Raw genomic sequence first — 242,815 nt, 5'->3', positions numbered from 1 at the left:
GAACTTGATAATGTGGCTTGATGTACAGTATTTTTGTCAATCACAAACAAGGTTGGTTTGTGGGGTGTTTGGTTCACACTCAGGATGGGATGGAGAAAGGAAACTCACAATGTGCTCTCTGTATACATGTTGTATTGGATGTACAATGCAGCTTGGTGCTGGGAAGGCAGCATGGTTACAAGCGTGATGTAGAGAGAGCTGGTTGGTGAGGATGCTCAGAGAAGGACAGCTGGTGGGTCGCCATGCTCGCCGGCGGGAGCGAGGGCCGCCAGGCAGGCGGAGGAGGAGGAGGTGTTGCTGGCTGGTTGGTGTAGGTAGAAAAGAGAGCGGTCACCACGAGGTCAGGTCTTAAATAGCTGGGGTAGGCGTGGCTTAGTAGTTGACCGCAGGGTAGTGTATTGGGCCCGCTGTTGTTTGTTTGTTTCATAAATGATATGCCTGACATTGTACACTCCTCCATACAAATGTTTGCCGATGACGCCAAGTTATTTCGGGAAATTAAGAACCAAGCGGACTGTGAAGAGCTGCAGAAGGACCTCTGTGGGCTCCAGGAATGGTCGAAGGAATGGCTGCTGAGATTCAATGTCACGAAGTGTAAGAGGATGCACCTGGGGCGTACCAACGGTAAGGAGGCGTACCATATGTCCCAACGGGATGAAGAAAATGTACTAGTTGAGACTGTGTGTGAGAAGGACCTAGGTGTGTATGTTGACAATGAGCTGAAGTTCTCGGGCCATTGTGAGAAGAAGGTAAATCAGGCAAATAAATTATTGGGTCTTATAAGAAGGTCGTTCAGATATCTAGACGGTCCGTCCCTCGTGACGATCTTCAGGAGTGAAGTGCTTCCCCATCTGGAGTACTGTCACCCCATCTGGTCCCCGAGATATGCTAGGGACTGTCAGTTGGTTGAAAATGTTCAAAGGAGGGCCACCAAACTGGTGCCTGCACTTCGGCATCTCAGCTACCCTGAGAGATTGGAGCGCCTGAACTTGCCTAGCTTATACTACAGACGGGCAAGGGGGGACCTAGTTGAGGTTTATAAGCATCTCAGGGGGCACTACTCAGTTGAGTGTCCTTACTTGGAGCTGGCGGACGCTCGCCCCACAAGGGGTCACAGCTCAAGATTGAAGAAGCCGCAAGTCCGGAAAACCGTGAGGGCAAACTTTTTCGGAGTGAGGGTTGTAAACTCTTGGAACAATCTACCAGAGAGTGTTGTGACGGCACCGAGTGTGAGCTCTTTCAAGAGAAGACTTGACCAACACTGGGCGGGTTCAGGTACATTCAGGAGCCGGTGCATGCCCAGTATTTGCCAACAGTGCGTGACAGAGACGTGACCGATCGCCCGGGCGGCTAGCGAGCCGACCTTTTGGTGAAGAATATAAAGGAAAAGAGACGTGACCGATCGCCCAAGCGGCTAACAAGCCGATCAGTGGCGAAGAGGATAAAAGTAAAAAAAAAAAAAAGTAAAAGTCATGTAAGGCGGCGCTGGTTGACCTAGACAACGAGGCACACACTGGGGAATTCGTGGGGTCGGCTACCCAGCGACAAACACCGTTTGTAGGGGAGAAATCCACTACAGTACTTCACTGAGAACCTTTTTTTCCATTCAGATTAGCACTCTTTGTTGCCTGTCTTACTTGTGATGCCATGTGCCTGGATCTAAGAGGCTAGTTGTGCATGTGAGACAAATTGTCAAATACATATTCTGTTACCGTTTCAAGGAACGTGTTTTTTTCCATTAAACACACACACACACACACAGTAAGCTAATGGTGAACTCACCTGAAAGTATCAAGGTCGCTCGCTGACGCTATCTATTATATATCGCCTTTGTCCTTAAAGAGTGAGAAACTGCATGTGTCTTTCTGTGTGTGTTATCTGAAGCTGCGTGTGACACTACAGGTGCTCTTCCACCGTCACTACCAACATCATCACCACTATCACTACCACCATCAATGCCTACCACAACCAACATCGTCACTACCTATCACTACCACCACTTTTACTTACTTTTATCCTCTTCACCTCTGATCGGCTCGTTATCCGCTTGGGCGATCGGTCACTGTTGGCAAGTACTGGCTTCTGAATTAGATGCTTCATATTACGCACAACAGCCCATAGAACATGCAGCTATAACTTATTTATTGAGTCCCCCCTACTTAGACGTCCGTTTTCTTTGCTGTGTTCCAGATCTCTCCTATCTAATGTTACCTGTGTATATTTAAATTTATGAATGAATGTGTATGTATTACGATAAGATAGATATACCTGCTTACAGCTGAAACATTCAAGATCCATTGTGAGTTATGTTGAAAGCTTCAATTGTATTTACTTTTTGTAAAATTGTCAACTCCTTGAGTTAAGAGTTTGCAATAGAAGCGAGAATCCTATTCACTCACTGTGAGATGTACAAGAGTTCCATTGTTTTAATTCACAATCATCAGAAAATCTGATGAGTGTATTGAAATTAGTGTCAGTTTTGTATTTAAGAATGTCATTAATCACTTGAGAGAAACCTGTCAACTGCTCAAAGCCTGAAATTTTAACTGCTGAGAGTGACTAGGCCTCTGTTGTAAGCCTCTCCAGCACAAAGTGCGAATACCAGTCTAAGCACTTTTTGCTCTTTGATGATTGCATTGCAAGCTGGAACACTGATTAGAAATATATATATATATATATATATATATATATATATATATATATATATATATATATATATATATATATATATATATATATATATATATATATATATATATATATATATATATATATATATATATATATATATATATATATATATATATATATATATCCACTAATATCATCCTGATTCAGCATGTACTATACTGTAGTGTACTGTATATAGACAATATAGGTGCTCAAACAATATACCTAGACAGTGCAGGTATACAAACAATGTATTCACTTGACGTGCAGGTATACAATGTACCTAGATAGCGCAGGTATACAAACAATATACTCACCAAGCTCCACGTACGAGGGTCATCCCTCTAATCATCCTCATCACCTGCCTCACTATCTTCCTCCCCGAGAAAGTCTCAGTTAGGTAACCCTTATGTACAGGTAGCTTGTTATGGCCGACTTATATCACCTAATCTGTGTAGACTCCAAATCTCACCCTGGGACCCTGGAGGACCGCCACCCACATTCTGGGATCCTTGAGGACCACCAACCTCATCTAGAGATCCCCGAGCGAGGAACTCCACATCACACTCCCGACTCTTGACTGTAGTCACCTTCTTGTCCTGGGCGTGACCTCTATGCTAATATTAGAATGTAAATACACGACTTGAGATAACGAGAAGGCCCCTGAAAACATCCATGTGTGTGTGTGTGTGTGTGTGTGTGTGTGTGTGTGTGTGTGTGTGTGTTTATAGATGCGTGGGAAAATGGCTGAGTGGGTGGATAAGGGAATGGGTGGGCGGGTAGTTGATTGGGTGGATGGGTGGGTGAGTTTGGTATATGAATACCACCGCCGTTTATCAGAGGTTCCACAGTTAGTACCTGACCACCACAGTACGACGTGTTTCTACCCTGTGTGACGCCACCAACAAGCACCTCCTCCTGCCACCATGACCCTTCACCTGCTGTTGCTGCTCTCCCTCACGACTACCTTAGTATACTCAGGTCAGACCTTCTCCACACCTGTCTCCACTATACTACAACATATAAGCCACAACCACATCACCACAACCACACCATAACACATAAAAAAATCGACACAACCACGACCTATACACCACACCACAACACACCACAACCTATACTGTGATTATTATTTTTTTTCTTCACACTATCATTTGATTATGGTCATGATTTTTAATCATCCCAAACAAAGTATTATGATTATATGATGATCACATAATCATCATAGGAAATTATGATTATTTGATTATGATTAATAATCAGCCTCATGTCTGGTGTCTATATTTCCAGGTCGTGTATATGAGGATAATGATGAGTGTTTCCAAGGCTATTTCCAGTGTGCTAACGGCGTGTGTGTACCCAACTATGTGGTGTGCGACGGCGTGTTGAACTGTGTTACCGGCAGCGATGAGGTCAACTGTACCTTAAGTAGTATGTAGAGTTGTGTACATCTGATGTATAGTATTACCACAATCACCATAACACAACCTGTATACAACACACCACAACCTGAACACCACAGTACCTAGTTTACACCGCACCACAACCTGTACATCACATCCCAGCACAACACACCACACCAACAAGAAACTTCTTTTCCTTTAACATACGCGATTTTGTTTTTTTACTCACACAATAAAGGTACACTAATTTTTCTACTTAATTATACAAGAAGCTGATTTTATTTTCATAAACAATAACAAGAAACTTATTTTTATTTAAACAATAACCATGAACCTAACTGTTTATTTTAATATTGGCGATAAACCGATTTCTTTCATCTAAACCAGACATGGGCAACCTTTCCTCAGTCAAGGGCAACCTTTCCTCAGTCATGGGCCGCATTACGATTTAGGTATATTTCTGCGGGCCAACCCACCGAAATGTATATCCTGCCTAACTCAAAAGTAATGTTAATATTGTATTAGCACGGATAGTAAAACAGATTGTCGTCGCGTCCACCTTACCATATTTTCAGTTAAATTCAGTCTTTTTTTTTCCAATCATGAAACAAATCCATCATAATATTTTTTTTAAGTAGTATGTTAATGTTCCTTGGCATTTAACAGATGAGTGAAGCAGTCTGTGAATACGTTGATTTTTCTTGCAGTTTATATTGTTGACTATTTTCATGGTTACTTACTCTTAGGTGATGAAACAGTAATGAATTGTGAATCAAGTTTATTATTTTAATAAATATTCCTTTACTCACCATAAGCTGGCTGCATCTACCATGAACCGCGGGCCACAGTAAATAAAATTTGTTATTCACTGCGGGCCGCACAAAGATATGGTTCGGGGCCGCAGGTTGCCCAGGCCTGATCTAAACAATAGCAACTAACTTTTTATCTTAATAGTTGCAATAGACCAAGTCGTTTCTCATCCTTCAGAGGGGGACTGTTTTGACGGGTACTTCCAGTGTGCTGATGGTGTGTGTGTCCCCAACTCAGTGGTGTGTGACGGTGTGTTCAATTGTGTCACAGGCAACGACGAGGCCAACTGTTCATGTAAGTATCTATTGTGTACGTTGTTCATTTGTATATTGTTCATTATGCACGATCAACCATTATGAATGCTTAGATTTTAGTGTGTAATCAGTAAAAAATGTAGTGCTCTTTTTTGATAAACCTGTATAATGTCTAGATTTTAATAAGTAACTATTAAACATCTGAGTGTACGTTTTTGATGACGCTGTATAGTTAACATTCTACCTCCATCGTCACAACATACTGTATAGACCTGTACAAAAGTACTAATGTTTTAGGTTATATTTATCGCGTAGATGTACCTGTACTGTATTTTTGTATGTTAAAGTACTGGTGTGTGGTTCGATCCAGGGGCACTCCCAGTCCCCCTCCAGCTGCAAATGAATACCTAATTTTACAAGTTTGGGAAATGAAAGTGGTCGAGTGTAGAGTCGGCCACACTGCTGCCTTGTGCACTGAAGGCTTACTGTTGTACCCACTATATAGGCAGTAATACCTATGGGACCCACCTTCACTTTTACAGCTGGATAGTCTGGGCACACTCCTCCGTATAGCGTCATTATTTCAAACCGAGACAAAGAAAGATAAGATTTTTGTGAAATTCCGGGATGAGTTACTCAGCCTATTGACCAGTGATCACTTACCTGCAAACTGTGATGGTTGCAGAGTTCAGTTTACAGGTAAACTTCCTAGCACCAGTGATCGTGATCGATGATTCTGTGATATCTTAAACAACACACATTTATGAGTGATAATGATGGAGCCTACCACGTCTCAAATATTCCATGACCAAAATTGTCAGATGGGTGAAAATTTTTAGTCGTAATCAAGGATGAGAGTGTGTTGGAAGAGCCGTTTGTTAGACGCGTCCAGCAGCACAACATTTTTGCTTGTCCCATCGGCCTTTGTACAGTTCTTAGTTCTTTGTATTAGATATCTCGTATAAACAGTGACCCCTCGTTAAACGAACACCTCGGTTAACGTAATTTCGATTAACGAACTGCCTTCCATAAGGATCTTCAATTCGGTTAACGAAAAAAAATTCTGTTAATGAAGTTCTTACGAACCGACCTCAACATGTTTTCGCTTGCACTGACCGGGCAACCAGCTTTAGTATCAGTCCGCCAATACAGTTATCGGTTCTAGGGCTTAAATTCCTAACTATTTTAGTAAATATCAAGAAGTTTATACTATTCAATAATTTTAAAAGTTTAATATTCAATTTTTTAGTCATTTTAACAATTATTGAACATAATTGAAGGTAAAGTGACTAGTTTAATGCGCGGCATCCAGCCTCTTAACACAGCAAACAGGAGTTAGTCTCTCTCTGTTTTCACTGGAGGTAACATCTTGCTTGAGACTCTCTTCAACTAAACGCTTTTTTCTGTGTTTCCAAGCAAATTATTGGTCATTTTGAAATATATTTTACATATTGACAATATATAATGCAGTGCAGTGTTGATTTAAAGAAAATAATCTTGAATTACACCAGAGAGCTAAAATTTTATGGGTGAAATGGCGCCATGGGGTGACTTCTCTTCCACCCCAATGCCTTCTCTTCTTCCTTCTCCTCCACCCCCATTCTAAATCCCATCATCATCATCATCATCATCCAGGAGCCTTCTACATACACACCTCAAAGTAAGTGAACTTTTCTACCATTTTTGTTGAATTTAGGAAATTTTCGGTGAGCTGGAACCAATTACCCAAAAACCCATTGAAACAATGGTTTCGGTTAACGAACTTTTCAGTTAACGAACGACCTTCTAGAACGGATTGAGTTCGTTAACGGAGGGGTCACTTAGTGAAGACTTTTCCTAATACAGTATATCGTAGGATTAGTAACGTAATGTGACAAGACTTAACTTGTACTTGTTGAGGAGTACAAGTAAACGAGGAAGTTATTCTGTATACTGTACCCTGGTGGATGAGTACACGGGGGAGAGTAATATACCTTGGTGGGAGAGTACAGGAGGGATAAGTGGACTTATCTGTCCTTCATAATAATCCACTTTACAGTCCAGGTGGGGAAGTGTCCCTTGGGCTACTTCCAGTGTGCTGACAGTACTTGTATACCTGACAACTTAGTGTGTGACGGTGTGATGGACTGTGTCACCGGCAACGACGAGGACAACTGTGGCTGTGAGTGTACTACTGTACTAGTATGGCAGATATGTGAACCAATTGTGAGTTTTGACGTATACGAGCATGAAACTTGACATAATTGTCCAAACAATGTTTCCAGAAGTGGAGTTACCGAAGATGTCCTATGTTGCCCTTGGCGGCCTTTTTCAAATAACCTCCAAAAACCATTTTCGGCAGAGGAGTTTATTGTATTTAGATGAACTTAAAGGTGTTCATATATCAGAATATCACCACAAAATAGTTAAACCTTGTATTTAAGATGCAAATGGTGAGCATTATAACTCCACCAGCTGGCAGAATAAATGCACACCATGTAATTGAGAGCACCTTGCACTTCTTGTTGAAAAAGACCGACGCCTAATACACGGAGTCCATGGAGCCAGGAGGCCCACGGACGTTTCAGTAGGAACTCCTTGTCTTACCATATGTCAGGTCACTGCGGGCTGCAAACTTTTCACTGTACATGGACTGCATGACTAAGCTAGCAATGTGGACCAAAGCAACTGTGCAAGATGGGTGCCAGTACACATACGAGACATGGTTAATCTGACCAAGGCCCAGTCAGAGATCAATGACGAATTCAACAATGGCAGGTTCACATTTCACAAGACAGTATGGGCATTCTCATCCCTAGCGATTGATAAGACGCACGAACAGAACAATAATACTGTGTAGAGTGGCGGAGAAGCAGTTGGTCTGACCCAAAATCCTGAGGCTCTGAGACGCTGGATGGTGGCAGGGCCAGAAGTGATGAGGATGACTGCAAAATTCGAAGCATCCATCGAGGGAATGCACTGGAGAATGACCTCAGAGACACGACACCACGAGCAGACAAAGTTATGCCAACTTTCAGGCTTCTACGTCAAAATCCACAATTAGTTCACATATCTGTACATATCTGCCTCACTATACATGATGTGTATCTCAAAAGTGTACACCATCAACTGTGGTTAGAAGTGTACATAATACACATTGTCCGTTATGCGGTGTACCGTACAATAATGTTGTTCATCATTCAGTGTACATAATCCTTATCACCAACACCCAGGTCGAGAGTACATCCGATTGTATATTATACATATTGTTCATCTCCCCAGGACACTGTACGTGAGTGTACGTTGTGTATCTTGGTCATCTTCATGTACAGTCGGGGTCAAAAGTCTTGAACACTTAGCAATATCTGGCATCTACCTCTGAGTTATACATATATGATTGGGATATACTAATAACACTACTTGTCATCACATATTATGTCTGAACAACAAAATGGGGTAAAACTCCTCCTTAATACTTAAGATCTTCGGGTACTTACATGCCAAATACTGTCAAGTGTTCAAGATTTTTGACCCCGACTGTACATGTAAGTGGGTCTTGACTACACCCAGCAACAAAGGGTACTCGACAAGGTTGGGAGTGGTGGGTCATGGTCACCAACCCTCAGGATGACACCACATTTAAAAAACAAACATTAAATATGGATCACATTAAGATTAGCCACCCAGCTTTTATCCCCAGATGATTAAAATATCAACGATCCTTCGTGGGGGGTTAGATTAGGTTAGAGTAGCATTAGGTTATGTTCTGCTATAGGTTAGGTTAGCAGGGTATTTAAGGTGAAACAAACTGAGGTGCCTAATCTTCACGTGATCCTAAAGCTTCTTCACCATGTATACGTAAACACACAATAACTGCTGTTCGTCAATGTAAATATTAAGCTATTAATATTTGGCGAATTACCGAGCATAAGGTTGTAACACGTCGATAACAACATTTAATGTATTTTATTCACCAGAGCCCAGACGTGTGATTACCGTCCACCTACAACATGGCTGACGTCACGACTATGAGATGCAACCAACCTATTGCACCAATGTTGTTATAATGTATTACTACGTTTCAACAACTAATGTTTTGAAATGCGTGTTGTAATATCTGATCAACAATTAAAAATCAAGATAAATACCCCTCTCCTTCTACTACATTAATCCCTAAGTAATATATGTTAATAAGAATTTTTATCTCTTACGAATAATAAAACTAATAATCGTATTATTTTTGTATGTATCTGACGACTCTGTGGGAATACACTTAAGTTTATAGATGCTATTTATAAGCCGATATTTATAGCCAATAAGTAGAAAAGGAAGAAAAATGATAAAAAATAAAGAAATAGACCAAGGAAAAATAAAAGAACAGACATGGAAAACAAATTTGATTTATTTATACCCGATTGTTTAGTGTAGTGTGTGTTGTACCCGCACTAATGTTTGTTACGCTTACTGTACTGTACTTGGGTGAAACAACACCAACAAAATTATAAAATGGCGTCAATACATATTATGCTGAGACTTTACCTGTTGATATAATCACTTAGAGAGACAAAAGTAACGTACAGAGTCTATGAGAACTATGACACAGTCTTAGTGCCAAGTTGACGCTATTTTAATAACTAGTTTTAAATGCAACAAATGTGAAGAAAAAAACGCACGTACTGCATAGCACCTCAATAAAGTATCTGTCCACACGGTGTGAAATAACGAGACACTATGGATGATAGATATTGGGACATGCTTGTTCCTGCCCTGTATAGTTTAATACAAGTGATCGTGGGCCCTTCGTGCCAGGTTCGCCGTCCGGCTGACAGCGTACAGCGACATCGTTTTCCAGCATAAATACAATGGCTAATGAATGCCTTCCTAAAGAAACCATCGACATGGGACCAGGTTTTTTCCACTCAACGAATTTTTTGCGATTTTTCCACCAAGTTTGATGAAAAACGACTGTGCTGTTTCGGCTGCCCAGAACAGATACATGGCTATTACTATAGTATAGTAGATAAGTAATGCAATGTGTATTTATTTCTTCGTAATTAATATGATGTTCGGTTACCAAATGTAGTAGGATCAGTATGCCACAGAACCACGCATACCAACCCTCCCTGGACACAGAGCTATGCATACCTACCCTCCAGGGACACAAAGCCACGCATACCAACCCTCCCTGGACACAGAGCTATGCATACCAACCCTCCCGGGACACAAAGCCACGCATACCAACCCTCCCGGGACACAAAGCCATGCATACCAACCCTCCCGGGACACAAAGCCATGCATACCAACCCTCCCGGGACACAGAGCCACACTCACTCATGCCAACCCTCCCGGGACACAGAGCCAAGCATACCAACCCTGGCATATACTTTTTGAGATACTGTGCCTTTGAGAAGAGGTGACAGAGGTGTAATAATGACAACGTATGAGGGTTAAGTGTATTCTTCAGCTTCTTTAACATAAAATTTTCATCATTCATAAATAGTAATACAACAGGGAAAAATAACTGGTCCCCCGCTGTCATATATTGATACAGAGACAACAGGTATGGACGATTCGCTAACGGTTCTGATTGGCTTATATGTCAGACATGGCATCACGAAAATTGTGACCAAGTCCCAGGTTGCTGATCTGACTTTCTGCCTCATTTACACACAATTGCAGGGTCTCAATTGTTTCTCTTACTATTGACAACACAACATACAGTACATATATTGTTCCTCACTTTTGATTTTTTTTCATTTTGTATTTCTTTATTATTATTATTATTATTATTATTATTATTAGTATTATTATTATTGTTATTATTACATTCTCGCCCCCCAGGCCCCTATGTGGGTCAGTGACCTGTGCCTGGGTGGGCTAATCCCCATAAAGAAAAAAAAAGACCACGTGATAGACACAACAGGTGTTTTGGCCGCTATAAACAAAGCTCCAGTGTGGCTAAGTAGATAATACAGATTCTCTTATCAGCCTGAAGACACCTATTGTGGGAAACAAACATATACTGTACTGCCATGTGTCTACCTCGTTGACTGAAGTACAAATACCTTATCATTCTACAGGATATATGATAATGAACCCCTTCAGTTAAATAATATACCTAATAAACAAAACAATATTTTTTAAGCTTCTACATAAATCTCATTACTGTATATCTTACGTTAACTGAAGTGTAGTGTATCAGCCAATGATAGCCAGGATTCATTAACCAATACCATTTGTGTTGGGAACCAGTTTAGTAGACATATAACATAAATCTATTATGTAATACAGTATACGACAGTTGTTATATCACACGAAGGAGTTAATGTTGCCGCACCACAACATGTTGTTAATAAACCTGTTGTAGTGAAGGCTGTGTCCTCCGAGTAGTAAATGTTGCCATATCTTAACAGTATTTTCTATAAGAAGTGATGGTGATATGGTTGAAATATCAATAAGATTAAACTGAGTTTAGTCTTTATCTCAGAATTATTAATGTGGCAAACATATCATTATACTCTGTCTTAAAGAAAATTTACATTTTGGTTATAAGAGAAAACGTGGGTAAATTATTTCTTGTTATGTCATTGTGTATAACGAAACAGTGACTTCTTAACTGCTTTTATTTTGTTACAGTAGACAGGAAATAATTGATTATTGCATGAACCTGTCCATCTGGGTGGGACAGGACAAGACAGGATATAAATTTTGTAAGAACCTCTCTGAGCGAACAGTGGTAGGGGGAACTCCTCTATGACACATTACACCTGTTTAAGGATGTTTACCTTCAGTTCTCTCAAAGGTTCATAGTTTAATTTGCCTCTAAATGGTGGTGATGTGAGAAGGTCCAGCTGGGTCACTGAGGCAGGTATCGACGTGGCCTGTGTCAGTAGCAGGTTGAGGGTGACTTGCAACTTTACAGTTTGAGAAGATACAACAGATTGAGAAGGTCGACTTACAACCTAACCAGATAGAGACGGTCGACTTACAACTTAACCAGATAGAGACGGTCGACTCACAACTTAACAGACTGAGAAGGTCGACTTACAACCTAACCAGATAGAGAAGGTCGACTTACAACCTAACCAGATAGAGACGGTCGACTTACAACTTAAATCTTATAAAAAGTCGACTTTCAATTTTAACAGAAGGAATAGGTCGACTTACAGCTGAATAGGTTGAGGAGAAGGTCTAAGCAAGAGGCGGTCGAAGGAGTCTGGATCGATACACACACTGTGAGAGTGAAGGTTGGCGCAGGTGAGGTGGCTGACACAGGGGCAGTTGTCGAGGTAAATCTGTAACATAAGGAGGAGGGTGTTTTGGTCAGTTGTATATAAGGTAACATTAATAATAACAAACAATTATAGGATTAACTTGAATAATTAGACACCCCAGATGATTTCAAACAACAATTAAGCACCTTAGCTTATTTCACCCAAAGATTAAACACCCCAGCAAGTTTCATTTGAAGATTAGACACCCGAACGTTAACCTAACCTAACTTAATCACCCTAACCACTCCTAGTACAAGTGACTCATCTTGACTCAACACAGGTACACAGTGACTCATCATAACTCAACACAGGTACACAGTGACTCATCATAACTCAACACAGGTACACAGTGACTCATCATGATTCAATTCAGGCTGACCTACCTCTCTCTCGACGTCCACCATGAGGGCAGAGGCCACACAGGTCTGGCCGAGGGTGTTGTAGGGGAGGCAGTAGTTGTTGGTGGCCAACATGGGCCGCACACAACACTCCTGCGGGCCACAGTCTGACCACGATGAGCATGTCCCCTTGGTCCTAGCTGAAAGGGCGACGCGCACGTGTTATACAGGTGACATAAAACAGGACAATCACTCCCCCCCCCCTCCCTCCGCCCACCCGACGGTAACTGGAAAGAACACTACAATTTGCTGCTCAACCGAAACACCGATGTGGATATCCTGACTACCTAGCAGGTCCCTCAGCATCTAGAGCTGACCCACCTCAACTATCCTCCATCCCTGGATGAAGTAGCTACTGCCATCAAACAGATGAAAAATAGCAAAGCCTCAGGGCCTGATAGAATCCCAGCCGAGGTGTATAAAGCAGGAGGACCTCTGCTTACCAGCCGTCTCCACTCTCTCCTGGAGAATATCTGAAAAAAGGAGGAACTTCCCCAAGCTCTTAAAGACGCCTCCATCGTTAATATTTATAAAGAACAAGGGAGACCGGTAAGACTGTGAGAACTTCCGCGGGATCTCTCTGCTCTCCATAACTGGCAAGATTATCACCCGAGTCCTCCTCAACAGACTTCTTCCTGAGGCGGAAAACTTCCTTCCAGAATCTCAATGTGGCTTTAGACCCTCACGTGGCACCACTGACATGATCTTTGCTGCCCGCCAGATACAGGAAAAGTGCAGAGAAAAGCGTCGTGACCTGTACATGGCCTTCATTGACCTAACCAAGGCCTTCGACTCGGTCAGTAGGGAAGCCCTCTGGAGGACCCTCAGCCGTTTTGGCTGCCCACCAAAATTCATTGCCATTGTGAGGCAACTCCATGATGGCATGAACGGCAGTGTCCTACACGTTGGCACCCAGTCTGAGTTCTTCCACATCCAAACAGGGGTAAAACAAGGATGTGTATTGGCACCAACTCTCTTTTCCACTTTCTTGGCTCCCTTCCTTACTCGTGCCAGTGCCAATTTAGCCGGTGGGGTGGACATCGAGTACCGGATGAAGGGTCTTTTCAACATAAGACGACTCCAGGGAGGAACAAAGGTGTCGGCAGCTTCCATTACTGAACTTCAGTATGCAGACGACCTCACCCTAGTCGTTCACACTAAACGCGACCTACAGAAGATCCTGACCACCTACGCAGATGCGTATGCACACCTAGGCCTTGAGGTGAATGTACGTAAGACTCAGATTCTCTTTCAGCCTGCCCCTGGTTCAACCACACCTCCACCGTCTACCCAGCTTAACGGTACTACCCTCTATAGTGTTACCCACTTTCGGTATCTCGGCTCCCACCTGTCCACCACCAGGACATCGTTGAAGGGATTCAACATCGGTTCAGATGTGCATCTCAAGCCTTTGGCAGACTCCATACCCATGTCTTCAGCTGTAGGGAGCCGAAATTATCTACAAAGTTGCACGCATATCGAACAGTGGTCCTCCCCACCCTGCTATATGGTAGTGAGACATGGGTCACATACAGGAGGCACCTCAAGGCACTTGAAAACTTTCACCAACGTAATCTACATTCCATCCTCCGATTTCGCTGGGAAGACAAGAGAACAAATGCCAGTATGCTCGCTGACACCAACTGTAGGAGCATCGAGGCTACCATTATCCATGAAGCAGCTATGCTGGACTGACCATGTTACCCGCATGAACGACAGTAGACTGCCAAAGCAGCTGCTTTACTGTCACCTAACGAATAGTAAACGTAACGCCGGCGGGCAACTGAAAAGGTCTAAGGATAGTCTTAAGACAAACCTGAAAAAGTGCCAAATCGACCCCCTCACCTGGGAGACGATTACTCCATACCGTAACGCTTGGAGGAGCACCACACGAGAAGGTGTCAATACATTCGAGTTAGCCCGACTGCATAACGAGGCAGACAAGCACCAACGCCGGAAAGACGCTACCGCCGCCCCTCCCGCACTAGATGTAGCCCTCCACACGTGCAACATCTGTGAATGACCATGCTGGTTCCGTATCGGCCTCTTTAGTCACCTCAGAGCTCACCCATGAAGGTGACATCCTTAATAACTCCTATCATTGTATCATAGCTGGATGATCGTCATACTCGATTCCGAGTGACAGCAAAGTAATAGTAGTGTGTGTGTGTGTGTGTGTGTGGCCACTTACCGTTGATCCACCAGCTGGGTATCATTCTGTTGGCCACATGGGAGGGAATGGCCATACTGGCGCCCACCATCATGGCCATCATCACCACCATCACCCGTTGCTGCTGTAGTGTCGCCATTGATCTGTTGAATGATAAAGTTTATATTATGTGTTAATGAGTTACCAAAATACGCCATCCAGTACAACCAACATTATCACAATATAAATAATCAGTTCAAGAATTAGTAATACAATATTTCCTGCCAATAACTATAAGGGAAAGTAACATTACGAATCACCACCACCTGAGTAACACACTGTAAGCAAAAACGAAAAGTAAAATGACTCACCAGAATATTAATACCTGTGACGAAATCTTGATCACGACTGAGATGTCCAAGTTTTCCAGCGCTATTTGTACCTCCCGATGATGACGTCTGCCTACGTCACGACACACTTGACAAATCAGACTGATATTGTCACCTTTACCGCTCTCTGATTGGCTGACTTCAGACTGTGGTTTAATGTCGATACTTCACCATCTTGACATACTCTCACAGAGACTTCACTGCACTTGGGAATCTTAGTCTCCTTTCATCCTTCCGGGAAACTCCTCAGAAAGTTGTGCCATAACAAAGGAGACTTGACAGAGATCGCTAACACGTGTGTCAAGAGCATCGATTTGGCAGAGGTGCATTGCATCGTTTTTATTCGTTTAAAAATGTAAAAAATGAAAAACATTGTTCTATGAGACGAAGAGCTTAACAGTGCATTATTAACTCCTTTGTCTCACATTATTAATTTGATTTTATAATCTAAACGCGATTTTAGAATTTTTAAACATCAAAATATAAACTGCGACACATGCACATCGTTCGATTAATTATTCATCTTTTTGTTTTAACCCAAGATAGGTAATGTGGGGTCCTAAAATTCTCACGCCGAACTTATATGAACATAAGTGTAAAATTGTAAAAATAAATAAATCCACGTATATTTTCATATAATCAGCTATTTTTATTTTTCCATTTTCAGTCAGAAGCCGAGCTGAGACCTTTGAATGTTTGTGTAGGCCTTTGAATGTTTGTGTAGGTCTTTGAATTTAATTAAATGTAACTTCATGATTTGTGGTGTTTGCTTCCACTGGGGTCTGTAGGACAACCCCATTACCTGAGGTTTAGACACATTTTACCATTGCATGTGGATCATCCTCACGGTAAAGTGATCCTTTAGAATTACTAGTGGACACACAGGTGAGCCTGCCCGAGTGTTGTCTTAGTGTCCCAGACAACTGGAGAACCCCTTGGTAAAACAACGTTGACAACCCATCACATTCCACTCAAGTCGGATACTCACCTGATCTACATACCAGCATATGAGCTACCCCAAAGGGCTGTAGTCAAACAAATGGCACCAGACATGGTGGAACAAGAGGTAATCCAACATTCCTCGGCACCATGGAACTCGCCTCTATTCCTAATTCCCAAGAAAGATGGAGGATGGAGACCAGTCATAGATTTTCGATGAGTCAACCAAGCAACTGTACCAGACGGGTTCACAATGCCTATCCTAACTGACTTACTACAGTCCCTAGGAAAAGACAATGCCATCTTCAGTGACCTAGATTTGCTTAGTGGTTACTGGCAAATTCCCTTACATAAGGAATCTCGTGGGGGAACTGCGTTCAGTACACCAATGGGACATTTCGAATTCTTACGAATGACATTTGGCTTAAAGAATGCGCCGCTAAAATTCCAAAGAATGATAAACGTCTCTCTCTCTCTCTAGCTTATCCTAATGTGGCGGTAACATGTACTGTGCTGTACTGTACATATATATGATTTTTTTTATTAATTGGACTTGCTATGGTGGTGACCGAGTGATGTAACGGCAATATATAACAGTACCGAAGGTTGATATAACAATAACAACCACAAGTTACATTTCTTATTCATTTATTATAATGTAATTATTATATTACATATTTAAGCACATGCCCTAAGCATGGCCAAGCTGTCACTGTTCATATGAGCAGCTAGCAGATGCTCCACAAAGCCTAACGCTCACCATCTGTGCTAAGCTCTGACTGGAAGACTCCCTGTACAAAGCCTTCCTTATACAAACTGTGTACATAATTGTTTGTGTCCAATAACTGAAAAACACAGAGTTATGTTTCAAATAATCCTGCCTCTTAAATTCTCTTACCAGAACAGTAAAACTAAGGGACACCACACAACATTATTCCTATAAAGAAATAAAGGTAAGAACTCAGCAACCTTGCTTAAGCAACCAGCCTCTACCTGTGGAGATGTAGGCAGCAGCGGCAGCGGACAGGAAGCCAGCAGCTGAGCTGAGTACACCAGGACCACAACAACCTCAGCCTAACAAGAAACTAATGACTGGAACAGGTGAGTGTCGAAGGTTCTGAACACCAGCAGCCAGCTGATAAGTGCCCGAGGGTTTTAACGCCAGATGGTGAGTTTCTGGGGTTCTGAACGCCAGATGGTGAAGATTGGAAATTCTGAACATCAGCTGGTCTTCATCTTAAGTTCTGAACGCCAACTGATGAATGTCCGAGGTTCTGAAGGCCAGATGGTAAAGTTTTGGGTCTTGAACACCATTTGTAAGAGTTTTGAGGTCTTGCAGGTCATCCGGCAAGGTTATGGAATTCTAGAGGACATCTTGTAAGCTTCTGGAGTCCCAAAAGCCACCTGGTAAGGTTCTAAAATCCTGAAGCCATCTGGTAAGGTTCTGACGTCCCAATAGCTATCTGGTAAGGTTTTGGAGTCCAGGAAGCCGTCTGGCGAAGCTTGATGGTTTTGACCACCATCTGGCTCGTAGACCAACTGTTATATGACACTAAGTCGTCAGACAGCTGGTATATCCGAGACGGGAACATTCCGGGTGTTTGCCATCTGTCCCCAGTTCATTTCATTCCAGTGTACCTGTGTCTTCCAGTCGCTTTAGGAGGAACCAAAAATATTCGTAATATTTGTTGTATGTCTATCAATAAAATTAGTATTGGTAAGTTGATGATTATTACTAGTGCTTGTAAGTTAACGTTATCATAGTATTTGTAAGTTAAAATTAATATTAAATTTTCTAAAGGTTTATAAAAGTAATACCGTACAGTATATTGTATTTCTAAAGTAAAACTATTGGTCTTTTTGGTCAAATTTATCTTTTTTCTATTTTCAAATTCATAATAAAGTTATTTGTACTTTTTGGTTGAAGATGAAAGTAATGAACGACAGTATTGCTATTTTCTTTGTCATATACTGTACACCAATAGTTTGTGTTCTCTTACTCAAAATTATTATTTAGTAAAGCCTCCTATTAACAGCCATCGGATAGACTTGAATCTACTAGCATTGTCCACTAATTGGGGACCATCAGAGGTATAGTCTGCTAGTAGGAGGTGTTACTGTATTAGTGATGTAACTTTTGTATCTACTAAATGAAAGTTAACATTTGTAACTATCGGAATGAAGACTGTTTTCTGACGTCGATAATATCAGTGTTTTGTTCTCCATTAAAAGTATCAATAAAATATGTGTTTCCTTCAACCATCATTTATTCACAATGAAGAAACAGCCACCTGACCCCCTGCTTGAAGGTAGCGAAGTCGACCTCAAGATGGCGGTGCTCGTACTCCAGCTGGCGACAGTATTTTCTGGGATTTCTAACCGATGTCCTCCTCAAAGTGGGCTTTAATGTGGTCCTCGAAATGATTAGATGTGATTCTTAAGATGATAGAAGTGGTCCTTGTATGGTCATAGGTGGGTCTCAAAACAAAATGTACGTCCAGAGGTGGTGGTCAATAGTCCTTTGGCGGGTTGAGAAGTCCTCGACGTGCCTAGAGATGGTGAGACTAAAATTGTTTAAAGTTGTAGGATGAGGTTAAGTTGTTCTGGTCCTTGAGTGTTTGAGGAGTAAAGGAGGTAGAGGTCAACCTTGTCGTTGTTGCCAGAGGTGAAGGTCAACAGCTGTTTGGAGGGTGAGGTTAGCGGTTCTTCCTTGAGCTGGTCCTGGACACTTGCGGGTTGTTCGTCATCTTAGCTTCTCGAGGTTGGAGGTGGAGCTTGTTAATGATTCTCGCTTGGGAGTGGCAGATTCATGGCGGCCAGACGGCGGTAGTCAACCTCGAGGGTGCGCAGGTCGACACACTGAGACTTGTGCTTGTTACTGAGGGAGGCGCAGGTGAGGTCATACTGACAGGGGCAGTCGCTGAAGTATACCTATGGAGGGAGACAGGTTGAGGTTCATCACCTGAGGTAGTGTGTATCATCGTGGCATCTGAGACCTTCATAATAAATTATCATCAACGAAGAACACGTCTCTATGGCAACTCACCTGCTTGGCGAAGTTCAGCATGAGAGGGGAGGCATCACACGCTTGACCTCGGCTCCTGAGGGGCATACAGTAGGCCTTGGAGGACAACATAGGCCTAGTACAACACTCACTAGGTTCACAGTCCGACACTGACCAGCACACGTTCTTCACTGTGGAGCAGCAACAAGTAACATCAGGGTTAGCTTCACTCAATAAGGCGGAGATGGGATACCAAGACGGGTTAAAATAAGAAAAAAAAATCTTTATGATTCTGATCTTAAAAGAATGTGACATACAATAATGTCTTAGAGGCATGATAGTGTTGTAAAAACGAACCATTAAGACGTTTTGACAAAACTAAAAATTCATTTTTCTTGTGGACAGAGAATCTGTCGTTATTCAAACACACTAACAAAGACAAGTAAACAACTCTATCAGGGAAAACGTCAACAGTTGAAGGACAAACTTAAATATTATTGTGGGGTGACAATCACTGTGGCGCCGCACCACGAGTGACTCCTGTTATTATTTATCTACGTCACCAGTGACTGACAGTGCCAGTTATGCCAGTGACAAGATGAACGTTGACAGTGACAGATGTTGATGACAGTACACTCGTGAATAATGAATTTGCTTTTGTAGGAAGATAATAACCTTTAATTTACTTATTGTTAAGTTTAGATTGTGATTAAACACATGAAATAAATGTAGGCGTCTAATGGCCTTCACGAGCTGTACTCTGCCATATTGATTTACTGCTGATCATTATTTTATACCTGAACTCTCTATATACATTGTTTGTATACCTGAACTGTGTCTGTCATCTGTGTGTAGATCTAGACTGTTTGTATTATTTGTATACATGCACTGTCTATTCATATGTTAGTTGTTCTGTCTGTCTGTCTGTCTGTCTGTCTGTCCTTACTAATGAATCAACATGAATACAGGTGAAGAGAGACACTCACCTGTTGACCACCAGCTGGGGATCATCCTATTGGCCACACGTTTTGGTACAGCGTGGAGTGGTGACACTGCTACCACCACCATGAGCACCACTAGCACCAGCAACCTACCACGCTGATCACCAAGACAAGGTTAATACTGTGTTAGAACCCGGCTATTATCACCACACTGGTGATAACAAAGAGTTAGATCAAAAGAGGAAGAGACATAACGAAAGAAATAATGAGAGAGAGAGAGAGAGAGAGAGAGAGAGAGAGAGAGAGAGAGAGAGAGAGAACATACCTCTAACATCCAGATATCTTAGAAGTAATACTTACATGACAGTTCATGACTAGGAATGTGTTAATTAAGGTGAAGGTGGGGACCGGATGCTCTGGTAGTTGAAGTGGTTGTGGTGAACGAAGAGGATTCCTGCCCTATATATACCTCCATATAGCAGTGACGTCATGCACGATAATGACATATGATTGGTCGATCACCAAGAGTCTCAGACTTTCAAAACGAAAAAAAGGGAAAATCTCTCGTTCAATGAGAAGACAGAAGCTTCCAGAGGAGGCTCACGGCAGCTCAGTAAACAGTGATCAAGGCGGGAAGTCTGAGGAAAATGAAGAAGATGAGAAGACGCCAAGAAACGGGAGACAAAAGTTACCTATAATACTCTTAGGGGGATTGTCTGGTGGATCACTTGACCCAGAGGGGAGGGAGGGGTGAGGGTGCTGGCCGGGTGTCTTTGTTCTCAGACAGGAAGTGTTAAGAGTGCCAGGCACTGATGATCGCTCATGCTGGCGTTGACCTTGTGGTACACTACCATGTCGTAGCTCTCTGTAAGTGTGTCAGTGCCGGGGTGAAGGTGATCGCCAGGCGATGGTGATCGCTCGTGCTTGCGGCGGTCTTGTTATATACACATTGATGTACACAGTCTGGTGTACACACACACACACGGTTGCCCCTCTACTTTCTCTTTCTCTCTTTTCTTCTTCACATCTCTCTTCCTTCACCCTCCCTTTATTGTCATCTCCCTCTTTTCTTACTCTTTCTCTTATTTCTTCTCTCCCGCTCTCCCTCACTCTCCTTTTTCCTCCCTTATCCCCCCCCCCTGTCAGCCAGAGGGAGGGGGAAACACAGTGCGTCACGCCGCTGTCATATGACACTGACGTAAAAAGAAACGTCTGGCAGCCATGTAGCCGCGGTCATAGTGGTTGTCTGCAGGAGAGAGAGAGAGAGAGAGAGAGAGAGAGAGAGAGAGAGACTACAGTATAATCTCTGTAATCCTGTATACTTCTATGTAATGCTAGACACACCAACAAAAGCTACACACAGAAAATTTGCAAGAATGAAAAAGTAAAAATCATTATCATCACAAATAATAAAAATCATCATTAACGTCATTATGATTATATTAGCCTAACAATCACCGTCAGTCACCAAGCATCTGTATGACGGCACTGGTGAGGCAACTTATCCTCACCATCAATATCCTGGTGACACTTGACGGTGTATAAACATTGTGTTGTATGTATCATGTAACTTAGTGATTGTAGAGAGATAAGATTAACTGTTTAACCATGTGTCTCAGTGATGATTGGTTAGAAAGATATGACTGACTGTTTAATCATGTCTCTGAGTTTTGATTGGTCAGGAGTATTTTAAGAGAGATATGACTGACTGTTTAATCATGTCTCTGAGTTTTGATTGGTCAGGAGTATTATAAGAGAGATATGACTGGCTGTTTAATCATGTCTCTGAGTTTTGATTGGTCAGGAGTATTATAAGAGAGATATGACTGGCTGTTTAATCATGTCTCTGAGTTTTGATTGGTCAGGAGTATTATAAGAGAGATATGATTGGCTCTATACAAGTCTGTTATATCTGTGTCCATATCTGGGTAACGTAAATAATATCTACAAGTTCCCAAAAGGTGATACCAACATAGTATTTACCTCTGCCAGTGTCCTTATCATATTTCACCCTCAAAATAGCTCCGACCACACAAGCACAAACCTAACATAACAGAGATGAGAGAAAGTTGATTTGTGAGGCGTCTTGGTTTATCCAGTCGTGAGAAAAGTGACTGTTTATCGTCTACACTTTGGTCCGATCTTCGTCAAACTGTGTGTACGGGATATGGTGCTTGGGAGGTGGTCTGAGAGATGACAGCAAGAGCAGGTTGTAGTGTACGGGATATGGTGCTGTCTGATGACAGTTGTAGTGTACTGTGGCTGAGATGACAGGAGATGAGATGACAGCAAGAGCAGGTTGTAGTGTACGGATATGGTGCTGTGGGGGGGTCTGAGAGATGACAGCAAGAGCAGGTTGTATCGAGGAAGGAATAAAGAATTTACTTCCCACACTCACCCCAAAAAGTTTAGAGAGGGTCCGATGAATTTATAAATGAACACCTCGACTCCTGTTGTCTGGGTATAGGGTTGACAAAACTCCTTCGTTCAACGTGTCATAATTATTATCTCACAAAATCGTATTATAATACATTTGGGAGCGAGTATTTCAGCCATGCTTCTAGTATTGACCAATATGTAATGGGAAAGATAGACAGAGAAGACAGTGGTACTATGAGAGGAGAGTCGACCTGGCTCCATGCCACCATTATTCTACCATGACTCAGTTTAGCCGTAGTTGTGGCGGGCGATGATTGTAACTACCATGCAACCATCCGGCGGGTGATGACTGTAACTATCATGCAACCATCTGGCGGGTGATGACTGTAACTACCATGCAACCATCTGGCGGGTGATGACTGTAACTATCATGCAACCATCTGGCGGGTGATGACTGTAACTATCATGCAACCATCTGGCGGGTGATGACTGTAACTATCATGCAACCATCTGGCGGGTGATGACTGTAACTACCAGGCAACCATCTGGCGGGTGATGACTGTAACTATCATGCAACCATCTGGCGGGTGATGACTGTAACTATCATGCAACCATCTGGCGGGTGATGACTGTAACTATCATGCAACCATCTGGCGGGTGATGTAACTGGCAACCATATGACTAACTATCATGCAACCATCTGGCGGGTGATGACTGTAACTATCAGGCAACCATCTGGCGGGTGATGACTGAACTATCATGCAACCATCTGGCGGGTGATGACTGTAACTACCAGGCAACCATCTGGCGGGGCGATGACTGTAACTATCATGCAACCATCTGGCGGGTGAACAACCATGCAGCCATCTGGAATAAGAGAGAGGAGAGAGAGAGAGAGAGAAGAGAGAGAGAGAGGTCACTGTTGCAGCATGAGCGGTTCTCTGCTCAGGTTGTCGTATATGGCAGCTCTCCGTATGATCTTAAAAATACCCTTGAGAGGACCTGGGCTGGGTGATGGGTGGGTGGGAGGATGGGTGAGTTTAGAGGTGGGTCTTACATCCTCAGTGCCAGTGCCAACCCACCACCGGCCCACTAAACAGGCTGGCACCCTCTACCCACCACCACAACTACCACAACCTCTACCACCACAACCTTTCCCCACCTGAGTCACTTTCCTGCCCCCTACACAACTACCCCCCCTCCTTCTTGTGCTGTGTCGCTAAGTTCGTCTCGAAATTGGTGTGAGTTTTAACCCGGCCGGAAAATTGGTCCTATTACGGCAGCCATTTAGTGGAAAGTGTAGTTGTGTGAGGGTCTGAGGTCCTGAGGATGGACGGCCGGTGTGTGTGTGTGTGTATGTGATTCAGGACCGCTAGCAGCAACCTCGGGGCCCCTGGGAGCCATTAAGGGTTTCTGCCTGGAGACTTAAACTGGTCCTGGGCTGAGGAGTTCAAGAGGCACATTTTAAGCTGATGCAAGGGCTCACTTGGTGTATCCAAGGGCCCGTAGTAGCTTCTAGGGCCCACTCGCAGCCTCAGGGGGCTCACTGAGAAGCTTCAGGAGAACTTAAAGAACTCCCCTGTGTCCGCTAGAAGCTGTGAGTACAAGCTTAGAGCCTGGGGAAGCTTCAAGATCCTTCCACGTCTTCAAAGATCTTTTAAGAGGTCTTTGTGGTCCTCCCAGTGAGTCTTAAGGGTCACTAGAAGCCTTTAAGAGGATCCTTGAGGTCTCAGTGGCCTCCCTAAGGACCATTGAGAGCTACAAAAGACCCTCTAAGGCGCTCCAAAGACCTTCACCTCTCCTCCATCGTCACCGGGACAGCTGGACCGTCTGCTGAGACCGTCTGGTTCAATCTTCTCCACGTCGACTTCACCACCGGCGAGGCTACAAGTGAGTGCCACTCATGAGTCAATACGAGTCACAGGTTAGAAGTCACAGGTCAGTAGAGTCATAGGTCATGATGTCACAGGTCAGTAGAATCACACATCATGAGAGTAAAAGGTCAGTTGAGTCACAGGTCAGTAGAGTCACAGGTCAGTAGAGTCATAGGTCATGAGTCACAGGTCAGTAGAGTCACAAGTCGGTAGAGTCACAGGTCAGTAGAGTCACAGGTCAGTAGAGTCATAGGTCATGATGCCACAGGTCAGTAGAGCCACTGGTCAATAAAGTCACAGGTCAGTAGAATCACAGATCATAAGAGTCACAGGTCAGTAGAGTCACAGGTTAGTAATCACAGTTCAATAGAGCCACAGGTCAGTAGTCACAGGTCAGTAGAGCCACAGGTCAGTAAAGTCACAGGTCAGTAGAATCACAGATCATGAGAGTCACAGGTCAGTAGAGTCACAGGTTAGTAATCACAGTTCAATGGAGCCACAGGTCAGTAGAGTCACAGGTCAGTAGAGCCACAAGTTAGTAATCACAGTTCAATAGAGCCACAGGTCAGTAGAGTCACAGGATAGTAATCACAGCTCAGTAGAGTCACAGGTCAGTAGAGCCACAAGTCAGTAAAGTCACAGGTCAGTAGAGTCATAGGTCAGTAGAGTCATAGGTCAGTAAAGTCACAGGTCAGTAGAGTCACAGGTTAGTAATCACAGTTCAATAGAGCCACAGGTCAGTAGAGTCACAGGTCAGTAGAGCCACAGGTTAGTAATCACAGTTCAATAGAGCCACAGGTCAGTAGAGTCAAAGGTCAGTAGAGCCACAGGTCAGTAGAGTCACAGGTTAGTAATCACAGTTCAATAGAGCCACAGGTCAGTAGAGTCACAGGTCAGTAGAGCCACAGATCAGTAGAGTCACAGGTTAGTAATCACAGTTCAATAGAGCCACAGGTCAATAGAGTCACAGGTCAGTACGTGAATATGTGCCGTGTAAACATGAGGTCCAGATATTATAGTTAAAGGTGTGTGTGTGTGTGTGTGTGTGTGTGTGTGTATGTGTGTGTGTGTGTGTGTCTGTGTGTAAAAATACTGGGGTCTACAGTAGCTCACAGGAGGATGATGGCTCCATGTATTTATACTGTGACCTTATTGTGGTGCCACACACAAACACACACACACACACACAAACACACACACACACACACACACACACACACACACACACACACACACACACGTTTTTTCAGTAATTTTCGCACTTTAACTATAATATCTGGACCCCATGTTTACACGGCACATATTCACGTACTGTAAACAAACACTTCAGCGTCGATAACTTCCCCGACTATAAACATGACCCCAGGCGTACGATAATCTTTACGCTCTACAAAGATGAAATAAAAGAAATATGTGACTTATTACCCTGACTGAAAGAATTATAATCGCTTGCTCTTGCCTTCACTGGAACTCTAAATACCAAAACATCGTCTTAACTCTAATAAAAACTAGTTGCTTGTGATATTATGGCTCTCCCGCCGACACTATAGACTGTTGCCAAAGTGCAATCTCCAGTGAAGCTTTCAAACAATCGCGTCTTCTTAGAGGGTATCAAGAGAAGCCGTAATTATTGGTCTGTGACTGTCAAACGGGCGGACAAACACACACACACACACACACACACACACACACACACACAAGCTAACAAGTTCATAGATAAATAGTCAAGGAACCCTGTAAGCCACGTGCTATATTTTCTGAAGCCACAATGTTATCCATATACTCTTTCCCCTTCTCACGTTAAAGCCAAACTACAAAGTAAAAAGAGTTCCTAATGAATTATAAACTGTTGTGTGTGTGTGTGTGTGTGTCCAGTTACCTGTATATCTCATAATATAATGGGGAGGTCGGGTGTGTAACAACATAAGCCAGTGATCATCAAGGGAAGCGTCACGTAGACTTGATAATAACAACATAGCCCTAAACAGTATTAATGTTGACTACACCTGAATGATGATCCTCTTACATTGACCTAAACAGTAGTATCCCTCGCAATAGGTGTTAGATCATTGAAGTAGTGTGTGTGTGTTGGTGTGGAGGTTCGGCACAGCGACTCGCCATGGAACGACCTGCTCACCCTCTGGCCTGACTGTACCTTATGGGGGAATACGAAGATAATGTTAAAGAAATAACACTTTTAGGAAAATGATAGTCGGTGGTAGTCGTACATTGGTTGATATATACTGTACTGAGTAATTATATATGTATAGTGTCAAGGTGAATAAGTAAATCATCTTTTACCACAAATATATTTTAACTTGGATTTCTCGAGTATTAACTGAGACTTGCCAATTGCGGCTGATTGAACCATTAAATTACATTACTCGGCAAATTTGATAGTAATTTTGATGCATCGATTTAACAAGCCAGTAAAAGTATGCTAACTAATTATTTTTAAGGCAGTGCATCACAAATTATTTGTGAAGGGCAATAGTTGAGTGTTGTGTGAGGGAGGCATTGGTGTCTGGCAGCGTATAAAGAATAGACACGCCATGGACACATCTATTGATTGGAAGTTTATTGTTCAACGTGGAAAGATTTTTAGGTCTATATAACATACTATGGCAGAAAAACAAAGTTAGAGCATTGGTGATAGACAGGTTATGAGGGCTGGCAGTGTGAGTGGCAGTTATTGTACACTGGATGACTGACAACATAAACACTGTAGTAAAGTCTATATGATAAGTGACTCTAAGACACTGATAGACTTAACTGCCCGTAAAAAGTTTATTATTCCATCTATAAATGTTTTGAAAGCAGTAATGGGGCACTCCTTGATAAATAGGGTAAGAGTCAGTAGTGCGTGTGGGAGTTATCGGAGAGTGGATGACGCAGGTGGGTGTTTGAGCCTGAGTACCGCTGCCACGCGTATCATATTTATCTCCTAAGATATTAATATTTGACCACATTGTTCCTTTATTTGACCTCGTTGAATATTTTCCTGAAGTTAACAAGTAATGAAAGAACAACAACATACCATAAGGAATAACAAACAAATTTAATAATAAATCAACTTACCATTGACGATAAATTTGCCCTGTAAAAATAAAAATAGATTAAATGAAATTGGTATGTATGTATGTATGTATGTATGTATGTTTGTGGTCGTCATAGCTGTTTGATCAGTTAATTTTTCCTCCCCTGGTGTTTGGTGATTGACTGATCCCTCCATATTGGGGTGGACCTTCTGTGTCTGTCTGTCTTTCTCTGTTTCTGTCACTCTGTCTGTCTCATATTTTCTCTCTCTATTTCTCCCTTATTTTCTTTCTTTTCTTTAATTTCTCTCTCTCTCTCTCTCGCTTCTTCTCTCTATTTCTTCCACAACTTTCTCTCCTTTGCATCTCTCTCTCTCTCTTCCTCTCGTCCTCTCTCACCTCGCCAGCCAACCAGACGTAATCACCCCCCCTAATCCAGCCAATGAAAACACAGATCCAGCCAGGCCAAACACCAATCAGGAGCCAGAACGTACAAAACACCACCATTTTCTTGTTTACAAACTCAGTGGTTAATAAGTGTTCGTGAAGTGGGTTTCGATTCTTAATAAGGGATTCTGATTGTAATAAATGGGTTCTGATCGTCATTAAGGGGTTTTGATTGTAACGAAAGGATTCTGATGTTATTAAAGGGGTTATGATTGTAATGAAAGGGTTCTGATCGTCATTAAGGAGTTCTGATTGTTATTTACGAGGTTCTGATCGTTATTAATGGGGTTATGATTGTAATGAAAGGGTTCTGATGTTATTAAAGAGGCTTCTGATCGTTATTGTTATTTGTAAAGTTCTGATTTATTAAAGAGGCTCTGATTGTTATTAAAGTTTTTTATTATGAGTGGTCGACAGCTAAGGTTAGATAAGTAAAATTAGATTTGGTTGATTAATTTTCTTGTTAATTTGAGTCACAGGTAATTTAAATTAGGTTCGATTAGGTTTGGTTATGATGTTAAATTAAAGAGAGAGAGAGAGAGAGAGAGAGAGAGAGAGAAAGAGAGAGAGGGGGGGGTCACAGACAGATTATTCTCCGTAGTAAGACATGACAATAAGTGAGAGGAACATAAATATATAGCTTGTATGAGAGAGACATATGAGGTTCATTAGTGAGTGTGTTGTGGCGTTGGATCCCCCTTGGCTGATGTCCAGAGGAGGATCAAACACCACTCAGCGCCTCCTCATCCCTGACTCGTTACCTCAATACACCGGAACCTACTTGTCTGGAGGAGGGTTCAATGGTAATACCTGGCTGTAACTCTGTAATGGTTATGTATATCTCTTGTAACACATATGAAACTCTCTGTAATGCTAATTTTACTCTGTGTAACGTATATATAAATCTCTCGTAACGTGTACGTAGTGCTTAAGTGCCTGTAACGCTCTGTAATTACTATGTAACATTCTTGTACTGGTATGTAGCGGTCATTTAACTTCTGTAACCCTCCTGTAACGCTTAGATAACAATTAGGAGATTGGACATGTATAGAAGAGACATAGATTGAACGTTAACATTCAGGTATACATATACAGAAACGTATATATTACATGTATTAAAAGTTACCCCGTGTTGAGAAAAGTCTGTAACATCTTTCTAGTGTTTATGTGGCGTTACAGGATGTGGATCAGACTATACTTTGTTGTGACTACAGCCAAGAATAGTTCCTGAGGTCCATTTTCTCTCTTAGGTGAGGTGAGGAAGGTAACTAAAACTGATTCACTTTAGCTACGATACACAGATGGATTTTCAAAAGCTTATTCATAAATGTTATCCTCCTCAAAATGTCTTACGTCAACTTCACGCACTTAATACATCATCACCCACAAGCCGACGGGGACAAAGATGGCAGCCCCAAATGGCGTCATAATTGGTCCAAGACGCTACTAAGAATAGACACTTATGGTCATCACAAGATAGGAAGGTGGGAGAAAAAATGAGAAGTACATCATGTGTGTGTGTGTGTGTGTGTGTGTGTGTGTGTGTGTGTGTGTGTGTGTGTGTGTGTGTGTGTGTGTGTGTGTGTGTGTGTGTGTGTGTGTGTGTGTGTGTGTGTGTGTGTGTGCATCTGGTTTCCTGTTATAAGACAAGGATGTAGATAAGGGTGGGGGGAGAGCTGGGGGGGAGGTGAGGGTGTCAGTACAGGGAGGTTTGGGGGGGTGGTGGTAATAGGGAGGGCTGGGGAAGGAAGGTGTCTGTCAGGTACATTGTTTTGCCTGGGGTGTGTCTGGGTGCAGGCGTGTTTCTGGTCTCGTGGGCGTGTGTCTGGGTGGCACAGGCGTGTTCTGGTCCGTGGGTGTGGTCTGGGTGGCAAGTGCTTGGTCTCGTGGGCGTGTGTCTGGGTGGCACAGGCGTGTTTCTGGTCTCGTGGGCGTGTGTCTGGGTGGCACAGGCGTGTTTCTGGTCTCGTGGGCGTGTGTCTGGGTGTGGGCTTGTGTTGTAAAAGCTGATAAATGTGGAGTGTGTGTGGAGAGAGAGAGAGGGGGGGGTTACCAACACCGGTGTGAGGGCGTATGGGTGGGGGAAGGAGGGGTAAATGAGGGGGGGTGGGGGATGATCTTGACAACCTTGACGTCACGAGGCAAATAGTTACGCCAGAGGTGATGATTATCCTCCCCTCCTCCTCCCTCTCCTCCGTGCCGTGATAGTGTTGAGAGAGAGAGAGAGAACAATTTACTGATACTATGTAAGCCATTATGGAATTCTCTCTCTCTCTCTCTCTCTCTCTCCGACTCTGTGTTCAGAATGAGCCATTTACTTCACTGCCCCACTTATCAACTCACACACACACACATACCACTTAGACGTATTTGTACAATTTTACACACATGCACACCACTTACAGTACTTACAGACACACACACACGCAAAGCTTAATGGATTCAAAAGATAAATACAGTGCGAGTGTTAGCGTAGTCACCATACCTCCAGACTTAAACAAAAGACGAGGAAGTTTATATTAGCAGAGAGAGAGAGACAGAGAGCCAGTGACGTCAGCAACCCTACTTGTCCGCTTTTCTTAATATTTACCTAATTAACTGGACTTACCTGCTAGCACCTAGGGAGCGTTGACCCCCCCTTTCCTTACTCCTGTCCCTCCTTCCCCCACCATCACTCCCCCTTCCCCTTATCACCCTCTCTCTCCCCCCTCCCTTCCTTCCCCCACCATCACTCCCCCTTCCCCTTATCACTCCTCTTCTCTCCCTCCTTACTCCCCTCCTTCCCCTACCATCACTCCCCCTTCCCCTTATCACTCCTCTTCTCTCCCTCCTTACTCCCCTCCTTCCCCTACCATCACTCCCCCTTCCCCTTATCACTCCTCTTCTCTCCCTCCATCACCTGGCCGCCTAAGAATCATTTGGCCACTTAAGATTCACTGGGCCACCTAAGACTCACCTGGCCTCCTGAGACTCACTCGTCCTCCTGAGACTCACTCGGCCACCTAAGACTCACCTGGCTAACTAAGACTCACCTGGCCTCCTGAGACTCACTCATCCTCCTGTGACTCACTCGGCCACCTAAGACTCACCTGGCCAACTAAGACTCACCTGGCGACGGAGAACAATAAGGGAGGGACTGACGTGGTTTAGTCAGACCTGATGACTTCCTCACCTAACCGACAGTCTGATGGATGCTTTCCCACTATCGTCCTCTAGTTGTTTGTATTATTAGAGATCAATCAGACTAATGTATGTTCCTCCAACCTGCAGCTTATTACTTACCTCAAGGTTAAAAAAACTGTCATTGTTCTTGCGTACCATAACACACCTTCCCTCCAGCATGGTGCACCGCTTCACCAGAATGAGCAACAGTGTAATTTAGGGAATGAAGAAGCAGTTTTCCCTCTTGAGTAGCCAGTCGTCCGTCATGTTTGTTGTTATGGGTTAAGGCTGGAGAAGGACAGACGTGAGGTGACGTGAAGTGACGTGAGGTGACGTGTGTGTGTGTGTGTGTGTGATAGTCTATGTTGGGGGGCGGAGCAATGTCTGGAGGAATGCACAGGAGTGATAGCCCCTTTATCCCATGTCTATTATATGTTTCCCCGCCTATAAGAAGGAAAATGATGCCAGTACGATATATTTTCATCCATTAAAATACCACATCGTTGCCGACTCATTTAGTATTTAGAAATGACTTGAAGGGGGTGGGGGGGGGCACTCGTTTACATCACACTTAGCCCCGTCAACGTCAGCTACTAAATTTTCGTCGCCACTTTTTGTAGGGGCAAGTGGCAGTGGGACCCACATCAACTGCCCGCAGGTGAAGTGGTGTATTTCGAGCAATGATAAGTACGTACATATACTTACTTACTTACGCACACACTTACACACAGACATGCACAGACACAATTACACATAGATACAAATTCACACACACACACACACAGTAAGATGTCAAGTTAAGAAACCCAGTTAAAAAGGAGGTGCCCAGGTGGTGGTGATATAACTGAGTCCCCGTGTGTGTCAGTCAGCGAGGATTTGGGTCCAACGTAACACAAGGTCTGACGTGTTGTACTTACCGCCACATAACTTGTAGATGAGAGAGATGGTTTCTGACTGACTCACCTGAGCTATGACACTAACACAACGTCGCAATTGGTCATGGGTTAAAGGTAGAGCGAGAGAGAGAGAGAGAGAGGTGGAGGATCAATAACTGTGTGGTGGTGCTACTGTAACACGCTAACTGTCGCTATCAGGAGGTTACCTGTGTGTGTGTGTGTGTGTGTGTGTGTGTGTAGTAGCTGGCTGGGCAGGTATTAGTGATGGGAACGTTAACGCATTTCCTAGCAACTTATGAAACATACACACACACACACACACACACACACACACACACACTGCCACCCAACAACGTCAGCTAGAGATGGTACAGAAAAGGGCCTGCAGAATCATGCTCGGCGCAGAATACTCCGGCTACACCAACGCTCTCTCCACCCTGGAAATGCCATCCCTCAGTGACCTCCACCACCAAGCACTGGAAAGGTTTGGCCGTGGACTACTGCACCACCCTCGCCACCTCCTGCCACCGGCAGCCCCCCACCCAACTCGCGCAGTCCGCCTCTACAACAAAATTCAGCCCATAAGAGCCCGCACCAATAGATATAAGAACAGCACCATCCCATCTATTGTTAAAATAATAAACAACTCCTGATTTATGTACTGTACAGCCCTGTAAATGTATTCAATGCATATTATATCATTATGTCTAAATCAAATGTAAGTCTGTATATTTTCAGCCACCGGCTGCAACTCTATTAATAAACCGTTTATTATTATTATCATTACACACACACACATCAAGCAGTTCTCGTCCCACCATTCAGGAATGTTTTAGACTTCACCTGTCATTACAAGTCACTGGATCTGATATATGATGGGGGTCTGAAACGTGTGTGTGGGGGGGGGGGAGGGGCGTATGAAGGGTTCGAAATATGTTGGGGCTGGAAACACATGAGGGGAGGGGTCTAAACTTACACATACTCCAGTGTCCGAAGCTTATGGTGATGAGAAACACAGAGTATAGTGAAAGATATGGTGGTCCGTAACATGTGTGTGTGTGTGTGGTCGGGGCCTAAGGTGTAACACAACTGGCCAACCTCCTGATATCTTGGCACATGTGTGAGACATTTGTGGCCAGTGATGTCACATGTGTGAATAAGTTTGATGCTACTCAGCTGGAGGTATGGTGTGGTAGATATGGCAGGTATGGTGTGGCTGATATGGCAGGTATGGTGTGGCTGGTATGGCAGGTATGATGTGGCAGGTATGATGTGGCAGGTATGGCAGGTATGGTGTGGCTGGTATGGTCACACCATAATGAGGATTACTTATTAAACACGGTGCACCTGTGCCCTAACTGTGTCAGGCGCTGACACCCCCTCTACCTCACCTCACCTCACCTCACCGTCCAGTAGACAACAGACATAATAATCTGTATTGAAAAATAACACAAAATACAGAGGGAACTTTTGCTCACTGGTGTGTTATTTTCATGGTATTATTATTGTGTTTGACAACTTCCTGGGTGTGTTTTATTGTTCACTACACTATTACTATGATGCTGTTAAATTACTATACATCCGTTATTCATTGGGTCATAAATACAACCCCGTCGTAAACGGTGACCATGTGTAGAGGCCATCCTCCTATCACCCCTGGAGTAAGAGACAGTGTCAGCAGCAGGAGGGAAGGACATGGAGGAATACTGCAGGACCGATGCCTGTGTGGGGGGGGTTATCACAGTGACCGATGATCTCGTTAATTCAGTACATTAAATAAGGATATATGGTTGAGACCTTCACCACAGCGGGGAATACTGCCCTAATGTGCGGTGACACATTCTACTGTGTTTTGTCCTACGTATTTATATCCTGACTTAATATATCCATCGTTGTAACTGTTCAGGTAACTGCTTAACTCTCAAGCCTCCCCGACCCTCCTCAACCCGACCACACAGTCCTCCCTCGCTCCTCAATGCTTCGGGTTCAGACGTCGGGGTTCACACCACACAGAGAGGGCACATTGACTAAGCTGATTGTACCAGTTGGAAGTGGAAGAGGCTGTACAGTATAGCAGATATGGTGTGATAGGTGTGATGTTGTAGGTACGGATTGATGGTGAGGTATGGTGTGCCTGGTTTAGTAGAGTATGGTAGGTACAGTATATTATGTATGGTATAGTCTGTATGTTTAATGATAAAAAAATAGTAGTAATAGTAGTAGTAGTAGAACTATTATGGTATTTGTTAACAAGGACAATATTTTCCTGCTGTGCTTAAAGAAAACGGGGTGCGGGTAGGTGCCTCAGGTGGATAGTGTTGGTGACACATATACACAAGTATTTATGTGGCCCCGGGCTGTGTGTAAACATGATTATTGACACATACACCTTCCTCTTCCTCCTCTTGCATCTTCTTATTATTATTCTTCTTTTAGTTATTATTGTTGTTCGTCTGTTCCTCCTGTTCATTCTCTTCCTTTGCTTCTTCTTCTTCTTCCTTTTCTTCTTTCTACACTTTTTCCTCCTCCTCCTCCTCCTCCCTCTCTTCCTTCTTCTTCTCTTCTTCCTGTCGTTTTTCCTCCTCTTCTTCTGCTTCTACTTCTTCTTGTGTGTGTGTGTGTGTGTGTACATCAAAGAGGTACACATGTATACATTGCACCACGTTGGCACGCATTATTGACCCACGTGTGTCCTCGTTACCCAGAAGGTTCACTACGGTCTTCTAAAACCTTCTTCGGGAGAGAGAGAGAGAGAGAGAGAGAGAGAGAGAGAGAGAGAGAGAGAGAGAGAGAGAGAGACATTCAACATGGCGTCAGTAATATACCAAGACTCAACTATTACCTGCTACACATCAAAGGTCGGGTACCTGTATAAATATTGATTGCTTCACTGTCACACCTGTTGTAAAGTTAGGTGTTCCTCAACATGTGACGACTTATAGAGGCAGAACACTGGCGATCGTCCGTCTGGCGTCGCTATACTATGAGGATGTCATTGTGGGGTCGGCTATAACGCCTAATAGTGATGATTGCTCTTGCTGGCGATATGTTCTTAAGGTATATTCGTCTGGCGTAGCTGCTATGAGGATGTAACTTTAGGGTGGAGAGGACCCCCAGACGTTAGTGTTTGCCCGAGTTGGCACCGTTTTGGGGTATTGTCTTAAAGTGTTACTGTGCAGGTGCAGGCTATGTGTGGTGGTGGTGGTGTGGTGGTGGTGGTGGTGTGGTGGTGTGTGGTGTGGTGGCGGGTGGTGGTGGTGGTGTGTGGTGGTGTGGTGGCGTGTGGTGGTGGTGGGTGGTGGTGGTGGTGGTGTGGTGTGGTGGTGGTGGGTGGTGTGGTGGTGGTGGTGTGGTGGCGTGTGGTGGTGGTGTGGGTGGTGTGGTGGTGGTGGTGTGGTGGTGTGGTGGTGGTGTGGTGGTGTGGTGTGGTGGGTGGTGTGGTGTGTGGTGGTGTGGTGGTGGTGTGTGGTGGTGGTGGTGGTGGTGGTGGTGGTGGTGGTGGGCGTGGTGGTGTGGTGTGGGGTGTGTGGTGTGGTAGTGGGTAGTAGTAGTGGCAGTGGTGGTAGTAGTGGGCAGGGATGGTGGTAATGGTGGTAGTGGTAGTAGTAGTGGCAGTGGTGGTAGTAGTGAGCGGGGATGGTGGTAATGGTGGTAGTGGTAGTAGTGCGTGTTGTGTGTGGTTGCGTGTGGCACTGTTTATGGTGTTGTGTCGTAGGTGCCAAGATGATGATGGTATGCAAGGGAGGGTGAGGGGGGAAGAGGTGAGGGAGGGTGAGGTGAGGGAGAAAGGTAAAAGAGGGAGGTTAGGGAGGGGGAACGCGTGTATCTCAGTGGGTGACATTCCCGCCCTTCACTCCTTCCTCCCTTCTCCCCCTCTCTCTCTCTATCTATCTTTCTCAGCAAGACATCGCAAATCTGTCACACACACATACACACACACACACACACTCAATTAAGTTCTTACACCTGTACCATAACTTGTACTTGAGCGTGTGTGTGTGTGTGTGTGTGTGTGTGTGTGTGGACAAACATTAATAATGGTCTTCTAAAACACTTTTCTACTCGTACTCGTCTAAGTTCAGATAACGTGACTTGCTTTGTAGGTTCAAAGTCACGCTATAAACGTACTCAAGATATGTACTCAAAATATTAATTAGACTCGAGACATTAATTGTACTCAAGATATAAATTCATTGTACTGAAAGTCATAAAAGTCACTGTAATCAAGATAATAAAAGACATTGTACTCAATATAATAAAAGTCTTCGTACTCAGGAGTTAAGTTCTAGTACTCAAGTGTTTAGTCCTCGCACTTAACTGTACTCAAGGGATTTATGCTGCACTAAGGATATTGGCGTTGTACTCAGGGTGTTCGCGTTGTACTCAGGGTGTTCGCGTTGTACTAAGGGTGTTAGCGTTGTACTCAGGGTGTTCGCGTTGTACTCAGGGTGTTCGCGTTGTACTCAGGGTGTTCGCGTTGTACTCAAGCAGGTTAGCCTCGTACTCAAGACGATAAGAGAGGTATAAAACGCTATCACCTACAACCACAGGTGTGTCTTAAGTGGTTTAAAATCCCCCAATAATATCCCAAGAGGTTTAATATATCAGGTGATGAAGTAAAGGTAATAAATAAGGAAGTAATTAATTAAAGGCTAAAGGCAAGTAATTCACCTCTCGCTAAAGTGACTTATTAGCCATGCAATGTGTTCCGTCTGATTACCCCTAGAGCTGTTTATGTGACAGCAGGTGAGAGAGAGAGAGAGAGAGAGAGAGACTTTGAATAGAAGGTAGATATATAAAGACAGACAGACAGACACAGACAGACAGACAGATAGACAGACGAGTAGATACATACATAAGTCTCTACGTTGAGTTTATAAGACAGTGTAGATAAACAAGTAATGGTAAACAGGATATGGACCCAACTAAGAATAACTCAAGAGAGACGATAAATAGAGGGAGGTGAGAAGTGAGGCGAAACACACAGAGAGAGAGAGAGAGATGAAGGAGAAAAAGTGAGAAACAAGCGAGAGGTGAGGGAGAAACAAGTGAGGAACAAGTGAGAGGTGAGGGAGAGTGAGAGATATATTTACATGGACACATTTCCGCCTCAGCACACCTTGGGTATTTACACACACACACACACACACACACACACACACACACACACACACACACACACACACACTATACACACACACACACACACACACAAACACACACACACACACACACACACACTCTCCTTGGGGTCACCAGTTCACCATCCAAGGCACCCCCAATCGACCCAACTGCGATAGGTTGCCTGATTTACAGCTGGGGAAGGGGCGGGCGGTGGAGGCAGTTTAATGGTGGTATAGCGCGTGAAGTATTTAGTGCATTGTGGTGACCTGGTGACCTGCTGAGGAGACCTGGTGACCTGTTGAGGAGACCTGGTGACCTGGTGAGGAGACCTGGTGAGGAGACCTGTGGTGACCTGCTGAGAGACCTGGTGAGGAGACCTGGTGACCTGCTGAGTAGACCTGGTGACCTGGTGAGGAGACCTGGTGACCTGTTGAGGAGACCTGGTGACCTGGTGAGGAGACTTGGTGACCTGGTGAGGAGACCTGATGACCTGGTGAGGAGACCTGGTGATCTAGACTCATAAATAATAACAAGCATACGTCACAGTGCAAGGCCAGAAGATGGTCAGTGATCTGTGCCAAGCTCTCTGGCGGGGCACTTACTGTACCTGTGTAGTGGTGGTCCTGTTGAGAGAGAGAGAGAGAGAGAGAGAGAGAGAGAGAGAGAGAGAGAGAGAGAGAGAGGATGTGTGTGCTGAATGGTCGGGAGGAAATACATTTATTCTTATGATTCAATAAGTTTACAAGGTGCCTTCCTGTTATACTATACCTGTGTCTAACTTCATCCTCTCACCCTCAACAGACTCGGTGGTCAAGATGGCAACGTGGACCACTAGGCCAGCTGTTCGGGGTACAGAGACCATCTGGGGCCCTGGCTCACCTCTAGAATCACCTAGCTCGTCCCTAGCATCACCTAGCTCTCCCCTAGGGGCAGCAGCACCTAGCAGCACGCCCAGCACACCTCCAATGTCTCCCTCCTGGGTCGCCAATCCCTCCCATCCTCCCGCCCACATGACCGGTGGTGACTCTGATGATGACTTTGACGATGACCTGGACGATAGTGGCTACGATGACTGGCTGGGTAGGCTGCACACACACACACACACACACACACACACACACACACAACCCTCAGGTGAGCATCATTCTCAATGTCGCTGGCTGGCTGTTCACCCACCCCAAGATTTAACTAAATCTGCTCCAAATCTGACCACTACCTCCCTCTTGACTTGACCAAACCTGCTGAGGGTCAACCACCAATCAGAGCACGTCATGCCCTCTTACACGTGGGTTTTGCTCTTATGCAACGTGAGGTCAAGAGATGGATGCCACAGCTCAGAGCCGTGATGTACGCCACCAAGCATTACGTACTTACACAGTAAAAGTCACAGTAATTAATGAACAGAAAAATACGTACTTTAAGTGTTTACATTTGTGAAGGCTAATTAAGACATTATACTTGAACTATTATACATACAGATGTTATCTTTCTATAATATTTAGAACAACATAATATATAATCTTATATACCATTTTGTTCTGGATTTAATGAACACTTTCAGTAATAACAATATTAAAAGATTACTAAATTAATAATCAAGATTGGTGCTTCGAGTTCCTAAATAATAAATTAATCTGATTTATATTTATTTTTGATTTGTTTGTTTTATTCTTTTGTTTTGTTATTGATAAGTGATAACAGCGGTGAAGTTTGCAACAAAAAGAACATTAATGCACTAACACTGCTCACACACTTACAAAAACACTTACAGATTAACACAAAAGCTGCTTTCGTGTTATCAAGTGTGACGTCATGCTGCTCCAATAGCACTTATTGACGTTCCAGCGGCCAATAACTATGGACGCTGTGATGTCATGATGCTCCATTCACAATTATGGAAGCGTATCTCTCAGGATTCCCAGCTGAGCAAACACGAACGCAGCTATCCATTGCTGTCCCAAGCCAGGCAAGACCGTTCCTTAAATTTATTATTATTATTATTATTATTTTCTCTATTGGAGGCGTGCTAAGGCTGGATGTGTTTACCCGCTTCTCGAAAGTGAATGATGCACCCGGATTTATATACAAAATTATGTTTCTATATTTTCAAGTAGAGGCCTAAATGTTTATTTTCTTTCCTTGTCTATAAATTGGCAGCGCGCTTCATGCTACGGTGATGATGTAAAGGAATGAACAGTGTTATTACTTGTACAATATTTGTGAGATTAGTAAGAAATAGAAGAAAACAAAAACACTTCAGTCGACGGCATTTTTGTCTAGGGTTAGTCCAGTGCATGAGAAGCCAAGATGTCTGAAGTATTTTGGGAACATCTCTATTTTTTCCCATCTAGATATACTACTAATTTTACCACTAGAGTTATATAGCTTTGTATAGTCACAACCTACTGATGTGGACTATTTGTTAATATCTCTATATAATAATTAAAGAGAGAGAGAAGGAGGGAAAGACAGTGATTACAGGTAACTAACTTCTCACCTAACCTCCGGCCCTTGCTCAGCAGCATGAGTTATCTGGTTGCTGGTTGGTAGGTCACACATCATTGATCATTAACTCCCACTTGTAAGGACAGGGGGGGAACTTAGTCAATAGGCCATAGAGTTTATAGTTAATTATTGAGAGAGAGAGAGAGTTTTGCAGTAGGTTTCAGGAAGTGTTGTAGTTTGGTTATAGTGTTGTAGAGTGTTGTAGAAGTAATAGTGATGTGTTGTTAGTGTTGTGATCCTGAGGACGCGGTGAACGTATAGTGGTGATGAAGGTAATGATGATGATGGTAGTGGTGATAATGAGGATCATGGCGATGATGATGATACTGTAGATATAATGGTGATGAGCACGCACACACACACACACGACCAGTCCATCTCATTAGTAAAATTAACATACCTGGCGCGGAGGCTGCCACGCCTGTCAACACCTGGCATCAAACAGGTGAGGAGGCTTAAGAAATGGGGTAAAAACAGGCGCAACCCTGGGAGGTAATATGTAATAAAAATACATCTGGCAACCTATGTGTGTGGGGGGGCAGGCCGTGGTTATTGGGTATATATTGTGTATAAACCACACCAGGCTGAGCAGCTTAAGGGGAACATTTTCTTGTCCTGGGAAAATTATTTTGGAATTTACTTTTGCCCACCAGACAAATTTGGGAGGAAATTTGTGTGCTCGATTTTTTTATGAGAAATGTTAAATAAAAATATTAAAACATTCAAGTTTGTTGCGTTTATCAACTGACAGATCACTAGATATGCCTTTTACCCTCACCCTTCTCCATCCACTGTTGCTTCAAGAACCTGCTACATTTTCCTTGCTTCTTATTATGTTGATATTTTCACTTCAATTTGCATCACAACTCTACTAACAGCGATCAGTGGAAACCTTTATGCAGATATTCAGGTCAGGAATAAGGGGGGTCAGCTGTGATGTCACTGAGGGTGTAGTATGTACCTGGGCTTTCTTAGGTCAGGTCATTGTAGGAACAGAAAAGTCAGGCATCATCTCAGTTGTGCTGTCACCATATGGAGTCAGGTCAAGCACCCCCCCCCCTCCCGTCACCATGCTGGTTGACGGATCTCACTAGTTAAACACGTGTGGTCAGGTGAGGGGCATCACATTGGGCATCAACAGGTGTGGTCAGGTGAGGGGCATCACATTCCTCGCACCTTAAGAAACTCACTAAGTACTGCTAGTAAAAAAATTGTGTTGATGTGTGAGGGTGAGCGGGAAGGGGCGGTGTAGAAGGGAGGGGAGGTGAGGGTGGAGAGAGGTATAGGGAGGGAGTGAGGGAGGGAGGGGACCAGGAGGGAGGGTGAGGGTGGAGAGAGGTTTAGGGAGGGGGTGAGGGAGGGAGGGGACCGGGAGGGAGGGTGAGGGTAGAGAGAGGTATAGGGAGGGAGGGTGGTTGGGAGAAAGAAGCCTATTTATATAACAAAATCTTTATTATTACTACTACCACTACTCTTCAAGACAGCTGGCACCGTTCACTGCTCTAGACAGCTGGCACCGTTCACTGCTCTAACCTTACCACTACTCTTATTATCAAGATCATCAAGACAGCTGGCACCGTTCACTGCTCTAACCTTACCACTACTCTTATTATCAAGACAGCTGGCACCGTTCACTGCTCTACAGTATCATCAAGACAGCTTTCACTGCTCTAACCTTACCACTACTCTTATTATCAAGACAGCTGGCACCGTTCACTGCTCTATCCTCACATTCTACAGTAATCTTCTCCCTTTGTTTATTTATTACTTTGGTACATGTCTTTATCTTATAGTTCTTGTGTCCATAAATATTAATATTTATTGGTGGTCCTCCTTGCCAGACATTTTCTTGCCCCGAGTGACTTTGAGGCTCTGGTTTAACTTGAGGTGACTGAAGACTTTGCTTGTTGTGATCAAGTATGTGGAGATATTTCACCCTGTTGTCTTAGCACTTTGCTGTCACTTAGTACAATGATTTTATTAAAGATTCATTTTGTATACTGTGTGTGTGTGCGTGTCTAAATATGACTTTTATAGTGTGCCAATTGAGCTAAAAATCAGTGTCACACTAACTTAAATATGTACAACAAAATTAAGTTGCGTTCACACACACACACACACACACACACACACACACACACACACACACACACACACACGCGCGCACACATACACACACACACACACCTGACCCAGATTAATATCTATCTAATTTTTATCATTAAATCATTAAAACACGACAACAACAATAAAAACAACAACAACAAAGTGAGTGATGGAGAGGTCACTATTGTTGCCAGCACCTGTGACCTTGTTTATGCTTAAGGGAGGTTATATTGGGTCAGTTTCTTCATCAGATGATGTGTGACAACCTATTTGACCTTGTGTGACCAAGTTTTATATAGGTTATCTTCTAGGCGTCATACCAGGTGATCATTAGCTGACCTTTAGTGACTTAATGATTGAGTGGGGTAACTATCCTGGAGTCTTCACAAGGTCAACAACTGGAGTTTGAACTTGTTCCTGATCTCCAATGACATGAGTGGATCATTTCCTGTATTACAAATAAGATCTTCACAGAGAGTGTCAGCTATTGGGTAAGGTCACTTGACCCTTAGTGACCCAGTTTGTGTGTGGGTCACCTCCTGGGAGTCACACAAGCTCACAAGTGAAGCCATTTGTCAGGTTGACTCAGTGTTTACACCTGAGTTACCCAATAAGAACATAAGAAAATAAGGAGTCTGCAATAGGCCGGTTGGCCTGTGCATGGCAGCTCTTGTTGATTATGTGCTGAGACTTTACCTTGTGGTGGTGTGGTTGACTTTGTGGTGGTGTGGTTAACCTTGTGGTGGTGTGGTTGACTTTGTGGTGGTATGAGTAACCTCATAATGATGTGGTTGACCTTGTGGTGGTGTGGTTGACCTTGAGCGGGACTTGAGCAAGTCTCGGTGGCTCACTTGGCACAAGATCTCGTAAACAGCTGTAACACTCACTAAAATAAGGTGCTTACAGTTGTTGTTGTTGTTGTGTGTGTGTGGTGATAAATGAATGGTTCGGTTAATTTTGAATGTGTTAAAGAGATAACTACATCAACAGAGAGAGAGAGAGAGAGAGAGAGAGAGAGAGAGGAATATTTGTATATTTCTGGCTCACCTGACCTGTCGGAAGGATTGTGTATGTGAGTGAGGGATGTTTATTTTTGATGACGTAACGGGAAGGTAACGATATATAGTTCGTGTGGTATTATATTCTTGGCGTTTCATCACACTTATTATTATTACCAGCATAGTGATGAAAGCTTACAGGTGTTAGTGATTCGTTCAGGCGCTGGTGCTGAGTTTACAGGTGTTAAGGCATATCTCGTGTACGTGAGACCACATTAAGCCTTGGATTATGCAGTTCGGTTTTGTTCACCGTACTACAGAATGGATATAGAATCCGTAGAAAGCACTCAAAGGAGGATGATAAGACTAATCCCGGGCATTAGGAACCTTGAGTACAGAGACAGGTTAAAGCATCTTAATTTGCACTCCCTCGAGAGTCGTAGAGTGAGGGGCGATATGATTGAGGTGTATAAATGGAAGTCAGGGTTAAACAAAGGTGTTATAACAAAGGTACTCAAGGAAAGTTAAGTTATCAGTACAGGTGTCAGTCAGTACAGGTGTCAGTCAGTACAGGTCTACAGGAACAGGTGTTCACAGATTCGCAGTTGGCTGGCACTGGCGAGATGACAGTGGTGGAGCGGCTACGGTACCTGCTGGACACGGGGCAGTTTGCTGACGTCAACATCAGGGTCGGTCAGGGCCAGAACGTGACTGTCTTCAAGGTAGGTGTGTGTGTGTGTGTGTGTGTGTGTGTGTGTAACCTCCTGTTCTATTTGTTGTTTTTATTATTTTTGTTTCATCACATTGAATATAAATTATTACTTGAGAACACATCATGCATGTTGTTAGCGTAAACAAATATATAAAGACTACATTCTCAAGGTCAGGTCAAGATTGATAACCATTGACCTTAAAGACTTATTTTCAGTGTCACAAGGTCAGGTCAGGTCAGAAAAGTTACTGTTAGAAAAGACCAAATATATCTACAACAGTTACTACAGTCTAATAACAACAACTGTCACACCTCAACAGTTACTATAGTCTGATAACAACAACTGTCACACTACAACAGTTACTACAGTCTAATAACAACAACTGTCACACTACAACAGTTACTACAGTCTAATAACAACAACTGTCACACTACAACAGTTACTACAGTCTGATAACAACAACTGTCACACTACAACAGTTACTACAGTCTAATAACACCAATTAACTTGCCCCTCCGCCTGCGTCTCCGTCAGGCACACCGGCTCCTGCTGGCCACGGCGAGTCAGCCACTTTATCGTCTCGTGTACCAGGTGTGTCCGAACCCTGGCCCTAATGAGGTCACCACCATCAGGGTCACCGATATGAACCCTAAGGACTTCGAGCATATCCTTAAGTGAGTCATGGTTAACTTATTTTGCTTCACTTAGTTGCTTCATTCGTTTATTTTACTCGGGTGTTTCACTTAGTTGCTTTATTCGGTTGTTTCTTTCATTTAGTTTACTCATTTACTTTATTAAGTTGCTTCATTTAGTTACTTGGGACTGTGGTTAATAACAGGCGTCCCCGGTACAGTTAGTGGTTAATAACAGGAGCTTCACGTTACAGGTAGCAGTGATAACAGGTGTTCTACGTTACAGGTACATCTACACAGATCACATCGACTGTAAGAAAATCAGTGTGGCGTTCGAACTCCTGAGAGCCAGCAGGAAGTGGGGTCTGGCCGGCCTGGGCATCAAGTCCCTCACATACCTCGAAGAATTTGTCGATAACTTCGAACCCAAGACGGATGACGTCAACACTAACCTCTTTGAGCTCTTGGTGCTGTCTGAGGAGACCCTGAACGAGATGAGTGAGAAATGTTGGCAGATCTTAGTCAAACACGCCACCGAGGTCATCCCATGTGAAGGTTACCTCAACCTGAGCCAGGTCATGGCCAAGAAGGTCATCTGCCACAAAGATATCAAGTTCGAGAACCAGCTTAAGCTCTTCGAGGCTATCAGGGATTGGGGTCTCCGTTACATCCAAAATCACAATCTCAAGCTGACCCATCTGGGCAATGTGGTGGAGGAACTCATTAAGGTCATCGACTTTGACCGGATCTCTGACGCTGACTTTATCAACACCGTGTTGACGTCCGAGTGTCTGGGCAAGGCGGAGGTGATCGCCTTCTTCATGACACATGGGCTGGAGATCCCCAGGAACCTGGACTTCAACAACAATAAACAGGTCTCTGGTACTATGATGGTCTTATACCCTAGGATGGCTCTAACTGGTTCTGTGCCAGTAGGATGGTTCTGTCACTAGTATGTTTCTAGCTAGTTCTGTACCACTAGGATGGTTCTAGTTGGTTCTGTGATAGTCTTACTTGGTGCTGATAGTGTAGTCCGGGACGTAAACAGTGGTACCCAGGGTCAGGCACCACCATGGATAGTTGCGTGCCTCTTAAGTTAACAATCAATCGTCTGGTATTGGTTTACACTTGGTTTATTAATACATTGGTTCTGAGCGTCATACAACATAACCCAGACTTTTCCAGTGGTGCCTGCAGCTACGGTACCACTGTGAGACTTGGCTTGTGTTAGTGACGATAAGTAATAATAAGTGTTCATGTTAGTAAAATTTCACTTGCGAAAATTATCAGAGGTCTACAATGAATAGTTGTTAGTGATTAAAATTACAGAATATATGTAAGATAAATTAAATTCTAAAGTTCGGTGGGATTACCCTTCGATGTTTATTTATCAGCCAATCAACTATCTTGTTACAAAGGGCTCTAGTTCCCATTGGCGGATTACCCTTCGATGTTTATTTATCAGCCAATCAACTATCTTGTTACAAAGGGCTCTAGTTCCCATTGGCGGATTACCCTTCGATGTTTATTTATCAGCCAATCAACTATCTTGTTACAAAGGGCTCTAGTTCCCATTGGCAGAGTTAGCGTGAACAGACTATAGTCAGAGCATCACAGAATTCCTCTAGAATTATTTAATCAAATTCCCAATCGATGTGTCGTCACCTTATCCTTGCAATACCACAGTGCAACAAGCAGCTCAGTGCAATTAGCTCAATGATGTTTTAGCTTTCTATTTTTTGTCTAGATGTAATGTTGCAATGCATGAGTGATAGGAATTGGCCACACTGTTATAATACTGTACTTAAAGCCCCCCCCTCCCCCCCATTAATGCATTTATAAACAAGTTGCAATAATAGTTTGTAGAACATCTTTAATTCTTCTTGAGATGACAGAATATATCTTTGTGGTTAGTTATATGTTTAGTTATTTAATATTAGTTATAGTTTTACCAAGTTTTTATGTGAGCTAATTTTTTTATGACTATTTTTTTTTATATTTTCCTTATTTGTTTCTCTAATAAATTTTTTGGGTGTATTGAATCCACATCTTTAAGACAACTCTGGATCTTATGCTAAACCTGTGTTCTCTCTCTCTCTCTCTCTCTCTCTTTCTTTCGTTCTATCTTTCTTTCTCTCTCTCCTCAATCCTCTCCCCTGTGTCTTGCCTCCAACCATTCGTCTTTCCGTGTTTACTTTGTGTATGTGTGTGTGTGTTTCTTCTCGTTCACCCCTCTCTCTCTTCTTGTTCCATTTCCCTCATCATCTTCTCCTTCTCACTTCCATCACTATTTTCCTCGTTTATCTCTTTCCTCTTTACGTTTATTCGTCTTGTTTCTATTGTTCCCTTCTACCGCCTCGTGTGCCTACCTACCTTGTTCTCTACCATCCCCGTGTCTTCCAACCTGTGTTATTGATGTCTTTGTTTTCAACGTGTTTATTTCTTGTTGTTTGTCTTCTTCTTCTTCCCCCTGGGTGTCTACGTCTTCCCCTCCCGTTATTTCGTCCACGTTCCCCCCCCCTCCCCCTGTGGTCACCCCCCTTCCCCCCTGTAGCTTCCCTTTTGGCTGTGGTTCTGTGCCACCTCAGACATGGAGGGGAAGCCGTCGACACGAGGACCTCCCTCACCTTCTTCCTGCAGCAGCACCAGCAAGAAGTCCTCCAACAAGCTCTCCAGCCTGGCTACTGTCAATGAGACCTTATCCAAAGTACGTACAGGAAAGCGAGTGCTTCTCTGAGGGCAGCCCTTAAACTACCAGGGAGCCCTTACCTTGCCAGAGCGGCGTCCCTATTTCTCCTAGCAGGGCAACTCTATCATTGCTAAGACTTGTATCTCTCCCCTCACGGCAGCCCTATCTCATGAGGGCTGCCTTTCTCCTGCCAGGGAGACTGTCCCTCTTAGGGCTGTTTTACCTCGCCAAGGCTTCAGGGAGGCGCTAGGAAGCCCTTAGTTTAGTGTTACCAGGCAGGTTCTGCTATTAAAATAACGCCACAGCGAGTACATGACTGGCGAACGGGCGTCTGGCTTTACGAACTGTGGTAATCTGGTTATTTGCTCCTGTACCTATACTTGAAACTGTAGTTATACCTGTACTGTACTGGTACAGTTGCAGAAATGTGTTCCTATGCCCCTGTGGTAACAAGTGTCTCCAAGTGGCAACGTCGCAGTAGTAGTATCACTGTTTATGAATGACTGGAGAATGGTCTAGTAATGGCGGACATGATTGGTGGATAGGTTTGATATAGGTCATATAGGCTGGCCGTAGAGACGCGGGTCACCACAGGAACACACCTCTGCAACTGTACCTGTGTTGTAATAATGATTAGGAATGAATAATGAATCAAAATTTCTTGGACAAGACAGATCGCCTGGCGCTATCAAACGCTCGTACTGGCGTTGTAATAACAATAAGAACCAAGAGTGTCACTTGTGAATGTTTAGGTTTATGTAAGTAGACGTTAAGTATGTAAAGTAACTTAATGAGTCGTTAAGTATGGTGTAGATACCTGTAGTGAGATGTAATGACCAAATTCTTCAGAAAACACGAAGTAGTTCATTGTGTGTGTGTGTGTGTGTGTGTGGGTGTGTGTGTGAGCGTGCTGAGTAATGACTTGAATCTACTTTACTTATGATGACTAATAGATTGTCTAGGTGGAGAGAGATAGAGAGCAAAATCTAACCTAACTTACCACTTTTAGACACTCTTAGTATAAACAGTGGCTGACGTTCTCTCTCTAACCCGCCCCCCCACCCCCGCCCACAGATCTGTTCGCTGACTCAGAACGGCTCAGTGCTGGAGTTCAACAAGGTGTGCCGCTTCAGGAAAGGCTACAGGTGTCCACAAAAAGAGGTGAGTCATGCTACAGGTGTTATTTATGAGTCGATGTGTACAAGTATGAGTCAGAGTGTACAGTTGTGAGTCAGAGTGTACAGTTGTGAGTGAGAGTGTACAGTTGTGAGTGAGAGTGTACAGTTGTGAGTGAGAGTGTACAGTTGTGAGTCAGAGTGTACAGTTGTGAGTGAGAGTGTACAGTCCCCTAACTTCACTGGGTGTATCCCTCCCGACCTCCAAGGTAGTGTAAAGTCAACGTTACCCCCCGAACACGTCAGCATGGATTAAGTTATTGTTCTTTCATTAGTATATGCTTTTTGTCCACTTATTACTGTGTTTTCATTACCTCAGACACACACACTCTTCACCACCAGAGTCATTATCGTAAAGTTATCCTCCAAGTCACAAGATGAGTCTAATTACATGAACATTAGATTCATTCATGTTCACTTTAGAAATCCAAATTCACACACACACACACACACACACACACACACATACACCAGCTAACCTGTTGTAACTCACACTTACCTGGATAAAGAAAAGGATAATTCAGTTAGGATTATCTGCCGTCTATCACACACACAAACACCTATATGAATATTCACACTTAACTTACAGTAACAACAACCAATGATCTTAAGCAGTAGTTTATGCCATTACTACGAGAACTTGTTCACTATGTCAAGAACACAACAGTAGTATTATTAGTAGTTACCTTGTGCTGGTGGTCGCTCGAACCCTGGCACCATACTGGGTCACCCACTGGCACCGTCTTGATACTTTTGACACCTCATGGCACTTGACGACACCTTGCTGTAATCCTTGGCACACTTTACACCTTGCGATGATTAAAGACACTTTGCAGCACTTTACGACATTTTGCAAGTATTAATGGCACTTTATTGACACTTTTAGACATCAATAGCACTTCAAGACACTTTCAGAGACTTCACAGCACCGTATAACACTTTTCAACACAGTATGACACTATTATATGTTACTTGGACACTGTATAACTGTTAGAGATTTTATGACACTATATGATATTTTATGACACCATGAAACTATATGCATTTTTACAGCACTTTAGAAAACTGACACTTTAGGAGACTTTGACACCTTAAAAAACTTCAAGACACCTCTAACACTGCATGGCACTTTTTCATTGTGCACCATTACTATCTACCATCTACCCTACAGATCTACCAGGAACAAGAGCTGAGGTTCCGGGTAGACAAGAACATCAAGTTACTAGGCGTCGGGTTCGGGTTTCTCTTCAGCTGTACAGACATGGGCATCAGCGTACACTGTCAGGGACCTTGGGAGACCCGCCAGTGGACCGACATCGCCCAGGTACAGTACAGTACGTCTGCACCATCAACACAAATTATTATTAACGTCAACATTAACATCAGAGTAAAGTGAAAAAAGGGTATTATTATCATCAATATTTTTTGCTATTCCTTAATTTCCTTAAATAATTATATAAAAAATATATAACTTTATTTTTAAGGCTCTGCCAGCCATTTGAATTATAGAGTAATTATATATCTACATAACATAATTATTGTTTTATTTGGTTATAGATTGTAAATGTTTGTGTTTTTATTAAATTAAATATTTCCTTTATTATATTTTCTAGATTTATTAATATTATTTGTATAGATGAATTACTAGAAATATCGTAATAAGTAGAAGAAATTGGTATATTATTTTCTTAAGTACTGTAATATTAATCGAACATTTTTTTTTCCATATTTTGGTTATAAACGTACGGTTTGTTGATGGCCATGGTCCGTGTACGTGATGTTGATCCGTGGCTTCTGTACGTGGCGGCTGTCCGTGACTGTTGTACGTGACTGTGTGTACGTGGTGGCTGTGTGTATGGTGGCTCTTACAGTCTTACTGCCGAGTGTCAGGAGAGAAACAAGAGACGGCTGACGTGCGGCTGATGTTCTTCCACCCAGTCAGGATAGAAGCTAACCAGAGCTACAAGGTAAGGCTACTGACGTCCCTATGTTGTTTACTACTGAAGATGCTGACGTCACTGTTTACTCTTGCACATTTTGACATCACTTTTTTCACTGTTGTAGATGCTGACGTCATTGTTGGTTACTCTTGTAAAATTGGACATCACTTTGTTTAATCTTGTAGATGCTGACGTCACTATATTGTTTACTCTAGTTGATGTTGACGTCACCTTGCATACTCTTGTAGATTTTGACGTCACTTTGTTTACTCCTCTAGATTCTGACGACACTGTGTTTAATATTGTAGATGCTGACGTCACTGTGTTAACTCTTGTAGATTTTTGTGTTTTATTGTTTATCTTTTATTCACTTATTAAAACATAAAACTTTATTTATTTGCTAAACTTTTTATTATAAGTTTATGGTTGAAAGTAAAAAATTCTTGCCCCAGGTGTTGACGATATAAGAGCGGTCGACCTCCAGGTGTTGTTGTTATACTTGACTGAGGTGTTGTTGCAGGTTATGGTGAAGACGGTGAGGATGAGTCAGGGGAGCTCTGAGGTGGAGTTGTGGGGCGGCACTGGTGGACTCTACTGTGTGGAGACGGAGGACGCCGCGTTCCACTTCATCAAGGCGGCGGTGGACCCCAACACTAGCGTGGAGGAGAGTGACGGCGACACTAAACCCGGCATCATCACTGAGCTGCTCTACCAGATGGACACCGGGGAGAACACCACACCTACCACCGGGGCTCCCAGACGGCGACGACCACCTTCTGAAGTAGAGGAGGTCGAGGAGAGTTCTTCCCCACGTCGACGCCGCCCAGAGCCTCCAGAAGAGCAGAAGCCAGTACAGAGCTCCCCCATGAGGAGGCGTACGGGAGCGGAGGCCTCTCTAAAGGTGCCGGAGATCCCCTATGTGAGGAAAAGGTCTCCTCCAGCTGATGATCAGAAGACCCCAGAAGCTCCACCACTATGCAGGAGACGCGAGAGCACCGAGACGTCCTCCAGGAAGACCTCAGCGGAAGAGTACAAGCCGGAGAGTTTCTCCACTAACAGGTGGAGAACGAGGACCAGGGAGACCGAGACCGAATACAAGAAGTCGCCGGTGGAGGAGTACAAACCTTCAAGCTTCTCCACTAACAGGTGGATCTCCAGACCGAAGGAGGACAAGACAGGCACCGAGAAGACAACCTCCGACACCTCGTCTTACACCAGCCAGAAGAAAACGACGGAAGAATATAAACCTGAAAGCTTCACCTCCAACAGATGGAGGACGAGAAGCAAAGAGGAAGGCACCGATACTAAAAAGACTCTCGACGTCAGCCGTAAGGCGTCTACTGAGGAAACCAAGCCGGAGACTGATAGATGGAGAAGTAAACCACAGGAGGAGAAGAAAGACACGCCGTTTGGTGTGCGGAGATACTCCAAATCTGATGAATCGACAGTCACACACCCGTTCATGCGACGACGCGAGTCCAAGGACACGAACGCAGAAATACCCTTCTACCTCCGTCCACGACCGTCGCAGTCGGAGGAGACGAAAACGACGACAGGCAGCGCTTACAGCAGGAGCAGATGGGGGTCGTCCGCAACCAACTCCATCGCTGCCAAGGAAGATAAGCCCTCGACAGACACAACATCACGTAGCAGGTTCCTCCGTTCCAGCGACAGTATTAGTTCTCCCTCACTCCGTTCCACCGGGTCCTCCACCCTGTTCTCCCGTTACGGGTCTGCTCGAGACACCCCCCTGTCCCGGACGCGTGATACGTCCCTCTCCCGTTACGGAGGCTCCAGCGGTAGCAGTTACCTCAGCAGCAGGTATGAACCTGCTACCTCAGCAGGCGGAACAGATACAAATAGCTCTGATAGTAGTGTTAGTAAGTACACGACTACTCCATCCACCGGAGCTCAGTCTACTAGCTCTAGTAGTTACAGTAGAAGGTACAGCTCCTCGTCAGCTCCCCCAGGCGGGTACAGCAGTAGGTATGACTCCTCTGCTTCGTCTGGAAGTGGTTTAAGCGGAGTTACAAGCAGGTACACCATACCAGCAGCCGCCAAGGAGCCAGTTAGGTACACCTCATCAGTACCCATCAGGGAGCCAGTCAGGTACGGTACATCTACCTTGGGTTCTAGCAGTAAGTTAGCTGCGCTTAGCGCTAAGTACGGTTCTTCCGCTGGTTCTACCAGTACCTCAAGTGGCATCAGTAGGTACGGTACTTCCACCTCGGGTTCTGGCAGTAACTTAGCTGCTCTTAGCGCTAAATACAGTCCTTCTGCTGGTTCTTCTAATACATCAAGTGGAGTAAGCAGTAGATACGGTACTTCTGGTTCTAGCGATACCTCGAATGGCTCTAGCGCCAGGTATGGTTCACTGTCTTCCTCTACAAGTGGTCCTAATAGGTATGGTTCAACTACATCTACCAGTGGTTCAGGTAGCGTGTTGGGTAGTACTAAGTATGATTCATCCTCCGCTACTGGTAGATATGGTTCACCAGCTCCCACATCAAGCAGGTATGGTTCACCTGCTCCTACTAGTGGCTCATCCAGTAGTTATAGCAGCAAGTACGGTCTCTCAGCCCCTGCGGGCGGTTCTAGTACACTAGGTGGTAGCAGTAGATATGGTTCCCCAGGCCCTACAACAAGCAAGTACAGTTCTCCTGCTCCCACAACTAGCAGGTACAGTTCTCCTGCTCCCACAACTAGCAGGTACAGTTCTCCTACTCCTACTAGCAGTACTGGCCTAATTACCAGATACGGTTCTTCTGGCCCGGGTAGTGATTCTGGCGCCAAGTATGGTTCAGGAAGCACTTTAAGCTCTCTGAGAACCTCGACGAGTGGGAAAGACTGTGATCTATGTCCAACCAGTAGAACCAACAGATATGGTTCTTCTACAACTTCTACTCGTGCTTCGTCGCCAGTCACAGCAGGGAAGTACTCCTCCGCCGAGAATAGCAGGAGCAAGTGGGATAGTGACGGAGGGAGAGGTAAGGGTGACGGTGAAAGTGACGGAGGCGACAGTGGGTCATCTTAGCTACTCACATTGATCTGTCGCGTTCGTTAACTTAGAAACGTGATAATGATGATATTATTATATACCACTTGTACAAACGTTAAGACATTGGCTAATCTTTCTTTTCATGTTATTTTTTTCCTCTGGCATTTAATTCCCATAATAATGGCGACTTTTCCCTTCATGTATAGTAATTTTCTTCCCTAGCAGTGATGACTTTCTACCCTAGCAGTGATGATGACTTTTCCCTAACAATTGTAATTTTCTTCCCCTACAATGGTGACTTTCTTCCCGAGTAATGACGACCTTCTTCCCTTGCTGTGTAAATGAACTTTGTCTTTTCTTGTACACGTATGGGTCCCGCCTCGGTTAAACTCACACACCTGTTCTTTATTTTTTAACTATTTCACAAAACAAAAGACTTACAAATTATAGATATTTCAGATAATTTAAAGACGGTACAGTTATGCGAAGTCAATGGACTTTAGGGTAATTTTCCCGCCATTATATATGTTTATGGATAGGTTTATGCTTATTTAGAGGCAGAGAAAATATAACTAGGGTAAACAAATATAGGCAATCATTAATAATTCACTAAGGTTGGAATTTGGTTCTTGTTGTCTAGTAAAAGGGAAAGTTAAAAGCGATGATTTTCTTCACTGCCCACTGTTTACGTGCAGTTATTCATAGTTTTATTCATTATTTATGTTAGTTTAGGCCAGGATGTATACCGGTAGTGATCGGAACATCAACAGTTAACTTGTGGTCTCTGTAATACTGTAGAAACTTAATTTATCTAGTTATTGTTTGTGTTTACATAAATAACTTCTGCTACAGCTCAGTAGATGGCAAAGTTTGTGAGTTTAACGCTGAGTTTAAATGTAAGTGACTACTTATTACTAAGATATTTTCCAAGGGTTAAGTTTTAATTATTTCACAATATATCACATATCAACAGTAACTTTATGAATATTTATACTTAACACTGTCAGTGTGGGATGAATCACAAGTGTTTTAAGAGTTTTAAGTCAAGTCCAGTAATCTATTGTCTTAACGACCGTGTATATATACAAACTTTTCCGGTAAATTTGATTAGTAAAGGGAAACATAAATCATGACAATTTAGTGGAAATGTCAGAAGACGATATTATTCGTACAATACCATGAACAGTTTTATTGTCAATGGTTAGATACAGCATGTCACATCCATTAGTGTGGCGACGTAAAGTACAGCTGATGCATTTGGTCTTATTTTATTAACATTGGGTAACTGGCTGACACAAGTGACCTATTCGTTTATTTGAAAGCCATGACTAGGTTACATCACATTGGCTGTTGCCACTTGTAAAAAAAAAGGTTCACAATTAAAGTAATTTGTTCTCCACAATATCAAGAGCAATGTTCTCACTAATACACTAAACCTCTAGACCTGTTTTATTCTCATTAATCAAGTTACTCTCACAAATGTGGTTAAAGTTTTTTTATCATCATATATACACCAATAATTTACTGTATCATCTAAATTTGTTATGTAGTAAGTCATTAATGTCTGTGAATTATTTGTTTGTGAGGAAGGACTGTCAGGTCAACCTTGTTCTTACGTCTTGTATAAATATATACAACATGGCAAAGAGCTTTCATTCTCCAGTTAACACACGACCGACTGTTGCATGGTTGACTTTCTATCATTTACACTTAACATGAGGCTGTAATAAAAGTGTGTAGGGGTGACTGAGGTTAATACTTGTTGGGTAAGACTTATAGACATAAGATATAACTGATTTACTTCCCAATTATATTGCTAAGACACAACTATAGATATTATGTGTGTAGTTCACCTGAAATAATCACATCTGCTCTGTGTTATATAGATAATATTAGTAAGAAATATAAGTACATATGGCAAGTCATCAGTAGACGAGATAGATTATAATAATGGTAGACAACAAACAACACCGTTTCAATACTTTTATTTATTTTAGGAAACTTGACAGTATTTGGGAATCATTAACATGGATAAATAATAAAAAATATATACCATGATCAGTGTCAACATGAACGTATTATTATTTTGGGGGTTATACATGGGACTTCAATTCATTACGTTGTGTTTACTGTTTTTTTTTATGGATTTAGTATCTTGGCCAGTTACTGAACTTCTGCTGCTTCTGATTTTGTTAACCTTTTATTCATTTACTTCCCGCTTCTTTTTGTTCCCGTTTTTGTCTCAATACTCTATACGTCTGCTTCTTGTAACCTTCTTTTATATACATTTGTTTTTTAATTGTATTAATATTATTTTTATATAATTGATTTAATTTCTTCATATCTTATTCATGCATGAGTCTGAGGTTTAAGTCTGATATTTGCATAACTAGTCTGACTATTTATAACCAGTCCAACCTCATCCATATTATTTATCTAACTTTTTATTTGATTTTATTAACAAATATAAAAATGCTTTTCTTATATCAATAATAATTTCAGTTTCCAGTACTTTATTTTAGCTTAATTTATGGCTTTTTTAAACTAACGATAACTTTTTGTTCTGTTGCAGATATAGGTAAACACAAGAGGATGCCAGGTGTGTGTTAACTATGTAGACACTTCCCTCACGTGAGAGATAACTATGTAGACACTTCCCTCACGTGAGAGATAACTATGTAGACACTTCCCTCACGTGAGAGATAACTATGTAGACACTTCCCTCACCTGACAATGTAGGAATTTCCTCACTTGAGATAATTCTAAACATTAATACGTCAACAACTCATCAACACTATACTAGTCTTGTGTTGCTATGACCGCTTGTCCGAATTACATCTTTATTGTTCTTCAAGTTTTTACAACATTACTTAAACAGCTGGTAATTATATAAGACTAACCAATGAGCGAAATTGATTGAAAAAAAATATAAACACCGAATTTTCACTAATATATTATAGTAGACACTGTTGTAGCTTGTGGGAATATGTTAAAAATTTTATATTTTAAAAATAAACGTTACCAGAACCCCCGGTATATTAAACTGAAAGAACTTACTCTGATATGGTGAAATTTGAGGCATTTCTGGACGTGAGATGATGTGGCCGCATCATCGCTAAAGAGCCCGGGCGACGGGTTCCACAATAAATGATCATCATATCAGAACTCACTGATTAAAATAATGGAAGAAAATAAACAGTCTCTATGTAAAATAACAATGTCGTGAGCTTTAAACAATTGAAGAGCCTCTTTGTCTTTACCCCTAAATTCACAAACTGCCCCGGGCGCGGGTAAAGACCCTCAGCCTAGCACGGCCTCATTACCGCTCCTAGGCGGCTAATTATATATGAGACGAACAATTTCCACAATATATGATTATCATACAGAACTCACTGATAGAAATATTGTAAGAAAATAAACAATAATAAAATAACTTGCTCATGGGTTCGTCCTATTTATTAACCAAACAGCCAAACTATTCACCAGTATATATGTTGAACTACTTATTATAAATGGTCAGGTCAGAGGTCAAAAAATAAATAAAGAAAGCGAAAGAGTAAGTGAGATATGGATGGTAATTACAGTATAATTTAGAGAACAGAACTACAGTGTTTGTTGAGTCATACGCCAGCGTGTAATCTTCATCGTCGACCAGCAAAACACTTTCCCGTCTCACCACCCAGGGCAGACTCTCCTATTAATTATTCTACTATAACACCAGCTGTCTTCTAGAGGATCAAGAGCTGTTTAACTCAAGAAGATCATAAACGTCAGGAAGGATATACTATATACGCTATCATCTCATACCACTTTACACTGAGCTGGATTCATAAGGGTTCGTACGGAGTTGTATGAAGAATGTGCTAATTCACTTCATCTAAAACACACATTCACAAATTACATACACAACTATCAAAAGTATACGGTCTTTCTATACCTTAACTAGACACATTCACTTATACCAGGTAGGAGACAAAATTAACAAAACAAATTCCAAAAGATTCTGTTTGTTTATCATATCTGGCAACAGTTGTTAAGTGATCTTTTCTAGTTAATGTCGAGTTAGCGGAAAATTTTTATACAACTATACACGTTAGTATTTTTCGTGTATACATAAAGTTTAATTTTGGATAAATACACTTTAGATAAATAATTGCATCTATAGAATCACATAAATTGTTATATTTGTTTTATGTTGAGAATGTGTACTTTAGATTCAGTTCAAAACTCCTTGTGTGGTGGTGTGAGCGTCAAGCTACTGTGTGAAGTGAAGAAACTATACAGGACTAAGTTCTGACTCACATATTCACCAAGGAGCAAAGTTTGCCTAATACAACACAAACATTTTAAGGCTTTTTTTATTTCTCTTTATTATAACTGCCAAGGTTATTAACCTCGTGTGGTATACAGTTTCTACAACCGACAAGTAATATTGTATTCAAGATAATGAAAATTTTTGTTTTATATTTATGAGTTCAACTGCCAGGGTTATTAAGAGTCTCCACTTAGCACCGCCTCAGTCTTCTGTACACAAATACCAAATCATTTTGAGAAGTTTTTAGGATCATTAATAGGCCTATAGTTATTTTAGATCTCTATTACATTCAGTCAACTATTCCCTTTAAAAACTGTTATTAACTGACAAATGTATTTTAAGTTATAATTTTGTGTGAATGAGATTTTTAACTTAAGTTTCACCACAAAATGCTGATTATAAACTGAGGAAAATAAATAATATCTAACATACAGGCCAGAGGAGTACACTCACCGAAAAGGTTTTGTTTTGTGAAGTATGAAATGTTTCTTGTTTGTACGTTTAAGGTATACAATATATTGTTGACTTGTATCAAATATTTTATTGCTGAGTTAGAACCAGCGACCCTGGGCGACTTTTATAAATCACTAGCAACTCTACGGACTTGGCGCACCCACATTCAACCACTTAATTTACCTTGTATAAAAAAATCATTTACATAATAACTAGACCACATAGTTCTATCCAAACTAATATGTTTTACTTATAAATATACATGATAAATAATGTACAATATTATAAAATGTGCCAATACTTTTTTTAGACGTTGTTGACAGTTTGTTAATAATGTGTATAGTTACCCATGACGCAGAATACTACATCAAGTGTGTATTATTGTATAAAAACTATACATATGTTTTGTTAATTATACATACATACATATAACCCAATGGCTTCTTATTAACACGACTTACCCTCTCAAAATGTACACTTAGATGTACCTGTATTCAATATATTAATAATTTACATAGGGATTGTCAAGCAGAGAAACATGGCATTTGGAAAAACTGTACATTAAAAAAAATAGGAGACACAGAACTTGACATAAAAGATAAAAAAAGGAAGAATGTAGACGGGTTAAAAAAGTTTACTCCAAAGAAGAAATGTAAGAAAATGGATGATGACTAAACTGCAGGGAAATGTAGAAAAAGATAATAAAATCAATGAGAAAACGACGACATAGATGGTAATAATTATCTCCTGTTTAAGTCAAATGAAATAAAAGAATAAAAAACAGATTGTGTAGAACAGCATAATGATAATGAGTAATTGGAGGAACCAAAGATTAGACAAAAGAACTTGAAGCAGCTGTGATGAAAACAAAAGACGATAAGTTCTGTGGGTTGATCAAGTTCAAGTACTGATATGAATCTTAACTGGATGGATGGCTCAGTGGTGAAGCTGCCGGAAACATCTCAGCGGCCATATTGGATCTCATTTGTTTCCCATACACTTCAGATGCTAGAGATATCCCACCCTTCATTGTACTCCAGACGATTGATTGCGGACCTGCTGCTAAATGCCTGACTCAACAAACCAAGATCAACGTGAAATAAAAGAGAAAGGATTAACTTTCCATAGGTAAGCAAATCTGATATACTTAGGATCGGGAAGAATGAGGCATATCTAATTCAATCATTTCAGTACCATTCTATTACTGTGATTATTTGGTATTAAGTATTTCTAGGAAAGATATGGGTTGGGCTATTGTTTGCGTTAAAAGGTAACTATGAATATTAGTGAATACCCCCCAGACCTAAACTCTACAGATAATTAGCACTAGAGCGTGGATGATACAATATATATTTCGATCATCCGATGAAAACCCTTGGATATACTACACTAAACTATAAAAATTTACATATATCCTGTATATAACTTTTGACCTTAGTGATACATACAAAAAAACATGTACAATAAGAATTAGTGATATAAAAAAATGCAAATCTATAGAGGTGCGTGGCGTGGCTGGAGGTCATGATGAGAGGACTCCGCGCAGCAAGGAATTAAGACTACAGAAGTGCGTGTTGGCTAAAGTAAATAGTTCCCTGGCTCTTCTCTTCCTGACTGATCCAGACACTCCCTCAGAACACCACCGGACACGACTGTGGCGGTGTGTGAGTCTGCTGGTCCACTGAAGACTCTGTCCTCCTGAAGGCAACTTAAATTTATAATATTCAGTCGAGGAGCTCAGGAACACTGCATCGAGAAAATCCAAGAAAATTGACGCTAAGGCCGCCATGGCGAGGCTCAACACCGTAAGTCTGAGAAACATGGCATTTGGAAAAACTGTCTGAGTATTTTTTGAAATTATATAACTCGATTTAGTGTTTTTCATTTTATATCACTATTATTCTACTGTCACTTCGTTATATCACCTGTGTTACTGTTTTCCCATTTTATATCACTTGTTTGTACTTTTATTTCATGTTATTTCACTTATACCTGTGTTATATTTTTACTCAACATAATCAACTGTTTCTGCTCACTATTTCACCATTAACTCACTGACATATCTCGCAATTTCACTCGTACGTTTACAGGGGCTTGTCATATAAACATTCCACAAATCATTACAATGTGATATTTGTGTTAATTTTGTTTTAATTTGATTCCATAGTGTGTATACTATTGCGAGTTTCCTTCTGCCTAATGTAAAGACACACAGGGATCCCACGCTGCACGAAACTGAACGTACATGTACTGTACGTAGTCACTCGTAATCTTTCGTTCGTTGTGTCACGTTTTCCATTATATTTGTCTTACTTTGTTAACAGTTTTCGTTATTCACACTTTAATATTAAACCTGAGGATGACTTATGACTACAACTGTATATTTAATTCTTACAAGTGATCGCGGTCACCTTCGTGCCCGGTGAAAGTTTGAATGCTCGTTCTTGGCTAGCGTACAGCGAATGAGGGTGCGCCAAGTCCGTAGACTTGCATGGTTAATTAGGGTGCGCCAAGTCCGAAACTTGCATCGTTTTCCAGTGTAAATAAAATTTTTAATTAATGCCTTTCTAAAGAAAACATTGACATGGGACCAGGTTTGTTCCACTCTACGAATTTTTTACCATTTTTCCATCAAGTTTGAAGAAAAACGATTGTGCTGTTTCGGCTGCCCAGAACAGATACACACACTGACAGACACACGGCTAGTCCTATAATATATTAGATTATGAGATGTAGGTTAGGTGAAATCAAGTTTAGGTTAGGTTATGACCCCATGGTAGAATAGGTGAGATAACTTAAGGGCTTAGATTAGGCAGGATAAGGTTAGGTTAGAGGTTGTGTTAGGTCGTGAATGTTAGGTTGGGATAAATAGGGTTTTATTAGGTTAGATGAGGTTGAATAAGAGTAGCATTAGGTCAAGTCTTATAAAGGCTGTGTTAGGCCTTGTTAGGTAAGGTCAGATAAAAGGTATGTTAGGTCTTATTAGGTCAAGTTTTATAAAGGCTGTGTTAGGCCTTGTTAGGTAGGTTAAATAAAGGAGTGAAATAAAAGTAAATAAGGTTTGTGTCAGGTAATGTTAACTTAGCGCTGTGATAAGTGCATTGTTGGTTACCTGCTGTAATTATTTCTAGATATTCCTGATAGTGGTGAAACATGTATAGAAGTCTGTGAAAAATATTTATTCGTTATTTAATATGTGTGTGTGTAGAGAGAGAGAGAGAGAGAGAGAGAGAGAGAGAGAGAGAGAGAGAGCCGTCTTACCAGCTCCTGTGTTGTCTCTTCCTCAGGGCGCCCGAGGGTTGCTTGTGCTGCTGCTGTTCACCTGCCACGATGCTGTTGGTAAGTTGTTCTTTGGTTGATGAGTTTACTATAGTTTGCTCTCGTGGTGATGAGGAAGCAGGCTCGTTACATTACAGTTTATATGACTGGTTTAAGTGTTTGGTAGTTTGCCATCCATCATAATATATGTTACAGCGCACCCTGTATGATTCTGTCGTCACCTGGGAATTACTGTACCTGTACTTTATACCTGTATTTATTGGCCCTACTTGTATTTATACAGTATTTATGAAGAATGGTTGATAATCGTCTACGCCCTACTGTACTAAAGGTATAGCTAAGGCACAACAATGCGGCCCCTCGTCTCTCTTGTTTATTTCACAAAAAAATCATTGTAGCCACTAACACTGTCCACAACTTCTTAACTAACGTCTGTACAAGTTTTGGCTACATTGAATCAGGCCAATATATATATATATATATATATATATATATATATATATATATATATATATATATATATATATATATATATATATATATATATATATATAAAATTGTAGTAAAGTTTAAAGAAGTATCAATACGGAACACTTTGGTTAATTACAAAAGTTTGTGTTGAGAAGAAGGAAACACTAGTGCATGATAACCCTCGTCACTTCATATATATTTTGTACCTACGAAGGTTTTTTTTTATTATTACTAATATGACTATGTGGTGTACGTTACATCTAGTCTCCGCAATTTACACTGTTATATCCTTACATACACATAGTATCTCTCCTCACACAGTACTTTTAGTTTTAGATGTACACAATTTGAGTAATCCAGCCTAGGACTTTTTGATGACGTCACGGGGTTTTATAGATATAAAACATTATCAGATAAAGTAGCGCGCCCCGTGGCCGGGCAGTGTTCTAACATGGACAGAGCTTCAGGTTAAGTGCGACCTTACTGTACGGTAGCGGTGAGGTAACCGAGCGTGGACTGCTTATAGTAATGTTAATAACTTGTTTAAAGAGTGAGGGAGGCTCCAATATTGTGTGGGGAGGTTCTAATATTGTGTGGGGAGGTTCCAATATTGTGTGGGGAGGTTCCAATATTGTATGTGGGGGAAGGTTCCAATATTGTATGTGGGGGAAGGTTCCAATATTGTATGTGGGGGAAGGTTCCAATATTGTATGTGGGAGTGACAATATCGTGTTAGTAAAAATACATTGCTACACATTCTTCTTACTAGACGTCATTATTTTGCAGTAAAATAAATGAACCCCGTTTGTTGATTTTTAATATCAGATTCATGAACAGAGTCAGGCAATTTGTTATAATTACACACACACGCGCCAGTACTGTGTGCGAGTAGCAGTATTTTTCAATTGTATATTTATATCTCTGTATATTCTCGCTTCTTGGACGTCAATTACAGCAGAAAGTGTTTACATTCAATATCACGTCCCTGGAGTGAGTCAGGGCAGGTGCTCTTAATTATAATGTTCGTTAAAAGGTACTCTGTTCACCACACCTGTCCAGCTCACCTGTTTGTTGACCTTAACTAAATGTCAAAGGTGGTGTCGTGTAGTGAAGGTGTTAATGACCTTCTTTGTTGAAGCGTAGTGATACATTAAAAACATCATCACATATGAAGTAATTAATATAGATTGAGTTTATTGACTAAAAATTAAAATGTAATTATGATGCAATACAGTAAACAGAACACACGTTAAGTACACCTGTGGCATGGAGTCATTCAATTCGTTTTGGTAATTAAATTCTACACCGGTAGCGTGGCAGAATTTCTTATGTTTGATTCCAATAGGTTTTCAAGCAGGAAATTAATAAATATCTCTTTTAAGTAGCAAAAATATCTTTATCTAATGAGTAGAATGTGAAGATAATACCAAGGCTGATGGGGAAGGCGATGAGCTCAATATTAACATCACTAAGAGCGCACACAACCTCCTGGTCATTACTGTCAAACTGAGACCCATCTCCCCAATAACTCTGTCAAGGCTTCGAAAATATATCGTGACACGGTAATAGTCCTCGGCACTTTGAACTTGGGGAACATCCACTGACCCTCCTATGAGTGCTTGCAGGCACCGTGAAGGCTTGGTTCTTTGTGGTCTCGCATCACTTGGTGGTTGTGTGTACAGGTGATTATGATTGGTGGATCTGTTTCCGGCTGTATCACTGTCAGGATAAATATTAAACAAACTAAAGGTAGATTTATTATAATAATAAACTATTCATTGTTTTTTAGATCATGAGAAGTTTCCAAATGTTCGTATATTTGCTTAAATCATGAAGAAAATTTGACCTGGGAATCTTGTGGCAGCCCTCGTTGTAGTCGAGTTGCTTATTCAGTAATATAATTTCTTCACGGTCCCCACTAATCCTGCATTTAGTTTACATCAAATTATCATTATTAATTTGTCATGACATTTCCTGACATTCTTAGAATTTTAGTTGAAATTAGACCATTTTTTAATATATAAATTTTAAGAATATTGTATTGTCAATCATTATTATGTGATTTGGGTTATAGAAGCTTTTATTACTTCCAAATAGAATTTAAAAACATTGTGTTCACTTTTTGGGCATAAAATTGTTTTAAACTTTACATATAGACATTTTGAAAAATAATGCTACATTAAAAAATAATTTATTTATTTTTTCAAAATATATCAAATACAAAGACGATTAAAAATCCAATAAATAAAAGGAGTCTATTATTTCTACCATTATCAATTGTTATGTCTATTAATTATATATCTACATCCGGTCATCTCAACAGTGGAGGGTCAATCACTGGGCTGCTACGAAGACGACTTGCTGACCCCGGCCATGACCCACACGACCATCAACTTTGACCTGACCTCACCCAGCGCTAAGAAGTGTCAGGACGCTTGTCTCTTTGATGGCTTTATCTACGCTGGGGTGGCCGAAGGTTATCTGTGTCTCTGTGGAGGTGAGTTCTGTCTGTCTGTCTGTCTGTCTGTGTCTGTCTGCCTGCCTGTCTGTGGCTGTGTATATATATGCATGTGTGTACCTGTGTAATTTGAGTTTGAGACTATAGTAGTAGTAGTAGAAGTAATAATAACGTGTGTGTGTACCTCTCTGCCTTACCTCCTCGTACAGACAACAAGGGGTCGTCTGTGAGCTCGTCGTGTAGTAAGGCGTGTGTGGACGGCCAGGGGTGTGGTGGAGAGGACCCCATACACCACAGTGTTTACCAGGCAGGGGGTGACGTTACCTTCTCCCTCACCGCTACTGTACAGGTGAGAGAGAGATAGTTTCTGTCTGTGTCTTTGGCTGTCTCTGTGCCTTCTGATGTTGTTCATCCACGTTATCTTATACACAGTAACAATAAATAAAACACTTGAGTTCACCCACAAAAATAATATAATTCACAATAAAACGAATAAAACACACACACACACACACACACACACACACGTACGTACAATAAATCACAGCATCCCGTTTTCTTCAGGACAAGGCCATCGACGTGTCCCTGGTTGGCCTGACCCCTGTGGCCACGTACCAGGTGCACCTAGTTGGCCTCAGTCCCGCCTTCAACGTGGCACCTGGAACCCTTACCACCTCCCTAGTGCTGGAGAACTACCTCATACCTGGCTCATTCCTTCTGTCAGGTGTGTGCTATAACTGTCGGGTGTGTGTTTACCTTATAACTGTCAGGTGTGTGTCTTCCTTATAGCTGTCGGGTGTGTGTGTCTACCTCCCGACAGACACACCTACACATCTCATTAACATTTGATAATGATCGGTGTGTGTGTGTGTGTTCCAGTGACCTCATGGGTGACCGGAGCCCCGCACGTACACACAGAGGTGACCAGCCTGAATGTTACCTACACCGGTGACCTGCTGCTGGAGGTGCTGTGTCCCCTGGTGAGTAGTGGTGGTGAGTGGTGATGAATGATAGTAGTTATGAGTAGTGATGAATAATGATAATGCCAATAGGCTCAACAGTAGGAGCAAATGGGCGTAACTATTACAGCAGCACTTCTTCTTTGTTCAATAATAACTCCGACATCACAACAAGATCTCAGCCGTATAATAATTTAAATAATACTTGATTTCAATAATAGGAACACAATATGTGTACTGTAGGTGGCTGAACCAGACGTCGAGTACTACTGCAACGTGTCTGTGACGGCACCGACGGGAAGGATCATGTCAGCGTCCTTCACTGATTGGTTTACTTTCACGCCCACAGGTAAAAAAAATTGTCTTTACACTCTTATTCTGTCTTTACTCTGGTTTCTTCTTATTTTTTTAGTTTTATCTTGTTTTGTTTCATTTCCTTAATACTGTACACCTTTAATATGTACTTATGTTCTAAATTATCTTCATATCTCCTTATTACACTTTAATTCTTCAATTTATCTTAAGACTTATCTTTGTAGCGTCTAAGGTCATTATCCGGGACGAGGATCACTTATTATTATTATTATTATTATTATTATTTTTCAAGATTCATAAACAAATCAATTATAAAAGGGAACCTAGACCTAACTAAGCTATACCCATCCTTAACGTAACCTGACCTGTGATGATGGTGACAGCCGTGGCAGAGTTCACCAAGGTCGGTGACGTCCCACCACAGGACTACGGGGCTATAGACTTAGTATCAGTGACCGACGTCCAGGAGATAGTCAAGATCAACTCCCCCATCACTGTGATCGGCTACGTCAGGGCTCTCGAAGTATACATCACGCAGATAGATTCCTTCGTCTTTAAGGTTTGTGGACACGATTCTCTGTTATTTTTCTTACGTATTGTTAATTTTTCTCAACCAGACAATGGCTGACACCTTCCTCTCCCACAATGATGTCTTCACCTCATAAATGTAACATACTATAAGTGGTCAATATTTCATTAGTAATGTTAAAATATAAAACTGTACCATTGTTAAAACACTATCATTGTGTCCTCTTCCTCAGATATACAGACCAGAGTGCACAACAGGGGAGTTCTGTCTTGAGCTTAACGGGTGTACGGACAGCTGCCCTTACACACGAGAGGACAGTGTGTACTCTTGCCCCTCCTCGGAGCTCTTGTGTACACTCAATGGAATGTGTGCCGAAAACGACATCGTGGGAGAATGTGTAGGACCTCAAGGTAGTGTGCTGGGTCATCTGATGTTTGTGTTGTGGAGGTGTAGGAAGGTCCTCATGGTATAGTGTAGTGGAGGTGTAGGCAGGTCCTCGTGGTATAGTGTAGTGGAGGTGTAGGTCCTCATGGTATAGTGTAGTGGGGTCATTTGTGTAGCCCATGAAGCCAATTTGCATCATCACCGTCGTCCTAATCTTACTAGAAGCTGCCGAGCGCCAAACATAGGAACATAAGAAAATAAGGAGTCTGCAATAGGCCGGTTGGCCTGTGCATGGCAGCTCCTGTCGAGAGTTACTACCACTCTCTATCATCCATGAATCTATCCAGCCTCCTTTTGAAACTTTCCAGAGTTCCCGCATTTACTACAAAGTTGCTAAGCTTGTTCCACTCGTCCACCACCCTATTTGTGAACCAGTTCCTTCCTATCTCCCTCCTAAACCTAAACTTATCCAACTTGAATCCGTTGCTCCGAGTCCTATCCTGCTCGGATATTATAAGAAGTTTGGAACCAATAACGATATGTGATAGTATTGTTTTGTTTAATGTAGTAAAGCATCTCTAATTTTATGTAGAATATCACATTATCGTAATTAAATTGATGATGGGTATGTGGTTTTGAAGATAAAAGATACATAATAATCCTAGAAAAGTTCAAAACTCACTTGTACAGTATTTAACTACAAGAGAAACGAAACAACATATTTGTCCTGTGTACCAGAAGCTTCAGTAGTTTCCCTTAACAATATTTTTATAGCAAGTGGAATAATCAACAGAAATCATATATACAGATGAATAATAACCTTTTGACGAACTTTCCCAATACTCACCTGATTTACCCACGGGGAAGATGGGGGGAATATAGTGGTACAAATAACTATTCTGGCCCCACTGGTAGGGTGGGTGGGGCGCCTCATACCTCTTCTGTATATGAGACGCTGAGACTTAGGTCATCTGAAATCTATAGCCCTCAACTTATTTCACCTCGTGATTAAACACTAATGCTACTTGGGGATTAGGCTGGGTTAAGTTACCAGTAAGACAGATTAGGTTAGGTTAGCACTAGGTTAGGTTAAATTATCATTATGTTAGGTTAGGTGAAGTTATTGTTATGTTGGGTTAGGTTATCATTAGGTTAGGTTATGCTAGTCTAAGTTCGCTTTGGTTAGCACTAGGCTAGGTTAGGTTAGCATGGGGGGGGGAGCTAATGTTTCTCTCAAACACTCGGGGAGATATACAGTAGTTATATCCTGTAACAAGTAGTTCTCCTTACAGCCGCCCATACCTGGCCTGCAGTACCGTACTACGAGGAGGTCGGGGCGGTGGTGGTCTCTGTGGGTTATCAGTTTATCGAGCTGGCCGACATCGAGGTGCTGCCAGGTGATGTGTTCGCTGTGGAGGGACCCGTTGGCAGGAGGTAAGGATGGTGGTGGTGGTAGTGATAATGATTATGATGGTGATGATGAGAACTGGTAATAATGATGGCGATGGTTATTATTATTATGACAGGTTGTATGAGGGACCAGGGGGAGACCAGGTAGACGGGGTCCTCACCAGCCACCACTACTACATCTCTGTGGTGGTGAGAGAGAAGGTGTACTTCAACCTCTTCCACACCTGTACAGAGATACTTGTCGACACCGAGCTGCAGGTGGCTGACCAGGTGAGTGTACCAAGCCCGCACAGATACACCACACCTGTATACAAACACACCATACCTGTACACAAACACACCACACCTGTACACAGACACACCACACCTCTACCAACTCTGCATCATACTATCACACCTGTGTTCTACGTGTACCATACTTGTACTGCACCTGTATGGTTCATAGGCCATCAGTGCACCACACCGCCACTAACAGCTGTACCTCCCGCCAGTACCCAGTCTCAAGCGTCCAAGCCTCTGACCAGACAGCGTGTGAGAGGAACATAACAGACGTGGCTGTGAGCGCCCCAGCCAGTAACAGACACCTTTAACAGCAACCTTAACCTTCGCTCTCCCTTCTATGTCAGGTATGTTGCATAGATCTGTGGCTTAATTAACTCACAGGTATGGGTAGCTACTTATGTATTAGGATATTTAATTTTAAGGTAATAAAATGGCGGCGAAGGTGTGGCTATTGGGGGAGGCTGGAGGCCACGTTTAAATAAAGTAGTAGAGTAGTAAGTGATCATTATAGGTGACACTCTACATTGCAGGTCAGACTACAGCTTCACCTATACCGTCACCTTCACTGTGGCTGGACCCATCACCGTCAACTTCACCTATTCACCTGATTTTGGCCAGTTTGACACCTTGGTGGATACAGGTGAGTGTGGTAGGTGGGAGAGAGGAGAGTTGTAGTTATTTTGGTTCTGGTAGGTGGTAGTATGGTTGTTGTAGGTGAAGGTGCTGTTGATGGTGGATAGATAGATATAACTTGCATCTTACATCAATGTGCTTCAACATGAGGCACCTCCTCCTCCCCTTCATGCCTAACTACTGGTGAAGAAACCATGACGGCCATGGAGCGTGGTTTAACAGACGCAGTGTACTTGCACCAATCAGGTGAGAGAATGGCAACTGGGACGGACGACAGCCAATCAAGACGTTGCTGCCGTGAAATTACCCAGAATTCCTTCTCCTACCATGGACGTAAATACTCCCGGACAAGGAAATATTAGTCATACGGGAGTAATTCAGTTTTTATTAGTTGGACGCTTGTCCTAGAGATGGAGCTGGTGTGTCGGCTGTGTTACATTTTCACACATAAACATTTGTATATGGTAAACGTCTATCTGCGCGTGCGTCTTACACTTCACGTTCCACCATCTCCAGGAGACTACCCGGCGGTGTCAGGTCCACACTCCCTGACGAAGGAGGTGCTGGTGGCAAGGGATGGTGTGTACACGGTGAAGGCGGAGGCGAGTAACCAACACAACGAGGTGACTGACCCTGTGTTCGCCTCCTGTACCTTATTGCTCCATCACCCTGTCCTTGATTCGTGGTCCATCCCTCCTATTCTCGCCTTCCTCGTCCCCTCTACCGGTAAGGCTATAACACCTACCTTAATGAGCTTACTTAACCAGGTGTTGAGAGAGAGGATTTAACCATACAGGTGTTCTTGCCTCACACAGTACCTCGGGTAATCTTCCAATACGCTACACCTGTGGACTTCCCGACCAACGCGATGGCTGAGGTGATCTGGGGGGACGGGGTAGTGGAGTCGCTGCCCTTCATCCACCCGAACGGCGACTTCCAGCCCGTCTTCAACCACACCTACGTCAACGCCGGCACATACCAGTTCTCAGCCTTCGTTTTTAACCACGTGTCTGACCACAACTTTACTAGTGAGGTCAGTCGTGGTGGTGAGTTGTGGATCCAAGGGTCTCTCTCTCTCTCTCTCTCTCTCTCTCTCTCTCCAAACTAAAGAGTCTTACCACGAATACGGTCACATGAAGATTAGGCGTCCCTGTTTATTTCACCTGATTAAACACCCTAATATGCATAACCTAGCATGACCTAAACTAACCAAACCTAACCTAATTCCATCAAATCTAACCTAAACCTCAGCTTGTATAACATTACCCAACATAACTTGCTCTAACCTAACCTAACCTAACCCGACACAATCTAACGTAATGTAATCAAAGGTAACAATGTGTAATCTAACTTAACCTACCTTTAACCCTTTGAGGATGACGTCTTAATCCTCCACCACTCAAAGGGTTAACCGGTAAGGTGGCTAATCATCAGGTGATCCCAATGACAACTACTCGTATCTAAAGGTGTACAAATTTTATACGATTTAATTAGGTTAGTTAAAATCCACATAAATACCTTGTAAAATTATTTAAATCACACACCTGCACCAAGAGACTACCTCACTACCTTATACTGTGTGTGTGTGTGTCTGTGTGTGTGTGTGTGTGTGTGTGTGTGTGTGTGTGTGTGTGTGTGTGTGTCATGGTCTCTCACTTCTCCCCGGCCTTACAGATAGAGATAATCCAAGAAATAAAAGATTTTGAGATCGAGTTAAAGTTCTACATGAGACAAGATTCGGACGAGACCAGAGACGGATATGGGGAACTTAGGAACATGTTTCCCCTCGACAAGAACGTCACTTTCTTCCCTGTCATGTCTAGCGGTCAGTGTCACTTTCTTCCCTGTTATGTCTGGTGTTCAGTGCCACTTTCTTCCCTGTTATGTCTGGTGTTCAGCGTCACTTTCTTCCCTGTTATGTCTGGTGTTCAGTGCCACTTTCTTCCCTGTTATGTCTGGTGGTCAGTGCCACTTTCTTCCCTGTCATGTCAGCGGTCGGCCATTTTCTTCCTGTTATGTCTAGCGGTCAGTGCCACTTTCTTCCCTGTTATGTCTGGTGGTCAGTGCCACTTTCTTCCCTGTTATGTCTGGTGGTCAGTGCCACTTTCTTCCCTGTTATGTCTGGTGGTCAGTGTCATCCATGGTAAGTCCCTGTACTCTAATTTTCCTCAAGACCAATTTCCTTTACTCTTGTGTTAAATTAATCTCTGGTTCTCATAGTTAATAGTATCTGGTGTTAAGTGAACGTATCTAGTTAAGGTAGAGTGTAACTTTCATGTTTGCTTGTCTTAATTAACGAGTTAGATTCAGTAAGTGACTTTCAACTTGTTTGCTCTTCAGGTACGGTGGATAAGTACATATTGATGAATGCCACCACTGGCGAAGAAATTCTCACCTACCTTGTGGAAGATAAGTTGAATCCGACAACCAAGTCTTTCAACTTCTTCCATGGCGAGGTAGGTCTGGTTAGGTTAGGTTAGGTTAGGTTAGGTTAGGTTAGGTTAGGTCTGGTGTGGTTAGGTTAACTTTGTTTGAGCTAGGTTAGGTTTATTTAGGTCAGTTTTGGTTAAGTTAGGTTAGGTTAGATTAGATTCACTTAGTTTTAGTTAGGTTAGATTAATTTAGGTTTAGTTAGGTTAGGCTAGATTAGGTTAGGTTAGGTTAGGTTAGGTTAGGCTAGATTAGGTTAGGTTAGGTTAGATTTATTTAGTTTTAGTTAGGTTAATTTTGGTTAAGTTAGGTTAGGCTAAGTAAAGGTTAGTAGTTGCCCTGACGTGTTTGTGTGTGGCCGCAGGAAGCCGTGCTGGAGATGACGATGTTGGCCATTAACCAGTTTGAGGCCGTGCCCTTTAACTTTACCATAGAGATCGTTGGTATGATCCGGGGTCCTATAATCGACGACTTTTCCATCGTTACTGACAAGGTGGGTGTTGTGTGTGTGTGTGTGTGTGTGTGTGTGTGTGTGTGTGTGTGTGTGTGTGTGTGTGTGTCTGTCTGTCTCTCTAACACGACAACTGGTTCACAGGACGAGCTGAAGCACTTCCAGGTATCCTTCGAGTCCCTGGGTGGAGGGACGTGTATAGCGGTCCACTGGAATGATGACAGTGACCTGGCGACCTACGGCGCCCCTGAGGACTGCACCACACACTTTTCCTGGGGCAACCACGTCCACAGCAAGATCGACATAGTGATGAACATAACACACACTTACGGGTGAGAGAGAGGGGGAGAGATAGATAGAAATATAGATTGAAGAGAGAGATAAAGAGATAGAGAGAGAGAGCAAGGGATAGAGAGAGAGGATTAGTACTGTACAGTTAAAGTTACATTAGGTTAAATTGTTAAGGGCTGAGTGGATGCAGGACTCGACTCCTGTCTTGAGGATCACTGGTTTGAACCTTAGGCACCTGTAAGCCACCCAACTGTGAATGGTTGCTTGAATTTAAGGAAGGTGAAGGTTGATCATACCCCAGACAATATCATACCTCAAGTTAAGTTTATGTTGGTATATTGATGTGTCGTAAACTGGCAGCCTCCCCCCACAGGTCGTACGGCACCTACACCGTCATCATGATCGCCAAAAACAAGATAAACTCGGTGCAGGATTTCCTCAAGTTCGTGGTGACCAGTGTGCCTTGTGCCCCACCCAGGCTCACCCTCGTTGACCAAGTCCTCTTCTTCGCCAACGCTCACAAGGTGAAGCGGGCAGAAGACAACACCCTTCAGGCCAGGGCATCCATCAACTGTGAACTCACCTACCGTACCCGGTGAGTCACTTGACCCACCGTACCCACTAAGTCACCTGGCCTACCTGTGACCAGACTTACCATACCCACTAATTCACCTGGCTTCCTCACCTTATTATCCCAATTAAACAAACACAAAAAACATGTGTGTATGACCCCATCTCTCTGTGTCTGTCTGTCTGTCTGTGTTCCCTCATCATCTCTCTGTGCTTCAGGATGTGGTGGAGGGTGATGGAGGTAGACAGCTTGATGGGAGAGACGTTGAGGGAACTGACGGTGAGAGAGGTGGTGCCTTCCTGGAACATATCTCAGTTCACCATCCCAGCCAGGTTTCTTCCTTATGGCTACTACAAGCTGGTCTTCCTTATCACCATGTGGGGTAATGATGTCTCTTATCTTTCTATCTCTCTTTGTCTCTCTGGTTATCTCTCAAGTGTGTCTCTGGTTATGTCTCCTGTTATCTCTGTCTCTCTTGTCATCTCTCAGCAATTCTCCATCATGATGTTGTCTTTTCTCTCATTAAGCTTCAGTGTCTCTGCATTTATCTTAATCCCACATCACAAGTTTCTGTTTCAAGTATCTGTGCGTAATTCCAGACCCCGAGGTGTTAGGGCCGGATCTGCCTTCGAGAAAAAGCATACACACACATCCGGGTGGTGGGATCTCCCCTGACGGCCATATTGCTGAAGGACGGCGTCAACCGCGTCAGTAGAGGTCCTGCCCAGATGGTGTCCTTCCAACCTCTTGTACACTCTGTCGATCCTGATGTAACTGATCAAGTGAGTCGATCTCTCTTTCTTTCTCTTGCTTTCTTTTTTCACTTTCTTTCTTCATAGGTGAGACACAGGTGGAAGAGGTGGGTCTTTTTTCTCTCTCTTTCTACTCTTTTCCCAGGTGAACCTCTGAACCCTTGGATTATCTAAAACGAGCAACACTGATATGTACTGTAGAAAGAGAGAGAGAGAGAGAGAGAGAGAGAGAGAGAGAGAGAGAGAGAGAGAGAGAGTATTAGAATGGAGGGAACTACAATGGCCCACACTAAGAAGTCCCATTTACACCCAACCCAGGCGCTAATTTGCCGTAACCTTACCCTTAGCGAGGTCAGGTAAAATACGAAAGAAAGAAACAGAAGATAAACTCCTTCTTTTTCTCTCTCTCTCAGTGTCTCCATACATCAATCTCTGCCTCTCACCTGTGTGTCCTTACTGCAGGTGTTCCAGGTGGGGCACTGGAGGTGTCGGCAGCTAGGAGAGGAATGGCCACTACCTCAAGAAGACATACCTCATCCTGTCAGCCCTCTAGGACCTCTCACCACCGGCTGCTTCGGCTACGGCCCAGGTGAGCTACTTTGCCAAGATCGGTGGCTGAGGTGAGGAGATTATCTCATGTTTTTATCTTATTATTATTACTTTTTTTTGTGGGGGGGGGGTGAATGAGCTCCAGAGACCACCATTATCTTACGCTTATCTTACATGCCATCAGTTAATATTATTCTGTACACATGATTTAACCTTTGACCTACCCTGACAGCTTAACCTTTGACCTACCCTGACAGCTTCTTCCTCTTCCCTCACAGGTCGAATAATTCTCAACAGCTCGGAGTTTTGTTATTCGCGGACTTCATAGCCGTGAATACCATATATGAGATAGAGGCTTTGATCACTACACAAAATCCCGCCGATGACCGCACCGCCCTGGGACGTGCTCAGGTTCACACCGTTGACAAGGAAGTCCCCATCGTCTCAGTCAAGTATGTGTTAGAGAGAGTGGGCGTCTGTCTGTCTGTCTGTCTCTCTCAATTTAGTCTATCTATCTTTTTCTATACACATGTTGAATCCGTTTATTGTATATCTACTTAGTTATGTATGTAAATATCTACCTCTCAGGTGTGTTGGAAACAATATGTGTCGACCATTCAGAGACGGTATGTACGTGAATCCATCGTACCGTGGGGCGTTCGCTAGCCAGTGTGTGGAGAACTGCCACGCCCCGGTCACCTACAGATGGCAGCTGACGGACGAAGCAGGACACCCGTATCCCTACACTGTCGACTACCTACCTGTGGGTGAGTGGTGTGTGTGTGTGTGTGTGTGTGTGTGTGTGTGTGTGTGTGTGTGTGTGTTTGGAGTGGCTTCTTGGTGGTCATGTAGGTGTATGAGTGAGTGGAAAGGAAGGTTTTGTATGTGTGTGTGTGTGTGTGTGTGTGTGTGTGTGTGTGTGTGTGTGTGTGTGTATGTGTGTGTGTGTGTGTGTGTGTGTGTGTGTGTGTGTGTGTGTGTGTGTGTGTGTGTGTCTTAATGTTTAAGCTATACTTCACTCAACAATACCACCAGCAAGATATATTCTCCATTCACACCAACAATAACATTCTGTTCATCATTCACCTAAACAACAAAATATTCTTCACTCACACCACTATAACAACGGTGTTCTTGGTTCACATCATTATAACAAGCCGTGTTCTTTCCAGGTCACAAGTACAAAGAGGTAACGGTGTCCACATTATTTTACGAGGAACAGCTAAGGGATAACACGATGCACTTCACAGCTCAGGTGACAAACGGGCAGGGCAAGACAGGTGAGTGCCGCTTTTACTTCACCCAAAAATGGGACATGTGAATATTACACAGCCCAGCTTATTTCACCTGATTTAAAACAATATCATGCTAACCCAACCCATCCAAACTTAACCTAATGCTAACATAACCTAACCACCTACCTCCCTCACATCTCTCTTCCTGTAGGAGCGTCGACGTTCTTCATGAAAAAGAACCGACCACCAGAGGGAGGCTCGTGCTCGCTCGCCTCGCCATCTAAACGTCGAGCCGTTGGATATCTTCACCCTCACCTGTCGGGGCTGGGTCGATCCCGAAGGTGTTGGCATCGCTTATTACTTCATTACCTGTGAGTCAATCAACCTACAAGAGTCAGTCAGTCGGTCAACTCTTAGAGTCAGTCAATTAACCCCTACAGTCAGTCAGTCAAACTCCAGATTGTCAGTCAGTCAACCCCATTATTGTCAGCAGGAAACCCACAAACTATTTCATAATTTTTGCATCACTTTACACTAAGAAGTTATACACATATGAGGAGCTCCGGACCATGATCTGCAAAGTGACAAAATAGAAAATGGAGGAAAATGCTCAGGTAGAGATGTGTGACATACAATAGTCTTTTCAGAGGACTCTCACCCACGTGTACAGCTTCCAAATTAGCTCTCTGACTTTCCCAGGGGACAGAGGAGAGGTTGGAGAATACAATGCAATACATAACACGTTTCAGCGATACATGGCTCTTAGCAGGTTATGATCCTGAGCTCCTCATATGTGTATGAAGAGAGACAGACAGACAGACCCAATGGTTGGGTAATAAAAAAGTAGGTCTGTCTCTCTCTGTCGAGGGTTTAATCATGTAAGGTTATTTCAGAGATCACAGATCTTTATGAATGCTCGCCAGTTCTTTTATTTTATCTTAAGAGGAAGCCCACTTCATTAAGCCAAAGGAAATGCTGGCGACAAAGTAAAATAAAATTAAAATTTATTTATAAAAGGTAAACTTATAGTAACATTAGAAAATAACATTAATTTAAACAGTTACATTAACTTCACTAGATGTTTAAAGTATAAAATATAGTTTACTTTAGATAGATAATGTAGTGGATTGTGAAAAAAGTATTGTAATAACATATGTTGTTTCGAGATGTCACTATTGTATAGAATGCATTAATAATAGAACCAAAACAAGAGTAATTGGCAACTCAGAGTTTTACTCACGTCCATACAGGAGGTGGCGTGATACACCCTGTATTCTCCCTCTGTGTATAATGGATAACACACCTCTACACAGCTGTCCCTCCCCATACAGTGTACCCCCCAGGAGAGCCGTCTATCCTCCTGGTCACACACCTGCCAAACTTGGGGGATCAAGTGAATCCTCTTGTGCTCCCCCCTGGCACCTACGAGCTCAAGGTGACCATCACGGATAAGTGGGACAGCTTTACCATAGTTACCGTCGTATCTAATTTGACGGTACGTTTTCTCTTATTAATGTTGGTACGTTTCTTCTCAGTGTTGCTGGCCCATTTTCTGTTGTATCAGCGTTATGAGTTTACTGTTTTCTTTAGTGTTGATAATATAATCTTATTTTATTCGAATGGTGGCGATGATATATATTTTAAAGTAATTAATAATAATACTACGAAGAAAATCTGCTTACATTATTATTATTGTCATTACAGGTATTTTTATTATTCTCCAACAGGTTGTACAGCCGACCCTGGAGGAGTTGGAGGAGGCGGACGTTGACGACACTATAAACCAACTGACGGGTGCCTGCAGCTCGGAGATGTTGACGATGGTGGTGACGGCTCGGAATATTCTTACCTTCCAAGTCAGTATTTATCTGTCTTAGGTCTCTGTGTAAGCATTGTTTTTGTCTGTGTTACATTGTTATTTATACAGTATATGTGTGCCACAGCGTGAACTGAGACCCCCCCTAAATAACTCCGATTTCTGTGTCGACAAATAATGATTAAATGTGTGTTCGTCAGGTGTGTGAAGTTACTCTTAGATAATTTCAGAATTCTTTGTAAACTTATGATGATTTATTCTTATGACACAGCCCGGGTATATTAAGGTGAAGGGCGTAAGCAAGGTTGAGCAAGATAAGGCACTAAAGAAACTGTCAGATCAGGTCAACACAGCAGTACAGTCAATCAGCAGCAACACAGACTTCACTCGCTTCCCCGCCATTGACGTAGCCGCCAACAGTATCGCCAAGCTGCTGGAGGACTGTACCTCTGACCTGGACCTTTCCCGCAGTGTGGATATGGACGCTAAAGATTCCGTCCTGAGTTCTGTGCAGGTGTGTGTGTGTGTGTGTGTGTGTGTGTGTGTGTGTGTGTCACCATTGTAGTAAACTTATTAATACATATACCTACTACATGTATGATATCAATGTACAGTTGCAGACAGAATTCCCTGGACACTTGGCAGTATCTGACATACAATTACTGGAGAAGCATTCCATTCCTTCCATTTGTCCTTCCAATCTAACCATCTATCCATCTATCCATCCATCTATTCATACATCCATTCATCTAACTATTAATATGTCTTTCTGCCTGTCCGCCCATCCACTTACCTATCTATCTACCTTACCAGAGGATGGTGGCAGAGGTAGAGGATGAACCTATAATAGCACCAGGTCAGTTACAGAGGTTCGGTGACAACGTGGCCAGCATCGTCAGTAACCTTATGTTGGTGAGTGTTTGTGTCCTTCACTGTATCTGCTGTAGTGGTGTGTCCTTCACTGTACCTGCTGTGGTGGTGTGTCCTTCACTGTACCTGCTATTGAACAACTCATGTTTATGCTAATGTTTACAGCTGACAGTAACACCAGCTGACTGAGTGACTCATGTTTACAGCTGACAGTAACACCAGCTGACTGAGTGACTCGTGTTTACAGCTGACAGTAACACCAGCTGACTGAGTGACTCATGTTTACAGCTGACAGTAACACCAGTTGACTGAGTGACTCATGTTTACAGCTGACAGTAACACCAGCTGACTGAGTGACTCATGTTTACAGCTGACAGTAACACCAGCTGACTGAGTGACTCATGTTTACAGCTGACAGTAACACCAGCTGACTGAGTGACTCGTGTTTACAGCTGACAATAACACCAGCTGACTGAATCATGTTTACAGGTGACAGTAACAGTTGGCTCATTTATAGTTCACATTCCTCGACTCCTGTTCCTAGACTCACGTTCCTAGACTCACGTTCCTAGACTCACGTTCCTAGACTCCTGTTCCTAGACTCCTGTTCCTAGACTCACGTTCCTAGACTCACGTTCCTAGACTCACGTTCCTAGACTCACGTTCCTAGACTCACGTTCCTAGACTCACGTTCCTAGACTCACGTTCCTAGACTCACGTTCTAGACTCACGTTCCTAGACTCACGTTCCTAGACTCAAAAGAAGTAAATACACAAGAGAGTTAGCTTATGTTAGCAGTGGCCCGTGAGAGAAGTAACTGAAGGGGTTGTGGGAGGGAGGCCTTCTGTCTGTCTCTGTCTCACTCACAAACACTTACAGAATATCGGTGAGATTATCGCAGACGAGGACTGCAGCAGCGCCCCTCCCGGTGACCTGGCCAACTCAGATACTATACCCTTTGACACAGACATCGGCACAGACAGTGAGTTTGTAGTTAATTTGTTCTCCTCCCGTTTTTTGTTTAATTCTATAAAAATGTAGATTTAATTGTCCATATTAAGGTTTATTTGTCTGTTTCTATATAAGCATATTTAATTCACAATCATTAACCAACATCTTTTTGCCACTAATCACCACTAACCACCACTATCTCCCTGGGGCATAGTCCACATGGAAGTGCCGTCAAGCATGCTCAAGATAGTGTCCTGCAACATACGGGACGTGACAAAGGCGAGGGCGGCGGAACAGGTGTGTGTGTTGGTGCTGTTGTTATTATTATTATTATTATTATTATTATTATTATTATTATTATTATTATTATTATTATTATTATTATTATTATTATTATTATTATTATTATTATTATTATTATTATTATTATTATTATTATTATTATTATTATTATTATTATTATTATTATTATTATTATTATTATTGTTATTATTATTATTATTATTATTATTATTATTATTATTATTATTATTATTATTATTATTATTATTATTATTATTATTGTTATTATTATTATTATAGAAAGGGGTAGATAAAAAAATATGAAATTGGTGGATAGAAAAAAATAGGTAAGTGTAGAGAAAGATGAAGGAACAGATTAGAAAATAGTTGAAGAGATAGATGAACAACAACTTAGATAGATAGATGGATAGATAGATATAATGACGGACAATTAACTAGCTAGATAGATGGGTAACTAGGAAGATGAATAACTAGCTAGATAAATGGACATCTAGTTAAGATAAATGGATAGATTGATAGATGGGTGGATAGATAAGAATAGAACTAAAGATTTTTTTCTTAAACACGACAGCTGCCCGTGATGGAGGGAGTGTTTGACAGTGTACTTAAGACCATGCTGAAGAATAGCGTGACTGGGGAGGTTAATGAGCTGGACGGTCGTAATGGTCTCTTGGCTAAAGCTGCCCGGTGAGTCTCTCTTCCTCTCTCTCTATGTATCTCTCCTTCTGTCTCTATGTGTATCTTTCTTTCTGTCTCTACGTGTATGCCTCTTCCTGTCTTTTTAAGAATGTTTTCTGTCGTCTGTAAGTGTACAGTATTGCCTCTAATATTAATTATCAGTTTTGCATCACCTTCGCCATGCAGTCTAGGTCAGTCCTCAACACGGCCGACTTATCCTAACCTAACCTAACCTACCGATGCTAGTATGTTCAAAGTTCATCCATTGACCTTCTTAACCCCAGCCTGAGGGGGTTGTCTCTAACCTAACATAACCTAACCTAACCTTCAACAGAACACAGGTGAACGTAACTCACTCTCCCCCTTCAACAGAACGCAGCTGAACGGGACGAGTATGGAGATCGAGTTAGGAGGGAACGGGGCAGCCATCGTCCTCCCTGAAGATTTCTGCCCCATCGACTACTGTAACGGCACTTTCACCTACACCGCCACCCTCTGGCCTTACATCACTCACGTAACTATTCCTGCAGTAGTTCCACATTTATTTACATATGCTTTATTGTATTTCTTCACATTCACTTTTATTCCTCCGTCAACCATAAATATCTCCACATTTACTCCTCCATTAACTACCTATTACTCCACATTTACTCCTCCATTAACTACCTATTACTCCACATTTACTCCTCCATTAACTACCTATTACTCCACATTTACTCCTCCATTAACCACCTATTACTCCACATTTACTCCTCCATTAACTACCTATTACTCCACATTTACTCCTCCATTAACTACCTATTACTCCACATTTACTCCTCCATTAACCACCTATTACTCCACATTTACTCCTCCATTAACTACCTATTACTCCACATTTACTCCTCCATTAACTACCTATTACTCCACATTTACTCCTCCATTAACCACCTATTACTCCACATTTACTCCTCCATAACCACCTATTACTCCACATTTACTCCTCCATTAACCACCTATTACTCCACATTTACTCCTCCATAACCACCTATGACTCCACATTATCCTTCTATGATGACTTAGACTTCCATTTTTATTCATATATTCCTATTATTGTGTCCCCTGTCCACTTACGGCAATGAGCTCTCAAGCCACAAATCTGGGGTCCTTACACGCCATAATTGCGAGCTAGATTACCATTAGGGATGCTTAAGAATAACTGATGAGGTACCTTAAGCTTTCAAATGCATCTCTGGCCCTGATAATAAGCCAGCCACATGCACGACTAAGATCCAGGCACATGGCATCACAGGCAAGATTTTTGAAGTGGATTAACAACTGGCTCGAAGACAGGCAACAAAAGGTGGTCATAAATGGAGTACATTCTTAATAGGAAAAGGTTCTCAGTAGAGTACCACAAGGCTCTATCCTTGGACCCACCTTGTTTGTGATCTATATAAGCGACATAGACGAAAACATATCGAGTCACATTGTCAAGTTTGCGGACGACACGAAGATATTTGGGAAGGTATCAGACCAAGACGATGTGGTGGTAACAGTACAGAAACACCTGCCTCAGCTTTATAATGATCTCGAGACTGGCAAATGATCTTTAATATCATTTTATACATACGATACAATAACCCTAAACACAACTACAGTATTCTGTTAATAAAACTTTCTTGGAAACTGTCGATAAGTAGAAAGATCTAGGTGTTGTGATAGATCATTTACTGAAGGGAGTGCGGCAGTGAGGACAGCAGATCGACATTTGGGAATTATTAAAATACAAAGAGAGGAAAATGATCCTTCAACTGTACAAATCTCAAATACGTCCCAGTCTAGATTACTGTATACAGGCATGGAGACCCTACCTACAGAAAGAGCTAACATCCCTTGACAAGGTGCAACACAGTGTGAAACTAAGATGATTCCAGAACTATGTCATCCTAATTATCCAAGTGGACTGAGGGCCTTAGGACTAACAACCCTTCAGACAAGGCACAATAAGGCAGATATCATTGAAACATTCAAAATGCTGACAGGGATGGAAAATGTGAACCTGGGATATTTGTTTGTGACGTCAGGCTCCTCCAACACGAGAGGTCATAACTACAAACTCGCCAAGTTATCATGCAGAACGAACTTTGGGAAATTCTTCTTCAGACAGAGGTTGATAGACCTATGGCACTGTCTACCAGTGGAATCACAAACAGTATTAGCCATCAAAATATTCTTTGATAAAATTATCAAGAACAATGGCGGTATCCTAAACAGGCCAATGGCCTCCTTCCATAGGCATGTCCACCTCTAGTGGGTGGCCACTAGATAAATGCCTCTACAGTTATTCCTCAATGACCTCCATTGCAGCAACATTTTTTCTCTTCATGATCACCAATGTCCAATACCTCCACATTATCCTTCCATGACAACTTGAACCTTCTCTTTTAATCATGTCCCACGTCGTCCACTTTTATTCCTTCATGTCCACCTATTCCTCCACATTTAACCCTCTATAACCACCTGTTGTATATCTCCCTTTAACATACCCTGACCATCTGTACCACTTCTTAACTGTAACCTTCACTCAACAGTCGTACCCGAACAGCGTGCATAACCTGGCCCGAGGCACGAAGGTCCTAGACATGGACATTATGAACGAAGCTCTGGAGATAGTTGATATTAAGGATCTACCCAGCCCCATCAGGATCACCATCCCCAGGACTATAGACAGGATGGGCGTCCAGAAACTACCAGGTGATAATAATTTATTCAGTCTATTTGGAACCTTTCCGACTGGTACACTCAGCGTTGTCAATCCACCCTCTCCATGAGGTGTGAACCATGAGAACATCGAGTCGTGAATCAGACGCCTTCACGAGTGAGGGGGAAAGGTGGCCGTGGTGTGAGCAGGTGGTGGGGGATGGGAGAGGTTTAAGGAGTTACTTGTGCAATTACAAGGATATAAATGAATAGGATAAATCACAAATTATGCTTAGAATTACTGCACATTAGGGGGGTGGCCCCAGCTTGTGCTACAGGTCTACACTTTTTATATAAACTCTCACATAATCTGGGGTGACAGAGGGGACCGAGCTGGAGTCTCACTATGGTGGTGTTCTTTAATGAGTAGTACTTTCTATGACCCATGTTGGGGAGGGGAGAGAGGGCCAACTACAGCACCAGTCAGCAAATAACTCATAGGATTCATAAACACATGTGTCCACAACATATGTGTAAGAATGACACTTAAATAACGGGTTATTTTGGAATCCTGATACTTCTCTACAGGAAAGTTCTACCAGATAATTTGACCCATAGAAGACCCATAGGTGTGTGAGAATACTTGTGGGTGACTGTACTAATTGTTGGGTATTTTTGTACTTTAGTATTTCCCATTTTCGTTGTTCTTGTAGTTGTAAGTAAGTTGTAGTACATTCCATTTTCTTTGTGTACTAATTGTCTCCAAATTCCCAAAGTGTGAAAATATATTGTATACATAATCTCTTAACACTAATGTGCTTCTAGTGTACTTTATACTTATATGGCGGCTGTACTGTAATATATTTGTCACCCTAACTACAGTATATAGTTCATGTTGTGGATCGTTGTAACTTTTGTAATGTTTTCAGAACCGATGGTTGTTAATGGCAGCTCGACCTCCGGGAAGGTTATTCCTATAACCTACGTCCTATTTAATATTACCAGGGTGTGTTCACGTGTGTTCTGTGTTCATATTATTGTTCTTCGTTACCAGGGTGTGTTCACGTGTGTTTTGTGTTCATATTATTGTTCTTCGTTACCAGGGTGTGTTCACGTGTGTTCTGTGTTCATATTATTGTTCTTCGTTATCAGGGTGTGTTCACGTGTGTTCTGTGTTCATATTATTGTTCTTCGTTACCAGGGTGTGTTCACGTGTGTTCTGTGTTCATATTATTGTTCTTCGTTATCAGGGTGTGTTCACGTGTGTTCTTATGTCCTTTGTGTGAGCATTAGACTGTGACGCTGGCTGAGGTAACGTTGCCAGGCATTGTACCCCTAGTCCTTACCACCAATCCCACGTGAAACTTAACACATAGCACCTGTCAACTGGCAAACAACCACCCCGGCGCACACAGTCCCAAGCTATACTACCTAGAGTGCCGCACCTACCCTCTTGAGACTAAAGCAGTGACACAAACAGACAACGTAATATTGAGTGGAGTTTACTGATACCACATACGGCACAAACAATCCATAATACCTTGTTTAATCAACTTTACGATACACCTTGATTAGTTGATTGTAATATCTGTGTTTTTTATCCCTGGCTACAGAACTACTCATCAGTGAATATAGAGATCACGCCGAGTGAGGAGGACCATCGTATGTTCCTGCTTATCGGCAACTCCTTTATGCCATCACTCATTAACCACAGCTTGTTCATCATGGTTAAAGATATTCCCATCAGGCGCAATGGTGAGTGAGTTGTGGTAGTCGTAGTAGTAGTAGTAGTAGTGGTAGTAAGGGTAAGACTTCAGAACTGTAGTGGTGATTAGTTGTACTACTGGTTATAGTAGACTAACCTAACCTAACCTGACCTGACCTACTCTCCCTCAGACACATACGACTGGTTCCTGGAGACGTCGGAGGTGAGTGACCTAGGCTCGTACTACCTGGGCATCGGGGATTTCAAGCCGGTATTCGACATGGCCAGGATGGAGGATCCCGCCGCCAACAACGTCACCTTGAAGGACGTCCAGCTGTTACCCTTTGACTACTCCGTCAGGGTGTTGACCTCTGGCTGCTACTACTTCAGTTCGGAGAAGAAAAAATGGGAGGGTGATAGTAATGTAAAGGTGAGGTAGCTCTCTCTCTCTCTCTCTCTCTCTTAGATAATTCCACATGTTTAAATTGATATTGTCACTGATCTTTCGCCCTTAATAACACACTATGAACGTATTACACACACACACACACACACACACACACACACAGGCGATGTAGTCAGACCACCAGCTGTACAACGATGTAAACACACAAATTATCTGTGTTTTTTTCCCGGTCAGGTGATTTACTCAGACCACAAGCTCACCAACTGCGAGACCAACCACCTGACGAGCTTCGGGTCGGGGATGTTCGTCATGCCCAACACTATCGACTTCAACTACGTGTTCGCCAATATGGCCTTTGACGACAACCTGACCATCTACCTCACCCTCATCATCTCCCTCTCCCTCTTCCTCATTCTCCTCGTGTGGGCCAGAATCAATGACAAGAAGGACGTAACAAAGGTATGTAAAACCTAACCTAACCTAATCTAACGTAACATAACCAAACCTAGCTTAGCTGAATGTAACTTAACCTAATCTAGCTAAATGTAACTTAACCTCACCCAACATAACTTGGCCTAACCTAACCAAACCTAACCTAACCTAACCTAACCAAACATCATCTTAAGTAACATATCGTCACAGCTGGGCGTGTCACCGCTGCCAGACAACAAAGTGGAAGACAAGTACCTGTACGAGATGTTGGTCTTCACCGGCAACAAGAAGGAGGCGCAGACGGACTCTAACGTGAGCTTCATCCTGACGGGGGAAAACGAGGACACCCCCGTCAGGTGTCTCGCCGACGACCAGCAGAGGAAGGTGTTCAGGAAGGCCAGTGTCGACGTTTTCCTCTTGGCCGTGCCCAGGTGAGGGCCTCCACTACCACCTGCCCCCTGTTGTATCAAGACCCCGCACTCCTGTTTCAAATAACTAGGGCCACAATCCCACTTACTCTTAAGCACCACTAACACCACCTGTTATTTCACACCACTAACACCACCTGCTGTTTCAGACCACTGGGGCCTCTGCTGTACTTACGTGTCTGGCATGACAACAGTGGTAAGGGACCCAACGCCTCCTGGTACCTGAGTTACATCGTGTTGAGGGACGTACAGACGGGCGACAAGTACCAGTTTATTGCTAATGACTGGCTGGGTGTGGAGTGGAGTGACGGCCAGGTGAGTGACAACTGTGTGAGTGACGCCCAGGTGAAGCTCAAGCAATCACCTGTAGCGTTGAGTTGATAGATAGATAGATATTCAGTTTACATGTATTAAAGTTCCACATTACTAACCTTACCTAACTTTAGAGTACATAAGCCAATTGTTTGGTAGATGTACTCAGGGACCTGAGTTAGAGTGCTTGCTGTGGGGAGGGTGCTACTCAGAGTGTAGTGAGCGTTCTGATCGGCAAGGTGTACTGACAGTGTAGAGTCCACGATACTGACAATGGCCGTAAAACAGTGATCATGATGACGATGATGATGATGAAAATGATGATGATGCTCATACAATGACTTGGGGTTGAACTTTTAAATAATTCTGAATCCTTAATGTTAAAAAGTCTCCTCTAGTTCAAGACAGATTTTTCCCTCAATGGACAGATTTAATTGAAAGGGTAAATCCATCCTGTTATAAACATGTACATTTCTCGACAGACTTAGACCAGAATTAAAACAGTGTAAATCCATCCTAATATAAACAAAACAAAACCTTAGGCTGAGTTTCCCTCCCCTGGACAGATCGAGCGCATGTTACCAGTAGCCAGTGGTGACCAGAAGAAGCAGTTCCGTCACCTCTTCGACACGGCCTCCAACAAGAACCTGACGGACAGCCACCTATGGTTCTCCGTCTTCCTCAGGCCACCACGGTCTCGGTTCACCAGGTACTGATAGAGGAGGTATCTAAGGTTAAGAGAGACAGGTGTAGAGATAAACAGATGTCTTAGGTAGAGATAGAAGAGAGATCAAGTAGAATTATCTCCCACAGGTGTCAGCGTGTAGGGTCATGCTTCGCCCTCCTGTTCCTCTCCATGCTGGTCAACGCCATGTGGTACGAGCGTGTCCCTGAACAACCCGGAGCAGGAGGTCTTAAATTAGGGCCCTTCAGTCTTAGCATTGAGCAGGTCAGTTTAATAACCCTCAGAAGGTCAGTCTTAACCCTGGGCAGATCAGTCAGAGCACCTGAAAAATAACCACCCCTAACGCTAATCTAACCTAATTAATCTAATCTAATCTAACGCTAACCTAAGTTGACCTAACCTAACCCATCCAGTAGCGTTAGGTTAGGATAGATTAGGTTTGGATTAGGTTAGGTTAGGTCAGCGTTAAATGGTTAATCTTCAGATGGGATAAGTTGAGGGGTGTCTAATCATCAGATGATCCGTGATTTAACACACGTCTGGGTGATTTAAAGAAGACTTAGGAGTTAAATAACATCTACAAGTTTTAAGATGAATAACGTGATGTGTAGAAACCTATGCATGAGTTAACAGACATGTATGTGTACTGTCCCATAGGTGTATGATTCAACAGACTCATGTGGAGGAGGATTTAACGTACATATGGATGATATATCAGACATAGGTGGATGATTAAACAGACGTAAGAATGATAGACTCGTGTGGATGATTTAACAGACCTACATATGATTTCATGTGTATGATCATTTACAAGTATGTGGATGATTAAGAGATGTGTAATTGATCAGTTTATTGGATGAGTTTACAACCTGTTACTCACTATAGATGGGTGTGGGAATGGTGAGTAACATCATCGTGTTCCTGCCGTCTGTCCTCATCGTATTCATCTTCAGGAAGTCCCGACCCAGGAGACTTCGCAAGTCCCGCATAGAACTGGCGCTCTCCAGAACCCGTGAGTACTGAGGGCGGTCTCTAGAACCCGTGAGTACTGAGGGCGGTCTCTAGAACCCGTGAGTACTGAGGGCGGAGCGTGAGTACTCTCTGAGTCCTGGAGGCGGTCTCTAGAACCCGTGAGTACTGAGGGCGGTCTCTAGAACCCGTGAGAGAGCCTGGGAGGGCGGTCTCCCTAGAACCCGTGAGTACTGAGGGCGGTCTCTAGAACCCGTGAGTGCTGAGGGCGGTCTCTAGAACCCGTGAGTACTGAGGGCGGTCTCTAGAACCCGTGAGTGCTGAGGGCGGTCTCTAGAACCCGTGAGTACTGAGGGCGGTCTCTAGAACCCCTGAGGGCGGTCTCTGAGTGAGGCGGTCTCGTTAGGGCGGAAGTCGGTCTCTAGAACTCCGTGAGTACTGAGGGGCGGTCTCTAGAACCGTGAGTGCTGGGGCGGTCTCTAGAACCCGTGGTGCTGAGGGCGGTCTCTAGAACCCGTGAGTACTGAGGCGGTCTCCTGGAACCCGTGAGTACTGAGGGCGGTCTCTAGAACCCGTGAGTACTGAGGGCGGTCTCTAGAACCCCATGATTAGTAGATAGGTAAAAATATTAATAGGCAGATGAACAGAAGTATAAATAAATAAATAGATACATAGGTAAAAATGTCTATAAAGATAAGGGTAGATAAATAGACATAGAGAGACATAGAGAGAAAAGATAGAAGAATAGAGACATATAAAGAGAGTTGGAGAGAGATAAGGATACAAGGTTATATAGTGAGAAAGGGGGAGATGGATAAAGGCAAAAATAGATTCTTGAATAGATAAACAAACATGTGCTGAGGGTGAGTTAATGAGCTTCTAATCCACAGGTGAGAAGGCCCAACACCTCGCTACTGAAGAGAAGAAGGACCTGGAGAAGAACCAGCTAGACCAAGCACGCACATCAGACTCAAAAGGCTCCTCCAAAATCATCGAGAAAAAGGAGTAAGATATTGAGGTTAATTACAAAGTTATTGACCAAAGAAAGTGTCTATATTCACCACCAGATGGCTAGGATTATGAACCATCTGTCCATACTTTGTGGGAAACAATATGAGACCATGGACGATAATTTGGGTATATGAGGGCTGTCACTAGTCACACGTCGGGGCATATCGACCCCCACCTGCACAGATAGTTGTTTTAGTTACCGTACATGTTTATACCTCACTAGTCGGGAATCGAATCCTGGACCTCTACGTGTGAACAGGGATCGCTGCTTAAAAATAAGACGAATAAGGCTATGTGTGATATAAAACAAAGCTTAGGATTGCCTTTGATGTCCTCTGGCACAGTGGTAATGACCCCTATTCATATGCAGAGATAGTGGATTCGATTCTCGACGAGTGAGGTACTGCTTGTATACGATAGTCCGCGTGTTGCTGTCCAACAACACCACTCTCCCTATTAACACCATCACTATCACCACTAAACCCTTTAACACCATTATCACCGCCACTATCACCTCCACTAATACCACCACTAACACCACAACTAACACCACCACGTTAACCACACACAGGAAGAAGAAAAAGTTCACATTACCTTGGTGGTTCGCCCTGGTAGCTTGGCTCTTAGTTGTGGCCTGTATCGCGGTGTCTTGCTTCTTCCTCCTCATGTACGGCGTCATGTTCGGCAACTCTAAGGCTACCAAGTGGATCACCTCCCTCGTCATCTCCTTCTTCACCTCCATCCTCTTCGTCGAGCCCCTCAAGGTAAAATCGTGTTCTCTTAAAACCTCCCCAACGTGGTCATATTTACGGCCTAACTTCTGTGTATATGAATGTATGAAATCATTTATATACCCGTGTGTGTGTGTGTGTGTGTGTGTGTGTGTGTGTGTGTGTGTGTGTGTGAAGGTGTTTGTATATGATCGTATGACACCATCTCCTCCTCCTCCTCCTCCCTAAGGTCTTCATCCTGGCCATGTTGATGAGCGCCATCTTCAAGTCTCCTAACCTGGACGAGGATGATGTCGAGGAAGATGAGGAGGATCCCAGACTACAGCAGGACGAGGCTTGGCTCCACCCCCACCCTGGTGACTCACGTGTTCTTCCTCTTCCTCCTCCTCCTCTTGCTATTGGTGCTGTTTCCTCCTTCTCCTGCTGTTTCCTCTTCCTCTTAGACAATTATAATTTCCTAGGTTTTACTGGTTGTGGAAATGCTCGTAGATGGGTAATAGGTAATCAGTTGATATTAGATAATTATAAAGCTGCCTGTGGCTGGGAATTATATACACGCCTGTAGATGGGGAATGACTGATCCTTGAACTTTGGGTGATTGTAACGAAGATGATTCACTTACAGGGAGAGACAAGAGGAAGCTGGAGAGACCGTCAATCCTGGATGAGGAGAGACTCAACATAGTGAGGGAGAGACGGAAGAAGGAGGTGGAGATGCATTCTATTCTGATGGAGATTATGTCTTATAGTATTTTCATCTGGATCGTGTTGATTCTCTCTCACGGTAACAGGTGGGTGAAGTCAGTGTCTCTCTCTCTCTCTCTCTCTCTCTCTCTCTCTCTCTCTCTCTCTCTCTCTCTCTCTCTGACCTGAAGAGTTTAACCCAATTTAATATTTCACTTCAGGAAGATTAACGTTATATACCCCTTGAAGGAGATTTAACTTTATACATCGCTTCAGGGACCCCAACGCCTACTTCCTGCAGCGGACACTGAGGGAAGCCTTCGTGAACGAGGGAGCAAAAGATGGGACTGACTTTCTTAAGGTGAGATCCACGTGTTTTACTTGTCCCCCCTCCCACACACACACACATACACGTGTACTGTACGTCGCAAAGTACTTATCTATACATATACGGCCTTCATGGATCGTGTAAATATCTCATATACTCAGGTAATCACTTTACTCCCGTAGGTGACCAACGCAGACATGTTCTGGAACTACCTCCATAAGGGTTTTCTACACCGTCTCCGTGCAGACGTTCTGTACAACGGCAAACCTCCTTACTTACTACGAGGCTTCCTGGGTGACCACAACAACAGGATTATGGGATATGCTATCATAAGACAGATAAGAGTGATGAACGCGTCTTGCAGGTGAGTCTCTCTCTCTCTCTCTCTCTCTCTCTCTCTCTCTCTCTCTCTCTCTCTCTCTCATTACCATGACTAAGCTGCTGAGTTGAATACCTACTAATTTGATTGACCTACTGACTAACTGACTGAGAGACTAGAGTGACAGTGTGTTATTTTTCAGAGTGGCATCGTGGTTCCGTAAGATAGATTTAAAGTGTAGCGGGTACTCGGGTATTTCCTTAGAGGACAACCGCCACTACTGCCTGGGCTGGGCCTCCCCTGCACCCCTCACAGCCAACACCTCCGACTGTCGCCATCCTCAGTTCAGGTCAGTTGATGGTGACTATTTTAAAACCATTCACGAAATTTCAGCTCAGGTTTTGTTAATTGTGTTCAGGTTACGTCACAAGTAAATACACGTCAGCTTAGTTATTGACGTCCAGTACATAACACTGTCATCTCTGTCGGATCTGTACACCTCTTAGTACAGGTACACGTAGGTAGCACAGTTGGAGGAGGAGGCAAATGTACTAGTACCTGTGTTTCATTTGTTTTATCACCTGTGTCTCACGTGAACATCTTGCTACACAGGTACACGTCAGCGGCACAGTTGGAGACGCTGCCAATCTGGGGTCGTCAGGACTGGTATGGTGGAGGCGGCTACAGTGTCTCTCTGAGGGGCAGCTCTGGTGACCTACAGAAGGAGTTTTCGTTCCTTCAGGCCAACCACTGGATCGACTCCTTGACCAGAGCTGTTATTGTCGAGTTCTCGTCTTATAATGCTAATGTACGTTACTTCCTGTGTTTGTGGGAACCATACATACATACATACATAAACTGTACCCATTGTATTACTCGAAACACGTTCTTGAATGACCTCACCCCACACAAGTGTATGGTACCCGATGGCCAGGTACACCATCGGGTATGACAACCAAGATTTTGGCTCTAGATGTCATAAAGTTTTCAGTGTTTGGGTCACCCTTTGTTGCCGGCAATCTTAGGTAAAGAAGAACTACTGTACCGCCCCAATGTCACTAACACTCGCACAGAGGTTAGTTGTTGTCAGCCAGGGAGCTATTTAATGCTTTCTTCTGTATATCAGTTTCCAGAAATTGTCTAAATATATGGTTTAGTTCTATACTGTATCTCTTGATGGTCAATTTCATGTTTTTTCTGAATCTAATACATATTGCATAACTACAGTGTGTGTGTGTGTGTGTGTGTGTGTGTGTGTGTGTGTGTGTGTCACTCTCCCACTAATGACAGTAATAACATGTGTGTTGTCACTCCCTCAGGTGAACCTGTTCGGTATGTCACGGCTCATGGTGGAATTTACCCCAGGGGGCGGCATCGACCCTACCTTCAGGTTAGGTTATATTGTTATTTTATATGTTAAGTTAGGTTTTATTTTATTATATTTTTTAATATTATGCTATGTTTGGTTAGGATAGGTTGGCTTGTTCCAGACATGGGTAATTGGTTATCCACTTGGGAACATTTTAACGTAACTTTGTGGTGCAGAATTATATGAGTAAATAATCTTCACTTGACCTAGAGTGTGGCTGGTCACTGCATACTTGGTTCTGTTCTTTATAGATACATTATTTCCTGTCAGTTTTATGGGGGAGTAACAAGTAATATGTCTGGAGTTTATCTCAAGAGGGTTAATGTTCAAATTAAACACATAGCACCTGTTCTATTTATTATAAAAAAATATAGTTATAACACATCACAATCTGTTGGGTATATTTATGGATTAACCAACACATGGCTATGACCCAGCAGACATACGGCTATAACTCAGCAGACACACGGCTATAACGCAGCAGACACACGGCTATAACGCAGCATTCACACGTCTAGGCAGTATGCTCTACAGTCTTCAACTCTCTATGAGCCGGTAACTTACCTGCTTAGTTAACAGGATTTCTGGGCCGTAGAGGTGACCCGAATGTCATCTGCAACATGTCAGGAAATGAGGAGTTAAGTTATGAATCCCTGTATGGAACTTAACAGGTTATAAAGGTATATGAATCTGTGCCCGTGTTGGTGAATCCGTGTAATTAGCACATAATTAAATAAACACTACTTGTGTATCTGTAGACAGAGGCTATTACAGGTTTGACTTGGTCAGCGATAGGTTACGTTACGTTAAATTAGATTATGTTAGCATTAGATTAGGATAGTGTTGGGGTTAGTTATGTTACATTAGGTCAGGTTAAGTTAGAGTTATATTAGCTTAATGTTACGTTAGATTAGGTAGTGATAGGTTAGATTAGGTATGATTAGTATATATTTATCTTCACAACTAAAGAAGTCGTTCATCCACAGCTCACCCCCCCCTTACCCCACCACAGGTTTGAAGGGTTCCGTCTCCTCCAGCACCACGACAACTTCGGGGGCTTCACTATCGCGTGTGAGATACTGTTCATTATGTTCGTTGTCTACTACACCGTGAGGGAGATGTACCTCTTCTGTAAGACGAAATGGAGCTACTTCAACAACTACTGGTCCTACGCTGAGATAGCTATCATCCTGGTCTCCTACGTGGCCATCGTCGTCTATACCCTCAGGTACTGTACGTCCTCCGTCTTCCCTGTATTCATTGGCCACCATTCTGGTCTCCTATTTGGCCATCGTCGTCTATACCCTCAGGCACTGTACATCCTCCCTGTGCCTCATAGACACACTATAAAAGTCTTTACACACACACACACACACACACACACACACACATACATTGACCCGCCTTCCCCTCTAATATGACCCACCATTATACTCCTCCAGGTACTTGGCCACGAACAAGATGCTGGCAGTGTTCCATAAAACACTTGGGAACGGCTACGTCAACCTGCAGTACGCGGCGTCCCTTAACGAAGGATACCTCTACCTTATCTCCTTCATCCTCTTCGTCGGCACCCTCAAGTTTATTAAGCTCCTCAGGTTTAACAAGAGAATGGGTAAGTTTACTTAACTCTTTGAGGACGATGGTTTAACTCTTTAAAGATGATGGTTTAACTATTTAAGGACGATGGTTTAACTATTTAAGGACGATGGTTTAACTCTGTAAGGACTTTGGTTTAACTCTTTAAGGGCGATGATTTAAGGTATTGCTCTTCTAAGGCGTTGGTTTAAGGTATGATCTTCAAAAGATTATAGAAGGATCGTCTTTAAAGATTGAGTCAATTATCGTGTTTCATCTCCCCACTTACTGCCCTTGTGAACGACCCTCCGTCAATACTAGAGAGATCTGAAGGGGGTTCTTGCTGATATAATCCCTTAATCGTGTCCCTCCTAACCCTCTTCCAATTCATCCTGGGGCGCCAATCATTCCCTAATCATTACCTCCTCTACTTCCGTTCATGCCAGGGGCGCTGTCGGCCACGTTGCGTCATTGCTGGGAAGACCTGAAGGGGTTCTTGGTGGCTTTCTTCCTTAGCTTCTTCTCCTTCGTCGCGATGTTCTACCTCCTCCTTAGTAGTCAGCTGGAAGACTTCTACAACTTTATCTCCGCCGTCGAGACTTGCTTCAGTATGATGCTGGGTGAGTATGAGTCTTGCTTCAGTATGATGCTGGGTGAGTATGAGTCTTGCTTCAGTATGATGCTGGGTGAGTATGAGTCTTGCTTCAGTATGATGCTGGGTGAGTATGAGACTTGCTTCAGTATGATGCTGGGTGAGTATGAGTCTTGCTTCAGTATGATGCTGGGTGAGTATGAGTTTTGGTTCAGCATTATGTTAGGTGAGTATTACTTTAGTATGATGTAAGGTGACATGTAGAGTCAGGGTCAAAAGTAATCAGTCACTCCACCTCCTAACTCAAGACGGCAGGTCTCCCAAGCTTCCAGACGCCTCTCAGTGTGTTAACCAACGTCTGACCGTGATCCCAACCTCCCTTTCAATTTCTGACACGTTATAGCCAGCCACGTTATAGCCAGCCACGTTATAGCCAGCCACGTTATAGCCAGCCACGTTATAGCCAGCCACGTTATAGCCAGCCACACGCAAACCAATAATTTGCCAGTTACTCGCCAGTCGACGTCCTTTAGCATCCATCCTGGGCTGGGTGTGAGTAGTAGCCAAACACCATTGCCACCACCACTTCATCACTTCGCATTGATTTTCACAACTCTAACAAACATATTACAGGTTAGACAAGTCACATTTTATCTTACTATTCATTCTTATTTTTGTTTATCAATAAATAATGATCAAGTAACAACCTAGTTTAGTGTTACTGGTGGTGAGAAAACCATGCCCATCCTCTTTTATGTTCTCATATCAAGGACTGTCCCTCACGGAAGCCAGACGTCTTATCAACCCTAATAACGCATTACCTGCCATAAGCTCACTCGCATTCCTCTTCAAAATCTCGAGTAAAGGCAAAGATAACTAAGGGAAAGTTAAGTCCATATGACACCTCCCCAGACACCTGCCCTACTGGCTGGTTGGTTTTGGGGGCTTTAGGCACTATCAACTGCCAGGGTCAAGCTGCATCCACCAACCATAACACATTCTTCAGGTGTTAAGGATAATTCAAAGACCACATACACTCTCACTATGTGCAAGTATGTGGCCCTTGACTTGCGTTACGGTATTTACAGTCATTATGCAAAACAACCAGGTTTTTTTTATCTATTTGCAAATTGGCTGATTGCACAAAAATACTGTAGCATACAGAATATAACTAAAGATTCCGATGATTTTGAAATATACTATATCAGCTGCAACTCAAAACCCTGCACTTTTTTCTGGAAATAATATATAATTTATTGTTAACCTTATTACCCATACCTCACTAAACCACGAGCCAGACACTGTGGGTATACCAGCTTCATTGGTCCTCCACTGTGTGTGTGTGTGTGTGTGTGTGTGTGTGTGTGTGTGTGTGTGTTTACTTACATAGTCCTTCGTTACAGGTAAGTTCCAGTTCGAGGAGATGAAGAAAGCGTCCCTCATGGTGCCCATCATGTTCTTCGTCTTCGTGGTGTGTAACTCTTGGGTCATCATCAACCTGCTCCTCACCGTCATCATCACCTCCTTCGTCGAGGTCTGCCTCTTGGTCCTCTTTTTCAGTATTTGTTTGTTTTTGTTTGTGTACAGCTTGAGTACTTCTTATGTGTTTATGTATAACTTAAGTATTTTTCATGTGTTTGGGTATAACTTGAGTACTTTTTTATGTGTTTGTGTACCGCTTGAGTACTTGTTGTGTGCTAACAGATAAAGCACAGCATCATGAATCAACCCGGTGAGTACCAGATGGTGGATTTTGTGTGGAGTCGCTTCAAGGGGTTCCTGGGGTCTGGCGGTAAGGTGGACCCCGTCACTGTCACCACGGCTGCTGCCATCGGCGATCCTCTTACAGCTACAACCACGCCCACAACAAGCCAGGTCCAAGAACTACCGCAGAAAATGGACAAGTAGGTTATTTCTGTGTTCAATTTGGTGTTCATCTGTAGTTTCATGTTGACACTCAAAACAACAACAATAATAATAATAACTACATCTACGACTACCACAACAACAATCTCTACGACTACCACAACAACCTGTACAGCTACCACAACAACAACCTACAACTACTACAAAAACCACAGCCACACCTCAAAAATAACTACAACACCCACAACCTCTGCATCTATTATATTATCAATTATTTCAACAACAACAACAACCACTACAACTACTACAGCAATTATCACCATGGCAACAGAAGTCAGGTAGATGAGGTATCTTAGAGAAATATTTAACGGGAAGATAATGACATATGGTAATCAACCTCCTCGGTGTGAACGCTGGAGGTGAGTCTTCCGGTGTGAGTCAGGAACGTATTTGGGGCGACTATAAAATCAGAGATGATGATGATTGGTCGACTGAAATTTACTGAAAGATACGAATTTTCCGACTTATTCCCATGAACTATGAATTATTAAGCTGCATAAAGTCAGACCTAAATAGGAATATAACTTAGAAATATGTTACATTACCTACACCTGGATGACTAATAAACTGACCTACACCCCCACAGGTTCCTCGAATACATCAACAACGTGTACTTTGATGGTAGTCTCGACCTGAAGACTAAGGTGGGTCTCAGGTCCTCCTACTACTCGAAGTTCAGCAGGATGAGTCGCACTTGGGGCAGGGAGGAAGGCGAGTCAAATTGGGATAGTGACGGAGGCGAAGGAAGGAGTTGTTATAGAGATGAGAATTGAAAATCTTGGACGACTTGATGAAGCAGAGGAATTCAGAGATGATGACGTACGTTGGTTATTATTATTATTATTATTATTATTATTATTATTATTATTATTATTATTATTATTATTATTATTATTATTATTATTATTATTATTATTATTATTATTATTATTATTATTATTATGTACCTAACCATCACACTCTTCCTTCACAGCCTCCCGGTACCTGGGATTGTCCTAACACTCACCAAGCAGCCATGTATCCTCCCTACTAACTATATGTAGGGCTGTGTAGAAGTAGTGTTGTGTGTTGTGATGGTAATGTAGACTACTGTAGTTTATTAGTGACGTAAATGTGAGCACTCTATCATGCTAGTTTATTTATTTATCTATGTTAACATTAACAAGATACAGTACCAGGATATTTTAACTTTTGCTGATTAACGCCACGTGATAATAACTCTAGCAAGATAATTAACATAAAATTATCACATTATTAAGATAATTAACACAGTAGACTTAAATAATAAAATTATATTATCGTTTACTTAGATAATAATCACGTAATTGTATCATTGTTACTATAGTGTATACATTGTTACTATAGTGTGTACATTGTTACTATAGTGTGTACATTGTTACTATAGTGTATACATTGTTACTACAGTATGTGCTGGTTTAAGAATATTAATATTGTATCTTTAAAGTAGTGTATTGTTTAGTCTGTAGTCGTGTTATTCTGAGAGGGGCGATATGTTGCTACCCTCTGTACAGTGTAATGGAAGTCTCTCTCTCTCTCTCTCTCTCTCTCTCTCTCTCTCTCTCTCTCCAAACATACTGTACAGAGTATACCCATTTCAGCTGTTGATATACTCATATTATACTCCCCTGTGTGTGTATATTCCCCACCACTCACTTTACTGTCACACACTTAAGTGACTATTAGTGTTTAATAAAGTGTTCCAATTATACAGTTACTTTTATTCATTCTGCTATTATTGTGATTATTTATAACATAAGTTGTAATTTTATTCATAGTGTCATCATCATAATTATTATTATTATTATTATTATTATTATTATTATTATTATTATTATTATTATTATTGAAACATACTAATTCTCTTTGTAATGGAGTGACCCAAAATAGTAGTGTGTTATAGTGTAAGTTATCGTAGTAGTAGTAGTAGTGTGTGGTGGAAGTTATCGTAGTAGTAGTGTGTTATATATGTTATTGTTGTAGTATTGATGATTCACACCTTTGGGGGTCACCAGTACGTCTTCTGCTGCCATATTCATGACATTTGTACAAAAAAGGTAGAAAAAACGCTCGATATCCTCATACAATACCCCCCACACCCCGTCATATCAGGATAACCAACTATGTTTTTTATGAGTAAAATATAAATTTGATGAAGAGGATAACTAGGAAACGTAATAACATCCGACTTTCAATATATATCTGTCCGAATTAAACTGGAGACTATACATTTACTAGATACTTCCTTCCTCTGAGCACCAACTTTCGGCAATCAAATGAATGTACCAACCTTTATGGGAAGAAAAATCCAGGTATGAACGATACACTAAGAGGCCATTAAAGGTAAATTATGTGTATGTGTAACCTAGTGTATATGATGTATAGCTCACCCATGCTTCATACATACAATGAAGGGGGTGTATGATTGTGTGGGCCAATGAAGGGGGTGTATGATTGTGTGGGCCAATGAAGGGGGTGTATGATTGTGTGGGCCAATGAAGGGGGTGTATGATTGTGTGTGCCAATGAAGGGGGTGTATGATTGTGTGGGCGAACGAAATAAAACATCTGAATATATACATGTGTGTGTGTGTGTATGTGTTTCTACTGCTTGTGTTTGTATCTGTGTGTGTGTGTGTGGTGGTGGGGTGGGGGGGGCTATTGTGTGTATTAGTTGTCTTGGTTTTTCTTGTATTTTGGGGGACATGAATAAACCATGAGCGTGAACCTAACATTGGCTGGCTCACAGATGGTCACGCAGACCACTTTAAAGCTGCCATAAACACCATCACTACCCTCCTCCCTCCTGCCCACTTGATGTAGATGGCCATTACTCCACAATACACGTCTCTAGGGCCATTAATCCACCACATATAAGCCTCTGGACACTATTTACCTCTGGTCGTTACAGCAGTTACTGAACCAAACTTAACCTAACCTAACCTAACCTGTAGAATACCTTAACCTAACCTAACCAGCTCGTTCTACAACCCCCTTCCACACACACACACACACACACACCTTGGTGATAAATATCTCCTGGAACACAGCCATATTGATTATATATTCAGGAGCACATTTACCGCCGGGAGATTTAAGTGCAAGTGTAATACTCACTCACCCCTTCAATCCACTCTTCAACCCACCCTTCAACCCACCCTTCAGCCCACTCTTCAGCCCACCCCCTAACCTACCCCCTAACCCACCCCTTAACCCATCCCTCACCGTTTCACCACCACCCCCCCTGCCCCGGCCACTGTAATAAATACACTATAAATCAGACGATACAGTGAAGGCTACAGCTGTATAATACACTACACTATGATGCTTACCTCTTGATGGTCTTCTGTACCAACGCTCATCAGCTCCATAAAACTGTTAACTTTAGTGAAATTAACTTTGTTACGTTAACTTTGTTTGTTTAGCTGTGGTAGCACCATGTTGTTACTTTAGCTGTGGTAGCACCGTGATGTTACTTTAGTTGTGGTAGCACCGTGTTGTTACTTTAGCTGTGGTAGCACCGTGTTGTTACTTTAGCTGTGGTAGCACCGTGTTGTTACTTTAGCTGTGGTAGCACCGTGTTGTTACTTTAGCTGTGGTAGCACCGTGTTGTTACTTTAGCTGTGGTAGCACCGTGTTAGCTGAGGTGGGGCAAAGAAACACCTTACTACTAATAGCTCACATTAATATTCTTGACATGAACAAAAGCCCGTTGTAATGGGGCCGCTATACCGCACTGGGCAATTGTTTATACTGATAGACCAGTTCATGGCCTTAATGTTTACGCCTAGAACGTGTGTGTACGATGATGATGATTCAAGGCCATTATCGTTACTGTTATTACAAAGTGTGTAAATATGTCTGTGGGGGGGGGGGTTAGGTTTGGTTTGGTTAGGTTAGGTTAAGCGGTTTGGTGTATAGGATAGTGGACCAAGTTGACCATAGCGAATGTAACTGAGGTAACATTTATTTTTCAGAAGTGACCTTAACGTATAGAGGACCACATCAGGTTGTAGGTGTGTGTGTGTGTGTGTGTATGATCAGCACACTCGCCTCACAAGCCAGTGGTCCTAGGGTCTGAGTCCCGAGTAGAATAAAACTATGGGCAAGTTTCTTCACCCCATTCACCTCTGTCTACCTGGATATAAATCTATCTGCGGGTGGTTAACTCAGGGTGTGGTTGTTGTGTTGGCGACAATTTCTACACTGTAAACAAATTCACGCCTAGGTGGCCGGCCATCCTCGAACACGGGGGCTAACCCATGGTCTAAAAACACCTGGTCGGCCAGTGCGCAGGTCCCCTCCCACACTAATCAGGCCTATGACGTCACACGAACTAAATCCTGGCCGTGTTGAGTTATGTTTGCTGCACAGTGGAGGGGAGGTGGTAGTGGTGGTGGAGGGAGGGGGGGGGTGGAGGAAGGAAGGTGGTTAGACTAATGGTCCCGCGGGTGATCAGATCGCCTGTGGACGCCGGGGCGTGGACACTGCTGGCGACCGAATCGTGCCAGTGACTCTCACCCCTCGTCACTGACGCTTCTCCACCCACATGGCTACTTTCCATTGATACTTCCTCACACCCCACACATAACCATGAACATCAAAGTAAGGACCTGTTTCTTCTATTGTAAGAAAGTAACTGGTACTGTCTACTCCTTTCAGAGTAAGTAGTTGGTACTTTCTCCTTGAGTCAGACTAAGTAACTGGTACTTTCTCCTTCAGTCAGTGTAAGTAACTTGTACTTTCTCCTTCAGTCAATGTAAGTAACTTGTACTTTCTCCTTCAGTCAGTGTAAGTAACTTGTACTTTCTCCTTCAGTCAGTGTAAGTAACTTGTACTTTTTCCTTCAGTCAGTGTAAGTAACTTGTACTTTCTCCTTCAGTCAGTGTAAGTAACTTGTACTTTTTCCTTCAGTCAGTGTAAGTAACTTGTACTTTCTCCATCAGTCAGTGTAAGTAACTTGTACTTTCTCCTTCAGTCAGTGTAAGTAACTTGTACTTTTTCCATCAGTCAGTGTAAGTAACTTGTACTTTCTCCTTCAGTCAGTGTAAGTAACTTGTACTTTCTCCTTCAGTCAGTGTAAGTAACTTGTACTTTTTCCTTCAGTCAGTGTAAGTAACTTGTACTTTCTCCATCAGTCAGTGTAAGTAACTTGTACTTTCTCCTTCAGTCAGTGTAAGTAACTTGTACTTTCTCCTTCAGTTAGTGTAAGTAACTTGTACTTTTTCCTTCAGTCAGACTAACTAACTTGTACGTTCTCCTTCGGTCATACTAAGTAACTGGTACTTTCCCGTACTGTCAGGTTTAGTCAATACAACTTGGATAATCTTTCAGCCAATTGTCTCTTTGCATCTTAATCATTCTGTGTATAATAACAACGTCTTCAACCGTGTATAATAACTCCGTCTTTAACCGTGTATAATAACTACGTCCTCAACCGTGTATAATAACTACGTCTTCAACCGTGTATAATAACTACGTCTTCAACCGTGTATAATAACTACGTCTTCAACCGTGTATAATAACTACGTCTTCAACCGTGTATAATAACTACGTCTTCAACCGTGTATAATAACTACGTCTTCAACCGTGTATAATAACTACGTCTTCAACAGTGTATAATAACTACGTCTTCAACCGTGTATAATAACAACGTCTTCAACCGTGTATAATAACTGCGTCTCTTACTCTTAAGTATGTGTAAGAACTACGCCTCCTGTCTATAATAACTACGTATCCTAACTATGTATACTAACTACGCCTCCAAGTAGGTAATGTCTTGACCCTAGTTTGTTTGGTTCACGTCATTATCTATTATATGAACCTTTCACTTGTTTTCCGTATTAACTTCATGATCTGTGCGTGTGTGTCTGTATTTGTTTGTGTGTCTGTCTGTGTTTGTTTGAAGTGTGTGTGTATGTGTGTGTGTGTGTGTGTGTGTGTGTTAATTTTGTCTCCTAACTGGTGCTAAGTGAACGTATCTATAGTACTCTCGTATCTCCAAGCTTGCGACAGAGCCAGATCAAAGGTCGCTCGTGATTGGTCGAGTCACACCAGGTGAATCTGCCCAGGGTGGTGAAATAATAACAAACGCCGCTGATAATTTAGCGTCATCAGTGAGTCTCACCTATTAATGTTTACTTCCCCGGTTTCAGATATCATTGCAGTTGGAGAATGTTAAAAAAGTTAATTAAATATTGAAAAGCTCATGCCCAACGCCCCCTCATTCCGCCAGCCAATCAGTTGCTTGGATAAAAACGAATCTAGTTAGTGTACTTAAAACAACGTCCAATGTGGTGTTAGAATTACTCTGACACTCACTAACTAGATACCGTCACTTAGCGCCAGTCAAGAGAAAACAATAAGCTTACAAGACCAAGGGCTATAACGTAGTACCCTGCCTTCGTCATCCATGCCAGTACCTGGATAGGGGTGGGGGGGGGGGTATGCCTTGAGGACTGTGCTGTGTTGTGGTGTTGTCATGGGTGTAGTGACAGGGGCAGTGTAAAAGAATTTTCTCATGGATGTATTGGTAAGTGTTGGGTAAAGGAGCATTGTTGTGGTGTTGTCGTGGTCACCAGCGAAGCACCATCACACACACACACTTACCGACTGTCTTGGTAACTCACCTGTTAGCACCACAACACAACACAACACACACCTACTTTTAAATTGCTTCATCGGATTCACAACCTACTGTATAAGCAACACAAAACACACCAGCCTCAATATATCTTGTGTTTCCGGCTCCTGTTGTTGTTATTTCATGTAAGAAATCATGATATAATCAAACTCCTTTCTTGTTGTGAGTCTCGGTCTTAACTCTATTATTGATTTGAGAGTTTTTGCTGTGGACTGGTGTGTGTGTGTGTGTGTGTGTGTGTGTGTGTGTGTGTGTGTGTGCACATATTTGTGTGCACATGTGTGTGTGTCTTAATAAATATGTTCAAAAGTTGAGTGGTGTGTAATCGCTTCGGTGTTCTTAAATATTTAGTTCAGGGTTTTAATTACACACAAACACACATAATAATACTAATGATAACGGTTGCCCCTCGTGTAACGAGGATGACCGGCCCAAGGGCCACCTAGGCGTAAATTTTTTTAAGGTGTAGAAGCTGTCGCCAACACAACAACCACACCCTGAGTTAACGAGCTGCATGACCCAATGTCAAGGAATAGTCCGAGAAGACCGGACAACTCGCCAACTGCACTGGCTAACCATTACCCCGGAACACGATCTGAAAATCGATTAACATCCAGGTCCCCAATTACTGCTGGGTAGACAGAGGAAAATGGCGTAAAGAAACTTGCCCATAGTTTTACCCTGCCCGGGGATCACTCGCTTGCGAGGCGGACATGCCGACCATCACACCACAGGCTGCCCTACACACACTCACTATAAACAGGGCTCCCCTTCCTCAGTGTGTACACCATCTGACAATATTCCCTAGACACTTTTGGCCTCATACAGTTACAGCATCACACATACACAATGGTCAAGCATATACAGTGTACATACACAGTACGCATATACATATGCAGTACACACATACATACATAGTACGCATACACGTACACAGTACGTATACACACTGTACGTATACACACACACTGTACGTATACACATACACAGTACACACATACATACACAGTACACACACATACACAGTACACACAGATACACACCACATTACACATGCACTGTACACGTACACCTACACAGTACACACCTACACAGTACACTTACACATTGTTGTATGGAGTACGACGGATATATATCGCGGTCATTCATAGTGGTGTTTACTGAGGGTTAGTGTCGCGATGGTGTGTGTGTGTGTGTGTGTGGTATTGTGTTGTGTTGTGTTGTGTGGTCTTGTCCTGTTGTGTTGTGTGGTCTTGTCCTGTTGTGTTGTGTGGTCTTGTCCTGTCGTGTTGTGTGGTCTTGTCCTGTTGTGTTGTGTGGTCTTGTCCTGTTGTGTTGTGTGGTCTTGTCCTGTTGTGTTGTGTGGTCTTGTCCTGTGTTGTGTCTGTCTTCATATTGTGTGTGTGTGGTATTGTGTTGTGTTGTGTTGTGTGGTCTTGTCCTGTTGTGTTGTGTGGTCTTGTCCTGTTGTGTTGTGTGGTCTTGTCCTGTTGTGTTGTGTTTTATTGTCCTGTGTTGTGTTGTCTTCTGTATTGTTGTTGTGTTGTGTGGTCTTGTCCTGTTGTGTTGTGTTGTGTTTTATGTCTTGGTTTGTCTCACTAAATAATAGGTGTTCCAATATTTTATATACTTGGTCCGGTTAGGTTAAGTTTGGTTGGGTTACGGCAGCTCGTTATAACAATACACCTCATTAACTCAATAACTATTAAATGTAATGCTAAGTACTGTGCACCTTCCTCACACACCCTTAACTACACCCACGATATACTTGTGTAGGTTCAGTAAGTGTGCAATAGGGTGTACAAGTAGGGGTAGTACACCTCCCTTAGCCCCTGTGTATCAATTTATCGGTTAATTAGTTACAGGTGTAAACAGAATCAGGTAGCAAAGGTGACATTTAAAAATCGTGGCTATATTGGGGTTATATTTTATAGACTAATAATTGAAGCAGTTGTTAGTGGTCGTGTACAAGAGAGAAGGGGGGGAGGAGAGACAACGCTAGTGTAAAGAAAGAGAGAGAGAGAGAGAGGGGGGGAGGAGAGACAACGCGAGTGTAAAGAAAGAGAGAGAGAGAGAGAGAGAGAGAGGGGGGTGGGCGCAGTAGTTGGTCAGCAATGTACACAAGAGGGACCTGGGCTATAAATTTGTCTCAGGTGCCGCCAGTGGTGTTGCAGATTAATTGATGCCAAGGTAGGTAAAGCGACGCCTGAATAAGTCATAAGATGGCGTGAGAGGCGGTTACTGTCATACACGGACCACTCAGAAGACAATCACTATCAAAGAACTGAATAATAGTATTGTCTTTTAACTCGAACCTTGCAACTGAAGCCTATAGGGTCAGTTTGTCGCAAAGTTGGTGGACAAACACTCTAAAAGTCACTACACTTCCTTATTATTTGATCTAAGGTATTTATATTTTTATATTTTAAAAGATAATAACTTGTCTGTTTTGCTTCTGATTAATTCCCACACCTGGAGAAGCAAAAGATAGTCTGTGAAACGCAATGGTCATGTAACTATATTGAAGAGAAAAAGATTACATTTTCAGGTTAAAGTTTGGTTAGGTTAGGTTAGGTTAGGTTAGGTTAGGTTAGGTTAGGTTTAACGTAACCTAACGTAACTTTAACCTAACCTTACGTTCATTTAGCGGCTGTCAGTGGTGATGATATCTGTATAATGGACTGATAGAGAGAGAGAGTGAGAGAGCGAAGGTACTAATGAACCCCTGTCATAATGAACCCCTGCCATAATGAACCCCTGTCATGATGAGTGTGATAATTTTAACCGTATTTGGAGAGGGGCTGGTCTTAACCCAGATAAAGGTGTGTGTGTGTGTGTGCTTTCTGCGTTTGTATACACCTGGATATAATCGATATATTAATCACTTAATCCACTTCCCCCACCTTATAATATACCCCCCCTCCCATCCTGATATCTGACCACTAATATAATTCATTGTACGTCATTAAATATATCATAGACTTAATGGCGTCAGTGTCCCATTTCCTTTATTACTCTGGATGACGGAGCTTTAAACTATGTTGTGACTAATGCGACATACACACACACACACACACACACACAGTCAGTGCTCAGTATTAATTATTCAGATAGCGAGAGTTTTGCTTTTGAAAGTTAATGCAGTCGAAAACGTGACAGCTGGCTACCTCTACCACCTACACACAGCTGGCTACCTCTACCACCTACACCAGCTACCTCTACCACCTACACACAGCTGGCTACCTCTACCACACACACAGCTGGCTACCTCTACCACCCACACACAGCTGCTACCTCTACCACCTACACACAGCTGGCTACCTCACCACCTACACAGCCTGGCTACCTCTACCACCTACACACAGCTGGCTACCTCTACCACCTACACAGCTGGCTACCTCACCACCCACACACAGCTGGCTGGCTACCACCCACACACAGCTGGCTACACACAGCTGGCTACCCTACCACCCACACACAGCTATTACCTCTACCACCTACACACACAGCTGGCCACCTCACCACCCTACACACACACACACCTACCACCCACACAGCTGGACTACCTCTACCACCTACACACAGCTGGCTGCCTCACCACCTACACACAGCTGGCTACCTCTACCACCTACACACAGCTGGCTACCTCTACCACCTACACACAGCTGGCTACCTCTACCACCTACACACAGCTGGCTACCTCTACCACCTACACACAGCTGGCTACCTCTACCACCTACACACAGCTGGCTACCTCTACCACCTACACACAGCTGGCTACCTCTACCACCTACACACAGCTGGCTACCTCTACCACCTACACACAGCTGGCTACCTCTACCACCTACACACAGCTGGCTACCTCTACCACCTACACACAGCTGGCTACCTCTACCACCTACACACAGCTGGCTACCTCTACCACCTACACACAGAAGGAGGTCACATGTCTAAGTAGAAGTTAAAGTAAGTGAAATGTAGATTATGGGGTCAGTAGAGTCGACCCTGATAATGATAAAAATAATAATAAGAAAAACAATAATAATAATAATTTTTTTTTTTTTAACAAATGTGTCTTGTTCTGTACAGGTGCTGACAGTGCTGACACTCCTGACGGCGGTGCTGCAGGTTGTCTGGGCGCGTGAGTCTACAGCTGACAGTTTCATATTGAATAGGACTCTTAGAAGATAGTTGTACAGTCATAGTTAACAGTTATAGCCATAGTTAACAGTTGTACAGTCATAGTTAACAGTTATACAGTCATCGTTAACAGTTGTACAGTCATCGTTAACAGTTGTACAGTCATAGTTAACAGTTGTACAGTCATAGTTCACACTTATACAGTCATAGTTCACGCTTATACAGTCATAGTTAACAGTTGTACAGTCATAGTTAACAGTTATACAGTCATCGTTAACAGTTGTACAGTCATCGTTAACAGTTGTACAGTCATAGTTAACAGTTGTACAGTCATAGTTCACACTTATACAGTCATAGTTCACACTTATACAGTCATAGTTCACGCTTATACAGTCATAGTTAACAGTTGTACAGTCATAGTTCACACTTATACAGTCATAGTTCAGTTGCACAAAATCATAGTTGAACACATTCACATTATTCAAACTTGATCAATTTTATGTTGCATGATGCATCAAAATATATTATTCATGCTTAAAAGTTGCCAACACTGTCACCTGTACACGCTACCTACACAACACTGTCACCTGTACACGCTACCTACACAACGTCGACCCAAAGGCATGTGTGTGGAACTTACAATAACGAGATTAAAATTTGTTCTTACTTCAATTACTTTTAACTTGTGGAGAATAGCGACATGCACACCCCACGCCACCACTTGTAGCATGGTTACCACACCACACCACACCACAATATTTTACGCATCACCAAAAGACCACACAACACCACACCACACCACACAACACCACACCACACAGCACTACACAACATCACACCACACAACACCACACCACACAGCACTACACAACACCACACCACACCACAATATTTTACGCATCACCAAAAGACCACACAACACCACACCACACCACACAACACCACACCACACCACACAACACCACACCACACAGCACTACACAACATCACACCACACCACACCACACAACACCACACCACATCACACAGCACTACACAACACCACACCGCACTACACAACACCACATAAATTATACAAAATATCATTAAAGCAAAATCTTTGACAAAAATATAATAATCTGACTCTCTACTGTACATCTCGACTCAGCCCCAGTTGCAACGTTCATCGACTGCGTAACGGCCACTCCTGCGGTGCCAGCGTTCTATTATATGGCACTTGGTCCCACGTTTGACACTGACATCGTGGCAAAGTGCTCCCAGTCGTGCCTACAAAGTGGGTACCAGTATGCGGGCATCAGCGAGGGAACATACTGCTTCTGTTCAGCATTGTGTAAGTTGATTCAATGGTTTATGTACTGTTGACTAGAATGATGTGAAAGATTGGTAGAAAGTGTGAACGATTAGTAGAAAAGGGTGAAAGATTAGGAGGAAGGGCAACATTATTGAAATATTAGTCGAAGAGGCAAAAGGAGTGGAAGATTGGTAGAGAGGAGTGGAAGATTGGTAGAGAGGAGTGGAAGATTGGTAGAGAGGAGTGGAAGATTGGTAGAGAGGAGTGGAAGATTAGTAGAGAGGAGTGGAAGATTGGTAGAGAGGAGTGGAAGATTGGTAGAGAGGAGTGGAAGATTAGTAGAGAGGAGTGGAAGATTGGTAGAGAGGAGTGGAAGATTGGTAGAGAGGAGTGGAAGATTGGTAGAGAGGAGTGGAAGATTAGTTAAGGGAAACGAAGCTGCGAGTTGGAGATGGTTAGCCAAAGAGTGACAAGTGCCCATCTTCTTTCTCCAAATGAATCGGCCAATACGATTCTTCTTCTACCCTACAGTTGACCCCGCCGCGGCCGTGAGTGCCCCGTTGTGTGACTTCCTCTGTGACGGTCTGGCTTGTGGTACCGAGGATAGCAATGTGTTCGCGGCCTATGATACTGGGGGTGGAAGTCCTGCGTTTACCATGGTAGCCACTAACGATGTAAGTTACGACTGCTACTACAACTGCTATTTCTATTACTACTTCTGTTGCTAGTACTACTTCTACTCCCACTACACTGTGTTAACATGATGCAAATAAAACTGTTTTTCAAACGAGTAAAACTTAATCTAAACTAACCTAAACTAACCAAGCCAAACATAACTTGACCTAACTTAACCTAAACTAACTTAACGTAACCATACTTAACTTAGCGTTACCTCACCTCAACAGCCTGTCACCGTACAAGTGGACCTGACTCCGGAGGCCCTCGGGGCGTCTTTCCTCGTGGACCTGGATGTAGAAGCCCCGCCCTCCTACCTCACCCTCGCCTCCATCTCGACACCTGGTTTTCTCGTGCCTGGACTCTATACCGTCAAAGGTGAGGAATACCTGAAACAAGGTCAAAGGTCGACTGTTGTTATTACCCAGTGTGAAGTTAACTGTTATTAATATTCAATACATTCAAGCTGACACTAACACGTCTGACGCAAACTACCACTCTTCACACACACTAATGCATCTGACACAAGCTGACACTCCTGACACATCTGGCAAAAGCTCATGCTAACACATCTGACACAAGCTGACACTAAGGTCTGACACAAGTTTTCACTCCTGACATATTTCAGTGCTGGCCATGATAGAGGGGACGAAGCTGTCCTCGTATGATGAAACTAACCTGACCCAGGAGGCCATACCAGTGATAGATGAAGTCGCCTGTCCTATTGTGAGTACGTGTGTGTGTGTGTGTGTGTCTGTGTTGGAGCTAGATGAACTATACTACTGTAACTTGTGTGTGTGTTGCAGGTATGGGAGCCAGATGAACTATACTACTGTAACTTGTGTGTGTGTTGCAGGTATGGGAGCCAAATGAACTATACTACTGTAATGTCTCGGTTACGATGCAGAATGAGCTGGACTCGTACACCTCCACCTTCAGCGACGACCTCTCAGCCTTCTCCATCACTGGCATTGGTGAGTTATGAAGATATTTACTTATCACGTGTCAGCCATCAAGTACCGAGCTCATCTTTGCAGTGTAGTTCTTGTTAAACCTTACCTTACCTTACCTTACCTTACCTTACCCACAGTCTTGACCACACTACCCTTCATATACCCCCACAGGGTCAGAGATCTACCGTCTGGGCACACCACCTCCCAGGGGCATCAGCTTAGAGGTCGCCGCTCCATACTCGGACATAGACGAGATCCGTAAAGCAGTGCCAATCTCCCGGGCATCACAGCTCCTCGCTCTAGACTTTTATGCTTATGCTGCGGGCGACATCACTGCTGGCGTACGTACACACACACACACACACACACACACACACACACAATAAATATCTTTACAATTTTATGTTAGACAATATGACACAAAGGACGAAAGATTTTGACAACCTGACCGAGATAACAGAAGTCTCGGTGTTCATTTAGAATAGATTGTGTCTTCCTGTCTATCTGTCTTGACATTTGTATATCGTGAATTAGGACGAGCATTAGAATGATTAGCTTAGGTTGAGGAAGTTTAGATTTGATTACATTAAATTAAGTTAGATCAGGTAAGATTTTGCTAGATTGCTTTAAAATAAACAAGTCTAACCTAATTTAATCTAGGTTAACCATATCTAATCTAACCTATACAAAGTTAATTTATCCAGAGTACTATTGTAGATTATCCGTCCAACGTGCGCCGGTGGAGTATATTCTGTGGATGTGGGAGGCTGTATGACTCTACCCCCTGATGACCCCGATGGTCTCATCCACACCTGTGAGGCCACTGGTACCTTCTGGCCTCAGGAACCTACCTGTGGGGATGGCGCTGGTGTTGGAATGGTGGAGGAAGGTAAAAAGAAATCAATTAAGCTCTAACTATATTATGCCAGTCTAACTCTTTCTTCCCATTGAGGAAAAAAGTATAAAAGTACAATGATTTAACACCTTGAGAATAATAGGTGAACCAACCAGAGACCGCAACTTAACCCTTGCACTGAAGCCTCGTCCTGTAAGGGTTGAGGCTCAAATATTTATCTCATCCACTTGTCTGAAACTGACTCAGGTATTCCCTTTCAGTACAGTAACTAGAATGAAGAGGTCAGTGTACAGTATTTTTCTTTATATTTATGCTTCAGTTGTTTAATGCAAGATGGAGGTTTTTCTGTCATTTATCTGAAGTCAAATAGGTCTTATAACACTGGACAGGTCTTATAATACTGGACTGGACAGGTCTTGTAATACTGTACTGGACAGGTATTATAACACTGGACAGGACCTATAACATCATAATGAACAAGACCTATAACATTATATTGGACAGGTGTTATAATGCGTGAGGCAGGACCTCCTAGTGTCAGCCTGAAGTAACCTGTTAACACCTGAGAGAAACCCATTACCTTTCCCTTACCCAGATGAGACACAGGTGGGACAGTGAGGTACTACGGCTGTGTTGGCGCCACACTCGACTAGTCTATACGTTACTTGAATCAGTGACTCTTAGGGGAGGAGATTACTGTATCTATCTACCTGTTGCATCCCAGATCTACAGTAAGGCTAGATAACATGTCCCCTAAAGTGTTTTATGTTAGAAGAAATACAGAGCAGGAGAGAACTGATTAGCTGCTACCATTCTTTAAGACTGCCAGCTACGGACTGACCCGGGGGCTGCTCGGGTTCATACTGCTTCACATGGGTTCATATGTGGCAAGAGCTGGTTACCACGACGACTGATTGCTATTTGGATGGTCACAATTCTCATTAAACCCGCAGCTGTTTAACATAGTCACTGTGTCACCTTCTGACTGACGGTACAGTACATGGAGAAGGGAACGGTAATGACTTTATTTGTCCTGAACAAGGTGACACTGGCAGGTCCTTCATACTGAGAACTTTGCCATCATTACAACAGCTGTGTGGCTTCAACTTCCACCATAAACATCCGGGACTAATTCCTTGTTATAAACCATTTAATGCTTTTATTTTTATCGATGATCTGTTTTTTTCTGTTGTTTGCCAGCACCGGCAACATGGGCGTTTGTGCCAGGTGCTTCCGTCACAATGACCTTCGTAGAGCCAGGTTTCTATCGTGAACTGCTGGCTGCTCCTGTTGACCTCCTGCCTGGTGATACTATCTCTGCCACTGGACCAGTTGGCAAAAGGTATTTCCATCCAACAAAATATACACAGGAAATTCACTTACTATCATCTGAGCTCCTCCCATTTACACACTACTGGCACCCGTTAAAGATTATAAAGCCATTGTTTCATTGTTGTCTGTCACGTGAGTCCCAACCCAGCACACCTCACAACGACCAGTCATTTGTGATCAATTATAATAGTTGCTGAGAAGGTCAATAGTGGGCAGAGCTTTAGGCCATAGGTCCACTACTAAACTGTCTCCAGGTGTAAGCAAATAATTCACACTCTATTTGACTTTTTTCTGCTTAACATAGGATGGTCAGGAACAAGAAGAAATACACACACACACACACACACACACACACACACACATTTTCTCCCACATTTATGATGAATAAAAAATATACCTATGTGGTAAGTGTATGTGTACTGTATGTATGTACTGTATGTGTAGTGTATGTATGTACTGTATGTGTAGTGTATGTATGTACTGTATGTGTAGTGTATGTATGTACTGTATGTGTATGTACTGTATGTGTAGTGTATGTAGTGTGTTGAACTGTGACCACCAACACATCAGCCTCTCCTTCACAGCCCCGTGGAGAGACAGTGGGGAGACGTGGTCGACGGTGTGCCCACGACCTCCCATCACTACGTAGCTGCCGTCGTTAAGGAGAAGATGCCCATACAGTTAGCTCATATCTGTACCACTATTAATGTAGATGTTACCCTCGATGTTGTAGATGATGTGAGTATTATGTTGTAGATGATGTCAGTATTATGTTGTAGATGATGTCAGTATTATGTTGTAGATGACGTCAGTATTATGTTGTAGATGATGTCAGTATTATGTTGTAGATGATGTCAGTATTATGTTGTAGATGATGTCAGTATTTTGTTGTAGATGATGTCAGTATTATGTTGTAGATGATGTCAGTATTATGTTGTAGATGATGTCAGTATTATGTTGTAGATGATGTCAGTATTATGTTGTAGATGATGTCAGTATTATGTTGTAGATGACGTCAGTATTATGTTGTAGACGTCAGTATTACAGTATGTTTCTTTAGACTAGATTAGTTTAGATTAGTATAGCTTTGGCTAGGTTAGGTTAGATTAGTATTGCTTAGGTTAGGTTAAGTTAGCATAGATTAATTTAGGCTAGGTTAGGCCTTAGGGTTAATCACATTATTTAAGACTCATCTCAATGGTCATAATATAAACGCTTGACTCTTGCCTCACTCGTAATAAGGATCTTAAATAAGTCATCCCATTGCCTCACATGTTGCAGGACGCCACCGCCGCTGCTCTGGCTAACCACACCTCTTGTGAACGAAACATCACTGACATAGCGCTGGTAATATCACAGATAGAGACTGACCTCTTCAACACCACTGTAAACTACGTTGAGCCTTACTACATCAGGTAAGTCAGTAGCTTGGATGGTGATGTAGCAGCGCACGATTACTTAATGTTATATAATTCAACCTGACTTAACCTAACTTACTCCTAACCTAATTTATCTTTATCTTAATGTAACCTAACCTGACCTAATGTACCTAAGGAAAATATGGCTGATAGATCACAAAGTTCTGTCTGTCTATTTGTCTATCTATCTTGCTGACCTAGAACATCTATCTATTTGTCTATCATCGTCCCGTTGTATGAGTATTTATCTTCGCAGGTCCAATACAGACGCTGACTTCATATTCGTGTTCAGCGTGGCGGGGCCGACTACCTTTACCTTGGCATATGATCCACCCATTGGCCTCAATAATACCTTTGTTGATTTAAGTAAGTGACATGATTAACTTGACGCATGTAAACTGAATGGTTTATTGAAACACACATGGGGATGTATATGGTGGGGTCTTGTGTGTGTGTGTGTGTGTGTGTTGGGGTCTTGCGTGCGTGCGTGTGTGAGAGGTGCTGGGGTTTTGTGATGTGTGATGTGTTATGCCGGGATCTTGTGATGTGTGATGTGTTATGCTGGGATCTTGTGATGTATGATGTGTTATGCTGGGGTCTTGTGATGTGTGATGTGTTATGCTGGGATCTTGTGATGTGTGATGTGTTATGCCGGGGTCTTGTGATGTGTTATGCTCAGCCTAATAATGTTTTACTATATAAAAATTGTCTTGTGTACCTGCAGCGGACTACCCACTTGGCCTTGCACCCCACAACAAAACAGAGGTGCTTCAGATGGCCGATGACTTCGTGTACATCATCACAGTGTACGCGGCCAATCAGCACAATGATCTAACAGGGCCAGTATCAAACACGGCTATCCTGTACGTCCAACACCCGGTGCTGCCCACCTGGACTGTGGCTCCAAATCATCCTGTTGGTTTCATGATCCCGTCCCAGCGTGAGTCATAGCAGAACATTTCTATGTGGTTTTTTTTATGAATCCTAGAAAATTTATTTGTTATTTTCCTGCAATTGTTCAGTCTTGAATCTTTAATTCTAGGCCTAATTGGAAACTCTCCGAGCGTCTCTGTACCTAAGTTATTAGTTATGTATTTATCTGCCTGTACTCCTAGCTGATGCTCACTATTGAAACACAGTACAGTACAGTACAGGGTATTTATATGTAATATTCTAATACTCATGTTGAGGAGCGTTATGCAATACACTAACACTTGTAATTGAAATACTTCATGTTTATGTGCAATTAATTAATACTCATTATTGAAATAGTTATGTTATTTTCATTGTTGAGATAATTGTGTGTAATAAACTAACGCTCTTCTTTTTCTGAATGTAGTTGGTGAAATCATCTTCATCAATTCAGACACCTTGGCTAATTTCCCAACAAACGCCTCAGCATACGTAGAGTGGGGAGACGGCATAACACAGACCTTACCTTTCGAACATTCTGGGGACAAACAACCCATCTTGAAACACAACTACACAAATCACGGCATCTACAATATCTCCGTCTATATCTACAATGTCGTCTCAGGATACAATGTCTCTTGTCAGGTTGGTAGTTCCGTTTTCAACACAGCGAATTTCTTTTCATATACAGTAATTTCAAGTTTCAGTGAGGTATTGGTATTATAGCGTTAACACGTCATTACTCACTCTACCCTGCCACTGTCAGCTTTAATTAACATAATCATAGCGTAATCCAACCTAACCTAAACTAAACTAACCAAACCTAACCTAAGCTAAACTAACCAAACCTAACCTAACCCTATTAGGTGAAATAAGCCGGAGTTCCTACTATTCCTGATGAGATGTGGCAATACTGTTCCCCCCTCGTGGACATGATAGGGTGAACACCAAACTAACACCGCGCGGAGTGTAATGATCTATAACTCACTACATATATATAATTATTCCACAGATTCTTATCGTGGAGGAAATTATCAACTTCGAGGTATACGTTAAATATTTCCCGAGTGAGACGTCGACAACTCCTCGAGACGGCTTCGGCAAATATAAGAACCAGTATCCATTGGACAAGAATTTAACTTTTTTCCCAGTGATGGCACAAGGTTAGTCCACTACCAGCTTGTGAGGAATGAAAACGTCTTCTTTCTGTGCCTGGTTGTTATGAATGAAATCTTCTTCCTTCATTTCCAGCGTGTAATGATTGAAAACTCCATTTTCTTGACACTGGGTCATGCAACTTGTTAACTTAGGGTGTTGTTGTTGCTGTGTTGTGGCCCTACAGCTGGCCATCCTCGTAACCCATTATTAACATGAAAACACGTGTCAACAGTTTAACCCCCAAAATTCGCTTGTGTCTCCTTTGTCACCACACTTCCATCCTTTGGCCGCCCTCCCTCTCTCGTCTCCCCTCCCTCGCAGCACTCTCCTTCCTCTCTCCTCTTCTACCCCCCTCTCTCTCTCTCTCTCTCTCCCCAACCAGTAACACCTCTTTCCTCCAACCACCATCACAAACTGTTTTCTCTACATAGTAACCAACATCAGAGTTTCAGGTGAGACCATCTGAGTATCATCAATACGTGTACATTATCTTTGTTCATTGGTCTTCACGCTACAGATTCCTCATTATACATCTGTTAGACGTGTATATAAAACGAGTGGACGTAAAATTCATATGTGTGTGTGTGTGTGTGTGTGTCTGTGTGTGTGTGTGTGTGTGCGTGTGTGTACAGTTTCTACTTGGTATCATGGTTTTGTCATTCTCTCATTTCTTCAGCATTTCTTGTTCTTGTTTCTCCTCTTTCTTTGAGGTTAGTGTGGACCTTGACCCACTTGGTGTACATCAGAAGAGAAATTAATATATTGACATAGATAAAACAGTATGAAGTATTAGTATGTGTTGTGCTACCTTCCTTCACACTACCTACTCTTGTCTTCTAATAACCTCCTCCTCTGTTTATTATTCCACATAGTTTGTTTGAGGTTTCTTTACCCTAAATTCCATTCCAGACAAGAGTAGTGGAGGTGTTAAGACATTTCTATTGATATGTGTACTTGTTTTTCCTCCTTGCAGGGACTGTGAGTCAGTATGTGGCGTATAATGACACGTCCACTCTAGAGATGTTTACATTCGACGTCATTGATATGTTTAACCCAATAGAAATCCCTTTCAAATTCCACATTGATTACGTGAGTATGACGTCGTTAAGTTTGCATTATTGTCATATATATTTGTTATGTTACTTTGAAGATAGATTGATATTATTTGTTGCATTTCTAGTGGTAATCGTTATTAGTATTCTATGTTAAACCGTTCTATCTGTTACTATATAGGCTATCCACTGTTAATGTCCCAATAATATATATATATATTTTTTTTTTTGCGGAAAGTTCTCAAAGCTCAATAAAAAGGTATATAATTTCACTTACTTTATTTGTTTGTTGACAATAAAGTTACTCTTCTCGTCTTATATACATTCCAGGAAACGTTTGTTAACATGACGGTGTACGCCATAAACGTCTTCCAGAGCGTCCCAGTGAGGCTCTTTATAGAGATCGTCGGGCAAGTGAGGAACTGTATGATTGATGACTTCTCAGACGTCGTGGATCAGGTAATGTGTTCCTCTTCTACTCATGCTGTTTCTAATAAATCTTTTACTACACAATAATCTTCAACTAAGGATATATTGTAAACTTTGTCACTTTTTTTTATTATTCATAATAATTCCTACTACACCATTACCACACCTTGATAATACAGTATGTCGATCGATATAAAAATAATCATACACGTCTACATTCATTCAGCATTTATGGAAAACAATGTTATTACAGTATACAGTGAACATAAACAGTGTAGTTATACAATGCGTGTGTGTGTGTGTGTGTGTGTGTGTGTGTGTGTGTGTGTGTGTGTCCTCCAGGGGCCATACACATCACGTTGTCCTCACTAATACACATAAACACTGTTTCTTACCTACCACTTTCTTTAACTAGTTGATGCCTTTCAGTTTGAGGAGAAGAAGTTCATGGTGAGTTATGAGAGTGTGGGAGCAGGGACGTGTCTCGTAATTCACTGGGGTGACACCGACCTCTCTCTGGTCGACACGTGGGGCGAGAACATCACCTGTCAGGGTAAATACCCCGACGCCACCTACCATGAAGATCCTTTCCTTGACATGATCATGAATATATCACACACCTTTACGTAAGTAACCTATCATAACTTATTTCCACTTACCCATAAAAGTCATAATCTAACTCAACTTATCTGATTTTTACTTAATTAATCCTACCCCCATCTTAGTTTGATCTGCCCTAACTAGTTTTAGTGCAACCCTAACCTAACCTAGCCAGTTTTAGTCCAACCCTAACCTAACCTAACTTATATATATATATATATATATATATATATATATATATATATATATATATATATATATATATATATATATATATATATATATATATATATATATATATATATATATATATATATATATATTGGGCTGTACTCTCCATACCTGATACAGTATCTAAAAAATTATTAACTTTGATTTTTCTGATACTTGAATTCACTGGGAACAAACTACAGTAATTTGTTCATGAAAGGAATTTCTAGTTAACATCTTACATATTTCACTAGATATTCCTTGGAAGTTCTATGTAAACATAAAACTGTTGAATAGAAGTTTTTAATGCATGACAATAATGTCTATCATATTTCTCTACCATTTTAATTTCATATTTAAACCTGTCTCGTATGTACAATACCTTATTTTCACCACATTTAAACCTGTCTTTATTTTCACCAGGTGGCGTTCCCTGTTCAATGTCTCTATCTATGCATTCAACGATCTCAGTTTCTGCTCACATCGCCTCATGACCGTTGTGACGGACATCAAGTGTAAACCACCAATTGTATCCATTATACAAGGTTCCATCAGCCACGAGACGCCCCTGTCCTTCGTTAAGAGCAAGGCAGCCAACATTTACACACTCGCCTCCTTGGATTGTGACCTCACCAGCACCACTAAGTGAGAAGCAGAGATTTATTGGTATCTCTTCAAATACCACCACATACTATGTTTAAGACTGGTGACCTCATAACGACCACCACATACTATGTTTAAGACTGGTGACCTCATAAAGACCACCACATACTAGTTACTGTATAAGAGTGGTAACCTCTCAAAGGACACTAGTTTAATTATTGTGAAGAAATGATAGTTATTATAGTTCTAAAATCCCAAACAGTGGATCTACCAGGAGTTGTTATCGTGAGTGTTTCTTCTGCCACAGAAAACGTTGGCAGCTGTACAGAGCAAACGGGACGGGAGACTTAGAGGCGTACATACCAACCATGGACGTCATCCCCTCCTGGAACAAGGCACATCTATCAATACCTAAGTTACACCTGGACTACAACATGTATGTGGCCTGGTACACCATCACTATGTGGGGTAAGTATTTTATATGGCTCGTTATGTGGGGTTAGTGCTGTATGTAGCCTGGTATGTGGGTTAAGTACTATATGTAGTCTGGTACATCATATCTATGTGAAATAAGTACTATAAGAGAAACAACCCCTGAGCCCCCTGCCTAGTGAAGCAACAAGCGGTGGGATGAATAGTTAAACCCCTGACGACTGGCCTATCTGGGTCAACCACACAGCCTTGAGCATTATACCTCAGAGTGCTGACCAAATTTCTACTAGCTGCCACTTAACAAAACCTTTGACGAACTCTGTATATTCATCCTAACTACCGATGTTTTTTTGACAATATTTTACCGTTATGCCCAAAATTTTGTACCATATAAAATACCGGATCTAGAAAACCACTACTTCACTCACTTGTCTTAGGTGAGTTCCACTGTCTTAGTCCTTACGCCCACTAGCAGTAAACTTGGACTAAAACTTGGGGTACACCTGTCCTACGAAGAGGGAGTCTCTGAAATTCAGTTTAACGGCCGGTTGACCTGTGTATATAAGACTGCCGTCCCTATGTAAGAGGTATATATAAAGACCTGAAAAAAAGAGTATTCTTATCCAGTATTAGCCAACATTGTACCACAGAGCACCAGTAAGCTAACAAGTGATGAAAGAAGGTTAACTAAATTCACTGCATATACCGTATGACTTGATCTTTGATTTACTTTCTATTTGGGATTATTTTCATTTCAGATGACGCAATACCTCCAGGTTGGACATTCCAGAAACGAACGATGACATATTTTGAAATTGGCCAGACGCCTCTAATACCCATACTGATGGAGAATGCTGTGAGTAAAGTCATCCGCGGGGTGACTCAGGACCTCCTCCTTCAACCGGGTACTCTCTCTATAGACCCTGATGATCCTGATAATAAGGTAGAGTACAATATTAACTTTTATAATAGGGCCAGTCATACCGTACTCACCCCATCGTGCCTCGACCATAACAGTTAGTCGTTCCTTCGACTACATAACTCGACTTCTCACTCCCTATAATAGTTACTATACCTGATACTCCTTACGCTTGTGCCCGTTTAAAAAATTTTGTTCAATGGTGTGGAAAAGTTCATCGTCTCTCCACCACCCCAGTTCTTTAGTCTTCATGTTTGGATTTTTTAAGTGAAATATTTTAAAACAATACAGAAATATATATTTTTATTCCTCCAAGATCAATGTCCATTTTAGTCCCAGTTAGTGAGACAATTTAAGATAAACATAATTGACTCTCGGTATAATCGTTACTTTCTCTTATGTCAGTAAGAAGCTTGAAACTTTAAACGTATTGTTGAAAAAGATTAATGGCACCACTAAAACAACTGGCACCGTTAAAACAGTTGGCACCACTAAAACAGTTGGCACCACTAAAACAGTTGGCACCACTAAAACAGTTGGCACCACTAAAACAGTTGGCACCACTAAAACAGTTGGCACCACTAAAACAGTTGGCACCGCTAAAACAGGTATCTAATCCTCATGGTATCTATCCTTCATGGCATCTAATCTTAATGGTTGGGTTAGACTGGGACCAAAATAAACAAGTCCTCATAATATACTGCAAGCTTGAATCTCTTCGTAGAATGATAGAAAGATCAACTGATATTTGTAGTAAAATCGTCAAACAATTTATATTGATGCGGATACAATACACATTTAAACATTTACAGTATATAAACATTTCAAATATACAATCACCATAAAGGAGGCAGGCAGACAATATCCACCTCTTAGATGATTCAGGTATATATTGTACTACCTAGACAGTGCAGGTATACAAACAGTATACTTAGACAGTGCAGGTAGACAGACAATGATAATCAGTAAGGCAATTCCACCAAGGAGAGCCACCAATAAAAATAATATTTATTCTATTTTCAGAATTTCAAAGTAGAGTGGCGGTGTCGGAAGATAGAGGAGGCTTGGCCTGCTTCTGACACCACAGCAAAGCTGATGTCACCAGTCGCAGGTGGTGGTGGTTGCTTTGGTCATGGGCCAGGTCAGTACTACACCCATAACTTTGTACTGTACTCTTCTGCTTAAGCGTCGTGTCAAAAAACTGTGGCCTTGATATAGTTATAATGTGACCTTGATATTTACCGTCTACCTGTATGTTCCTATATTCTGTATATCCCGTATGATGCGGTTATCCTTCATTTTCTTACTTTCTCAGGTCTGCTTGATTACGCTGGGACAGAGTTGTTGATAGCAGGTGATGAGTTCGTGGCCATTAATCAGGTGTACGAGTTCCAAGCGACTGTCTCCAAGGATGTCCGCACTGAGGCTGTGATTGGCCAAGTGCACATTGTAGATTACGTGGCTCCTGTCCTGACTATGAGGTCTGTACGCATCCTTCATTACTATTATCACCAGTTAGTATTATCACCAGTTGTCCTCAGCATGATTCAAAGAGGGGAAAAGAGTACATGGACTCTTTCTTGTTATTTATGGCAATGAGGGGAACACCGAACATCTTCATTGGCATCTGGTTAAAGTTTAGTTTATCTGTGCTCTTAGTGTTTATGTCTCGTGTTATCATTGACAGTCTTAGTGTTTATGTCTCGTGTTATCATTGACAGTCTTAGTATTTATGTCTCGTGTTATCATTGACAGTCTTAGTGTTTATGTCTCGTGTTATCATTGACAGTCTTAGTGTTTATGTCTCGTGTTATCATTGACAGTCTTAGTGTTTATGTTTCGTGTTATCATTGACAGTCTTAGTGTTTATGTCTCGTGTTATCATTGACAGTCTTAGTGTTTATGTCTCGTGTTATCATTGACAGTCTTAGTGTTTATGTCTCGTGTTATCATTGACAGTCTTAGTATTTATGTCTCGTGTTATCATTGACAGTCTTAGTGTTTATGTCTCGTGTTATCATTGACAGTCTTAGTGTTTATGTCTCGTGTTGCTGTTTGTAATACTTAGTCGTACTGTTTCTTGGTTTATTCTTCAAGCTGAGTTAAAATCATTTATCTTTATTATTACAGGGGATAAAGTGAAAATGGTGTATGACGATTGTGGTATTAACAAGGAAAGACTAATTATACAACAAGTACAAATATATGTACACTCTTGCTGGTCTCTCTAACTAACTTGAAGTATATAAAACAAGTCTTGCCGTCCATATTTATCTCCAACATGCAGATATAAATCATCAGTATCTTATTTATGATGGCTTGAATCTTTGTCTTCTCAGATGTGCATCACCAGCACTGTGTAAACCTTTTGGAGATGGAGTGTACATGAATCCTTCCAGTCGCATGGCCATTATTGCTGAATGTCTGGAAGCCTGTGATGGGCCTCTCGACTACGACTGGGCAGCTACAGATGTCGACGGCAATCTCTTCCCCCAAAACACAGACTATTTTCCACTTGGTAATATAAAGTGTTGTATATTTTATTTGCTGCTCAGCAAATTTAGCGGAAGATACAAAGATGGGTCACAGGAGTCTCACTTTCAGACTATTATTGAAACATTGGTTTAAATTTTCTTTACAGAGTCTTATATGAATTACTGTATTCTCAGTACAGCAGCTGAAATATTTTTGTCTTGACTTACTACCAGTAAACTCGTTCTTGCTCATTAAACAATGTCATCTATTCAACAGGTTTTGATAATAACGAGGTCTCCTTCAGCACTCAGTTCTTCGATGACAATCCAGACTTGACAGATTTTCATTTGTCCCTCTCTGGTGTCAACTCTTTCAACAGGAAAGGTCAGTTGACACATTCCAGGAGCTCTTAGAAACTATACCGCTAAAACATATTTGAAATGGGAAAAAATTTTCTTACTTTGACTTCTGAGACTACCACGTCAACTCTCCAGGTCAGGGAACAAACACGCCCCTTACATATTTTAAATGATAGTTTCTGGTGATAAGCAACACCCAACTGGAGCTTCATAATGTAATGTTTTGTAAATATTGTGTAGCCATTAGAATTTAAACCAATTCATTACAGGCATTGGATTTACCATTATACTACCCCCCCCCCCCCTCTTTACCTTGGGGCCTAGGGTAAGAGAATGGGTAATGTATAAGGAACAAAGCAACACTAAAAATACTATAGCTCTTCTGGAATTATTATACAAATACCATATAGTAAAATGTCACACAAAAACATCATAAATTATCGTACAATAGTGGCTCACACGGTATCATGTATTGTGACCCAAGAACCTGCCTGAGGGACCACTGTTTGAGGAGATGATCAGGTCCAGTGTAATGTTACCCACAACATTAAGTCCTCACCTGTATTGCCATAACCCACACTCTTACACCTGTACTGTCAATATCTTTCTCATTGTAATTTTTGGGTCTTATTTCCTGTAACTGTTTCAGGTTTTGCCTCATTCTTCATGAAGGTCAATAAGCGACCAGAGAACGGTTATTGTCAGGTTATCGAGCCACCCACACGCCTTGCCCTCGTTGACACATATACCCTAGTCTGTGATGAATGGACAGACCCAGAGGACATTGGTGTCACTCACTACGTTGTTAATCGTAAGTTAATTATGTATACTGTCTATGTTTTGAAGTATATTACAGTGTCATTATTTTGAAATGGTAGATCAACAAACTCGACAATTTTTTACTTTAGATCTAATTTGAGGCGTTGATAACATGACAACATTAGATGGGGCAATGTGTCACCTTACAATACGTGGATGGTCATTCATTTTTATGCTAGTTTTGTCTTCCCACTTTAACGAGAAGGTTAAATTAAGTCAGTTTAGGTTAGTTGGCTAGTCGTAGTCACATACCCCGATCATATTTCCGATCTTGGATTTCCTAAACGATGGATTGACGGGAGGAAGGGACTTGAACGGCGAATCGTGACTATCGGGTAGACGTCCTCCTTGTGACCCTGCATATGATCAATTCCCAAAAGAGTTCCGATTTTCTTAAACCATATCTTTGACTTTCCCCTGCACACTTCCCAAAGATATGGGATATAAGGAGGTATCGACAAGAGGAAATAAGAGAACAGCATCTAGAGAATCTACCAGACAGTTATATAAACTCTACAGTATACGACCAGTTATATTACACCATCTTCTATGTCTTACAAGTGGTGGGGGCGGAGGGATTCGAGCCCACGCCTCCGAAGAGACAGGCGCTAATCAACCACAGGTCTCATCTTATTTCCTTTCTTATGATCAAGGAAGAATGGTGACTCCCTAGGCCAGGTAGATGGTTCAGTGACTTCTAAATTTAAAATATCAACAACAAGTTCGTCTGCTGTGTGGCAAGCGATATACGGGAACAAACACTGGTTGAACATGAGGGAGGAGTATAATATTATGTTTTATCGAAGGTAAGTGTCCCCCAGTGGTTCGCCAGGAGAAGTAACTACATTGTAACAATCTGTAAGTTTAAAGGTAATAATTTATGGTGACCTTATTAAAATTATAAAAGAAAAAATGTCAAATAGATTTAATTTTTAGAGTGGTTACACATTTTTTTTACTAATGATGGACAATGATGCATTAATTGTAAAAATAGGAGAAGCTCTATTGTCAGGACTATGGAATGAAAATAACTCACGACAGACATTTTTTTTTGAGGGCTGGGTGATAAGTGGTGGGGTCGGATATGCCGAGCCGCTTAATGTGAACGACCTGGTAATGTGTGTATATTTATTCATCTTGTAAACACATCACATAAACATGCAATTCATGTTGACACATTTGTTGCAGTAATCAACGAACTTGGCACGAGATCCACAGTACTGGAGATGAAACACTTCCCCATCACCCCTCAGCAGGAGCCCATGGTACTCCCGCCTGGTAAACTGCTGGTGGAGGTGAAGGTGTATGATGAGTGGGGCGCCTACACCGTCGTCAACGTTGCCGATCTCGAGGTGCATAGCTTGACCTAATCTTCCTTAACTTAATCTAACCTTACTTTACTTAACCTAACCTTGCTTAACCTGACCTCACTTAATCTAACCTAACTTAGCCTTGCTTAACTGAACCTAACCTAACTTAACCTATCCTAACTTAACCTATCCTAACTGAACTTTGCTTAACCTATAACCAAACTAACCTAACCTAATTTAACTTAACCTTTCTTAACCAAACCTAACTGCACGTACCCAAACCTTGCTTAATCTAACCTCAACTAACCTAACCTAACAATGTCACTTAATAAATTCTCTGCAGCTTACATAAACTTAACCCCGGTCTCTCTCTCTCCAAGGTATTAATGCCTAATGAAGACCAAGTTGACCAGGCAGCTATCGAGGCCTACATCGCAGAGCTACAAGGTGCTGGCGATGTACAGCTGCTGAACATGGTGCTCTATGCTCAGTCCAAAGTTATTCAGGAGGTGAGACAATTAATCCTGGTTTTTTTTTTTCGTTTTGGTTGTTTTTATGCAGCGTGAAATGGATCTTTCTTGACTTGTTTTTTTTTAATACTTGTAATGGCAAAAAGACTTACCTGTAGTATACCTCTTGATTAATACTTGGTTACCTGCTTGCTTAATGTACTGTTTATATTTTCTAAAACATTGTAAATATTATTCATTATTATTATTATTATTGTTATTATTATTGTTATTGTTGTAGTTACGTGAAATAATACAGCAGAGGCTTGTAAGAGAGAAACAAGTTAGTCGGAAGTTTTATCTGAATTGTGATAATAATGTATAGGTCAGCTGTAGTTTATTGTGAAGGACTATGAATGGTGACTAATAATGGACCATCATAGATTAAGGGCCAACCATTATATTAGTAATGAGCTAAATTAACTGAGCAAGTTGTCCTGTACTGTGTTTATCATGATCTAACCTACCCTCACCTCACCTAGCCTGACTCCCCCCATTAGCCATGTCTTCACTTACTTAGGCACCGTGGCTGTCTCTAGATGAAAGTTTACCTGAGGATGAATTGAATGCTCGAATCATAAAAATCGCAGAAGCAAACAACGTAGCTCTGGCGGCCATAAAAGAGAACACTAACTACGACACTCTGGCCTCTGTCAACATTGCTGCAGGGATCATGTCATCCATCTTGGACTACTCGCTGCAGACGCAGTATACTCTCCAGACCATAGACACTAAAGCTCGCGAAAAAGTCTTAGATGTGTCAGAGGTAATATTTATTGCTATTTCTTATTTCTGTTTGCCTTTCTGGTTTTGTCTGGGGGGGGGGGATGTAAATAACTAAATATTACTGGCTGTTGGGGGTACTACTGGGGTGTGTTGTGTAGTAACAGGAGTGAACACGATGGTTGTTATCTCAAGGTGTTGTTAGTAACACCACCCAGTACTGTATACTACAAGTCTCCTGAGGCAGCTTCAGGAAGAGTCTGTTGCTGTTGATACCTCGTGGCCATACTGTATGTGTGTGTTTGTTATACCTCAATAGACAGCAGGTTTCCACACAATAACAGTTTTATTGGCTATATTATATGTCATTAGACTTCATGTATGACCATATGCACTCATAATGACCCCTAGTGATTTGGATATGAGTGAGGAGGGTCAGCCACTCCAGTCATGACACAAGGAAGACTTTTTAGGTCATTTCCTGAGGGAGTAAATAATATATTTCTTAACAACATTGAGTGATAAAAAGTACTGATGGTATTTCCTTTTTTCACGTGAAGGATGCGATCAGCAGTATTATGGAGTTAGATGTACCAGAACCAAATGACCTCGTACAGCTGGTGACCCTTATTGCAGGCAACAACATGGCCATGGGGAAGGTAAGATGTAAAATATTGTTGTCTTGAAGCATATTGTTAACTTCAGCTTGTAATGTGTTACGTCTCTACCTCTTACTTATTTATCTTAGTAACTATGATTGTCTGTTGTCAGTCAGGTAGTTCTCTCTTACACACTGTTGACAAGTACAACTAAGGGGGTTAAGTCATCATACTGAAGAAGTTAAGTCATTGTTCTGAAGAGGTTATTCAGTAGATTTCATTGATTTTTTGTCCTTATTCACGTAATATCATTTGTGGAAGATAACAAAGGTAAGATTATTAATAGACAGTATTTCTCTCTCACGCACTCACACAGAATCAAGCAACGTTCGGTAGTAAACCAGAGGAAGGGTGTTTCGCCGTGCCCTCTGATTTCAAAGATAAGGATAGCTTTGATTATAATTCTGAAGTTACTGGTTGTAAGTATAAACAAACAATACCACTCTGTAAATTTATTTCTTCTAAACCCTTGTGACAATTTTCCCTCATCTTTCATTTATTTTTTATTTGTTTTTTTACACTCTTTCATCAGTCTCTTTTATTATCCTTTCATCCCTCTCATCTTCCCTTACTCCTTCTTTCTCTCTCTATTCCTTGTTTACTTGTGTCTCATATTTTTTGTTTATCTCTATCTTCTTTATCACTATTTTTATGTTGTGTTTTTAAAGACAGATGAGAATTAATCTGATGTGAGAATTTTGTTGACTGAAATTATATTTATATGAGTTAGGTCAATTGAGAGTCTGTAAGCGGAAGTAAGAGTTAAATCAATTGAAAGGTAAGCGCTACATTAAGCTAAATTCATCGTTATATAAGAGTTACGCAGAACACCCAGCTAATCTAACCTAACCGACAGTGGACATGGTACAAGAAGCTGACCCCGATGTTGCTGCTAAATGTCACATCACGGACACCACGCGGGAAACAGCTGTGAAAATGGTATGTAAAATAAAGAAAAATAAATACAAAAAACTCAACTTAATATTAGTACCCCCGAAGTCTGTTTCACCATAGGAGTAACAACTTCAAACCTATAACCTTAACTCTAACCTAATGTAAACCTAACCTAAGCTAAGTTAACGCTAACCTAACCTAACTGGCAGAATTAAGTTAAAACACACACTTTTATTACAAGATATTTGGTTCATTAGAGCCTATAAGAGTCCCTTGATAGTTGTGTTGAAGTTTTATAAAAAAAAGTTACATATCCTAAACATTTTATCCTCTTCTCCCCTGGTCAGGTCATTAGCTTCTTGCACTGCCTTATTTTCTATACAGTGTCTGTCATGTTAGGTGGAATACTGTCCTGGGATGTACTGTACAGGTAGAGTTATAAAGAGCCCGTCATGAATAAGCTATACAAGGTGCCATTCGTTATTCTGTCTTTTCTTTCCAGGTTCCAGACTCAGATAAAGTCTTACACAATGTTTCGATGAAGATGATGGGAGGTTACGTGGTGGGGGAAACTCACGAGTTCCAAACATCCAATGGCGTCTACATAAAAATGGGCGTGTAAGTCCTGACTGTTGTTTACCCTCTCAGAGTCTTGTTGGTGCACACTGAATGACTCTCTTCTCCTGTAGTGTGTGGAACAAAGGGGGCATGTCTTCATCAGCCTCAGGAGACATGTTTTGAGGCTACGCTTCTTATGACGTACAGTACTGTTATTTAAATAAGAAAGGTACTTACATTAAACACAAATATAACCTGATCTTGTATGTTTTTTTTTATCTTTATATTTTCATAGTGAAATGATAAAACTTTATATTGTTCTGTGCATACAAGGAAGAAGTGTTTCTCCAACACAGGAATGTTAATATTTTTTTTTTTTTTTGGTGTGGGGGGCAGACATGTTCAGAGACAAGAATGACACTTGGAATGAGTAGAATAAGACTGGATTTTCTATGTGGATTTGGTAATAATTTCAATTGAGTAAAAAAAAAATTATTTATTAATTACTTTTGTATGCTTTCTTCCTCCTTATCTAAAACAGAGTACGAAGGAAGGATTTGATTAAATTAGACATTGGGATAACAGGCAGTTCTGTGGGGCTGCAGAACGCTTTTTGCCCTCAACTCAACTGTTCAATGGAGATGCCTTTCGGATTTATCATTCGGGAGTGGCCAGTGATCCTGCATGTGAGTAAATTTATCTCGTGTTCACACAGTAGGCTATATTAAGGATGCTATTCTAAGAAATGTTTACGGGGCTTTACATATATAAATTAAAACTAAGAGTATTTTAATCAATGTACATGTACAATGAAAATAAAATTAAAAAAAAAATAAGTTTGTAAACAATTTTCACCTCTGAGCATTGGGTTTCCACCACCACTCTGGATCTGAAGGATTGTGTTGGGAATTTGGTTAAGATCTGTCTGGCACCCTAGTGTGGCCGGGCTGCTCCATAGTGTGGCCGGGCTGCCCCCCTAGTGTGGCCGGGCTGCACCCTAGTGTGGCCGGGCTGCCCCCCTAGTGTGGCCGGGCTGCACCCTAGTGTGGCCGGGCTGCCCCCCTAGTGTGGACCGGCTACCCCCCTATTTGCTTATAAATCTGTCAGTCACTTGATTGACAATAATTATTTCCAGTTCCGGAATAATTAGAGATACAACTTAAGGCACCCAGAGCTACTAAGACCACCCCCTCCCACCCCCATGTGCTCCTCTCAGTCCCAGACCTCCGTAAAATATCCTGGAGCGAAGGTGTGGAATGTACCACCAAAACCATTATAATATATCATGTATTGTCAGGCTGATAGATAGAAATTACGATTGCAGTAATTATATATTTGCCGTCAAGACATGATACGGAGTTTCTGTCTTCTTGTTCCACCTTAATACAACCCATGTTGTATTGCTTCTCCCCTCATCATATTAAAGTACCTCTTCTCCATTGTAATATATGTATATACTGATAATATAAATGTAAAAAGTAAAATGAATAAATAAATAACGAAGTGATAATCGTGGCGTCATTCTGATACATTCTTATTACCACTATGCTATGTGTACTATTCCAGATGATACTAAATGTTACATAATACTTCCTTGAGATAAATGTACAGTATATATCTGGTGCCATTAATTGAGAGAGCTCAGGTTTTCAACTGGCTCAGCCATGTTAATATTGTTATTATTATCGACTCGGTATCCTTATTTTTCTGGCTAAATAAACTTTCATTATTATCATTATTATTATTATTATTATTACTAGTAGTAGTATTACTTCTGCTGCTGCTACTGCTTATTATTTCTTTTTTCTTTTTACTATTTATATATTATATATTATATATTATTATTATTATTAATTATTATTATTATCTTACATGGCCACAGAGCTTCCCGAAAACAGTGGATAAACTTTCAAAAGGGACGAAGGTTATTGACTACGAACTGTACTCGCGTGACTTGGAGGTGCTGGTGATCCAGGACCTCCCTCCTACCCAGACAATTAAAGTGACTATTTCCAAGACGTATGGGGAAGACGGCAACACAACACTACCAGGTACAGTACACCTCTGGCTGTGTATTCACAATTATCTACGCACAATAACAGACACTTAAGTAGTTAACATAGGTGTTTCTTGGAGAATATTTGGACATCAGTTTAATAATTACTCATTTCAGTTTTCGGTATTTTCGAACCGACAATATTAGGCATGGAACCTGGTAGGGTCCCGTGTGCACTGAGATGTACCCGCATTTTGACCTCAGATCTTGTTTAAGGTTCCTTTGGACACAAAACAATCTTGGTCACATATCTGGCCTCTGTTTTGTTAATATTGAAATCAAAAGATGTCACTCCATGTATGGCCAGAATATAGTAAATATGCTCATCATATTAAAGGACTTGATCAGGGGAAGATGTAGCAGGACATTATGAAGTGAATTTCCATCAGAGAGGGGCTAGAATTTACCAAAGTATGAAAACATTTGTCAAGTTTTCACGAGAATAACACCCAAAAGCTGGATACAAAGCTAAAATCAACCCCATTATTTCTAACAGATCTACACCATGAATCACTATAACTGTCTTGCTTATTGTTTGGATTGCTACACTTTGGGAGACCATTTTGAGACATTTATAAGTCATCTTCACTAGAATCTCCAAGGTATATAACTATGGACATACAATCCATATCTTGAGTCTGCCTCTCAGTTAACCACTTGATGAAAAATGTTTGCAGTGTTTCCTTGGTACTGATTGATGCACAGAACCTTTCATTATCGACTGGAAGTGGAGTGTCACTATGATTGATAGATACTTCTATTGGGTCAACTTTTCTCTTTTTTCATTCTGTCAAAGTACGTATATATTTTACTTCCACTTATCTTTTAAATGGGATAAAACTGTTATTTCTTTTGCCTTGTATTACCTAAAAAGCCAGAAGTCTTAAAGTGCACCCATTTTAGTTTAATAAGTCGTGTCTTCAAAGTCTTATTATGTCGGTAATTATAAGTAGAATAAGATTTAGAATATCCAGTGAGTTATATGAAGATCAAAATGGATTTAGAAGGGAACTCGAGAAGTTTCCGGTACTGTATACTTGGTTTGAGAAGTTTGAAGGAAAGGGCTTAAGAGGTCCACATAAATTTGTATACCTACTTTGTTGATCTTGAAAATGCTTTTGATAGAGTAAAACACAATATCCTTATAAATGTCTTGGAATAAATAGGCATTAATGAAGGAGATATTAGAATGCTAAAAAAATGTGTTACGTGGCAACAGGAGGCTACAGTATTAGTAAAAAATTATCTTACTAATTGGTTCAAAGTTAAGCAAGGGGTAAGACAAGGCTGTGTTCTATCTCCAACTTTGTATAATATACTGTACATTCAAAATTATAACTCAGAGAAGTTACATGTAACAATGAAGGAATGAAAGTTAATGGTAAAGTAATATCAAATAAGCGCAATGCAGATGATACTGCTCTTATCACAGATAGTGAAGAGGCGTTACAAGAGTTTGTTAACAGATTAATGGGAAATGGTGAAGAATGTGGGTTGAAAGTTAATTTTGTAAAGACTAAAGTAATGATTATTTATTTCCAAATTGGAAATAAATCCTAAAATATAAATTATGGTAGACAACAGGGAACTTAAACAAGTGGAAAATGTTGTGTATTTGGGAAGTAACATTAGCTGTGATGGTAGATGTAGGGAAGAAATGAAAACAAGAATAATTCAAGCAAAGTTAGCATTTAATAACCTAAAAGACCCAATGAAAAGGAACATTAACTTCAATTTGAGAAAATGGCTGCTGAAAGGCTACTAAATGGCAATGACTGTTGTATAGGTCAGAAGCGTGGACACTTTCAGCAGACACCAGAAATGTGGTGTTGTAGTTGAATATTAAAAATGAACTACACCAACAGGAAAACAAATGAAGAATTATCAAGACTGGCAAAAACCTCAAGAAAAATACTTTAGATTTATAGAAAAAGAAAATGAGATACTTTGGTTATAAAATTAGAGATGACGGAATAATAACAGTAATATTAATGGATAAAGTTGAGGGTATGAGGGCCAGGGGAAGGCGGAGACTGGGACGGGTGAACGAAATTAAACACACTGGGTCCTGAGAGAGATACAAACCTTAGAGCAGGGGTCACCAAACTACGGCCCGCGGGCCGGATCCCAAGTCCTTCCCCGGCTCGTGGTAGCTCCGCCTACGCTCTGACGTTACCAGAGCTTTCGTTCTGGCTTGCAAGAATTGAACAGAATGATTATGCGGCCCGCGCTCATCATTCTTTCAGTTATCCGGCCCACTGTGAAAAAAGTTTGGTGACCCCTGCCTTAGAGGATTGGTAAAAACAGCCCGAGAACGATTAGAGTGGAGGACTGTGGTCGCCAACCCTCAGATGTGATGACGGTACAGTACTGTGATTGATTAATTGATTGACTTATATTAATCCACAACTAATGAGTGACTTTACTCTGCCAGCAATGACGAAGGTGAACGCCATTAAAGCATCTGCTAAAAAGACCATACCGGTGATGTATTCTACCTTCAACGTTACCACGGTAAGCATAACTACTTTAACCTAACCTCACCTAACCTAACCTTTATCCAATCTCTACTAACTTCATTCCTTCTTAGTTCATTCCACAATCATGTTATACCATATGTTTGAGGACACCTCCCTCAGTACAAACGCACACTACGCCTCTTTAGTGTTTTTCAATAAATTTTCTCTGATTTTCGTAACATTTGACATTTTTATGCACTTTTTCAGAGTGACTCCGCCATCAGCTTGGAAATTTTGCCAGATAATGTCACCAACCGCCTCTTTCTGATGATAGACAAGCCCCGTTTGCCAACTCTGAAACATAATATGAGATTCTATTTTGTAAAAGACCTCACACTGAATGATGGTAAGTCAAAGTATGTAATTCAAATACTCTTACGCGTCTTATATTCAGTTCATTCGCATTATTTACAAAAGACGTTGCCAATCATCACAATATTTTCCGTAACATCGGGATACAGTAATATATTCCTACCCAGTCCTAAAACATGACTTTTTCCAACAGGTATATATAGTGTGTTCATCCTAGCTAAAGATCTTGCCGGCATTGGTCGATATTTCGTGGGTGTTGGAGAGTTTGAGGATAATTTCAAGATAAGCCACATGGCCAACCCCGTCAAGAAAAAAGTCAAAATGAACGTGGTGAAAAACATGACAACTGACTTCCTGCTGCGCATCACTGTCAATAGCGTGGCATTTATGAACCTCACCACACTGAACTGGGAGTCTGGAGGTCTAAATGTGAGTGTCTAGAGGCATGACTGTGAGTGTCTAGAGGTATGACTGTGAGTCTAGAGGTATGACTGTGAGTGTCTAGAGGTATGACTGTGAGTGTCTAGAGGCATGACTGTGAGTGTCTAGAGGTATGACTGTGAGTGTCTAGAGGTAGTACTGTGAGTGTCTAGAGGTATGACTGTGAGTGTCTAGAGGCCCCTGAAAGTTGGTGGAAGAGTGAGACAGGCCCCTGAAAGTTGGTGGAAGAGTGAGACAAACTGGGGAGCTTGGCCATTCGAGCCGTCAGCAGAAACGGGAAATTTTTTTTTATCGCAGTCATATTTTCCGCCTCTGCTGACGGCCTGTAATATTCCAGTGTGATTCTGATATTTTAAAATATTATTTTTTGCATAATGTAGTATTAGTGATATGTAATTTGTCTTTGTATGCCTTATTGTGGGTAATAATAAGTATATATTAAATGCATCCTACAAAAGCGTGAATTTGTTACCCGAGTTTAACAGCCAATTATTCATTATATATGATTTCTGATAAACATTCTACGTGATCGTGTTTGAAATAATGACTGCATGTATCTTTATATAATTTATCTAAATATCTTTCTCGTCAGAAACGGTCATCCCAACGATTATGAATAACCTCCCCAGGTTATTTCACCTGAAGATTAACCACCATAACACTAACCTAACCCAACTTAACCTGACATTATTTAACACTAACCTAACCTATTTACTGCCCACAGGTGACAAAAGCCACCCAAACCTTGACTTATTTGGACAGTAGCCATCTGACGAGCTTCGGGTCGGGGATGTTCGTCATGCCCAACACTATCGACTTCAACTACGTGTTCGCCAATATGGGATTCAGCGACAACCTGACCATCTACCTCACCCTCATCATCTCCCTCTCCATCTTCCTCATTCTCCTCGTGTGGGCGCGTGTAAAAGACAAGAAAGACGTAGAGAAGGTTAGTTAGTCAGTAAGAAAGTCTCTCCATGAATAACAAGCGAGAAGTGACCCCGGGTATAATTTAGACAGTGAGTAACAGTTTAGTAATGAGGGTCATATGGAGATTAGACTCCTTAGCTTATTTTGACCTGATGAACATAAGAACATAAGAAAATAAAGAGTCTGCAATAGGCCGGTTGGCCTGTGCATGGCAGCTCTTGTCGAGAGTTACTACCACTCTCTATCATCCATGAATCTATCTAACCTCCTGACCATGAATCTATCTAACCTATCCTGACCTATAACATAACCTAATATAATTTAATCATTATTTTCCCCCTCAATTAATATTCCCTCCCCCCCCCACTCCCCTAAGCTCGGTGCTGCCCCGCTGCCAGACAATAAGGTAGAAGACAAATACTTATACGAAATCCTAGTCTTTACGGGGAACCTCAAAGGCGCACAGAGTGACTCCATCGTGCAGTTTATAGTGTCCGGTGACGATGATGAGACAGATGTTCGGACACTTGGAGACGATAAGAGAAAAATTCTTCGCAAGGCTGATGTGGATGTCTTTGTTATGGCTGTTCCAAGGTGGGCTATGTTGGATCTCTCTCTCTCTTTTATTTGCGAGGCATCACAATAACTAAGAGTGTTTTAATTTATCTTTTTTTTAACACAGGACAAGGAAGTCGATGAGTTAGTTAATTCCACATCATGTTCCTGTTGAGGCTTTTCGTAGGTTAGAAATAGTAACACAAATTCCCTATAGTAACACAAATAATAGTAACAAATACTCAATAGTAAAATAAATACTCAATAGTAACACAAACACTCAATAGTACCACACTATTATAGTAACACAAATACTCGTCTGTAAGTCAAAACTAAGAATATCCTCGTATTTTATTCTACTAATAATAGCCACCTTCACAGACCTCTGGGAGCACTACAGTTCCTCAGGGTCTGGCATGACAACAGCGGTAAGGGACCCAACGCCTCCTGGTACCTCAGCTATGTCGTGTTCAGGGATGTCCAGACAGGCGACAAGTACGAGTTTATTGCTAACAAGTGGCTGGCTGTGGAGAGTGATGACGGTCAGGTGAGTTATTAGTATTAGTATTAGTATTAGTTTTATTATTATTATTATTGTTATTGTTATTAATGTATTTGGTTCATGAATGACATTGGATGTTTCTTACTAGCTAATGCAGCTGATTACAATTCTACACTTAGTTTTGATGGTTCACATCTAGTTCTTCAGTGTGGAGCGGTTCAGTGTTTTACTGCTGTGGTTTGATGGTCTTTTAGATGCACCAGGTCATAAGTAGTAGTAGTAGTAGTAGTAGTAGTAGTAGTCGGCCCCAAAGTAAACAACAGCCGCAGATATTGACAATGAGGCAACAGTCACTGAATGCCGCATTGATATGCGGCTCAACTAACTCAACACAGCTAGGAGAGCTACTTATGTATTAGGGTATATAATTTTAAGGTAATAAAATGGCGGCGAAGGTGTGTTTATTGGGGGAGGCTGGAGGCCATTTAAAAGTAGTAGTGTTACTGTGTAGTTGGTTCATCAAGGTAGCTTAGACTACTGTATCTGATCATTGTTCTACATAACCAAATTACCCAGCCTTATCTAATGAAGGTATCCATTACTGTATAACTAACAATGTTCACCTCCTCCGCAGATTGACCGAATTCTTCCAGTAGCCGGGAAAGCACAGAAGAGGGAGTTCCAGCACCTCTTCCAGAACACTAGTAACAAGAACATTGCTGATGGTCACCTCTGGTTCTCCGTCTTCCTCCGGCCTCCCCGCTCACGTTTCTCAAGGTCTTACACGTTTTCTTATCGTCACAGTCTGTTATCTTTATCCCTCCCCACTTTTGTATCGGGTGAATCAAGCGAGGTTAAAACTCCATAAAACGCTGAAGACAGAAGATAACTCGAATCCAAAAGCACCACAAACATTCTCATGCCATTCTGTAGCTACTGTAAGCCTCTCATGCCATTCTGTAGCTACTGTAAGCCTCTCATGCCATTCTGTAGCTACTGTAGGCCTGTAGGGTATGTGTGTGGTAGTGATCCTCATTATTTCCATCCTTATAAAACATCCACTAAATTAAGAGAATAGTTCAAGCTTATGTACAAGTTAAATATTATGCCAATGAGAGATGGTTTGTTGTGGGTAGCAGTTATATGATGGCTAATTCTTAATGTACAGTACAGTATGTCCTGCCGTGGGTCCCTTCTCTCTCTCTCTCTCTCTCTCTCTCTACGCCCCCTTCTCAGTGTCTTATATTTCAATCAGTTTCCTTATTCCCTTCCTCCTCCCTCATTTATTTATTTTTATATATTATGAACATGTTTTAGTCATAGTGGAAATGATATGTATTTGAAAAGTGAGGGTAAAAATTGTTTCCTTCATCCCCAGGTGTCAGCGAGTGGCCTCTTGTTTTGCTCTCTTGTTCCTCTCCATGTTGGTCAACGCCATGTGGTACGACCGAGTTCCTGAACAGCCCGGAACAGGAGGTCTTAAGATTGGTCCCTTCAGCCTGAGTCCAGAGCAGGTACAGTACAATACAGTACAGTACAGCATGTTGATGACCAATCTCCTGAACCTTTCTGTTGTTGCTTTTTATCATAACTTCAATGAAATGTTTATTTAGAAATAAACATTCGTTGGTTTTGATTACATGTTCAATCAATGTAAACTTGTATGATTTTTTTTTTACTGACTAAATATCTGTATCTGTATCTTTCTATCTATCTACTTCAACATGTCTGGAAACTAAATTACACATTAGTTAACGAATTTCATCAGTATTTGGATAAATGTTAGTTGAAATATCTGGCTGGCCATTTGGGAGCTGTTATCTGTTATCATATTCACTAACTAATACAGAAACGGAGGTTATATTATTAACTATAATTTATCTACACAGATTGGTGTTGGAGTAATGAGCAACTTGATCGTGTTCCCACCATCCTTCCTCATAGTGTTCCTGTTCCGTAATGCTCGTCCAAGAGTCCTGCGCAAGTCACGCATCGAACAGGCTGTTGAGAGGACTCGTAAGTGACCGATGGACCACAGTAAAGTTAGTCGAGTCAGTCACCAGCCGAGTCATTTACTGTAGTTTGGTGAAGTACTTTATTTACCTCAACTGTATCTACTGTATTTTACTCATTGTTTCAAATACACTTAAATTTTTTATTTATTTTTTCTAATTTACTTTTAATCATTATTTACAGGCACGTCAAAGAGGCCGGGCAGTTCCAGCAGCACTCGTTCTCTTATTAACTCCGAACAGCCGCCCGACAAAACACCACATAGTCCTGACTCAGCAGATGTCCCTGATATAACGACGAAGAAAATAATTGAGAAAAAACAGTAAGTACTGTATAAAATTGGGTGACCTTTCAAATTATCCCGTCCTAATGTGCCTCAACCTAACCAAACCTAACCTAATCTAGCCTCATCTAACCAAACCTAACCCTCAGTCCTAACAGATCCCATCACATCCAAACCTAACCTAACCTGTAACAGTGAAGACCTAGTCGTAGTAGCCAATAGTGTTTATGGCTAGTGGACCAACACACACTATGGAACTTGGTTGAGGTCTATCAAGTGAAGGCTCAGTATTTAGTGTTGTATCCATATAACCTCCACACTGACCTGATGGACCATTAGACAATTTTAAAAGGTCTTCATATCCTACAAAACTTCATCCAACATTTCAGTATTTCGGATCATTTTTGTACCACACATTATCACCACCATTAACACCACAACTAACACCACAACTAACACCACCACTTTAACCACACACAGGAAGAAGAAAAAGTTCACATTACCTTGGTTGTTCGCCCTGGTAGCTTGGCTCTTAGTTGTGGGCTGTATCGCGGTGTCTTGCTTCTTCCTCCTCATGTACGGCGTCATGTTCGGCAACTCTAAGGCTACCAAGTGGATCACCTCCCTCGTCATCTCCTTCTTCACCTCCATCCTCTTCATCGAGCCCCTCAAGGTAAAAAATATATTCCCATTATTATCTCTTGTGTCTTTATTAGCTTACCTTTCTCATTTTTTTACTCTTGGTTGTCTCTACATTAATTTTAATCCACAAGGAAGATGGAATCGTGTTTCTACAGTTAATGTCTTGCTCTCTTTACCTTACTATGTCTTAATGTATGTTTTTTCTGTCTTATTCTGTCTCAATGTCTTACTCTGTGTCAGAAACTGTCTTATTCTATCTTAATATGTCAAATTCTGTTTTAAATCTGTCTTAATATGTCTTACTCCATGTCTTACACTCATTCATGTTGACTCCTTAGATCTTCTTGATGGCAATTCTCATGAGCGCCATCTTTAAGTCTGGTAACCTGGACGAGGATGACGCTGACGAAGACGAAGAAGACCCGCTGTTGGAGCAGGATGAAGCCTGGCTACACAAAGGTGCTTATGTGTGTGTGTGTGTTTCTGTGTGTGTGTGGGGGGTGGGTTGTGTGTGTGTGGGGTGGGTTGTGTGTGTGTGTGTGGGGGTGTGTGTGGGGTGGGTGTGTGTGTGTGTGTGGGGTGTGTGTGTTTCTGTGTGGGGTGGGTTGTGTGGGGGTGGGTTGTGTGTGTGGGGGGTGGGGTGGGTTGTGTGTGTGTGGGGGTGTTGACCTACCAAATGGTCGACCTTGGTTAATAGACCTCAAGCTAGTCTAACCTAACTTGCCCTGACCTGAAATTGACATATCCTAATCAAACCAAACCTAAGCTTATCTAATCTAGTGCAACTTAACCTAATCAAAATCAACGTAGTTTAACCTAACCTAACCAGATAGAGAGAGCTTTAGGTGGAGGAGGAACACATGCAGTCAGAGTATGTTGGTCTTGACTCCCCCCCGGCCCCCTGAGATGTAGTGAGATTGGACTTGCAAGACTAAACCAAAAATATACCTTCAGACTTATATTAATACTGGACGACCATAAATTAGCTGAACCATTTTAAAACTTGATATCCTCAAACAACGTCAAGCAACAACTGAGACGAGGAGAATAAAACCAACGTGAGATTATTGAAAGTATTAGAATATTTCAGATCTCTTATGGACACACACACACACCTGTATTTGGGGAAGATATGTCAAAGTACAGTATTGTAATTTTCTCTCTCCATACTACCTTCACTCTTGTACCACAGTGTAATGTTCCGTTCTGTAGGAGAAAGAAACAAACAAACTCTCCACCACAACAAAGTGGACGAGGATATCTTGGAGAAGTTGAGGAAAGCCAGGAAGAAGGAGATAGAAATGTGGGTCATCCTGAAGGAGATCTTTGCCTACTCCTGTTTCCTGTGGGTCTTCCTCATTATTACATATGGCAACAGGTTAGTTATCTGTGTGTAGCAACAAATTACATACACTTGTTCCTTGGTTCAAAAAATAATAATATTAAATCATTTTCGCTTATTTTTTATATATTTTGGTTTATTTTCCAATTCAGTGGGGGGGTTTTTTTGGGGGGGGGACGAAGCAAATTTATTATATAATCTCATAGTGTTCGTAAGTATCACTCTGTCAATGTGTTTATCATCGTAAGAAACAATAACAGACTTAACTTTAATTCATATGAGAGTGAAGGTCATAAAGTAACAAAGATGGAAATGATGAAGTGTTAAAAGAAAAAGTAATGTGTGTGTTCTGTTTGTTGTTTCAGAGACCCTAATGCATACCTCCTGCAGATGAACTTGAGACATTCTTTCTTACACGAGGGTAACCTGGATGGTCTAGATTTTACGAAGGTAAGTGAACGGCATCGTCTCCCTCACTGTATAAAGTTAATACACACACACTTTGCCATATATCATGAAGTCATTAACATTATCATGGTTCTCAGGTGACCAACACTGATCGTTTATGGTACTACTTATTTCATGGACTCCTCAATCCTCTGAGAGCCCAGCGTACGTACAATGACAAGCCTCCATATGGCCTGCGGGGCTTCCTCAACGACCAATGTAATCGCATCATGGGTTACGCCACCATCAGACAGATACGTATTAAGGATAAAACTTGCAGGTACGGTATTTCCTAATGAACTATACAGCTGCAGGTAACGAGACGGAAGTATTGGCTAAAATCACATCATATTCATGCTTGTAAAGAAGATTCTTTTTGTGACATATCAACCTTGAACCCCTGACTTTAAATTCAAGCTGACATGGCACTTCTCTTAGACCCAATGACACACAGGTTCCAATATCGGTATTATAACATTATGCCTCCTGATATAATCCTTAATTTGGTTATCTTTGATAAATGATTAACATTTGTTGTAAGGTTAACGAGCCCAATGAATATGATTACTGTATATCTTAAAATCGGTAATTCTCCATTGTGTATAATACTCACCGCCTGCAGGGTACCAAGTGCGCTGAGCTACTTTGGGCGGAACTGCAGCGGCTATACAACTATATTCAATGAAGAATCTCGGCACTACTGCGCTGGCTGGCAACTACCTAATAAATACACTGCCAACTCTCCCATGTGTTCTATAGAAGAGTTCAGGTAATAATCACAGTGCTGGATAGGTGATAGTGGACAAGGTAAGTTAGGAAGTACTCAGGAATATGATGAAGACAAGGTAGGCTGGAAAGTACTGAGGAGTAATTAGGGACTAGGAAGTATTCAATAATGTCATGAGGAATACAAGATTAGTTAGAAAGTACTAAGGATTACCATGATGGGTACAAGAGATGAATATATGAGTGTAATTAAAGTTATGTTAAATGATATGTTTTGATGCTGAGTGCAGGTAATATTAGTTGGTATCACTGGAAGATATAAGTTGTGTGGAGTTAAGAAGTTTGATTGGTATTAAGGAGTGTGTTCTGTAACCCAGTGTTCGTGTGTGTGTGTGGATATTATTATTAGTAGTAGTAATAGTACAGTAGTAGTAGTAATAGTAGGCTACAGTAGTAGTAATAATAGTATCATCATCTTCATCATTATTATTATTATTAGTGATTTATGAGGATGCTTTAGAAATAAGGGTGATTGTATGATGACAAGTTGGTCTGGGTTTTTTCACTTAACTCTGTCCACGCTGCAGTGTAATGGGAATACCACGAGGAAGTAAGAAAATAAAAGACTGCATTGTACCTCCATCAAAGCTGTGAAAATACCCAACTAGTTTACAACATATCCAGACAAATATTGATAGATATTCCATCCTACATCTAACCGGTATATGATATGTAACACCTTATGACTGACACCAATGGCTGACTCATAAGTTCTTGATATACAGGACCACATTGTTAAGGTACAGGTACTTTGAACACTATGAATGTAAGTAAGTTAAAGATGTTAACATATACGTGTGGATATTTCTACTTTCCTGTCACCATTTATATTTATCTTGCGTCGGTCTCCCTATAATTTCCTCTCTTCTTTAAGGTGTCTTTGCCCAGTGATCCATCCCTCACAAGAGAAGGAGAGGAGTAAAGATGCTTGATATTTTCCCTAGCATCACCCCATCCATGTATGATTTTCACAGGTACTCAACTGCAGCGCAAATGCAAAGTCTTCCAATCTGGGGACAAAGAGATTGGTACAGTGGTGGTGGGTACGTCATCCACCTTAAAGGCAAAACACCAGATATTATGAGGAAATTTAGGCAACTACAAAGAAACCACTGGATTGACGAGAAGACTCGAGCTGTCATAATTGAATTCTCGGCCTACAACACTCAGGTTTGTTAAAACTGGGACTTGATATGATTTAGTTCAAAGATCAAAGGTTATTATTAATTTAGCCTTGAAGTTTGTCATGTAGTTAATAGGTCATAAAGCAATACAATAGAGTAATCCTTCCCTTCCTTGTTCTTGCCTGACATGTGTTGATAACATTTTCATTACACTAATCTGTTTTTTTTTCTATTTGTAGAGAATCAATAGATTTATTTGATCTTAAGTGTGATAGAGTACAGTAGAGTACATCAGAGATTAATGTGTGTAAACTGTTAAACATGTTGTTCCTCTTATCTCCTGTTAACTGTTATGTGTTACAACAGGTTAACTTGTTTGGGATGTCGCTGATCATAGCAGAGTTCACCCCAGGGGGAGGCATCACACCCAACTTCAGGTAAGTCGAGTATATACATTCTCATGATCTCTTTTGTTTAATCTTTATTTACACATTCCTACAGCCTCTGCTCCTGACTACCCGTCCATCACACCAAGGTTTTCTCCAGCATAGTTGTCAGTGAAAAATACCTGAATATAACCTAACCTAACTTAACCTATCCTTATCTGACCTAACTTATCTTAATATAAACAAACCAGTCACACATCTTTCAAGAAACCCATATGAGTTACTTACACTAAACTAGTACTCTTAAATATTGATAGCAGGTAATTCATATAAGTATTGGTTATAATTCATTTACACTTGACTTAAAATCATTCCTTAATACTAAACTCTCTTGGCCAGGTTTGAGGGTATACGACTACTACAACACCACGACAACTTCGGTATTTTTATCATCGCTTGTGAGGTTGTGTTCATCCTCTTCGTCATCTACTTCACCGTGTTAGAGACGTTCCGCTTCTACAAACAAAGGCTCGAGTACTTCAATAATTATTGGTCCTATGCTGAGATTTCTATCATCGTGGCCAGCTACTCTGCCATGATCGTATATGGCATCAGGTAAAAAAAAAATCGAACGAAAGAGAAAAAAGATAAAACAATAAGAGGAAAAAAGAGAGAAAAACAACAACAAAGGGAAAGAGAGAGAGAGAGAGAGAGAGAGAGAGAGAGAGAGAGAGACGGCCTACACAAATGCAGAATTAGTCCCATTGGAATTGAGTGAAAGGTTACAGTCTCACTCGTGATGAATCAGTCAGTACAGAACGATTATATTGTAGGAGGAGTGCCTAAAGTATTTACTATTAATTATCCTCTTACCCGACCCTCTCACACTATTCCACAACCTTTCCCACTCTCCCACACCCTTCCCACACCCCCCCACACCCTCCCACATCCTCTCACGTCCTCCCTCACTCTCCCACACCCTTCCCACACCCTCCCCACATCCTCCCTCACTCTCCCACACCCTTCCCACACCCCCACCCCCCACATCCTCTCACGTCCTCCCTCACTCTCCCACACCCTTCCCACACCCTCCCCACATCCTCCCTCACTCTCCCACACCCTTCCCACACCCTCCCCACATCCTCCCTCACTCTCCCACACCCTTCCCACACCCTCCTCACATCCTCCCTCACTCTCCCACACCCTTACCACCCTCCAAAAATAATTCAGATATATGCTGGGGACAGGTGAAGGGTGTAGCATCACGTGTGCATGGCAGGGTAAAAGTTGTGGCTGCTGACGAAGTGTGATGTCAAGGAAGTCACTCTCAGAATATTTTTTATCTGACTTCCTACCTTCATTGATGTTCTCCCTGGCAACCTCTCACCCTCCCTGTCAGCTCACCCTCCCTGTCAGCTCACCCTCCCTGTCAGCTCACCCTCCCTGTCAGCTTACCCTCCCTGTCAGCTTACCCTCCCTGTCAGCTTACCCTCCCTGGCTTGTTTCTTACCCTTTCCTTTACGCCGCCAGTGATTAATTCGATGTATTTTGTTCTTCCTCTCCTACAGGTATATGGCCACAAACGATGTCCTCACGACGTTTGACAGGACCTTTGGGAATGGTTACGTGAAGCTTCAATATGCTGCCTCGCTGGATGAGATGTATGGCTATATCATAGCCTTCATTGTCTTCGTAGGCACACTTAAATTCATCAAGCTTCTGAGGTTCAACAAGAGAATGGGTAAGATCCGTTTGTGTGAGTTTTATTATTTTTTATTAAGTAACAATTCATTAGCCATTATTGTCATCAGTAGCAAACGGCTGAAGGTCAACGATGTCATTAACCCTCGTGCTTGTTGACCCAAATGAGCCTGAAGCTTCTATTTTCTTTGATCATCCCACACAAAAATTATACGTTAAGAAAAGATAAACCATTTTTTTTCCTTACTGTACCATGACATTTGTTTCACGAGTACACAACTGTAGACGCCAAGATCAACACAGTCAATCAGTTGTTCTCTCTCACACAACCTGGAGCAGCTGTGTTCCTTCGTTTAATAATGTCTTCTGTGTGTTTTCTTGCCAGGTGTCCTCTCGGCTACTCTTCGTCAGTGCTGGGATGACCTCAGTGGTTTCCTGATGGCGTTCTTCCTCTGTTTCTTCTCCTTCGTCGCCTTGTTCTTCCTGCTGCTCAACCAATACATGTTGGGCTTTTATAACTTCCTCAGTGCCATCGAGACCTCCTTCAGTATGATGCTTGGTGAGTGTGTGTGTGAGGGACATTATCTTTGTGTGTTGTTTATCCTTTGATACATCGCCATTATATCATGCAATTTACTTTTGTGAATTCATTACCTTGGAAGTTAAGGACCTGTGTTAAATATATACGTTGAGTAGTAGGTTAGGTAAGTTTAGGTTTGGTTAGGTTAGGTTAGAGTGAAAGGAAACACCATACAGACATAATCCAGTGACCATGGATGAAACACAACCTTCCTTTAAACCAGTGATTCTCAAACTGGGGTCAGCGAAAAGCTTTTGAGAAATAGAGCGTTTAACGTTTGGGAGAGATTTGGCGACTCCAATTCGCAGGATATTTTGGATTTGGGTTGAAATGAACAAATACTTTGGACTATGATTTATTCTTTGATTATTATTGACAATATGTGTATGAGTCATGGTATTTAAGGGGTCCTTGGTTGAAAAAAGTTTGAGAACCCCTGCTTTAAACTGCCGCCGGAAATATAGTCTAGCTAAAGAGTCTGATGTGTGGTATCCCTTATAGAAATAAAAATACATTCAAACTAAAATAAAATAAACAAGGCACAGTTGAACAATAACAGATGTGTATAAGAAAGTGTATAATAGTCATCATTATTCTTTACCTTCAGGCAAGTTCCAGTTTGAGGAGATGAAGCAAGCGTCATACGTGGTCCCCTTCATGTTCTTCATCTTCGTGCTGTTCAACTCATGGGTGCTCATCAACCTGCTGCTGACCGTCATCATCAAGTCCTTCACACAGGTCTCTTGACGCAACTGTTGGGGGTTTTAGCTGTTAAATGTGGTGTGCGGGGGTAGTTGTCCACACGCAGCAGGCGGGAACTTCTAAAATGCTGTATTTGTATGTGTATTATGACATATACAGTCCCCCTAAAATGTATCGGTAGATTTTCCGTCACGACGTTTTGATAAGTAGACGAAATGCTTTGATATGATCCTCAGTGCATCATCATAAGTTGACACGCCTGCTCACCATATCAACAACAGACAGAGATGGAGGTTGGATCGGGGGAGGGAGTCGTCCTATATGGCGTACTAGATTCTTCAATACAACAAGAAATCCATAAAGCTATATTAATGTATGTCTCGTGCTGGGTAGAAACAAGGCATATGTAAAGAAGCCACTGACTGAATACAATAACACTGAAATGTACATTACCTGGAAGTGTTTCGGAACATCATAACTGAGTATGAGACAGACCTCAAAACGGACATTTCACCATTACGTCGTTGTATTGATGGAGTTTCATTCATACTGAGTTGTCCTTGAAAAAAAGCTTCATTTAAATTAGGACTTGAGGGGTAACTGACACTTCTTCATCTGAACACTCACAAATTTTGACTCACTCTACAGCTGTCACAATGTCATCACTACAGTTTACTGAAACACCCTAAATGAAACTACAACTGATTTCATTAACTTTTTTTTTCCTACAAATGAAAATATTAGTGTTTGAATAACACCAAAATTGTAGGTAAAATCTTCATGGCTACTCCCACACAATCAGCTCTAGCTTGACCCTAGAGAACCCCCCCCCCCCCACCACATACACACACACACGTATAGAATGCAACAGTGTTCATCTCATTCCTCAGGTTAAGCACGATCTCCTGAAGCAGCCCAATGAGTACGAGATGGTGGCATTTGTGTGGGGTCGCTTCCAGACCTTCCTGGGCATGGGAGGCCCGTCCCAGGTGTCTCCTGTCCTCAACACTACTAAAAAGGCCAAAGAAGAGGAAGCACAAGAGAACAAGAATGTCCAAGAATTCCCAAACAAAGTTGACAAGTAAGGTTCCCAGACAACAGCCATTGTACTGTACACCTGAAGACATCTGGTGCACTTTCTCTTATCCAAGACTTCAGAAGCAAATTTTGTTTTGTTTTTTATATTCTAATATATTGTTGTTATCATTAAAGTGTTATGGGTGTTACTAATGATGTTACTTGTAAAAAAAATATAGAGTTCTTAAATTAACTGTTTGCCGGTGCAGGACACAGCTACTTTTATAAACAATGCTTTGGTGTACAAAACTAGAGTGTGTAAGGGGACCAAGTCCAGTCTCTTCAGAAAGTTCAAATGTGAATTATTTTATTATAAAAAAAATAAGATATGTGTTATAGATTTAGTTGCTGAAATATGACTGAACGATCCTTCTTAACTTAGTGACTCAGCTGTTGAAGTGAGTTACAGTACAGTACAATACAGTATAGCCTCGAACTCATAAGAGGAAACCATGAAAGGTGTAATGGAACATAAATAATACCTTCCTGCGGTTCACTTGATATGTTAGTCTTGCACCAATGTTACCATTCCTTCCATCCCTCCCTTGACGCTCTGTAACCTTTGACCCACGCCACAGAACAGTATGAAAATATTTTATATCCTTACACCCTCACCTCTCTCTCCACAGGTTCTTGGACTATCTGAATACAACTTACTTTGATGGCACCCTTGATATGAGCAGGAAAGATGCCCTCAAGTCCTCTATGTACAAAAACCCAGGAACCCGTGAAGGAAGTGGCCGCTTTAATACCAGGTATATACAATGATGGCTGGAGCGGTGGTCTGGGAGTGTGGGAGTAGGGATGGGTGATAAACAGGCGGTAAAACACAACAACTTTCTGTGATTACCATGTTGGTCAGGTTAATAAGTTGTGTGATAGGTTAACCAGGTAATCAAGGTAAGTGTTAGGGTACAACGTAAACTTTAGGTAACATACACCATATTATTTAGGTTTTTATCAATGTTTCAACTGTAATGATATGAATATAATGTTACTCATGATAAAGGAGAGTATTTTAATATTTTCTTTTAAGTTGTACTGTTTTGTTTATGGAAAGATGTCGATGGAATATACAGTATTTACAGTGATAACGAACAACCTTAATTCTCTCTCTCTCTCTCTCTCTCTCTCTCTCTCTCTCTCTCTCTCTCTCTCTCATGCGATTTTATATCAAAGTTCTGCATTATTTTCCAGATCCTCAGAGTGACTTGAGTGATACAGTATAGTAATGCGAAGAGGAGTGCCAGCCAGCCAGCCCCTCACACACCAAGGCCCGACTCACTCTTGCATATATAGAAATATCCTTATGTTAAATCATTAATATCAGAAGAACTTATAAATAAACTAACATTGCTGTGTCAGGTTGTTGTGAAGAGTGTAATATGTTTAGTATTTTTGGACATTCGTCATTCAGTATGGCAGTAATAACATCAGTTTCTTAACCATTAGATTATCTAAGGAAATTTCTAGATATTACTGTAATCTGGCTACTGAAGACATTATGTATCATATTAGCTTATTATCAGTAGTTTTGATGTTAAGTCATGGGCAGTAGTGGATCTGTTCCGTGTTGTCTTATTCGCCCTGAAAAGTTTGGGTTTCTCTATATCCGCGTGAGACACCTACCAGACCATGTACCCCCCTGTGTACTACCCTACCCCAGAGACACCTACCATGTACCCCCTGTGAGACACCTACCAGACCATGTACCCCCTACTTGAGACACCTACCGCCTTTCCCCTGTGAGACACCTACCAGACATGTACCCCCCCCTGTGAGACACCTACCAGACCATGCCCTTTGAGAACCCACCAGACCATGTACCCCCTGTGAGACACACAGACCCTGTACCCCCCCTGTGAGACACCTACCATGTACCCCCTGTGAGACACCCTACCATGCTACTTGCCCCCTGTGAGACACCTACCATGTGCACCCCCCTGTGAGACACCTACAGACCTGCCTTGAGACACCTACCATGCTAGTGAGACACCAGACCATGTACCCCCAGAGACCCCCCCCTGTGAGACCAGACCATGCCCCCCCTGTGAGACACCCTACCATGTACCCCCTGAGACACCTACCAGACCATGTACCCCCCCTAGACCTTTCCCCTGGAGACATGCCCCCAGACACCTGCAGACCGCCATGTACCCCCCTGTAGAACACCACCATGCCCCCTGTGAGACACCTACCAGACCATGTACCCCCCTGTGAGAGACACTTACAGACCTTGCCCCCTGTGAGAACACCACCATGTACCCCAGACACCACAAGACCATGCCCCCTAGACCATGTGCCACCCCCCTAGACCCTGTGAGACACCTACCATGTACCCCCTGTGGGAGAGACACCCACACAGACCATGTACCCCCTGTGAGACACTTACCAGACCCCCCCCCCCTGAGAGACACCTACCATGTACCCCCCGTGAGACACCTACCAGACCATGTACCCCCCTGTGAGACACCTACCATGTACCCCTGAGAGACACCTACCATAATAACAGTGGCTTTAACCATTCAGGAAGATGCAGTATAGCACTAATGTATGATAGTAAATGTTCAACTATACAGCACCAGCTTTGTGTATTGAGCTTTGACCAGTCATTGTCATTCATGGTGGAAAACAACAAATACAGTTTATTGAAGGTTTCTTATGGGAAATATTTAGGTGGTGAGTTAAGATGAAATTTTAGTTCGAGTTATCCAGACAATTTAATGGCTTAATTAATAGTAAACATCACTAATTATACTTTGTCTATTATTAGATAATTACCGTTATTATACAGTCTTTAAACGGGTGTCTCAATGACCCCTCATATAATAAGTGGATTACCTTATATTTGACACCCCAGTTTATTTCACCTAATGATTAACACCTAACTTAACCTAACCACAGTAATTTTACTATAGTTTTCGGTGATCCTGTTGTGTAATATGTGCCTTAATATGTGCCTTAATATGTGCCTTGACACTCTTTAACATGTGCTTTGATGCCTTATAATATGTACTTAAATATGTGCAGTATATTATTGTTATTGTTAGAGAGTATAATATATATTTATCACTTGAGATATAAAATATATCCAAGAGGAATCATGTATCAGAATGTACAATGTATCAGAATGTATTTATTGTGTGAACATAATAGTGCGTGTTAAAAATATAGTGGGATTAACTACATTATTTTACTTCTCACGTTTTTTAAAAACATTGAGAGCGTTGGTGTTTATTATCCAAGACACTGACAATGTTATCCAAGACACTGATGACGTTATCCAAGACACTGATGACGTTATTCAAGATCCTTATTACATTAAATGAAGGAGGAATTAGAGAAGATTGTGACCTTGGTTAATCATAATATTAAATAATGACACATTACTGATCAATATAACATTAATTGAAGAGTTATTTGCTGAACATTTTATGTGTTTGTGGCCGTCCTGGGCAACACCTGCCACTGTGACGTCACGGGTCGCCTCAGGCCAATCACAGCCACGTTGGTACCACTCTCCTGCCTGGCGTACGATGTATTTATCCACATGTATTGTTGTTTTTTCCTTTTGCTATTCATCATTATTCTTCAAGATTTGTTACTTTGGTCTCAATTAATATATTTATCATCTATATTTGAGGAAAAGAGAAAGTAAAAGTATCAAAGGTTAATATATAATTACAGTCAAGTTTTCTGTGAAGTGCATTTATCGTTAACAGACGAGAAAAAAATACAATTAAAATTATATTCATGTAGTTATCTAGTCCGCTACGGAGTATTGCTGAATTAAAAATTTTATTGCAAAGGCCAATTACATAAATAATATTTGTTATAGTTTTACCGTAAGATATTTTTCCCGGCGGGAGATTTGCCTGTGGTGATGACAACGTGGGCAGTCAGGTGTTGGGGCTGATAGTAGTCGGTGGTGGAAGGTGTTGCACTTCTATACAACAATTATGTCATGTAAAGAGCAAATACATAATATTGAAGAGAATACGACGGATGAAACTCTTATTAAGAAATGGAAAACTAATAAGAGAAGGTGAGATTGTCGTTAATACAACATTAATGTTACCTGTACTGTTATTATTTATCTCGGAATATGAGCAATGTTATGATAAATATTTTCCTACCCATCAGGAAGGATGCAAACAAAAACATTAATGTTCACCCAGACTTGTTGGATGAATATCGCGAACATTATGTTATAATGTACGTATTAATATTTGTTTAAATGTCATGAACAAAGTTGACCAAGATGTAGTAATGCATCATGATTATTAACATAAACTGTCTATACACCCATAGATGTACGTACATACAGTACACACCTTACTCACTCACTGGGCACCTACTAGAGGTGGTCACACTAAGGGAAGGAGGTCAGTGACCTGTGTAGGATCCTTCCATTGTTCTTGATAGTTTTGTCAAGGATTGTTATGAAGACCAGTACTGTTCTTGATCACAGCTTGACCTGGTACAGTAGACCGTCCCATAAGTCTACCAGTCTGAGTGTGAAAAAGTATTTCCTTATATTAGTTCTGTATGAAAACTTGGCGAGTTTATAGTTATGTCCTCTCGTGTTGTGGTGCGTGACACTTCATAAAAAATGGCTCGGGTTCACGTTTTCTGTCTTTTTCAGGATTTTGAATGTTTCAGTAAGCTCTGCCCTGTTGTGTCTTGTCTGAAGGGTTGTTAGTCCTATGGCCTTCAGTCTACTTGGTATAATCTAGATGACATAGTTCCGGTATCACCTTAGTCGCTCCGTGTTACACCTTCTCTAGGGATATGTTTGGTCTTCCTGGAAGTAGGGCTTCCATGCCTGTATACAGTAATCCAGACTGGGACGTACTTGAGCTTGTACAGTTGAAGGAGCATTTTCTTATGTTTGTATTCGAAGGTACGCTTAGATCTTTTTCCTTATCAGCAATATCCAGGAAAGTGTTATTAAAGAACAGTTGTGATGAGGGTTGCTGTATCCTAAGTGTAGGGTCGTACATTTCGTAATATTAAAGATCACCAGCTCCGGCAGGTGTTTCTGCACTGTTACCACCACATCGTCTTGGTCTGATACCTTCCCAAATATCTTCGTGTCGTCCGCAAACTTGACAATGTGACTCGACATATTTTCATCTATGTCGCTTATATAGATCACAAACAAGGTGGGTCCAAGGATAGAGCCTTGTGGTACTCTACTGAGAAAATTTTCCCATGAAGAATGTACTCCAAACGCCCTGGAGAAATCCATGTACAACACCTCCATTGGTGAGCCTTGGTCCATGTAGTCTGTTACCTTTTCAAGGATCAGGAGTAAGTTTGTCAGTCTGGATTTTCTCTCTATGGAATCGTGTTGTACTGCGTTGATAAGACTGTGTTCGGTCAGGTGTTGGATGATGGCGTCCCTCAGAATTTCCCTCCAAGAGTTTGCATATATGTGATGTAAGGATGATCGACTCGTCTGCCACCTCGAAACTTTACCAAATAAATGTTTATCCATACATTGGTAATAATTTATTTATCATTATATATGGTGACAGGTGAGTTGTTATAGTTGACAGGTGAGGTGAGTTATGTGTTTGTTTATCATTACAGGTGGAGGCTGACGAGTGAGGAGCGTTGGTGGGTCTGTTACATCACCCTCACCATGCTGGCCCTCACTACCCGCCAGGCCTCCCTCGACCAGCCCTCGGGAACACTGTACGTACACCAGCTAGCCTTACCTACCCATCTACGTACACCAGCTAGCCTTACCTACACCAGCTAGCCTTCAGGGACTGTGTGTGTAAATATTAATTTGGAAGTCATATACTTAATTATTACTGACGCAAGTGACCATAGCCAGTTTATTTATCTTCCCCTTATTGACGCTGCTGTGGTGACGCTGCTGTGGTGACGCTGCTGTGTGTGTGTGTGTGCTGGTGACCCCCTGCTCTCTAGGTGGGACGAGGTTCACTTTGGTACGTTCGCTAACCACTACATAAACAGAACCTTCTACCATGACGTTCACCCTCCCCTGGGCAAGGTGAGACACTTCAGGAACCAGTGTTAAAGTGATTCAGGTGGTCTAACAGTGTGTGTGGTGTTACAGATGGTCTAACAGATGGTGTTGTGTTACAGATGGTGATCGCGGGGGCAGCTTGGCTCTCTGGGTATAATGGGAGCTTTGAGTTCACCCAAGGCAAGAGATACACCCCTGATATAAACTATGTGGCCATGAGATCCGTAAGTATACATTCTCTCTCTCTCTCTCTCTCTCTCTCTCTCTTTCTTTCTCTCTCTCTCTCATATAAAATCATCATTATCTCGTGTAAGAATATACAGTGTATATCTCCCTCAACACCTGAAAACATTCATTATACTAATCAACTATATTTAAACTTAAGCCAAGATTAACCGCACTTTACATTATGATTATTAAGTTTTGTCTTTTGAATAGTATGTATGTGTGTGTATGTATGTGCGTATATTTGTGTGTATGTGTACAGGGTATATGTACGTTACAGATGATGGCAGTGTTGGGGTCGTCACTAGTGCCATTAAGCTTCCTGCTGGTGTGGGAACTGTCTGCCTCCCTTGGTGCCTCCAGCCTCGCCGCCCTCTGTATCCTGACGGGTGAGTTATTACTACTACTAGCCACACCTTCGCCGCCATTTTATTACCTTAAAATTAAATATCCTAATACATAAGTAGCTACCCCAGCTGTGTTGAGTTAGTTGAGCCGCAGATTTATGCGGCATTCAGTGACTATTGCCTCATAGTCAATATCTGCGACTGTTGTCGGCTTTGGGGGCCGAAGATCTCGTTCCCATAAGGCAAAGCAATGCAGACCTAAGCAGAGAGAAGGACAGTCGACATCTCATCCAGGCTGTAACGTTGCTTCTGGGCTGCAGCTTTTGTTCAAATAACACATCGGCCAGTCATGCATAGAAGCATCTTGCACTTGGTCCCATTCCACCAGAGGTTGTGAACACCAGAGATCTTACCGAGGATACGCTTTTCCCACACGCATCTTGTTACCCAACTTTCTGGCATCATCCTCAGTGACTTGCTTTCCATCTCGTATGAATTTTAATCTCTCCCTTCATCGCTGCTACATTTTCCTTGCACTTATTCCTCACTTGTGTTCTCTGGCAGAATAGGTGAGGGTATTATTGCCAGTATTTGACGAGCTAATGGGACCAGAAAGGTGACGTGAGTGTAATTGTTGAGGTAAGTCATCTCCTTGATCATTTCTTGGGTAGATCAAAAGGGGACCACCTAACAACTTCTGAGTAGACTTCTTTGACACACTTCTCTGCACCGTTCCCCGACAGACCCATTCAATGTGTTGACTGTGTCATTCACCTCATGTACAGTATTTTCCGACTGATTGGGTTCATTACTATCGTCTAAAATGTCGTCCTCAGGTGACAGATCCCTGCCTGAGGGATTTAGACAGCTGGTCCCTTTCCTACAACCCACACACCGTATGTTGTTTCTCCCACAGCAAGGACACGCATTACTACTACTGCTCTCCCTGTCATTATTTTCTTCTGCTTCTTCTTCTTCTGTCTGCCATTATCTCATTCTCCTGCTTTTCTTCGTCTCATTGTTATTCTTGTCTTCATGTTTACATTTTCTTTACTTAACATTGTATCTATCTATCTACTTATCTATATGTACAGTACAGTCTACTGTATATTTATCATAATTTCTTGTTAATAATATGGTCGCTGTTGTTGTTGTTCGCTAGACACGTTTATTCACCGCCTCAACACCCTGATACTGCTGGACCCTCCACTGCTGGCGTCTATCTTGGCCTCAGTCTACTGCATCACCAAGTTCCATAACCAGAGACACAGGTACTGCTTTACGTCGCGCGCGTGTGTGTGTGTGTGTGTGTGATTCATAAAGAGAGTGCGTAGGAGGAGAGAGGGAGAGAGTGAGTGATAAAATAATTAGGGTTAGGTTAGGTTTGCATAGATGAGATTAGGTTAAGATAGGTTCAGTTAGAATGATTAGGTCTGGTTATAAAATATGAGGTTAGCTTAGGTTAGTTTACAATGGTTATGTAAGGTTAGGTTAGTTTACAGTGGTTATATAAGGTTAGGTTAAAGCAATTTAAATTATCTTACATCTCAAAATAACGTAAAAGTAATTAGATTCCGTCGAGATAGGTCAGATTAAGGTGGTATAAGTTAAATATATTTAAGTATATTAACCCAGGGATAATTTTAACTACAATATAATCAATCAACACATTAACCCACTCTAACAGGGCGTGGGGATGGGCGTGGTGGGCGTGGTTGTGTCTCACGGGCGTTTGTCTGGGCACGGTGATGAGTGTCAAGTACGTGGGCGTGTTTACTGTGGGATTCGTCGGCTGCCACACGGTCTATCAACTATGCTGCCTCGCCGGGGACCCCCACACCCCTCTGGTCGACCACGCTGGTGTCATGTGCAACCTACACTAACTACACATTAACCTACACTAACTACACGTTAACCTACACTAACTACACATTAACCTACACTAATTCACCACATTAACCTACACTAACTAATTCATCACATTAACCTACACTAACTACACATTGACCTACACTAATTCACCACATTAACCTACACTAACTAATTCACCACATTAACCTACACTAACTAATTCATCACATTAACCTACACTAATTCACCACATTAACCTACGCTAATTCACCACATTAACCTACACTAACTACACATTAACCTACACTAATTCACCACATTAACCTACACTAACTACACATTAACCTACACTAATTTACCACATTAACCTACACTAACTAATTCATCACATTAACCTACACTAATTTACCACATTAACCTACACTAACTAATTCATCACATTAACCTACACTAACTAATTCACCACATTAACCTACACTAACTAATATCAAGATAGATATATCACATTAGTTCACCATGCAGTATAATTAATCAGTACAGGTATATGTGAATAGTAAGCGACTGAATCAAGAAGAAACCAAAATACCCGTAAGCAACTATACCATTATGTAGAATCAACGAGACTAAATAACAATAAATCTACAAAAAATAAAATGAGAGAGTAAAGTTATGTTGGTGTTGTTACAGTGGAAGGTGTTGCCTCATACAGGAGCGCGGGCCGTAGCTCTCATCATCCTTCCCACCCTCGTTTATATCTCATCCTTCGTCGTTCACTTCTGGATTCTTAAATCTTGGTAAGTTTAAAGGTATTTCTTCGATAATGTGGTAGGTTTAGTTGTTGTCGGAATTATTTAGTTGTATGAATATTATTTTTCTTATATCTCGGTTGAATAATATATTTAAGGCCGCTCGTCTATATTTCCGGATAGTAGCGGATGTTGGTTAAAAAAAACTTGGGTGTAGACGTAACCCAACAAGATCTGAGACGAGTTTAATGACCAATAATTATTTATCTCTATATTTTGAGGACCGGGATATTCAGATGTTGGATATCCAGTGTGTTTATCATACATGGATATCTTCTAAGGTAGACATTTTACAGTTCTCCTCCCACCTCCCCTTTAGGAACCCCAACGCAGGAGGGTTTTATCACACCAAGTTCTTCGCAGCGTTTGACAACACGGAGTACGACAACCTAACCCTTCCTGAATGTATGTATAGTATTGTCTTCAGTCAAAGTACCATCTTCTGAGGGTTGGTGACCACAGCTCCCCCACTCCAAATGTTGTCATGGTTTATATAAAAAAAATATATATATATAAATTTTGTTTGACGTATTTATTTATACATTTCCATAACTTATTTGATCTTGGTGATATAATACAAGCTGCATTCAACTTACATCCCTTTAAACACTCCAGGATGGTAACAGTGGCTTGTTTTAAACACTCCAGGATGGTAACAGTGGCTTGTTTTAAACACTCCAGGATGGTAACAGTGGCTTGTTTTAAACACTCCAGGATGGTAACAGTGGGTTTGAGCCAAGACTCAGGATGGTAATAGGTTTGTTTAAAACACCAGACAGTGTCAGTGGCTTGTTTTAAACACTCCAGGATGGTAACAGTGGCTTGTTTTAAACACTCCAGGATGGTAACAGTGGCTTGTTTTAAACACTCCAGGATGGTAACAGTGGCTTGTTTTAAACACTCCAGGATGTGGGTAACAGGCTTGTTTTTACCTGGTGATGGAAAAACAGGCTTGTTTTTGACCCAGGATGGTAACAGCGGCTTTGGTTTTAAATGACTCCAGGATGGGTACAGGGTTGTTTTTAAACACTCCAGGATGGTAACAGTGGCTTGTTTAAACACCTGGTGGGGATAAATACAGTGGGTTGTTTTAACACCAGGATGGTAACAGTGGCTTGTTTTAAACACTCCAGGATGGTAACAGTGGCTTGTTTTAAACACTCCAGGATGGTAACAGTGGCTTGTTTACTTTTCAGATGTGCAATATGGCGCCAACTTGACCATCCAGAGCAGCCGACCCATCTGTGGCTTCCTCGAGTCTTGGTTCGATCTCTTCCCCTCGGAGTGGACAGCCCCCTGCCAACAAGTGACCACCTCTACTCTTAGGGACCACGAGGCCCTCTCCTGGTGCGTCTCTCTCTCTCTCTCTCTCTCTCTCTCTCTCTCTGTTATGCTCATCCATCACAAATGCCTAATCTAATTTACTCGCACTGTGCTTTGGCTGTAGAAGGGCCCTGTGAACTATATTTGTATTCTACTCCAGCACCAGTATGCCAGTAATCTACTCGTATTATATCCTTTTACATTTTCAGTCTTTCGTGGGGTACGCTGTCGAAAGCCTTGGCAAAGTCTAGGTATATATTATCGATAATGCCAACACATTTCAGGATCTAAGTCCAAACATCCAGCACCTTAAGCAATTGTGTCAAATAGGATCGTCCCGGCATAAAACCAGGTTGTCTCGTAGCAAATATTACATCATGGCATCCCATACAATGCTCTCTAGTATTTTACACACTATGATGATCAATCTCACCAGACTATAAGTATTCATGTAGTGACGATCTCCCTGTTTGAATATATAGGACTTTCATGTGATCTTTTGCTAGTTCATGTATCTGGTGAATGGGATCTTACAGAGCTCAGCAAGCTCGTTACACAACTCTCATAATACTCTGGGATGTAAATTGTTAGGGTTTCTGTTACACACTGTTTGCCATACTCTAATCTACTCGTATTTTATTTGGGATTTACCTGTTCCATGTTTCAGGATAATCAAGAAGGTAGACTTAGATGCTGGGGCTGTGATAGATGGGAAGGACCCGCAGCAGGAGGTGGTATTGGTGCGTAATGGTGACTATGTGATGCTGACCCACGCAGAGACTGGCCGCTCCCTGCGCTCACATGGCCACCGGGCGCCCATCACCAAGAGGCACTTCCAAGTCTGTGGTTACGGTGATGTAAGGCATTCTTCTTCCTGAGATATTCACCAGGATAGATAGACAAACTTGTATAGTAAAATCGTCCTATAGGTTCACACTGACTCAGCATATACAGAGACAATGCAGGTAAGTATGCAATGTACTTACATCGAGTGTAGGTAGACAAACACTGTGCATAGTGTAGATATACAAACAATATACATAAACACTGAACTGCAGGTATACAAACAAAGCATTAGGTTATGGAGACGTTAAAATGTTGCTTTTTTATATTAAATTCAAGAAAAGAATACTTCAAATGACATTAATATATTCTGTAGGCTATAATTATCTATCTTTGCGTCTTTGTTCCCCTGTATCGCTGTATGATGTAGGACGGTGCTGGTGGGCCGTTCGAGACGTGGCAACTGTTAATACCCGGGGAGGAGGTCGGGGTGCCCCTCACCACCATTAGTCACGATTTCCTGTTGAAACACTACAAGATGAACTGTTACCTCAAGGCCAACGAGAAGGTCAAGCTACCCCCATGGTTAGTATGTTTCTCTGTCTCTTAAGAAAGTCTCTAATCTTGAGAGAAATGACCAAGTTGAAAGCGTAGTGAAAAAACAAATTGGTCGAAGAAATTCTTGTTGATAATACCCTGATACGTGATGTATGTATAGAAGAAGTGGACCAAGAATAAGCAACAATAACGAGAAACGTATTTATGAAGTTCTAGCGACATTTAATTTCATTTAATTCAATTTCAATTTATAATTTTACCACTTAGCTGTCTGGTTGGCTGGTCTGCTCTTTGTTACAACCTTCATTATAAGTTGATACTCATGCAAGTAAGTTTTCAGGGCGTTCAAAGGGGCGAAGGAGGTGACGTGTACCAAGAACCGTGAGCAGCCCGGGATTGAGTGGCACATCAACTGGAACGTCAGCCCCATGGGTCAGTATTATGATTATCTAAGTCAATATCGTTTAGTTTCTCTGTGTAAATATATCTCAGTTTTATTTGGTATAAATTTAATGGAATATTAATGCCAATTGTCGGTAGTGTTAACTTTGTTAAGCCTCCCTCCAAGTTGGAACGTCAGTCCCTTAGCGCGAGGAGTTATTCATTAAATGTATCTAGATTTTCTTTAGTTTAGTTTTTCTACGGTTTTCTTTGGCTGTTTCTACCCAAACATAATTATTATCTTTTCAATAATACTAAACTTGATATATCGCATTTAAGTAAACCGAATCTAATCTTATACTTAACACGGTTAAGATTCGTTTTAGTTTCACCACGGGACTTCATATTTTTATTTATATAGGAAGAAAGAGCAAAAAAAAAAAAATGGGGAAATACTTTATTCTATAACGTTTCAGTCGCCAATTTATATTTTTCGAGTATTTTGGAGCGTGCTCTCACGTTCACAAAAACCGTGAAATTTCATCATGACACCTCAAGAATGTTGCTTTCATTGGTACCATTTTTTGTTTAATATGGCGGAGGGTTTGGTAAGTTAGGTAAGGTTGGGTAAATTTGATGAAAAAAGGTTCATTTGCGACGGAAATGAAGGTCAGATTTGTTTAAAAGAACACACGAAATACACTAGGACACCCTTTTTTGTTAGTGGTTTCCGAGGTGCAATTAAAACAAATCTTTTCCCCTAAAACATAAATCAAACTAACCTAACATGACTGAGGTATAACTCCCAGAAACAAAATCTTCGTCCTCCACTGACAAAAATGTATGTGCAGTGGCAAATATAATTTAGTAGAAAGGGAGGACCAAGCCTCGAAAAAAATGAACATTATTTTATTTCCATCCTCTTATCTGTTTATTTCTTGTAAGCAAAAGGGGGGAGGGCATTCGGTCATGATCCTCCCCCTTATATATGCCACTGTGTGTTTGTGTATAGTGAACAAGACGATATCGGTGAGGGACAAGACGGTGGGTTTGTGGGGCAAGATCTTCTTCCAACACCTTAACATGTTTATCGGGAACGCCGTCCTCATCACTGGTGACGACAATGACCGTAACGCCAGACCCTGGATGTGGCCTACAAATTGGCAGGTGAGTTTTCTTTGGTGAGATGACAGATATTCAGTAAGGTCTTCATGATGATTTATCGTGTACATAGACGGTGTATAATGGTATATAATAAGTCGATTTAACCAAAGATAGACTGAAAAACCTGGCCTCTATTTATTTTCTTGTCTTAAATCATTACCCATGCACTTACTAACTACAATGTACTACAAATATCTATGCCACCTACCTACAACAACCTACTACCACTACTATCCATACCATTAGCCATTACCATCCACAATCTACTACCACTATCTGCACCACCCAGTCACCACCATCTACCGCCAAACCATCCATGACAATCACCACAATCTACCACCGCTATCCATGTCGTATAGTCACCATCTACTACTACAATCTACCACCCAACCACCACAATCGACCACCACCACCATCTTCTACCATCATCCAGATCCAGCTGTTGGGGTCATTCCCGGAGAACAAGACTGCTGAAGGCGGAGGTGAGGACGTATACGCTGTAGGCATGACCAACCCTTTACTCACCTACCTCAACCTGATGGGTCTGGGAGGCGTCTTAGTGCTGAGCCTCGCCCACAGCTACTGCAAGTCCCGCTGCCCACACCAGGATCCTGCCCTTGTTGGTAAGTGGCATCTCGGTGGGTATTATGCCATAGGTTAATGAAGACTTGGTTAGGTTGGGGTTCGTTTGCTTAGGTTGAACTTAGTTATATTGACCTTAGTTGGGTCAGGTTAGGCCAGGAAACATTAGTTCGTGTTGGTCTAGCCCTAAAGGACGAAAACAACGTGTCCCTGGAGGGTGGCAGAGAAGCATCAGATATCTTAAATGATTTATTTGTATCAGTACTCACACAAGAGACGATGTATAACATGCCAGTACCTAAGAGAACGTATACCTCAGGGGCGGAAACTGAATTAAAAGAGATAACAATTACAGAAGATATCAAAACGAAAGTAGTCAGGTTGAAACAATTCAAGGCCCTGGAGTGGACAGAGCACAGACCAAGGTGATAAAGGAGGTAGCAGACGAGATTTGCTCCCCACTAAGACTATTATTCAGGAAATCCTTGGATCAAGGTAACGCGCCTAGGGTAGAAAAAGTGTAGCAGAAAACTACAGGTCGATCATCCTTACATCACATATATGCAAACTCTTGGAGGGAAATTCTGAGGGACGCCATCATCCAACACCTGACCGAACACAGTCTTATCAACGCAGTACAACACGATTCCATAGAGAGAAAATCCAGACTGACAAACTTACTCCTGATCCTTGAAAAGGTAACAGACTACATGGACCAAGGCTCACCAATGGAGGTGTTGTACATGGATTTCTCCAGGGCGTTTGACAAAGTCCCACATGCACGACCAAGATCCAGGCACATGGCATCACAGGCAAGAGTTTGACGTGAATTAACAACTGGCTCGAAGACAGGCAACAAAAGGTGGTCATAAATGGAGTAGAAGTTCGCCAAGTTATTTTTTAAAAGGAACATAATGAAATACTTTTTCAGAGAGAGGGTGGTAGACTTATGGAACGGTGTACCATCTCAAGCTGTGGAATCGAGAGCAGGACTGGACTTCAAAATAGTCCTATAGACAAAATTATCAAGAACAATGGAAGAATCCTACACAGGCCACCGATCTCCTTCCCTTGGCATGGCCACCTCTAGTGGGTGGGCATTAGGTAAATAAGGCAGATTGCCATTTCTTAGGTAAGGCTAAGTTAGGCAAGACCAGGTAAGGTTAGGACACGTGTTAGTCTACCATTGATCAGGTCAGGCTAAATTGGGTAAGCCAACTTCTTTTTTTCTTCTTTTTTTTTAAAAACTAACAAGAAAATTATGTAAAAAGTCCTTAATGTTTTGTTCAGAAGCTCGAGGGAGGACCTTGGTGACGTGCTGGTGGTTGTTGTTGTGTTGGGCCATCCACTACCTGCCCTTCTTCTTTATGAGTCGTGTCCTCTACTACCACCACTACTGCCCCTCCTACCTCTTCTCCTGTATGATTACTGGTGAGGCGCAGTTAATACAGTGTTGACACACAGTAATACAGTGTTGACACACAGTAATACAGTGTTGACACAGTGATACAGTGTTGACACACAGTAATACAGTGTTGACACAGTAATACAGTGTTGACATACAGTAATACAATGTTGACACACAGTAATACAGTGTTGACACACAGTAATACAGTATTGACACACAGTAATACAGTGTTGTGATGGAGCTGTGTTCCTCCTCCACCAGGAGTGTTGTTGTCATGGATTTGCGAGACTTTATCCAGGAAGGTTAGAGATGACCTCCGTGAGGAGTTCTTGGGAGCGCTGCTCCTGGTGCCCGTCTCCGCCCTCTTGGCCTCCTACATCTACTTCTGGCCTCTAGCGACCTACATGAGGGGCGAGATCTTCGAAGCCAACCCAAGACTCAACCCCGGCCTCGACTTCTTCTACTTGGGTCAGCTGTGGCCTGAGTTTGGCTACAGGAAGAGCGAGTTTCAAACTATATCGACTACCTTGGTCAGTTGTGATGATGGATGTTGTCTCGTTACCTCTCGCTCCCTCTATCTATCTCTCTAGCTCTCTAAAAATTCAGGTCTGTTGGGGAAATTTGATGTATCTTTTCAGATAAATAAATATTCTTTATGTCTAAGGATCAGTTCAAAGGCTTCAAATAAATTTTGACGCTGATTGCTAGACCCATAGATATGCCCTTAATGTAAGTGTCCATGGTGTGGGGTTTTAATCCTGTGGGGAGATACTGAAAATATACTTGCATGTGGTCCTCCCAGTACGTGTGTATACTGTATTAATTCCTGGAGTTGCACGTGGTCCTCCCAGGTTGACCGCTGGTTGAAGGATCATCTGCACAACCCCGATATCAACGCCACCTTGTACTACACGACGCCTCTCGACAACACTGCCAGTCACCCCAGTGCCCTCCAGCCCGTCCCCGCCTCCAACTATAGCCTCTGGACCCCTGGTGCTGTGGACCCTGTGGGGATACTTTAACACTTAGAATATATTCTTAGTTAATTCAATGAAAGTTATTAAAGGTTTTACTTCCATTATTTATAGAGACTGGGTACCTGTTCAAATTAAGTGATAAATTAATGGAATAAAATATGTACTGTAAGGTATAATACCAGAAAATATTTAACATTTATTTAGGATGGGGTTCGACCGGAAAGGGAAAGTGACATTGAAAACACTTTTTTCATTAGTCTTTAATATGTACCAACATATATCCCAGATTTATGAAACAAAAGACACATTCTTTGGATGGGGTTAACAGAACAGATAATCTTTAGTGTCCTTGAAAACAAAACATGGATTTTGTTTAATAAAAAAAATAAATAAGCTCAAAATTCTCTTAGGTCAAAACAGGCAGCGGATGACCTACCAAACACAGGATGACCCGCCTTTGGCCTTCACGCCGTCAAAACCACACAATTGCTACAGTACGAACCACGTACAAATTCCGAAATAAATCATTCTAAGAAGCTCTGGTTTGATTTATCCTATCTCTGTTTCTTTTTCACTTGCAGGGGCGGATCCTGGGGGTCCGGATCCCCCTTTTCATTAGAAAATTACAAGACTGAAATACAGCTGTAAGCCCCACCCAAAACCCCCCAGCTGGGTGGGCTTGCTGTGTTCGACATGTTCTCCCATATACCACCCCCCATCCCCACCCCCCTCTTAATATTCTTGGACCCACCCCTGACCTAAGTCCAACTATTTCGTTTAAGCAGAAGCTCTTTCCCTATCAAAGGATCTACAGATTTTGCAGGATTTCCTTTTTTTTCATTGCCACAAAGCCACAAGTCCAGGAAACCGTGAGGGCAAACTTTTTCGGAGTGAGAGTTCAACTTTTGGAGCAATTTCTCAGATAGTGTTGTGACGGCACCGAGTGTGAGCTCGTTCAAGACCAGACTTGACCAACACTGGAGCAGATTCAGATATATTCAGGAGCCGGTGCATGCCCAGTACTTGCCAACAGTGAGTAACAGAGACGTGACCGACCGTCCAAGCGGCTAACGAGCCGATCAGTGGCGAAGAGGACAAAAGTAAGTACAGGAGGGAACCGGGAAACCTGTGATGTTTGGTAGTGTCACAGATAACACTCTTCTTACTTGTGTCCGAGCCGAGGCTTGAACCCCCAGGTAATACCAACATAAAGCCTAAGTAGGAGTCCTGTTGCTGTTTATTGTTGCACTGTACAGTAAGTAAACCTATGTGAATTTGTGTGATAATTTTACTAACTAAATTTTGTCAATATATCTATCTATTTCACTCTTGATTTATATTTTCGTTTTTGTAGTGTGTGTTAATAGTTTCTCGTCTTGGTCAACCTCCAGCAGGAGAGGCGGAGCAGTGTTGCCAACTTAGTGGAAAATAATCACACTGCGTCATATTTACAGGTTTCAATAGCAATTTTTTTTTACTTATTTGAGTGACTTTTGTTAATTTATATGACTATATTATTAAATTATGCAGTTATTAGATTCATATATAAAATTTAGCTGAGTTTAGGTTGATTTAGGTGAAGTTTAATGAGTCTTAGCGATTATCTTACCGGCTTGTGTTATTTGGAGAGGCTAGAGATGGACACCGGTGACTGGCTGACCCTTAACAACTGTTGTTCGTTACCCGTTAACGACGCTATTTGAAGTGTAAGATTGGTCTACCTCTACTTATCATTTTGTCACTTCACGGCTTATTACCCGGTTGGTCATTTCTATTTTATACACAGTTGGTAACTAATTATTGGCCAAATACAGGTCGTAAAATGTATCTTGAACGTGTAAGTGTTGGTCAAGTAAGTCTGGTTTGAAAGGAACTCCATTTAACACTGGCTAGTTATACTGGTTTGAACTTTAAACAGTCACGATAAACAAAGTCACTGTGGTGTAACAAAGGTATTTCATTTGTTATCACTAAATGAATCTCGGGAATTTTTTAGTTGTAAGACATAGTTTCAACTTTGATTTCGTATAGTGGCAACGAGTGAAAATTTACCATATCAAATAGTTCAGTTCGGCAGAGATGATAAATATTATGTAGAAGCACCAGCCTTGTGGTTGTCCTGTTGACTTGACACTTATTTGGACCAGCTTGGCTTGATAGCGATAGTCAGCCATGCAGTGATTGTCTGGAGAATGTGACTTTTTGCTAGTGAAGCTAATAGCTGGTTGTAACGGTAATTATTTACGACTTCACAGCCACTGATTTTTTCATCGTAAATTAAATTAAAAATTTTGTTATTTCACTTTTATTGTGGACCTACAGTATCTTAGTTTTGGAAAATTTGTTAAAAAGCGGTTATTTTTCACTTAAACCTAACTTAACCTAAATTGATATGTACAGTATTGGACATTTTTCCGTGACTGGTTAAGTTCCTACTAACGCTATTTTACCGTGAGTGCACTCTGATTGGCTAAGTACTTTCTGTTTAATATGATGGGGGGGGGAGGAGGGGTATGCCCCCTGGCTAGGAAGTTAGGTAAGATTAGGTAGGTTTTTTTGGTTGGTTAGGTCAGGTTCTATTAGGTTCCAGTAAATGTCGCCTGTTTTATAAAGATAAGTTTCCATGCACAACAGAAATAAGGTTAAGTATGTTTGTATCTACACAATGATTGACTCACGGCAAAATACAATAAATGCCAAATGCAGTCAGAGTCACGGTTAAATATAGTTCTCGCATTGTTTGCCGGTAATGAACGATTAGCCAATCAGAATGCACTCAAAATAAAAGTGCAGTAGTAGGAACTTAGCCGGTCACGGCAAAATATCCACTACCTAGTTGATAAAAAAACAAGTGGCAGAATCGTTGTTAGAAGACCTCACCAACCTAACCAAAGAAACCTACCTAAACTTACATAACTTCTTAGCCATAAGGCTCAACCCTCTGGACCCCCCGGCATATTAAACAGAATGTAGTGGATATTTTGCAATGACCGGCTGAGTTCCTACTAACGCTATTGTACCGTGAGTGCATTCTGATTGGCTAAGTACTTTCTGTTTAATATGACAAGAGGTCCACCCTGCAGCTAGGAGGTTAGGTTGGTTTCTTTGGTTGGTTAGCGCTGGTTCTATTAGATACTAGGGTAAAATTATCCTTTCGGTCATCTAGTTATTTTTAGGATTTAAAATTTTGTAATCAGTACTCTTAAGACACTTTTCTTCTATAGCATTTCTTTGGCTCATGATTACTTTCAGAGAAAATTGCAAAATCTTTGTAATTTTCCTAAGTTGCTGGAATTTGAAATTGTGTTTTTCCAATGTTTTTTTGTGTGTTTAATACGAATCTGATGTTCATTTTCACTGCTAACCCCTATTTTTTTTAGACCCATTTTCACTGCTAACCCCTATTTTTTTTAGACCCCCTCCCTTATCCAACTATAATGGGACAACCCAAGTAGGAACCAAGGGTTTTTGTTGGGGTCAGGTCAGGTAATTTTTTTTTACTAATGTTTTTAGTGTTATGGACCCTAGTTTGTATAGCCCCCAACTTTACCAAACCAAATCATTAGGATTGGCTCCCTCCTAATTATTGTAAATATTTTTTTTTATCTAGAAATGGATATGGTTGACAACCAGTATTGACCAAGGGGATAAACAGTATACTGTAGTAATGCAAACATCACATCTCCCAGCTGTAAAAGATGGCTCAGTGGACACCGCTTGCGACTTACCCGGCACCGCCAACTGTGACATACCCGTCGCCACCAGTTTCGGTGATGTTAGAAGTCATGAAACTTGTTCATTACCATCCAGCTCTAGAGAGAAAGGGACCATAATAAAAGATACCTCAGGTAACTGGAGCATGAGTGAGATAGATGTAACAACAAACATGCCTCAGCCAAGTAAATCTTCCACGTCCCTATTTCTCACAGACGATGTCTTTAAGATGCCAAATAGAGCAACCAAGCCAACACTACGAGCATCACAAAAGGTGCCAGGAAATTTAAAAAAACGTCTTTTCACTGCACCACAGGGATGGAAGAAGTCCCAAAGAGTAGTATATTCACAGAAGATTCAAAGTTCACCTCCTGTTTTGAGTATAACAAAAGACACGTCACCTTTTTATGTGGATCAAGTAGAAGACACTGTGAATGAGCTTGAAGTCATATGTTCAGGTATATATTCTCAATTAGAGAATTTAAATATTCAGTTATGTGACAATGAGACTCGGGCATCAATGTCTGGAGTGTCAGTTGTATGCAGTGATAACATTCCATCTACAACACCTATATTAACCGGCTCACACATGAACTTTCCAGATACCAAAATTCGATCTTCACCAAAGAACATGAAGTTACAAGGAAAAAGGAATTTGCAGAATACAGTAGAAAATAATTCCTCTTCACTAAAGTGTGAGCTAGATAACCCACATTGTAGTTCACCTGAAGACAGAGGTATTCCAAGGAAGACAGGGAATACATCACACTCCCATAGGCACACAAGAAAACTTTTTAGACAGGAAAATATACACTTGGATTTTGTTGTGAGAGATCCAATGTTTGATGATATTGGAACTATAGTTACGCAAGTTGATGAAATGAGTGTGTTTCCAGAAGGTAATCCAAAGCTTTTAGTAGCTAATGATGGGTGTAAAAATTTTTATCAGTTTGAAACAAAGGATAGAGTTGACAGTAATTCTTCACATACAAGTGGCACTGGTAAAACATGTGTATCAAAAGGTCCTGCCTGCAGGAATAAAAAAGAAGTTATTCCTCTGGAAAAGACTGGGGGAATAGAAAAGAGGAAGAAGAGACAGTCTCAGACGGTGGCAACAGCTCTCTGTTCAGAGGCAAAAAAGGCACGAAGTGGTGTTGACGAAAGGCCTGGTTCATCTAAGAGACAGGCTGGTTTTCAGGCATCATCACAAGCTCTTTTGAAGACTGGATGTGTAGATAACACAAATCCATCATTGATTAATAGGAAAGAGATGCATGGAACAGACCATTATGAAATTGACTGTTGGTATGCAGACAATGGTCTTGAAGGTACAACAAAATACACACATGGTGAAGGTCACTTTAGTCAAGATGCTCAAGGATTTATCTACTCAGGATCATCATCAAAGGGTCTGGCCAACACTGTGTCACAAGGATCTTTAACAGCTGATGCAGATTTCCATGAAGATAATGCAATACAAATACCGTTAAATGGTCCTAAATATAGGTTTAATGATGGAAACTTAATGGAATATGAAGTTGATGAATCCTCTCAAGGACACAGAACTGTGGCAGAATGTAGCCAGAATGGGAATATTAGTGTTGGGTGTTTACCACAAAGGCAAGGATTTCTTATATCAGAATCTGACAAATGCGAGAATTCTGGTCCTTTACCTCTAGTGGACAGTGCTGTGTATGCTTTGAGCAGTGACACCAGTATTAAAGGCTATAATGTTGGTTCCGGTGGTCACTTAAACAAAATAGTAACAGGTGATGACATATTTCATATTAAAAATACACAAAAGTTCAGCTACAGCAGCTGTGATAATGATAAGGCTCTACCTCAGTATGATTTACAGACTATGGGTGTGGCTGATCCACTTAATGAAATACTACACAGTAATGAATTAGGCAACACAGCAGTGCAAAATGGAGCAGGTATTAAGTTCCCAAAAGAGAAGGATAATGATAAACTTAAGGGAGGTGGTGATGGAGCCAGTGGTAGTGAAGGTTCAGTGGACCCACCTGACACAACTCTATCTGCTTTTGTTAAAAGTAAGTAGCTTTCTGTATCCCATTGTGTGTGTGTGTTTATGAGATGCCAATGTTTGTGAAGCAAGGGGGAGATGAGCAGGTTTGGGGGTCTTGTAAAAGGGTAATACCTTATTTACTGTAGCAGAACACTCATGTTCCATAAGTGAAAATGAGAAAATGGCAACAATTGAAGTGAGGGAGATTTTTTGTTTGTCAGTGTATTTGATCCCATTTGTGGCCACCCAGCTTTAAACAGCAAAAAATCTTTAACCCTTTTGCTGTGTTATTTATTTTCAGCTTGGTTCTCAAATGTGTCAATTCACCAACAAAAAATGAAAACGGTCAGGTGTAGTTTTCTCATACATTTTTATCAGGGTATGTTTCTAGCATGTAAATTGATTAATAAGTACATTCACTCGCCATAGTTTCGATGCACCCTCTACCCCTACTCCTGACTTGATGGAAGTCGTAGCCTTGGCTTCATACCAAACGCCGCTCCCCCCTCCACACACACACACCCATCGTTCAGTGATGCAATGTGGTAGCTCGAAGCTTCGCTGGATTGTACGAATAGCAATTCATGATGTAATATTTGAGAATATGCATGATGCAGGGTTTTTTAGTGTCTTCGCAACACTTTTTTTACCATCACTATACTTAACCTCACTACGACTTCATTCGAGCCAGGAGTATGGGTAGAGGGTGCATCGAAACTATGGCGCGTGAATGTACATACATTAACAGGGCATTTATTGAATCATCTATTGACTCAAAAATAGACAAATTTCCTTATGAAGTTATCAGATTTACTTTTAAAGCATCCAGAGATACTGAAGCATAAAATAAATCAATATATAGAACTACCTCAAATTCAAAGAAACAGTAACTAAAGTTCAGCTAAACTTCCTGTAAAAAAGAATATTAAAATAAAAAATACCTGTATACTGTCCTATGGCTTCATATAAAACAATATCATCCTTAAAAGGTTCACAGCCAAAGTATATTGAATACAAAATAAAAATGTCATCTTTTCATACCTTGCTCATGGCTCCTACTCACACTGGCAATACTTGTTATGTGTGTGGTAGATCTCAAATCAGGGTGTTATGCAAAGAGGTGGCTTTTCAAGGCAATGGTCACAATAGTAAGAGGTCTGTTTCCTTTTACAGGCACCTTTCCCCTAATATTTGCAGCTTTGAGGAAAAACTGAGCAGACTTTACAGTGAGGCTTGAGTGTGGTGGGGTATTAAGTGTGTGGTGTGGCATTATATGGGTAATAATTTTCTGCTACCCTTTCATAGGCACATTTGAGGGAGACACTTCAGGCAACTTTTACGACTCTGATCATGAAGACGTACTTTCTATATGTGCCAGCATGTCGGATGGTTTGTAAGTGGATGCTAACCGGTTACTGTATTTATCATCAATTTATTTTTACACGTTGGTAATATGTCCTGTATCTTAAAATTAGCAAGTACACACACGCACAGAATTGCTATCACTAATTGTATTCATTCTACCTAACAAGGGTATACTGTAGGTCCTGGAAAGATTCATCCCCCTACAGTTGGGTATGGAGATATCACATATAATCATCCCCCTCTACAGTTCATGTCATTCAGAGGAAGAAATTGAAAACCTTCCAAATCTGGGAACAACTACTGTATACTGTATACACACACATTAATGTAATAGATTGCTTTATATCGGTTGGCTTGGCAAATAACATTATACAGGTAGTAGTCAAGCATGTATCATTATCATCATCTATTAATTTTTTCAGGTTTAGAAGTACTATTTTATTGAGTTATGTGGTAGATACAAGTAAGATTAAAAATGTGGCAACTTTGCAGCAGGCAGCCAGCCGCATGGACTGTGATTGGAGAAATTTACTTTGCTTGTACTGTACAGTACATACCTATTTTTTGCAATTTATGCAGCTATTGAATTTGGGTACAGAAATTTAAAACATACATGCATGAAAACAATATATGCTTGTATTAATGATAAATACCAAGAGTTATTAGCTGCATCTAGTGCCATATATATTTGTAAGTAGGGTACATGGCACCACTTGTAACTGGACACACGAGACCCAGCCACACAGCTCACATGAAGTTAGCCAGCCGAGTCGTTAACACCACCGCTCCACACCCCTGACAGACATACATTTATTGACTTAAATGCCTGAAGCACGCAGGAATAGAATGATAGTGGTGGCGATACACAACCGTAGTATATAGTTTGATTCGAATACACACACACACACACACACACACGCACGCACGGGGGTTCCTGGGTTACGAACGAATTCCGTTCTTGAGAATGCTCTTAAGTCGGAATACATTGGTCCCTCGGTTACCGAGCACAATTCGTTCCAGAAGGTTGCTCTTTAACCGAAACCACTGTTTCAATGGGTTTTTGGGTAATTGGTTCCAGCTCACCGATAATTACATACAAACTAAAAATAAATGCAGTAAAGTACACTTACTTTGAGGTGTGCATGTAGAAGGCTCCTGGTTTATGATGATGATGATGGGAATTAGAAGTGGGGGTGGAGGAGAAGGGAGAAGAGAAGGCATTGGGGTGGAAGAGAAGTCACCCCATGCCGCCATTTCACCCATAAAATTTTAGTTCACTTGGTGTAATTGAAGATTACTTTCTTTAAATCAACACTGCACTGCGCTATATATTATTAATATGTAAAATATATTTCAAAATGACCAATAATTTGACTGGAAACACAGAAAAAAAGCGTTTATGTTGGAGAGTCTCAAACAAGATGTTCCTTCCTCTGAACTGGTAAACAAACTGACGCCAAGCTTGGTGTGTTGAGTGGCTGTTTGGCGCGCAAAAAACTAGTTTCCTGTACTTGAATTATGTTCAATAATTGTTAAAATGACTAAAAAAATTAATATAAAACTTAAAATTATTGAATACCGGTAGTACAACCTTCTTGATATTTACTAAAATGATAAGGAATTTAAGCCCTAAAACCGATTACTGTATTGGCGGACTATTAGTATAGCTGGTGGGCAGCCAAATGCAGGCGAAAACATGTTGGGAAAAATTCGTAAGGAATTCGTTAACCGAGGGTTTGCTCGTTAACCGAAGTGGAGAATCTTATGGAAGGTAATTCGTTAACCGAGGGATCACTGTACATACCCTACGTGCACCATATCATAGCATACCAGTAAGTCCTTTTATATATCTCGAATCAATTTAAGACGGAATTTTTTCCGTTATTTTTCAATAAATTTAGGAACTAGTTCACTAAATTGAGATTAATTCCGTTAATTCACTCGCACCTACGGAGACCCCTCAGACACATGATAATTATGTACATAGAAACATTATTGACGGCTTACCGTAAACTAGGAGGTTCAGTGTTTGTTTTAAAAAAAGTTCTATTGTTTCCAAACTTTTTTTCAAATTGATAGCTGCACTTGATTTAATGAACTACTTTGCTAAATCGAGCGAAAATAACGGAAATTCGATTTAGCAGAAATTTCGATTTAACTGAAAGGGGTGGCTCGAATTAGTTCATTAAATCGAGAAAATACCGTACAGTACATGCTAAATCAGTGTAAACTTGTAATCCTTTAGTTGCAGTGATTTGGAGCTGGACAAAGATGACCAGAGAGATTATCATAAACTACTTGGTTCAGATGAACTGGCAAAACACTCTGGAGGGAAAGAAAGAGAACCTGTGCAGAGTAATGTGTGTCTTGACCAACAGGCGATGCAAACTAATAGTTACCAAGAAAATGCTTCACATCTTGGAAGTGAAAGATACAGGCTTTGTGTGTCTGAAGGTGAATACACAATAGTAAGTATGACAAAACACTTATCAGTAAAGGTGGGTGGTGTGAGCAGTGTGGACACACCTTGTGTACCAGGAGCTGTTATGGGTCTGGAGAAGACTGGGCACATCAATAGTGGAAAAGAGAGTAAGGAAAATGGTGTTCTTGCAGACTCCTCATCACCATCACATTGTCTTTTGATGAAGCAACCAGAACAAGCGTGTGTAGAGGAAAAGACGTATTCGAGACAGAGGAACCAAGATTGGGAAGCCTCAAAGCCCCAAGGGTCATCTTGTCTAGAGGACCAGAAGAAGGGATTTGACAAGTTTTTCCCCAAACCAAGAATGGGCAACTCAAAATATTGCTGCTTTTTTGCCAATAATGGTGTATGCTTTCGTCCTACTTGTCATTATAAACACCAGGTAAGATTTTTAAGTATTTATTGCAACTTTCAGCTTTGGTCTATTTAAACCAATGGTTAAAACCAAATATAAAACATTTTTTCTGCCTTTTCATTGGTTTTGATATTTTTTTAGTATTATTCCGGTTGGTTTTAGTGATTTATAGTAGATTTCCATCACCAGTGAGACTAAAATGCCTGGCACTGTTAGATTTTGAAATTAAATATGAAGCCATGACCAAGCATGTGGATACATAATATGGTTAACTTCTTAACATTAAAATTATCACACTATTTATAACTTCACTTTTCTAATATGTTGTTTTATCCCATGCATTAGATGAGCTTGGAGGTTGAAAACTATGTGGGTCATCTTGTCCTACACTACTTAACAGCTAGAAAGGCACAAAAAGCTTGGGAACTTATTGATATTCATACTAGAAACTGCCCTGACATTCCACTACTACCCATCTTCCTGCTCGTGCCTCTTGCCAGGCATATTGTGGAAGAGTCTCAGCAGCTTAAGTTGACCAATATTAAGGTATGTATTAATTTATAGACTGTTGCATTATGTATACTGTATATATATTCAGACATCAAGCATCCATCTCTAATCACCCACACCTTTCTGCTTTCTCACTCCATATTTTAAAATGTTAGGTAATTTAATGTTGGAGGGATATGATGTTGCTTATTTATAATGTTGAAGGGATAAAACTTTGCTCATTTATACTTATACTTAACACAATCTCCCTCAAAAATACTTTAGCATTCTTGTTTATTCAAGGCATCTTTAGGTCATGAGACCCACTAATCCCACACCCAAGAAAGGGTGACCTGGCATTGCATCAGAAAGTCAGAAATATGAGACCACTAATCCTCTACCCTACCTCTACCTGACATTGCATCAGGTTAGGTCAGTTAATGAAACCCACTATACCCCCACAGCTCCATGGGAGTGGAAAACACCAGTCTTCATTGGTAGATTTTCTGTTTTTAAATAGTACAGTATATTTGTTTAACCAAACTTTTAGACAAACTCCGGTAGTTTAGGCTCTCGAAAAACATTCCCTAGCATTCAGATACAGTCTAGGGATGTGGGCTGGTGTCTGTCTGTGCAAGATGCGTAGTTTAGACACATGGAAACTTTTCCTAGTACAGTATCAAGAAAAGATTCTTTCAGGGATAAGGAATTTTTCCGGGTTTGCAAAAGTTGTCTAGTTACCCGGAAATCTCTCATTCCCAGAAGTGCTCTACACCAATTGTTCTGGCAAATGGATATATCAGTGTGTAAACATCCCATAATTTGCACTAGACATAAAAATTTAAGTACAGTAATAGACTTAGTACATTTGAGTACAGGTTGTGATAATTTATGCGGTTGCTCAGCAGTTGTTGCAGTTGCGAAGCTTCGTGACATCACTAGTGTATAATGCGTCTCTATACAGTGTACAGTATGTCCTGGTTTATTCATTGATCAGTTGTCTAAGTGCAAAAGTAGCTAAATCGAACCATCATGTATCAATTAATTTTAAAATAAAAATTATAAAGTAAAATGTTCTAAGACAATGGTTTAGTAGTGCTGTTAATGTGTGTGTGTGTGTTGGCATGTTGCCTCACCACCTAACTCCTTCACCTTACCCTTTGCCTAGTTAGCTCAGCTCGGAATTAAATTGATTTATTACTGTATTATTTTACTTTTTAATATTGTATGTACATTTAAATAAATATTTATATTTGCACAGTAATTATAAATAGACCATGAACAGAAAAATCCAGCATTACCCAAGCAGTTGGTCTTCCCACCCACGCACCAACCATGTGAGGATGTGGCTAAACTTGATTCAACCTTTTATAACGCCGGGAACCCTTGTCCCCAGGCCCTGAGCAGAAAGTTTTGGAATGATTTTCTCGCAATTTTCTCAGATTTTCTGGTAATTGTGCATTATATAATCAATATTTCCTCCCAGACCCAGAAATAATAATTTTGGCAGATTTTTTTTTAAATCGGAAAATGATCCTGATTTTTAACCTCGGAATTTGTTCCCAAACCCAAAATTTAGGGAATTTTCCGGAAAAATTACAAGCAAATTCCAATTCTGGCTATTGGAGAGTTCCGGGTTTGATGGATTCTGGCTAACAGAAATATGACTGGACTGTGTACAGCTGGCAAGGCAGTGGGCTGTAACACTCATCTTGCCAGGAGTGCCCACACTGTGCAGGGTCACTAGGATTGTAAATTTCTGTATGTGACTGTTCTTTCCAGGTTCCTGCTCATCTGACGTCTCCATTGGACATTGCCAAGGTCTGTGCACTGTGTGAGACTTGCCGTGGATCAGAGGCCTACCAGTTACTTCGGTCCTGTTATGGCAATGCCTCTGTGATTGGTGTCCAGAGACTCATTGGTACATTTATAAGGTAATTCACCACTTAACTTAAATAAATTATATATATAATAAAAAATAAATACAGTAAGTCTTCGCTTAACATCGTGGTTACGTTCTTGAAAAACACAACGTTAACGAAACCAATTTTCCCCATAAGAAATAGATAAAATATGGGAGTTATGTTCCCCAGCCTCCCTTTGCCCCATAAAATACTGTACATACACATAAATTCAATGGAATTTTTATAGAAAATAGTATATATTATACATCCAAAAAGATAAACTAAATCATTTTGTATTGTACTCACTGATGGACAGAGGTGGAGCGAATGTGTGGTGGGTTTAAAACTTCCATTTTTGCAGCAAGGCTAATGGTCTCACTCAGCACTAGCATCACTCACATTTGATGGGCTCTTGGGAGCCATTTCGAATGGATACAGTATACTGTACAGTATTTATAGCATAAACACTTAAGCTGCTGAGCACTTCAAGCCCATGCTGCTTGAATTAATCAAGGGCAAAGAATATGTCCTGGAGCAAGTGTTTAACGCTGATGAGACTGGCCTCTTTTATAAACGTATGGGTAACAGAACCTACATTACAAAGACCCAAAAAGTTGCTCCAGGGCTTAAAGCTTTCAAAGACAGGCTTACATTGTTATTTTGTGGTAATGCAGCTGGGGATTTATAAGTGTAAACCCATGCTTGTGTACTGTTCGGAAAATCCCCGGGTGTTAAAAGGTAAAAATAAGCTTCATTTGCCTGTTGTTTAGAAGACCAATAAAAAGGCTTGGGTGACTAGGGTACTCTTTAATGATTGGTCAGAGCATCATTTTGTGGATGAGGTCAAGGAATATCTCATTAAGAAGAATTTTGACTCAAAGGTGTTACTATTGTTGGATAATACCCCAGGCCATGATGCAGAAACATTTCATTTCTCGCATCCCCATGTGGAAGTTATGTTCTTGCTCCCCAATGCCACTTCAATGATTGATCTTTGTGTGGCATACAGAGAAAATTTGAAAGTTTGCATAGAAAAAGCAAACAACAGACAATAACACACTTCTTCTGGAGACTGCGGTCACCCCAACCATCATCATCATCATCTGGAGCCTGAAGCCAATAATCCTGATGATCCATCGGCTTAAGAAATAAAACTCGTTCGTTTCATCATCACTGGTCTTCTTCGTCAATCACCATCATCAGAAGGCTTCACAACAACTACGATATTGTCATCGTGGTTATGCTACAATAATTTAACCATGGATCAGTGAGTACAGTACTGTAATATGATTTCATAATGCTGATCATTAATATTTTTAATTTTTTTATGGTATGTTACTTTTATTATCATCATATTTGTGCATTATGTATTGTTTAAAAGGTATGCATTTCACGTGATAGAGTCCTTACGAGGCCACGATCACGCCACCTCATTTTACCCATAAGAAGATAAGTTTGCCCAACACACCATTTTTGAGGAACCTAACCCCCGCGGTGGAAGAGAGATGGCTGTATATCGGTAGGCGGCGGTACAACATATAACAAGGACCCCCTGTACTAGTGGCTGAGCACTATATAATTAAATACACAGTACAGTATAGGTAATTGTAAATGTTCTTTCAAAAGTGGTTCAAGCATTGGGCATATCTCCTGCTTATGTTTATTTAAGGTAAATGTGTTATTATGTGGTTTTATGAGATTAATAAGAACCATCACTCAAATTGACAGGTATTGCGAGAGTTGGCCAGAGGAGGAAGCTGAGAGTCCCTGGGAGAAGGTGTTGTTGTGGAAGTATGAGGAAGAAGGACATCCAGGAGGAGATAAAATAAAGGAGATGTTTGATATAGGATGGTTAATGGTCAACATCGGGTGCAGAAAAATTAATAGGGTAATTGTGTGTGTGTGTTGCTACAGTTTGTCTGAATAATAATAATAATAATCAGCATCATCATCATTTACATAATTCCCCAAAAGTATTCTTGAATAATTTTCTTGAAAGTGCATGTTTGTCACTGTCTTTACCTTCTACTTATTTGTGTTACTCTTTTTGTGTTATCATTACTGTTTCATTATTGCTTTTTTCAGAGTCATGTGTGCTCTTTAGTCAGCACAGGACCCCTTAGATTCTTTAATAGGAATGTTGTTTATTACTTGTAGTGTTTAATCCCACAGGTGTGTGAAGTGTACGGTTACCTCAGTAGTCGGCTGTCTGCTCCCTCTTCATTCTTTACCTCCATAACATGTTCTGTCATCACCTTCTTGAATGATACAGGTAATGTCTTAGTTATGTTCTTAGAATAATTTTTTATGTTAGCAGAACTGTAAATAACAGTGCGAGAGAATGGCAGAAAACACAGCACTGAGTGGATTTTGAGAGTAGATGTCTTATTGATAAGTGATGCTAGATTATGTGTGACAATGGACATTTTGGGCCTTATGTGGAAGGTGAACACCATAGCAGAACCCATCACTTCACATCATTTAGAGAATGTTAACTGAATGAAGAAAGAATGTATGTTGTCTAATGTAACCATCCTGCATGATAGTAAGAGACTTGTAAGATTATTAAATGGCATGTTGATGGAAAGCCATAGAAAGAAACCAGTACATTTGATATATATATAACTCTATGATATTGGATAATAGAATCAAGATAGCATTTATAAGCAATACTGTACTGGTGTCAGGTAGACTAAAAATGTATAGGTTGTAACTAAGGAAGTTTTTTTTCCTCTGGTGATCATATATATTACAGTTCTTGTGAGTCATCAGAAAGGTTCTCTTGACAACTGTGTACTTGTGCATTAAAGTTTTGATGCAATGCTGTAGGATGTGCTGTTCATTTGTCTAATATAATAACTGTTCTGTTTAAGGTTCTTGCATTAAAGATGAACAGAGCAAATGCCACATTCTTGTAGGTTGACTTTGTCTGTGTACGTGGATGTGTGTGTGTGTGTGTGACTTAATTGAAGTTTACAAACAACTCTTGAGGGCATTATTCAGTTGAGTGTTCATACCTGGACCTGGCGGATGCCTGCCCCACTAGAGGTCACAGCTCAAGGTTGAAGAAACCACCAATACAGAAAATTGTCAGGGCAAATTCTTTGGGATTGAGAAGTGTATAGTCTTGGAATAATATGTCTGAGAGTATTCTGACAGTACCAAGTGTGAGCTCTTAAGACCAGATGTGACCAACACTGGTGTAGGTGCAGATTCTTCCTGGAGCAAGTACTTGCCAACCATGCGTAACAGAGACGCTACCGACCGCCCAAGCAGCTAAAGAGCTGATGAGTGGCGAAGAGGATAAAAATAAAAAGTAAAAGGGTGTTAGCATGGAAAAGTGTGCTGGAGAGGTAGGTTAGGTGAGGGAGATTTATAAGAACAAATGTGCATGCAAGAGAATTTACATGAGCCAATGTACTGGCTGGTGGGAGAAAACTTACTGAACAGTGTTGGGCAGAGATTATTACATTGTATTAATATGTTTTTATGAATGTTTATTCTGCAGGTAATAGAAAGATGAGTTTCCATATATTAAAGGAGGTACGAAGGCTAAGAGCAAATGATTCCTCTATATTTATTGCTCTCATACCTACAGACAAGGTAAAGAATATAATGTATTTATTTATTTATTCTTATTTTTTCTACTGTGTCTGCAATTAGATTTCCATATCTATTTGTGTGTTCCAATAGCTCTTGAGAATATTCACATCCCACAATCCTTACTAATACCATCATAATCAGGAAAGTGCCATGGCAGTTCTCCCTGAACTGTCCGAGATGGGAAACCTGGTGTGTGAACTGCTTGTACCGCTGCCTACGTGCTCCTGGGACTTATTATTGACACTCATCATGTCTACCAGAAACTTGACCCTCAGCATCAGTCTTCTTATATGTGCCATGAAGGTAAGATTATGGTTAGAAGAATGAATGAACTGCACCGAGAACTTCTCCAGTCCCTCCACCATTTTATTACATTTCCTTCATGTATAGCTCTTACAAAAATCACTCATTGAAAAACTTACATTCACATTAGGTAACTACAGTACAGTATGTCAAAGACGTATTTGCCAGGATATGTCCGATGATTTCCAAAATGCTACATGCAACTTGTGATGTCTCGGGAGAGTTGGTATATGTGGCTCTGTGGCATACTGATCCTACTACATGTACATTTAGTAACTGAGCTTCATATTAAGGACACCAAAATAAATACACATTGCATTACTTATGTTCAATTATATACCAATGTAAGTGCATGTCCCAATATGTATCATCCATGGTCTCAATATTTCATACAAAACATATTTAAATAATTGGAGAATATAGATAATTGTTTATATAAGTGATAACCGTGGTAACATTATGAGATGTACTTATTACTACCATGCTATTGTACTATTCCAGATGAAACTAAATGTTACATAATACTTCCTTGAGATAAATGTATAGTATATATCAGGTGCCTCAAAGAGAGCTCAGGTTCTCAACTGGCTCAGCCATGTTAATATTGTTATTATTATCCACTCTGTATCTGTATTTTTCTGGCTAAATAAAATGTTTCAATTCAATTCAAATTATTGTACTGTACTTTACTGCATATTGTGTTCACCAAAACAAGGCATGTGTCGACGCAGCAGACTTTTGGAGGGTGGTATCCAAATGTGCGAGCAATGTTTATCAAACTACCCACCTTTGTATTGCTTCACCACATCCATTTTCTTATTGAAATAAATGGCTGTAGTATGTACTGGAGAGTTTGCTGGTTGTTTTCCACTCATGAGGGGTTTAGGGAAAGCTTAGCAGCAAATATTCCCATTGAAAGTCAGACGATTGCTCAAGAACAGACCATGCGTTAGTGAAATTGGTTTACCATGGGTTATGCTCATGGCACAGTGGAGATCATGGTGCTGTTTGATGAAAAAGTGTTGGCATTAAAACTATGGAGCATAAATAGAAAAATTGCCCATGATTTGTCAATGACTTTAACAGAAAGAAAACATAAATTGATTGAATGCACATCAGTCTGTGTGTGTGTCAGTAACTAATTTTGTATGTGTGCATGAATCAGTAAGGTGGAGTTGGTTTTGACATGAACTGACACTTGACCTGAGATGATTTAGCCAGATGAGTCTCAGGAGAAATAGAGGGGGTTTGACCGAAGCACCCCCACACACACACACACACCTGGATCTGCCACTGATTATACTATTATTTCTGTATTTAGAAATATTAGAAATTTTAAGATACACCTGAACATAGATAGATATTTGTTGACTAGTTTTGTTGCCATCTAACAACAGTTCTTGTGTTCCAGATCAACTCCTACAAGCCAGATATTGGTGTTTTGGAAGAGCTGTTGCTTGACTGCAGCCAAGGCGGTTCTCTCCTGATGCATTCATTATCAATCGTCATATGTGGATTATCTGCAGAGTATCTTATGAGGCTGAGACCAACACTGCATTCCCTGATAAACTTACTGGCAGGCGCTCCACCTCCTGCACCACAAGCTACAGACAACATCATCCGTCACTGCCAGGCACAGGGAATTAACCTCCAACCACATGCAAAAGTCTCACCCAATGTGATGCAGAAAAAGGGTGTTTTCAGCAACAATGCAGAGAAGCGAGTTTGCCCTCTGGTTGAAATGCATCATAAAAAAAGTTCTCTCTTAACAAGTGGTAACTTATCAAGGGGTCGTGGCAGACAAACTGTACAGGTTGTATCAGATATGTCATTTGGTTATCAAAATGATCAAAGTTTAGAAAACTCGAGGTCAGCAGTTAAACTTGGTTACCATAGTGATTATATTGAAAGTAACAGAAAGCCATTATTGGGCCCTGGCTCAGGTTGTAACGACAGCTATGATGCAGAAAACAAAAATTTAAAAGCATATTATAATTACTCCAGTGGAAGTTACAAAAATTACATACCACCAAGTAATAGCACTGAGTATAGATCGTCTAAAAACTGCAGAGACATTGCCTTTGGTATGAGATACTCTGATTCACACATGAGAGAAAGCAGAACCTTAATAGACTTTAGTTATCAATGTAACGTGTCGTCCTCTGTAGGTCCTTACAGACACCAAACATTATCAACAGGTCCTGGTTCCCAAGCTCAACCAATATCATCATCAGCCTTAGATTACCAAAGTCAACCAATTTCACTTTCTGGTTCCGACTTTCAAAACTGGACAACACCATCTACGTGTTTTGATCATTATCAGACAATGTCAGCATCATTGTCATCCGATCATAATTGGCCACATATGGTGAGTGTAAGGTACAAAACTAGGCCTTCTGCTGTCATTGGGAACTCCTTGGAAAATCTTGGCGACAATACACAAGGATATAGGCAAGGTGTTAGGAACATAAGAACTGGAGAATTTAATGAACAGAGACAAAATAGGAAAGGACATGATATCCCACAGTATCCACAGCCAGAGTGCCACGGGCAAACTTCAACTCGGGGGGATTACTTTAAATCTGTGTCGGAATTTTGTCGACGTTCGCCATTAGTTGATGCCACAGTTGTTGCTCCTAGGCATCCATCAGCCCCCTCCAATTCTATGTCACTTGCTTCAGGGTCCTGTAGTAACACTTACAAGCAAGAAGAACTTGTGGGCAGGGTAGCCAATGGTATTTCTACAGTGGAAGCTGGAGAGAAGACAGATAACATGGAACTTACTCAACATCAACAGACACAGTTGTTCATACCGTTATCTTCTGAAGTAACAGAAGGTGTAGGTTCTGAGCCAGTAAAAGACACGACACCTCGAGGTAGTTGTATTAATCAGTCAGTTATTAATAATGTTCATATGTTGAAAAGGAAACCTAAACCTGATAATAATAATAATAATAATAATAATAATACTGTTTCGTTGAAAAGGAAACATGAGGAACCTTGTTACCCAAGGAAAGAAAGTAAAACATCTTCTGAACTTTCATCATGCAGTAGAGGCAAGTTGGACCAATTAGATCAGAGGAAAGAGCAAGCGGATATGTGCTGTATGAGCCAACCAAGTATCAGTTTAACGAGTGGTCACAAGATGCTGCAGTCAGAGGAGATACATAAGTCCCTGCCTTACTTGGACTCTAATTCTGAACATAGTCAAGGATATTATAGTGTCAGGTAAGAAAGGATAATCGTCATTCAATTATGCAGAGTGCAATTTTTTCTATTCACTACCTGTACTTGTATATTTAGTAAGTCTTGTGTCATTAATCAAGTAAACAAAACTTCTCTAAACATTACACATGTCTTCTTCAGAAATTAATTGGGTGTTATATCTTTGCCAGTTCTTGTTTAAGTAGCTATACTTATTAAGCATGTCGTAGATCATCCCCAAATGCATCCAAATATACAGTGTACTGTCACCCTGACTGGTCCCTAAGATATGCTAGGGACTGTCAGTTAATTGAAAATGTCCAAAGGAAGGCCACCAGGCTGGTGCCTGCACTCTGGCACCTCAGTTATTCAGAGAGGTTAGAGCACCTGCAACTGCCTTGCTTATACTACAAATAGGCGAGGGGCGACCTAGATGAGGTGTATAAACTACTTAAAGGGCACTACTCAGTTGATTGTCCATACCTGGAGCTGGCAGACGTCTGTCCCACAAGGGGTCACAGCTCACGGATGAAAAAGCCAAAGTCCAGATAACTGTGCGGGCAAACTTTTTGGGGAGTGAGAATTGTGAACTCGTGGAACAACCTGCCAAAGAGTGTTGTGCCGGCACCGAGTGTGAGCTGTTTCAAGACCAGACTTGACCAACACTGGAGCAGGTTCAGATACATTCAAGAACCGTTGCATGCCCAGCGCAAACAAAAGCTGACTAACCATGGATTATGTGTGTGAGATGCTCATCTGCCAATGGTCAATAAAAATAAATTACCCTCACAGACAGGTGAATTTAGATCACTAATCTTGAATAAAGGGTTACTAATAATTTTTCGCGAATAAGTGAATTCACAAATACGGGGGATAAGTGTTCATTTATTTTGTTAATGAAATTCAGTATACAGTATTAGGAAAATAAAGTGACAATTACCAACAACAACTGGTTTATTCTGCTTTGAAACTGATGAATTTTGAAGCACCGTATTTTGCAGCATATAAGACGCACTTTTTTGTCTGAAAAATGGCAAAAAAATCAGCCAGCGTCCTTTATGTGAAGTTGCAGTCTCCCGAAAGCAAATGATTCCCCCCGTTGCTGTCTTCAGTAGGCTAACGTCTACCTAACCCAATGCCAGAATTAAAAATATGTTCTTGCTTACTTAAACATGATTGTAATTTTTAATTAATTAAGAAATTATTATTTTAAATATACTAGGTCGATTTATAACTACTCTACTGTACTACTGATGATACTGTAACCCGAGATGGTTAACGTCCGTACGGCAGACACCCAACTCTTCAAAGGTAGCTAAGCAGTAACCATTTCTGAACTTTTACAAGCATTACAATCTATTAATGCCATACCTGCAACATTTATTTTTCATTCTACAAATACCTGACACAAATGAGGATTTACAGATAACTTTCTTTTCACATTTACTCGTACATCTGTTACCATCTCTGGCGGCATCGTAGCCATGTTAGGCTCGTCACTATAACCACCAGGCTACTGGACCAAGCTGTTGTTTTTCAACTTGTATTTTCGGGTAGATGTACGTAACTTTCTTCATTTATTTTTAATACTGATATACATGTACACACCATCCTATGTGCGAAAAAGGTAAAAGAAAAATTGTCCTAAGGGCAAACACATTACTGTATCACAAAAGGAATGTACATTTCTTTGCACTCGAGTTATCTGGCTTAGTGGACGAGCGGGAGGATGGCTGGGCGGTTGGTGGGGGGGGAGGGGAGCTTTGCAAGGGAATCGGCGGAGTTAGCTTCGCTTTTGCTATGATAAACAGAATCCAGATGTATATGCAAATGGTGATAGTGTCAAACTTCCATTTGGCTTTTATATACTGTACTGGTTTGGCAATACAATATTTTTTTTTGTGACTTATCTATTGGTATTATTTTTATTTATCCCTCCCTCCTCCACCATCTCCTCTCCACTGCTACACACCCAAAACGTGCAGCAGTTGTTGCATTCTGTTGGGATAAACATAAACATGTGAGTTTCCGTTATATGGGTTGCTGTTAAATCTAAGCATAAACTTTTTAATGGACCAAGTCTGTTAATGTTCCAGATCCGTATACCCATGTACAGTAATGAACTTAAAGCCTTGACAGACCAGCCTTCCCTCGGTTATATAGGATGTTTACTCTATGGTGAATATTGTAGGGCAACACCTTCAATAACCTAAACTTTCTTTGTGTGTCTCTCTCTTTTTAATCCTATCCCTTCCCTACATTTTATCTTTTTTACAGTACATGATATTGAATAATTACATATTTCTTCAGGCCCAAACAACTAGGTGTCATACAAGGGAGTAATTTCTCACAAATGGGTGTTGAGCAGAGGCTTACTGAGGAGCTACGACCACCAGTCTCACACACCTCATCCTCAACCTTGCCTCACTATCTGAAAATTGATATTGCTGGACATTCATTTTCTCCAAATAATTACAGGACCAATTATAGGCAGGTCAGTTAAATTGCTTTTGTGTAAATGTGTAGATCCAGGCCATGTTAGTGTGGAGAGGCCGTGTTAGTGTGGAGTGGCTCTGTTAATATATACTGCAGTTGGACAGTAATTAGTAGTTGAAGTGATTAAGTGTTGTTATTCTAATTGATGAGAGATGGTGAGGGTTCTGGCTCATCCAGTATTAATGTGCATGTCTTTATTTTTCTCCTGGTACACTACTCCGGTTTCCTCCTGTAATATCACTGGACAATAAAGATCATAACAGACAACAAACCAACTACCCTAATGGCTAGCTTGCTGGTAAGTGGTGAAAATAATAAGTACATAAATAGCCCTGTCTGCAGCCATGATATATGTTAGAAATTTCTCATTGCAGTTTGAAGAATGGATGGGCGAGTTTGATGTAAATTCACGTGAAAGTTTAATCACCACTGTTAGTCTGATACAAAACATGATTGCTGGCTCACATTCTTTAAGTCAAAGGAGACTGCAGCTTATGCAGATTGTCACTATGCTGACTGAAGGCGACGCCATTTATTCAGTGGGGAAGAAAGTTGCAGCAATCTTAAAATTCTTCATTGGTGAGTTTGATTCACAGAATCTTATTTGTATTATTTACATAATAGTTTGTGCTGTACCTGTTATATAGCTTAGGATTATTTTATCCACATTTATTTTTGCATAAACATTGTGCACTAGTTGTATACCATGTACAGTTGCAGTGAAAAGTAAACCACCACTTAACCCCTGCACCTGGCAGGGTCCTTTCTGCACGGTAAATCAGGTGGGGTGGAGAGTGGGAATGGTCGACTTCGGGGGTGGGAGGATGATATGCAATGCAAATTGTTCATCAAAGTGGAAATGGATTGAAAAGAGCAGGTTGCTTGGATCTCTTTCCCTTAAGGTGAAGCCATGCATCCCAAACCCTAGACGATGCTTCCATAGTCAGTTGTATGGCCATGTCAACTGCACTTGTCATAAGTTACAGCAGGGTGTTCCTGCAGTATGTTTTAACTGTAGTAAGGCTTATGAGGGTCAGAAATGTCCGGGTCTGGTGTGCTGTTTTCTCTGTAGTGAGGTGCACTCGGCCTGTTCTAGTGAATGTGACAGGTTCCAAATTGAAAAAGAGATAATGTACTAAAGATCCACACAAGATACAAAGTGAGCTTTGCTGAAGCCAGAAGCACAGCACTTAAATGTGCCTCAAGGCATGGGGATTCCTATGCACAAGTTCTAACCAGACAAAGCTCGGCAAATTGTTGCCGCGACACCGCCCCGAGAATCATCTGTACCTGTATTGAATTCAGCTCACACACCCTACTCTATGCCATCAATCCTCAGTCCTCAGACTTCAATTGTAGTGGCTGAGGTCCATTTGGAGGAGGCAGGCACATGTGCTACTCCTCATCTTGCCTCCACCCGCCGTCCTGGTACTACAAAAATTTCAGCTTAACACTACTGAGGGTCCTCAGAGTCTCTCGAGGTAGAGGATCCTCCGGCTAAGGTAACTTCAGAACCAAATTCTAAGTCCCAGACACTCTTAACAGATGTCAGCTCAGACTGGCACCTCCTCCTCATTGATGCCAACTGATCCTCTTCTGGAAGCCTCTGATGACAAGACTCCAGCTAAATTGAGGAGGCAGCTGGGACCCCTAGCATGGGGGTTACCTCTACAGATCCTCTGTCTGTAAGAGAAAGGCTCAGTCCCACACAAGTCTTCCCCCTCAACAGGAAAACTGGAGGAGGGGCATGTCATGGTACACTACCAGTGCATCCTCCAAGCTTAAACACCTAGACTAAGCTTAAGCCTAAATGCCTGTTGGGGGCCGCACACTTGCCTACCTCTACTGAATCCCCAATAATCATGGCTACCATAGTCCAGTGGAATTGTTGAGGCTTTTGGGCCAACTGGGAGGAGCTCCAGTTGCTCCTGAGATAATTCTCCCCTATATGCATTTGCCTCCAGGAGACGATGTTGGGTGCCAATGATCATCCCCCTCCCAGAGATTATTAGGCTTTTTATTCTCCCCAAAATCCAGAACAGACACATCATGGGGGCACAGCCATCCTTGTCACAGACAATTGTGTTGTACCTTACACAGCTACTCCTCGACTTAAGACATACTCGACCTACGACCGCCTCAGTCGTACCAAAATTTTGTCAAATTACGTATTTTCGAGTCCCAGCGTTAGTGATTGCGCTGTGTACTGACAAAATTTTCGTTTGTAATTCACTTTAAAATGGCTGGCAAGCTTAAAAGTGAGAGTTTTGTGGTGCTGAGAAGAAAAAGAGACACCCATTTTAGATTTTCTGTGTATTATTTAAGCATTTTCGACTTACGACCTGGATTTGGGTCCCTAACCCCGTCATAAGTCGAGGAGCAGCTGTAGTCTATTACCCATCACTTCCCTGTTGCAGGCAACAACTTGCAAGATTGACCTCCAATGTACCCATACCATATGCTCCATTTACCTCACACCCAGTACACCAATTGCCAGGGAGGATTTAGTTTCATAAATTTGTCAAATTCCTTCTCCTTTTCTTATCCTCGGTATTTTTATCCAACCTAATACAGATTTTAAAATTTTTAGTGATTCTCGTAGTGCTTTCAGGCCTTAGCTGGTGTCTCATCAACCATCCTATAGTTATAGATGTTTTACAGTGGCTGTTGATCATCGGGGATGGAAAATAAGTTTTTGCCGGGCTCTGGCTCAGGTGGGGAGAAAGGGAATGAGCGTGCTAATGCTGTGGCAAAAGCAGCTGCTTCTTACCCTGTGGCACATCATTCCCCTCTACTTGTCTCTGATATGAACCCAGTAAAAAGAGCTGCCATCTGCTTGAGTTGGCAATACTGGTGAGATGCTGTTGGAGCAAATAACGTACACACTATCCACCCTCTATTGGGTGACTGGGGATATCAGGGATTGTCGCACCGCCTGGAGACTGCTTTGGCACGCCTCCATAATGGCCACACATGGCTGACTCATGGTTTTTTAATGGAGAGAGCGTCCCCCTCCCCATTGTGATAACTGCCTGGTCCCATTGATTGCTGAACACCTCCTGGTGAAGTGCCCGTCTCAGAGATCTTTGTAGTAAGCATCTCTTCCAATGCTGGGGGGAGGGGGTGGGGTGGGGTCTTGCCATCTCTTTTTGGTGCTGGGGGGGGTAGCGTGAGAGGGGACATCCTCTTTTTCGTGGAGAAAGCTATACAAATACACAAACTTTGAATTTTATCTATTAATGTTTAAATGTTATTTTGAAAGTTCTGTGATATTTGTTACTTACGTTTTTTACCTTGCAGTATTTGATTTAGTCTTTTAAGCTTAAATTTTAATGCACTGGCAAGTAACCTAAGTTGTTCCATTGCCAGGGATGTAATTATCAAAATCAATTGATCATTTGCTTCCCCCTATCAGTACCTTCCCCACCCACTTATGACCCGTCACGTAGAAAGACCTTGAGCTCGCAGGTATGTTAGTAGGTGGGGTGGATAATTACTATTGACTGCAACTGAACATAAATAATATAGTTGATAAAAGACATTGTTATTGTCCCCACTAATGCTTAAATAAATACTGGGTGAAGGATCAAGAAACTGGAGAAGAAGGCCAATTTCTGATGCTGAAAGAGAGTGGATCGGGCAGCTGGGTGTGACCATCTTTGTTAAGTGTATCAAGCGTAATATCCTGACTGAAGCTGCATCTGTCATCAACACCCTTCATAACCGCAATATATTCTTCTACAGTCACACGGTCAGTGGAATTAAGGTCATACAAAGGCTCGTAGAAGAGGGAGAAGGAGAGTACTAAATATGTAGGAATATTCTGGGAATAACACAAGGCTACATGTGTAAATGGGTACCTACATTTACAATTTGGGGAAATGAATGCAGTCAAATGCAGTACCGGCCATGCTGCCTCCTTGTGTACCGAAGGCTTAGTATATATACAGTGTGCTGTATCCACACTGTCCCTAATGGGCAATCATGTCTTTGTGACCCACTTTTCACTTGTGAAGAAATAAAATTATGGTGGAAGTGGAATAGATTGGAGGAGATTTTAGGTGACTCACCAGTAAATAAACCTAATGAACAAAATGAATAGTTGTAAAGCTTTCAGGTAAAACACCTGTACCAACTCTGGCTTACTCTCTGTTTTGTTGAAAGGATCCTCCTGGAAATGACTTTCATTGAAAGTCTCAGGAATGGATCATTAGACAGTCAAAAAAAAATACAATTGATGCATCTCTGACAAAGTTTTGATGAAGTCTCCATTCACTACCAGAAGACAGAAGTTTTCTGTCCAAATCTAGTTCATTCTAGAACTTTATTGCACTCAGCCAAGTAATATGAATGATAGCTTTCTTGTCAGCTAAAGTAATTCTCAATGTTGAGCCACTAACTTAGTGTTTCTTCTAATGTAATTTAGCTTGAAAATTTCTTCTAATGTAATTTAACTTGAAAACTATTTTGCATTAAGTCATTAAATACTAAATGGATCTATTTATATTCAATACTATGATAATTTTATATATATATATATATATATATATATATATATATATATATATATATATATATATATATATATATATATATATATATATATATATATATATATATATATATATATATATATATATATATATATATATATATATATATATATATATATATATATATATATATATATATATATATATATATATATATATATATATATATTGTGTGTGTGTGTTTAGGGTGACAACCTCTCACTTGAAAACACTTCTTCTTTCACAGCCCATCACTGACACAAGATATGAGCACTTCTCTGATCAGAGATTAGCACTGATGGCCTTGGAAGTCCTTTCTCGGGTGCACAACTTTGAGGTTTTCAATCAAATTTTGGATGGTAAAGATATTTAAATTTTTGTGTATACGTATTGTTCTTTTTTTACTCATACTTCAGATGCAAACCCCCTTCTCTGTACTGTACAGTCTTATGGGTACTCCATTTTTTACCTAAATAGTTTGGTTATGCCGCATTGTATTCTCTTGTTTCTGTAGTGTTAGCTTGTGAACTTGTCCCTCACACACACACACCCATGTCTGTCTTTATACTGCCCCTCATGCACACTCATGGCTGTCTAAATGCTGCCCCTCACACACACACCCATGGCTGTCTTTACACTGCCCTTCACACACCCATGGCTGTGTATATGCTGCCCCTCACACACACCCATGTCTGTCTTTATACTGCCCCTCACACACCCATGTCTGTCTTTATACTGCCGCTCACACACCCATGGCTGTCTTTACACTGCCCCTCACACACCCATGGCTGTCTTTATACTGCCCCTCACACACCCATGGCTGTTTATATACTGATAACAAATACTACTGTACATGTAAACAAATGCACTGTTCAAAGATAATAATCATCAGTGTACATCATATAGGAACCAGATGGGACAAAAGTGTTTCATGAGCACAGTTGTATTGTGGTTTATATGCAGTAGAATATATAATGTTCTCTTTTTAAGAAATCCCCTAATGCTTGCAGAAGTATACTGGTCTGGAGGCACAGGTGATATTAAAATTCGATTGAGAATCATCGCCAAGGTGTTGGATACCCTTTTTGAAGCATTAACAACTGGAGCTTACAAAGTTAGAGAGAAAACTTTAAGATGGATGACCAAGATTTTGGTTTCTCTTGCCAAATATTATCATCATGACTACCACATCATTAAACTTGATTACCATAAAATATTAGGTAAGTTGTGTATAGTTTTTGGTATTGTAATTGTTCAGATATGCCTATAAAGTTTGGGGAAGAATCTAAAGGATTGAAGTTCTTTGCTTATAATGTACTTAGATTATTATGACAATGTGCAGTGTAGGAGGAAGGAAGGAGTGTGGGAGGGAGGGAGCAGTGCAGGAGGGAGAGAACTGTGTGGGATGGAGGGAGCAGTGTAGGAGGGAGGGAGGACTGTGGGTAGATGTAACCATGCAGTGGGAATGGGGTCAGTGAAGTGGAGGGAGTACTGGATGTTCCTGGAGATGGGGAGGGCAGCAGCCCTCTCTCCTCCACTTGCCACTCATCAGTCATTATTGCTTTCCTCTTGTTCAAACATGTAGTCTGGGTCACTATCACTATCATCTTCAGTATTACTATCAATACATGCCTCTCTGTCAATATCATGTTCATCTTCACCCCTACCAAATAATTCAGAGTACCGTATATCTCATTCTGATTGAGTTACGTTCACGTGCCATGGCTATCGAGGCTCTACTGCGTAATCCCGGAGCCTTGACTGTGGAAGAGACGGGATGGTGGAGCCTCCCTGGAGGGGAGGTTCCTCAAGGCTGAGTGGCAGGAAATGTTTACACAAATACCAGACACCACCAGATTATGGTAGCTAGGCTCATTTTCAAAGGCACGGGAAAAGTATATTTAGAAAACGATGTAGTACGTGAATGACCAAAAATAGTAACATTGGTGATCACGTACCTGAACGTTAATGACCAGTTACGGGGTAAGATGATCTTAAACTTAGTTTTTGCCTTTAAGTATGTAGAATGAGTCTGGATGACTGTTCAAAGTGTGTTTTTCAAATTTGGCTTTTTTACGGTAATTATTTGAGATAGAAAAGAGTATAAACAATTGCTAAATCCCCCTGAATGTAATGTTTATGATTAATAGCATATTAAAACATTATAAAAAGGGCTACAAATATTTGAAACTTATTAAACCCAACATAATAGCATTAAAACAATTGTTTATTTTTTAACAATGGTTTTTGCCAACCCTGATATATAAATCTATATTCCAGATTTACCTAATATACTTATAAGGTCATGGGAGGAGGCACAGGAGTGTGGGAACCCAAAGCTCTCATCACAGCTCAGTTCTGTCATCTGCTCCTCTATGGCCTCTGGTGTTCACTTGCCTCATGCATTTGCTCTCAACTTTGAGCTTCTCAGAATTAAGGTAACAATTTATTTTTCGTCATTCTATTCTTTTATTTATTTCTGCACCTGTTGTGCTAGTTATTATAAGCACAAATGTATTAATTACATATCTCTTCCAGAACTTTTTAATATAAATAATTGTATTAACCTTTTGAGCACCGCCTATGATTTGCAAAACATTCACAAAAATTTCAATTTTCCTCCCCAAAATGAAAGTGTTATTTTCATTGAAATTGCCTGGAATTCATAATTAAGCTTTTAAAGGATTATACAAGAATACCCCGGTTGTCATAAGGGACGCGTTCCTAAATGTAATTGCGAATGTTGGGGCAATTTTCCCCATAAGAATTGATGTAAATACCCGGTAAGGGGCATGCATTCCTAGCCAGCAAATTCACCACATATTTGGGGGAAAGGGCGTCTGGATTTGTCGATATCTGGGCTTTTACTTTGGGGGTCTGGGGGCCACTGTGCACTAAGCAGCCACTCATTAGCCCCCACCCCAACACCACCCACACACCACCCACACACCCCAACACCACCCCAACACCACCCACACACCACCCCAACACCACCCACCCACCCACCCACACCCCAACACCACCCACACACACCCCAGGGCAGTGGTGTACCGTGGTTGCACTGATGAGTCATGCAGAACACTCACATGTATCAGTTATTAAATCAAATATCAAGTAGGATATGGCCTTTCTCTAAATATGGGTTGTCAAGCTTTTAGAAACACCTAAGAAACTATACTAAAATTAAAATACCTTACCTCAAATCATTTTGCAGTCAAGAAATATTTAATTACAGTATAACAACTCGACTCAAAAGGGAGAGGTAAGGTGATGTACCGGCGGTGGTTGGTGACCTGCCAAGTCCACACACTCATGTTCATTAATCTTGATGTCAAATAACTGATTATGTATATTGTATTTTTTCTATAGTATATTTAATATTTTATATCATCAATAATAAAACATACACCATAAAAAGCTGATCATTCAAGAATATATAATAACGAATACAGGTTTACAGGCAAATATAAAAACACTGGCACTGAGGCAAGGCACTGTGTCTCAAACGGTGCTGGAGAGTGTGTGTGTGTGTGTGTGCGTGTGCACACAGGGTGGTGTAATGCATCTAGTGTGGCAGAATTATGTTAGTGGTAATGTGCAAGCACTGCTTGCTCCCTCTCGTTTTCAGCTGCCGCCGCTGGCTAACCTTCGAGGCAAACAGGCAAGCAACTTGGATAAGTCTTCCCCTGCCAGTACACAGCCTCCTCACCATCAAGACCCCTGTTGTGCCTCCTCCTGGCAACACACTGTAACTGGGTGCCTCGTGGGCCCAGGCTAGAACAGCAGGGGATCTCGGAGTAGCAGTGGGCCCCACAGGGACGGCACATAGACTCACTGGCACGTAGACATGTCCTGGCTCCTACCAACCATTGCCACACTGCCTTGTGGATTAACCTTGGTAGATATAAGGCTACGAGAGTAAACCCCGAATGAAAAATCTGCGGTGGAGCCCCGCATCAGGCAGACATGCTTGCAGAGCTCCAACAAGACCCCCAACGGCGGTATAGGTAGAAGAGGTGACCACCACTGGAACTCAACGACTACACCGGTGGACGAAGGGAATGTCTGATAGAGAGGCTACGAAGGCGAAACCCAACAAACTGGGCTATCGGCAGACTATTGCAACTCTCCCTCTCCCCAGTCCTTGCACCATTGGATCAGGATAAGGGAGAGCCAAGATGTGTGGTTGTAGTCTGCGCTCCTGCCTCGCCACATAAATCAACTTGCGTGCAGCCATCATCCAGCTCATCATACTCTTCATTATCAAACCGTTATACCTCAAAAGTCCTATGGTGAAGGGGACAGGCAGAGATGACTGTCAGCAGTCTCTAGTCACAACTCAGCACATGGATAGCACAGATAAGATGGTCGTTTATGCACTGGGATCTAGGCAGCAGTGTAATCCGGTCCTGTCCGTCTGACTGAGCAGCCCTTTCGGGGAGCCACTCTACTCACCCCACATGGGGAGCGGGGTATAAAAGGTGCCCTAAACATAGCCTGCCTAAAGAACCAACCTGACTGGGCAACCGCCCCCAGTAAGATCCTGCCTAAAGAACCAACCTGACTGGGCAACCGCCCCCAGTAAGATCATCTTTAAGCGGTTGAAAACACAATTATAATCCCAGGTGAAAGCAAAAACAAACTATACAACCTCTTACGGTCGCTGCATGGAATGTCAGGACCCTTCTCAATACTGGCACAAATGCGCATCCTGAAAGAAGAACCTCCCTTGTGGCAAAGGAGCTGGCTAGGTATAACATCGGCATAGCAGCCATTAGTGATTCCCGGCCCCCAGATGAAGGTCGAATCACAGAATGGGGGTCTGGCCATACTTTCTTCTGGAAGGGTAAGCTTGCTGCGGAGAGAAACTGCATTTATGGGGTTGGCTTTGCCATCCGCCAATGCATCCTACAAAGGCTAACTGAAATGCCTATTGGGATCAACAAATGCTTCATGACGCTTCGAGTCCCAATGAATCACTCAGGTCATACCTTCTTCCTCAGTGCATACGCCCCAACACTGGATGCAGAGGATGACATCAAGGAGGCCTTTTATTCTGACCTCGACAGAGTGCTAACCTCTATCCCCAGAGAAGATAAGGTTGTGCTCTTTGGTGACTTCAATGACAGAGTTGGCAGAGATGCTAACATAGGGCTGGGAATCATAAGGAAAATGGACTAGGCAAGTGTAATCCCAACGGCCTACTCCTCCTCAGTAAGTGTGCTGCTCACAACCTTACTATCACCAATACCTTGTTTAGGCAGGACGACAAGTTCAAGGGTTCGTGGCAACACCCACGATCCAAACACTGGCATCTCATTGACTACATCATTGTCAGATCGCCGAGATGTCCTCATCACCTGTGCCATGCGTGGCTCAGACCACTGCGCCACTGATCATCGGCGCGTCAGAGCCAATCTCTTACTTCACGTTGCCCCAAAACGGCGTTTTGTGACAAGTTTTTTCTATTTTTGTGACCGAAGTGAGCAGTGTTCTTAATGATGTAGTGAGTATTTTTAAATTGTTTTGCAGTGCTAGTAATAGTCTTAGATATTTTTTTCTGATTTACGATGGGTTTTTCAGGGGCCTAACCCCCATCGTAAATTGGGGGATGCCTATATCTTCGTTTGATATTGGAAGAATAACAATTTTATTTTCCTGTTGTGCAGAAGACCCATGCAGCTAGCACAGCATCACGAAACAGGAGGATGTCAGACCTTTCACACCAGAAGTGGACAAACACTTATTGGTTGACTCTCAAAGGACCAGAGGAAGGAGGTAGAAGTGATCCTGGTGCCCCCAGCTACAGTAAGACGCACACTTCCACGTTTGAAGAAACACGTTCAGTTCACATTGAATCAAGATTCATAAAACCGCAAATTAATGTTTCAGATACCAGAAATGAGATGATACCTCTTGGTAGAAGTGCATATGGTGATGGAAGTGGCAAGACTCATTTGCCAACTATTAGGAGTGAAATGGAGAAAAAGACAAGGAAAGATTTAGTTTTGCCTGGTTGTGACGAAAGTTTTTTAAACAAGAAAATGGGAGCTCTGGGTGGCGCCCAAGTCCCTAGGAATAGGAATGGTCGTTGGAGTACACCCAAAGTCAAACATAAGTTGAAAGGTAGCAAACGACCACTTATGTGCCGTCACACCCTTGAATGACTACCTTATACAGTACAGTATTTAGTAACACACAAGTAAAACCAGTGTAGCCTTCTAATCACTTTGATGAAATAAATGTTTAATTTTGAACAGATTTATGAAAGAGATGTTTAATATTGGCCGTCAGAATAGATCATTTCGTAAAATTAGATGGATTGAATATGTTTTTCCACAGATTTTTTCTTTTTTAATATACAGTACAAGTAGTTAATCAGTGTAATAACTGAGTAGAGAATTATTGTCCTTATAATCCTCTGAAATATTCAGAAAATTCCTTTATAGAATTTGTTTTTTTCTTGAGAATAGTATATAGAAGTAATTTAAATAACCAAACATACAAGTATACTTTTGAATTTATACACAAACATGAAAAAATATATACAGTCTCAAGCAAGATGCACACATTGACATGGATACAGACACTACAAACACAATATCGTATATATTTCCTCAAGTTTGTTTGTTTTGGTCTTACGAATCATAACTTTCAGTTTCATAATCAGTTTTATTATTTAAGAATTTTTGGAATTATTACATAATTGGTGTAAGTCATTGTCAGGAGTTATTTTGCACTTTTAGAAGTATCCTTGAGTCATATTTCAGTGCCCATAATTAACATATTTTGTTCAAATATGCATTTAATATTTTTTTACTTAATTGGGTTTATAGCTTTAAGGTAATTATTATTGTATGATTACACTGTACAAGTGTCAAACAAACAAATTTTATTTTATTTTTTATATATCTAATACACAGTACTGTAATGGCTTTTGTTAAATCTTTTGGTTGTATGTAAAAATAAATTTCTTTGAATATATTAAAATAGCTTAAAAGATTATTTCTCTTATTCCTGATCACTTACCGTTTATACGTTGGTATACAGTAGAACCTCGATAAATTGGACTAATTGGGGCAGACCCCAGTCTGCTAAAAGTTATTATGTAATCACAAAATTTGGTGCGTTCAGACCTGTTGGTGGATGATTCTGACCATGTAATAGATAATTTCCATCATAGCTTTGATACTATAATGTGTGTAAAGTGGAAAGTTTATATATATTTGTTTTATTATAGCTGTGATGTAGTCAAGTAAAGTAGGAAAGAGTTTATAGTCTTGTTGATGTGTATTGAGGTTGGCCAAAATGTGAATTGCTCTGGCCAAGCTAGATGAATGTTTATATCTCAACATTTTTCCATTATTTCATACTCAAAACTTTGACAAAAACTTAATCGTAGATGATATACACATATTAATTAGATAGGTTAACCCAAGAAAAGCTTTACTGACCATTTACTATGATCAAACATTTTTAGAATCACATATCTTTCATTATTTTTTACCAACAATCACAGCTCTTGTTTAAATCCTACATGGAATAATGTTATTTATATTTTATTCAGCTATAGTTCACAAAGGTTAGTTTAGGCATTGCAGCATTAAGTTAGGTGGATGGCATATTAGATTATCATAATACTTGAACCTTTTTCTACTATGAAGAAAGAATCAAAACATAAAAAAGGTTCTAATTTACTCCAGGTGCACAAATTTTCTCTCAGAGTAGATAAGAAACTATCTAAAGTTGTGGTAACAGCAATGATTTTATTATATAAAGTTGGCTTATTAAAATGGGTTTAAATTTACACCACCCTGTGATATTTGTACTGTGTATCTTTTTGGAAAAGTGTTGCTGCTGCAGTCCAACATATTAAGGTCATTCAACAAAATGACCCAATGCCGGAGTCATGCGACAAACCTTCCAGTTGTAATACTGTACGTACATGCACGAGTTTTGCCAGGATGTTCTATCGCACGTTACCATGCGATATTCATTCCAGTGCGACTTAACCTAACCTGACCTAACCAAGGCAGAAGGAGTATCGCAAGAAATATTATTAATATCAGGTATTAATAAACTTGTTGCACATGCATAGTGAGTTCTTCCAGAAGGTTTGTCGCATGACACCGGATGAAATTGATGGCCAAGACCTTGTTGAGAACCCGGAGGATCCTGATGATTCAATATCCCATCCCGGAAGAACCCCATATCAACGGCAATACTGTATTGAAAGAGCACATATAAATAGAAACTATTTCTAGACTTACATATCTGAGCATATCCTCATTTCCTTGTTTGTTGATAATTTTGCATATCATTAGTTTTCTTATTGTATAATATCACAGTGGGATATACCCACCTTTTCTATATATATATATATATATATATATATATATATATATATATATATATATATATATATATATATATAAATCACTGTAGGTCACGAAGTGTAAGAGGATGCACCTGGGGCGTACCAACGGTAAGGAGGCGTATCATATGTCCCAACGGGATGAAGAAAATGTACTAGTTGAGACTGTGTGTGAGAAGGACCTAGGTGTGTATGTTGACAATGAGCTGAAGTTCTCGGGCCATTGTGAGAAGAAGGTAAATCAGGCAAATAAATTATTAGGTCTTATAAGAAGGTCGTTCAGATATCTAGACGGTCCGTCCTCGTGACGATCTTCAAGAGTGAAGTGCTTCCCCATCTGGAGTACTGTCACCCCGTCTGGTCCCCGAGATATGCTAGGGACTGTCAGTTGGTTGAAAATGTTTAAAGGAGGGCCACCAAACTGGTGTCTGCACCTCAGCTACCCTGAGAGATTGGAGCGCCTGAACTTGCCTAGCTTATACTACAGACGGGCAAGGGGCGACCTAGTTGAGGTGTACAAGCATCTCAGGGGGCACTACTGAGTCAAGTACCCTTAGTGTTGGACATGGCGGACGCTCGCCCCTCAAGGAGTCACAGTGATTTAATTCTTGATTTCAGCCATAGTTTAATAAATGGTTATATAAAAGAATATGAAAGTTTTGTAGTGTTATCTGAATGAAGTTTGCATATGGATAAAATAATATATATTTTTTAACAACTCTTCAAGCTGGCAACACGTCCATTACAAACCTAATACAGTGGTGTCAAGTTAAGGGAAACGTTACAAGCTTTAAAGTTTGAAGGTTTTTAGCCTTTTGTATATAGTGGATCTTTGTAAATTGTTTTAATCTTTTCGATGATTTTAATGAGGTTAAGATACTTTTGAATTAACAAATATAAATAATAATGATATTAATGATTTTAAGCGAATATATGATTGAGTAATCGAGATAATCTTCTATTGTTTCTCCAGAGCTTTAAATTACCCGTTAAATTAGTTATTATTATTTTTATACCGCAGTTTTATGTACATGATGAATCGATGAGAACTTGTATAAAGACTTCACTAAACCAAATTAATGTTCATGTTAGCGGGTACAGCTCATGAGGACTTGGCCACACTGACAGTAAACCTTCCCACCATTTCAAAAGTTAAGATTCCTGTGTGTGTGTTTCCTGATGGCTGACGCAAGGTAAGGCTTTATTTTCTCTTTTACTAATAACAGCTTCATAAACTACCCTCAGTTCCGTATAATTCAGTCCATTTGGTAGTGGTAAAGAAGCTTGTCGGGTGTAAATAGGAGTATCTAATACAGACGCCCCTGATTAACATTTAACTCCCATTGAAGCTTAAAACTGTCTTCCTAAGGTTTTTAGTGTGACTCGGTTAATATTGACTGACTGACCTGCTGACGAGTTATTTGTGTATATTTACTTAATATATTTCATCAGTGAGTACTGATATGATAATCATTTATTGTGCAAATGCTTTGATTGGTAGATATTTAGGCGCCGAAGGTGTGTACTAATGTGTCTTCTTGGCATTTATACGGCAGGTGTTAAGTTATGCTAGGGTTAATGTTAAGGTTTGGTTAGGTCAGGCTGGGTTTGGTTAGGCTAGGTTAAGGTTAGGTCAGGTCAGGCTGGGTTTGGTTAGGCTAGGTTAAGGTTAGGTCAGGTCAGGCTGGGTTTGGTTAGGCTAGGTTAAGGTTAGGTCAGGTCAGGCTGGGTTTGATTTGGATTGGTTGAAAACAATTATAAAAACACCGGATTTTCACTGTTATATTATAGTGGTCACTGTTGTAGTTTGTGGAAATATGTTAAAAATGGATATTTTAAAAATGAACATTACTTAGCATTTGTGGTTTTGAAAAACAGACCTAACCAAACAAACCTACCTAACTTTACCTATTTCAGAACACTCTGCCACCCGGGCAAGATCAACTGTGATGCTCAGTGTATCCTTATAAACCATTTAGTACGGGCGGCTGCTCTCACAACCACAAAAATAAAAATTACACCTTATCATAGAAAGTTGTATCAGTTTATTGTACAGGGCGGTGCGAGGGGTGTGGCTTGGATGTTGGGTAATGTTAGATAGGTTTGTTTGGTTAGGTTGGTGAGGTCTTCAAATGCTTCTGCATGTTTTTCATATCAACTAAGGTTAGCTTAGGTTTAATTTATAAATAGCCATTTTTTAACACATTTACACAAAGTACGTATGAGTGTCCACTATAAAACGGTGAAATTGTGTCATTTTTATAAACATTTTCTATGAAAAATTGACCGCTGGTCAGTTGTCAATAATTAGCAGTTGTTCCTATTGACAAGATATAACTAATTGTAAACACAAGATTGCTCTAACTGAGTTGTGGCAGAAACTGTAATAATATCAATATTAACTAATAAAATCGATATGACAACTTTTTATTATAGGCAGTGGATATTTTGCCGTGACCGGCTAAGCTCCTGCTGACGCTATTTTACAGTGAGTGTGATCTAATTGGCTAATCGTTCATTACCGGCAAGCAGTGCGAGAACTATGTTTGACTATGACTGGTGGGATTTGGCATTTACTGTACCTGGTATTTTGCCGTGAGTCACTCATTGTGTAGATACAAACATACTTAACCTTATTTCTGTTGTGCATGGAAACTTATCTTTATAAAAGAGGCGACATTTACTGGAACCTAATAGAACCTGACCTAACCAACCAAAAAAACATACCTAATCTTACCTAACTTCCTAACCGAGGGGGGCGGACCCCCACCTATCATATTAAACAGAAAGTACTTACCCAATCAGAGTGCACTCACGGTAAAATAGTGTTAGGAACTTAGCCGGTCACGGCAAAAACCCATTACGTTTATCATAATTTTTATTTATTTTTCTCTCTCTCTATCTTCAATCATAAGTTGCCTGTAGCGGGCAGGGCATGAAGAATGATGGGAATTGCAGGGTAAAGCATTGCAAAAAAACTGATAATGTGACACTAAAATAAAGTGTATGTCAATGTACTTTGTACTCGAAGAAATCTAATATTTGTACACTATTTACCGTTTTTTAATGAGAAGAGATAATAAACAGTTTACCACTACAGAGTCAGTCTTACTCAGCTTACAGAGAGGAGATGGGTGGTATTAATAATTGAAAGTTTATATTGTTTTACGCTCTTTCACGTTACACTGCAGAATGGATGTAATGAATTATCAAAAGCAATGCAAACTCTCCAGTCATTCAATGTCATTGAGAGGTCATATCAACTTTTCATTTGGCACAACCTTGTGTGTGTGTGTGTGTTATTTATTGATGTTTCTTGATGTATTACTTTACAGTCTACGATCAGCAACACCGAGAGAGTTAGAGAGCACATTGACTAGACTAGAGGTCATCTGGGATGACATTGGTATGCCAGACGAACAACGGGAGATTAGAAGAGGACATTTCTTTGGTCACATTGCTGTAGGTTCAAATGTTGTTCTGGTCGTGAATGATATAAGTGGTAAAATGTTTTGTTTTAGTTTATTGTAAGTAAAGGTTGTCTCTGGATACACATACAGTATACAGTACAGTACTATACTGTACTGTACTCTATAATCTCAATTCTCGTTTATTTTGCATTTAAGTAATATTCAATATTTATTCATGCTTAAAAAGAGGCCTTTGTTATATTAAGTGCTTTTAGGTCATTCAAAATTTTTTTTATGATTATATATATATATATATACAATTTTATTTATTTATTTATTTTTTTCAGAATTTGTGTGATAAAGTTGTTGATGGTGAAAGAGCACTGAAGAATCAACTCACCAACAGTATTGAGCAAAACACTCGAGATGTATTGAAACTGTGTGAAGTGAGTTTCACCAACTATGTTTTGTTTTTTCTTTACCTATGAGTGTAGTTGTCCCACCCTTGTACTGTAATTAGTTATCAGGCACTTATGCTCTTTTTAATGAGCACTGTCAACCTATTTTGTACCCACACATCTCATCTGGACTTCTTGTCATTTTTCTTCAGTTCTTCCCTTTCACCTCTTTTTTTGTATGTCCAGCTTTTTTTTTTTTTTTTTTATATCCCTTAGCTACATTCTCTTTCCTCAGCCCATTGGCATTTATAACCTTACCACTTCATTGTATGTTTTTCATATTGAATTTCCCTTAAATTAATCTTGTTTACACCAAGAAGTGGTTAGACACTTAATAGAAATGTTTCGTATATACAGGAGCTGTGTATGAAGCCTGAAGAGGATGTGGAGGGCCTCACCTTGCTGGAGTTGGACGCCCTGATGCAGGAGCGTGTGGAGAAACTACAGCAAATAATGAATGAGAGACTGGAGACTCTGAGACACCTACAGGAGAAGGATGAGGTTAATGCTGTAGTATTTTCATTGGCAACCCGAGTACCAGGACAGATTACTCATCCATTTAATACTGGGGCACTTCCTAGCCTTGCCTAGGCTAGCTTAGATATTAGTTTAGTCCATAGTGTAGGCAGGTAGTTTCTGATTACCTCAGGCAGTTGTGACCCTACCTTGCTAGCTGTTCTCACCCTGTGGGTTGGTGTTAGGAAGATCATCGAGCTGTAAAACTTTGCTTCAACATGCCTGAAGGCATCTAAGTCACCAGAGTTCTGTCCATCTTCTGTTCTCTGCTGCATTTTCTGGGTTGGCAGCACACTTAGGCAACTTGTTAATATGTACCTGGGTTTCCAGTGGTGAGTAGGGGAGGACACACACTCACACGCTCTATAAGCTGATATTCATTCCATGTTCACAGCTTTACCAGATTTGTTATTATTAAATGATTGTGTTCTTGCAGGGTCTGTGTGAGGTGCTGAATGAGACTCCATATTACATTCCATCTGGTTTTGTGCCGTCCACAGATGATTTGAAGGCGGTGGAAGAGCACGTCAGGTCCATGGAGAAGGAAAAGGTACATTATAAAACAAATACTCCTGCACAGGTAAACCTCGAGATACTATATCCCAGGATGCAATATTCCACTTTAACGATGGTTATAAATTAAAACCATCTCGCTATATACGATCAAAACAAATTGCTTTAGCGATATCCATCGAATAGCCATCGTTATCCGTTGGTTGGAAATTTTTTCACTATGCAAACTATGGGTTGTTTATACTGAAATTAATCGTTGTCTTGCATGGATTCCAGGCATGCAACTTATATTTTTCTATGTCAAGTCAGTGACATTTTATAAGGGAATGATATTTAACCCTATGTATGACGCATCTCTACCTTCACCTGTAAGCCTACCCATGTGTCGCCACGCGGCCAACCCGTGCACCACAACCGTGCTGGGACTTTGTTAATCGTAAACCTGCCATCGCATAGCTCCATAATTATTGGCCAACATTTTACTTATCATCAGTGTTTTTTCTTATTTAGAGAGAGGACAGCACAAACATTTAGAATGAACTGTGTCATGTTATTTTTTGTTTTTGTGATTGTAAGGTGTGTTGACTTGTTTTGAAAATGTGAGCAGTGTCGACCTCTATCATTGTTTTTGTTATCATTGTTCGCTCTGTTTTTGTGACTGAAGTGAACAGTGTAACTTTGAAAATGTCTGGGAAGGCCAAGGCATCCATGACAACTGTGTCTCTGAGGTGAAGCTTGACATTGTTAAGTAGCATGAGACTCCCCAGAGGCTGTGTGGGAGTCTTAGTGACGCTTCCACTCCACCTACAAGAGTCCCCTTAGCCTCGAAGGGGACATGTGATGATGACCAGACTTATTCTTCACGATGTGGTGAGTGTTGTTTACTTGGTTTGTACTGATAGTAGCATTGTAGGAATTTTTTGTCGGTGATACATGTATGTTTGGGGACTGACTGGGAAGGTATCCCACTGAACCCCATGTTATAATGCTCCCTACCTACAATAATTCACCTCGCAATGGGTTTTTCAGGAACGTAACCCCATCGTATCTTGAGGTTTACCTATATGCAAATGATTATATTTATAATGCAACTGAGCTAAATGAAAAACAAATTATATTGATAGGAAAATAAAACATAATTTTTATGATACTTTGAAGTTGTTAAAGTTTTTTTTCCATTGGCCTTGGCTACCCAGTACCCACAGCCATCCATAAGTAGGACAGCCACCACAGGCGTCCCGGTACAGTATAAAACATTTTGAAAGCCTTATATGATTTTTTTTACTCGTTCAAATTCTTTCCCACATAATGCAGGATAGCCAGATATAAGAGCAAATACAGTACTGGGGGTCCCCGACTTACGAACGCCTACCGATACGAACTGTTAAACTTTAAATATACGTACAGTATTTTATTTACCTAATGACTTATTATACTTTCATTTACTGTATTTTATCATTCTATTTCTCCTTTTGTCTTAAATTAAGTGATTTTAGATGTATATAAGGACTTGGGCTATGATACAGTGGGATTTTAAACATTGTTCTGTAAGTGCAGTATGCACATAGCATGTGTTCCGACTTATGTACAAATTTGACATAAGAGATTCTTCAGGAACGTAACCTGAGGACCCCCTGTACATGGATATATTTTTCCTTCATTCATTTAATCTTATCATTGTAATAGATGTGTATCAGTGGGGCCTTATATATATCCATGTAGATTAACTCTGTTAGTCCACACAAGAAAGCATTTCCCATCAACAGCATGTACAGTACAGTAAATAGATAATGCAGTATGATTCATTACCATTTTCTAGGTGGAACGAGAGAAAACATTCAGATCACTAAAGGCAGGATTATTGAAGTTTTTAGAACAGTTGGAGCAGTCACCTGAAGACACCATCTCACAGGAAGTTATCTGCTGTGATAATGAAGACATTCCTCTTAGCAAGGTTGACTTACAGTATCTTAAGGTAGGTTGCCCAAAGATGAGTTCCTCTTTCATTGTCTTGTTTCTTGTGGACCTTTATACTGGTGAATCTTAGTCATTCACTAGTCTCAGTGATTCCCATACTACACTTGTCTGATGTACAGAACTACTGTATATATACAGTAGTACTCGTCCATTAGTCGATCTCGTGTATAAGTTTTTTGGCCCCAAACTCCTCAATTGTTCTTATATCTATTGTGTAAGTCAGCTTCTAGTGGAATGTATCAGCTGTGGTTCAAGACTGAGGAGTGTTCCTCCAGTCAGTGAAAGCAGCACATTTACCATTGATGAGTATGTCGATTCCCTGATTATTTTCATGAACCACACACACACACACACACACAATCAAATCTGACCTAATCTAAACTGTTTTCACCTTATCTGACGTAATATTATCTAATTTAACCTAAACAGAATTCATTTATCCTAACCTGACCTAACTTAATTAAACCCAACTTTCCCTCACCAAGATAAACTGACCTAACTTAGCTCAGCCTAATTTAGCTTAGTTTGCTTTAGATCTTAGTGTTCTATTTTTTCATTTTATTTTTAATATGCATTAACAGTCATCACAGGCAAATAATGTTGTGTCATACATGCATTTCCTCAATGTATATTTTCTTGTTTCAGTTATCTTGGTTTGTTACTCTTGATAATCCTATACTGTACTGTATTGTAAATTCTTTGCTTAACAAGATATGATCTATTTTTAGGTACCTTATTTTTTATCTAGTCTTTATGCTTATGTGACCTAACTTCCCATGATGTAAACTTATTATGTTCAACATCCTAACCTGATCTAAGTTCATCTGACCTAATGTAGCCTAGAAGAGGGTAAATAGGGGGAAAGAAATAGAAATATTGAATTAAGGAGATGTGGGAGTGCAAGAAGTGAGGGACAGAGAGCATGTCAGGGTCTACCCAGGAGGTTTAGGAGAATGGAAACAACAAGTACTTCTACTAAAGTTAATCCTGTCAGAATTTCCTCAGACTGTCCACAGTGACCTTGAGTTCCGTGTTCAGGAGAATAAGGCAAAATCAGAGGAGCTGCGAGAAAAGATTGCCAATATTTGGAGTATGCTTGAAGTCCCTCGTGAAGAGCAGCAAGCATTCTTGGCCACTGCTCCTAAACATACACCTTCAAACATAGCAAAGGTAAAGTTTTGGTTCATGATTTTGTGTGTGTGGTGTGTTTTTTCTTTAGAGGAGGCTGGTCTCCTCTCTCTTTTATAGGTTTATTCTTGTTTCCTTTTGGGTTGTTTTTCTTATCAGTTTTCTTTTCTTTTTTCATCATTTTGATTTTAGTTTAATCTTTTAACATTAATTTTCTCTGGCGCCAAATGACCTTGGCTGTTGTGGCGCTAAGATCGTATTCATAATCAATCACTGTATTCTTTCATTTACGACACTCTTATTTCCTAAAGTAATGTGTCATGACTTGTTCCCCTTTTCTGTTTCTCTTAAACCCTTTCCACTACAACAGAGGGTTGCCAGAAACCTTAATATCAAAATTTTTCTTGGATATGTCTGTCATTCTGCTGTTGATTTGCAGCTGAACGAAGAACTTGAAAGGCTGCTGCTTCTACGTCATCAGAATTTGTCCCTGCTTGTGGAAAAGCTCCAGAAGGAGCTGAGCTTGTGGTGGGACAAGTGTTATGTTGACATCAAAGAGAGGGACTCATTCTTAACAATGTTTTCAGGTTGGTCTATGTTGCTCACCCATGTTAGGCATGGGGGTAATGCTGCGGGATGCTGGTGGGGCATTTCCAGTTTTTTAAAGGGATGATTCTCTTAAGGTTTTCAGTCCAATTTCATGTCATTACAGTACAGTATAAATTGATATAAAGCAAGTTATTTATGGGTAAAGTTTTACCTGATATCAAGTCCAGTATCAGCTAGAAAACAAGAGACTACTATTATATCTCAACAGTTAATATATACGTGGACTTCAATATACAAACAATACCCTACTAGTAGGAATCGAACCTGGGACCTTTATGTGTGAGCAGGGATCGCTACCACGGTACCACAAGGGCAACAAAGGCAACCCTAGGTCTTGTGTCTCATGCTTTCTAGCTGGAGTCTGTAAAATGCTACTCGACCACATAGTTGGCATGGGTAATCCCTGGTGGAGGTTCACATTGCTTAATAATAAGACGGAGGAACGGGCTTTGTGTGAAATACAAGCCTAGGGTTGCTTTTGTCGCCCTTGTGGTACCGTGGAAGCGATTTCTGTTCACATGTGAGCATGAAGCATTATTTTTGTTATTCAGACAAAGCAGTAGGTGTTTAGTAAATTATGGTAGCACCAGCAATAATTTTTTTTTAAGTCTTTAAGTTACCTTATCAAAGTCTCAAAGGAAATGGACACCAATTAAGAATTCATTTGTAGACAATATATTGTAATTTTATTTTGGAAGACATATTGTGTTACCCATCATGTGGCCTTTAGTCCATGTTTTTATTTTATTTTATTTTTGTATTACACTGTACAGATGAAGCTAATGAAGACAAACTGTCTGCCTATGAAAGAGAGATAAAGAAGTGGAAAAAATATTACATGGAAAATAGTGAATTACTGGGAATGGTTGCAACCTTCCTCACTTTATTTGGCAACATGCTTGAGCTAGAGGAGAGAGCTAAGGATCCCAGTCGGCTGTTCAACACAAGAGGAGGAGCTCTGCTACAGGAGGAGAAGGCCAAGAAAAAAGTAAAAGCTGTAAGTTGTATACATTATCTTTTTTACACAATAAACTGCAATATTTTTCTCTTTATAACTCTACTTTCACTTTTTTTTGTCATTTGTCTTATATTTTTTGTTAAGGTGAGTCAGCCATCTTCATATGATCACAGCTTCATGCAGTTGACAGTACAGTACTTTTTAAGGGACTACTAGCTTATCTACAGCTTCACAGTCCAGCAGAAAGATCTAATTGGTTTATTTATACATTTTCTGTTACTTACAGATATTTTTCATATTAAATTTTTATGATAATGTTACTTAAAAGATGAAACAGTGTGATCAGAGTAAGGCAGGTGCTAAATACAGTACAGTACCTGTATTGGTTTTGTGAATGAGGAGTACGGAACTATCATGGGGGGAGAGTAACAGCATTTTTTAAAGTAACAAACTGGTGATCAAGAGTTCTTTCTGACCAACCAGTCAGGGAGGATTATTATTCATAGAGCAAGCTGATTCAGTTAATAAAATTGATGTACTGTACAAGAATTGACAATTGTGTTGCTTATTGAGGAGGGAATAAATCCCTGTTACCTTGATTATCTGAAATAGGTGTATAGAGTAGACCAAGCTTAAAGAAAATCCTGAGTTACTTTCAAAACTTCACTTAGAATAAGGCTTGAGAGTGAGTGTTAAACAGTGTGTCTGCTACCCACCCTGAAGAAGAAACTCCTCTGTGTAGGAAGCAGCTGTGAGTGTCATTCTGGTATTTTCATCAGGTGTGGTTGTAATTCACTTAAAAATACTAACATGTATAGAACTATTCACCGACCTAATCTTGATGAGTGAAACCTAAGCCAAGCTAGTCTGGCTTAAGTTTAAATTTGTTGTATTCTAACTGTAACCTCCCCATTATAATAGGGTTGCCATCTTACAAACTCTCGGAGATGGTTTAAAGGCTGTTAATTTAAACATCATAATCTAGTTGTGTGATATTAAAAATGTATAATTTCCTTGTTTTAAATCTCATCTGAATAATTATAAGATGTTATTATGACAGCTAAGTTGGTCCAATACTGCACTTACATTTCTTTCATTTATTATTTGTTAATGGTAATATTTCACTTCCCAGGAGCTGCCACGTGTGGAAGAGCGAATTATTGCCAGTACTCTGGCCTTAGAGGAACAGGAGGGTCGGCCTTTTATGATATATGGTATGGAGATCACCCAGTATCTGGAGGAACTCTGGCAGTCCCACAATGTGAAGAAGGAGGTTGAGAAGACTAAGAGGGTGTGTATCAGTTGTGTGTGCATGTATATGAGTGTTTATGTATGTTTGTGTGTGTATGTACAGTAACTATGTGTGCATGTATATAATAATAATAATAATAATAATAATAATAATAATAATAATTAATGGTTTATTGAGAGAACATGGCAGCCCAAAGGTTGAAAATATAAAATCAACAAAGATGATGAAAGTTACGTATTGGGGGATGGGTCACTTGATTGACAAATTATACACAAGTAACTTAAATGGTACAAATATGATATATAATATCAAGGTGGGGGGGAGGGGGAGGTCATTCAACCGGGAATTTCAGCATAGTAACAGTACAAAAATGAGATTGGCAGGGAGTGAGCACACTGGTTAACTACGAGTTGTTGATAATTTTTACAGTGATTAGGAATGGGATGTATGTATGTATGTATGAGAGTGTGTATAAGCATGTATGAGTATGTTTGTGTATGTATGTAAGGAGGAGCGCAAAGAATAATTGTATCTTTTCATAAGTTCCTGATAAATCTAATACAAATATGAAAGCCTGAGTTTATTATCTGGTAACATATGGATCTGTGTGAACTTGCATTCCCTGTATAAATGTAGTGTTAGAGGAGGAGAGACAAGACATCAACAAAGAAGGAGAAGGGTATAGGGGGTATAAATTAGTACTTTTTGTTTCCAACGATTATGAAGCAGGTTGGTTGTATGATTTATTACATGTCACTGGCTAAGTTGAGGGTTCCTTAGTCACCCTCTCTTACTTATATCTACAGTATGTAATCTTGTATGTACCTGTGAGCCTGAGGGGGTCAGTGCTAAGTTTGAATGAGGATAAAATTATATGGGGTAGACTTGACAAATTGTGGAAGATGGCTTGCTGGATATATATATATATATATATATATATATATATATATATATATATATATATATATATATATATATATATATATATATATATATATATATATATATATATATATATATATATATATATATACACAAAGAACTACAGTACCTGGTGGATATATACTGTACTGTTATGTTACTGCCTTGTCTCCTGAATGTTTGGAAAACCTACTGACAGTATTCATGTGATATTTCTTTTTGAATGATTATGGATTTGTAAATATACTGTTAGTGTTAGTGTATGAGAGTCAGTGTTTCAATATAGGTAATATCTTGTTTATTTATTTATTTTGAGCAGCAACAAGCAAAGGTTGCAGATAACAAACGTGGGACAAATCTTGTTGCATCACACATTAGGACCCCTGGACCACTGGCCTCCACTAAGAAGAGAGGGCATGAAGGGGATGACCCTGCTAGCAGCAAGAGATCCAAACACTTAACACCTTCTGTAGGAGGAGTCATATTTAAATCCCCCTCAAAATCTGCAGTTCAAACACCCTTGACGGTAACTTGAACAGCCTTTGTGTTCCTTTATAAATAGTGGTAAAAATTTCAAATGACTGAAGTCTGAATTAACATTGCTACCTGATTTGTGTAGCTGATCCTTATGTGCTTGATGATAAAGATGTATTATCATTCAGATTAGTAACACCCAAATATAATGGCTACTAGGAGTTTTGGACAGATGCCACCTGATTGAGTCATTTTGTCATTACTGTACAGTATCTTGAAAAATAGGTAGGTGGTTATCTTTTAACTGAATCAGGGGTTTTGGTTCCTCACACACAATTTTGATCTAAGATATATAATGTAAGAGGTTCAAGCATCACATGGGATGTGTGGAAATTTTTCAGAGGATTGCTTGGAAATGATAAGTCTGAGAATTTAGCATTGATGAACTCATGGCCAAGGAAAGGGGCATATGCACTCAACCATGTGAATCCTCTATGACCATATGATAAAGGTCATTTTAACAGTATCAGAATTTTTTTCTTAGCTGACCCTCTTGACTTAGCATCATGGGGGTGTCACTGCCACAAGATCACAAATGGGTTAATAGGAAACATTATAAAGCTAAGCTGGGCCTGAGAAAGTTGTTTCCTGGTGCAGTGTGTGGTGGGAGATGGTCATCAGGGCTGTTGGCTACAGATCCCTACTTGACCAGATTTAGAAAAGTCTATTTATCATTGCATCATCTCAAAACAAGGTAATCATTTGATCAGTTGCCAAATAAGCCAGTCAGCTTTCTACACCAAGAGGATATGTAGGGTGAAGGACTGCTAACTATAATTATAAATGGTAGTGAAGTGCACTGGTCATTTCTCAACTTCTCTCAATAGAACATTGCCAAAACAGAATCCACAAGTGACAATAGAAACCGTTATTAAAAGGATATGAGGAGCAGTGTGGTGTGTCCTGACAAAGTTCTGTAGCTCATCTTGTGAGATTTATTCAACATGTTTATACTGTATATGTATTGATGTTACTGTTTTCTGAAAATTATTTTAAAAACAAGTATTTTACTCACTTTTTTTATTAGCAGTTCTGTGTCACAAAACTAACCTTATTGAAAAGAAGTAAAAACTTGATGAATCCCAAACTTCAAGTTAGAATCCTGGTTAATATAGATCAGGGATTCTAGATATAAAAATATTTTATGCTCCCAAATACTCTGAATATTAATATTTTCTAATTATTTTACTTAACAGCATGTCCTGTATACCCCACCAGTCTTAGGCCTTGGCATGTTTGTTGTAGAATGAAAATGTTACAATGTAGGAACTGATTTCCAGGTTTGAAATAAGGTTTAAGCTACAAGAATAACCCTTGCAGAATTATTTACAGACAATATATATATATATATATATATATATATTAGTAAGATGAGGATGGTGCTCATGACTTTGTGTGTGTATACTCTGGCAGACCCCACAAGGCAAGCCACTGATGGAGTATAATGGCCAGAGGGTCTTGAACCTTGTCACTTCAACCACAACCGATGCTTCCCTACACTCCACACTTAGTTATGACAAGTTTGAAGTAAGCCTTGTACTGTGTTATGTTTTATCTCCTTTATACCGTATATGTTTTTTCTAATATTAATAGGACCCCATGCAGTAACTTTCCTCCCAATCTAGTCTTACACTTGAAAATAAAGCTGGGATCTCCTCTCAGGAGTTGTTGGAACTGATTGAAAAACAGTAATTGTTTAATGACTAATATCGTGTGTTGTATTTACTGTTTTGTTATCATATTTGGACTCCATAGATCAATCAGAGTACCATCCTCAAATCTGAGGGTTGGCAACCACAGTCCTCCAATCTAAACGTTCTCAGGCTATTTTTACTAATCCTCTTAAGGTTTTATCTCTGGGGACCCAATTTTTAATTTCATTCATTTATCCCAGTCTCTGCTTTCCCTGGCCTTCCAACCCTTAGCATACCACTCCCTCCCCCCCCTCCTAACAAATAGCCTTCCCCTAAATCAACCATTCCCCCTCTCCACCCTATGTGACTTACCATGCAGAAAGGTGCAGGGGTTAAGTGGTGGAGTGGGTGATTACTTTTGACTGCAACTGTAAGATATATTATAAAGAAACAAAATAATGTATATTACTACAGTACTGTCATCTTCAGCCTGCAGTAGGAGTATAGTACTGTCCAATCTCCTGAATGTAATACGTAGCTGTTATCAATTTTCCATATTTTAACACTTGTGATGGAGGGGTGGTGGGGGATTAGTGGGTCACATGTCATTTCCACCTATTGTATATAAACTCTTCTCTCATTTGCAGTGGAAATGGGGTGGGTGATTAATTAGTGGTCTCATATTACTGACCTTCTGATGCACTTCATAGTCTGAGCGAAAGCAGTTCATTTAACAAGACTTGTACAATGTTAATTTTAGTTATATCCTCTCACTGTAAGGTCAAAAAACAACACTAATGATGACAGATAAACATTGAGCTCCATGTCTTAAGCTGTGGTCACACAAGAATAAATCCACCATTGCATTGATTTTTCACCAAACTCCTCAAGTTCTCTACAGCGACAACGTATTTGTTATCGAAAGTGGGACGACAGAGAGTGTCTGAGAATCCACAGTACGGTGGGTTGAGATTTGCTATAGACAGTCTATTGTATTAATAAAATTTACACCGTTCTTATTTTTTCTTATTAATTTTAAAATGTACAAAACATATAACTAGTGACTTTCTTTAACAAAACACGAGCAAAAATTTTGTATTAAATAAAAAAAGAATAAATTCCAGGTTTGGGAAAGATTTTCTGGAAAATTCCGCGAAAAATTTTCATGGTACCCTAAAAATTCTGGGGATGGGGGATTTTTTCCGGCTTTGAGAGAGTCCTCTCATTTCCTGGAAATCTCTCCTACCCGGAAGCGCTTTGCACCAATTGTTCCAGCTAATGGAGATATCACTGTTGTTGAGAGTTTGTTTACATGGCAAACGGGGAAGTGGTCTTAATATGTTAGCATCGTTAATGCAAATTATCGTGGATTGGGTTATCATAAATAGAGGTTTACCTGTACTGTATATCCTTATTAAGAAGTAAGTGATCTTTTTTTTTATTCCTGCTTATTAAAGCTTATGCCTGGGGATGCACTGGTGGTGTTCTTTTGCTTGTGTTATGTGTGTACAGTTATACACTTGGTGATGGACAAGATGCTACTTGTAGAGCTGCTCACCTGTAAATTGTGTAATTTCAATGACAGAAACAAAGTAAGTGTGTTGTTTTTACCTCCAGACAGAACAGTAGCTTTGCCCCCCCCCGCCCCAAAAGTGATGCCCTTGTACTAAAGCTTGGCCCTCGGTGGTGAGTTTAACACAATATTACCAGAACAGATAATGTGTAGTGAAGAAATCACATCATTACAACAGCATTATCATAGTGCTCTCTTTTGCTCCAATATGTATTTTCTTTTACCGTTATTATTAAAAGTTTTTGGGGTGGTGGGAAGGGGCTCCCTGGAACTCTATACAGTCTTCAGTTTTGCTGTGTCCTACTCAGAAATTCCATAATACAGTACTGAATTCTGCCCAAAACCCCATTTAGAGGTAGGCAGCTTTGTGTTTAGCTGTTTTCATGTTTAATCCTCTTCCTTACCTCATGACTTGAACCAGAATATACATGGAGGATAGCAGTGGTACATGTTAAATGGAAGGCAAAACCTATTTTGAAATAATGCTGTTTTGATGCTAATTGTACATTACTGTTTGGTGTACATTTCTGTCATTTAATGTGGGCTTGATATCCCGAGTCGACAATCATATTGTGAATCTTTCTAAGTATGTTAAATGTAGTTACCAATGCATGTGGTAAGGAAGGGATTAAGTAGTTTTATGCTTTAGGTGTTTAGTATGCAGCTCACGGGTTTGTTAACTTCCAGAATAACCTAAGAAGTAGCAGAGAATGTCTCAACAGCACTGGATTTGACTTACCTGGATCAGAAATACAGAAAAATTCATGTTAATGTTCCTTGTTGTCCTAACACACAAAATGTCTTCCTGTCTTCAAAAAATCTTGAGGTGTGTGGTTTTATTGTACAGTACGTCAAGCACTCAATTCTTGTTTCTGTGTCTCTCATTTTTATTTAATTTTTCTGCATGTACTGTACAGTATTCTGATTTAAATCTGTCATGTACAATATCTCAAAAAAGTATCTGCCAGGATGGATCCAATGGCTTCTGACATGCTACGGGCAACTCGTGATGTCCCGGGAGGGTTGGTATGCAATGGCACTGTGTCCCGGGAGGGTTGGTATGCTTGGCTCTGTGGCATACTGATCCTACTATAAATTTGGTAACCGAACATCATATTAAGTATGCCTGAATAAATACACATTGCACTACTTGTGTTAAAACTATATACAGTACTAAAGTAAATACATGTCCCAATATCTATCATCCATGGTCTCATAATGTGTGGACCTATACTTTTTTGAGATACTTTACATATTGGACCCTAATGTACAGTAAAGTGTTTAATGATGCATGTATGTAAATCTGCCATGTACATATTATTGGACCCTGATACAGTATATAAATCTTTAAGGTTTAATGTATGTAAGTTTTGTGCTTGTCAGTTATAAAGAAGTGCCATTAAATATTAGCATAAAGTTTTAAGTCAGTTTTAAAGGGTATTACATATAAGTCTACTTTTGTTTTGCAAATATCTTTAAATTAGATTTTTGAGGTAGGAAATGAGATCATAAAACAGTTGCAGTTTATATTTACAGATATTGACATAGTTGATGGACAGGACAAAAACTTATTTGTCTCCATCTTTTCTTACTTGTGTTTTAAACTTTGATTTTGCATATAATTTGTAGTACACATTGTCATCCTGTAGTCCACATCATCATCATGTACTCCACATCATCATCCTGTAGTCCACATCATCATCATGTACTCCACATCATCATCCTGTAGTCCACCCCATCATCATGTACACATTATTATCATCATCATGTAGTCCACCTCATTATCCTGTAGTCCACATCATCATCATGTACTCCACATCATCATCCTGTAGTCCACATTGTCATCCTGTAGTCCACCTCATCATCATGTACACATTATTATCATCATCATGTATACATTATTATTATCATCATCATGTAGTCCACCTCATTATCCTGTAGTCCACATCATCATCATGTACTCCACATCATCATCCTGTAGTCCACAGTATTCTCTCTGCGGTTTATTAACAGAATGAAAAGCATCACCCTTCACTTCAGTAGTACTGTACTGTACTCACCACATTTCTCTTTTTGCCCACACTTTTCAGAGCACACTAATGCATGGAGATGGGTACACATAATATTATTATTTGTGTTATTCCAAATAATGTCTTTTTTTTACAATTATTCAAATAGTTTACAATTATCTTTTCAATGAAAAAAATAAGTTGCATATTGATAATACAATTCAAGCTTCTTGTGATTGATAGTTACTTCTATCACAGGACTATTTCTCCTTGTTCACAAATAGGCTGGTATTGGTGAGAGATGTCAAGATGAAATTATCCACTCCTCTGTTCTGGAATCAGCCACACCCTCGCCAAGCTACTTCCCTGCATTTGATCAGTTACGAGAGAGAAGACTGCGGGATACCTTGCATCTTGCCTCCCCAGTCAAGGGACAGCACAGAGGGAAGATTCCACCATTTGTTTGTAGAACATCTGCTTTTGGGAGTTCACTGCGACGAGTGGCCTCTCAGCCGTGCCTCAGCATCAAATTACGTGGGACAGGTTTGCGTCCCACAAATAAACAAATTCCAAAATTTTTTGGGAATAAAGAACACCCAGTTATGTTCCTGATGTAAATATTAATGATATTCTTCTTTCATCTGCACTTCACATATACCTAGGCTACCAAATGGTGCTGAAATACACTATTTGGTACTTTTCTTTAAAAAAAATTTACCTGACATTGTTTCCTTTCTTTAAAATCTTTCTAATAGAGAACCACTCATTGCTTTAGAAAAGTTTATTTATAATTGAATGGTATAGTATTTGTATTTGTGAAGAATATCAACACTGCTAGAGCAGTTGTAGTGGTAGTTTACAGAGGTGTCGGGTGGTGTTCTTCACCGAGAGTCTGCGAGAGAGATTTACTGAAAGCACTGATGATGTAGCTATGCCACAAATTTTTAGTGTGACAACTCCAGTTAAGACTTGGTTAAAATCAGGGCCTTGATGTGACAGATATTATTCTTTGTATATAATGGATATTAACAGTTCTTTAGTACAGTAAGTGATCACTTGGGTCTCATAATCTAAACCATTTGAATCAGTTTTACACCATACAACCTGAGAGTCTACAGTATTTGACTTGTGTTTGCCTTACCTTTACAGTACAGTACCTGTATAAGCTGAGCTAGCCTCTTTTAATGAAACCTTAAAACTTAAAAATAATGTTAATTGCTGTTACAGATGATGCCCTCAAAATACAGGATTATCAGGGTTTACGTACATGGCAATAGGGTATGAAAAGTGCATTGCAACTGGAAGTGCATATTTAGTAGAACAATATGGTACAATAATGAGGAAATAGTCTTCAAAGGTGGCTCAGTTTGGGAGCTAAGGATTTACAGTATATTAGAGTAACATGCAGAGCACCCTCCTGCTCACTAGTGTTCTGCTGATGGTTTGTTTGGCATTTTTCTTCTTTATGTGAAATAATGCTAAATAGTGTTTATTGTTTAGCTAAGTGAAATTAGTGTCTTTAAAATGCCCCTGCCATAGAATGTGGACTGGGTACAGTACCTACTTTTATCCCTGTTCATCTGTCTGTAGGAAATATCCTTTCTGTTTAATGACTTGAGTGAAAGACAACAAATCAAAAGTAAATTTGGTACAGTACATAAGTATACATCATAAATAATCCAGGAATAATTTATTAATCAGTGTTTTCAATTTTCACTAATCAGTTATGACCCCAATTTAATTTAGAAATATAGGCAAGGGCAAATGTCATCTGTAATAGTTTTCTCTCTCCAGAGAAGCTGTTGCAGTTGATGGTTATTCATTGTTTTATTAGAAAAGATAAACTTTGATTTGAAAAACTCTTTTGTTCTTTTACTTTTATGCTCCTTGCCACTGATCGGCTTGTTAGCCGCTTGGGAGGTCGGTCAGGTCTCTGTTACGCACTGTTGGCAAGTACTGGGCATGCACTGGCTTCTGAACGTATCTGAACCTGCTCCAGTGATGGTCAAGTCTGGTATTGAAAGAGCTCACACTCTGTGCCATCACAACACTCTCTGGCAGATTGTTCCAAGATTTCACAACTCTCACTCCGAAAAAGTTCGTCCTCACAGTTGTCTGGACTTGCGGCTTCTTCAACTTTGAGCTGTGACCCCTTGTGGGGCAGGCGTCTGCCAGCTCCAGGTATGGACTCTCAATTGAGTAGTGACTTTGAGATGTTTATACACCTCAATTAGGTCCCCCACTTGCCAGTCTGTAGTATAAGCTAAGCAGTTGCAGTTGCACTAATCTCTCTGGATAGGTGAGGTGCCAAAGTGCAGGCACCAGCCTGGTGGCCCTCCTTTGGACATTTTCAATTAACTGACAGTCCCTAGCATATCTTGGGGACTAGGCAGGGTGACTACTTCAGGCGGGGAAGCACCTCACTCTTTGAGGATCATTATATGGGAAGAACCATCTAGATATCTGAACGACCTTATAAGACCTAATAATTTAGTTGCTTGATTCACCTTCTCATAATGGCCTGCGAACTTCAGTTCATTGTCAACATACACACCCAGGTCCTTTTTACATTCAGTCTCAAATAATGCATTTTCTTCGTTTCTTTGGGACATTTGATACGCCTCCTTACACTTAGTACTTCCCAGGTGCATCCTCTTATATTTTGTGACATTGAATCTTAGCAGCCATTTCTTCGACAATTCTTGAAGCTCAGAGATCTTTCTTCAACTCTTGGCAGTCTGTTTGGTTCTTAATTTTCCTAAATAACTTGGCATCTGACTTGAATTTGTGTGTATTGACTATAGTGTTTTTAACTTATTTTTAGTGAATGGATAACTGAACTTTTAAAAGAGAGGCAGTTTGATTACATGGTAAGTGTTGAAGATGGAGGGATAATGTATTAAGTACAGTACAGTACACTATTGTTAGCCATTCACTACTGGACTGAACCTTTTTCAGTGGAGGACCTCCTACCCCTTCTTTTTCATATAACATTATCATTTAAAGGAAAAATTACTTATAGACATAATATTTACAAGTATTAGCTACTCTACTGTGTGTGTGCATATAAACAAAACCACAACTGTTAATTATTAGCCTTTAGTCATTATTTGTCTCGGCTTGCTTTACTAAACTTCCTTTATCAATATGTTCTTAGGTTAAGAAGATTATATTTCATATATATTGAATGCTATAATTTTTATTTAAAACTGAATAATATACACAAAGTGCAAGCAATTGTATATTTATATACATCATCAAATAAAGTTAAGTTCTTAAGAAGATTCCTTCACTTTGTTGACATACTAAATACACTACAATATGAAAATAATCTCAAGAATAGCACATCATTATCCTGAAACCAGAACACGCTCCCACATGGCCAGTTCACCCAAAAATATCAAATTATTTTTTTCACTAGAAACAAGGTGGATAGTGTTCCTCTGGTCTTTCTCTGAACATCATGGTTACTGCATACTAGGGATGGGGAAACTCTGGCCCATGGGCCATTTTCGGTCCACCAAGGGTCTTAGGGTAGCCTGTGACCATACTCTTTTTTTTTTTTTCAGGGGATTTGGGGGTATGTAATTTATTGATAGATTTGTATAAATATAGAGGATAAATCGGACTAATTGGGGCAGACCCCACTCCGAAAAAAGCGAATATATGGGGGAGGGGGGTGGAGATAACACAACTTATCTTAACTGTTTAAAGAAAATCAGTTATGTTATTACTGCAATTAAACAACTAAGGTCTTGAAGTGTATAACAAGGGTATTAAAAGAATATTACATCAACAATAAAAAAAAATATGAAACAGAACTCTGGGTTGAAAACCAGACATATAAGTCTGGTTGTCACTGAGATGATTGTCATTTACTGTAAAGTGTTATACGTAAGTAAACACAGAATTTGCCTTATGAATAAAGAGAAAACTGTAAACTGTACAGTACAGTGCTATAAAGATAAAAATAAGAACATAAGTGTAGGAGTATATTGTATGTGGAAGACGAATGTTTACCTGAGGGGAGAGGGGGGGTTAGCATGGCTGGGTGGCTCCTTCCCCTTAACTCCCACATGATTCCTTTAACACTTATATATGCAATCCCACTACAATTCTTATATAATTTAGCATCATTTAGTGCCAGGTTGATAAAATATTATCCTAAAAGAATCAGCTTTCCTGTTGTAAGCTGGTCTACCGAAAGCTGTCACACGAAGCATCTTGAGTAAATGACCTTCTGATACAGCTTATCCTTTTATTTTCAAGTCATATTACAAATTACATACAGTATTGTATTTTTTCTCTATTACTGAAGATGTTATATTAATCATGATTAACCATAAGAGACCAATCATATGGGAATATAATACTGAATCAATGAATAAATAAACCTGACGAATGCTGCAACACCTGATCAGCCCCAGCCTGCTTACATACTCAAGTGTTAGTTCTCAGTAGGCTTATACCAAATCTGATTAGACCACTGTACAGTATTCAGTAAGTGGTTCATTTCATAAGATTTTTTATGAAATATATGGAACTATGACTTCACCACTGATCGGCTCGCTAGCTCCAGTGCTGGCCAAGTCTGGTCTTGAAAGAGCTTGTAGTGGCTCCTCTCCCCTACAACTCCCAACTGAGCTCCAGCCGCGCGCCTACCAGCCAATCAGCGTACAGCCAGCTACGCCGAGAGACTAGGTCTATGCAGTGGACGTAGGGGTACGATCACCAACCTAGTCTCGACCTTCAACCTCCAGCTCAGGATCAGAGGGTTTCACACCTTACGCTTAAGCCGCTGTGATCGGCCCTCTCGCTACGCTCACCCCAAATCCTGATCCTCGTAAATTGTATAAATACGGCCATGCCTGGCCAGGGAGACCATTCTACACTCGGCTACCGGACCAGCAACATCTCTCACAGATCCTCACCACTCAGCTTCCTCAGAAACCTCCTCGCCCTACAGGACCTCTGAGCAAGTTTCTCCTCACCTAGTCACTCCTAAGCACTGCGCTGTACAACAATATATATACAGAAAGCGCATTGTGAGTTTCTATTCTACCTCATTCCTGAGTGTGAGATATCTTCATGTACGTACGTTTGTGTGCCCATACTAAGAGAATTGACAACTGGCCACATACAGTAGGCTACAAGCTTACACTCGGTGCCATCACAACACTCTGGCAGACTGTTCCAAGAGTTCACATCTCTCACTCCGAAAAAGTTTGCCATCGCAGTTTTCTGGACCTGCGGCTTCTTCAACTTTGAGCTGTGACCCCTTGTGGAGCGAGCGTCTGCCAGCTCCAGGTAAGGACACTCAACTGAGTAGTGCCCTTTGAGATGTTTATACACCTCATTTAGGTCACCCCTCACCCATCTGTAGTATAAGCTAGGCAGTTGCAGGTGCTCTAACCTCTCTGAATAACTGAGGTGCCGGAGTGCAGGCACCAGCCTGATGGCCCTCTTTTGGACATTTTCAATTTACTGACAGTCCCTAGCATATCTTGAGGACCAGTCAGGGTGACAGTACTCCAGACGGGGAAGCACTTGGGACTCCTGTGTGACTCGCACAGTTGGTGGTACAGTGGTAACACGCATAGCTCTCCCCAATGTGTCAAGGGTTCGATCCTCGGCCAGGACACACGTGAGAAGGGTGTTATCCAGTGTGACCCTCACTACCAAACACCACAGGTTTCTTCCTGTACTAACACTGGATAAACTGCTCAAACAGCTAGTAAGCTAATAAGTGGCGAATATGATAAAAAAAGTAAGCATACATTCAAGATGGCAGCCAGAGGCCCTGACCATAAAGTTAGCCAGGTTCAACTAACCAAACGGCTAATGCGCCGAACACTGGTAAAGAGGATAAAAGTAAAGTAAAAAAAAAAAAGTAATCACGTTTCGAGGTGAAATGGTTTAAAATTTAGAATTTGCCTTCTTTCGGTGCTAGTTTGCATAAGTTATGCTAATTAGTGGGTTCTATGCATAGAAACAAAGTGTCTGGATAATATTTTTCCTCTTGTCCCATGCAACACCTATGCCAAGTGGGACCTTTGCACTATGAAATGCAGTGATTACCCTTTTTTTTTTTAGCTCTTACCAAGTCTACTATTAGGCATTATATATTCTGAATAATAATATTAGTTACAACTATAAAGATGTGATAAATTTTGGATATAAACATATGTAAAACCGTCTTGGTATTTTCTATCACAGTTTTTAATAATGATAACTTTAGCTTCTCTAGATACTGTACAGGTATACTCAAAATATTTACTGAATGCAGTAGTTGTAAATGTTTAATATCTTTAGCCAGCATAACTTTTTTCATTAACAAATACTCATTACTTAATTTGTATACAAACTCTTTGACTATTAATGTATTGTACAAGAGTGACAATAAGTCGAGAGTCTGTGGTCACCATAGCTAGGTCATTAATGTTAATAAAATACCTCAGAAGTAACATGTAAAACAATTATCAATCATTATCAGTATTATATTATGACGTAGATGACCTTAATAAATTAACTAATAATTTATTAGTTAGGGTTTTATATTTTATTATTTAATATTAACTGAAAATATAATAAATGAGTAGCCAGTTTTGTTCGTGGTCGTTTCACAGCATTACTTGGTGTGTATCATTAGAGGAAGAGCGGCGAGTGACTCTGCCACAGACTTGTTTCATACCAAGTGAATTAAGAGACTAAAGAAGTGTTAAGCATGTCCTTGGAGGTAATGAGCAGCCCAGACTACATGCGAGACCCCAGGAAGCACCATTTCTACCCTTACGCTGACAATGGCGGGTGAGAAGCACAGGGACGGGTGTCATTGTACTTGGATGATCATCTGTTTTATTATATTTTTACCAACTTAGTTAAATGATCAGGTTAGGTTACGTAAGTAACGTATCTCACTAAACAGACGAACTTCCAAATGGGGTGTTATCCAGATTCATTTTATGAGAATTATTTCACTTGTTACAAAAAAGGAATCTCTAATTTATAGTTGCAATCAGCAATTTAACAATTCTAAGACACTTCAATGGTATTTCTGGCACTAATTACATGTAAGAGAGATATTTAACATTTTATTATGCACGTTCATATGTGGCAGTACTGTGGAGCTCTCCCGGTTAGGCTGGATTAAGTTAGGTTTGGTTGAAAACTGTTTTCCGGATATTTTTTTATTATGTGTTTGAACACTTTTTACCTTGACTTTTTATAGCAAATCTCTATATTTTGAGATAGGAGGGGGCTAATGTCAGAAAGTATTGATTTGCGTCAGAAATGAAGGTTAAATTCTTTCATAACAAATCAAAACCATAAAAAAACAGTTTCCACTTCGATTTCGTTTATTGGCAACAAATGAAAATTTACTGTTTTATGCCATAATGGGAAAATTTTCAATACTTACCAGATATTTATTTCTAGAATAGCTTTTATGTACTTTTGGTGGAATTATCATCATTTCGGTCTTCCAGCGAATTTTAGGATTTTAAGTTTAGGTTGGGTTGGGTAGGTTAGGTTAAGTTAAGTGGAAATTGTTTTTCTGATGGTTTTTTTATGTGTTTTGAATAACTTCCAAATACAGTAGGTGCAATGTTTGGTTACACTGGATAATGTCTTTCTTACAGCTGACTGAGGGATTAAACCCGGTATGCAATGCTGAGAACCAAATGTGTCACTGTTATATAACCAGTGACCTTTCTGCTGTTGCTGTAAAATTTGCTGTTATAGAAGTGAACTGTGTAGTGTCATTTTTGTGTGTTTCTCTGATTTGCTTTCTGTACTCGTATATATATTGGATAGATTTAGCTTATATTTGCTATAGAACACCTTCATTGTTTGTACTCAATGTTAACTTTTTATTTGGTAGTTGTATTCATGATCAATTTTGTTATCAATAGCACATCTGTGGCCATCGCCGGTGACGACTTTGTGATGATAGCCAGCGACACCCGATTGTCTCGGGGCTTCAACATATTTTCGCGTGACCAGGGGAAAGTGTTCGGGTTGACCCCCACGACCATGATGGCCTCGTCAGGTTGCTGGGCCGATGTGCTCACCCTCAATAAGGTGTTACAGGCCAGACTTACGGTAAGATACGAGTCGGTAACAGAAGAGTTAGTAAGAGATTCATCTTTATTTTATAAACCTCGATATGGTAAGCTAAAATTTAAAAGTATTAATTTGCTCTTATGTTCACGCCTTAATATTTATAAAAAGAAAACAAATCTGTAAAAATGCACTAATGGTTAGGAAGAACTTGAGGTTGGTGAACTGTAACCTGTAGGCAGTGGTAGTTAAAAAGTAACCGTACTTCCCCCTCCTTACCGTGTGTCTGCCACTGTCACTGCACAGTACGAGAGTGAGCATTGAGTTCGTCTTATATAGACACTTTCCAGGTTACTGATGACTCAGGTTACGGATTTGTGACTACAGATACTCTCCCATAAGTCCTATTTAATTTGGGCACCGAGTAATTCCTGGACTTAGTGAGTATATTTCCACCCATACCCCACCTGTGAGCTGTAGGTTATGGTTATTATCTAACTCATAATTTTGGGTAGGTATACTGTACTGTACGTATGTAATTTTCTTCATTTTTTTTTATTTAGTTACATTCACACTAAAAAATTACCACCATAAAACAATACAGGTAATAGTATTATAAAAGAAATGCCGGTAATTATCATAAGGTATAAAGTACTGTATATTTAACTCTTAGTTTTGGGTAGATCTACTGTACATACCTAATCTTCATTCTTTTTTACTCAGTTACATACACACAATCCTACATACAGAAAATTCAGAAATAGTTAAAATAAATAATTAATTATCATAAACGGGTAGAAATTTGCCCTTTTTTCAGGTAACCAGCCGGGCTAGTGGAATTGAATAGTTACTAGCCCTTCCCAAAGCTTGTTAACCCTTCCAAAATTTTAGAAGACATTTATATAAATTTGGGTTAATTACATACATATAAAGTTGTTTACTTTTACACTTTATTTAACTTGATAACAAAAGGTAAATTATATTGAAATTGCAAACACTGGCATTCAAAACATATTACTGTACAGTATTATAATATGGATAATTTGTTTCCTTTTTTACTTTATATCATTAGCTGAAATTTATAACAAATTTTAGATCCTCTTAAAAAACTATTGCACTGTATGCATATGTAACTGCAAGTAACTGAGGGCTTTCTTCTTCACTGGAATTGGTCAATAAGTTTCTGTATACTGTGTGCTCCTCGTCCAATTCATCGATACTGTCCAGCACGTCCTCTGTGCTGCAGCCATCTGTGTGATTGTAGCCATCAACACGGCAGGCCCCAGTTGTTAAAATCTGTTGATGGCTTCCTCTGGATTGAAGTTGTTAACACATTCTGGCTGCAACTGGACCATTAGGAGATTTGTCAAGTGGTCATCGGTGACCGCACACACCATCACATTTTGGGCTCTCATTGGCTGAGGAAGTGACACCACAGCCTTGCTCGCTTGGTTAACATTACACAGAATCGCCTGGGCAAATTGTCAAGACAAGATTCTCATTTCCCCATGGTTGATTGACATGTCAGTTCACCAAAGTCCTCATTTGATGGCCACTGTCCTTTACATATTTTTCTCTCAAACATATCATGATGTCTGCTGCCTTTGAAGGGTTAAAGCAACTTTTAGGGGTGAATCAAGTGATCTGAACAAAGTTTTCACAGGCAGTTACAGAGGGTTACTTGCATTTTGTACATTTTAGGTTGGCACTTCAAATTCCATTGTCACTATCTGGTAACCCCCCAAGTCCTACGCATGCTTGATAAAAGGTCTCATACCTGTACAGTATGGTATTGGTATATACGTACAGTACAGGTTGAACCCCGCTAATCTTGGACCTGATTGTCCGGCAGCTTCAATGGTTTGGGACGGTGTTTGAATCTGGCTGTCGTTAGTTTCCAAGACTGCTGCTTGGCCAGTAGGCCTATAATATACAAATTTCTCTCTGCTTTTTCTGCTAATCTACTTATTTCTGTGTCACAGTACAGTAAACTTGTGCCAACACTTTGTCATAGGGGTCCAGTAAATCTGGGCTAGATTTATACTGATGTAAGTTGTATTGGTACCAGTGTAATACATTTTATGCATTATTTTGCCCTTTTTTAACCCCAGCCTCCATGGTTTGGAATTTTCGCTAACCTGGAACCAGTCTGGTACCAAACTTCCCGGATTAGTGAGGTCCAACCTGTACTACATTATGTGTACTTTGTGTGCTCAATGATTACCTATGGAGGGGTCACTTCCGGCTTATGGAAAATTTGGCATGTGGATAGCCTCCAGGAACGTAACCCATCAGTAACCCGGGTAGTGTCTGTACTGTACTCTCATATCCATAGCAGTTAGTGAGGGATATGCCATACTGTAGATCACACTAATTAATTATAGTTTGGTGACTTTCATATATCTTGGTTATGTTAACAGTACGGTATTGTTGACAAGTTACTCTTGAAAAAAAAAATTGTGTTAGTGTAAAGTTAAAGATCATAATCACTGTAGTTTTAGAAAACATAATAATGTATATGGAAGGTGTGAGAAAATCTTTATCAGAAACTTACTGTATGATGATTTGAATTTTCAATTCCATGAGCCACACATTTATTTGCACAACCAGTCAAGGATGGAGAGGTGGGGCTGGTGTACAAGCTCCAGGAGTGTAGCTCTATGTGTGTGTTAAGGTATCTCAGAGCAGATGAATTATGCTTATAGTATTATTAAGTTATTATTTTTGTGTGTGATACTAATTCATAACCACCACATCAAGGCTCCTTAAATGATAAAGGTAATGACCTGGCTATCTTTCGTGTAGCTTTGATTTCTCATTTATTTTATGTTAGGGTCTGGCCACACCAACGTACATTTTACCTGAAACATGTGATCAACAAGAAAAAATGAAGCACAGGCCGCAATAACAGTCAAAACCCTGTGCTTCTTTTCTTCTTGTCAATAACATGTTTTGGGCAAAATGTTCATTAGTGTAGCAACACACTTTGGTTAGGAACTGGTTATCTTTAGTGTAGCTTAGATGTCTCAGTTATGGACACTAAGGAACTTTATCTTTGGTTACTTTTAATCTGGCCAGTATAAAAAAAAGAGCTTGTGTACTGTAATAATGAATCTGAACTTTCCAGATGTACTCTCATGAACACCATGACCAAATGTCAACCACAGCCGTTGCCCAGCTGTTGTCAACGATGCTTTATTGGAGGAGATTTTTCCCATATTATGTCTCCAATATACTGGCAGGCATTGATGAAGAGGGTAAGGCAGACCTTAGTGTTGCTTGTGTTTTCTTGTCCTCAGAGTGGTGTACAACTGCATAATAACCTTCTTGCTTCCACGCCATGTTGGGAAATTTCCAACCGCTCGCTATCTGATAACGAAATATTTGTCATGCATTTTCCAACTGTTCATTACCTAATGGCCAATCTTTAGTCATCCAGTCACGGAGCCTCACTCCTTAAGTTTGAAACAAATTTGCAGCCACTTCCCTTAAACATAAGAGGCTGAAACTTTTACTAGAATTGCTTGAATCATTGTACAGTGCAGTGCAGTACAGTATTTTATTAAGAAAAATATACAGGCACCGAGAAGTAAATAAGAAGTATGTTTATTTAAAAAAATATATATATTTTTCAACTTCAAATTTTTGGGAGATGCTTGTGATACTCTACACTTTTTTTGTTACTCAGTTACATGCACACACAATCCCACATGCAGAATGTGGGAAAAAAATTACTGTACTATAATCTAAAAAATATAAAGGGAGTAAACTTTTCTTCGTGCACTTGAGTTAGCTCGCGGAACCCCCAGGAGGTGGGCTGAGTTAAACAAAACCACATTTGTCCAGCTTGTCTTTTGTATTCTGTTCCAGGTTACTCTATTTATTCACTATTTGGAGTTCTTTATGTGATTATGAAATTGAGTGAAGGATTATTGAGTTTCATAAAGATGGGGGCTTAATTTTACACAAATATACCAAAACAATCACTGAAGAGTAATAAATAATTGATTGTTGAGTGAGTTAACCAATCACTTAAACTGAGAAGTATTCAGGATACCTAATGTTGTTCACTATTAACAATGAGCATGTCATAATGTTGCATTGTAATTGGTAAGGTGGTTTGGTTCTAAATCTTCACCAGAAAATATTTTATGATTGCAAGAGAAAATAAACAATATGTAGAGCTTGAAGAGAATTGTCTCTGTGATGTACTGTAAATATATATTTATACAACACCAGCTTCACACCTTCAATAAACGTTATTTGCCTAAGACATCATTCCTGTACAGGTACTGTACTCATAAAGTGTAATGAATGAATACTGCTACTTTGGATCACTAGTTACACTTACAAACACTGTCAGACTTACAGTACTTGTAAAAGGAGAACATTATCATTATTACATGGCTGCTGTGGGCAGTAGTACGAGTAGTGGGTATAATACCATAAATCAGTTCAATATTTGGCAAAGTTTTTTTTAAGGTTCTGTATGGGGTCTGGTTTTGGTTAGATCTAAGACTTATTTTTACTTAACATATGAATTTTTTTTATTGTTGTTCAGGTAAGGGTGTGGTGTACCATTACGACCCTGTTGGACACATGGAAAAACTGACGTTCAGTGCCACTGGTGCATCAGTGTCACAGATTCAACCCCTGTTAGACAACCAGATTGGAGGACTAAACATGCTGGATGTTCAACCTCCCAAAATGACTAAGGTGCAGTGCAATATTTAAAAACCATAGAGCTATAGTATTTAGTTTTATGTTGAGAAAGCATCAGTTAATAATACCAGTGGTATCTCATCATTGGTGGTGTAAGAGGACATTTGGTTTTAGGTGGGTAGGTTACTGTTCTGATTATGAATATATGGTCCACGATTCGACTGCAGAGTAATTAGTGGCCAAAATGACCCTTGAAAGATTTTACTGACATTTTTCACTGCTAATTACTCATCAACTATGGGTTTCCAAGGTGTAATTTAGGGTTTGTGTGTTATTCTGAAAGTACTTAATTAGTTAAACCCCTTAAATTTCAATTCTGAGAAAAAAGTATATTTTGGTCAAAAATTTTGTAAGGCATTAATTAGACTTACGTTTTTGGCCCAAAATTAGATTTTGCTGAAAATCACAGTGTGGGTACTCCTGAGCTTGTTGATTATTCATATGTGGTCAACAGTTCGATTGCAGAGTAATTAGTGGCCAAAGTGACCCTTGAAAGATTTTTCAGACAATTTTCAATGCTAATTACTCATCAACTATGGGTTTCCAAGGTGTAATTTAGGGTTTGTGTGTTATTCTGAAAGTACTTAATTAGTTAAACCCCTTAAATTTCAATTCTGAGAAAAAAGTATATTTTGGTCAAAAATTTTGTAAGGCATTAGACTTACGTTTTTGGCCCAAAATTAGATTTTGCTGAAAATCACAGTGTGGGTACTCCTGAGCTTGTTGATTATTCATATGTGGTCAACATTCGATTGCAGAGTAATTAGTGGCCAAAATGACCCTTGAAAGATTTTTCAGACATTTTTCAATGCTAATTACTCATCAACTATGGGTTTCCAAGGTGTAATTTAGGGTTTGTGTGTTATTCTGAAAGTACTTAATTAGTTAAACCCCTTAAATTTCAATTCTGAGAAAAAAGTATATTTTGGTCAAAAATTTTGTAAGGCATTAGACTTACGTTTTGGTGGTTTTTGGCCAAAATTAGATTTTGCTGAAAATCACAGTATGGGTACTCCTGAGCTTGCTGATTATCATATGTGGTCCACGATTCGATTGCAGAGTAATTAGTGGCCAAAATGACCCTTGAAAGATTTTACTGGACATTTTTCAATGCTAATTACTCATCAACTATGGGTTTCCAAGGTGTGATTTAGGGTTTGTGTGTTATTCTGAAAGTACTTAATTAGTTAAACCCCTTAAATTTCAATTCTGAGAAAAAAGTATATTTTGGCCAAAAATTTTGTAAGGCATTAGACTTACATTTTTGGCCCAAAAATTAGATTTTGCTGAAAATCACAGTTGGGTACTCCTGAGCTTGTTGATTATTCATGTGGTCCACGATTCGATTGCAGAGTAATTAGTGGCCAAAATGACCCTTGAAAGATTTTACAGACATTTTTCAATGCTAATTACTCATCAACTATGGGTTTCCAAGGTGTGATTTAGGGTTTGTGTGTTATTCTGAAAGTACTTAATTAGTTAAACCCCTTAAATTTCAATTCTGAGAAAAAAGTATATTTTGGTCAAAAATTTTGTAAGGCATTAGACTTACGTTTTTGGCCCAAAATTAGATTTTGCTGAAAATCACAGTGTGGGTACTCCTGAGCTTGTTGATTATTCATATGTGGTCACCAATTCGATTGCTGAGTAATTAGTGGCCAATATGACCCTTGAAAAATTTTAAGGACATTTTTCAATGCTAATTACTCATCAACTATGGGTTTCTAAGGTGTAATTTAGGGTTTGTGTGTTATTCTAAAAGTACTTAATTAGTTAAACCCCTTAAATTTCAATTCTGAGAAAAAAGTATGTTTTGGTCAAAAATTTTGTAAGGCATTAGACTTACGTTTTTGGCCCAAAATTAGATTTTGCTGAAAATCACAGTGTGGGTACTCCTGAGCTTGTTGATTATTCATATGTGGTCAACAGTTCGATTGCAGAGTAATTAGTGGCCAAAGTGACCCTTGAAAGATTTTTCAGACAATTTTCAATGCTAATTACTCATCAACTATGGGTTTCCAAGGTGTAATTTAGGGTTTGTGTGTTATTCTGAAAGTACTTAATTAGTTAAACCCCTTAAATTTCAATTCTGAGAAGAAAGTATGTTTTGGTCAAAAATTTTGTAAGGCATTAGACTTACGTTTTTGGCCCAAAATTAGATTTTGCTGAAAATCACAGTGTGGGTACTCCTGAGCTTGTTGATTATTCATATGTGGTCAACAGTTCGATTGCAGAGTAATTAGTGGCCAAAATGACCCTTGAAAGATTTTTCAGACATTTTTCAATGCTAATTACTCATCAACTATGGGTTTCCAAGGTGTAATTTAGGGTTTGTGTGTTATTCTGAAAGTACTTAATTAGTTAAACCCCTTAAATTTCAATTCTGAGAAAAAAGTATATTTTGGTCAAAAATTTTGTAAGGCATTAGACTTACGTTTTTGTAATTTAGGGTTTGTGTGTTATTCTGAAAGTACTTAATTAGTTAAACCCCTTAAATTTCAATTCTGAGAAAAAAGTATATTTTGGTCAAAAATTTTGTAAGGCATTAGACTTACGTTTTTGGCCCAAAATTAGATTTTGCTGAAAATCACAGTGTGGGTACTCCTGAGCTTGTTGATTATTCATATGTGGTCACCAATTCGATTGCTGAGTAATTAGTGGCCAATATGACCCTTGAAAAATTTTAAGGACATTTTTCAATGCTAATTACTCATCAACTATGGGTTTCTAAGGTGTAATTTAGGGTTTGTGTGTTATTCTAAAAGTACTTAATTAGTTAAACCCCTTAAATTTCAATTCTGAGAAAAAAGTATGTTTTGGTCAAAAATTTTGTAAGGCATTAGACTTACGTTTTTGGCCCAAAATTAGATTTTGCTGAAAATCACAGTGTGGGTACTCCTGAGCTTGTTGATTATTCATATGTGGTCAACAGTTCGATTGCAGAGTAATTAGTGGCCAAAGTGACCCTTGAAAGATTTTAGGGACATTTTTCAATGCTAATTACTCATCAACTATGGGTTTCCAAGGTGTAATTTAGGGTTTGTGTGTTATTCTGAAAGTACTTAATTAGCCACTAATTACTCTGCAATCGAATTGTTGACCACATATGAATAATTAACAAGCTCAGGAGTACCCACACTGTGATTTTCAGCAAAATCTAATTTTGGGCCAAAAACGTAAGTCTAATGCCTTACAAAATTTTTGACCAAAATATACTTTTTTCTCAGAATTGAAATTTAAGGGGTTTAACTAATTAAGTACTTTCAGCAAAATCTAATTTTAGGGCCAAAATAACGTAAGTCTAATGCCTTACAAAATTTTTGACCAACTAATTACTACTTGTGATTTTCAGCAAAATCTAATTTTGGGCCAAAAACGTAAGAATAATGCCTTACAAAATTTTTGACCAAAATATACTTTTTTCTCAGAATTGAAATTTAAGGGGTTTAATTAATTAAGTAAGTCCTTTGTCTTAATTTAGTACTGTACATTTTTTAGGACATTTTGTAATAATGCTCTTCTAAGTAATGTCCATGAGTGGTGTGATCTTTATTGAGTGACCAGATTATTGAGACAAAAGTTTTTGAATAATAGTATTTTGTGTGGTGCACATCTACATTGCATTGTTTGTTCACTTGATAAAATTTTCAGGAACTTGCTCGGCAACTAATTCACGATGCCTTTGTTTCTGCGGCTGAGCGTGACATTAACACCGGCGATGGTATCCTTATTCACACCATCACCAAGGATGGCAAGACAGAGGAAACTGTGAAACTGCGGAGGGATTAATGCACTGCTAGTGTTTGTTTTATGATCATCATATTGCACCAGGAATACTAATTATAATGCCAAGAAGTGTTTGTCTCCTACATATTTAAACAAAGGATTCATGCTTACAATATTTGGAGATTCAAAGCTTTGTCAATGATTTTTTCAATAAAAAGTATTTCATTATTTTAGTTTGCATATTTACACTGAAGAAAAATTTAATATGTATGAATTCATAGAACATCCTAAATCTATGAAAAAATAAATAAATAAAGTGGTCACACAAGGTTTATAGAAGTCTTAGGTTACCAGTAATCTTATCAACATCTGCTATAGGTGCTGGTCCAACAGCCAAGACTGTCTGTGAACCAATAACTACTTGAGTTCTTCCAGCATCCTGTACAGTTGCTGTTGGTACTCCTGCTACTGCTGCCATCTGTAACAACACACAAGAAGAACCACGGACTAAACATACTGTATTTAGAATCAGTGGAGACTGAGTCACTCCAGAACCCCTTCTGGAAATAACAGTCATATTTAAAGACATTGAAACCAAAAGAATACGTATGTTATGACATTTACTGGAACTATCTTACCCATACAAAATAATATTTTTGCGGTAATAAAGTAAAACCCTGATAATTTTGTTACTATAAACAACCTTTTTCAGTGTGGAGGGACTAGAGGCTATGTGGAACGAACAGGAAACTGTAGAGGGACTGGAGTGTGTGTGTGGAGGAACTAGAGACTGTGTAGGGACTGGAGACGTGGAGGAACTAGAGACTGTGTGGAGGGACTGGAGAGTGTGTGGAGGGACTGGAGACCGTGTGGAGGAACTAGAGACTGTGTGGAGGGGCTGGAGACTGTGTGGAGGAACTAGAGACTGTGTGGAGGAACTAGAGACTGTGTAGAGGGACTGTACACTGTGTGGAGGGATTGGAGACTGTGTGGAGGCTCTGGAGACTGTGTGGAGGCTCTGGAGACTGTGTGGAGGGACTGGAGACTGTGTGGAGGGACTGGAGACCGTGTGGAGGGGCTGGAGACCGTGTGGAGGGGCTGGAGACCGTGTGGAGGGACTGGAGACTGTGTGGAGGGACTGGAGACTGTGTGGAGGGACTGGAGACTGCGTGGAGGGACTAGAGGCTGTGCGGAGGAACTCTTAATTATATACAACTGATTAATACTGCTGTACTGTATACTGTTTATCATTCAATAATACAAACCTCCATTAATGTATTGAAGTGGTCCAAGTCTTTGGCACTGACCACTATTTTAGGCTGGCCTGCATCCTCCCATGCCTGCAACACACGAGGGTTACTTTTCTGGATTTGTTTGTAGGCTGCTAAGGTGCCATGGCTGCATTGTGCAGCTACTTTTCCTGAAACATAAATGATGTTTTAAGTTTGATCAGTTTTACTGTGACGCTAGACAAACATCATGAGTCACTCACAATAAAAATTCTTCAGTGTAAATACAGTATAAATGACTGACTGTACATGAGCTGTCTCATTAATGCTCAAGTTATAAAGAATTTAAACAAAACACCAACCTTTGCCCATTTTCAAGTCAGCTCTTACTACTAGTGCCAATTTAGTGGGTCCCACTGATGCAAGAGATGCCACTCTCCGCATGGTGTTGCTCAACTTGCGGCCAATAATAATGCCAGCCAGGAAACAAGCGATGGCGGGAGTTACTGTCATGAAGGACTGGCGGGACCAGAAAGGTACATCTGTGTCTGACATAACCATAACTGTTGGTGGTCTTCAGAGTTAAGTTCTCTTCAAGGTGGTAATCTTCCTAGTTTTAGAAATACAATAAACACAAAAGCAATATTTCTGCAGAGAACTTTTATTGTTTTTCTAACAAACGTGACAGTATAACTTCCATCACACCTTTATTTAATGATGGTTTACAGGACTTAAGAGTAAAAATTACTAGCGGTTCCAGTACTATACACTGTGATTAAAAGAGGTAATAATATTTGTTCTTCACTACAGTAATATAACCCTTAGTCTTTATGTTTATTTCTGTTATAGTCAGTAATGCACGACTGGAAATCCTTCACTTCAGCTTGACACTTGCGCCAGTCCTTGTGGTCAGCCATGCAGAACTGGAATAAAAGAAAAGTACAATATGTAATAATCTTCTTAAGTACAGCTGCTACACACAGTTAAGCTTAAAAGGTACAACTTGTGTCTTTGATTATATAAGGTAGACATGACTGTTCCATGTGCTGTAATAAGTAAACTCTAGTACAGTACATCATAAAAGTTTGCATTACAAAATACTGTAATATGACCTTGACAAAGAAGCCACTCAAATACAGGACAATTATGTCTCCCACTTTTCCCTTCTGGGACAAGAAGATAAAGCAACTCTATACAGTATGTAACCAACTACAGTATCTATGTAACCAACTATCTATCTATATAACCCACTATTTATGTAACCAATTATCTATCTATATAACCCACTATTTATGTAACCAACTATCTATCACAGTATTTTTACCTTATTATTCGGTTTGTCACTTAATTTTTAGGCAAATTACTGATTAATTATATATTGTATTTTCTATAGCAGTACGGTATTTAATATTTTATACAGTATTATGAATTATAAAAAATACACCATAAGAGGCTGGGATGTGTTGGTGGTGTTGGAGGGTGTGTGCATGTGATGTGATGTTGAGGTGTGTTCCACACACACACACACACACACACACACAGTAGTTTATTGACAAAAGTATAAATACAGTACACGGTAAATATGTTAATCGAATTCAAAATACATTTGTCCAGCAAAATATTTTAAATCCAAACACAACATGTCAGGGACAATTTTAAACTTAACTATAGATTCCTAGTACCTCATGTACATAATTCAGGCACATATATATTTTCATTTAAGAGTTCACTGATACTGGAGAAAGTCAGTGACAAACACTTCCGTCTGCCCACAACAGATATCAACAGATGGCCACCAATCACATACTCCCGACGCACTCTGTACCATCTAAAGCGTGGGAATGGTTATCCTGATGGCAGTGTTATCGCGCGACTCAAGTCACTGAACATATTCCACGCGCGTAGCCGTAGACAAGGCCGTCATACACATAAGCCCATCAGAACCGTAACCTCCACTAGGAAACCGGAGAAACCCCCCCCTGACAGACCGTACCACTACACTGAAGTTCCACGGATATGGTATGATCTCCCGTCTCTACTGCTATCCAACGTCACTTCCCTAGCTAACAAGTTTGACGAGCTGGCAACTACAGTCAGGTCAGCCGCCGCGAGCGTCGTTGCCATATGTGAGGCTTGGCAAATTGTGCCTGAAACGTGTCATATTGAGGGATATCAACTCTTTCATCGCCTTCGTTCACATAGACGCGGAGGGGGCGTTGCCCTCTTCTGTCAAGATGACCTACGCCCGCCACGCCTGGATGTTTAAGTCCCAGCAGATGTGGAAGCATTATGGGTACGTGTTGTGCCACAGGCCCACCCTCGCCACACTGCTTCCATCATAATCTGTGTGGCATACCATCTGCCTTTCTCACCCACCAGAGACACTCTTATCAATCATCTCATTACCACCTCAGACCACCTCAGAGTTAGGTACCCATGTGCCAAGTTAGTATTATGTGGGGATTATAATGAAATTGACACCACTGATATCCAGGACCAGCTATCACTATCACAAGTTGTGACCTTCCCCACACACGGTCAAAATACCCTTGACCTTATCTTAACTGACTTAGCGGACCAGTACCAACCACCTCAACCAATGCCTCCTATCGGGTGTAGCACACACTTATCAGTGCTCTGGTCCCCAGCTGCCACTCCCACTCAAGTACAGAGACCCTACATCAAGACCTACAGGCCGATTACTGACTCTGCAGTGCGCCTCTTCGGGCAGTGGATAGTTCACCATCCCTGGACTGAAGTACTTAGCGTGGATGACGTGGAAACCAAATGGATAAATTATACCAACACCACCACGGAAGCTCACCACCACTTCTTCCCCGAGAAGTCCGTCAGATCTCACCCAGCTGACTTGCCCTGGATCACACCTCGGATCAAAAGACTTATGCAACAGAGAGACAGAGCCTTTCATCTCAATGACCACATCCGCTACAGGTCCCTTCGCAACCGAGTCATCCGCGAAATACGCACTGCAAAGAAGTCCCACTACCCAACCAAATTACAACACCTGAAGCAGACCAACATCAGTCAATGGTATGGTAAGCTTAAAGAACTCTGTGGACTAAACAATAAGACACACCCCCTCCCCTTCCTTAGCCATCTCACTAATGTTGACGCAGCTGAGCAAACAAATAACCATTTCGTACTATATGCCAGACGCTCCCCCGGCTTGACACAACCACTCTCCCTGCTTACCTACCAGCCCCCCTTCCCACTGACTTAGTAGAAGAATTTGAAGTAGCAAAACGCCTGGACAAACTAAAATTAAAACGCTCTACCACCCCCATTGACTTACCAATGAAACTTTTCAAGGAGTTCTCCCCGGAGCTTGCTAAACCCCTATGCTCCATCATCAATGCTTCTCTCAGTCAAGCCAGATGCCCAGCTGACTGGAAGACCTCTTATGTATCACCAGTGCCCAAGTCAACCAGCCCACAATCCTTAAATCAGCTACGACCTATTGCAATCACCCCAATACCCAGCCTAATCTGTGAAAGTTTTGTGTTCGACTGGGCTTATGCTGATATTGCAGGAGTCGTAGACCCTCAGCAATTTGGCATATGAAAACTTCCACCACCACTCACTGTCTTGTCAGCTTTCTCGATTACATATACCGCCATCTCGAGAAACGAAAAACGTCTGTAGCTGTCGCCTTCATTGGTTTTACTAAAGCATTCGACCTAGTCGACCACAATATAATCATCAACAAAGCTATTGACCTTGGGCTTCGGAGAAGTCTTATACCATGGATTACAGACTTCCTCAGTGACCGACGCCAAGCTGTACGCTTCCGAGGGGCTGTCTCCACCTTTCAGTCACTCACCTGTGGCGTCCCCCAAGGCACCAAGATGGGACCACTCTGCTTCCTTATGCTCATCAATGATGCCCTAAGAGAAACCCCTGCTCGCTGGAAATATGTCGACGACTCCACCATTGGGATCAGCGTCAACAATTCTGCTCCCAACTATACCGCCCTTCAGGATTTATTGAACAGTCTCCAAAACTGGGCCACCAACAACCATGTCACCATCAACCATACCAAGACCATGGTTATGCACATCAACCTCTCCTCCGACATTGTCCCACCTCCTTCCATTACTTTAGGTCCGAACACACTCCAGGTTGTAGATTCCACGAAGCTCCTCGGCGTCACCATAGACAACAAACTAAATTGGAAACCACACGTCAGTGAAGTTGTCAAATCCTCCAGTTTCCGTCTCCACCTCCTCCGCCGACTCAAGTCCCTCGGAGTTCCTGCACCCGAGCTCCTCAGTGTTTACACAACATTCATACTTCCCAAGCTCACCTATGCCTCCCCCACCTGGTCTTCCTCCCTAAATGCCACACAACGTAAACACCTAGAAAAAGTGCAAAAGAGGGCATGCAAGATTATTCTCTCCCCTTCATACTCCACATATCAAGAAGCGCTCAACACACTGACCCTTTCGACTCTCACTGACCATCACCACGACCTCATCTGCAAATTTGGTAAGAAGCTTCTACACCATCCTCGACACCGGCTCCTACTACCACCTGAGTTCCCCAGCCAAAGAATTGCTGTTCGACACCACAACCGCATCCAGCCCATACGTGCGAACTGACCGCTATAAGAACAGCCCAGTCCCAACCATTGTAAAAATTATCAATAACTTGTAATAAACCAGTGTATTCACTCCCAGTAAATACTACTTCTTGCACTGTCACTATGTTGAAATGCACTGTAGTTTGAGCTTTTCCCCATCTAGTTATTATATATCTTATTTGTATCACTTATGTTACTTGTATATTATTTGTAATTCGAAACCCATTCCCCAAATATGTAACTGTATATTTTCAGCCTTCTGGCTGCCAAGCTCTTTCAATAAACCGTTAATTATTATTATTATTACGACGATGTGCAGAGAGCGGACAATCAATCAACAACACCTGTCGTTCACTTTGTACATGACTGTCGTCGCACTGACATACTCTCAACTCTGCTGGTGTGCGACTCCGCACACACACGGGAATTGAGACAGCAAAATAAGTGAGGGTCTTGTTGTGTGACTGCCTGGAGGAGAGATAAACATCAGCTGTTGAGAAGCGCTTGGCAACACCGGTGCATGTTACCACTTCATCTCTCTAATCACCCACACCTTTCTACTTTTTCACTCCACATTTTAAAATGTTATGTAATGTAACGTTGAAGGGATACAACTTTGCTCGTTTATACTTATATTTATCACAATCTCCCTGAAAATACTTTAGGTTTTGTCTTTACTCAAGACATCTTCAGGTCATGAGACCCACTAATACCACAGCCAAGAAAGGGTTACCTGACATGCCATCAGGTCAGTCATATGAGACCACTAATCCCCCACCCTACCTCCACCTGACACTGAGTTAGGTCAGGTCAGGTCTCCCCCCCCAAAATACTTTAGCTTTCGTCTTTATTGAAGACACCTTTAGGTCATGAGACCCACTAATCCCCTACCCAATTAAAATACTGCGCATTATCTCATAATCAGAATTTGGAAAGCAAATTTGGAGAATATTTTCAGATTTTTTAGGATTTTCAGAAAATTCTCTTGATTTCCAACCTCGGAATTTGTTCCCAAAGCCAAAATTTTCTGGAAAATTCCAGGTTTGGGATTGATTTTGTGAGAAAACTTCAATTCCGGCTATTGGAAAGTTCCAGGTTTGAGGAATCCCGGCTAACCTCGTCCATCATTGGCCGAGGTTTTCGTTCATTTGCACCAAATTTCATGAGACTTGATGACAGAGGATGAAAATGTTAAACCTCTACATCACTTCTTAGCACATATTATTACAGTAATTAAATCTTGTCACAACGCAACATTTAAGATGGGGAGATGCCAAGTTAGTGGATAAAGTATTTAATAATCTGCTCGTGGGTGTGAGAAATGTTTTTGTTGGTTAAGTACTACAGTGATGACATCTGTTGACAGTTGACGTCCAATCAAAATTTCTGCCAAGTCCAGTGGCTCTTCCCGAGCGTTTTACCCCCTTCCCGGACTGCACGTATTTTTATCGAGTTTGATCAGTTATATAAATGGTTTGGGATATATCCAACCATACAAACTGTAGTTCATTACCTATTGTGCTATATGTTTGGTATAATCTGTTTCTATTTGCTTCATGTTTGGTACAAAACAAAGAAGTAATGAAAAGACTTCATTCAAAAGTGAATTTCATCTTTGCCTTTGACCTTTTATGATAAATATTTAAAATTTTCTAACATCCTCTTTGATGTGCTAATGCCTTGAAATAATTTACATTTTGATAGTCCAGATATTTAACATTATTTTAGATAATAACAGGTAAAGTCTGTTTACTAATTGTGAACATATTTTGTTTGAATAAATGGACAGCTATAAGAACATTTACTATGAACCAATCAGCTATTTTTATAGAAGAGGGGCGGGGCTTACAGGCCAGGTGAGCGTGGAAATACAATAGGTAAAGATTTGTTTTATGCCCTTGTGGGAATTTCATTACTAAAATAATTTTTTCTTATGTTTTTCATTGTGGTTTGAATGAATAAGGCCTTTACTTTTTTTAAGGCTAATATATATTTAATGTTATATGACCTCTTTAACACTAGCAATGACACTGAATCCTTCCAAAGAAGGCAGGACTTTGTAGATGAGGGAAAATGTATTAGTTAGATAAGGTTAGGTTGGTTAGGTCAGGTTCTGTTAGGTTTTGTGCACTTATTTCCATTTTCTTGTTTATTATCTTGCAAATATCCACCGGAAAATAGGATAACCGAGATATTAATTTTTCAAGATTATTACATTCGTTCACAGGTGTAATCCTGGTTAGGTTAGGTTTTCTTGGTTGGTTGGTAATATAATTTATTTGAAAAACACTTGATTTCCGGTGGAAATGAATATAAAATTCGGTGAAATTTAAGTCATGAACCGGTCTTTGTCTCGCTGTTATTAATATGTTTTTCGCAATGTTTTAGTCTTAGCCAATGAACAATGCGTGGGTGCGTCGGGAGCGGAGATTTTATTTTTCAGTACCAGAATAACCAGATACGGCTGAACAGGTGGAAAGAGCTGTGCCAACATTGTGACAGATTATTTTACGTCAATTGCAGTTTCAACAGAAAAATAGTTAAGTTAAGTTAGGTCAGGTATGGTTTTGTTGTTTTTTTATTTATGCGATTTACTAAAAAAAATACAATGTCGTTAAGATTGATGGGTAGAGTGGGGAGGGAGGGAGGGGGGGGTATCTCAAAAACTATTAATTTCCGGCTGAAATAAATATCAAATTCGTTCGAAACTCATCAAGTAACATCAGAAAAACGTATTTTTAATATCGCACTAAAGACCGGTGTGATACTATAAACTGACCTTAAGTTGTTATATCTGAACCTGCACCAGTGAGGCCTTGAATGAGGTGACACTCGGTGTCGTCACAACGCGCTCATACATTACTCCTGGCTCTAACCATCTCCTCCAGCATTACCCTCCGTTCACTCAATATCAGAACCTTCCCTCATAATATCCTGGACCCGCACCTGATGCAGCCAGCTCTATGAGACCTGTGGCATTCTACTACAAGTTTTACTGTAATCTCGGTGTAGCGTACTATAGTTACCTGGACAGCATAATGTTTCTCTAAGCACCCCGTCTTGGAGATCATGGCCTCCACAGGGTCCTCGTCATCGTCGTCGTCACCCACAACACGGGACCGTCTGTGATGATCTTCACTCATCTTGTGTTCTTATCGTGACGTCTCAGCGGGGGTAAAGAATAACCAAGGATCCTCAGTATAACACAAGTCCCATAACTCACTAATTTTAAGTTAATAATAATAATAAGGCAATTTCTCAGGACTAACCTGCGGCCGAAATTGATGTCAGGAAACTGAAAAAAAATGTGATAGGAAACAACTTGATTAGGTAATTCAATAAAAGGGTTTTTTCATTTGTAATGGGAGCCCTACACACAGCACCAATTAGTATATTTTTCCTCTTTATAATGATCTCGCACCATATCGCTTTATCATACAAATGAACATTCAAGAAATTTACATTGTCCACAAGAGAAATAAAGAGACTTCCTCACTAATATAACCACACCTCCACCAAGTTCATTCTGCACACTTCTGTCTTGTCTGAATGCTTCATTGATCTCACCATCGAATTTACTATTTAACTTTCACAAAAAAGATGGACTTTTATGCTTACGAGTAAATAAATTTTTAGAAACTAAATTTATTAATTGAATTACTTTTACCTTTATCTTCACCACTGATCGCTTGGGCGTCCGGTCAGGTCTGTTAGGCACTGTTGGCCAATACGGGGATTAGCCCACCCGAGCACAGGTCACTGACCACATCAGGACCTGGGGCACGAAAATATAGTAATACTACTACTACTTTTTTTTTTTTTCTAGTTGGCCTCCAGTCTCCCCCAATAGCCACACCTTCGCCACCATTTAATTACATACCTTAATATTAAATATCCTAATACATACTACTACTACTACTAATAATAATAATATAATAATAATAATAATAATAATAATAATAATATTTAACGATAATTAATATTATAGAAAAATTATAACCAAAATATTAAAATACTAATAATAACCATAAATAAATACACAAACGAAAAAATAAATCAGAGTGAGAAACGATATACAGCATGTTGTGTTGCCAATAGTAAGAGAAGCAATTGTGAGTAAATGAGGCAGAAAGTCAGATCAGCTACCGAGACTTGGTCATTATTTTTGTGATGCCATATGGCAGCAGTCTACCATTAGACAACACATAATGCTTCCAATATCTTCCCAGGCGGTAGTACCTCCCTGTTTGATAGCTGCCTACTAGCCTATATACCACTGCTTGCTCCCTCTCGCTTTCAGCTACCACTGCTGGCTAGCCCTCGTGGCGAACAGGGAAGCAACTTGCATAAGTCTTCCCCTGCCAGTACACAGCCTCCTCACCATCAAGACTCCTGGTGTGCCTCCTCGTGGCAACACACGGTAATTGGGTGCCTTGTGGCCCCAGGCTAGAACAGCACAGGATCTCGGAGTAGCAGTGGGCCCCAGAGGGACGGCGCATAGACTCACTGGCATGTGGACACGTTCTGGCGCCTACCAGCCATTGCCCCACTGCCTTGCAAATTAACCCTGGCAGGTATAAGGCTATGGGAGTAAAACCCAAACGAAAAATCTGCGGTGGAGCCCCGCATCAGGCAGACATGCTTGCAGAGCTCCAACAGGACCCCCATCGGCGGTATAGGCGGAAGAGGTGACCACCGTGGAAACCCAATGACTACACCGGCAGACGAAGACAATGCCTGATGGACAGGCTACTAGGCGAAAACCAATAAACTGGGCTATCGGCAGTCCATTGCAACTCTCCCTCTTCCCAGTTGTGCAACACTTGTACCACTGGATCAGGAAGAGGGAGAGCCAAGATGTGTGGTTGCAGCCTGTGCTCCTGCCTTACCACATAAATCAACTCACATACACCCATCATCCAGTTCATCATACCTCTCACCATCATCATCAATGTCTTCTTCTGGAAGGGTAAGCCTTCTGCAGAGAGAAACCGCATTTACGGAGTTGGCTTTGCCATCCGCCAAAGCACCCTACACAGGCTAACTGAAATGCCTATTGGGATCAACGAGCACCTCATGACGCTTCGAGTCCCACTGAATCACTCACATCATGCTTTTCATCAGTGCATACACCCCAACACTGGATGCAGAGGATGACATCAAGGAGGCCTTTTATGCCGACCTTGACAGAATGCTAACCTCTATCCCCAGTGAAGACAAGGCTGTGTTCCTTGGTGACTTCAATGCCAGAGTTGGCAGAGAGAAATGGACTAAGCAAGTGTAAAGCCAATGGCCTACTCCTCCTCAGCATGTGTACTGTACACAGCCTCACTATCACCAATACCTTGTTTCGGCAGGCCGACAAGTTCAAGGGTTCGTGGCAACACCCACGATCCAAACACTGGCATCTCATTGACTACATCATTGTCAGAGAAAAAGATCGCCGAGATGTCCTCATCACCCGTGCCATGCGTGGCTCAAACCACTGTGGCACTGATTATCTACTTGTCAGAGCCAAGCTCTCACTTCACGTCGCCCCAAAACGGAGAAGGCAGCAAGCCTCCAGAAGAGGTTTTAATACTAAGCGTCTGGAGAACCCAGCAGTAGCACATGCTTTCAGAAAGCAGCTCGAACATGGGCTTATAAATAACCCAACAGCAAACAATGCGAATCCCAGTGCCGAATGGGATACTCTCAACACTGTTATGACAAAATACTTACAGAGAGACCCTTGGCCAGATCAAAAGAATACACCAGGACTGGTTTGATGAAAATGACCCGGCAATCAAACTACTCATCGGTGATAAACGTGCTGCTTTTGCTGACTGACAGAACAACCCTCAATCTCGGACCAAAGCTGATATCTTCCGTAAAAAGAAAGCGGCAGCCCAGTGGGAACTTCGCATTCTAAAGAATGACTGGCTTAAAAATAAAGCATGTGAAACACAAAAACATGCAGATCAG

General features: G+C 40.8%; 14 protein-coding genes and 1 long non-coding RNA gene across 26 annotated transcripts; 12 read left to right on the top strand and 3 right to left on the bottom strand.

The window, feature by feature from the left end:
* The first annotated feature begins 3,498 nt into the window (after positions 1 to 3,498).
* Positions 3,499 to 9,263, top strand: LOC121880492 (low-density lipoprotein receptor-like). Of its 3 annotated transcripts, none has more exons than XM_042387717.1 (5): positions 3,499 to 3,651; positions 3,961 to 4,101; positions 5,043 to 5,177; positions 7,176 to 7,298; positions 9,094 to 9,263. In XM_042387717.1, coding segments are annotated over exons 1-5 (456 nt in total). In that variant the 5' UTR covers positions 3,499 to 3,596; the 3' UTR covers positions 9,096 to 9,263. The 3 variants fall into 3 exon arrangements, 2 of the variants coding, with proteins under 2 accessions (XP_042243651.1, XP_042243652.1); XM_042387718.1 differs by having other exon boundaries at positions 3,500 to 3,651; positions 5,061 to 5,177; XR_006091550.1 differs by lacking the exon at positions 7,176 to 7,298 and having other exon boundaries at positions 3,501 to 3,651; positions 5,061 to 5,177.
* A 2,462-nt stretch (positions 9,264 to 11,725) lies between these two features.
* On the bottom strand, positions 11,726 to 15,434 carry LOC121880491. The gene is made up of 4 exons (XM_042387716.1): positions 15,309 to 15,434; positions 14,980 to 15,101; positions 12,774 to 12,928; positions 11,726 to 12,411 (listed from the first exon to the last, which is right to left on the bottom strand). Exons 2-4 carry the CDS (start codon positions 15,095 to 15,097, stop codon positions 12,280 to 12,282), a joined length of 405 nt encoding a protein of 134 aa, XP_042243650.1. The 5' UTR covers positions 15,098 to 15,101; positions 15,309 to 15,434; the 3' UTR covers positions 11,726 to 12,279.
* A 3,080-nt stretch (positions 15,435 to 18,514) lies between these two features.
* On the bottom strand, positions 18,515 to 20,725 carry LOC121853090 (venom protein 164-like). The gene is made up of 4 exons (XM_042347025.1): positions 20,571 to 20,725; positions 20,256 to 20,367; positions 19,312 to 19,460; positions 18,515 to 19,196 (listed from the first exon to the last, which is right to left on the bottom strand). Exons 1-4 carry the CDS (start codon positions 20,580 to 20,582, stop codon positions 19,044 to 19,046), a joined length of 426 nt encoding a protein of 141 aa, XP_042202959.1. The 5' UTR covers positions 20,583 to 20,725; the 3' UTR covers positions 18,515 to 19,043.
* Positions 20,726 to 23,638: 2,913 nt separating this feature from the next.
* LOC121880482 (mucin-5AC-like) lies at positions 23,639 to 55,611 on the top strand. 5 transcript variants are annotated; one of them, XR_006091549.1, is made up of 12 exons: positions 23,639 to 24,479; positions 37,929 to 38,207; positions 43,334 to 43,458; positions 43,984 to 44,123; positions 44,368 to 44,956; positions 46,636 to 46,788; positions 47,845 to 47,931; positions 49,117 to 49,269; positions 49,817 to 49,912; positions 50,406 to 51,706; positions 55,456 to 55,521; positions 55,554 to 55,571. XR_006091549.1 is itself a non-coding variant. In XM_042387692.1 (11 exons), the coding sequence occupies exons 2-11, from the start codon at positions 37,943 to 37,945 to the stop codon at positions 55,463 to 55,465; spliced, it is 2,919 nt and encodes a 972-aa protein (XP_042243626.1). In that variant the 5' UTR covers positions 23,639 to 24,479; positions 37,929 to 37,942; the 3' UTR covers positions 55,466 to 55,611. The 5 variants fall into 5 exon arrangements, 4 of the variants coding, with proteins under 4 accessions (XP_042243626.1, XP_042243625.1, XP_042243623.1 ...); XM_042387692.1 differs by having other exon boundaries at positions 55,456 to 55,611; XM_042387691.1 differs by lacking the exons at positions 55,456 to 55,521; positions 55,554 to 55,571 and having other exon boundaries at positions 37,929 to 37,976; positions 50,406 to 54,524.
* Positions 55,612 to 63,734: 8,123 nt separating this feature from the next.
* Positions 63,735 to 66,134, top strand: LOC121853095. The gene is made up of 6 exons (XM_042347031.1): positions 63,735 to 63,898; positions 64,069 to 64,208; positions 64,424 to 64,603; positions 65,062 to 65,167; positions 65,517 to 65,692; positions 65,895 to 66,134. Exons 1-6 carry the CDS (start codon positions 63,775 to 63,777, stop codon positions 66,132 to 66,134), a joined length of 966 nt encoding a protein of 321 aa, XP_042202965.1. The 5' UTR covers positions 63,735 to 63,774.
* Positions 66,135 to 67,342: 1,208 nt separating this feature from the next.
* LOC121853102 lies at positions 67,343 to 68,376 on the top strand. Its single transcript, XR_006086267.1, has 4 exons — positions 67,343 to 67,480; positions 67,573 to 67,726; positions 67,948 to 68,082; positions 68,269 to 68,376. It is a non-coding gene; the product is annotated as an uncharacterized LOC121853102 (long non-coding RNA).
* A 517-nt stretch (positions 68,377 to 68,893) lies between these two features.
* LOC121853094 lies at positions 68,894 to 70,724 on the top strand. The gene is made up of 5 exons (XM_042347030.1): positions 68,894 to 69,097; positions 69,187 to 69,404; positions 70,046 to 70,196; positions 70,436 to 70,514; positions 70,712 to 70,724. The coding sequence occupies exons 2-5, from the start codon at positions 69,240 to 69,242 to the stop codon at positions 70,722 to 70,724; spliced, it is 408 nt and encodes a 135-aa protein (XP_042202964.1). The 5' UTR covers positions 68,894 to 69,097; positions 69,187 to 69,239.
* LOC121853101 lies at positions 70,722 to 73,449 on the top strand. The gene is made up of 7 exons (XM_042347041.1): positions 70,722 to 70,827; positions 71,166 to 71,294; positions 71,397 to 71,584; positions 71,917 to 72,138; positions 72,333 to 72,496; positions 72,714 to 72,896; positions 73,329 to 73,449. The coding sequence occupies exons 1-6, from the start codon at positions 70,735 to 70,737 to the stop codon at positions 72,827 to 72,829; spliced, it is 912 nt and encodes a 303-aa protein (XP_042202975.1). The 5' UTR covers positions 70,722 to 70,734; the 3' UTR covers positions 72,830 to 72,896; positions 73,329 to 73,449.
* A 253-nt stretch (positions 73,450 to 73,702) lies between these two features.
* LOC121853097 (polycystic kidney disease protein 1-like 2) lies at positions 73,703 to 97,132 on the top strand. Its single transcript, XM_042347033.1, has 38 exons — positions 73,703 to 73,867; positions 74,004 to 74,182; positions 74,588 to 74,695; positions 74,862 to 75,021; positions 75,982 to 76,145; positions 76,378 to 76,506; positions 76,738 to 76,980; positions 77,280 to 77,378; positions 78,216 to 78,318; positions 78,502 to 78,584; positions 79,162 to 79,277; positions 79,641 to 79,782; positions 81,842 to 82,004; positions 82,880 to 82,956; positions 83,564 to 83,705; positions 83,847 to 84,085; positions 84,296 to 84,520; positions 84,704 to 84,924; positions 85,071 to 85,236; positions 85,800 to 85,942; positions 86,047 to 86,182; positions 86,804 to 86,930; positions 87,778 to 87,892; positions 88,470 to 88,662; positions 88,859 to 88,985; positions 89,254 to 89,419; positions 89,589 to 89,673; positions 89,823 to 90,004; positions 90,162 to 90,308; positions 90,572 to 90,767; positions 91,279 to 91,349; positions 92,341 to 92,556; positions 92,771 to 92,943; positions 93,353 to 93,526; positions 94,902 to 95,032; positions 95,203 to 95,402; positions 96,011 to 96,243; positions 96,398 to 97,132. The coding sequence occupies exons 6-37, from the start codon at positions 76,462 to 76,464 to the stop codon at positions 96,195 to 96,197; spliced, it is 4,833 nt and encodes a 1,610-aa protein (XP_042202967.1). The 5' UTR covers positions 73,703 to 73,867; positions 74,004 to 74,182; positions 74,588 to 74,695; positions 74,862 to 75,021; positions 75,982 to 76,145; positions 76,378 to 76,461; the 3' UTR covers positions 96,198 to 96,243; positions 96,398 to 97,132.
* Positions 97,133 to 99,918: 2,786 nt separating this feature from the next.
* On the top strand, positions 99,919 to 147,408 carry LOC121853082. Its single transcript, XM_042347011.1, has 61 exons — positions 99,919 to 100,046; positions 106,174 to 106,225; positions 107,372 to 107,554; positions 108,047 to 108,189; positions 108,421 to 108,568; positions 108,819 to 108,916; positions 109,047 to 109,164; positions 109,315 to 109,484; positions 109,861 to 110,032; positions 111,200 to 111,341; positions 111,916 to 112,069; positions 112,613 to 112,746; positions 113,006 to 113,115; positions 113,474 to 113,689; positions 114,089 to 114,306; positions 114,674 to 114,824; positions 115,793 to 115,908; positions 116,202 to 116,330; positions 116,730 to 116,926; positions 117,534 to 117,755; positions 118,021 to 118,181; positions 118,904 to 119,088; positions 120,088 to 120,205; positions 120,380 to 120,545; positions 121,404 to 121,582; positions 121,816 to 121,923; positions 122,548 to 122,709; positions 123,906 to 124,069; positions 124,408 to 124,536; positions 125,057 to 125,302; positions 125,820 to 125,918; positions 126,235 to 126,337; positions 126,775 to 126,857; positions 127,315 to 127,430; positions 127,912 to 128,056; positions 129,253 to 129,421; positions 131,861 to 131,940; positions 132,153 to 132,291; positions 132,451 to 132,686; positions 133,423 to 133,647; positions 134,005 to 134,222; positions 134,565 to 134,730; positions 135,320 to 135,462; positions 136,064 to 136,199; positions 136,575 to 136,701; positions 136,882 to 137,020; positions 137,462 to 137,654; positions 137,962 to 138,082; positions 138,836 to 139,001; positions 139,331 to 139,415; positions 139,511 to 139,692; positions 140,035 to 140,181; positions 141,173 to 141,368; positions 141,689 to 141,759; positions 142,108 to 142,323; positions 143,277 to 143,449; positions 143,795 to 143,968; positions 144,597 to 144,727; positions 145,582 to 145,772; positions 146,398 to 146,523; positions 146,966 to 147,408. The coding sequence occupies exons 1-61, from the start codon at positions 100,035 to 100,037 to the stop codon at positions 146,976 to 146,978; spliced, it is 9,012 nt and encodes a 3,003-aa protein (XP_042202945.1). The 5' UTR covers positions 99,919 to 100,034; the 3' UTR covers positions 146,979 to 147,408.
* Positions 147,409 to 149,651: 2,243 nt separating this feature from the next.
* LOC121853089 (protein O-mannosyl-transferase 2-like) lies at positions 149,652 to 162,710 on the top strand. Of its 2 annotated transcripts, XR_006086266.1 has the most exons (19): positions 149,652 to 149,813; positions 151,364 to 151,468; positions 151,709 to 151,793; positions 151,889 to 151,993; positions 152,275 to 152,383; positions 153,504 to 153,612; positions 154,029 to 154,188; positions 154,880 to 154,986; positions 155,318 to 155,403; positions 156,195 to 156,345; positions 156,989 to 157,178; positions 157,535 to 157,689; positions 158,003 to 158,094; positions 159,056 to 159,210; positions 159,641 to 159,830; positions 161,080 to 161,220; positions 161,459 to 161,727; positions 162,049 to 162,287; positions 162,337 to 162,710. XR_006086266.1 is itself a non-coding variant. In XM_042347024.1 (18 exons), the coding sequence occupies exons 1-18, from the start codon at positions 149,728 to 149,730 to the stop codon at positions 162,217 to 162,219; spliced, it is 2,466 nt and encodes an 821-aa protein (XP_042202958.1). In that variant the 5' UTR covers positions 149,652 to 149,727; the 3' UTR covers positions 162,220 to 162,710. The 2 variants fall into 2 exon arrangements, 1 of the variants encoding a protein (XP_042202958.1); XM_042347024.1 differs by having other exon boundaries at positions 162,049 to 162,710.
* Positions 162,711 to 163,812: 1,102 nt separating this feature from the next.
* LOC121880481 lies at positions 163,813 to 195,847 on the top strand. Of its 3 annotated transcripts, none has more exons than XM_042387688.1 (18): positions 163,813 to 163,880; positions 167,747 to 167,942; positions 169,223 to 169,310; positions 171,528 to 172,146; positions 172,465 to 172,665; positions 174,391 to 174,542; positions 176,241 to 176,400; positions 176,685 to 176,784; positions 178,021 to 178,115; positions 178,257 to 178,418; positions 179,830 to 181,646; positions 183,933 to 184,116; positions 184,493 to 184,697; positions 187,703 to 187,869; positions 188,898 to 189,009; positions 189,661 to 189,870; positions 190,931 to 191,088; positions 194,320 to 195,843. In XM_042387688.1, the coding sequence occupies exons 2-18, from the start codon at positions 167,750 to 167,752 to the stop codon at positions 194,815 to 194,817; spliced, it is 5,121 nt and encodes a 1,706-aa protein (XP_042243622.1). In that variant the 5' UTR covers positions 163,813 to 163,880; positions 167,747 to 167,749; the 3' UTR covers positions 194,818 to 195,843. The 3 variants fall into 3 exon arrangements, with proteins under 3 accessions (XP_042243622.1, XP_042243619.1, XP_042243621.1); XM_042387685.1 differs by having other exon boundaries at positions 163,817 to 163,934; positions 165,785 to 167,942; positions 194,320 to 195,847; XM_042387687.1 differs by having other exon boundaries at positions 163,817 to 163,934.
* A 1,365-nt stretch (positions 195,848 to 197,212) lies between these two features.
* On the top strand, positions 197,213 to 215,220 carry LOC121880480 (protein regulator of cytokinesis 1-like). Of its 3 annotated transcripts, XR_006091548.1 has the most exons (14): positions 197,964 to 198,217; positions 200,360 to 200,486; positions 200,782 to 200,880; positions 201,250 to 201,393; positions 201,845 to 201,958; positions 203,741 to 203,896; positions 204,904 to 205,068; positions 205,466 to 205,613; positions 206,409 to 206,632; positions 207,726 to 207,884; positions 209,086 to 209,292; positions 210,714 to 210,827; positions 213,195 to 213,333; positions 214,801 to 214,937. XR_006091548.1 is itself a non-coding variant. In XM_042387684.1 (13 exons), the coding sequence occupies exons 2-13, from the start codon at positions 200,433 to 200,435 to the stop codon at positions 215,131 to 215,133; spliced, it is 1,917 nt and encodes a 638-aa protein (XP_042243618.1). In that variant the 5' UTR covers positions 197,213 to 197,260; positions 200,360 to 200,432; the 3' UTR covers positions 215,134 to 215,220. The 3 variants fall into 3 exon arrangements, 2 of the variants coding, with proteins under 2 accessions (XP_042243618.1, XP_042243617.1); XM_042387684.1 differs by lacking the exons at positions 197,964 to 198,217; positions 213,195 to 213,333 and adding an exon at positions 197,213 to 197,260 and having other exon boundaries at positions 214,801 to 215,220; XM_042387683.1 differs by lacking the exon at positions 213,195 to 213,333 and having other exon boundaries at positions 197,959 to 198,217; positions 214,801 to 215,220.
* A 5,917-nt stretch (positions 215,221 to 221,137) lies between these two features.
* On the top strand, positions 221,138 to 231,250 carry LOC121880478 (proteasome subunit beta type-1-like). The gene is made up of 5 exons (XM_042387681.1): positions 221,138 to 221,323; positions 222,427 to 222,616; positions 225,702 to 225,831; positions 227,136 to 227,290; positions 230,948 to 231,250. Exons 1-5 carry the CDS (start codon positions 221,241 to 221,243, stop codon positions 231,083 to 231,085), a joined length of 696 nt encoding a protein of 231 aa, XP_042243615.1. The 5' UTR covers positions 221,138 to 221,240; the 3' UTR covers positions 231,086 to 231,250.
* LOC121880479 (peptidyl-tRNA hydrolase 2, mitochondrial-like) lies at positions 230,822 to 239,990 on the bottom strand. The gene is made up of 4 exons (XM_042387682.1): positions 239,869 to 239,990; positions 232,614 to 233,174; positions 232,288 to 232,442; positions 230,822 to 231,500 (listed from the first exon to the last, which is right to left on the bottom strand). The coding sequence occupies exons 2-4, from the start codon at positions 232,810 to 232,812 to the stop codon at positions 231,354 to 231,356; spliced, it is 501 nt and encodes a 166-aa protein (XP_042243616.1). The 5' UTR covers positions 232,813 to 233,174; positions 239,869 to 239,990; the 3' UTR covers positions 230,822 to 231,353.
* Positions 239,991 to 242,815: the final 2,825 nt, after the last annotated feature.

The sequence above is a fragment of the Homarus americanus genome, unplaced genomic scaffold (genome assembly GCF_018991925.1).
Source record: "Homarus americanus isolate GMGI-L3 unplaced genomic scaffold, GMGI_Hamer_2.0 scaffold15794, whole genome shotgun sequence".
Taxonomy (NCBI): Eukaryota; Metazoa; Arthropoda; class Malacostraca; order Decapoda; family Nephropidae; genus Homarus; species Homarus americanus.
Note: the sequence above shows the minus strand (reverse complement) of the source record. Positions and strands in the feature narration are given on the sequence as shown.

What these genes read in the sequence shown, in the direction of transcription:
- LOC121853095 (XM_042347031.1), top strand. Translation starts at nt 63,775, where the DNA reads ATGACCCACACGACCATCAACTTTGACCTGACCTCACCCAGCGCTAAG. An exon ending in TTATCTGTGTCTCTGTGGAG is followed by an intron (nt 63,899 to 64,068) that starts GTGAGTTCTGTC and finishes CTCCTCGTACAG; the next exon opens with ACAACAAGGGGTCGTCTGTG. An exon ending in TAGATTCCTTCGTCTTTAAG is followed by an intron (nt 65,693 to 65,894) that starts GTTTGTGGACAC and finishes CCTCTTCCTCAG; the next exon opens with ATATACAGACCAGAGTGCAC.
- LOC121880482 (XM_042387689.1), top strand. Translation starts at nt 37,943, where the DNA reads ATGGCAACGTGGACCACTAGGCCAGCTGTTCGGGGTACAGAGACCATC. An exon ending in ACTTCAACAACAATAAACAG is followed by an intron (nt 44,957 to 46,635) that starts GTCTCTGGTACT and finishes TCCCCCCTGTAG; the next exon opens with CTTCCCTTTTGGCTGTGGTT. An exon ending in AAGCTAACCAGAGCTACAAG is followed by an intron (nt 49,913 to 50,405) that starts GTAAGGCTACTG and finishes GTGTTGTTGCAG; the next exon opens with GTTATGGTGAAGACGGTGAG.
- LOC121853082 (XM_042347011.1), top strand. An exon ending in TCTCAGACGTCGTGGATCAG is followed by an intron (nt 116,331 to 116,729) that starts GTAATGTGTTCC and finishes GATGCCTTTCAG; the next exon opens with TTTGAGGAGAAGAAGTTCAT. An exon ending in GTACACCATCACTATGTGGG is followed by an intron (nt 118,182 to 118,903) that starts GTAAGTATTTTA and finishes TTTTCATTTCAG; the next exon opens with ATGACGCAATACCTCCAGGT.
- LOC121880479 (XM_042387682.1), bottom strand. Translation starts at nt 232,812, where the DNA reads ATGGTTATGTCAGACACAGATGTACCTTTCTGGTCCCGCCAGTCCTTC. An exon ending in TGACTTGAAAATGGGCAAAG is followed by an intron (nt 232,443 to 232,613) that starts GTTGGTGTTTTG and finishes TTTATGTTTCAG; the next exon opens with GAAAAGTAGCTGCACAATGC. An exon ending in ACTTCAATACATTAATGGAG is followed by an intron (nt 231,501 to 232,287) that starts GTTTGTATTATT and finishes GTGTTGTTACAG; the next exon opens with ATGGCAGCAGTAGCAGGAGT.
- LOC121880481 (XM_042387685.1), top strand. Translation starts at nt 165,842, where the DNA reads ATGCAAACATCACATCTCCCAGCTGTAAAAGATGGCTCAGTGGACACC. An exon ending in GCCAGCATGTCGGATGGTTT is followed by an intron (nt 169,311 to 171,527) that starts GTAAGTGGATGC and finishes GTAATCCTTTAG; the next exon opens with TTGCAGTGATTTGGAGCTGG. An exon ending in TTGAGCTTCTCAGAATTAAG is followed by an intron (nt 191,089 to 194,319) that starts GTAACAATTTAT and finishes CCTGTTGTGCAG; the next exon opens with AAGACCCATGCAGCTAGCAC.
- LOC121880491 (XM_042387716.1), bottom strand. Translation starts at nt 15,097, where the DNA reads ATGGCGACACTACAGCAGCAACGGGTGATGGTGGTGATGATGGCCATG. An exon ending in ACCCAGCTGGTGGATCAACG is followed by an intron (nt 12,929 to 14,979) that starts GTAAGTGGCCAC and finishes TCGCCCTTTCAG; the next exon opens with CTAGGACCAAGGGGACATGC. An exon ending in TGGTGGACGTCGAGAGAGAG is followed by an intron (nt 12,412 to 12,773) that starts GTAGGTCAGCCT and finishes CTTATGTTACAG; the next exon opens with ATTTACCTCGACAACTGCCC.
- LOC121880492 (XM_042387717.1), top strand. Translation starts at nt 3,597, where the DNA reads ATGACCCTTCACCTGCTGTTGCTGCTCTCCCTCACGACTACCTTAGTA. An exon ending in GACTACCTTAGTATACTCAG is followed by an intron (nt 3,652 to 3,960) that starts GTCAGACCTTCT and finishes CTATATTTCCAG; the next exon opens with GTCGTGTATATGAGGATAAT. An exon ending in CGACGAGGCCAACTGTTCAT is followed by an intron (nt 5,178 to 7,175) that starts GTAAGTATCTAT and finishes TCCACTTTACAG; the next exon opens with TCCAGGTGGGGAAGTGTCCC.
- LOC121853089 (XM_042347024.1), top strand. Translation starts at nt 149,728, where the DNA reads ATGTCATGTAAAGAGCAAATACATAATATTGAAGAGAATACGACGGAT. An exon ending in CTGGAACGTCAGCCCCATGG is followed by an intron (nt 158,095 to 159,055) that starts GTCAGTATTATG and finishes GTTTGTGTATAG; the next exon opens with TGAACAAGACGATATCGGTG. An exon ending in CTTCTCCTGTATGATTACTG is followed by an intron (nt 161,221 to 161,458) that starts GTGAGGCGCAGT and finishes CTCCTCCACCAG; the next exon opens with GAGTGTTGTTGTCATGGATT.
- LOC121853101 (XM_042347041.1), top strand. Translation starts at nt 70,735, where the DNA reads ATGAATGCCACCACTGGCGAAGAAATTCTCACCTACCTTGTGGAAGAT. An exon ending in TCAACTTCTTCCATGGCGAG is followed by an intron (nt 70,828 to 71,165) that starts GTAGGTCTGGTT and finishes GTGTGGCCGCAG; the next exon opens with GAAGCCGTGCTGGAGATGAC. An exon ending in TTTCCATCGTTACTGACAAG is followed by an intron (nt 71,295 to 71,396) that starts GTGGGTGTTGTG and finishes ACTGGTTCACAG; the next exon opens with GACGAGCTGAAGCACTTCCA.
- LOC121880480 (XM_042387683.1), top strand. An exon ending in CACCTTCAAACATAGCAAAG is followed by an intron (nt 205,069 to 205,465) that starts GTAAAGTTTTGG and finishes GTTGATTTGCAG; the next exon opens with CTGAACGAAGAACTTGAAAG. An exon ending in ATTCTTAACAATGTTTTCAG is followed by an intron (nt 205,614 to 206,408) that starts GTTGGTCTATGT and finishes TACACTGTACAG; the next exon opens with ATGAAGCTAATGAAGACAAA.
- LOC121880478 (XM_042387681.1), top strand. Translation starts at nt 221,241, where the DNA reads ATGTCCTTGGAGGTAATGAGCAGCCCAGACTACATGCGAGACCCCAGG. An exon ending in TGTTACAGGCCAGACTTACG is followed by an intron (nt 222,617 to 225,701) that starts GTAAGATACGAG and finishes TGAACTTTCCAG; the next exon opens with ATGTACTCTCATGAACACCA. An exon ending in GGCAGGCATTGATGAAGAGG is followed by an intron (nt 225,832 to 227,135) that starts GTAAGGCAGACC and finishes ATTGTTGTTCAG; the next exon opens with GTAAGGGTGTGGTGTACCAT.
- LOC121853090 (XM_042347025.1), bottom strand. An exon ending in CCCCAGCTGGTGGTCAACAG is followed by an intron (nt 19,461 to 20,255) that starts GTGAGTGTCTCT and finishes GCTGCTCCACAG; the next exon opens with TGAAGAACGTGTGCTGGTCA. An exon ending in TGCTGAACTTCGCCAAGCAG is followed by an intron (nt 19,197 to 19,311) that starts GTGAGTTGCCAT and finishes CTCCCTCCATAG; the next exon opens with GTATACTTCAGCGACTGCCC.
- LOC121853097 (XM_042347033.1), top strand. Translation starts at nt 76,462, where the DNA reads ATGTTGACGATGGTGGTGACGGCTCGGAATATTCTTACCTTCCAA. An exon ending in CACAGACATCGGCACAGACA is followed by an intron (nt 78,319 to 78,501) that starts GTGAGTTTGTAG and finishes CCTGGGGCATAG; the next exon opens with TCCACATGGAAGTGCCGTCA. An exon ending in CCACGGTCTCGGTTCACCAG is followed by an intron (nt 85,943 to 86,046) that starts GTACTGATAGAG and finishes TATCTCCCACAG; the next exon opens with GTGTCAGCGTGTAGGGTCAT.
- LOC121853094 (XM_042347030.1), top strand. Translation starts at nt 69,240, where the DNA reads ATGGCTGAGGTGATCTGGGGGGACGGGGTAGTGGAGTCGCTGCCCTTC. An exon ending in ACCACAACTTTACTAGTGAG is followed by an intron (nt 69,405 to 70,045) that starts GTCAGTCGTGGT and finishes CCGGCCTTACAG; the next exon opens with ATAGAGATAATCCAAGAAAT. An exon ending in CTTCCCTGTCATGTCTAGCG is followed by an intron (nt 70,197 to 70,435) that starts GTCAGTGTCACT and finishes TCTGGTGGTCAG; the next exon opens with TGCCACTTTCTTCCCTGTTA.